At 35.8% G+C, this 245,523-nt stretch overlaps 6 protein-coding genes and 2 long non-coding RNA genes across 14 annotated transcripts; 3 read left to right on the top strand and 5 right to left on the bottom strand.

Moving 5' to 3' along the window:
- Positions 1–24,716: 24,716 nt before the first annotated feature.
- On the bottom strand, positions 24,717–32,667 carry LOC117339652. Its single transcript, XM_033901361.1, has 4 exons — positions 32,376–32,667; positions 31,421–31,550; positions 26,683–26,817; positions 24,717–26,056 (listed from the first exon to the last, which is right to left on the bottom strand). Exons 2-4 carry the CDS (start codon positions 31,535–31,537, stop codon positions 25,187–25,189), a joined length of 1,122 nt encoding a protein of 373 aa, XP_033757252.1. The 5' UTR covers positions 31,538–31,550; positions 32,376–32,667; the 3' UTR covers positions 24,717–25,186.
- Positions 32,668–54,005: 21,338 nt separating this feature from the next.
- LOC117339618 (trichohyalin-like) lies at positions 54,006–105,375 on the bottom strand. 4 transcript variants are annotated; one of them, XM_033901309.1, is made up of 27 exons: positions 105,241–105,375; positions 104,196–104,447; positions 100,101–100,118; positions 93,198–93,212; positions 90,614–90,679; positions 87,662–87,861; positions 86,919–87,003; positions 85,721–85,861; positions 84,927–85,091; positions 84,435–84,518; positions 83,701–83,917; positions 83,133–83,278; positions 81,696–81,794; positions 81,206–81,344; positions 78,799–78,866; positions 78,383–78,492; positions 77,788–77,877; positions 77,142–77,265; positions 76,095–76,241; positions 75,545–75,607; positions 73,515–73,690; positions 65,185–65,202; positions 60,979–61,050; positions 60,130–60,280; positions 59,129–59,219; positions 58,084–58,191; positions 54,006–57,608 (listed from the first exon to the last, which is right to left on the bottom strand). In XM_033901309.1, exons 2-27 carry the CDS (start codon positions 104,385–104,387, stop codon positions 57,430–57,432), a joined length of 2,964 nt encoding a protein of 987 aa, XP_033757200.1. In that variant the 5' UTR covers positions 104,388–104,447; positions 105,241–105,375; the 3' UTR covers positions 54,006–57,429. The 4 variants fall into 4 exon arrangements, with proteins under 4 accessions (XP_033757200.1, XP_033757201.1, XP_033757202.1 ...); XM_033901310.1 differs by having other exon boundaries at positions 105,245–105,375; XM_033901311.1 differs by lacking the exon at positions 65,185–65,202.
- Positions 105,376–105,465: 90 nt separating this feature from the next.
- Positions 105,466–147,909, top strand: LOC117339617 (calponin homology domain-containing protein DDB_G0272472-like). 2 transcript variants are annotated; one of them, XM_033901308.1, is made up of 30 exons: positions 105,466–105,523; positions 106,246–106,473; positions 106,837–107,016; positions 108,492–108,720; positions 112,099–112,217; positions 112,978–113,037; positions 113,371–113,508; positions 113,975–114,066; positions 117,500–117,577; positions 118,159–118,402; positions 118,701–118,781; positions 119,580–119,690; positions 123,689–123,913; positions 124,616–124,695; positions 124,838–124,997; positions 128,672–128,741; positions 129,423–129,614; positions 130,469–130,578; positions 131,824–131,921; positions 132,471–132,563; positions 132,975–133,083; positions 135,221–135,367; positions 136,583–136,810; positions 137,106–137,159; positions 140,491–140,660; positions 141,146–141,233; positions 141,712–141,884; positions 142,647–142,772; positions 143,683–143,696; positions 146,723–146,943. In XM_033901308.1, the coding sequence occupies exons 2-30, from the start codon at positions 106,312–106,314 to the stop codon at positions 146,752–146,754; spliced, it is 3,663 nt and encodes a 1,220-aa protein (XP_033757199.1). In that variant the 5' UTR covers positions 105,466–105,523; positions 106,246–106,311; the 3' UTR covers positions 146,755–146,943. The 2 variants fall into 2 exon arrangements, with proteins under 2 accessions (XP_033757199.1, XP_033757198.1); XM_033901307.1 differs by lacking the exon at positions 143,683–143,696 and having other exon boundaries at positions 146,723–147,909.
- LOC117339619 lies at positions 120,679–122,059 on the bottom strand. The gene is made up of 2 exons (XR_004535276.1): positions 121,670–122,059; positions 120,679–121,048 (listed from the first exon to the last, which is right to left on the bottom strand). It is a non-coding gene; the product is annotated as an uncharacterized LOC117339619 (long non-coding RNA).
- A 132-nt stretch (positions 147,910–148,041) lies between the features above and the next one.
- LOC117339620 lies at positions 148,042–150,351 on the bottom strand. Its single transcript, XR_004535277.1, has 2 exons — positions 148,989–150,351; positions 148,042–148,903 (listed from the first exon to the last, which is right to left on the bottom strand). It is a non-coding gene; the product is annotated as an uncharacterized LOC117339620 (long non-coding RNA).
- A 7,519-nt stretch (positions 150,352–157,870) lies between these two features.
- Positions 157,871–174,193, bottom strand: LOC117338782 (PACRG-like protein). Of its 2 annotated transcripts, XM_033900113.1 has the most exons (8): positions 174,122–174,193; positions 173,430–173,648; positions 169,164–169,231; positions 168,053–168,143; positions 167,333–167,467; positions 165,191–165,298; positions 162,353–162,433; positions 157,871–159,348 (listed from the first exon to the last, which is right to left on the bottom strand). In XM_033900113.1, exons 2-8 carry the CDS (start codon positions 173,634–173,636, stop codon positions 159,292–159,294), a joined length of 747 nt encoding a protein of 248 aa, XP_033756004.1. In that variant the 5' UTR covers positions 173,637–173,648; positions 174,122–174,193; the 3' UTR covers positions 157,871–159,291. The 2 variants fall into 2 exon arrangements, with proteins under 2 accessions (XP_033756004.1, XP_033756003.1); XM_033900112.1 differs by having other exon boundaries at positions 173,430–174,173.
- Positions 174,194–174,256: 63 nt separating this feature from the next.
- LOC117338781 (protein neuralized-like) lies at positions 174,257–238,998 on the top strand. Of its 2 annotated transcripts, XM_033900109.1 has the most exons (6): positions 174,283–174,437; positions 178,154–178,174; positions 222,318–222,827; positions 228,163–228,681; positions 236,741–236,860; positions 237,077–238,998. In XM_033900109.1, the coding sequence occupies exons 1-6, from the start codon at positions 174,404–174,406 to the stop codon at positions 237,559–237,561; spliced, it is 1,689 nt and encodes a 562-aa protein (XP_033756000.1). In that variant the 5' UTR covers positions 174,283–174,403; the 3' UTR covers positions 237,562–238,998. The 2 variants fall into 2 exon arrangements, with proteins under 2 accessions (XP_033756001.1, XP_033756000.1); XM_033900110.1 differs by lacking the exon at positions 178,154–178,174 and having other exon boundaries at positions 174,257–174,437.
- On the top strand, positions 238,136–240,691 carry LOC117338974 (adhesive plaque matrix protein-like). The gene is made up of 3 exons (XM_033900339.1): positions 238,136–238,151; positions 238,424–239,613; positions 239,892–240,691. The coding sequence occupies exons 1-3, from the start codon at positions 238,136–238,138 to the stop codon at positions 240,396–240,398; spliced, it is 1,713 nt and encodes a 570-aa protein (XP_033756230.1). The 3' UTR covers positions 240,399–240,691.
- The last annotated feature ends 4,832 nt before the right edge of the window (positions 240,692–245,523 follow it).

The raw sequence follows: 245,523 nt of genomic DNA, 5'->3' as shown, positions 1-245,523 counted from the left end.
ATAATTACTGATTCTTCATTTTCCAAGCCTCTTGACGGGAATTAAATTAAATTGGACTAAAAAAAGAAAGAAAAAGAAAACATAACATTGATCTTACCTGGGTTCTAACTAGTTTCTCTGATATTTCATGGTCCTTAATAAGTGGGTGAAGTTCAAGAAATAAATACACTAGTGCGTTAACAAGATTTAAAATTTTCTAAAAAAAATATCATGACACTTTGTAATTTTGTGAGATTTGATAAAAATCCCCCCAGGAATAATATCGTTACCGAGCTGATAAGGATTTTCTAACAGTAACCTTGACCTTAACGAACCTAACACTCGGAATAATCCAAGATAGTATGGGTCTTTATCAATGTAAAATTCTGCTTATCACCTTACTTAGACATGTATGACACACCATTTTTATCAGACGACATTGTGGGGAAAGAAAATTATTAACCACAAAGGAAAACTTTGAAAAAGTAAAGTTTATACATTACAAAGGCGAATTCTGTTATGAATTTGGTGTATACAAATACATGAACAATCGAAACAATTTGATTGAAATAAGACATGTATTTGATTAATGGTAATTACGGGGGTGATATTGTGACTCTGTCTTTTTGTGACGTCACAGTGCATGGATGTGATATGATTACATACCTACTTATGTTACGTAACGTAGAACGATGATATAGCTATTTAAAGATGTTTTAGGCACCAGGGCGGTTTACTCTAATACATCAACCCAGCTACTATATAACATCTGCGAATTGGTTAGGTAATGGTACTTGTTCACGACTCACTCGTCTAATTAAATTTCTGGTTTGTCTCAAACAAGATATTGTTATTATTATTCACCCGTTTGGAAATTGACTATGATGCTTATACTCTGGTTAAAAAATCAATCGACATATATTACTCACTTTATCTTAAATATAAACAAAGCTTTAAATTCTCTTTTGCAGAGCTAATAATAATGGTTCAAAAATACTAAACCCTGTCTCGATATAAAAAAAAACCCGAATAGAAACAACTAGTTCAAGTCGATGATCAATTAAATATGTCCAATATATATATTGATAAATATGTCCAATATCTATATTGATCAATATATCAAATATCTATATATATTGATAAATAGATACAATATCTCTAACGATAAATAGATCCAATATATATATTGATAAATAGATCCAATATATATATTGATAAATAGATCAAATATATATATTGATAAATAGATCCAATATATATATTGATAAATAGATCATATATATATATTGATAAATAGATCCAATATCTACATTGATAAATAGATCCAATATATATAATGATAAATAGATCCAATATATATATTGATAAATAAATCCAATATCTACATTGATAAATAGATCCAATATATATATTGATAAATAAATCCAATATATATATATTGATAAATAAATCCAATATCTGCACAGATCAATAGATCCAATATCTACATTCATAAATAAATCCAATACCTACATTAATTAATAGATCCAATATCTGCATTGATACATTGATTAATTTATCACAATTTACATCGATAATTAGATCCGATATCTACATTGATTAATATATCTTATATCTTCGTAGATAAATAGATCCAATGTCTACATTGTTTAATAGATCCAATATCTACTTTGTTTAATAGATCCAATATCTACATTGTTTAATAAATCCAATATCTACTTTGTTTAATAGATCCAATATCTACTTTGTTTAATAGATCCAATATCTACTTTGTTTAATTGATCCAATATCTTCATAACATTGATTAATAAATTCAATATATGGATTGATTAATAGATCCAATATTTATGTTGATCAATAGATCTAATATTTACATTGATGAATAGATCCAATATCTATATTTAACATAGATCCAATATCTATATTGATGAATAGATCCAATATTTACATTAATAAATAGATCCGATATCTACATTGATTAATATATCTTATATCTTCGTAGATAAATAGATCCAATGTCTACATTGTTTAATAGATCCAATATCTACTTTGTTTAATAGATCCAATATCTACATTGTTTAATAAATCCAATATCTACTTTGTTTAATAGATCCAATATCTACTTTGTTTAATAGATCCAATATCTACTTTGTTTAATTGATCCAATATCTTCATTACATTGATTAATAAATTCAATATATGGATTGATTAATAGATCCAATATTTATGTTGATCAATAGATCTAATATTTACATTGATGAATAGATCCAATATCTATATTAATACATAGATCCAATATCTATATTGATGAATAGATCCAATATTTACATTAATAAATAGATCCAATATCTACATTGATAAATAGATTCAATATTTACATTAATTAATAGATCCAATATCTACATCAATAAATAGATCCAATATCTACATTAATAAATAGATCCAATATCTACATCAATAAATAGATCCAATATCTACATTAATAAATAGATCAAATATCTATATTAATACATAGATCCAATATCTACATTAATAAATAGATCCAATTTCTACATTGATAAATAGATTCAATATTTACATTAATAAATAGATCAAATATCTACATTAATAAATAGATCCAATATCTACATTAATAAATATATTCAATATATACATTGATAGATATATTCAATATTTACATTGATGAATAGATCCAATATCTACATTAATAAATAAATCAAATATCCACATTACATTGATGCTTGATCGATATATCAAATATATACATTGATACATTAATTAATAGACCAAATATTTTCATTGATAAATAGATCAAATATCTTCGTTGAAAAATAGATCCAAGATCGACATTGATTATTAGATCCAATATCTATTTTGATAAAAAGATTCAATATTTACATTGATAAATAGATCTAATAAATCCAATATCAACATTGATAAATAAATCCAATATAAACCTTGATCAATAGATTCAATATTTACATTATAGATCTCTTCAATCCAATATTTACATTATAGATCTCTTCAATCCAATATCAACATTGATAAATAGATCCAATATCTTCATTGATTAAAATACCCAATATCTTCGTTGCTAAATAGATCCAATATCGACATTTATCAATAGATCCAATATATATAATGATAAATAGGTCCAATATCTACATTGATAAATAGATCCAATATCTACATTGATAAATAGATCCAATATCAACATTGATAAATAAATCCAATATATATATTGATAAATAGGTCCATTATCTACATTGATAATTCGATCCAATATCTACATTACATTGATTGATAAATGCGATATGTACATTGATTAAAAGATCCAATATCTATTTTGATAAATCGATCAAATATCTACACAGATGAATAGATCCACTATCTACATTAATTAATAGATCTAATATCTACATTGATAAATAGATCCAATACATACATTGTTATATTGATACCTGTTGTCTTTTGCTTACTTGTTCTAAAACTTGACACTGTAAAAGTCCAGATTGATTGTTCAAGCTAAAACCTGTACCCAGACACAACGATTTATAAAAATAATCAGTGAGATGTCCTGCGCACACATAAACCTCTCAGTTAGTCATTGGTTATGTAATGTGTTATCAACGTGTACAGGGACAGGTGTATGCATGCTGTGTTATTATAAAACAAACAAGTTTTGTGTCACATGCTACTTAATAACCAAAATAGAATATTTACCGAGAAAAGTGCAGAATCTTGACCTTTCCATTTACTTTTAATTGTGTCATTTGTGAATTGCAAAATACTACTCAGCGGGTTTGAATTTTAGGAGGTAAAATTGGATATTGTCACATTTGGTAATAGTGTGGGAAATTGAGTAGGGCGACATGTTTTATTCAGCAAACTGATAACGCAGAATTACTCTCAATGTATTGATAAATCAGTTTTCATTATGAAAACCCATATTTGTTGACATAACCCCTGTCAAGGACTGACTTACGCATCAGGATTACAGTCATAACAGGACTAAAACAAAAGAGTATTTAATGTTGTGTCTGGTAATAAAATTGAGTCTGATACCTGAATGAAGTATCCCATATGCATGTATTCAAAGTATCAAATACACACATACTTCAGTAACTTACCTTGGTTAAGAGTCTAATAAACTTATCGATTCTGTTTTCACTTAGCTAAGAGATTATGATTATCAGCCAAACAAAACTGGCCAAAATCAATAATAATGATCTCAACTCTATGACAATTATTACAATACACGGCATGTTTCATGCTTTATTGCGAATGCTGTAACTATTTATTTTCGTTCGCGCTTACATGCTCATACAGACGTAAAAATAAGACAACAGGCAAACGATAAACAGACACCATGGCAGATATTGACCTATTCAAACCCTGTCACATATAGATATAAAGACCAACATACAACTCACTGAGAGTTCAATTAGAGATAAAAATTAGAGATAAAAATTAGAGATAAAATACAGATACACATTTGCTGGTGTCAATAAGTTCACTTATTTATTTTTTAATCATAGTACGATCGTACTGTATTCTTATCTAATGTATTGGTTCTGTCAGTAGCAATGAAACACTTACAATTTTTCAGTTTTGGTCTCGTCAATCATATCGAGAGTCATGTTTTTGTCCTGTTAAAGTTAAAGATTATAAAACAATATCAACCTATCACATCTGCAGCTACACAATCTGGTCCATACCTCGAGCTCTGTTTGCGCAAAAATTATAAAATATAAAATACCAAACAATATAAATGGCTGTAAAATCTTGTCATACCACTTGATGAAAGGGGCAGCCGTTTATTATTAACAATAATGTTTCATATATTTTAGAATTAAAACATAATGTTTTTGGCAAAGGTGAGCGAGAACTACGCCTACGCCTTTAAAACTACAATAGTGAAAACTAACCCCTCTATTTATGGATCATCAAGCACTTCAGGAAAAAAACCTTTAAAAGGAAACCTGCGCCCGACAGTGTGGTAAAATGACCAGAAGGGAAGCACCGGGACTCCGCTTACAAATATTATACAAATAATTAAACTTATATCAGACAACAAAATATAAATAAGTCAGAATGAATAAAATTAACAATATTAATATACTAAAGAAGACCACAAAAGAATAGTTTTAAAATTTATACAAATACATCAAATTTATATCAGACAACAAAATATAAATAACTAAGTCAGAATGAATACAATCAACACTACTAATATACTAAAGAAGAGCACAAAATAATAGTTTGAAAATTAAGATCCACCCATTAAAAGGGGGAATGCAGGGGTGGTTGGAGGATGTCCTTTTAAAAATAATTCTAAAACTGAATTCTTCTAAATCAAAACAAATGTTATTTCACCTATTTAGAATATTTCCGAGATGGCGTCATAAACTTACAGTGATTAATTCTATAGTGGGGATAACCTTGATGATGCAGGGGCTGGGCTGAGCCCTTGACCAATCAAAAGCTATGGATTTAGCATTGGGGTCACTTACGCCCCACAGTGGCAATAATGACCCTTGACCAATGCAATGAGGAGACAATAATTAGTATATTATAATTACATTCATATTAACCAATTTATGTGTGAAGCTTTATTGTACAAAAATATGTCTATAAATAGACATTTGTTTTAGGTGTTTGTCATATCATCTCTTACCACATTCAAGCATAGCTATTGACAAGATTGCCCAGGCTCCACACTAAATTTCTCTTAATCTATCATAACTTATGAATAAATGCATTCAGCATTTTTATCTTGTTCTGCATATTTTAAAATTCAAATTTAAATACCGACTTAACATTAACTACTTTACGTTTCTGTTCACATAAATGATATACTTTATATACCGTATAACAAATCAAACTCAGTAAAATATTTATATCGTTAATTTTTGTTTTGATCAATCTTATACCCGTATTTGATTTACTGATGCAATAGCAAAATTCTTGAAATATTCCAAATGCTAAGTCCCATATCTCTTTAAAACAATGACATTTTATGAAATAAGGTTTATTATCTTCGGTAACATTACTCATTACACAATTATTTTGTTTAAGTCTCCTTCTTTGTAGAAACAACTTCCATTTAAAAACATTTTAGATCAGTTATCAATCCATTTATTGTGTATGAAATTAATGTTTTAACGTATCGGAGTCTGGCTGAATTTTTTTGTCACATACGTTCGCTGAAGCTCTTTTCTAATGTGCTGTTTGCTTTGTTATAATGACAGGGTATTTGTTTTATTTGACCTGCCGTGCGTTATTTACACTTTTGAGATGGTAAATGTACCATCAATTTGTGGAAATTAATTGGTTTTGAGTTGTAAAAAAAATTAAATAACAAGAAAGGGATATATGTTTAATGTCTCATTAGGCATGGGACACTAACAAGAGTAGATGTGTGTGGATTACTTTATGTGTTCGATTATAATCTTGCCCTTAACGGGTATGATTTTCAACAAAGAAACGTTGAGTACCTTTATAAATCAGAAGTAAATTGCATTTTCAGAAATGTATTTGGCACAGGCTGTAAGCCCGCACATATCTGTGCTGTATAGAATGTATTATCGTGATGTCATTGCCGAATAAGACTGCGTCCCACAGTTACCTAGGCAATTTAAAGAGGCTTACCCGCAGACGGACCGATAAACGGCACATCTCCGATCACTAAATAAACTTCAGTACACGTTTCTATGTGACAAAATTAGAGGCTTTCCGACTTTATTTCTTGAAAACAATTACAGAATATGTATTTAAAAGACGTTTTAAAACTCAACCTGAGAGGGAAATGTATGGAATATAACGGCAAATCTTCTTTGTAAATCGCCGCTGCCTTTGAAGTTATCACTGTGCGGCACTGTGCACGTGCTTTTGTCTTTCATGTGTCAATCAAATTAGACTCCACTTTATAGCGGGGACTTATTGCGGGTTGCGATTAGATAAATAATATTTAAAAAATGAGGTTTTAATATCACTTTTCAGCGTTTTATAAGGAAAATAAAATGAAAAACTCAACAATTCCAACAATCTGTCATGTGTAAACAAATCTTTTTCTATCAGCCAATTTTTCTGATCTCTCTGTGGGCAAGCCTCTTTAATATACGATAGTAAACTGTATGGCATTATTTATTTGTATGTTTGCAGCATTTCTGTCCATGATTCTCGTAAATATATCCATGGTCTTGTAAGTGTGCATCTTCAGTTTACATACAAGAGAGTGTGTTATCAGAAAATATAATATATCACGGATTCATATTCATTTTTTTAGAACAGAATATTGCTTCAAGATACCAATATATGTTTTAAACCCAAATGAACAGTATTGGGAGGGTGCCTTTTTACTCAAACGTAAAAACATTGACTTACATAAACGGTTAAGATAATACTGTACTTTCTTACACTGTGAAGCTAACTGTTTCTGCGTTACATACGTTACATTGAATTTACCATTGTATTTAAGTTTCTGTCCTAAATAAGATAATACGTTTACACAATCAAACGTGGCACCATCATACTGCCATGTTTCAGTTTTCCTCTATTACAGTTTTTTTCCGATTTTTAGTCAAAGCGACCATCTTCAAATGTATAGCAACAGTTTTAGTAAAAACAGCGATAACTTTTGTAACTCTTAAAGTTGAACTCCACCATTGAGACTATTTCATCTCGAAGTCGTTTACACAAATACTAAATAGGATAGAGGAGACAATTTCCCCTTGTAAAACTGCGATTTTGTTGTCGAAGAAATTCTGATAGTTCCTTATCTATAGTTACACATGATTTAATGTTATCATAAAATATTTGATTAGCAATTAAACGATTGCGACCATTTTATTTATCTGTCCTGTAGATCGCATTTATACTGACAATAGATACAATCTTACAAGCATTTTATTGTAATACTTATATTATCTTATGTTAAAATCTGCCTTCCTTAAATAAAAACTCCTTTATTTCCAACCATACCTGACAAAACAAATAATTCATCACCATGGGAGATTTCAATATCAACGTTTTAAAGGAAAGTATACTTTTAATTGTTTTAACTCACTAATGCATGACTTTTAACTTATCGAATGTCATTAATCTCCCTACAAGTGACAGTTGAACAAAATGAGATTAGATGTGGACTACACACCCGGCATTAATCATACACACTGACGTGTCTGGAATACGAGGGTTGAGCGATATGTTGTGAGCCTCATATTGAAGGATTTGAATTTTGCCGGACATATTGTTTTATATTTCAACATAATTCCCCTCAGTATCTATATACTTTTGCCAGCAGTGTTTAAGGGCCTCAATGCAACTTTTATAGAACTCATTTTCTTGGCTGTTCAGAACGTCATCCACTTCATGTATGACGTCATCATCGGACTGAAAATGGGTGCATAAAATAGCTGCTTTTAGTTTTTGAAATAGATGAAAGTCTGATGGAGCGAGATCATCAGATGAATAAGGCGGATGATCAATCAATTTAAAGCCACAATCATGAATGGCAGCCATGTCGATGAAAGACTTGTGAACAGGAGAGCATTGTCCCGATGAAATAACATATCTTCAGTGAGCTTTCTGTGGCGCTTAAGTTTAATATTTTCCCGTAAATGCCTCAGAAGTGAAGCAAAGCATGTACCATTGATTGTTTGTCCCTTTTGGAGAGGTCATAACCTTCCCAGCTGATGGAACAGTATTTACCTTCTTCGGCGGGGGAGAGCCAGTTTGCTTCCATTGTTTCGATTGCTTATTGGCCTCTGGGGTAAAATGACGGACCCATGTTTCATCCATAGTGACAAATCTCTGAAGAAAGGTGACAGGATCTTCCTCGAACGGTTAAGATTAGAGCCTGGTGTGCTTCTGATCAACTGTCAGATATCTTGGTACCCATCGGGCCAGTGTGTTGTGTGTTGAACTATTGTGTAACACTATTGGTGTTTGTTGTCGCCACCTGGGATGGGTCATTGGAGAATGATTTTATCTTACAGTTTATATAACCACGGAAATATTGTCGTGATATAACTTGCAACATTATGAAAAGCACAAGTCACAACGGACGATATCTTATCTTTGTAGGTCTATTTGAATTATTTTAAGTTACATATCGCTCTTTGTGAAAACTGTAGAAACACAAGAATGTAAAAAGACAAGAAATCAGTATATCGTTATCTGTATGCATTCATCAGTTTTTCGAACGCATTTTTAAACAAAGAAACTGAATTAATCATATATATACTGAAACGAAAAAGAAACGCAACTTCAAATTGTAGGTTTAATAAAATAATACTTGTGAGCATTATGTTTAAATTTCATATGTAATAGTTAATATTGAATATTGATGTAACATCCTTTAAATGTTTAGAGATTTTTAAGAACAGGTCACTTTGCTAGAAGGTCATGATTGGTAGTACCCTACGTGAATCCAAGTTGAAATGGCAGCAGTTTTGAAACCGTGCCCTAATATCGTGTGTGTCCTCCTCGAACAGTTATCACATCTCTAATTCTTTGTTGCATTGAGTTCATCAGGGCATTGACTTTCCGTATTGGAATGTTATTCCATTCTTGGACGAGTGCATTTGCTAACTGAGGGAGGGTATTTGGGGGGTTACGGCGATTTCGAATTCTTCTGTCTAATTCATCCCACAAATGCTCGATTGGGGACAGGTCGGGGCTATATGGAGGCCAATCTATAGGAACAATGTTCTGTGTCGCAAGAAAGTCTCTACAGACTCTTGCAACGTGTGGTCTCGCGTTATCTTGCTGAAAGGTTAGATGATGCTGCCTAACAAACGGCACAACATGGGGCCTAAGGATCTCATCCCGATAGCGTACGGCCGTTAAATTCCCATTGACTATCACCAAAGGCGTCTTCAAACCATGGGAGATTCCCGCCCAAACCATAACTGATCCACCCCCAAATCGGTCGTGTTCCAAAACACAGGCGTCAGCAAAACGTTCGCCTCGACGCCGACACTTTATCACTAGCCCTCCACCTCTGGGTTGCGAGTTCGAAACCTACGTGGGGCAGTTGCCAGGTACTGACTGTAGGCCGGTGGTTTTTCTCCGGGTACTCCGGCTTTCCTCCACCTCTAAACCTGGCACGTCCTTAAATAACCCTGGCTGTTAATAGGACGTTAAACAAAAACAAACCAAACCAAAAATCTACATTGAATGTTCGCAACCGCCTCTCTGCGCTCATATGCTTGCAGATGTAAATTCTCAGTAGCAGTAGTTTTGATTACGTCACTTTCCTTGACCTCAACCTCTTGAACTCTTACAGACACCAACAAGTGCTGATTGAATGTCATCTACTTGTTTCACTTGACTTTCAAATGCCTTACACCGTATGCCAATAGTATGCATAAAGTCAATGGTTCAGACAGATATCACCGCAAAGGACCGTCACGAAATTTCAACCACGGGCACTGTCCAATACCTGTTTATACGTAGTCATGGTTCATTACACACACTATAGGTACTCTATCGGTAACTATAACAATTAAAACATACAAAATGCCAATAAAATCCACATTCAAATTACGGTATTATACGATGTACCTATCAAGAAGTCATTTCTCGATATGTACATATACATTATGGCTCGGCGACAGATATAACACGTTAATAAACGACGAATGCCGCTGAACAACTGATAAAAGCACCATAAGTGATCGCCATCATGTTCATTCGGTGCACGTGTTATTGCTGTGGGATCGACATCGCAACGGCTTCGCTCTGCTGACCTCGCAGAGTAGTTTTAAATCCCAATCGCTCGACAATCATTCGTCGCTCCCGCACAATTTGAGTACAAAATCCTCTTCCCAGTAATGTACTCCGAATAAAACCTGAAGTAAAATAAAACTTCGTGAAAGGTTATTGGAATAAATAGAAATATGTAGTTTTTTTCATAACTTTTAACCTGGAAATTGAAGGGTGTTAAATTGGTCATGGAATCCAAAGGGCTCTGACATTAATAGCACCTTTTCAAAATGCCATATGGCGACTTTACAATGGAAGCCTTAATTACAATATTGCCTTTTTGACATTTTCTGACCCAGAAGTTTGAGGTTGGCTAGACAGATAAATGAAATATCTTATTTTAGTACTTTTGTTTTAGTTTTGATTTCCTGTTTGTATTCTATTATCTAAGTCTATGAATTACATCAATCTACATGTACATTATTGTATTATCTAGACTAGAACTATTCCTTCTACTTTATTAACAAGTTAACCTCTCCGCGGTAGTAGCCATTTCCATTAACTTTGTCGGTTATGAGTGAGCTGTGAATGTAAGCTATATTTCGGAGTCATCTCAAAACTTTTATGTGGTGTTAGTGTTGTACGGTTAACCATGACCTTGAACTATGAAATAAGCTATGGATTCGTTGCATTGCAAATTATCTTACTATTCAAATGAGACGGTCTTAAAGACGACAGAGTGCATACAAAATGTGAATTTTATCATTTTTCCAGTATATAGCAGGGGCCGCGGTGGCCGAGTGGTTAAGGTGTCCCGACACTTTAACACTAGCCCTCCACCTCTGGGTTGCGAGTTCGAAACCTACGTGGGGCAGTTGTCAGGTACTGACCGTAGGCCGGTGGTTTTTCTCCAGGTTACCCGGCTTTCCTCCACCTCCAAAACCTGACACGTCCTTAAATGACCCTGGCTGTTAATAGGACGTTAAACAAAAACAAACAAAACAAACCATTATATAGCAGTATGTGCTGTGGAAATAACAAGGTTGGCAACTCTGTCACTGCGAAACGGCACCTCACCTCATTTCAATCGACTAAAAATCACAGCTTGTGGATTGACCCCGTAGTTGGTTAATATTCATTAGTATTCATTTTATTGTGCAACTTACAACTTACAGCCAGCTGTGTCGACTCAGATGTCTGTATCTTACACCGGCTGTCAACTGAAGGATTATTTAATCGACTTATATTTTTAGGTATTTCTAAGATTTTTGTGTGTTTTTGTGCAGTTATTTTGTACCCTTTAGTGTGTTGGTTAAGTTTTGTATATTTTTTTCAGGGGTGACGAAGCTGATACTTTAGTGTTGTATTTATACACACAATAATAACACTTGATTATGTGTCTTTGTTTCCCCCAATAAGTTTGATTGGAGCCTGCATCAGAATCGTACAATATTGGATTTTCTGACGTACAAAGTTATCTAATTTTGTATGCAGTAAATGTTTGATTTTTGTAGTTTAAACCATCTGTAGTCCCTAGTCTAGTACTCTGATAATCATTGTACATGTATATTCTGTTTTAGTCTAGATAAGTAATTTCCATTACTGACATTTAATGTACTGCATGAAGTCTGTCACTAACAGCATGCAAACTTTACAATTGATTCGACGGATGCATAACAATTTATTACGGAAATACAATGGGTAATGTACGGTGCAGTACACACATACACATCTTTTTTCAAATATTGCTTTCTCATACATGTACATACGCAAGATGTCTGTTTTGCAAAATTTGATTTGGATAGGGCATATTGTGCAAATGTACCGGCGAAGTTACGGTCTAGTCAGATATGAGTATCCTGTGAGGTTTTGTCACGTTTCGTTAAATTGATAGGCGAATAATTAACTAATGGTAGAATTATTAGGTAAACGGTTAAAAGGTAAGAATGTTGCCATAAAAAAAACATTTTCTTAACGGTAATGTGCGGAAGTATTACTGCCATCAATTATACATGTATGTATAAGTATGTTAACTACAGAAAGTGTATCTTGCGTTTGAGATATATCTAACAGAACAAGTGTATACTATTATCAATATGATATTAATAATAAGTGATAATATAATTATGAATGATAATTAGAAATTACATTAAAGATGCGCATTTTTCTTGACGTACATATGTTGATAGTGTATGTCAGTATACCACTATATAGTATAACTACTGAAGGAATTTCAATTTTCAATATATTTTCTGAACCATAGTTATTAGTAGAAATCTTATCTTTTGAGTTCTATAATATGATATTTGACATACTGAAGATAAAAAAAAACTGCATATATATTGATTAAGTGGTTGTAGATGTAGTCAAATAGTTTAAGGTGTCACTCAATAAATTCATGAAATCATCACAAATGCATTAAAATACATTATAAACTGCAACGCAACCACGCACCAACACACATCCTGCCTCACATACACACACACGCATACATCAAACGTAATAAATTCCTTTGATAAAATAAACAAAAGTTTAACATTACTTTTTTCTTCTTTTGTAAATCGCTTAACGGGTTTATGCAAGTAATATTTGTGCATCATCATTATTCATCATGCGTAAGAATTCACGAGTTCGCTTTTTTAAGTCTGGGTAAAAACACAATATATTAAAAAATGTTGTTCATTTTCAATTTGTTGATTATCACATAGAGATTCTTTCATTTACATATACTTTAACGTTGACATACCTCCTTTTCCAAGTGGAAAGGATCCACATTGGAAATTTGACAATATTCTCCGCTGATCCCTAATTTTTACATTTTTAACATATGAGCTTGCCTTCCTTGAAATGACGATATGCTCGAAGTTTGTTATCATATTCCTCATTATCTTTGTCATTAAACAATACATCAAACTAAGACGTTTTAACTCTTTCCTCTACTTTTTAAATAGTTTTTAATAACTTTTATTTATCAGAAAACTGGTTCTCTTCAGACATATAACTTAGTTCAAGGGAGCTTAAAAGACATGTTACTCTTTTGTGCCATGATTAACCTTGATTTTGACACTTTAAGAAAACCAATCTTTTTCACCATTCGGTCGTTATCTAACATAGTAAATTTGTAGAAAGTTAAGAAAACCTCAATATTTTATTTTGTTCAAAAAGTCCCTCCCAAGTCGCGTCTTGTCCCTACATTCAATGTATTTTTGTAAGCACCAAAGAATATCCACAATCTCTATTCTGTATTACTTCCTTGTTTTCATTAATACCCCATATACCCGCACCTTAAAGTAGTACTGGGTGAACAATGGAATCTTATCATTTAGTAAGAGCATACGGCCAAACCTCCAGATGCTATATATTTTACATACAAGACTGACAAAGCCCAACAGGTCGATTTTCTAATTTCACGAATTATGAATTCCATTAGGTATAACATGTCCAAATACCAAGGTATCTGTACCTGTTGTCATAAATGACGGTGTCATTTCCACATGTAATGGTAATATTTGACTCAGAACTTTTGCAGCTCGGAAAAAGTTGGGTTTTTCAAAGTTGAGCGACAGTCATTGCCTCTCACACCAACTATTAACTATATTCATCAATTTTTTATGATTCTTCCTCAGGATCCGGTAAGGTAATATGTAAAGAGTGTCGGAGATAACTTACAACATTGTTTTACTCCCTGATTAACAAAATAAAATCCCCTTTTATTCCTATACGCTTTAGTTTTTAAATGACATATCTCTATTGACAGTGTCGAATGCCTTCTTGGCATCAATAAAGCATGTGAAAGTTGGTTCATGTAAAAGGTTTTCTTTTTCTACCCACTACGTTTATTCGAGATATCTGCATATATTTTACATGGCACTGCAATTAGTGCTATCCCCCCTGTATTCTATTGGGTCTCTGGGGTCTTTACCAGGTTTAAGTAAAGGTTTGATTACACGTTTACCCCATACGTCAGGCACCCCGCCCATTGTCAAACAATTACTAATGATGCAAAACAAAAATAATTTCGAATGAACTCTGAAGTTACTTAATCATTATCTACTGTTTCGTTTAACTTTGCGCAAAAAACCTCTAACCTCTTCATAAGATATAGGTATGTTTAGGATATCACTGTTATTGTTAGTCTATTATGATTAATGATCAGTTGCATTGACATTACATTTAATTCATTATAAAAATATTCATCAAATAATTTGCTTGTGCTGTCATTGTACAGGTTTTCATTTGATACCTCCCAAGCGTTATAAACTCCATTTAGGTTTAAATATTACCCGATTCACAAAAAAACTTCACATGGAATTTGGTTCTTCCTTTAATTTCCTTTACCAAAATTACCAATACTTCACAGCAAATCCTTGGTGAATTGAATATATTTTTGTGTTTTCTTGGCTGGTAACTTATCTTTTCAAAGACTTTTGTCAAAGTTCTATCTAGCATACAAATAGTTTTTCAATAAGAGTAATTTCCCTTTGCCTTAAACTATTTTCTTTTCAACATACATGTTTTCACATGTTGTTTCATTTCATGAAGTTTCAACTTTACCTCCGCATGAAAAATATTTGAAAAGTTCGATTAGGCACTTTTAATATTCTTCTTTAAAACTACATGTATATCATACTCTATCTTATAATTTTTTTTTAAGTTCATTAATAAAATGTTCATCACACATAAAACTATCTGGCATAAACCTTGTATCATACCTTTTTGAAGCTTTTCTGCCAACATTCCTTTTTTGTTTTTGTTTTTGTTATTTCATCATAGTATGACTCGACTCTGTGTCGGCACTTTGTATATTTAAACATAGAAGGAATGATCTGGTATTTTTTCAATGTCAGTCATATTCATAATATTTACGATATCAGACACTAAAACAGTCTCAAAATCTGTAACGGCACTCATCTGTTGGTGAGGTACAGTGATATAGTCAACAACAGACTTTCTCTTCTTGGAAATACATGTAAATGTCTGTGAGCCAACTCGGTCATTTACCATACTAAGATTAAAGTTTACTTAATAATCTATAAAAAAAATATTACCATACGCATTCAACAAAATAAGGTTTGCCTGTATTTTGAAACATGCACGTGCTCGATTAAATGTAAGAAAAATTGGTCTGCATCACATGACCTAGAAGACCATTTTGGGGTAAGTATCATAAGTAGAGTAATTGATTATTTACCATTTGACAAGTTTATCCATAAAATATCTTCACAAAGTCATCCAGAACAATAACTTTATATTGACTATAAATTTCAAATTTAATGAAAATACAAACACCATCAGATCCTCGTTTGGTTTTCTGATTGACAACTTTTCTGTTATTACATAAGAAAATATAGCCATCTAACTGTAATGTACCAGGGACTTCGTAGATACGTAACTGAATGTATTTAGCTGAATGGGAAAAGTTTCTACAACACATAAGATATCCATATTAAAATACTCAATAACCTGTTCGCGGAAAATATAATTTACATTGTTCTTCTTTGCTGAAAATCCTTCCACATACCAAATGTGAGTTCCTAGTGTTTACTCAGTCTATGTCCATCATAGGAATTCCTCCTCCGATGATCGTAACCATTATTTGACTTGTTTAAGTGATGCTGAACAACTCACTTATTGTCAATATCTGCCTCAATTCTATACATGTAAGGTAATAAGGTGTCTTCCCGCCCATGATGACCTGTAAATGGACTACTTTTGTTTCACCATGTATGATACCGTATTTCTACCATCGTATTATGTAATAATTAGTAGTCCGTGATACGCGGATACTCAATTTAGCCCCGTACTGTGTTGATGTCAAGGAAGGGGTCATGAACATTATTGTCGTAACAAAAGGCAGAATCCAAAGGAAGTATTTATACGAAATGTTAACAGAATAGTATCATTTCTTTCGTTAATTTGCTATTTGTTCAATTTTTATGCTGTAGTCGTATTTATTTTTCCATCCGTATCAAGCGTTGAGAAACCTTTTTGATAGATGGTTTGCCGTTTTAACGTATGTGTATGCTACTCCTTTACTGCCGTTGGTTGCAGAACAGAGTCTTATCGTCGTGCATTCGGTCCTGTAATGTTGGTGAAAAGTTAACTCCTTCTGTAAATACATGTACGTCGGTGTCTAAGTGTTGTAAATCACGCATTGAAAAGACATTCCTATGGTGGAATTGTCATTTACCCGTCGCACATAATCATACTTTGACATGTCAACCACAAGACGGGTAATCATGCTTATCATATTTATTTTTGATTTTTTTAAAAACTGTTTTCTTTCATTTTGTGACTATATCCATTTAAAAGAAAGTAGTTTTAAGTAGATTTTGTTTATTTTACTGTATAAATTTAAAAGAAGGTTTTTATTTTAAGAATGTATTTATCCGTGGTTTCAATCACGTTCAAGTCTCGTTTTGATTTTTTGGAAGGGGTTTTTGTAATTTTTAACAAAATATCCCCAATCTTATAAGTAAACACAGATCTGAAAAATCTTGACGTCTGTTGCATATAGAAATTCATATAGAATTTTTAAAGAATTTAATGAATTACCAAATTATTGTTATGACGCAGATCAATTAGCTCTCTGGAATTGATAAACGAACCCAAGGAATGATCAATATTACAATAAGAAAGCAAAATGAGAATAATAAACCTAAAAAGGAAAGAAAAATAAAACCCTGTAAATAAATCTAATAACATGAAGTTATAGCAACTTTGAATATAACGGAAAAGTCATAAGTCTACACATATAATTTATAGAAACTTTAAATATAAAACGAGAGTACAAAGTCTACACATATGAATTATAACAACTTTGTATCTAAAGGGAGAGTCTCCACATCTACAGTAGGTTATAGCAACTTTAAATACAAAGAAAGAGTATACAGTCTCCACATATGAGATAAAACAACTTTGAATATAAATAAACTGTGAATACAAAGTCTACAAGATTTTTTTCATTTCAGCGTTCTTCCGTGGACGTACTTTTATAACAGGGGAACTTGTTTATCCCATAACTTCTTTACTTACAAATGTAAGCTTGTCACGTTCAAATTCTCCCAACCTAACAACTAAATTCTGTGAACCAAATCACTACGCGACAAAATATAGTTCGTTATGAACGACAGATTATGATCCATTTTAGATGCACGACTCATATCTTCTGTAATATATTTGTAAATGACATAATTTTACAAAACGAAATATTAGTTAGACCATCCTTGTTCTGTGTGATTTATTAATAGGTAACCTGTTTAAATGACTCCGCTCAAATATATTCGAAGACGACATCGCGAAGTCGAACGTCACCGCTGAATACAAGGTATTAGACATTATCGGTCCTTTCTTGGAGTTCGTAGGTATGCTATTACTGGTTATTATGATGTTAAATATTCATTTCTGAGATTTATTCATTCAAGACACCGTGCTGGAGTGCTGAGCAATACGATTTCACGTTTGTCAGTGTGTTTAGATGAAATCGCATCAATTTACTATCACGAGACAAATGTTCCAAAATGATTTTTACATTTTTGTGTTTTGGATATATATTCGCAATAAAGGTAAGTGGAATGATAAGAAAGTGTTTATTCGTTGATTTTTTTTCTCTCTTGGTACAATATCCATACCGAATGACACCGAACTATAGATAGCATTAGGCGTACTGCATCAGGAAAAGGGAAGCTCTAGGCTTAGGCCTACGTTAGATGCCGCGACCGTTTCATTCAATGACTACGATTAGGGACAGCGATTTAACCATTTTGTATTACATTTGCTGTTCATTGTTTTGATAATTCATTCATGGCCATCGGGGTTGACTGTATATATCGAGAATCAAGGAGGGGGGGGGGGGGGGGGGGGGGGGGGTCAGGTTTTTAATCAGAGACGTGTGTTATACAATACACGTCTCTGCTGTAATCGATGCAATATTTTACCATCATCAATTTATATTTCGTACGACTCAAACCCCAAATTAAACGAAATTTACATGACGACACCCCTCTCACCCAGTTATGCTAATGTTGACCACTGGCAAATCCACAAAACGTGTCCATGTTGATCTTTCGAAGACAGTCGACGAAAACAGAATAAGTGAGAGTAGTAAAAATAGTCCGTGGTCAAAGGCCAGAGGTTAGCCAATCAGATTCGTAGGGGGTCACAAATGACCAATCGGAGGCTAAGAAAGTGGTTACACTCCGCAGTGTGTAGACAAAAACAATAACACACTGCTACGAATTTTATCACGTGCCATATCAGTTGTGATACAAGCGTAGTTATGGGATAAACGTAATAACCATTGCTATTTAAATAAATTATTGCTCTCTGGATTGATAAATTGACCACATGCGGCTTTTTAATGTTCTAGATAGGTCATCTTGTATTGTTTTTACGATGAAATATTTTCGAATGATTGTAGCCGGACAGAGTAGCAGATCAATTATCAAAAGTTAATATTTATTCCATCAGCAACAACAATAGATACAATAGTCTATCTACATGCAACAGTATCATAGCGTTACGAATAGAACCGCAATCGACACTGGATGTAATTCGAGACAGCTACTAGAGCAAGGTGGTGTGCTCCGTCGATGGTAATGTCCAGACTGCCCAGGACAGTCCTGCTAGCTATATGCCTGAATTATTGCAACGTACGCATAAAGTAGGTAAGGAACTGGTCTGTTATTGTTAGACTGTAGATACATCCTGCATGTGCGTAAACATTATCTATGCCAATGCACTTGTGAGATTTCAAACTGACAAAACAATAACTTCAGACAATACGTCACATTTATTAGAGTATTACATGACATTTTTTTTTTTTTTTTTGTGTCGGTAATGTTTGGCATTTTTCATCACATGGCTTCATTTTTGCGTGTCTAAAGGTGGGGTTTCCAGCAATGTTAATTTCCCAATGGGTCGAACTTTAGATGTTTTTTACACTTAGAGATCATTCACCGATACATGGCTTGTTTCCCCTAGCTATACCTTTAACCCAAATTAATCAATGATGCATTTGCCTAATTAACTAATTACGTAACGGAATTACTAAGTTAAGACAGCAGATTGTCACAAAACAGATAAAAAGGATGATTCATTTTAACAAAATAGGAAAGCTTGAATCATAAACTAAATTCCAAAATACTAAATCGGTAAGTATACTGCCGATCATATTATATTTTAAGAATTTTGTGAATACAAACGTTATTTTTTTTGGTGAACAAATGTCATTTTGAATGTCTTCCATATCCCGTCCATTCAAAAATATTTAGCGTATAGAGTGCTTTATTATTTACCCTAATCCTGCCCGAAGATAAAAGATTTTTGGCTTTGATGTGTTTCATCCGAATGACTTGTTGAATGATAGAGGGCATAACAGACTGCCCTGTTAGACTCCAAACCTTAAGGTATACACGAAGCAAGCATACAAGTAATGCCGACACGTGTATGCAACGTTGTTAAATGACCTTCGCCGTAATATCTTAACCGATATTGACAAAACAAGTCTTGCAATAATATATCCCTCTCATTGTTTTCATTCCTTTTTACGTTTTCTTCAAATAGCTTCTAAGTGTTACAAGAATTATCAGAAACGAAAACCGCAACCTGAAGATCAAAACATTAGTGTTGATGATGATACCTGGCATTTTTATCCATGGAGGATCTATTTTATGGCCAGTCTTCCAACGCCGAATGCACACTAACTTCCAGATCAAAGAAAATCAATAATGATCTTTCCAAAATAACACATATGGTATCAAAGCAGGAGTCTTCCATTACGTTTCCGCTCTCTTCATTATGATGCAGGTTATAAAGCATGAAAAGGTTGGACAAGTTTTTAGAAATTCTTTCTCGTTGTTCGTCCTTTATTAACATTTGTATTTACACTCCAAACCACAAGGATACACTACTGTTGTTATCGGTAAAAGTGAAGACGAACATGTCAAGGAAACAGTGTTCATTTCTTTTTAACATGTCAGTTTGCAGTATATCGAAACACTTCATCCAATAGTTTGTTTGTTTGTTTGTTTTTGTTTAACGTCCTATTAACAGCCAGGGTCGTGCCAGGTTTTGGAGGTGGAGGAAAGCCGGAGTACTCGGAGAAAAAACACCGGCCTAAAGTCAGTACCTGGCAACTGCCCCACGTAGGTTTCGAACTCGCAACCCAGAGGTGGAGGGCTAGTGATAAAGTGTCGGGACACCTTAACCACTCGGCCACCGCATCCCATATTAAAAGTATAACACATGACTATTGTTTCATTGTTCCTTGGACGTGAACATCTTACAAGAGAAAACGTTCTGCAGCACATTACAGTGATCTCCGAAGCATTGTTTGGCAAGCGGGCGACTATCATACTTAACGGCACATATATCGTTATTCTAAGAGTTATGATCACAAGTTCCAGAGAATCTCCTAAGTGACCGGAAGAAGCGTAACTACTTGAAGTTCATGAGTATAGCCTTGTCTGATGGTTACGTTCTGGAAACAGAAGAGCCTTTTCAAGGAAGCAAAAAAGATGCGAAGATTACCAAAGCCTTCATGGATAGTCTCTCCTGGCTAGAGAAAAATGAAAATCGAATGTCATTCTTGATCTAGGGATCAGGGATGTTCTTCCAGATTTGAAATGACTTGGTTTGACAACAAAGATGGCATTTTATCTAAAACTTGGGCAGACTTAACATGACGACCTTCAAGCTAACATTGGTGATCCATAACTAAATTGAGATAGATATTGGAGTCATATCACTGACAGTTCAAACTATGTCTGTTCTTCAAAGCACAACTTACATTCAACTATTTCATTGATGTTATCGAGGCACTCGAGGTGGAATAGTGACAGTCTGAATATCTGAATGGAATTTGATGACCCATGTGTGTCCACAACACCTTAGATCAGTGTGTGAAAGATGAGCCAAATCTCACCAGAAAGGCCAAGTAACAACTTGTCAAACTAGACGCAACTGTGGATAATTGTGACTTTCAAATGTTAGACATGGAATACCTTCTGACAATCCCCTGTGGCACATACCAAATATCACTGGCAGCTGGCTACATCAGTGAGCACCTCGGTGAAGATGGACGGTGGCTATGAGATTAGGATCTATCGGCACTCGCGGGACATTGTACGACGTCAGATCCACTCTAGGCATGATACAGTGTAAAGTACAGTGTTTTGATCCAGCATGACAGCCCCGACACCATTAATTCCAAAAAGGTTTTTATTGGCAGTGCCCTACTTAACAGAGGACCATGGGCCCACGTAACCAGTATCATATACTATTTAGGATACTAAATGCATTTGGAAACCAGTAAGCCTCAGCATCCAAAGGTCAAAAGGTTTAATACAAAGTAATGTAGATTTCACTTCTTACCCTCATCTTCCAGGTATTAGGTATGGTAGACTGTGACGACAAGAACTACGATGTAGACCAACACTGATATGGTCAATCAGATTTTAGGACGAGGAAGCCATATTGGATGCCAAATTAGGTGGTTTGATGTATATACCAACATAAATCTATCATGTAGCGTTCTTGTCGGAAAATTGAATCATCAGTTGTAAGAACATTTAACATTTGTGGTTATCATGAAACATGGCGGCCATTTTAAAAGTGGAAATTTTACTGTAGCTGGCTATAAGTGTAGATGTTAGTCCCTGTGTACTTATCAAACCAAGCGTAAACATTTTATTTCAGTTCACATTACAATATTTCAATGCAAAACAGATTTTCCTCTGTGTTCGTTTTTTTAAATAACATAGCAATATTGTCAATCAATTTTGACAACTTTGCAACAAACCTTTATAACTGTTTTTTGTAAATTTATTTTATACTGTTTGGAGAAGTTTTCAGCACATACTTTCAAATGGATTGCAATAGGAAGTTTTTTTACCTTCACATTTTGGTCTCCTGTTCCTAATATGTAACTTCTTGCTTTGCAAATACAATATCTAACATGTTATTATCAATATGTTTATAGTGAGTTTTCTAAACAAAAAATGAATTATTGATATTTTTGCAATTTCCCCAATAACCATACTTTCCTTTATTTGTTTTTGGCACAAAAAAGGCGCTATATTCTTGCGTGTGTACATGTTTGGACTTAAATGCCTATTTGAAATGTAGGAATACGGAGGCTACCAATAGCACCTACAAGCTATCGTATTTACCTCTTAGGCAATTTTGAAACCCCCACCTTTGAACTTTCTTCCACGCAGTGTCAAATGTTTGTAATAAAGGCTGTCCTCCCTTTTAAATGCATACCTCAGATATGGCCAGTGCACGTGTTGAATGTCTAATTAGCGAATCTTAATTGTTTTTTTCTTTTCTTTTCTCTTTTCGTTTTTTTTTTTTCGCCTGTTTAATATGGAATTGATCGATACCCTTCTAACCTGAGGTACAGTATGAATAGTGACTATTTTTACACATAGTAGGAAGTACACAAATCGGCCTACCCGGGGAGACGCAATATTGCTGAGTATGTGGAGATCTATAATCAAGGTGAGTAACCTAGTCAGTGGCTTGTCTTCATTCCCATATGCTGCGATGAATTGTGTCCAAGGCCCCTGGTGTTCCTGTACTGCGTTCCTTATGAAATATGTTTCGATAACAAACAAATGCCACGTACTACATAACGGGTTCATTCCGGGGCAACGCAACTGCTGAGTACGTGACAATCGGAGAGGGGGACACAGAGGAGGAGACCCCAGATCTCCTGGAGTCTTATTCTGATCCAATCATTGGAAGGATCAGTAGTAATCCCCCCTGGCACAGTCTCCCTGCCTATCCTGGCGATCCTATCTAGACTTCTAGTAGGTATTATTTGTTCACACGTTTGTGTGTGGTGTTATACTTTGTTGTTAACAGCTATTGTTTTGAGGAATTTGAGTAGTGTGTTGTGGACAATGTTGTGTTCATCCAGCAAAGCTTAACAGTGATTGATGGAGATTAATGGAATTTGGTTACTTTTTAAGTCGTTATAAAGTTCTGCCCTATCTGTTAAATGTTTTGATCAGAAGGAAATTGTCTAGCGTTTCTATGTTACCACAGAACTCACAATTTAGTGATCAATGCTTCAACAATATATATGTATATATGTGATTCCATGTAAGTATAATAGCTGAAGGGGAAATCATATAGAATTCAAGGTAACAGCTACATTATGTAGGTCTCGTACTATTTCCAGTTTCTATGGATTGTAAGGCCAAAAGACTGTCTGACAAAATCATAAACTGCCCTGTCTGGTTTGGTTTGATCTACTAAAGACGCAATTTGCTACTTTCAAACATCCCTTCTATGGCCTCTTGTGTGACGTACACGTAACGTCACAGATAGCTGATTCGCGCCACTTTAAGTCTCGGGGAAAATTCAGTCCTGAGCTGATCTCGTCACTTTTGCGACATAAACGAGCAGTTATAAAACGAGGAAGAATGCAGCAATCAAGAGGATGTTAGTTATTATTGCTAGACGCCGATTTATATGTAGCCAGTGAAGAAATAGACTGAGTGACAAACGCAGAAGCAGCATAACTACATTACAAGTCTTTTGTTTAAATCGTGCGTCAAGACCGGTACTGAAATATACGGAATGTCGTCAATGTTATGTCAGTTGAAGTAAGGTACCGCCGAAGGGCATAATGCATAGTTGTCATGTATTTTTTTTACAATTTGTAAGTTTCAAAAGTCGCATGCATACGTCATAGTCTACATTTAAGGAGACTTTGTTTTGATGACGTACGTAGGCCCAGTTCAGTCCACAGTTCAACATATGTCAAAATATCAAATCAATTTTATCATGACAAACCCATTCTGGCGCATGGTTTTATTTTTCTTCTTTATTTCGTACTCATAATACATAGCAAAAGTAAACATGCATTCACGAAAAAAGTAGGCCCGCTAGGTGGTGCGTTGCCAGTATCAAGTGGGCGAAGCTTTTTTTTTTTATATGAAAAGAAAAAGGTTTACGAATAAGAAAGCAACATTCTGCATACAAACATCGAAAAAATATTACAACACAGTAACACAGCCATCGTTGCATCTTTACTACACTAAACATTATCATAACATATACAAATACATCATGGGTATCTTTGTAACAGTCCAGAATATTTGACACGAGGTCTTACAGTGTTGACATCTGAGTGACTTAGAAGCTTGAAAGGGTAGGCCTTAACTCATAGGTGTTTAATAGCTAGCACGTGATCGTACATTAGTCATTTTAGCCGTGCAATAATTCGAAATAGAGCTTATGCGTAAAGTTAGGGGAAATCAAACGCATTATGTAATAAATATAAATGTATACGATATATGATGCAACCTAGCTAGCATAATACATATGGTCCAATATATTCAAATATATGTATAAGCATTAAGCACGATAAACTACAAAATCAATAACCTACATAGGGTTACACGCGACGGATGGAAGGCGATCGCAGTAGGTTTCTTGAGATTCGTCTCAAGTACTTTGTTGTCTTTCAAAAATGTCAGAAAATAATTTATGTCGAGGTAAAATTCAAACACTTGTATCCTAGGTAAAACCATGGATTGTCATTCTTCAAGTTAGTCTCGTTCTGTTTTCGAGAATAAAGCTGAAGTTGTACTGTCACGTTTAAATCTTTCTGACCTTGCAGACTATACATTGACAGAAGGACTTGTTGGTCCGTACTCATCAGTTGCTTGTCCAGCAGGAACGTTACAGCTCGTTGATATTCCGTCTCAAACGCCGTGATGACGTCAGCTGTTCCAATGAACATACCCCCTCCCACCCAAACGTGATTACCATAAACTATTGCTTTATAACTAATATTTAATGAAACCGACGGATAGACAAGGTTTACAGACAGCTTGTTCTTATCGAAATCATCTAATAAGTTCAGAGAGAAGTATCTTTTTGAGTTAACGATATCCCGGAAATACCCAATGTCCAGCCATGCATAACATTTTGATCTGAAGTATTTTTTCCTGATAGTATCGGCGACTGCTGCATATTTTGTATGCTGAGCACATGAATACGCCGGGAGGACTGTGTTAGGATAATGTTTAGGGTATCCTTTCTGCGAAAATACCTTCTGTATTTTATCACGTATTTGAAATGTCCAGAATTGCGTCCTATTCATCAAAACAATTTTTGTTCTGTTTTCCATTCCTTTACGTAGGCGACGGAAAAAATCTCGGAACACCACAGAGTCTGTATAAACAACTAAAGAATTATTCAAATATTTAAATGTTTTAACCCAATCGGTGTACGTTTTCGTTGAAAACGTTTGTGAAGGTCCTTTCCGGAAAGATCCTAAATCAAAATATGCTGTCACTATTGTCAGGTCTTCCATAGGATCGCTCATTCCGTGGTAAGAACTTAGTTTGTCCTAAAATACGACAGAAAAGTTAGTTAATAAGAGCTAATGTGTATATATGTGCATAACAATCTAGCTGTCATCATATTTTATTAAAGATACAATAGACCCCTTCTTCCTTGGCGACACTTTTTCTTTATATTTTACAGATAACTTCCGCATTTCATTTTCTTATTAGTGAACTTCCAATGAATCTGTACTATATGTCACACTTGATTCACTACTGTGAGATACAGCTCTTTCTGTAAACGTATATAGTTTAACCTTTTGTCAGCGTTTTTTCACACTGAAAGTATTCCGCTAAAGTATATGTATATCTGTAATAACCGTAAATGTGCCACGTTTCAATTCATCATTCCGCTCATTTCTTTTAATTTGGATTTGCGCTAAAATTTTAGTGCGTCAAATTAAGTACTTTACAGTAATTAAGAAGAATTTCTGGGTAAGTTTGTACCGCGGATTTTAAAGAGTTTTTAACATTCATTGCTTAATTAAAACTTTCGTTTAAAAGACTGTCAAGATGATAATTGTACCGACTTATCCATGTAGTCTAAGATGACGTCATACATGCAATACTTTGATACTTGACAGGATCCTGAATGATAGGAGCCGCCATATGTGGTGTAGGAAATGCTTACCCTTCCGGAGATTCCCATCATATTTTTGACGGACGATTGCTGAGAAGTCCCTTTCTGAGCTGATTCTAAATCCAAGCGTGTAGTCATCGTTGTCATGGTTACATTACAGTCGCAATTTGTATGTTTTGCTGTGTTCTGAAATCGATTAAAAACCGTTGAAATTGTCCCATTTCAAATTTCAAAATTTCAAATTGGCCTGTTTCAATTATGTTTTGATATTGTAAAGAAAGTAAGATAAAAAATCTCATTAAATTACTATTACCATTATTAGTAATCAATATCTACCCGTGTGACCAACATTTCTCTCAATTTATTATTAAAAAAATCTTAGAAATGTGAATCATGACACACCTAAGGTATATAAAAACTCATTGCAAAATATCTTCATCGTCACCTGTTCGTTACAAATCATATGATTTAAAGAAATTTATATCGACATCTGTTAATGATGATATCAAATTCCGTGTGCATTGCATCAGCTGATAAAGTTTCAAGCTTGGTCCGCCACCCAATTTTTTTTTTTTTTTTTTTGTCATAAAAGCAATGCAGCTGATCATTTGTCTCATTTTGCCTATTATCGCTTATTAAATACTCATGTGACAGCAACATGTTTTCCCATAAGTCCACTCCGCGATTCATCGTTGTTGGTCTTTATTCTTCCCATGAGACAACACGAATTTACATATTTAACTAAATATTATAATATCGACTTAAGAAAGCAGTTCTCGAATGATTTGATTTCGAATGGAAATGCTTAACAGTCAAGCTTTCGGTTTGTTTCGTTATAGCGTGTACTTCGCAACCCGCGAGTGTTAAAAGTTCCGTTTTGGCAGAATTTTAAACGTCACACGGGTTGATCGCCCGTCGCTGTGTTTCGAAGGTAGAAAGGATCACGTTACAATGCCGATGACAGTTATTGTATTACATCTTCACTGGCGGCACGTGATACTTGTGTTTACAAGGCAGGATCACGTGTACAGATGTAAGTATGCTGTGTCATTTTAAACTAGTGTGGTAGAGAGCTAAATAATAACAATAAATGGATCAGTGCAAAACATGTTTGCTTAAATACAAATATCTAATAACAAACATAAGATATATGCTCTGTTAAAACAACGAACAGCTCAGTTGATGCATTGAATTCAATCTTTTTAAAACCTTAATTTTATCTCAGAACTTAAAGGATCTATATTGACTATTTTAGTTAACTGCGTTTGTTTGGTCTTCGCGACAATTAAAGATAATCTATTTTTCCTACACGAACGTCGGACGACGTACACGGCACTCGGTACTCGGCAGATTACGTACCAACCAACATTTATTGATGACGGGTGCCGGAATAAGCCGATGTTAGCCGAATGGTACATGTGATGACGCCTTCATCCGATTAACCATAGCCATCTCAGGCATAGTTTCAAGATAAAAGCTCAAAAATATAAAGACATTGCTTTAAAAAATTAATTGTAAAGAAAGAGCTAGATTAAAGTAAAAAAAAAAAAAAAAAATCATAGTAATTCCAAATGGTATAATGAATGTAATTTCACCATTTCCCAAAACCAACCTATAGCCTTATACCTGTAATTAGTACACATTCTTCTCGTCCAGGAGCCTGAGGTACAATTTGCCTCAGGGCAGTTGGACACAGCAACCTATGAACCATTCACCTGTAAAACTGACCTGTTGGAACTACATCGTTTTCTATTCCCATTCAGTCAATATCTATCATGATATGTGTCACTCCTATATTTTATGTAACATATACAGCTAGATCATGAATGTACAATGGTTGTTCAAGCCAATTATAAAATCATAAAGTTAAATGTTCAAACTTAAAAAAAAAAATGACGTAAGGCCAGCTGCAGTTGGTGTATGGAATGTTTGATAAGTATTTACTTAACTCAAACATGAAAATTATACTAATCCATGTTGATTTACATATCGACCTCTAATACTCTATGCATGCTTCCATTATAATATCAAAGACATAAAGTAATACTACCAGTTTGAAATAATTTTTTTCTCAAATATTTTTTTATAATAATGACTTATAACTGTTTTAATAATACTGTAATAGAAATGGACAATCATATCATTTCAAAAGTGTCAGATATCGACCGTCACAAGTCTGTACCTATATTTTATATGACCCTGGTATAGGGCAGCCTGAGTTTCCTCTAGCCCCGACACCATACCAGACATGGTATCAGGGCTAGAGGAAACTCGGGCTAGGTAAAGGTAAGGTGTGATGACCAGTTTCCATCTAACAATTAAGGGGGTCTTTATCTAGTTAGATGACCGTACACCTGTCCAGATCTTCACACCTTATGAGGTAAACTTGGAGGAAGGGGTCCGTATTGGGGTCAGTGTAAGTCTGTCTTGTCTCCACACCCCTGTAATCACGCTTGATATACAGGTAAATATTAGCCTGGAAGTTGGGGGGGGGGGGGGGGGGGGGGGGGGGGGGGGGGGGGGATTGTATCTTATATTAGGGGGGGGGGGGGGGATTGTATCTTATATTACTGTTAAAAGAACTCCATGCATTTATGACCAGGATTTAATGAAGCAGGTATAACAAAACAAAGTCAATCTAATGTTAAACTGTAATTCAATATTACACATTGGATCCGGAATATGCTATCAAGGTGATAAAAAAACAACTTTCTTTTGTATTGTATGTTAAGATAAGATAGGAAGAAAAGTATTTGAAATATTAAAACCAGTAGTACTTCGAGTACACAAGTATTACAAGTATTTCCAGTACACAATCAAACTCTACATTTTGAGAGACCACAAACAACTTGCCAAATATATTTTTGTTTATAATTACCAATTTTCTGTTAATTGATGTGGCTTGTTAAAACTCTTAAAATCAAAGGAATACATTTTTCAACGAAGTGCCAGATCTATTCATTTTATATGGGGTTAACTAATAGAAAAAATAAATTATATTAGATGCTGTTAGTTAACCAACTAAAAATGAACCAACAAAATAATAAGATGATATATACAAAGATAAAACAGTAACAAATATCTTATTGTTACATGTTAAGGAGTCTAAATGTATAAGAGTATATATCTATCTATAAACATTATGTATATAAGTACTTGGTTACAGGTACATGTGATACATGTGGACCTACATTTTAAATGTAGGTAGGATTGGGGCCTGATAGGACTCCAGGTAAACTTGGAGTGCACTCGGAGTGCACTCCAAGTTTACCTGGAGTCCAAACGGAGTGCACTCCGAGTCCAAACGGAGTGCACTCGGAGTGCACTTTGTGTAACCTTTAGTCTACACTCAACTGTAATTTAACAGTTCATGTTAATGTGCGAGTTCTGTATGATTTGATTTATAAATAAACCCGCTTGGTGGTAAACAAGGACAAAATCGTAGCCTCCAGTAGTCGACAGGGTAAAACAAAACATTTGTCATTTAACGTCTTTAATAGTGCGACATGACGACGGTATCACGGACGGAAGCTTCAGTAGTGTCACATGACGACGGTATCACGGAGGTAAGCTTCAGTAGTGTCACATGACGACGGTATAACGGACGGAAGCTTCAGTAGTGTCACATGACGACGGTATCACGGACGGAAGCTTTAGCAGTGTCACATGACGACGGTATCACGGAGGTAAGCTTCAGTAGTGTCACATGACGATGATATCACGGACGGAAACTTCAGTAGTGTCACATGACGACGGTATCACGGACGGAAGCTTTAGTAGTGTCACATGACGACGGTATCACGTACGGAAGCTTCAGTAGTGTCACATGACGACGGTATCACGGACGGAAGCTTTAGTAGTGTCACATGACGACGATATCACGGACGGAAACTTTAGTAGTGTCACATGACGACGGTATCACGGACGGAAACTTTAGTAGTGTCACATGACGACGGTATCACGGACGGAAGCTTTAGTAGTGTCACATGACGACGGTATCACGGAGGTAAGCTCCAGTAGTGTCACATGACGACGGTATCACGGACGGAAGCTTCAGTAGTGTCACATGACGACGGTATCACGGACGGAAGCTTCAGTAGTGTCACATGACGACGGTATCACGAACGAAAGCTTTAGTAGTGTCACATGACGACGGTATCACGGACGGAAGCTTCAGTAGTGTCACATGACGACGGTATCACGGACGGAAACTTTAGTAGTGTCACATGACGACGGTATCACGGACGGAAGCTTCAGTAGTGTCACATGACGACGGTATCACGGACGGAAGCTTTAGTAGTGTCCCATGACGACGGTATCACGGACGGAAGCTTTAGTAGTGTCATATGACGACGGTATCACGGACGGAAGCTTCAGTAGTGTCACATGACGACGGTATCACAGACGGAAGCTTCAGTAGTGTCACATGACGACGGTATCACGGACGGAAGCTTCAGTAGTGTCACATGACGACGGTATCACGGACGGAAGCTTTAGTAGTATCACATGACGACGGTATCACGGACGGAAGCTTTAGTAGTGTCACATGACGACGGTATCATGGACGGATTGAGACAACAAAAAATGGACCCGAACTTATGTTAACATGTAGAAGGCACTTTAACACAATAACTTAATCATACTAACATTTTTTGGTTATTAATATTTTCAATAACACGAAAATAACTGTAATATAACTAAAACGTACTAAGCTATTTAGCTGTAATTGGTTTCTCCTTATATAATGTGTAATTATCTAAATACAGGTAACGTCAGCTACCAAGCTTACCTCCAATAACGGTTGACGCATTTGTGTGATAGTCGATATCACTAACAAAACTATGATGGCAGCTACCAATAGACGGAAACGCATATAAAAACAGTACTTCTTTGTTGGAACAACCATCTCGTCACATTATCTACAAAATAATAGGATGAACTCAATACATGTATCACTGATAAGTTTAAAAGGTAATAATTGCTAAATAAGTAAACAAATAATCCATTTTTGAATTCATCAAACGTTGAAGTGAAGATTTAGCTGTATTTATCATAATACTTGGATATATCGATAGAACACTTTTAAGTACAGCTTTTGTTTCTTTGTTGTTATTTTTTGTATTTGACATCAATTTGTCCTGACTCATTATAAGTTATATTCCATAGAGAAGAGAGTAGAGGGAAAGGCATCCAAGTAAAACATAACAAAAGTATTTGTATTATTGTTTGCTTTGTTTATTGTTCTGTGAACAACAAAGGTCATTTTGAGGCGGAGTATCCTTGTAATAATAGTTGGTGGCTACCTCAATGAACATTTTACGGGATGTCCTCTTACCGAGGTAACGCGGCCCCTAATATGTTTAATTGTTCGTAATATATATTCTACTTAAATCGTAACAGCCAATATCAAAACTAGACGCTCACCAAAAGAGTAAAACACCGGTTGCTTGTATCATGCCAAAACTCCATTTGAGCTGAGCATGTTTATCAGAAGAATATCAATATAAATTTTAATAAACACATAAATGACATAAAATATTCGTAAAACAAAAAAGAAGTTTTTTAACATTTCTTAGACGAGTAAGTAACTTCTCTATTAAGCGGTTCTACAAAATATTTAACACATAGAAATTAAGAGTTTCCCTTCAGTGGTATTACTAATTCCGTAAAAATTATAAACGTTATTCATGACAAGATGTTATAATTATTTTCTGACATGTTTTGTTGATATAAAAGTGACTTACCATACTCAGTCAGCGAAGTCGTTAATATGTTTAAACACAATATATTTGATGTCCTCTGGGTTCAGTATTCCCTCTCAGGTTTGTGGCGAGTTTAGGTTCATATTCACACACCGTTTTACGTTTATATTTGTCAATATATATGATGTTTTATTTCAGTTTCAATTGGGATTAGTCGTATTTATTAGCATCACATTTGGCAGAGTTTACATGGATGTTACTCAGGGCTGGTGTGTAAATAACACGATGGTATAATTAATATATTAGTGTACAAAACACAGAGCTCACGTAGTACCAATTTAGTTTTAATCACACAGCCAAGTGTTATATGAAATAAAGTTTCTTTTCCATAGCATCTCACTTGTTTGTCCACGACCAAGTCCAGTTAATCATGTCACGATGATCTAGCCACTTTGAAGTGGACGATCAGTGCCGGATAATTACCAGAGAGATAGTCTGGCCACTTTACCCTGTATTTACATACGAATAACAGTTATAGTAGCAAGCTTATCGCGACCCAAACAAGCATGGATTAAGTCACATGTTCGGTAAGTATGCTAATTTGTATATCGACATATTATTATAATTTAACATGATATAAGGGATGAGAAGACCGTGTCGTAAACTTTCACTTTGTACTTTCAATATTTTACACAAATGCGACGGAGAATTTTTTTTATAACATGCGAAAATACTCGTGAGACTAACGCATTACATTAAACGGTTAGTATTATGAGGTATCTTTCTAGGTTAATATCTATAAAATCATAACTTGATACTGGTTATGTTGATATGCTAAAACATATTGTTTATCGAAACGTGAGAATGACATGAAGATATAAGTCTACGTTTATGTTCGACCTTGGATATGACTCGCTATATACCATCTTTGTGAGATAGAATACATTTATATTCGACCTTGGATATGACTCGCTATATACATGTAATATTTATGTTCGACCTTGGATGTGACTCGCTATATAATATCTTTGTGAGATAAAATCATACATTTATGTTCGACCTTGGATATGACTCGCTTTATGATATCTTTGTGAGATAAAATCATACATTTATGTTCGGCCTTCGATGTGATACGCTTTATGCCATCTTTGTGAGATAAAAATCATACATTTATGTTCGACCTTGGATATGACTCGCTTTATGATATCTTTGTGAGATAAAAATCATACATTTATGTTCGACCTTGGATATGACTCGCCTTATACCATCTTTGTGAGATAAAATTATACATTTATGTTTACAATGCGCTGTTTGTCAGAATAAAACAAATGATAAAGTTGAGCCCTGTAAATGTTCAAGTTTGAGTTGACGACATGTTCATTTAGCCTATCCATTCGTAATTAAAACACATGCATGCGTTGCAAATGTGGACCAGAGCGCGCAGGTGAAATCTGAAGTCTGAAGAAATGGAACTGAAATATGAGGTTAGCATGATTGGCTTGGCCTAGTGAGACTTAAAAATACTAAATTGTCTATTTTTTTTCTTCTTACATCAACTTGTTTTGTATAAGGGTCTGAAAGTCCGACACTGACTGCGGTTAGTCGACATTTTTGGGGGGAAGCAGATAGCACCGAACAACACATACACGTGCATATAATCTGCGATTACTTAGGTTATGTACGACAGAACTGCAGACATTAAAGCTTGATGAACGCCCCACTACTGTTAGTTTGTCACATAGTTGTTCCTGACTAAATTAATTTGAAAATAATAAATTATTCATCAAAATCTAATCTTTAAATATTAATTAGGGACATTTTACATTTTCATAATATCACTGCTCCTTATTTGCATATGTCACCAAACAAATGTTTATTTGGTCACAATTCCGCCGCTGGCGACTCATATCATTGTAGTTGTTGGATATGGTGTCTTTTTCACTCTGAAGCGACTGTCTGTTGTAAATTACTAACGAGAGTGAAATAAATACCGTATCCAGCGACCACTCCTAGTGTACCCCTATAGATCGCATAACTTCCATACCACCCGCATACGGCCATGTCATCAATATCATTTAATAGACATTTTTGTCGTAATTCAGTGATTTCCATTCTTAGAATCACATCACGAGACACGGTACAAAACCCATATAGCATGCTGCAATGATATTATAAACCCGAGGTTTCTAAAAATAGATTTAGGTTTAGAACGTCTCTGAATCTTTTTCTTGAACTCTTTTAGAGTTTAGATGTGTTTCCGTAACATCGAGGTGATCCGAATGGATTTGATTATGACAACCAAAATGGCTGCCATGGATGAGTCTGAGGTCAGATTTGCTTAGCTCTAATCGGAGGACAAGCAACTGTTGTATAACGGAAAGGATTCTAACAGCACTTAACGAACAACTTTGCCTGCCCTGAACATTCTGAGGGAGTATTTGACACGAAGAAGACTTTCAGCTTGACTTTAAGGAGTTTAAAAATGCGTAACAAGAAGGGTGAGATGTACAATATAGGGCCTAAAGAAACAACATACAGAGGCATCTCAAAAGACATCATGGTGACGCATTGATATCCCAAATGCAACTCTCTTTAGAAAGTCTTGTTTTAAAAGTGTAAGACCGAGGAGGTGCGGTTGTAGTACTTTTTATATTTATTTTCTTTGTTCAATTTTGTTGACATTTTTTTTTCTTTTTTCTCTTTACATTTTTTGTTGTTTCTATCAAATTATCTTTTTTTAAAGTGTTCTTATTGTTTAAAAGTAATTAAGCAATTGCAGCATGTTGATATCGATCGACCCACGAGTGAAAGCTCTTAACACCCTTAACAATATTCGTCCTCGGTCGATATTGCTCTTGGTTTGTGCGATTAAATCATGGATCGACCTCATCAACATGCTATAATTGTTTAATATAACAAATATTTTATGACGTTACAATAAATATATGACGTCTCACTCATGTCTTTGTAAAGGAACACATACCGCCCGAATTGAAATTCACTTGTCTTATGTCAAATTAATTTAGGGTTTTCGCTTATATTCTCATAAATTTGAGCTGTTTGATAAACATAATCTTACACTCGTGATAATGCAATATGTTGAATCGTCCAAAAATTCTACACGACATTGTCACGAGTGTAAGATCTTCTTTTCATGATATCATAAAATTAATACGTATATATATAACATATTAATGCTGAAAAAGTATGGATAAATTACCACAAACAAAACATTTTCAAACCCACATTTCCACAATAAAACGAGTTCAACACTCACTATTTGCAAGTAAACCTAGTAAAACACACGTGATATCATTAATTCGAAATGAAAAGTAAGACAAATCTGTTTTACTGCTTTTACCATTGCCATCAGTTTGATTAAATGTAATACTTTTAAAATTGTCGGATAAGTTCATCTTTTCAGATGCCAAAAACGGATGTACCATCATTTTGGGGGCGTTCACGAATTCACAAGTTGTCAGTAAAAACAACAATGACCCTCCGAGTCCAGCATTGTATGTCGGACACATACAACCAACCTCTCTGCAGTAACGATATCCGATTAATACCAAATATGTTAATATCGGTTTTAAAGGATTGTACCAAATCGGACCCAAATTTGCCTCTCAATCTCTCCTTTGTATGGGTTCGTTAAGGTTCCATTAAATAATGCATCCTCATGATGAATCAGGGTATTCTAATATTATTATAATATAAAGGATGGCCTCTTCGCTTTTTATTTCATTCTTCTTGGAGACTTAAGTCTTCCAGCATACTTTACAAGGAGTGTAAAAAATAGTACCTTTTAGTAATACGTAAGTGCACACTGAATGCCGAGTAATAAAACCGATATCATACAGCTGTTTGTCCTAATAGGCCTGAATAGTGATGCTAAGAACGAAAGGTGTGGAAATCTAGAGGGAGATTTCTATGGAGAAATTACACCGATATTAAACCTATAAAGATCATCTACGGTGGGAGCCAAGATCAGAACCGCATTTCAGACATAGTTTAGTTTAAACATATTTTATTGACATATAATAATGACAAAGGGATTAGTCAGCAAGTTTTTCCAACTTATAAACGACTTCTCCCATAATAATAACAAAATAATAAACAATGACATAGTCACATGATGGCATATACAAATATTCCGAAATTCGATAAAGAAACGAAAATATAATGAGGAGAGAGAGAGAGAGAGAGAGAGAGAGGGGGGGGGGGAGGCGGGAAGGAGGAGGAGATAGGTACATATAAAGTTAAATGGCTGCATCGGGAAAGATCACGACATATAAATGTTTGGAATGAATTCAAATATACTTAATCGATTAGAAGAAAAAACATTTATATATTATATGGATAAATGGAGCATTTTGGATTAAGTTTTTTTATTATAGGAAAATAGTATGAAAAGAAGGGGGGGGGGGGGGGGGGGGGGGGGGGTTAGGAAGTGATGATTAGTCGAATCTTCCCGACCTACTCAAGAAGTTTTGCACAACTTTGGCGATTTTTATATTGTCAGTTGAGGAGATATTCGTGTCACCATTGCAAAGTATATTTACATTAACAGGACCGTACCAGGTTAAATCAGCAATAAGAGTTCCTCTTAAGTTGTTATACAGGGGACAGTTAAAGAAAAAATGATAGGAATCTTCACAGGGATGTCCACATTGACAAGCAGGTGAATCAACGAGATTGGCTCTAAAAAGATCATAGCTTAGTGCACTTGCTCGATTTCTTATTCTGTTGTGTAGAATATTTAGTTTTCGAGGACCATAACTGATAAAATGCTTGTCATATATATTGTTTACTGTCATAGATTTTTTTAGATTAGATTTGAAGGAACTTAAGGTAGGCGAGTTTCTGATAGTGTTATGTAAATCATTCCAAAGTTTTGAAGTAGAAGGAAAGAAGGAGTTATTTGATAGTTGTAGACGAAAGTGTTGTTCCCTAAATAAATCTGCATTTCGTAAATTATAAGGAGCTATGTTGCCAATATACATTGGTAGTAGGTCGATAAGAAAAGTAGGTGCCAGATTATTTACTATAGAATAGAATAAGGAAAGTTTCCGAGCATCTCTTCTCTTCGAAAGGGGTAACCAACCGGTTTCCAGATATAAGAACTCTTTTTTTGTGAATATGGGCAGCCCTGTGACTATTCTTGCGGCCTCTAGATTTATCTTTTCTAATAACAATGAGTTTGTTGTACCGCAGTTGTCCCATACTTCACATGCATATTCAAGTAATGGTCGTATATATGTAAGGTACATTTTTTCTAATGTATTCCTGTTTAAGATAAGTTTTAATTTACGGAGGGTGGCTATATATTTAGTTACTTTATTGACTATAGATTCTACATGTACGTTCCACTTACAATCATCAGAAAGAATGACTCCTAGGTGTTTATGGTGGTTTGTTATTTTAATCGGGGTATTGTCGAATGTAAAGGACGGAACAAAAGGAAGTTGTCTAGTTGATATTACGAGGGCCTCGGTTTTATTAGGATTAAAGGACATAAGCCATTCATTGGACCAAATTTCAAGTTTTAATAAGTCCCGTTTAGCCTCTGTCTCAATAAGGTTGAGGTCATATGACGCGTAGGATAGAGAAGTATCGTCAGCGAAAAGCCTAGATAGAGATGAAAGATTACAGGAAATATCATTTATGTATAGTAGAAAGAAAAGTGGACCAAGAACTGACCCTTGGGGGACACCAGCATTTATAGGCTTAAGAGAGGAAAGTGAATCATTGATAAATACAGCTTGTTTTCTTTTTGAAAGATAACTGGCCACCCAACGAAGAAGAGGTCCAGAGATACCATAATTGTCGAGTTTATGTAAGAGGCCTTTGTGCCACACGCGGTCAAATGCCTTAGAAAAATCACAAAAAATTAAGATAGAATGTTCATAGTTTTCTAAGGAAGAAATGACTGAATGATATATTTCAATAAGTTGATGTGTTGTGGAGTGATTTGGTAGGAATCCAGACTGATACTTATAAATAAGGTCGTTTTCGATTAAAAAATTGTAGATATGCTTATATACTACACGCTCAAAAAGTTTACCTATACAACTTAGCAGCGAGATAGGTCTGTAATTGGAGACAATGCTTGCATCATTGGCCTTAAATATAGGCATGACATGAGCAATTTTCCAGCTCTCAGGAAATATACAAGATGACAAAGAATAATTGAATATAAAGAAAGTGCTATAGAAATTTCACTTGAAAGTAATTGTAGCATTCTGTGGCTAATACCGTCAGGACCTGACGCTTTTTTAACATCTAGAATTTTTATAATGTCTTCAACTTCACTGGAAACTATATGTATTTCTGATAAAATAGAATCTGTCCTCTTTTCAAAAAAGGGTAATTCTTTATCTATGACATTTTCTGACTGGGTACACACAGAGCTAAAATAATTATTCAACAGTTCACATTTCCTATTGTTGTCATATATAATTTCATTTGTAGTACTATCAAGTAGGGGAGATATATCTGTGTTTTTTTTTACCTCTGATAAGGTTTCCCAGAAGTTTCCAATACACTTTTGGGTTGTTATTACTATTGTCTATAACTGTGTTAATGTTTTCATAAAATATTTCTTTAGCCCTCTTTATCATATTATTTACTTTATTCCTCATATGTTTGTATTTATTCTTATTGGACTCTGAATTATTATTAAACATTATTTTTTTAAGTCTGTCTCTTTTCCTTATATTACGTCTAACCATTCCATTCATCCACGGTTTATCACTGTCGCGTACTAGTATTTCTTTGGATGGTATACATTTATCAATAGCATCATGGAATTTTTCAGTAAAGAAATTACACATTTCATTAACATTTGAAAGATTGGTAAAAGTGTCAATCCAAGGAATACTGTTTATCATTCCTTTTAACTTATTAATATCAGTTTTATCATACAGCCACACTTTTCTTTTAAAATAATGTTTGATTTTAACAGGAATATTTATAATTGCGAAAACGGCATCATGGTCACTTATAGTTCGCTCAATGTCAATAACATCGGAAAAAATTACATTTACAGTATCACTTACAATGAATCGGTTTGTCTAGTGGGTTCGGTAATGACGTTGGTTAAATTATAATTGGACAAAATATCACATAGATCACCTCTGATGGGTTTAAGAAAATCAATATTTAAATCACCTGTAATTAATAGATTTCAGACATATCTGTGAGAATGTATGAATATCATACCAAATTGAGTAAATTTGAAGAATAACTAATCGGGAAAACCAAATATGTTGGTAGCATGGGTAATGTTAGGAAAATTCTACGATATTGTTTTTATCATTTTACCGTTAGTATATATATTTCTACGGTCCTGGGTTGTTACCTTTCATTGATACTTATAAGCTTATTTTCCTACAGTAGTAGGCATGTATGGAGAGGAAATCAATTGTTCTTTATGTCCTTTAACTCAATGATAAAAATGAATAAAAATAAAATAATAGATAAACTACAGAATGTGACATGACTTCACAATTCACCACTTGTATATGCTTAACTTATTAACGCTAACCTTTGTAAATAACAAAAAGAACCAGTAAATGAAAAAACCGTAATTCAAACTCAAAAGCAACGGTAAAATATAAACAAAAACATAAGATTATATTTAGACTCCTGAAAAAGTATACGGATGATAAGACCAGGTCTTCCTGTTAAGTCACAACGTTAGGGTGATGACAACAGATCCACAGTTCTTTAATTTTGACATTGCCCTTGGTACCCGGAACCATGAACCGTCTGAGGTAATTTCTTATATCTGACCTTCATCAGTTCACATTCTTCAATAGATAGTAAAAATGACCTTGGTCATGGTTATGTTTTCCTTGATCGTTGGTCTAACCTTGTGAGTGAGTGGAAAGCAAAATTGCTGACAGGCAGCCACATTGGTTTGTAGCAGAAATGACTCACATTCACAAAAATAACAAAATCATATAACAAATACAAAGTAATTACATATATAAAGATAACCTCACCCTTTCACGTTAGTCATACCAGTATATTCCATGTACATGTACACATCGGCTTCATACATATAATAATATCTACATTTGATCCGCATTTTCCCAGTGACACAATGCTAAGCGGCAGTTGTCATCATTCGCATATAACACCCAGTGATTTCGCAGTTCATAGGGACAACTTTTGCTACAGTTTATCAATTCAAAATGTATTTTGTATATGCTTAAGAAAATCAAAGTGTTATCATGTCCTCCACACACTATCATTTTCAGTAGCAATTTTAGTCATATGACATTAAAAAAGGCGGTAATATGTTTGTTGATTCAGTTTTCAAAATTAATGAAATTGGTTAGGCAATGTAGATATAATGATTGAACAGTAGTTTTTATGTTGTTATAGTCGATATGGCAGCAAGATGTGTGGTGGAAAATGTCATGGGAACCCGTTCCCATGCTGCATTTGCCCACAATATATCCTGCTGTCATACCGACTATAACAACATTAAAACCACTGTTCATTGCTTAAGTGCCACCAAACCTGAAGATTATATTACTTTCCCTTATACCAGAGGTTTTTTGTCGTACATTCTTTCAAATGGGTTAACAAAAAATAAAGAAACTATGTATATAACATATCGGAATATTTATTTATGCACTTGAATACATATCTATTGTACTGAAGTATGACGTCATTATGTCGTGTTTGCTGATTGTGGAAGGAAGATACCATATATTGCGTGGAATGCCAGCACATCTATCAATCTTCACAGGTAAATTAAGTCTCTGTTCAGTCAGGTGAGATGCAGCACAAAAGGAATTCGTTATTAGCAATTTCTTTTATTAGAGTTTCTTACGGATTGGAAGAAAAACGAATTAATAATTCACTTCCCTGTGTAAATTACATTACCTCATCACACTACATAACTAACAACGCAAAGCGATAAAAGTATGTGTAGGCCTATAAAGTCGGATTGGTCGGAGAGAATTCCACACCTAACGATTACGGTATGGAAAAGGTTAATATGCAACCCAACAGCTAAATGAACAAGTGTTGTTTTGCGTATCAAAATCTTAATGTGCCATAATATTTATTAAGGCTGTGTCGTCATTAGAACTATCTTTTCTCATATGTGTGCATCTTTTGCGGGGAAATCGGAAACATGCATTCAAAATTCATGTGATCAATACTTTGATTCGTTTCGGAATGATATGATGTCGTTTTGAAAGACTGGTATCGGTCAACTGATCAGCAATGTGGGAAATACATGTACAGTTGTAAATATATCCAGTTTTAAATCGAAATAAATCCGATGACCTGGGTGATGGAATATCGAAAAATAGTAGACATGTTAAAAAGAAATAAAATATTACACGTGAAGTAAAATATAAATATTTATTTGATAATGAATATTTTGTGGTCGTAGCGACTTAAACACAAAATATACACATGAGCAGAAGAGAATTATCGTTTTTTTTATTTCTAGATATTTATTTTTATCAAATAATTCCCTTTTCAATATACTCTTGAAAGCACACTCGTTTACTTCACTTGAATGAAAATAAAAACAAATTAGTTGGTATTTATTAGATACTTTTGATCGGTCGCGTAATAAAAGGAAAACAATGAACTGAAACAACCCATCTTCAAAAAAAGCATCTGCAAAATATTGCAAAAGGGGTGTCCAATACCTACAGCTACAAATACATTAATTCATTTCAATTTTATTCTTATCAATTCATTAACTCCTTATAAGCATTTTTGATTAATTAATTTTTTTAATTTCTTTATGTTATATTTCAGACTCAGCTTCAGATTTAACACTATTGTATGATTGTATGATTGTGAATTGTATATGTATGAATTGAATGAATAAAATAAAGTTTATATTAGATTTAACACTGGCGGTTTTCATAGTAACGTTGTTCGTGCAAAACGAGATTGCATTAATAAAATTCCTCAAAAATATTGTTTATAGAAGACAAAAGGGACAGTTTTTTTTAAAACAAGAGGCGATGGAGACAAATAATTGAAGTCGATTTCAAATGAAATAGATACAATATCTACATTGATTCATTGATTCCTTGTTACTCGTTGTATTTTACATACCTGTACCAATGCGTGAAACTGTAAGTCCAGTTTGAGTGCGCCAAGTAAAACCAGCACACCCGACACAACGATTTATAGACAGAATCAGTGAGAGCGCACATGTATAAACCTCTCCGTCGTTCTTTTGTGATGCAATATGTAATGAACGTGTACTGGTACAGGTATTCATGCTGTGTTATAAAACAGGGAAGTTGCCGTTGATAGATCAGCGATAAGAACAAATTTATTGTACTCACCACAGGGTACTAAATAAACAAAATAGAATGGTTACTGAGAAAAGTGCAGAATCTATACCTTTCTATTTATTCATGTGTCACCTATGAATTACAAGAGACTATCAATAGGGCTTGAATTATGAGGGAAAAGAGTGAAAATTGTCACGTTCGATAAATTTAGGGAAATTTAATCACTCGTTTGTTACGTCATTATGCGAAAAAAAGGTATAACAAAAATTGTCAAAACCGGCTTTCGTATTCAGCCATCAATCGAGTTCTTTCCTTAATTAAGCCTTCACCTTTCTCGTGATGTAAATAAAAAAGGAAAATAATGTTTACGTTTGGGTTGTTAACTGTCGAATTATAAGAATGGTGAGGGATTTTAGCCCACCATCATCAGATTGTGGGTTTTTCAAATCACCCTGTCGTCCGTCAGTCGTCCGTTGTCGAAATTTCTTGAAAGGTGATGCAGGCGTATTCCTTAAACTTCATGTGTAGGTTCATCTTGGTTTCTAGTTGTACCGATGAATTTTTTTATCGGAAAAATAAAATGGCTGACATTCGGCCATCGTGGATTTTAAGAATTAGAACTTTTTATCGCTATTTTTTGAAAAGTAGTGAAGGAATATTTGTCAAACTTCACATTTAGATTCCACATGTTCATGTTATTAGATTAGTAAGAGGAACAAAGAAAGAAGAGAAAACTAGAGAGAAGGTCAATCTGACATAGAATCCAATAAATATCACTCAATGGTGGGCGCCAAGATCCCTCTGGGATCTCTTGTTTTTATCTTGCAGTGCTTTATTTATGGTAAATTTACCATCAATTTGTGAAAATCAATTGGTTTTAAGTTGATAGAAATGTTCGAAATTCAATAACCTGTAAGGAATATATGTTATAATAATATTAGACATGGGACACTAACGAGAGTAGATGTGTGTGGATTCTTTTGTGTGTACGATTATAACCTGTCCTTAATAGATATGATTTTGAAATTGAATTTTGAAAAATATATTGAGCACGAACAATTGGCTATTTTAATTTATTTCTACTTGAATATATTAGTAAAATGTATGTCATTGTTATTTACTTCGAAAATGGCATTTTTTCTTTCCGGAGCTCCACTTCCTTGCAGTATTTCTGTCCTGGATTCTCGTAAATATATCCATTGTCATTTAAGTGTGCATCTTCAATTGAGATGAGTGAAAGAGGGTTATCAGAAGATGAAATATTTTATGAATTTATATTCATTTTTCTGGAACAGAATTGTTTTTTTTTTTTTTGAATAACCACAACATATTTTAAACCTGAGTGTTATCCAAATAAAATAAAACTTTGTGAAAATTTATTGGAGTAAAAGTACGTAGTTTTTTCCCTTAAAGAGGCTTGCCCGCAGAGAGATCAGAAAAATTGGCTAATAGAAAAAGCTTTTTACACATGACAGATTGTTGGAATTGTTGAGTTTTTCATTTTATTTTCCTTATAAAACGCTGAAAAGTGATATTAAAACCTCATTTTTTAAATATGATTTATTTAATCGCAACCCGCAATAAGTCCCCGCTATAAAGTGGAGTCTAATTTGATTGACACATCAAAGAAACAAGCACGTGCACAGTGCCGCACAGTGATAACTTCAAAGGCAGCGGCGATTTACAATGAAGATTTGCCGTTATATTCCATACATTTCCCTCTCAGGTTGAGTTTTAAAACGTCTTTTAAATACATATTCTGTAATTGTTTTCAAGAAATAAAGTCGGAAAGCCTCTAATTTTGTCACATGTGTACTGAAGTTTATTTAGTGATCGGAGATGTGCCGTTTACCGGTCCGTCTGCGGGTAAGCCTCTTTAATCTTTAATCACAGTTACCTGGGAATGTAAGTGTGTTATATGGGTATTATAATCCAAAGGGCACTGACGTTAATACAACATTTCAAAACTGCTATATGGTGATTTTACAATAGAAGCCTTACTTACATCATTGATTGTTTGCCATTTCCTGACTCAGAAGTTTGAGGATGGCTAGATAGGTCAGGGAAATATCTTATTTTAATCGCAAAATAGGAACTACATGTAAGGTTTAAACGCCGATTGTGTTTGCTTTTTTTATCAATTAAAACTATGAATTACATAAATGAATTATTTAGATTGAATATATTTCTCCTACAAGTCAGCCTCTCGATGGTAGACATTTCGTATATGAGAGTGAGCTGTTAATGAAATCTATATTTTGGGGTAATTTTAAAAACAGTTTTTGTGTTGTACGGGTAACCATGACCATGGACTATAAAATTAGCTATGGATTGCTTGGGAAAGGATCTTACTGTAAAATAAGACGGTCTTGAAGATGAGTCAATTCGTCCAACCTGGTCACAGGAATGGTTGATGTGATGATAAGTTGTGATCACATGTCCGTTATGTGAATTGTGTGTCTTAAAAAGGTCTGTTAGACCTTAATTAATATATTGCCAGCAGACATATCCTTGAAAACAAGCCAGTCGCGAAAGAACAAAGATATGATCCCAGCATATATAGTTCACATTCAGAGCTCACTCTCAAATCCGTCAGTTGATGGAAATGTCTAGTAATAGAAAGATATGAAATAAAAAAAAATATAAAACAGCTCTGGAATTACAGACGTATATTCCTGTCGTTGCTGTTCTGTCTGACATTATCGTCATACTGATACGATCACTCACTCCTGTCCTGTTACACCACTCGATTTCACAACAATGTTGTCAGAATCAGGATTTAATTTGCTTGAACTCTGGGAAATCGAGTATGATGTGATGGATTTTTGATATATTTTCCCATCAACTTTCGCAATTTCCTCGTTTTAAATTGACTTTGTACAGCTATTTTTTCGGTTGAAATATAATTTTTCTCATCATTGTATTTACTTTGTATAATTGTTTTAGTTATGAGATTGTACAAATTCCTTTGTGCCCACACATAGGACCTTACCCGAGTAGTTTACCAGAGCTATTTGGTACGTGAGCTGGATACTACCTCACGAGTACTGGCCTGTGCCTTGAACCCTGTAGTTAGTTTATATTGGGTGGTCACTTTATTCTGTATATCAATTGTAATTTCATTGTATAGATAACATTGTGATCTTGTGTACATATTCTTTACATTTATTAAAAAAAACTAGTTTCATGCAGCTGTGTTGTCGACTCGCGTGTCTGAATAGCTTAAGTACATTTATGTACCTTGGTTGTCTATTGTAGTTACATGTAGTTTAATTTTTGTAAATTTTCATTTCATCGAATTATCTAATCCACTTTTTTTCATTTTAAGGTAGTCTTATGATTTTTGTGTGTATTTTTTTGCAATTATTTTGTATAGTTTGATGTGCTAGCTTACCTTTTGTATATATTTTCAGGGGAAAGGATACAAATAATATTAACAATTGACTTTTTACAAAGTTTGTGATTTTGTTACCCACAATAACTTTGACTTGAGTGTTTTAGTCTTCAGTTATCGGTTAGACCTCGGAGCCACTGCCAGCAAGATAAATAAAGATAGATATGTGTACTAGATTTAATAAAAAAGAAAATAATGTGCCAAATTGACTGATGTTGTGTACAGCACCTGTATAAAACCACTCGATACGGCCATTTCACATTAAACTGAAGGAATGGTTTTCCTGTGTAGGTCGGATTGTGACAAACATTTAATTTCGAGTTGGATATAGACAGATTGACTCCAGTGGGTATTTTACCAGCTCACGCGGCCAAATTGTATGTAAATGTACTTTTCAAATTTGACCAGCTTTATTCTTTTTATTGGTTTTAAAGTCCTAATCAGTAACCTAAACAATACCTACTAACATTGGTATCAGTTGTTGTAGGGCACGGCCATGCTCTCCAACCTCCAACAATTTAAGGGTAACACAGCTGTGTCTTGTCCTCGCAGCATCTTAACAGCTTGGCTATTTTGTATCCTGGACTGTATATATATATATATCCTACTGAGGCAGCAGCTCATCCTGGACTAGGAACATCCTACTGAGGCAGCAGCTCATTTCTTCTAATTTGCGTTTTTTCTGAGTGTGCTCTGAAATTATTGTACGCAAACAGCGTTGGGTAGGGATTATTATATTTCTCCATCAATTGAAGAATTAGATAGTGTGTTGTGAATGTGAACATTATTTGGGGGTTATGTCAAAACTGTCTTTGTGTTTCACAGGTAACTATGACCAGTGGCTATGACGAGATGGTAATCGGTCATGTGTATCGTATGTATGGGTATGGATACATATGGGTAATAGTACGTGTAATTCTTATATAATCGCAATCCAAACATTTCAATCGATAGAAATAAAGATAATGCTACAACACCTATGTTTATCTTTAATATTTATCATAAAATATCAATCTACATGTGTAATTAGATAATCGTCCTTACAAGTATGAGAATGCATTACAGCAAATTGAGCAAGTAAGCGAGACAATTAGTCGTTCCCGAATCCATATCGCATTAAAAAATGACTACCTAATCGGCTGTGTAAGACATACATGGTCATACGAGGGATGATTGATATGTTGTGAGCCTCGTATTGAAGAAGGTACTCAAGGATGTTCTTTTTTAAGTCATACTATTTTGACTAGATAGGGCCGTGTACCCAAGGACTGGTCTCATTTGGATGGTTTATATAGACGAGGTAACATTCTAAAGTAAACAAGACAAGCGGCTTTTGCAAAATGGACAAAATCGGTTAGGGTTACGGTTAGGATGAAAGAGTCTGTCATTGCCATGGCTGCCATTCACGATTGTGGCTTTAAATGATTGAGCATCCGTCTTATTCACCTGATCTCGCTCCATTAGACTTTTATCTATTTCAAAAACTGAAACAGCTATTTCAGGCATCTTAACCCTAACCATAACATGCAGTAGTAGATGACTTTGTGAACAGCCAAGAAAAGGAGTTCTATAAAGATGGCATTGGGGCCCTTAAACACCGTTGGCAAAAGTGTATAGATACTGAAGGGGATGATGTTGAAAAACAATACAATATGTCCGGCAAAATTCAAATCCTTCAAAAAGAGGCTCACAACTTATCAATCAGCCATCGTACTACAATTTAATCTAATTGAACGAGGAATTAAAATTGCAGATTTCAACCCAATGGAAATCATGCAATCATAACTTCTAACAAAACCTCAACAAGTATTTATTGCGTCTTTCTAATGAATGTTACTGAACAATTTACATAATTTTGTATGTGGGTTACACTAAAGACGAAATGTATTACTTAACAGACTCCTGATGTCGCACAATTACTGTGTTTACATTATTAGTTTAAGCTGTAGACACTAATTCAGTACATTTCGGGATGATGTCCCCTCCATCCATTAACAGATCATCAGCAATCAGTTGATTATGTTGGAGGGTATTTTTTCTTCTTCCTTAATCTTCTTCCTAATCAAATACTTGTATTCTTGATAAAGTCCAGCAAAATATTCACCAGTAGGCGTATTTTTTTTTCTTTCATTCAATACTGCTTTCAGTAGCATCTCGTCTTCATATGTTCCCTTGTCAATCAATATAACTATTTTCTTTTTTTTTCAGCAGCAAATGTGTAGCATTTCCATCTATACTCACAGAAGACTCACAGAAGAAAATCAAGTTTGTTTGCTGGTATGTTTTTTATTTTTATTTTTTTTTTTTTTTTTATTCATTTATTTTTTTTTTTTTTTTTTTTTTTTAACTTGGTCTGCTCGTTTACATTCAAAGTTATTCCGTCTTTATTACAAACAGAAATATCGTGAAGACGTTCAATATTGGACGACTGATTTCCAAAACCTCTGTAGGATTGACAGATCTTCAGTAAATTTAACGTATTTACCGAGATCCGGTAGGAAATAAATGCATCCCTTGACAGCAATATCAATTACTCTTTAAATTATTATTATGTAATTATTCAGGGGTAGAAACCTACATCACTTGGATGGACTTAGTAACACAAAAATGGCGTCTCCACGGCCGTTTCGGAGTAAGTTTTTTTTTTTTTTTTTTTTTTTTACATATTGCTGTTGTTTCCGTTCATTTTGTATATCGACGCATAGCGTATTGAAGATCTACACCAAAAAGGATTACTCGATCACAACAGAAAGTGGACGTAATTCCTTTATTTACTTAAATCTAATGAAATGCCTCCTTAAGTTGATCCGTTAAATGGTAGTATCATATATGTTGCTTTTGAAATGGCTGAGCTTCTTGGTGATTATTTTTCTTCCTAGACCAGAGTAATGCTAGAGCTCCACCCCTTGAATCTCCAATTCTTCCTTGGCCTCCATTCAACTAAACCATTCAGAAATACAATATGTTTTGGAAGGTGATGCTCCTGGTACAGATTGTATTAGTCGCCATATGTAACGATATGTATAAGTAAACTTCTTCAAATACTATTTAACATGTAGACACAAGCCATAGTAATGTCCTTGTATACAAAATATGATCGACATCTGCCTTCAAATTACAGATATCTCTTTACTCTCAGCTATAGGGAAAGTTTCTGAACGAGTAATCCCAAAACGTAATAGAACTGCTTTGACTAGAATTCGCCTATCGGCAAATACCCTTCATATTGAAACAGGACGTTATCGAAATATTGTTATAAATGAACGTCTGTGTAGAGTCTGTAACTCTAGCGACATAGAAGACGAGTATCACTTTCTGTTATTTGGCCAATTCTTTCAAACCCGAAGATCAAGATGTATTAAAAAGTACTACTGGAAAAAACCATCTGTTTTCAAGTTGACCCAATTAATATGTACAACTAATTTCAAAGATTTATCAATGCTGAGTAAATATATATATATGATGCTACACAAATACGAAAAAAATATGATTTAATATATATCGCCTAATTTTGAATTGTCCATTCTCTACACAATTTATTTTCTTTGTTCTACACTACTATCATGCAGTGCCCGCCAACTGTACAGTGTATGAATTGTTATACATGTTTGTACTGATGAGCTTATAAAGTTCAAGGTCAATAACGAATTGAATTGAATTGAATTGAACTGTCAAACATATTCACAACCATTTTTTCATCTAACTTTTCTATTCAAGTAAATCTGGGTTTAAATGTAACCATTCTACTGTGTATCAACTAATCGAAGTCTATCATGATATCTGCTTACATATGGAAGGAACAGAAACATACATCTTATTCTATTATCTTCTGTGTTATATAAAAGGTTTTTGACAGAAATTTCCTGAAGTGGCCCGACATCGGTAACTTTTTTTTATTGGAGAATCGTTTTTGAAAATCAGGGGTACTTCAAGGCTCGGTGTTGGGTCCGATTTTATTCTCAATCTATACCGATGATATTTCTAAAAAATACATTAGTGTATCTAGACTTATTACCGATACTTCTTTTGTACTTGGTTTAAACTATTGCAACGGAAATTACTAAGACATGCATGGTCCAATCAAACAGATGTTCTACACAATGTTTTTTTATCTCAAATATCTTACAAAATCAAGATCTTGGGTTTTTGTTTTATCATTTTGAAAATCATAAGCATCTAGGGGTAATTTTTAGTGACAATGCTAAATTGGGTGACCATGTTGAAAATATTTACACAAGTGCTTCAAAAAGGACAAAAGCCTTCAGACAATCAAACTTTCTAGTGAACAGGAGAGTTCTAAGGAAGATATATGTAAGTCTCATTCTATAATATAGTCTACCCGTGAACTTTGAAGGGGATTATCTAATTCTTATATCAATTAATTAGGGAAAAAAAAACTCAAAAAATGAAATGTTGAAAATGAGCATTTTTTATTTTTGAAATTGTTAAGACTTCCATTCGTTTTTGTGACCGGTCTCATCTTGTTTTGCGACTCTTTAGTACTACAGACGGACCGGTAAACGGCACATCTCCGATCACTAAATAAACTTCAGTACACGTTTCTATGTGACAAAATTAGAGGCTTTCCGACTTTATTTCTTGAAAACAATTACAGAATATGTATTTAAAAGACGTTTTAAAACTCATTATCACTGTGCGGCACTGTGCACGTGCTTGTTTCTTATAAAACGCTGAAAAGTGACATTAAAACCTCATTTTTAATATTATTTATTTAATCGCAACCCGCAATAAGTCCCCGCTATCAAGTGGAGTCTAATTTGATTGACACATCAAAGAAACAAGCACGTGCACAGTGCCGCACAGTGATAACTTCAAAGGCAGCGGTGATTTACAAAGAAGATTTGCCGTTATATTCCATACATTTCCCTCTCAGGTTGAGTTTTAAAACGTCTTTTAAATACATATTCTGTAATTGTTTTCAAGAAATAAAGTCGGAAAGCCTCTAATTTTGTCACATATAAACGTGTACTGAAGTTTATTTAGTGATCGGAGATGTGCCGTTTACCGGTCCGTCTGCGGGTAAGCCTCTTTAACCTTTTGTATCATTCAAAGTACTCTTCCTCAGTCTATTATCATCTCTTTCATCTTTCAAAGTTCTTTTTCTGTCTTTCGCTATATCCCTTATTTCCATATACAATTGATTTGATTATAATGTCCCTATCACTAGCATTGTAATAGTAGAGTTGTCGAGAGGCCTTTTATAAGTTGTTATAACTTGTGCCCAGTTCATTTGTTTATGTTTAAGTCAATCCCATAAAAACTGCTATGACATGTTTGAGAAAGTGTTTAATTAATACAATACATTGTAAAAACCGTTTGGGTTACCATTCTATTTAACTGTCCCCCAGACTACATACATTTATAGGTAATAGATACAAACTTACAAGCATTTAATTGTTATATTTACATTTACATATACTCAATTATGACTTTAGCAGGTCAATGTTCAAATTCATTATTTCAACTTGAAAAAATTCTGCAAAACATATACTGAAAGGAAAAAAAAGTATTAGAAATTGCCCGATTTACGAGACGGTGGTTCCTATTAGCATGGCTCCCCATTTCAACCACAACATCGGGGAAAGACTTTTTGACTGGCAGTATATTTGCTAGAAGTGCTTACTGGGGAGACCTATAAACTATATAGGGAGACCCTAATAATTACCAATAACGACTTAGACCCTAGACCCAATAATAACCACAGGGACTTGAGAATCAGTTACAGTATACATGTTTTTAGACCCCCCTAGTGTGTATAGCAAATTTTCAGACATTTTGGTGAACACCGGGGGCGTCATTTTTACCAGGGGAGGTCCAAACATGTATACTGTAACTTATTCTCAAATCCCTATGATAATATAACAAGTGAGTAGAACGGCTGATTCCCTGAACGCCTACATTTTGAAATAACACCCTACTGGCTATGTTTGTACAGTAATTATAGTCTGTTCTGGTGAAGTCACTTTTGTTACCTGTGTTTTACCTGTGTATGTTACCTGTAATTTTCATTGAATTTCTCATAAAAATCAAATGTCAATATTCAATGAATATACTGCACAAAAATATAATATATTGGAATTAACTATGCACATGATAATTGTCAATACTTATTTAAACAATTTAATAATGATCAAATTATTAAATATCAATAATATCAAATTAGTATTTATAAATGATTCGTTGAAATTGATATTAATTGATAATTCATTGAAATTAATATCTATTAATAATTCAATGAAATTGATATCATAAAATACCTTTTGATAATTCTATCAATTTCATCAAACTAAAAATTATATCAAATACTTTGCTTTTTTCCTTAATACAAGTTATAATCCAAATGTTCTTTTTTCTCATTTGAACGCCTCTCTGATACCTGATATCTGATAACTGAAGATAATGATGTTGTTAAGTAAAAACCACTCACTTTACTGAGATCAGTAAAAATGATAAGCTGTGTTAATGTAACCCACGCTACGGATGGTGTGACACTTGGATATTAAAACCGAAGCTACATGTACATGTATGTATATATATAAACTTCAAAATTATCATCAGGACTTATCATTCCACTGTTTGCACTCATACCGTTATTACCATCTTTGGCTAATACTCAGTTAGACTTTATTAGGAATAGGTTATGAGACAGATGTACACCATCAGCATCGGGACAGACTCTTCACCGTCTTCCCGGGGACCAACATCAAGGGATGCTTTTCCATTTCACCCAATGCAACGACGACACAATAGGAGACTGGTTCGCCGCGCAGCTGTATTGCCACTTGTACCACTACACCAAGTAGAAGACGTAAGAGGACATCCAGGAAGCTGACCAACACATTGACGTTACGCCATTCACAGACTACGTTGTTGACCAGTGGATAGAGGTGGAGACAGTTGGGAACCACTACGACAACGACGGACCTGAAGGACGACCAACCACTTAGAAGCCTGGCACGGGAAACTCAAAAAGATTGAACACCATACACATCCTAACATCTTCACAATTATACGGACATTCAAGGACATACAGCCAGGCTACTAATGAGATAACTAGACTTCAACGTTGCGCTGGACCCCGACGCAGGAAATACAGAAACATTGACACTCGCCTTGTCCTTCAGAAACAGAGACTGGAGAACCATATAATATCCTACATCGACGCAGCCTCCGAATTTCTTCACTTAGGTTGTACTGATGTAACATTTCGGACAAGGTTGTACTGATGTAACATGGACAAGGTTGTACTGATGTAACATGGACAGTGCTTTATCCTATTTGTATTTTACTACACTGTGATAATAAAGATCTGTAGATTTGTTCCAACTGTGTACATGTATACATGTATTTGCATGCCTGTTACAGTTTTCTGTGTATATTCATTGATTTCAATTTTGTCCGTTGTATAACATTATATGATATAAACATAAATTAAGATTCTAAAAGTCCTATCAAAATATGTGATATTATATTAACACGTAATATTCTATGATTATAATAGTGATATTTCAAACTGTGTATCTTTAAATTAGCATACATATACATTTCTAGTGCTCTATATAATTAAGATTATAATGATGTTATTCCTATCAAAATGTGTAAATTTACATTAACGTGTTTAATTGTAGTTCTCAATTTATAATAAAGATTCTGATAATGTTGTTTTCAAATTATGAAAAGATATATTAACTTGCAGAATTTTAATGTTCTTACTTTTTGTATAACTTATCAATATCAATGTGATTAATACTATATTATAGAATTTTTCAAATTGATATGCTTGTGTTTTGGTTTTCTTTAGTTGTCAAATGATTTCTACAGGTAAAATATCTTGGTAAATACAGAACAGACTATAATTACCCTCCCTTTGATGTCTCTGCCTATTGTTCTAAATATGTAGGCGTTCAGGGAACACACCAGTAGAACAGACTCTAGGGAAATATTCGCCACAATGAAATAAATAAAAACAACATGTTTTGACAGGTATTTAACATTAATTTATTCACTTGTAGAAAAAATCAGTTACTATGTATATTTAACAATACAACAGATTATTGATGAATGAAGATATGTCTACATGTTGTAACAGCATCTCGTTCTCAACACTACATCTCTTACAACACAAAAGGTCTTGTCAGCATGTGGTACTTGCAACATAGAAAACACGTTCATGGCTCATCTTTTTCAACAGAATTTCTCTAACATCTTAATGCATTACACTATAGTTGTTTTATTTCACGTCAATCACGTTTTTGGTCAATCCTACCTGGCTGGTATTAAATTTCGTGCAATATTAAATTTGTGTGCATATATATACGGCTTATATACGGCTACTGATGTTTCCTTGAACTATATTTATTGACCTAATTATTTAGCGAAATTAAATCCCCTGGTGAATACATGTACCAACTACACAGTATGCATTTTTTGTAACGCACAAGTATCACATTTTATTTGACATAATACAAAAATGTACTTCATACAAAACTAAGACAGAATGGTTAATTCAACTGGCGATTGTTTAAAAATAAAAAAAAAAAACATTTAATATATTGGTGTTAGGGAAAACAGATCAAACTGCTGTTGTTTTTTCAAAGTATTACAATAAATATAAATACAAGATAATGCAATGAATATTGCATTTACTTAACAACCAAATAGAATATAAGTTTTAAAAAACCACAGGTAGAGATCTTAAAGTTGCGTAATGTTGACTATTAACAAAATGTTCCGTTACATGCAGTGCACATACGTACACTATATAGTTGAACATTATATGAGTTTTTTGTTTTGTTTTCATAGCTAGCTATTTTGAACATTGATAAAGCAATCACCTTAAAGCTTCCTGCAGAATTTTCAGTTCTATAAACTTGACTGCCATTTCTTATGAGAATACACGGTATGACTAATGAGAATACACGGTACGACTATAGGGTAACAGTTTTTATATTATTTGATAGGTTAAAAGTTGTGTCAATGCAACAGGTATACCTTGTACAGCATAGAGGATATCACATTTACTTACACTGTACACATACTTAATCCTATATTTTAAATCAATTGAGAGTTTGTGTACAGAACCAAATCATTTTTTGTTAATTGTTAAACGATTGTTTTGACACAATAAAAATAACCACAAGGTTACTCTAATTTATATGTTCATTACTTAGACATTAAGTTGTGAAGTTGACCTTTGGACTCTCAATTAATGGACCAAATTTCACTGATCTCCTATTTTCTTTCCTATATATAAAGAAGAAATGTAATTGGAAGGTCTCATCATCTCATGACCAAAAACGCACTCAAAAAATGCTCTATTTCATAAGAAAATATACAAAAACGTGTTTTATGCAAACTGGTATTAAAATTTACAACACAAATTAAGGTCATGATCATGTGTCTCATAAAAATCAATCATGCGAGGATTACAAGGTAAGAATTTGTGTGGTATCACAGATTATCACAGATCTATCACAGTAGAGGCACTATAGTACCACATTCATACAGATGTACATGTAGCACAAGTAAGCATCAATGATAAAAATGATTATGATCAAAATATCATCAGTTTGTATATAATTCTAAAAAGTATTGCTGGGAAAAATAGATCAAATCATTATCTTAAACAAGGACAATAGTAAACTGATCACTTCCATACAACGCCTATCTAGATAGGACAACACTTCCATACAACGCCTATCCAGGTAGGACAACACTTACACACAACGCCTATCTAGATAGGACAACGCTTCCATACAATGCCTATCTAGATATAAACAACAGTTCCATACAATGCCTATCTAGATAGGACAACGCTTCCATACAATGCCTATCTAGATATAAACAACAGTTCCATACAACGCCTATCTAGATAGGACAACACTTCCATACAACGCCTATCTAGATAGGACAACACTTCCATACAACGCCTTTCTAGATATAGGACAACACTTCCATACAACGCCTATCTAGATAGGACAAGACTTCCATACAACGCCTATCTACATGTAGGTAGGACAACACTTCCATACAACGCCTTTCTAGATATAGGACAACACTTCTATACAACGCCTATCTAGATAGGACAACACTTCCATACAACACCTATCTAGATATAAACAATACTTCCATACAATGCCTATCTAGATATAAACAACACTTCCATACAACGCCTATCTAGATATAAACAACACTTCCATACAACGCCTATCTAGATAGGACAATGCTTCCATACAATGCCTATCTAGATATAAAGAACACTTCCATACAACGCCTATCTAGATATAAAGAACACTTACATACAACACCTATCTAGATAGGACAACACTTACATACAACGCCTATCTACAATGTAGATAGGACAACACTTCCATACAACGCCTATCTAGATAGGACAACACTTCCATACAACGCCTATCTAGATATAAACAACACTTCCATACAATGCCTATCTAGATATAAACAACACTTCCATACAATGCCTATCTAGATATAAACAACACTTCCATACAATGCCTATCTAGATAGGACAACACTTCCACACAACGCCTATCCAGGTAAAACATACACCATAACAATGAAATGAGGTTTCCTTATGAAGGCATCAGTAATTTGTCCAATTCTTAACTATATTCATCACATCAAATAGAAAACAGTTTGATAATTGTTTCTTTTTTGTAAGGTTGTGTTAAAATATTACATGTAAAAGATTTTTTCAAATCATTTGAGCACTGGTTTTCATCTAGTAGGACTAAATAACATTTTATGATTGGATTTATTAAGAAAATAAGAAAAATATAGAAACATTACATGTAAATAGTTATAAAAACTCTATGCCTTTATTAGATATCAGAAATGCAAAGAAAACTTGTCCTTCATTCTTTACAGATTATCAAAATCTAACCACAATAAAGACGATGTATTTCCCTGTGTAAATATTCTAAATTTTGTTGAAGTAAAAAATGAATTACATGTATATACCCGGTACATTTACTGTAATGGTGGTACTAGAGAATTTGGCAAAAAATAAAATCTTCCTTCAGGAAATGGAAGGGGTTTCTTTTGTTACCTTCACCAATATAGAGAATGTGGTCATTCTAAAGGGGTGGTCTATCTCAAGTTTTCTACACTAAAAATCTAACTTACTGGTACATCCCATAAGACTTGCCAAGGTGTTCACATAATAATATAAAACTTTTGGTGAATATATTCTTTTGTTTGTATTCTGTTTGTTTTTTCTTCTAAATTATAAATTATTGTAATTCCAAGAAGTCAACACCACTAAATCCTTCATTGGAGAATATAATAATCACCACTCTAGACGTTAAGTCACAGGTCCATCTTGAGCAAAGTTTTCAAATTTTGATTTTTTTAATATATGTATTATGATTTTTATCATCTAGAAATCATCATCGTTGTAAAGTTTGTAACTATCAGTCGGACCCCATGACTCTGTAGCTGGCGCTACAGATGACCGTTTGCTTTTCTTCTTCAGTCCACTTTTTGGTCGAAGTCCGCCATCAGAGGATCCTGATCGAGGGCGACCGGAGCTTGGGCGGGATAACCGACTACTTGGTCCTGTAGACAATAAAACAAGAAGAGGGTCACATCTAACATTATAAAATAGAAGCCTCATCTGGTACTGTTAACATACTGTGGCTAAGGATAAGTAGGTCAAAGGTCATTGTCAAGGTCATCAGGTATGGAAATATAGAACCAATGTTCCGAAAAGTCCCGTCATAAGGAGCATACATGTCTTATATAAGATCCCCTATCTCATACAGTTAACATATTGTGGCCAAGGTTAACAACTCATGGTTAGCAGGTCTGCAAATATAGTACCCATGGAAAAGTCTTGTCATGCACAAGGAACACATATGTCAAATACCTACGCTATATCCTTATTAGTTATTGACCCAGTACCGTTTTATTAAAACTTTAATCCAGCTGTCTACAGACGCCGACAATGCCAGGGGTACCAAACACAGTCCCTTTATAAGGTGTTGAATTAGCTGAATGAACTGAGTTACTATAACACAAAAGCAAGTCTTACTGGTGTCATGTTCATCGATATATTGGTCCATTGCTAGGTCAGTCTTTGCTCTGTCCATTCCATCCTTCAGTTCCTTAGCAAGTCTACGTGCTTGTTTTTTATTGCCTCCTGAAAAATATTGATAAATATTGTTTTTATTTATGCAAAACATATTTGTTAACATGTATCTGTGACCTTTTGATAACATCTAATAATACTGTCTCATATATTATTTTTCACAATTGTCAGATATCATGGCTTTTCTTACAAACATTCAGACAGTAACAAGCATCCAATTCTGTTATATATAACAGGAAGTTAAACAATGGCATTGAGGAAAATATGTAAGTTAGTTAAACAATGGCACTGAGTAAAATATGGAAGTAGGTTAAACAATGGCACTGAGTAAAATATGGAAGTAGGTTAAACAATGACACTGAGTAAAATATGGAAGTAGGTTAAACAATGGCACTGAGTAAAATATGGAAGTAGGTTAAACAATGGCACTGAGTAAAATATGGAAGTAGGTTTAACAATGGTACTAAGGAAAATATGGAAGTAGGTTTAACAATGGCATTGAGGAAAATATGGAAGTAGGTTAAACAATGGCACTGAGTAAAATATGGAAGTAGGTTAAACAATGGCACTGAGTAAAATATGGAAGTAGGTTTAACAATGGTACTAAGGAAAATATGGAAGTAGGTTTAACAATGGCATTGAGGAAAATATGGAAGTAGGTTAAACAATGGCACTGAGTAAAATATGGAAGTAGGTTAAACAATGGCACTGAGTAAAATATGGAAGTAGGTTAAACAATGGCACTGAGTAAAATATGGAAGTAGGTTAAACAATGGCACTGAGTAAAATATGGAAGTAGGTTAAACAATGACACTGAGTAAAATATGGAAGTAGGTTAAATAATGGCACTGAGTAAAATATGGAAGTAGGTTAAACAAAGACACTGAGTAAAATATGGAAGTCGGTTAAACAATGGCACTGAGTAAAATATGGAAGTAAGTTAAACAATGGCATTGAGTAAAATATGGAAGCCAGTACTAAAACATACCTTTGTTAGCAGAATCCACAGTGTCCTGTATATCATCTCTAGACATTCCACTAGTAGCCGCTAATTGTGTAATAAACTGCTGCTTTTGATTCTGAAATAAAAAAAACAATAAAATTTAATTATATTACCCTGTGACTTTGCTCCTTGTGCTCCCTGCAGGTAGGGAGTAAGAACTGTACCTGCTATTTTACCCATTGCATGATTGTAACAAGTGACTTATTTTGGGAAATAATGCACCTTTTCTTTCTAAACAACTAACAAGACACTGTCTCACATTTGGCTTTTAGATGAGTATTGATTCGACCCCATGAGGAAGACTTTTAGATGAGTATTCGACCCCATTAGGAAGGCTTTTAGATGAGTATTTATTTGACTCCATGAGGAAGGCTTTTAGATGAGTATTCGACCCCAGGAGGAAGGTTTTTGGCTCTGTCCCCTGGACGAGACATACATATGTACTTGAGTTTAAAATGGTAGTTGCTACTCCTGCTTAATGCTCAGCATTTTAGGAGTTGGATGACTGGTTCGCCTATTGTTACTATATTGTGACCGGGTGAGGTGTCCTGCTGGGGGTCCTTGGCAGTAAACTTCAGTGAGGTAGCACTATGAAGTCATTATCAGTTGTATCATGAGGCAGTTGCAAATGCACGCTATAGTTGTAGTTACTTTTTTTTATTTGAAACTCTCTTGAATTGATGCGCTTTAGATCAAATAACCCCCACACCTTGAGCTCTGTTTCAGACATTAGTTATTATAATGTTTTGAGTGCCCTTCTTCTGGAGAAATCATATCCCTTAATATACACTTCTAGATGTCAAAGCCTTAATTCCATGCTGCTCTCTAAAAACCCTTGTCATAATTTCTTCTTCCCAACCCATCACACATTTTGAGCTGGTTTGTTTAATGTCATCTCTGTCTTGAACTTAACCTTCAGTTGATGACTAACCCCTTGTTGTATATACTCTCCCATTATGCTTACACATGTTGATGGAGTCCCTTACCTTGAGCTCGGACTCAAGCTCCAGCTGTAACTGTCGGTTGAGTTCCTCCTTGCTTCGTTCTAATTCGATCTTCATATCTTCCTCGAGTTGGAGTATTTCTCGTTTATGTTTCTGCTGCATGTACAGGGTACCAAGTACATCGCTAGCTTTACTGGAATTCAAATGATGTATTGTCAAAACTTTAAGATCTATAGTAGGTACATGTCACTCCACATTACTAGTGTAAATGGAACCCAAATTGATTTATCTGAATATTGTGATCTGTGGTATAGTTATTTAAGTATTATAAGATATTATCGCTACTTCAGAATGATATTGGCTGTTCGATAATCAGTATAATGGACACGCAGAGAGATATCACATCAACCTGCCAGCGAGATGACCTTCCAGCTAATCTTTGCCCCACAATAAAGTTAGGACCACTTACGCTCAAATAAAAAATCCACATTTGACCTTGATGAAGTAGAAGTTTCTTCACATGCATACAATACATTTCTTCATCATATTCAAAGTCCTACATTGACCAATCACATAAATTTTGTACTTCATCTTGACCAGTAAAGCCACCTGTCGCGTCATATCAGGGGCCAAAAGAATAGTATACGGCTATGCCGAAAAATTGATTTCAGGAACTTTAATAATCTTTATAATTCTTACCTAGCCCCTCTACACTAGCAATCTATTTCTACCTAGCCCTTCTACACTAACAATCTATTTCTAGCTAGCACTTCTACACTAACAATCTATTTCTACCTAGCCCTTCTACACTAACAATCTATTTCTACCTAGCCCTTCTACACTAACAATCTATTTCTACCTAGCCCTTCTACACTAACAATCTATTTTTACCTAGCCCCTCTTCTTCGTATAGATCCACCCATTTTCTGTTGCTTTTCCACTACAATCTTTTCTTGCAATTCTCTGAAACATACAAGAAAATAAATTGGATTAGAATTTACATAAAATTGATGACTATATGACAGGATCTAATAAACATTGCTGCTGTAATGAATTATTATTTTATAGTGATATCTTGACATATGATTGGTATGAAATGATCACTTGATGTTAATAACAAGAATTCAACAGAAGTGCATATGTCGCCTGCCCAGCAATTTCGATGATAACGAACATACCAACCATCTAATTTGATTTCCACAAGCAAGACCAGCATCACTAAAGAATGCTTTGAATTCAGCAATGCAGACAAGGCACTATCAGTAAATAAGCATCGAATGAAGATTGAATGTTATGGACCTACGAGAATTGAAGTTTTTGCAAGGAAACAAATTTTCTATTTATAGTAACAGTGACGTTAACCTTTGAACCCGTAAAACACCATCCCATGCTAACACTTGTGGAAAGGAAAACTGCATGAAAACTGAGTTTGATGGGCTCAAAGGAACTTGCTTTATCACAAGGAAACAGATTTTCTGTATTTAATTACAGATTTTCTATTCATAGTAACAATGACCTTGACCTTCGACCTTCTGACATGAAAAATAATCCTAAGAAAGCATTTTTTGTAAGGAAGATCTGAATGAAGTTTGAGTTTGATGACATAGTGATACCTAAGTGTCACATGTTTTTTGCAGGTAATACACAAAGTATTACAGAAATCATTAATTAGAGAATCAGCCACAAAGTTTGTATAGGATTTTCAATGTACAACCATATATTTCTTCAATTATATAATTCATGATTGAACAAGGTCAATATATTGTTTTAGAGTAAAAATACAGTTATATTTATGTTAGACTCATTGACAATACATATCGTATGTGTAATATTAGAATCCTAGGTATAACACTGACTAATATCAATACATACATATCAATATATACATATCAATATATACATATCACAATAAAGTATCAAACTCATTCCCACAACAGATTAACCACCACAATACAATCTCCTATACAGTTAGTAGTCACCATCAGTTACTTCCCATTGGGTTCAATATTGAGTAATTAATAATTAAGTACAAGAAAATCAAACTTTGATGTATCTGCCAAAGTAATTAATACCTTTTTAATTTTTAATTCATCAGAAATATTTTGTTTTTATGATATATATTATAAATAAATAAAGATTACCATTATAATAGATCTAGGGACAGTTATTTACAGACAAAGCCATACACTGCCTCACTCCCCTAACCTTATATCAATAAACAATATATTAGTAAATACATATAGTACTGGTATTCAGTGTTTGAGTGATGCTACATTATGTATCTCATTTTTCTCATTCAGGACAAAACAAAAGTTAATATTGTCACCCTGTCCACTGTTTCCTTTATTTGCTTTTAAATCACAATAAATTATATCAGTAAGTGTACTATCAGACAGAACACAATTATATGTACAACTGTCTGATGCCAAAGTGACCTACATTCCTGTGTTCAATGCATACATCTAAGTAAATATAACAAATATTGTTATTCAAAAACTACCTTTAAAACCATAACTACCCCCTTCATTGTTAAATTAAAAATAATCCTTTCAAGTTCCATAGCCAAAAAAAGCAAAAAGAGTGGATGATCTCGATCCAGACAATTGAGATTAAACTAGCGAAATAAACAAAGGGCAATAACTCTTACAACTATCATGATGGCACAACTATATTATCATTGATTATTCAGTTTATCCAATTTCAGACACGAGTCTGAGGGAGGGATCTGGACAACACTGCAATACTGAAACAAATAAAGGGCAGTAACTCTCTCAACTTAACACATTTTCAGACATGAGTCTATAACAGAGAGCGGTCTTGACAACACTGACATAAATAAAGGGAACTAAACTGTTGAAAAAAAATTAAATCATCACTAAGGAAAAGACAACTGCCTTGATTTTAAAGCCCATAGACCCATAGATTGATTGGAAACTATTGATCCCAGGACAAATAAATGTTTACAAAGGATGGACGATGGAAGAGATGGACAAGACCGTACCATACAACTGTCCACAAGAATATAAAAAATAGTGCATGCATTGATTACAGTTCACACCAGTGGATCCACAGACAGTCATCACAAAGTCCCTCCTATTTTTCATTAAAACATTTTATAAGTAACGAGACAGGTGTTGTTTGCTGATCAATAATGTCACCATTAATAGAACATATAAACAGTTGTATACCTGGTCAGATATATGGTATTAATGTAATTTACATGTTATCTAATTGTATAAAACATATAAACAGTTGTATACCTGGTCAGATATATGGGTATTAATGTAATTAACATGTTTAATTGTATAAAACATATAAACAGTTGTATACCTGGTCAGATATATGGGTATTAATGTAATTAACATGTTTAATTGTATAAAACATATAAACAGTTGTATACCTGGTCAGATATATGGGTATTAATGTAATTAACATGTTTAATTGTATAAAACATATAAACAGTTGTATACCTGGTCAGATATATGGGTATTAATGTAATTAACATGTTTAATTGTATAAAACATATAAACAGTTGTATACCTGGTCAGATATATGGGTATTAATGTAATTAACATGTTTAATTGTATAAAACATATAAACAGTTGTATACCTGGTTAGATATATGGGTATTAATGTAATTAACATGTTTAATTTTATAACAACGATCTGCAGGTCACTCTCTACACAAACAACAGCAATGCCTGGACAAGAAGTAATATTTATCATATAGCATAACATGCTGTAAATATTAAATTCTACATTTCAGAAGAATATTGCAACATCTAGGTTTGAAACATTATACGCCATAGCCACCTTCCACTAAGTCCTGTAATACATTTAACATCAAATATTTAAAATTCACTAAAATTTATTTTAAAGCTCAATATTGGAATTTTATTTCATATATAACATTTGAAGTATTTTTGGAAGGCAGTGTGTAACATCAAATAAATCAAAAAGCGAAATGTATTAATTAACCCAAAGCACATGCATTTTTATATGTTAAAGCATATCACAGGAAAAGCCTACAATTTGTATATTAGTGCTGACAAATCAATTTAACAAAATCAGATTATACTGCTGTGTCCCAAAGTTCCTTTTCTATATAATGAGCATATGATATTATTGAGATCCAAAATGGAGTTGTAAATGTCCTGATGTTACTGTGAAAATTGAGTAGAGGTACTGGTATTAAGAATGAAATCAGGGTGAGGTAAATGACTACGACCTAATTGTGATTCAAATCTATTTATAGTTATGACCTATTAATGGTTATGACCTACTTATGGTTAAGATCTATTTATAGTTATGACCTATTTATGGTTATGATCTACTTATAGATATTACCTAATTATTGTTATGACCTACTTATGCGTATGCTCTATTTATGGTTGTGACCTACTTATGGTTGTGACCTATTTATGATAATGACCTACTTATGGTTATGAACTGTGTATGGTACTTTTTAAATTCAGAAGATTCAGATAGTTGAATCTTGTTTCATGTTTATTAAATAAGGATTGGAATACATATAGGTCACTGTGACTTATACATTCATGGTATTTGTTACACCTCCACCCTTAAATGTAAACTTTAAATGGAGTGAAAGAAAGTAAGGAAATTTACATACATGTATTTTTGTTACACCCTTATAAAAATGTGATTAAACTACCATATTAATTCTCAAATAAGCCACTTCCCCTATTGTAAGTTTAAGTACAAAATGTATTAATGTTTGGAGAGGGCTTATTTGTGAACCAATTTTAGCTGGCTATTTCAAAATTCATGATTCCGCAAAATTGAAGATGGGGGCTCATTTGTGGACAGGGAGTTATTAACAGATAAATACAGTATGGATTGGAATGAGAATATATGACCTAGTTTTAGTATGTAATGCACATTCCCTGCAAGACATAACACAGTTGAGTTATATCCTGCATGAAAATACAACAAAACCTACGTATATACTCCTAAGATAATCAATTAAGAATTAATATTGAAGAGTGAAGCTGTTGATTAAAACCACCAAAGCTTGGAGATCATAAGAAAGCATTACAAATTAATAAAAATGTTACCAATGGTTATTCGATATCATACCTTTGTCTTTCCAACTCACTGTATTGTAAAATACAAAATGACATGATATATAACTCACTGTCTGTTACTTTACAGCTGTCTATCTTAAGAATGAACAAAATAATAGCACTAATATTTTATTATTTTCTGTAGCCTTTGCTATGTCATGCAGTCAACGATGAGTTATTTCCCCTGAATACACTTTAACAAGTAACACTCTACCTCTACCCTCCTGTATCTATTGTTATTTACCATAACAATTGGCTTTGGTCCATTGTAAAATATTACAACTCTTCCTTCATGACATAATGGCTTTTGCATGACAAAATGTATGCCCCCTTTGTACCACACAAGGTACATTTATTCCCCCCTTTGTACGACACAAGGTAAATGTATTCCCCTCTTTGTACGACACAAGGTACATGTATCCCACCCCCCCACCCTTTGTACGACACAAGGTACATGTATTCCCCTCTTTGTACGACACAAGGTAAATGTATCCCACCCCCCCACCCTTTGTATGACACAAGGTACATGTATCCCCCCTTTGTATGACACAAGGTACATGTATTCCCCTCTTTGTACGACACAAGGTACATGTATCCCACCCCCCCCACCCTTTGTACGACACAAGGTACATGTATTCCCCTTTGTACGACACAAGGTACATGTATTCCCCTTTGTACGACACAAGGTACATGTATTCCCCCCTTTGTATGACACAAGGTACATGTATCCCCCCTTTGTATGACACAAGGTACATGTATCCCCCCTTTGTATGACACAAGGTACATGTATTCCCCCATTTGTATGACACAAGGTACATGTATCCCCCCTTTGTATGACACAAGGTAAATGTATTCCCCCTTTGTATGACACAATGTACATGTATTCCCCCCTTTGTACGACACAAGGTACATGTATTCCCCCCTTTGTATGACACAAGGTACATGTATTCCCCCATTTGTATGACACAAGGTACATGTATTCCCCTTTGTATGACACAAGGTACATGTATTCCCCCCTTTGTATGACACAAGGTACATCTATTCCCCCTTTGTATGACACAAGGTACATGTATTCCCCCCTTTGTATGACACAAGGTACATGTATCCCCCCTTTGTACGACACAAGGTACATGTATCCCCCCTTTGTACGACACAAGGTACATGTATTCCCCTTTGTATGACACAAGGTACATGTATTCCCCCTTTGTATGACACAAGGTACATGTATTCCCCCTTTGTACGACACAAGGTACATGTATTCCCCCTTTTGTACGACACAAGGTACATGTATTCCCCATTTGTACGACACAAGATACATGTATCCCCCTTTGTACGACAAAAGGTTCATGTATTCCCCATTTGTATGACACAAGGTAAATGTATTCCCCCTTTGTACGACACAAGGTAAATGTATTCCCCATTTGTATGACACAAGGTACATGTATTCCCCCCTTTGTACGACACAAGGTACATGTATTCCCCCCCTTTGTATGACACAAGGTAAATGTATTCCCCCCTTTGTACCACACAAGGTACATGTATTCTCCCCTTGGTACGACACAAGGTACATGTATTCCCCCTTTGTACGACACAAGGTACATGTATTCCCCCCTTTGTACGACACAAGGTACATGTATTCCCCCCTTTGTACGACACAAGGTACATGTATTCCCCCCTTTTGTACGACACAAGGTACATGTATTCCCCCCTTGGTACGACACAAGGTACATGTATTCCCCCTTTGTATGACACAATGTACATGTATTCCCCCCTTTGTACGACACAAGGTACATGTATTCCCCCATTTGTATGACACAAGGTACATGTATTCCCCTTTGTATGACACAAGGTACATGTATTCCCCCCTTTGTATGACACAAGGTACATCTATTCCCCCTTTGTATGACACAAGGTACATGTATTCCCCCCTTTGTATGACACAAGGTACATGTATCCCCCCTTTGTACGACACAAGGTACATGTATCCCCCCTTTGTACGACACAAGGTACATGTATTCCCCTTTGTATGACACAAGGTACATGTATTCCCCCTTTGTATGACACAAGGTACATGTATTCCCCCTTTGTACGACACAAGGTACATGTATTCCCCCTTTTGTACGACACAAGGTACATGTATTCCCCCCTTGGTACGACATAAGGTACATGTATTTCCCCCTGTGTACGAAACAAGGTACATGTATTCCCCATTTGTACGACACAAGATACATGTATCCCCCTTTGTACGACAAAAGGTTCATGTATTCCCCATTTGTATGACACAAGGTAAATGTATTCCCCATTTGTATGACACAAGGTAAATGTATTCCCCATTTGTATGACACAAGGTACATGTATTCCCCATTTGTACGACACAAGGTACATGTATTCCCCCCCTTTGTATGACACAAGGTAAATGTATTCCCCCCTTTGTACCACACAAGGTACATGTATTCCCCCCTTGGTACGACACAAGGTACATGTATTCCCCCTTTGTACGACACAAGGTACATGTATTCCCCCCTTTGTACGACACAAGGTACATGTATTCCCCCCTTTGTACGACACAAGGTACATGTATTCCCCCTTTTGTACGACACAAGGTACATGTATTCCCCCCCCCCCCCTTTGTACGACACAAGGTACATGTATTCCCCCTTTGTATGACACAAGGTACATGTATTCCCCCCTTTGTATGACACAAGGTACATGTATTCCCCATTTGTACGACACAAGGTACATGTATTCCTCCCTTTGTATGACACAAGGTACATGTATTCCCCCCCTTTGTATGACACAAGGTACATGTATTCCCCCCCTTTGTACGACACAAGGTACATGTATTCCCCCCCCCCCCTTTGTACGACACAAGGTACATGTATCCCCCTTTGTATGACACAAGGTACATGTATTCCCCCTTTGTATGACACAAGGTACATGTATTCCCCCTTTGTATGACACAAGGTACATGTATTCCCCCCCTTTGTATGACACAAGGTACATGTATTCCCCCCCTTTGTATGACACAAGGTACATGTATTCCTCCCTTTGTATGACACAAGGTACATGTATTCCCCCCCTTTGTATGACACAATGTACATGTATTCCCCCCTTTGTACGACACAAGGTACATGTATTCCCCCTTTGTACGACACAAGGTACATGTATTCCCCCTTTGTATGACACAAGGTACATGTATTCCCCCCCTTTGTATGACACAAGGTACATGTATTCCCCCCCTTTGTACTACACAAGGTACATGTATTCCCCCCTTTGTATGACACAAGGTACATGTATTCCCCCTTTGTACGACACAAGGTACATGTATTCCCCCCTTTGTATGACACAAGGTACATGTATTCCCCCATTTGTATGACACAACGTACATGTATCCCCCTTTTGTATGACACAAGGTAAATGTATTCCCCCTTTGTATGACACAATGTACATGTATTCCCCCCTTTGTACGACACAAGGTACATGTATTCCCCCATTTGTATGACACAAGGTACATGTATTCCCCTTTGTATGACACAAGGTACATGTATTCCCCCCTTTGTATGACACAAGGTACATCTATTCCCCCTTTGTATGACACAAGGTACATGTATTCCCCCCTTTGTACGACACAAGGTACATGTATCCCCCCTTTGTACGACACAAGGTACATGTATTCCCCTTTGTATGACACAAGGTACATGTATTCCCCCTTTGTATGACACAAGGTACATGTATTCCCCCTTTGTACGACACAAGGTACATGTATTCCCCCTTTTGTACGACACAAGGTACATGTATTCCCCCCTTGGTACGACATAAGGTACATGTATTTCCCCCTGTGTACGAAACAAGGTACATGTATTCCCCATTTGTACGACACAAGATACATGTATCCCCCTTTGTACGACAAAAGGTTCATGTATTCCCCATTTGTATGACACAAGGTAAATGTATTCCCCATTTGTATGACACAAGGTAAATGTATTCCCCATTTTTATGACACAAGGTACATGTATTCCCCATTTGTACGACACAAGGTACATGTATTCCCCCCCTTTGTATGACACAAGGTAAATGTATTCCCCCCTTTGTACCACACAAGGTACATGTATTCCCCCCTTGGTACGACACAAGGTACATGTATTCCCCCTTTGTACGACACAAGGTACATGTATTCCCCCCTTTGTACGACACAAGGTACATGTATTCCCCCCTTTGTACGACACAAGGTACATGTATTCCCCCCCTTTGTATGACACAAGGTACATGTATTCCCCCCTTTGTACGACACAAGGTACATGTATTCCCCCTTTTGTACGACACAAGGTACATGTATTCCCCCCTTGGTACGACACAAGGTACATGTATTCCCCCTTTGTACGACACAAGGTACATGTATTCCCCCTTTGTATGACACAAGGTACATGTATTCCCCCCCCCCCCTTTGTACTACACAAGGTACATGTATTCCCCCCCCCCCCCCTTTGTATGACACAAGGTAAATGTATTCCCCCCTTTTTACCACACAAGGTACATGTATTCCCCCTTTTGTACGACACAAGGTACATGTATTCCCCCTTTGTACGACACAAGGTAAATGTATTCCACCCTTTGTACCACACAAGGTACATGTATTCCCCCCTTGGTACGACACAAGGTACATGTATTCCCCCTTTGTACGACACAAGGTACATGTATTCCCCCCTTTGTACGACACAAGGTACATGTATTCCCCCCTTTGTACGACACAAGGTACATGTATTCCCCCCTTTGTACGACACAAGGTACATGTATTCCCCCTTTTGTACGACACAAGGTACATGTATTCCCCCCTTGGTACGACACAAGGTACATGTATTCCCCCTTTGTACGACACAAGGTACATGTATTCCCCCTTTGTATGACACAAGGTAAATGTATTCCCCCCTTGGTACGACACAAGGTACATGTATTCCCCCCTTGGTACGACACAAGGTACATGTATTCCCCCCCCCCCCCCCCCTTTGTACTACACAAGGTACATGTATTCCCCCCCTTTGTATGACACAAGGTAAATGTATTCCCCCCTTTTTACCACACAAGGTACATGTATTCCCCCTTTTGTACGACACAATGTACATGTATTCCCCCTTTGTACGACACAAGGTAAATGTATTCCCCCCTTTGTACCACACAAGGTACATGTATTCCCCCCTTGGTACGACACAAGGTACATGTATTCCCCCTTTTGTACGACACAAGGTACATGTATTCCCCCCCCTTTGTACGACACAAGGTACATGTATTCCCCCTTTGTATGACACAAGGTACATGTATTCCCCCCTTTGTATGACACAAGGTACATGTATTCCCCATTTGTACGACACAAGGTACATGTATTCCTCCCTTTGTATGACACAAGGTACATGTATTCCCCCCCCTTCGTATGACACAAGGTACATGTATTCCCCCCTTTGTACGACACAAGGTACATGTATTCCCCCCCACCTTTGTACGACACAAGGTACATGTATCCCCCTTTGTATGACACAAGGTACATGTATTCCCCATTTGTATGACACAAGGTACATGTATTCCCCCTTTGTATGACACAAGGTACATGTATTCCCCCCCTTTGTATGACACAAGGTACATGTATTCCCCCCCTTTGTATGACACAAGGTACATGTATTCCTCCCTTTGTATGACACAAGGTACATGTATTCCCCCCCTTTGTATGACACAATGTACATGTATTCCCCCCTTTGTACGACACAAGGTACATGTATTCCCCCTTTGTACGACACAAGGTACATGTATTCCCCCTTTGTATGACACAAGGTACATGTATTCCCCCCCTTTGTATGACACAAGGTACATGTATTCCCCCCCTTTGTACTACACAAGGTACATGTATTCCCCCCTTTGTATGACACAAGGTACATGTATTCCCCCTTTGTACGACACAAGGTACATGTATTCCCCCCCTTTGTATGACACAAGGTACATGTATTCCTCCCTTTGTATGACACAAGGTACATGTATTCCCCCTTTGTACGACACAAGGTACATGTATTCCGCCATATGTATGACACAAGGTACATGTATTCCTCCCTTTGTACGACACAAGGTACATGTATCCCCCATTTGTACTACACAAGGTACATGTATCCCCCCCTTTGTATGACACAAGGTACATGTATTCCCCCCTTGTATGACACAAGGTACATGTATTCCTCCCTTTGTACGACACAAGGTACATGTATTCCCCCCCTTTGTACGACACAAGGTACATGTATTCCCCTTTGTACGACACAAGGTACATGTATTACCCCCTTTGTATGACACAAGGTACATGTATTCCCCCCTTTGTATGACACAAGGTACATGTACAATGTATTCCCCCCCTTTGTATGACACAAGGTACATGTATTACCCCCTTTGTACGACACAAGGTACATGTATTCCCCCCTTTGTATGACACAAGGTACATGTATTCCCCCTTTGTATGACACAAGGTACATGTATTCCCCCCTTTGTATGACACAAGGTACATGTATTCCCCCTTTGTACGACACAAGGTACATGTATTCCCCATTTGTACGACACAAGGTACATGTATTCCCCCCTTTGTATGACACAAGGTACATGTATTACCCCCTTTGTATGACACAAGGTACATGTATTCCCCCCTTTGTATGACACAAGGTACATGTATCCTCCCTTTGTACGACACAAGGTACATGTATTCCCTCCTTTGTACGACACAAGGTACATGTATTCCCCCCCTTTGTACGACACAAGGTAAATGTATTCCCCCCTTTGTACGACACAAGGTACATGTATTCCTCCCTTTGTATGACACAAGGTACATGTATCCCCCATTTGTACTACACAAGGTAAATGTATTCCCCATTTGTATGGCACAAGGTACATGTACATATACAGTGGAACTTCGTTAACTCGAAGTCGACGGGACCACGAAAAAACTTCGAGTTATCCGAGTGTTCGAATTAAGCGAGTTATCGTTTTTGGTGAAAAGTTTGGTCAATATTTGTCAACATTATATAATCATTATAACTTCGCTCTGTCGCTCATCAGTTTAGTGTGAAGACTGGTCAATACATGTAAATATATATGTAATGTTTCGTTATGTCACTTGTTATTTGGTGTAGTTTTGCCGATATACAGTCACGATAAAGTTTCTTTCACTTAGTCATTTCAATAACGATCTGATGTGCAAGTCATGTTTGCAAAAGGTAAACGATAAAACGGAATTCGACAAAATAACAAGTTATTAATTTCAAAACAAATAACCGTTTAAGTTTAACACAGATTGCATACAAAACGTGACAGAACCATTACCTTAATTGGACATATATAAAATACTGTTTGATCGGCCTACTTACTTTTTATTGATAACCACGCCATTTCCATGTGTATTAGCACCGGAAGTTGGGCTGCGCATGTGCGTATAAAATGTTACTGTAACTGAGTTGGCGTTTTATCCGATTTAATAGACAGCACTGACCGTTACAGTTGTACTCTGAACACCTCGGCAGTAATTACGCTATTGTTTCAGCAGTTTAAAGATTTAATAGGCGCCGGTGACTGTGTCATTTCTACACCTGTAAAAACATCAGCCGGGTAGATCTACCGGTGTGTCAGAGATTAGTTCCGCTTGAGCGAACGGGTAGATGAGTTGTTGACTATCGTGTGTACTGATATATATCGGCGACCGCCTTGGGAAATTACCTGATGTAAGTAAAGCAGTACTTTTTATCACCAAGACTTGTTGTTATAAGATTCAACCGACAATTTCTTTTATGAATTTATGAAACACTTATAATAGCATGTAGGTTAGTAGTGCCGATATGTTCAGTATTACAAACGGAATTTAGCTCTTAAAAATGTCGGCGTTTGCCACCGATCGACGAAAATAATACTTCGAGTTATTCGAACATTTCAAGTAGGATTTTTATTGTTGGGACCAAATTTTTACTTCGTATTATCCGAGTTTTTCGAGTTATCCGAATTCGAATTATCCGAGTTTTTTTTACTAAGATAAAGAGAGAATTCGGCCGGGACTGGCGAGGTACTTCGAGTTAAGCGGGGTATTCGAGTTATCCGAGTTCGAGTTAACGAAGTTCCACTGTATATCCCCTTCGTATGATAAAAAGTATGGCCATGTATATGGCACAAGGTATGTACTTTTGTGTCCAACTGATAAATCATCTCCCATGTAATACATATTATACCCTTTTTTACCACTAATTTCTCCTGCTATATCACGATGCCTGAGTATCGAACAGAATAATGTGTTCTAATCACAATTGCCTGTGTATGATTTTGTGCAATACCTACCTCTCCTTCTGCAGCTTCATTGCCTGTATTTTCTCTCGGATGTTGTATTCCTGGTCCTCCCGACTGGCCTGGAGCTGCTGGTTCAGGTTGTCCACCTGGTTGTTGTGTTGTTGTATGATCTGGTCAGCCCCTGACAGCTGAACACCACCCTTAGCAAGCTTAGTCTCCAGTTGTTCCTAAAAAAAGGTGACTGAAATATACTAAAAAAACCTCCAGACTCTTGTTGAATCGGAACTGTTACAACTTCACTCAATGATTCTATTTTATAAACCTCAGAAGCCAAGCATTACATAAAGGTTCCCCAACGAGTGGAGATTGTTTATCATTTTTATCCAACTCGAGTTAGTTAATTTTCTAGTTTTGAAAAGACACGAGCTTTAGCGAGTGTCTTTTCAAAATTAGAAAATTAACTAACGAGAGTTGGATAAAAATGATAAACAATCGTCACGAGAAGGGGAACTTGTTTATCCCATAACTTCTTTACTTACAAATGTAAGCATGTCAAGTTCAAATTCTCCCAACGTAGCAACTAAATTCCGTGAACCAAATCACTACGGGACAAAATATAGTTCGTTATGAACGAAAGCTTATCATCTATTTTAGATGCACGACTCATATCTTCTGTACTATATTTGTAAATGATATTATTTTACAAAACGAAATATAAGTTTGAAAGTCCTTGTATCTGTGTAATTTATTAATAGGTAACTTGTTTAAATAACTCCGCTCGAAATATTCGAAGACGACACCGTCATCGATATCGCGAAGTCGAAGGTCACCGCTGAATATTAGACTAATCTTGTCAGATTCAATTATCGGTCTTTTCCTGGATTTCGTAGGTATGCTATTACTGGTTATTGTGATGTTAAATGTTCATTCTGAGATTTATTCATTCAAGACATCGTGCATTTCAACAAATATTTCGGAAACCGAGCTTGGGTGTTGAGCAAGCCTAACAGTTATGTAGTTTACGTTTGTCAGTGTGTTTACATGAAATCTCATCAGTTTACTGACATGAGACAAATGTTTGAAGATGATTTTTAAATTTTTGTGTTTGGGATAAATATATTCGTAATAAAGGTAAGTGGAATGATAAGAAAACTTGTGTTTTTTCGTTGATTTTTTTTCTGTTCCGTACCGAATGACACCGAACTAAAAGGGAAGCTGCCAAACAGTTACGTTAGATGGTGCGACCGTTTCATTCAAATGACTACGATTTAGAGACAGCGATATAACCATTTTGTATTACATTTCTTCATTGTTTTGATAATTGCATTCATTAAAATTTGCTATCAGGATCCGCTGCATATCTAGAATCAAGGGGGGGCAGTTTTAATTCGCTACTTGTAGGCCTATAACCGATGCAATATCTCGCCTCCGTCGTCTATTTTACCATCATCAAATTATATTTCGCACGACTCAAACCCCAGATTAATCAACATTTCCATGAGGACACCCGGGGACCCCTCTCATCCAGTTTAATATGCTGATGTTGAGCACCAAAAAATCCACAAAACGTGTCCATGCTGATCTTTTGAAGACAGGCGGCAAAAAAAAAAGAGAAGATAAGTGAGAGTAGTAAAAATAGTCCATGGTCAAAGGCCAGAGGTTAGCCAATCAGATTCGTTGGAGGTCACAAATGACCAATCGGAGGCTTAGAAAGTGGTTACACACTGCGGTGTGTAAACAAAAACAATAACACACTGCTACGAATTTTATCACGTGCCATATCAGTTGTGAAACAAGCGTGGTTATGGGATAAAACAGGTTTCCTAACACTGAACAGCCTATACTTAGGTGATCTGTAAAATGTTGTATCATTGACCTGAGTACTGGAGAACTATGTACCTTGGGTCCTAGAAAATGACATGTTAGTCACAAGTTGTAAATTACTTAAGTATAAAATGTGTAAAACATGAAAAGATGTACTTCTGAGAAATCTATTTAAGGGAGCCCAGTAATTCCTCTTGTTGACCTAGTTATACCAAGAATTATGTATAAATGTACATCACAAACGAGTCTTACTTTACCTGTAGTGACAGGAGCATTGTGTCTTGGTTCTGTAGAACCAACTGTCGCCTGGCCGATCCCACCTGAGTGTGAAAGGGGAAGTCTTATAAAATCATGGTTTAATTGACCCAGGTTTTGTTTACCATAGGTCTGGTTACAACTCTTACAAGGTTCTTTGCCATGATTTGACCAATGAGAATCCTTTGCCATGATTTGAATTATGAGAATTTGATGCCATGATTTGACCAATGAGAAATCTTTACCATGATTTGATCAATAAGAAATCTTTACCACGATTTGACCAAAGAGAAATCTTTACCAAGATTTGACCAATGAGAATCTTTACCATGATTTGACCAAAGAGAATCCTTTGCCTTGATTTGAATTATGAGAATTTGATGCCATGATTTGACCAATGAGAAATCTTTACCATGATTTGACCAATGAGAAATCTTTACCACAATTTGACCAATGAGAAATCTTTACCACGATTTGACCAATGAGAAATCTTTACCATGATTTGACCAGCGAGAATCCTTTGCCTTGATTTGACTTATGAGAACTCCTTACCTCCATTCGACCAATCAGAATGCTGAGTTCCTTCTCCCCCTGAGCTAGAGCCTCCTCTGTCTCAGTGGCTAGTCTCTGGCGAAGCTCCAGGAGAGCAGCTGCCCTTTCCTTTTCAATATTCTGTTGCTCTAAGGCTATTTCGTCCTCCTGTTGATAAGATGTCATGTAGTAACAAGCATAATGGATCTTGTTAAAGCAATACAATACAATACAATACAATACAATACAATACAATACAATATCAGGCCCCGTGAAAAATATAGTAACAGTGACATAGACCCAAAACCCTGAAATTCAAATATATCCCAATATAGTATGGTCCTTTATCATTGTGTGAAGGTTGAGCAAAATCCCTCAAGAATTGAAGTCGCTAGAGCGCTGACAAACTTTGGTGTTACTTGTGTGACAGACGTAGAGGAAACCTACAGTCCCTCTGGTTTTAATAGTAGGAGACTAATAATGCTTTCTACCTTGATTTTAAAATAACAGATTTGTCCTGATATATTATGTTACACTGTAGGTGTTTATCAGTAAGATCAGTATGTATTCTGAAGAGGATGTCCATTACTGACCACTCCATTGACCACTCAACAGATGTCAGGTCAATAGTTACAAAATGCTCAACACAACCAGTAACGGTGTTTTCTTGTTCCTGAATGTTTGCAAAGTGATTTCCTTTTTATATAACAATTACACCATTTATACCGTAAGACCTGGTGTTGGTCCTGAGGGACTGCCAGCTTCCCTGTAGTGTCGACCACTTCCTGCAGTTTTTCTGAGTGGTCACAACAGACAGGTGAATGTACAGTCAAACCTGTCTTAGTGACCACCTGAATTAAGTGACTCCCTCTCATATATTGTGACCAATATTTTTCCTTCCTGCTGCTATTTACAATACTACTACCTGAACCTGGAATAAGCAACCACCTGCCATACATGTATGTGACGCTGAATTATAACTGTTGCTGTCTCTCTTGGAAGCTTCACAACAGACAGGTGTGGATGTATTTGTAATCGTATATATACTGGTATATTAATGAAACTCACCAGCTGCTTCTCCAGTTTCTCCATCTCTTCCTTGCTGGCCTTCGACTTATTGGCCATGGCTTCCTCCTTCTGTTTCCTCAGGGCAGCCATCTTGGCTCGTCGCTCATTTAGACGAAACTCAATACTACAATACCAATACATAATACAAAACATTGTGTTTGGTGGAAAGTTTGTTAATCAACATAGAGAATCATTTCTGGTCAATCATTTCTGGTTGATACAAATGAACATGATAATATTGTATTTATCTGGAACTCATTTCTGATAATCAGTCCACCCATATCTATTGCTGTTCAACCAAAAAATAACAAATACAAAAAGAATTGTACTATTCCATTGTTCTGTAGTAAACAGATCCCAAATACCCCAGTTGCAGTAAGTTAACATCAAATTGTCAATTTATGTATTTCTATTGTCTTAAGTAGAGGTAAATATGTAATGGACATTTTACTGGATATGAACATTTGAGGAGGACAAAAACTTGAGAATCTATTTCATATTAGGAAAATTTCACAGCAAGTTTCTTTCAATAGTATTTTGATGGTAGAATTATATTGGATACTACCTGTAAGAGGTATCAGAACACACCCCTTCACCACATAAGATGGTGTACATATATCCATGGTTACCAGACATGTTTACTTACTTTCTCTGTTGACGTAATTTACTCTTATCCAGCTGATTATTCAGTACCTCCATGTTGTGCTGATGCTCCCTAATAATCTTCTTCTTGGCCCTAATGTAAAAAAAGGTCAAGGTCAAGGTCATTGGTATGAGGAAAGTTCACTACACTCTAAAACGAAATATCAGATGTCTAGGTCTTAAGTTTATAACTTGAGAAGATTCTCAAAAGATTTTGTTTTACATATTTGACGTCTGTGACCTTAGAAATAGGTCAAGTTCATTTATATGAAGTACTATTTATAGTACTCTGCTCTAGGTACCTGCTGGCAAAATATCAGGTCTCTGGGTCTTTGGAAACCTGAGAAGAAGATTCTTGAAGTTTTTAACATATTTGATTCCTGTGACCTTGAGAATAGGTCAAGGTAATTCATATGATGAAACTTTAATGCATTTAGCTCCAGGTATCTCCTGGCCAAATATAAGTATCCAGTTGCTTATAGTTTTTCTAGAAGAACATAAAAGTTGATGGATGGATGCAAGATGCAGGATGACCAGTACTCCTGCACATACCATAAGCTCACTTACACTTTGTGTTATGTGAGCTAAAAAAAACTTACTCATCGGTCAGTTCCACACTAGTGGACAGTACACGATTGACCGTCTGATTCTGCTGTTCATTCATTGTTTCCTTCTCCACAAATGATTGCTGCTCCTGTTCATCTAGTTGCTAAAAAACCAAAATACCCAACTTGAGCACTACATACATGAAGGAAATAATCGTTATATCAATGTTGATATTTACATTTGACCAAAGAAAACTCTTACTTAAGTGATGTTTATGTAACTGTACTAAGTACATATCAAGTAGACATTAGCACCATGCAGTCATACTTATGGGTAGTCTTTCCATTTTACAGAGTAAAATATCTACTAAACATCAAATGTTGAGATGAAAAATTCAACATTAGAGCTTTATAGGTAATCCACTCTTTGGAGGTCCAAATACCATTTCACTTAATCCAACTGTACATACCTGCATTCTCTGTTCCCACCTCTCTCTGAGTTTGGCAGCCATATGGTTTCTTTCGTCCATCCGTTTGTCTAAAGTTACAAGTTTTTATTGTTTTAATTATGTTTGTTATGCATACATTCTGTACATTGAAACTAATATTATTATTTGTAAGTAAACAGATTTCAACTTTATCTTTGGTGAGTGTAACAAAGTGCCTATTACTCTACAATTGGACTATGTTTTATGTAACAACATGAAGGTTATTAAATATATATGCCTTCCTCCTTTGAGGTATGTAACAGTATCCTGATATGTCACCATCAGCTCTGGGAAGTTATTGATAGAGACTTCATTTTGATTTCTATGCCATCCTTTATCAAGACTGATACTTATAATAAAGGTCTATTTGGATGGCCCTCCCCTGGTCTGTAAGCGTTCCACTCCACCTTCCTTTCCCGAAGGTTTTTGAGTGTTCTGAATCTCCACCCTCAACTTCCTCACCCCATGATCTGAAGTGTGTCTTCCTGTGTTCCACTCCCTCCCTCCAAGCACCAGGTCTGTAAGTTTTCTGAACCTCCCTCTCCCCCTCCAAGGTCTGTACGTGTTCCACCCCCTCCCTCCCAACCCCAAGATCTGTACGTGTTCCTTCCCCTCCCTCCCAACCCCAAGGTCTGTACGTGTTCCACCCCCTCCCTCCCAACCCAAAGATCTGTACATGTTCCACCTCCTCCCTCCCAACCCCAAGGTATGTACTTGTTCCACCTCCTCCCTCCTAACCCCAAGGTCTGTACATGTTCCACCCCTCCCTCCCAACCCCAAGGTCTGTACATGTTCCACCCCTCCCTCCCAACCCCAAGATCTGTACATGTTCCACCCCTCCCTCCCAACCCCAAGGTACGTACATGTTCCACCCCCTCCCTCCCAACCCCAAGGTCTGTACATGTTCCACTCCCTCCCTCCCAACCCCAAGATCTGTACATGTTCCACCCCCTCCCTCCCAACCCCAAGGTCTGTACATGTTCCACTCCCTCCCTCCCAACCCCAAGATCTGTACATGTTCCACCTCCTCCCTCCCAACCCCAAGGTCTGTGCATGTTCCACCCCCCTCCCTCCCAACCCCAAAGGTCTGTACGTGTTCCAACCCCTCCCTCCCAACCCCAAGATCTGTACATGTTCCACCTCCTCCCTCCCAACCCCAAAGTCTGTACGTGTTCCACCCCTCCCTCCCAACTCCAAAGTCTGTACGTGTTCCACCCCTCCCTCCCAACTCCAAGGTATGTACATGTTCCACCTCCTCCCTCCCAACCCCAAAGTCTGTACATGTTCCACCTCCTCCCTCCCAACCCCAAGGTCTGTACATGTTCCACCCCCTCCCTCCCAACCCAAAGGTCTGTACGTGTTCCACCCCCTCCCTCCCAACCCCAATGTCTGTACATGTTCCACCCCCTCCCTCCCAACCCCAAGATCTGTACATGTTCCACCCCCGTCCCTCCCAACCCCAATGTCTGTACATGTTCCACCCCCGTCCCTCCCAACCCCAAGGTATGTACATGTTCCACCTCCTCCCTCCCAACCCAAAGGTCTGTACGTGTTCCAGCCCCTCCCTCCCAACCCAAAGGTCTGTATGTGTTCCAGCCCCTCCCTCCCAGCCCCAAGATCTGTACGTGTTCCACCCCCTCCCTCCCAACCCCAAGGTCTGTACATGTTCCACTCCCTCCCTTCCAACCCCAAGGTCTGTACATGTTCCATCCCGTCCCTCCCAACCCCAAGGTCTGTACATGTTCCACTCCCTCCCTCCCAACCCCAAGGTCTGTACATGTTCCATCCCCTCCCTCCCAACCCCAAGGTCTGTACATGTTCCACCCCCTCCCTTCCAACCCCAAAGTCAGTACATGTTCCATCCCGTCCCTCCCAACCCCAAGGTATGTACATGTTCCACCTCCTCCCTCCCAACCCCAAGGTCTGTACATGTTCCACCCCCTCCCTCCCAACCCCAAAGTCTGTACATGTTCCACCTCCTCCCTCCCAACCCCAAAGTCTGTACATGTTCCACCTCCTCCCTCCCAACCCCAAGGTCTGTACATGTTCCATCCCGTCCCTCCCAACCCCAAGGTATGTACATGTTCCACCTCCTCCCTCCCAGCCCCAAGGTCTGTACATGTTCCACCTCCTCCCTCCCAACCCCAAGGTCTGTACATGTTCCACCCCCTCCCTCCCAACCCCAAAGTCTGTACGTGTTCCAGCCCCTCCCTCCCAACCCCAAGGTATGTACATGTTCCACCCCTCCCTCCCAACCCCAAGGTCTGTACATGTTCCACCCCTCCTTTCCTTCTCATTGGTCTGTAAAAGTGTTCTAGCCAAACCCTACCATCCCTGAGATCTTTAAGTGTCCCAGCCCCACCCCCTTTGAGTTTTTTACTGTACCCACCATTCAGCTGGTCCATACGAGCTTTGTGAAGGTCAATGATCTGTTCAGCCTTGCGAGAGTCTTGTCCGTAGGACTCAAGCTGTTGCTGTATCTTCTGTGTGCGAATGTTCACCTGTGTGGCCTCGCCCATTGTAAGTTTCTGTTACATAACAAATCATGACTTATACATGGGCATCACTTGACTTCTATTTCATATAGAAATCAAATAAAAGGTATCAAATTGATATACGAATATATTTGATAATTTTACTGAACTTATACAGATATACATGTAGGATACTAATTTCAGAAAAAAATGAGAATATTTTTGTAGATTATTGCTAAGCATTACATTCCATTGGCTAATTGGTAACAAGAAATTAAACGATAAAACATTGTTAACATCTAAAATTTTCCAATTTGTATGATGCTGAAAATAGCATTTCTACATCATTTAATTTAGAAATTGATAATATACAAATCTACAAACACTTAACAAAGAAAAAAGTACCTGTTTGAGATTATCAACGGCCTGTAATTCCTGTTGGTCTATCTCTGTCTCGGTGACATCCGTTTCTGTCCGTTGTTTCTGTAGAAGGTCATGGTAGCCCTGCTCACAAGGAGAAAATCAGTTAGTAAAGTTACAGTGTACCCACCAGGACACAAACCACTGATGCCAAGCTAGTTAGTTTGTCTATCTATTGGACCATCGGTAAAGGGAAATTCCCTCTGGTATGAAGCTCGAGGATGACCCATTCCTGTGTACTCTATATCCCTGTTTAGTTGTTTACAGATCTCTGATAGAGTTTATCAAATGAGTTCAATAATTTTACATGCCACTCATGTTTAAATCCTTTTGGCGTTTAAAATTAATTAACGAGCTCAGTAACTTCCATATTGCATACCCATGAATGAATAAATTGTTTTTCATGTTAATTGCTTTTAAAAACTTTCATATTTCTATATATTTATTGGTGTGTATTCTCTAATTAGCCTGACCAAAGAAAGTGACATTTACACTTCGGTAAACTTTAGTCTAGCACTAGCAACACAGTGTTGACAATAAGGTCGGGACCCCTATCCAGCACACAGGCATTATATTATTCTAATTTTTGAAACAATATGTGAAATGAAGCTGAAAATGTTGAAAATATTTAGCGTAATGTTATAAATAGATGACGTTTTTGTTTACTTCCTGTAGTTGACAACTTTCCCGCCAAATTGGAATCACCTGTTTTGCTACTCCATCAGTAGTTGGGGTGAATGTTGTTTATTGATTTTTTTTTAAAGCAGAGTTAAAAAAAACCTGTCTGTTTATTTCAACATGACGCACTGGCATACATTATTTTAAATACCTTTAAAAAGAAATGCAGTGGACACACCAGTAAACACCAAAAGAACTGAATTATTTCTTAAATGAATTAGGTGAACTTTGACGTGGGCGTATCATTGTATGACATATACGATATTTCGATGACATAAATTATTCCTGATCTCTCAATAGTGTATATTACACATCTTATGATATCTAGGACATAGATGTACTCAGTGTTTGTTTTAATGGCATTTTGATCATCTTTAATGATAATTATTTGGAGTTATGTATACCACTTTATCACAGCAACATAAGCTGTCTCAAAGTGGTTCACAAATTATTATCTTTGCTTATTGGGTCTTTAACAACCAGCCAATGTCGTTCTCAATTCCCTGGGCAGCATACAGCCAGAGCCCCCCCCCTCTGTTTCAGTGCTTACAACTTACACATGGCATTTCTTGAACTGCCCTACCACATATACTCATTTACAGCTGAGTTGACTGGAACACAACAGAGTAAAGTATCTTGTTCAAGGATACAGCACCCGTGCCGTGACTAAATCAAGTCACCCTTCGGTCACGTACATGTAGCCATGTCCTACCGCGAGACGACCATGCCTCCGTGAATCCTTACCTGAGAGAAGTCAGTTTCAGTTCCTCGTTCTAGTTTCTCCTTTTGAATGGCCCTCTCCCGCTCATGTTTAGTTTGAAGCTGACTCATACGTTTCAACCGTTTAGTCCTCAGTTTATCTGCTAAATCCGCCAGTTGTCTGTCAGATTCTGTTGGAATTAAACCAATATATATACTGTAGTTAGGTGTAGTCTATTTTTCTAAGCTGGTTTACTGCCTACATGACTCCGCCTATTGCTAAGTTCTGTCTCACCAACCATTATTAGTGTTTTTTGGTATGTTACTCATTTTTTATATCATTGAAAAGTTGTTTTGATAAAAATTTTGAAGCAAGAAGACAGAACATATTTATCTTGATAATTTTATTATTGTGCTTTCTTCTTTTTTTCAATTCCATGACAATAACAACTCTTCACAGAAATGAAAAGGATGAATAAATAAACAACGAAAAGGCACAACAATCATTATTTTCCTCACATGGAAGTCATCAATTTTCACAAAGATATCAACTTTTTTGCTGTTCTGACTGTTCCTTTACCAATTTTTTTGTTCTGACTGTTCCTGTACCCACCTTTTTCGTGCTGATTATGTAGTTTTGTAAGGTCCAGCATGTACTGGTTGATGAGCTGAGTGGCCTCTTTAGAACTCATATCTTTATTGTTGACCATGTCCTTGACCGCCTCCTCCATCACCTCTACGTTATCTTTAAGTTCTTCCTTGGTCTGCTGATCTTGTAACTTACGAAACTCCAAAATTTGTCTCCTCTTGGCAAGACGTTCCTCCAACATCTGTGAGGATCAATTGTAATAAGTCAAGTTCATTTATATTGGAATTCTCTGGGCCATGACAAACATCTCATTTCTGAAGACAATTATTTCATATTGATAAGATATACATGTATATAATGACGCCAATTTAGAGCCTAATGATAACTTCTTTTTCTTGATTTCACTTTTCTTCTTTTTTTTTCTTTTCTTTTTTTTCAAAGTTGACTGTACTCAGAAATTCTTTCTTACAAAAAATGTAGTTTGGAAGATAATATGAAAACAAATATCTCTTACTGTTTACTGTTGAAATAGTCAATTGGACAAAGTTAAAATTTTGTTCTTAACAATTAGATTAGCATCAAAGTATAAGTACATGTATAAATACAACCATTTTTCGTTAGTGTATTCAATCAAAACCACAGTTTTGGGTTATTTGAAACCATTTTACTTTTGACATACACAGTGTTCTTTTGTCATATTCCATACAATGATTGACCAACATAACTATGTGGACATTGTAGCTATAGCTCATACCCACCCTATTCTGTCTTAAGAACTCGTTTCCTAGCTTCTTCTCCAGGTTCGCCATATCCTTCAGCAAGGCAGCCATAAGAGCCTCAATCTGTAATACATCATTTAATGTTAGCATTTACATAAACAAAAATCAATTTAAGTCAGACAAAAATCATCTCCCACTCAAATATGTGGGGCCTTTCCTTAAAATTCACCCCAATACTACATATTCTCTTCAGATCCTCGACTGACTCCTAATTCAAAAGGAAGTGAAATTGGAGGAAATTTTGGGTGGTACGTGTTGAAATCTTGACTTAATCCTGGATAGATTTTTAATATATGCTACAAACCTCTCATGGCTGTTAATTTCACCTAACTATTTTAAAATAGTTGAGTTGAATTATCATTATATAAAACAAAACCAATTAGCAAATGCTTCCAATATTTCCTAGTCCATGTTAAACAAACGTTTGACAGACTAGTCCCCCTTGGCCACAGTAAAAAGAGTATTCAATACCTCATCATCCTTTAGGTCAGTGCGTTTAGACAGTTCCTGTCTGATAAAGTCACGTTCATCCTCATGTAACTTGACAAGCTTCTGTTCGAGTTGCGAGTCAAGTTTGTCCACTTCGGTTTGTACAGCAGCCGGATTCTTGTCTTTACTCATCTGTCGTCGCGTCTCCTGTACACCATAAATATACAATTACTTATCACAAAATATCTTAAATAAATGTTAACGGTTTACATTCTTGTTGAATTTTTTGATATAATATTTGACTGAAATACACCTATTGTATATTCAACTTCACACAGTGTTTACTTTCTCAGGTGAAAGCTGACATATGGTACTATAACAAAAGTTTTGTCTGTGACAGGTATCTGTTTTGAGTTTTACCCATGCAGAGTTTAATGATGCCAAAATACTTTACACCTACATTTACCTGACTTGAGTTAAATTTTTTTCGATTTCAAAAACATCTTAAATGATGCATAAAGGTATGATTTTGTTTGACTTTTTTTCGTTCACACAGTTTGTCCTGCAATATAAGGCCATGCCAGCCATATACACAACGTGTTATTAAACGTCAGGACATATTACTGGGGATATGAAATAACATTTGTTCATAAATCTACTGAACAGTAATCACATGGGTAGGTAGGGGTGGGTATATTACATGTACAGGACATCCAGTAAATATGTTAGTGGTACGTTTTACTGTCCATACTACAGCTAGGTGTAAATTGTGTGAACATATTCAACAGATAGAAGTTTCCATACATTGGTGATAAACAATTAAATAATGATCTTACATCTTCCACTTCCTGTTTTTCGTCCTGGTACATCTTAGCCTTACTGACCAGGTCCTCCATTACGTTGTTTACGATCTCTGACAGACTAACATCTCCAACCTTCATCCTTCGTAATTGCATCTTCAACTGCTTGAGGAACATCTGAAAAGACAGAGACAAGAATATGTCTAGACTTGTTAAATCTCCGACCGATCAGTAAAATTAATTAGAGTATACCAATATTAGATGTTGTTTTAATGAAATGTCAATAATTATGACAACTCGGGGACTGTTACAACGGTGAAGGATTTCTAATATGTCACTTGTGTCTGTGCTATACAAGACTTTAAGTCAATAAAGAAATTTATTTAAATTCTGTGTAAATTTCATTTATTCTGAAAATGTAATTTACAGAATAAATGTAAGTTAATGTTATTCAATCCATATATTTACCGTAGGGCTACAGTGACAATTTGTCTTCCTAATTAGTTTGACGTTTTTTTCGCTTTTTTCACCAGGTCACAATTTTCACTTTTTCTAACTACAGTAAAACAGACAATTTCTAAATGGATGATTAATTGGAAGATCATATCCCAATACTTTGGCTCTGTGTCTTCACCACCAAAACTGAGTCACCCGATACAGGAATGTGAACAGAACTAACAAAGTTGGAATGTGAACAGAACTAACAAAGTGACGAACACTTTCTTTAAATTTTCTTATTTTGAGAGGTTAAGGGCCCAGACAGGACAATGAATGTCTAACAATGGCCCTGGTAGACTATGGGATGTGAAACTCATGCATGTGACACACTGTCAGGGGTTACAAAATATGCAAAACACACATTACGCAAATCAAAAATAAAGCATGGAAAAAGACCCTTGAATCAGTGTATGGGACAATGTAGGTAAACATATGCCTCTTGAATTATTTTAAAAGACTTTCCCCAAATAAAAATGATCACTTTATAATCATTTCAAGGTTTTTCTAACAACATGAGTTATATTGGCTGGGGGAACAATTAATGCCTGTCAAACAATACATCATTGATGATCTATTGAAAAATGAAGGTGGATCGAGAGCTCCATGAACAATTTTTGATCAGTTTATGAAAAGCATGAATATTACATAAAAAAAGTCATCTTGTACATGTATAAGCAAAATGGTATGGTAAATATAACCGCTTCTTTAACACACTGTTTAAATAGCCTTGACTTACATCGTCTTTCTCCCGACGGAGATCCCGTGTCACTCTGTCCACCTTGTCAACATCCTGTTTACTCATTTCTGCCTCTGCTCCTTCTCTGTGGGATTAAAAAAATCAGGTATTTCATATGAAGTGAAAATCCAAGTGAAGCAGATTTTGTTTTAAAAACAATACAAGTTTAGGGATAGTACATTTGTATATGGGAATACAGTATCACTGCAATCATTCTAATGCATACAAGATATTTACTTGTCAGTAATGAAAATGTTTCTTTAAAAACCCAGAGCTTTTTAGAATCTCCAAGATATCTTAACCAGAACAAATCGGTGAGATATCGAGTATACGTTACTGTTAATCACTTATATTTCATGTGGGATTTATTTTTGCGTTAATTTGCAAGGAGAGTCAAACGCGAATTCAAATCCTTTGTGATTATTTGTACAAAAAAACACCTGGAGGTGCCCAAGCTATCAGCTATGGCTACTATTATTGTAAGCGGAATCATGTTTTTATGAATATGTTTGAAGAGGTAAGTACACAATATAAAAGTATTTGTGAAATCAACGTAATTTACATAAACCTTTTCTCTTGTCATCTTGTTATGTTGTTATCATACCCCAATGGATTTCACCTATGTATTTTACCAGTTTAACGCCAATTTTACGTTTATAATTCATCATCGCCGAAAGTAACTTCATTAGTGATTGATGAACATTTGATATCCTTTGATTCTTCCCTCTGTGATGAAAACTTACATTGTGTTCTGTACGAGGATGTCTCCGATACCATGAGTAAGAGCGGGGTCCAATGGAGGCTTCTCTACATCAGCATCAGCGCCTATCTCATCGTCTTCATCCTCCTCATCATCTTCTCCTCTCTTTGCCCTTCTTCCTTTCTTCTTCCCAAATTTTAATTTTTTTGTTGATTGTTTGTCTCTTACATTGTAAGCATATATCTAAATTAAAAAAAACACATATTTATCTAGTAAGAATAAAAGAATATTTCAAAATGTTGAACTTTCAATAAATATATGGGGGCTCTCATTCGGTTACTTTTTATATGTAACCTCTTCGATTTGGACCTGTAAATTCAGGGAATTTCTTGCCCCCAATTCATTATATCATATTTTGTGTATTTATTTCTTATGTAGATGATATGCTTGGGATCGCCCAAGCTCGGGGGTCGCCCCATCTGAAACAGTCTTAGCAGAACTACCTGCTTTAGCTACCAACTGCTTACTCTGTGGCTTGAGGTCGCTCAAGCTAGGTATCTCTCCTTTCTATCAGTCATAGCTAGCTAAACTATGATCGCTCAAGCTTGGGGGTTGCATGCCCCAATAGTATCATTAGTATTTTAATTGTTTAGGTGTATATTTTTTAGCAGTGAGTCAAATTCTATTATGTAATATTGTTAGTTGTGTTGATGTAATTTAGCTGTAAGAATGAGCAGCCCCTAAGAATGCCAAAACATTTAATAATTAATATGAGCCTGAACAAGTTATTGGTTCCATTCAATACATTTTTGACTTTCATACTGTTTTGTTGTGTTGTGTATCAATGCAAATATGACACAAAATACTGCAGTCACAAAAAGACCTACTTGTACACTCAGGAATATAAGTTTTTCTCGTAAACAAATTTGTATTAATGAATATATTGTAAATGTTTTGGTATATAGATGAACAAAAGTTCAGCTTATTTTTTTCTAAATTTTACTTTTCCTACAGAAGACTAACCAGCACCACTACAAGCACTCCATCCCCTGTATACATCAGCACTCCATCCCCTGTATACATCAGCACTCCATCCCCTGTATACATCAGTACTCCATCTCCTGTATACATCAGCCCTCCACCTCCTGTATACATCAGCCCTCCATCCCCTGTATACATCAGTACTCCATCCCCTGTATACATCAGTACTCCATCCCCTGTATACATCAGCCCTCCATCCCCTGTATACATCAGCCCTCCATCCACTGTATACATCAACCCTCCATCCCCTGTATACATCAGTACTCCATCCCCTGTATACATCAGTACTCCATCCCCTGTATACATCAGCACTCCATCCCCTGTATACATCAGCCCTCCATCCCCTGTATACATCAGTACTCCATCCCCTGTATACATCAGTACTCCATCCCCTGTATACATCAGTACTCCATCCCCTGTATACATCAATACATCAGCCCTCAACCCCCTGTATACATCAGTACTCCATCCCCTATATACATCAGTACTCCATCCCCTGTATACATCAGCCCTCCATCCCCTGTATACATCAGTACTCCATCCCCTGTATACATCAGTACTCCATCCCCTGTATACATCAGTGCTCCATCCCCTGTATACATCAGCCCTCCATCCCCTGTATACATCGGTACTCCATCCCCTGTATACATCAGTACTCCATCCCCTGTATACATCAGTACTCCATCCCCTGTATACATCAGCACTCCATCCCCTGTATACATCAGTACTCCATCCCCTGTATACATCAGTACTCCATCCCCTGTATACATCAGTACTCCATCCCCTGTATACATCAGTACTCCATCCCCTGTATACATCAGTACTCCATCCCCTGTATACATCAGCCCTCCATCCCCTGTATACATCAGCACTCCATCCTCTGTATACATCTGTACTCCATCCCCTGTATACATCAGCCCTCCATCCCCTGTATACATCAGTACTCCATCCCCTGTATACATCAGTACTCCATCCCCTGTATACATCAGTACTCCATTCCCTGTATACATCAGTACTCCATCCCCTGTATACATCAGTACTCCATCCCCTGTATACATCAGTACTCCATCCCCTGTATACATCAGCCCTCCATCCCCTGTATACATCAGTACTCCATCCTCTGTATACATCAGTACTCCATCCCCTGTATACATCAGCCCTCCATCCCCTGTATACATCAGTACTCCATCCCCTGTATACATCAGCCCTCCATCCCTCTGTATACATCAGTAAACCAACCCCTGTATACATCAGTTCTCCATCCCCTGTATACATCAGTACTCCATCCCCTGTATACATCAGTACTCCATCCCCTGTATACATCAGCACTCCATCCCCTGTTTACATCAGTACTCCATCCCCTGTATACATCAGTACTCCATCCCCTGTATACATCAGCCCTCCACCTCCTGTATACATCAGCCCTCCATCCCCTGTATACATCAGTACTCCATCCCCTGTATACATCAGTACTCCATCCCCTGTATACATCAGTACTCCATCCCCTGTATACATCAGCCCTCCATCCCCTGTATACATCAGTACTCCATCCCCTGTATACATCAGTACTCCATCCCCTGTATACATCAGCACCCCATCCCCTGTATACATCAGCCCTCCATCCCCTGTATACATCAATACATCAGCCCTCAACCCCCTGTATACATCAGTACTCCATCCCCTGTATACATCAGTACTCCATCCCCTGTATACATCAGCCCTCAACCCCCAATACTAAACAGCATCCCATCCCCTGTACCCACTGGCACACCACCCCCTGTACTCACCAGCCCCTCCCCTCCTCCCAAGCCCACACCTCTCCCCTGTACTCACCAGCACCTCCCCCCACCCACACCTCTCCCCTGTACTACCATCCCCCCCCCCCCCCCCTCTCCCCCCACCCCCCCACCCCCCCACCACCCACACCCATCCCCCACCCCTCCCCTGTACTCACCACATCTGTGCCTTCCTTATTGATATGTACGGCCTTCTCATCCAGTAACTCCTCTTCATCTTGTGACTATAACAGAAAAGGAAATATAAATTGATGCATGTTTATTAAAAAAAAAAGCACTATAATATTCCATAAATTTTCCTGAGAAATATAATCAAAGATGCTCATGTATTACCCAAAGGGAATGCTTTTTGTAGATTTGAATTCTAGTATTTGACAGCTGTCACATTTACAGCATACAGCATGATTAATTCAACATTTGCTAGATGAATAATTATAATTAAAATAAAAAAATGTCTTCAAATCATATCAATTTTTGGTAAGCAAAGACATTTTGTATTAAAGATTGTTATTCAAAATTAAATAAGAGTTCCTATGAATTAATATATAACAGTATCCCCAAGTTCTAAGAACCAGCTATTATAAGTTATGACAGAATGAAAAATGTCTGCATAAAATTTGCAGCAATGACCATGGAAGAGGTATAGAACTGACAATAAGACTGCTTTTTCAAAGAGAGAGAGCGTAGAACCTAGGTTGCTTGTTTCAGAAAATTCTTTTCTATGGCAGACTAAAGGCAGAGTTATCTCCCTTCATACATTTTGTATGTCTGGAAGAAACAATATATGAGATCAATTCCAACACCACACTTCAAATTTGTCAGTAAATCTATTATTTGATTCTAGTTTATATGCAGATTTATACACAACAATTAGTAAAAAAATAATTTTTGAAACAGCAAATAAATTCCTACACTTAAGAAGTTTTTAACAAAAGGATGTGAAAATGAATCATTCTAAGAAATAGATAGGACAGAAGCTACATTATGTAATTACATTAAGTGCAGATCTGGTATATTTACAATGTGTATATTGGGTGAAGCTATAGAGATATGAGTGACAGGATGTTAAATGGAGTGACAAGTGAATGATAGGCATTAATACAAGCAGGCTTTATAATACCTACACAATGGTATAACAGATACATACTTAGCTTGATAAAACAAAAGCTTTAAAATAATTGGTAATACAAGGTACAATTTTTTTGTGATTATTAACCATGTAGCATAGTTCTATGGCCCTATTTCCAACGGGCCGTAAAACAATACATAGCGTAGTTCAGTGAATATTATTCCAACTTTGAAATTACATACCGATCATACCATCAGCATACTCTGGCAGATCCAAAGCATTTTTGAAAATCATTATAATGCTGTACTTGTCTTTAACCCAGCAAGTGCCAAAAGTTTGCAAAAAAAGTAATGCAAGGGTTGAATTCAACATTTCCAAACACTGAATTTTGTTCTAGCAAGAACATGCAATTTTATTGTAAATTTCTCAGTATAATCACCGCAGAAATGAAAAATAAAGACATGCAGTCCATGACTAAGAGTTAAGCTACATCTAATAAAACAGTAAACAGATGCAATTTTATCGTAAATTTCTCAGTATAATCACCGCAGAAATGAAAAATAAAGACATGCAGTCCATGACTAAGAGTTAAGCTACATCTAATAAAACAGTAAACAGATGCAATTTTATCGTAAATTTCTCAGTATAATCACCGCAGAAATGAAAAATAAAGACATGCAGTCCATGACTAAGAGTTAAGCTACATCTAATAAAACAGTAAACAGATGCCTCTAATGTTTTATACTCTAAAGATTCTACACATACACTCTTAAATATAATAGATTTGTATAAAGGACTCTGTATATAATAATTCATCGAAAATCTAAGCTGGTAACCATGGCAATGTATAAAATAAAAATTATTTCTGTGATGTATTCACTATTGATCAGGGAATTTGGGAGTCAAACCCTGTCCAGACCAAACAGTCCTTTATAATTAAGTCTATATAAGAGAAAATTCCAGGAAGACAAAGTTCAACAGAAGTAAAATAAAATGATGAAAAAGAAACATAAATTAGAGTACGAAAAGTCAATCTATGTATCTTATATAATGGCATGAGTGTCAGATAAAATGAATATATTTGTGCAGCTTATTTTCTAATTAAAAACCAACTGTCAACATAAGAATAACAACATATATAGTTTCCTTATCCAATTGATACCTTTAAGAATATGTTTTTCAATTAATCACAGCTATGTCAAGTAAACTTTTAAAATATGGTTTCAAATGACTAAAACATATCATAAATAATTCCCTAAAATCTAAGATATGCATAATATCTAATGTAGCTCAAATGAATTCTAATGATAATATTTTTTTGTTTATAAGTTTTTTATATACATGTATATATTTACATGAAATTATCATTAGAATTACTTCATGCATATAGAAATGATTGTACATGTATTGTATGTGAAGAAAGTTTGTCTTTAAAATTGAGAAACCTATTTTACACATTAAGGCCAAAAGCTTGGCACACAATTGAAGCATGTAAATGCCTGAAATGTTTAGATTTAAATACTTCATCAACGGCCATCAAGTAAAAATATATGGAAAACACGAAATACACTGTAAAAGGTGTTTAAAGAATGGGAAATGCTTAAATAGAACACATATATAATTGAGTTTCAATAAAGGTGGATGGTGGCTGAAAATTAAAATTTAGACATTACCTTCTTTCTCCATAACTGCAGGTAAAATCAAAGGAACACAAGGTATAGAGTTGTTATATATAGGTATATCAAAAAGATCTCATTGTAAAAAAAATACTGCTTTTTTTTTCACTGACCTTTCCTCCTAACCCCCAATAAACAATCCTTTGTTATAGCTCATATTTAGTATACAAGTACACAAAGTATTTGTTGAACAAATGATGTATTGTTACACATGTACAGTTGAAATTCAGCTAGGTTTACATAATATTTGCCATGGAGATTGAAGTAAACATCTCTTATTCCACAGAAAGTGGAATTATCCTCACTGTTTTATATTAAAAACGGTTTTGTTCTATATCTTGTCAATCTACCAGGTAAAATAATGTACAAAGACCTTTGTCTACCAAACAAACCAATCAACCGATATCAGCATGTTATGCTGTAACTTTCAAGAACTATATTTTTCCTATTGGATGGAAGTGTAATTGATATTTCAGAAATTTCAATGATTTAACAAGTTGCCTCTGATATGTAGCCTGTTCTTGAACTTTAAAAAAAATTTTTTTTATCCTAAATGCGTTTGTGCATGTACTCTCTAAACAGAGAAAGCCTGTGGGGAGTTGCGAGATTGTGAGTCACACAGGTACCAATCGGAGACTGATAGGACATACAGCTTATTGTACTAAAGGATACACTGAAGTCCTGTCAAATCAATTGATTAAAAGTGTTTTCTCATTGATTATTATTCCTTCAGGTGTGTTTGCTCTATATTCCGAGACCTGCAGAGCTGTACAAACTACCAGGTAGGCCTACTAGACTGTACAACTGTCAAGGCCTACTTATAACTTAGTTTAGTGTTGGATACAATAATATGTTTGTTTGTCCACCATTAACACTTCAAGGATAAACTAACAGTTGAGAAGAGCTGCAGTTTATTGTTATCTGGACCAGTTAGAGTCAACATTTATTGTTATCTCGACCAGAGTCAACAGTTATTGTAAACAGGCACCACACAGGAATGGTGCAGTATTCTTATACAGGTGTCTTGTACAAACCAAATATTACAACATTCTTTATAATAATGGAGTGACACATCATTGTAGGATTGAAGGAGAATGATATATCAACTCAAAGGCTTTAATAATTTTGGCACCACCACATACTGCGTACCGTAGTTATCTTCAAATAAGCCCTGGCTCACAAATATGCCTCTTCTTCATTTTGCAGAATAACATTCTTTAAGTAGTAAGCAGTGATTCACAAATAAGCCCTTTCTAAACTTTAATACTAAACTTTTACACTAGGGGAAGTGGTTTATTTAAGGATAAAAACAGTACTGAACTTTTATACCAGGGAAGGAGGCTTAATTATTTGAGTTGAGTTGGCTTGAACCTTCATATCTCTGCAAAGCCATGCTTTTGGCAGGGTAATATTTTTATGAAAAATGTCCCCTAAATTAGGTTTTGAATAAATCTGATTATTTTCATATCTTTTGGAATAGATATCTCACGTACAATTTCAGGCATTGATAAATCCATTGCTCTGAACAAAAGTTGAATTCAAATGTTTTGTCTTTTTATTTGATATCAAGGGAGAGTTTTCAAAATAGTATGTATTATAAGGGATAATGTTAAAAGATGTATCCAAAATCTGTTCAAGTACACACAGATACATATACATGTATATCTATTTCCTTCTTAACTCTTGTCCTGACAATTAATGTAAATGATAATTGCGATAAAATTTTACAAAAATATTTTCTAACTACAAGACAATATACATGTGGTAGAGAGTATCAAAAATGTAATAATGTCTGTCATATAGAAAGGAGACTATCAAGTCCAAATACTTGAAGAAGTATATAGTGCAATCACTGAATGGCTATAACAGCTTTATTACATTTTATAGCTGGCTATCACCTCTTTTTTAAATAACAAGTTAACTTTATTTTAAAGTAAAAACAAAAACTTCTTCTCTGGTGAACCATATAGCATTTACTACAACATCAATTTGGACTAATCTTAAACCCTGAAACTTAAGTTAATGTAACTCTCTAAATGTAGGCTAAGTAGTCGTAAACAGTGACATACATTTACACATGCATTTATAAAGCTTTATTTATGTGTCTGACTTCCAAATGTGATTTAATAATTGTGATATTGTTAACAAATAGGCTGAACCTTTGAACAGTAGACAAGACTTGGTCTATAATATACCGACAAACCTACCAGTGATCACCACTATTTACAAATTAAACCACCTGCGCTATAATAAAAAACAGCTTTTAATTAAACTCCTCAAAGCCATTGGCGATATACACGGCTGTTCACTGAACCTGTGATAAGGGACCACCTGTAGAAAGAAGCCATCTCCCAATTAGAGACCACTATGTGACCTTACTAAAAGCAGTCGAAGCCAGTCTCTATATAAATACAGGTTTGACTGAAAAATTGTATATGATCTCTAAATTTAACAATGTACTGACAGCCAGTTTAAAAATTTAGGCTCTGAAATATTTTGACATACAATGTATATGACACATTTCTAAGTATGGCAATTAAACATAGGCAACACCACACTTTCTACAGCAAAAATATTTGTGTATAGCAAAACAAACAATTAGCTGGCACTAGTCGTCAAACATTGAATCAGTAGCGACTTCAAAAGACAATGTACAAAATAAAAACTAAACTACGGTTGCCAAATTATATTTCAAGATAATCCCAAGTCAATAATAGAAGACTTTAATTTATAATCTCTTGTGGCCTTGACTGGGAGTGTTGACCGCCAGTGTCCAGCCAATGATATAAAGACTATGTGGTGGTGACCAGTCTAAATTGACCACCAGTGTCCAGCCAATGATATAAAGAATATGTGGTGGTGACCAGTCTAAATTGACCACCAGTGTCCAGCCAATGATATAAAGAATATGTGGTGATGACTAGTCTAAACTGAAAATATTTTGAATATACAATTAATGTATACACTTAGTAGATTGAATGTTTTACAATTTGTGCTCATTCTACTCATGAATGTTCTAAAGATGTTTGCTTAGTGGATTTACTTGTGACTGAAAAGAAGGACATCAAATGCTTTATATTATGTATCTAGACCAATTTAATTAAATGGTTAAACTCATGCACAACCTTATCCAAGTCAATTCTATTATAATAAACAAGTACTCGTTTTGTAAGGGTGATATTTGTTATCACCAGTGAATGATATTTAAGACAGGACCATTATCCAAAGTTACTGGTCATGGTTTATTTTCGCTATACAGCTTTAAAGTTTGTATCATATGTTTTTGTCAGTACCCAGTAAGCCTATATGTATGATGATATACATTAACTATTTTTTTGCTCTCCAATGAGTGTACTTTGAGTCATTTAAAGGGCTCATTGGCTCCTGGGGTTTTAAATACATAACATGATTAATATGGTACACTGTATATACCCTTATGTATATATACCAGGATAAATACAGTATTTACCCTTAAATGTACATGTATATGACAGCATAAATATATATTCATGTACCCTTAAGTATGGTGATTGCCGACTAGTTTTTGTGGCTTTAACCAACTCCAGACGGAACAATTCAGTTTTTAAAAAGAAATTCAACAATGAAGTTTATTTTTATTTTCAATCACGGTAAGATTTGAACCCATGATTTCTGAGTTAATTGTAGAGCTTTAAGCTTTTTAATTAATGATTTTCAGCTGCATCAAATGTAAAAAATATCTCAAGCCTGCAATAATGAAAATTGGTCCAGTTGATCCTCACCACATTCATGATTGTTTCAATATGTACATCTTAATATATATCTTGAAGTATATATAAAAAAAACACATCTCATCACAATCTCAGATTTTTTTTATTTAAGGCAATGTATTTAAGATATTGATATTTCTAATCTCAACAAAAGGATCAGCATATTTTTACTTTACCAATAAGTGGGACTTAATATTCTCTGTCATTAAAATGTACGTCAGTAGCACTTTATCAAGATAAGATCAATACACATTAATTAGAGCTATATATAGATATGTTTCATCATGATTCCCATAGCCTTTTTCTCAATATTTATAAAATGTTATAAAATCTAATGAAATAAGTAGATGAAAAACATGTGAAAAGTACAGTTTAAGCGTGTGATCAGTGATTTACAAGTATTCATTATGTGTATTTCAATTATTCATAAAGATATACATTGCATGCACAAACTAAAGATTTGAGGTAATGTGTAGCTGTATACAGAGACTCGGGTAGACAGAAATTGTGTCAGGTACATGATATCTACACTGTGTAATAATCAATAAGTGTTCACAGTGTTGTCATGACAACCGTAAGTTAAAATCAATAAACAATGATACACTTAATGATGCATCTCCTTGGAGAAATGAATCATTAACCTATATATTTACAAAGTCATGCCTTCTATAAACCTGCTGTGAAATCGTGTCAGACAATCTATTTTTATCGTATTCTAACACATCAACTGTACATTGCAACAAATACATCATTTATTATTTATATCTCAACATTACCTATCATGAAAGTTCTTCTTGATTTTCTCCATTTTACAACAATTTCCTATATTTTAAGTATGAAGAAAAAGCAGAACAGTTTGAATAGTAAAATTTATAAATGAAAACAGTGCGAGTTGAAGTATAAGACAAGACAGGAAAAGCATGTGAATATATTTCTCTTGTAGCAATTAAAATACTGGAGAAAAACAGATTACATGTATTGTAGACATAAACATGTCTAAATGTTGAAAAAAACAATGAGACTGTTTTGTCGGTATTTATTGCTTCCCAATATGTCTCTTTATATCAAATTAACTTAAACTTTCTAATTCATCATTAAGTGTTGCTTAATGTTAACCTCTGATGTCAACCCCATCTGTAAAATCTGATACTACCAGGTATCTACAATGTACATAGCCTCACTATCAACTCCATCCTCAATGTTGACCACAAACCCCATGTGTTGACCTTGACCTCACATTTGATTCTGAACCTTATATATAGGGTCAACCGTGACCTTTAATCTAACTCACTGTGTTGCCCTAAAAATCCAGGTCATTTGACCTATAACCCCACATTTGACTATCAACAACAGAATTGTAAGCAAAATTGTATGTGACCCTGACAGGTTCAAGTTAGGTTCTATAGCCTGAAACTGTTTACTGCTAACCCACCAGTTCCTGTCTATATTGACTGCTAACCAACCAGTTCCTGTCTATATTACATGTAACTGCTAACCCACCAGTTCCTGTCTAATTTACTGCTAACCCACCAGTTCCTGTCTAACTGCTAACCCACCAGTTCCTGTCTAATTTACTGCTAACCAACCAGTTCCTGTCTATATTACATGTAACTGCTAACCCACCAGTTCCTGTCTAACTGCTAACCCACCAGTTCCTGTCTAACTGCTAACCCACCAGTTCCTGTCTAACTGCTAACCCACCGGTTCCTGTCCATATTGACTGCTAACCCACCAGTTCCTGTCTAACTGCTAACCCACCAGTTCCTGTCTATATTAACTGCTAACCCACCAGTTCCTGTCTATATTGACTGCGAACCCACCAGTTCCTGTCTATATTGACTGCTAACCCACCAGTTCCTGTCTATATTGACTGCTAACCCACCAGTTCTTGTCTATATTTACTGCTAACCCACAGTTCCTGTCTATATTTACTGCTAACACACCAGTTCCTGTCTATATTGACTGCTAACCCACCAGTTCCTGTCTATATTTATGGCTATCCCACCAGTTCCTGTCTAACTGCAAACCCTCCAGTTCCTGTCTAACTGCTAACCCACCAGTTCCTGTCTATATTGACTGCTAACCCACCAGTTCCTGTCTATATTTATTGCTATCCCACCAGTTCCTGTCTATATTGACTGCTAACCCACCAGTTCCTGTCTAACTGCTAACCCACCAGTTCCTGTCTATATTTATTGCTATCCCACCAGTTCCTGTCTATATTTATTGCTATCCCACCAGTTCCTGTCTAACTGCTAACCCACCAGTTCCTGTCTATATTAACTGCTAACCTACCAGTTCCGGTCTAACTGCTAACCTACTTGTTCCTGTCTATATTGACTGCTAACCCACCAGTTCCTGTCTATATTGACTGCTAACCCACCAGTTCCTGTCTAACTGCTAACCTACCAGTTCCTGTCTATATTGACTGCTAACCCACCAGTTCCTGTCTAACTGCTAACCCACCAGTTCCTGTCTATATTGACTGCTAACCCACCAGTTCCTGTCTATTATGACTACTTACCCACCAGTTCCTGTCTAACTGCTAAGCCACCAGTTCCTGTCTATATTGACTGCTAACCCACCAGTTCCTGTCTAACTGCTAAGCCACCAGTTCCTGTCTATATTGACTGCTAACCCACCAGTTCCTGTCTATATTTATTGCTATCCCACCAGTTCCTGTCTATTGACTGCTAACCCACCAGTTCCTGTCTATATTTATTGCTAACTCACCAGTTCCTGTTTAACTGCTGACCCACCAGTTCCTGTCTAACTGCTAAGCCACCAGTTCCTGTCTATTATGACTACTAACCCACCAGTTCCTGTCTAACTGCTAACCCACCAGTTCCTGTCTATATTGACTGCTAACCCACCAGTTCCTGTCTAACTGCTAACCCACCAGTTCCTGTCTATATTTATTGCTATCCCACCAGTTCCTGTCTATATTTATTGCTATCCCACCAGTTCCTGTCTATATTTATTGCTATCCCACCAGGATCCTGTCTATATTTATTGCTAACCCACCAGGATCCTTGACACCTGACTTTACGGACTGTTGACATGTCTCTGGGGCAACATCAGCCCACATAAACACAAAACTGTTTACAGATTAATGTAGAATACAGGTACTTTGATGTGAGTGAGTACTTACACATGACAAGAAAAGAATCTGAAAAATCAATAAATGAAAAAAATATTAATAGATCACTCCATGAAAAATAGATCACAGCTATAGATCATGACAAGATTGAGAAGAATTACAGGTGATTGAACAAATATGTATTTAAATGAAACGTGTAGAAATTCCAGTGTACTTGTTAGTATACATGTAAATGTATAAATATCCCACCTTATACACGAAAATGTGTTTAGAAATGAAGTGTACTATAGGAACCAGTTCTGCAATATCATACCTTAACCAATTTGAAACTACATGTAATAACTATTTTACACATGAGCAGTACCTCGGAGTCATATTCAAGGGTTCTAGTAAAAGGTAATCTCAGTATGGATTGGGCTAACAGAAACAAAGACCATATTTGGTCGTATACATCAATATACAATGTAAATGGCCGTTATAATCCACGAAGTATATATGGAATCAATATACCTGACATTTATATACATCATCTTCATGCTGAGATTCTGAATATGATCTTGTAGAGAAATTTAAAGCCGTGACTTAATGCGTTAGCGGATGAAATTAATTCTGTGTTACACAAAACCCTTAATTAACACTTAAAGGTTTTAACACCTATCTACCTGAACTTCATCAGGTGTGAATATGGTACCTTGACCAGAGCGTATCAAACCATCAGTACACCCTTCAAACATTTATCAAGGTATTTTACAAATCAGCTCCCTCAGGTGTAAACAAGATATTGTACATCATGCTTTCCAAACTACTGGTACTAAATGATTTAATAAAATACCATGCAGTACTACCTTGGGATAAAATGTTTTGCTCAATTTGCATTTATTTGTGAAAAATTCTGACAATCCTTGAAGTCCTACACAAGCTGATATACATACACTTCATTGCCATGCATTGCAAATATGGGCTGGATTTATATATATATTATATATATATAACTTATATAAAGCATGCAAATATCTATTACATGCATGTGCAAATAAGCATATCACACTCCTGAATCCTGTTGTAGTATTGTCTATAGTTTTACCTACTAATATATAGCCTGTAAATCTACGGGTCAGAAAACTAAATAGAAACTAATCATTACACACCATCTACAAGAGTCCACAATTTCCTTAAGTTCTACATGTAACTACACTGCAGACATTTAGAATGAAAATAAAACATTATAAAAAAGCCAATCACACCCTTCCCAACCCCAGTCTCCCAGTTATAATCACACCCTTCCCACCCTCAGTCTCCCAGTTCCAATCACACCCTTCCCACCCACAGTCTCCCAGTTCCAATCACACCCTTCCCACCCCCAGTCTCCCAGTTATAATCAGCCTTCCCACCCCCAGTCTCCCAATTATAATCACACCCTTCCCAACTCCAGTCTCCCAATTATAATCACACCCTTCCCACCCCCAGTCTCCCAATTATAATCACACCCTTCCCACCCCCAGTCTCCCAGTTCCAATCACACCCTTCCCACCCCCAGTCTCCCAATTCCAATCACACCCTTCCCACCCCCAGTCTCCCAATTCCAATCACACCCTTCCCACCCCCAGTCTCCCAGTTCCAATCACAACCTTCCCACCCCCAGTCTCCCAGTTTCAATCACACCCTTCCCACCCCCAGTCTCCCAGTTCCAATCACACCCTTCCCACCCCCAGTCTCCCAGTTCCAATCACACCCTTCCCACCCCCAGTCTCACAGTTCCAATCACACCCTTCCCACCCCCAGTCTCCCAGTTATAATCACACCCTTCCCACCCCCAGTCTCCCGGTGTCAATCACACCCTTCCCATCCCCAGTCTCCCAGTTATAATCACACCCTTCCCACCTCCAGTCTCCCAGTTATAATCACACCCTTCCCACCCCCAGTCTCCGGGTGTCAATCACACCCTTCCCATCCCCAGTCTCCCAGTTATAATCACACCCTTCCCACCCCCAGTCTCCCAGTTATAATCACACCCTTCCCACCCCCAGTCTCCCGGTGTCAAACAGATCTTTACTAAAACAAAAACATTCTGAAACAAAGCAACACTGGTGACAATGTAGACAATGATTATTGTTAGTCACTGCAACCTGGGTTGCCACCCTCTAGAGAGGTCATGGCCTGATTGATAAAGATCAGACATGATTGACAATAGTAGGCACTGCATGGATGACATGCAATCTGGTACATTAGTAACGGCTTGACGTGAGATAGAGGGAGATTATTTTGGAAAACGTGATATTTTGTCGAACGTCGCGTGAAAGAGGTCTTCATGGGAGAAAGCTTTCAATATCCTGAGTCTCCTACCGAGGACGTGAGAGGTTGCAACCCTGTGCAACTTGTCCAAGATTTCACAAAAGTAACATTTTTAGCACTGGTTTGGTTTATTTTGTATAACATCCTATTCAAAAAGGCAGGGTCATTTAAGGATGTGCCAGGTTTTGGCCTACAGTCAGTACCAGGCAACTGCCCCACGTGGGTTTCCAACTTGCGACCCAGAGGTGGAGGGCTAGTGATAAAGTGTTGGAACACCTTAACGACGTGGCCACCACAGCCCCAATATTAAATATTTTAACATAAAAACAAAATAAAAGTGTTTGACAGTAAATGATATTTATATTGTAATATACATGTATGTATATGAAGCTCAGGGTTATTTTACTGTTTAATCTGCACCATTATTGTATAATTGATCTTATCTGTAAAATGATAGTGTACCTTTTTGCATTTGTTAGCATGCAAGTTCAATGAGTGTTAAGTTTAGATGCCTGAAATATTTGAGCTAGTTCAATCACCGGTTTATCTGCAATACATATTGGTGTTAGAGATGAATAAAAACTGTCAAAATAAAAAGTTCAAAACATATTTAGATTGGACAGAAAACAGATGTTAACTGAATTGGAAATGAGAACTTGATAATCAATGGGAAAAACAGAGATACTGTATTACAATGATTTGTGATCGGAGTCTTTTGGCATCTCATTGTACTTGTCCAGGAATTGAGGTAGTTAGTAATTCCCTTCAGAAATTTTTCACTGGTATTTTAGTGGAATATCATTGGTTTTCCAGTAGAAATTAGTGATGAAATACTGAAATTGTCTGTAGGGTTTCCTATAACCCTGACAACAAGAAAATATGTCTAAAACAGCAGTCTTATGTTCTACCTGTTCTCATGGTCATTGGTGTTCATTGGTTGGGACAACTTTATATAACAACATTCTTATATACAATGTAGGTAGTTAGTGATTCTAAATAACATGCATACCCAACAGCTACTTCCTGTTTTACTTAGTCATATAAAGTTCAAATCAGAGGTCACAATTTGAACCAAACTACAAAGTTATTCAATACATAAGTTTGACATTAGTTTTATGCTATTTTATTTTGGAAAATAAATTTGTTTTAGATAAATATTTATGAAATTAATTTTTCAAGAACAATTTCAAGGTTACATTCCAGCAGCATGTTAGATGGAGATTGTTTTTTACAGAAGTTCCTAAGCAATGTAATGATAGAATCTTACATGGGCCTGTTCCTTGGACAGGGATACATGTGCACATACATATGTACCTAGTGAAAGAGTTTGACTGTTCAACTCAGGGCTTTTGGTCCATATTTTATTATAATTCTCACAGCCTCATCAATAAACAAAATTCCAGTCAAAAAATAAATATATGTGTAATTCATCCAAAAAAAAAAAAAAAACAGCCTCGGGTTGCCAGGTTGGCCCTGGTATTCCCCATTCACATCAATTCTATGACATCACTAAAATAATGCATGATGTCATGTCAACAAATCATTATTATGACATCATAGTGCATAGATGTCATCTGTCTTTACCTACCTAAAAGAACAATCTAATAACAGAGTAAGCCTCATATTTTGCAACTTAATGAAATATCCCCCATGTTTGAGATATCCCTGTCTCACCCCAAATTGGGGGGGGGGGGGGGGGTTTAAATTCTATTTGTCTTTTCTCTAGCAACCACAGGATTAACCTGTGAACAAAATATCTGCCATCTGTGATATTATATCCTCGAATCCTGAATTTGACATGTTCCAGAGTATCTTGTGTACCTAGTGAAAAAAGTGGTTGTAATTTGCCATTACCTTTTTCTTGGCCAAACCCCGCAGACAACATGGCACCAGTAGAGCTGTTATAACAATTCCGACAAGAAGTCCCAGGAAGAACGCTCCGAATATCCATGGTTCATCAACAGTCAACTCACTGGATTCATATTCCAATTTAACAGGAACACAAATGTCCGATACAGTAAGTGGGTAGGTAGAAATATACGACATAATTGTTTTCGTTTAAAATTATGTCACCCTCAGCATGTATATTTATTTCGTTTCTGTCTCCTGAAAATGACAAATATTTAGTTTACAATATCATCAACATAATTACTTCAAAGTATTATTTTAAGTAGCCCGAGTTTTCTCTGGCCCTGTCACCATGTGTAGCCGACATGGTGACAGGGCCAGAGAAAACTCCGGCTATATTTTAAGCTATAGCCTATAGGGGATATGCAAGGCCTCTGCAAAAAATATGAAGCAAAAATTTGACTAGAAAAACTAGCTTTGCATTCGGAAAGTTAACATTCGTAAACTAGCTACTGTATATCTATGATTTTATGAACAGGTACATGTACATTTGTATAATGTGAACACCAGATATTGAGTTACCCCCCTTGTGTTTAGGTACAAAACATTTCCATTGCTATCTGTGAGACTTAGGAGAGAAATTGAATTGCCGTAATAACATAATTATGCATATAATTATATACCGGATGACTTAGATTTTCTAAACAATGTGTTATGTCTGAATCATAACCATTTATATGACGTTGGATTGCGCAGGGGTTGGAGTTGTTCCCCTTGATTATGTCCGGTATGGAGCATGATTATTAAAATTACTCAGTATCTGTTACACATTGCGTTAACTGTGTAATTCTTAGTTTGATGAGTATACATATTACTTATTCTGGATATTCTGAAGCTCCAATGGTCAGAAATTAACCAACTGAACAGAATAGAATCCCAAATCGCATCATTTCAATATTTTGCTGCGTGCGTGTACACGTACTTGTACGACCATATTCATGTTTAACTTCGTGTATCGATACAGTACAATTCGTCTTAATTGACTACTTACGTACGGGATGTGCGGTAGCAAACGAGTCGCAGTGTTTCGGTCAACCAACTACACTATAATCCTTCATACGACACGTTTTTCCTTTCCACCATTTTTGTTGTTGTCGTAAATGCCTAAAATTGTTGTAGTGTTGTGAAGGAACAGTTTCTACATCCCCAATTACGAACCGGATCTTTCCATTCACATATATACTAATGTCCAAAGGTGTTCCGAAAGATAGGTGATCTCGAAACTTACTTGCCGTGGCTTCAAGCACCTGCCCGTCTTTCGATTGTGAATGAAGGTAAATGTTTTAATTACAAGCCGAAAATACTGTTACATGAATTTATCTTATTCGACGGAGAAAAATGGCATGTTTAAGATCAACCACTGCCTGAATACTTTCGTTTAAGCGTTGATGTTGTGATTATTGTCTCTTGTAGCTAAGGACGCTTTTTGGAAATACAAAAATGTATGTGCTCATGAAATAGGCTTACATATTTTAGTAGGTGATATGGTAAATCTATTTCCTACAATTCACATGTATGCGTGGAGACCCTGTGATAATTACGAGGAGCTAACAAGTCATACTGTATAGGGATGTACAGCTGCATGTACATAATTATGTGTACATCATACACATATAGCTACTACACGTTTTACATTGATAAAATGTATATACAGTATTTTAGTATTAATGATCTATACATGTATATTTGGCCTTTTGATAATGACACATAATGGGTCGTTTGACATACTGTTGTTACATTGATAATTAACTTTATGAAATATGTTGATTGGTTAGATAAATAGAATAGCATGTAATAAAAGATAATATATCACTGAACTATAATTTTTTGTGAAATTGACACCCTAAAAAAAGTGGGAAAAAATCAACACACCTGTGGAAAAAATATCAATATCGTCATTTACTCTCAGTTTTAAGATAGACCAAACCTTCATTCAGAATACTACTTTGTATATAAAGAGGGTGACAGCTTTATAATTATATTTTGATAATTTTAGAACATGAAGCATTGATACTGACTGCTGAAGTGACTTTCGACTACGAGAGTGAAACCTACAACCAAGATGGAGGCAGCCTTTGTAGGTATTCTGACTCTCCTTACCGCCCAGCTGTGTGTCCAGTCTGTAGCCGGAACGACACTAGACTACTACCTGTCAGGGGTTGTACAGCTATATACAGATTTTAACACATCATCTTATAACAACAACAATTATGCTGCATATAATGTAAGTACATATGTATATTTCAATTCTTATATATATGGCCCCACTATAGCTAATATAGGTGCCTTTCAGATGAAGTTCAGTAACAGTCAGGTCTCGTTAAAAGTTGATGATGAGAGTAAGATTTGATCACTTTATGAATTATAAATATACAGTCAAGCTTTATTTCAATCTCTTATAACTGGAATACCATGCTTAATTTGAAGTAAGAAATCAGTTCCAACAGTTATATGCAAAAATACTCAGTTAACTGAAATACTTGGGATATCTTTAAGGTTTTTCATGGCCAAACTAACTTTAGGATAATGAGGTTTGACTCTATGATAGCCATTTTGTCTACGATCATAAGAAATTGTTTTGTTTCAGGTGAGCTACTATGCTCCCATCTCAGCAGTATATAGTCCTAATATAGATATGGCAAACTACGTGGCTTATCCAGAAAATATAGCAAAAGCAGCCATGACAGTCGATGTGTTGGACATCTATGACTCGGCCAATTCTCCGTACACTGGGGAAGCAAAACTTCACGTGGAATGTGTGGTTGAGGTAATGTTTAAGTAAGAGTAGTGATTACTGCTGTACTACACAAAATCTAAGAACAATGCATGTTTATAAACTCTTTATAGTCATCGACTGGCATGTAATACAGAACAATGATATATTGTTTTTATATCTGTGTAGTGAATGACATGCAATGGAAATTAACAGAGAATAGTTAGCTCACGGTCAGCTTTCCAGCAGACAAAAAAATAAAGGAAATTTATAATAAATGTTGAACAATGTGATGAAATTCCGGATGGTTTGGTTTTAATTGGACTGCAAGAAATGATGATGCATGTGCGTGGTACTTTTAAGTACATTTGTACATGTATGGATTTTTGGTCAGAATTGAGAGTTTTAACATCAGATTTTTTTCAATAAGAATTATGACTGTCCATCAAGTGATAGATAAAACGCTGCATATTCATATCTAGTCCAAATTGTTATAAAATGTTTCATCAATTTTTTTATCCGACGTCGATTATGCCAAAGATAATGGTGATTTCCATTGTGACGTATTACAGAGAAAACATGCAACATATTTAAATCATATTGGACATTGTTCATACGTTTTTAATGTCGTATACCAGGCTTTCATGATCCTAATCAACATTTCCTGAATTTCAATTTTTTTTATTATAATTATTATTACAATGTAAAATCTATCAGTTTGAAACCTGCATGGGGTCATTATAAAGCATTTATAAATGATCAACTTCTATCAGAAAAACTATAATAACTTGCACATTAGGACAACAAACAGAACACTTTATAAAAAAAATTGTGTATGTATTTTGATGTGTGTACATTGTACACTTACGGTAGCATATCAAGCATCGTGAGAGGGAGACTATATTTGTAATCTAGTAAAAATTACATTTCTTTCTGGGTTTTTTCACTGTATGAGCCATGGGTATATACTTAGTACATATATTAAGGGACAATGGATAAAATATGTAAGATATCTAGACTGTATGAAATATATGTAAAAGAACAGCAAACATCCCACCAGTATTTACAACAAATTTCGATGGAGAGTTATTATTTACTTGTTAACAGTGACAGCGCACACAGTGCCCATTGTCCATAGATCCACCTCTCATCTCCATAGCCATTGTATTTTTTTCACTCTACAACTTTACCAAAATCATGAGTTGTCAATCTTCTGTGAAATCTTTGTCATATATGCCTTGGAAGCAGTTATATTGACTATGAATGCCAATACTTTCGCTCTACAGTCAAACTTGATCAAATTAAGTGACCCCCTCTCATAAGCGACCCTATATTTTAATTCCCTCCTAGTGTAATATTTACTAGTTACCTGAACCTGGATTAAGAGACCACCTGTTATAGGTGATCATGTTATTGTCTCCCTTGGAAGGTCACATTATCACATATGACAGGTTTGACAGTATTTTTTATAAACAGGTTATTAACATGACAATCTGATCTGTATCAGTATATTCTTTTCCCTCCCACAGCAATACGACACCTCTGTTAACCCAGACCAGGTAAAGATATCCATGTGGGTATACAACACTGAATACAGCACAGCTTACAACGTGTCAGTCGGGGTGGATCTCACGGCAGGATTGGAGGTGGATTATGACATTAACACCTTCAGCATCAATGGTTCTAGTAACTTGATGAGTGCACAGATCAATCAAGTGAACAAGAAACAATTTACATGGCAACCTCCGGATATTCAAGGTAAGTAATCAAACATGATCAGACTTAACCTACATGTACTTTGTATGCTGGAAAGTTAGTGTCTTATAAGTGTGAGAAATCGGTAATTGCATGAGTGTTCCATGTGCAGGGATATTCCAATCCAAATGAAAGAATATTAGATACACAGTGTACGTACATGTAATTGAAATTTTCCATTGAAACTGGTAGGTAACAAAGAGTTTCAGGAGAAGATATGAACCTTGTCTTCAGAGAATGTAGGAGATGAGTATCATTATCTGTTTTCCTGTAAAAACGCAATCATTGAAAATTTGCAAAGAAATTACATATTCTAAATTATTACCGCTCAAATCCAAATAAAACTAAACTAAAAGGTCTGTTAAAGGTCATAATTATAAACGAAGTTCTAAATGGTTTGTCTTTTTTTTTCTAAAATAATCTCTTCTTTGATTACGTGTATGTAATATAATCCTATGAATATTATGTTTTTGTACCTGGATTGTTTATTCATATATATGTACGTGTGGTACAATGTTAATGTTCCTGATGTAACACATTTCCATGTGTTATAGTATCCAAATAAAACTGTGTGTATGGAGACCACGTGGTTAAAATCGCGTCAGTTACAAATCATGATTGGAGTTAATCAATGTGATATAGATAAATCCTCTATACACAAGACAAATACCGGTCGTGTACAGTGTAGTTACCGTTATAGAAATGTTTTCACCTGCTGTTAACATCTGCCAATCAAAGATTTTGATTACAATAGCGAGTATACCTGTATCGCAGTGACCCCATCGGACCCCTGCGGCTTTTTTTTACCTGCGGGCAGAATGTTGTTACATAAGGATTTAGCCTACGCTCCATGTTTACTAGTCTACCTGTATTTCACCTCTTACATTTAGGTCTTTTAGAATAAGGCACCTGCCGTTTTCCTTTTGAGGCCGTAATAGCGGAAGAAAAACCCGTTAAATCCGTATGCGATGATAAAGTTGTATTAATCATTCTTAAATCATATATATATTTCAAATTTAAATTAGGTACGTAATTTGTATTGTTAAAAGTTATACATTTATAATATTAATACGTATTGGTTTAATGGTTGCAACATATCAAGATATACACATGCATTGAAATAAGAGCAATTACTTTCACTATATCTTTATATATAACCCCCCCCCCCCTCTTGGAGCTGTATTTTTTTCATGTATATACTTGTGTCGGTAAAGGTGGTTTTTGCCCAACCTCTTATATACATATAAGTTACAATAAAAATATGTTTAAATAAAAAATCAGGGTAACTATTTATGTCAGGTTTCGTAAGAAAATAGAACACTCAGTATCCATATTTTTAATTTCAACACATCTTATTGACGAGATGTTAAGTCAAAAGGATTGGACATCAGGCATAGCCTATATAGATCAATATCGTGATACACTAATTTATTGATCTACGCTAATTTATTGATCTTCATATTACTTTAATAAGGACGAACTTGGATATTTTACCCAAACATGCATATACAATTTACATATATATACTCACAATACTAATCATAATAACAACATTATCCGTAATAAATCATGTACATGTATTTGTTTCAACAAGCACATACAAATGTACATGTACATGTATAATGTATGCATATATGCATGGGTCCGGTTGTTCAAAACGAATGTGTTTTCATTTTATGAAAAATGTCAAGACTGGTTACCTATCAAACGGGTGATATACAGATTAATAAGTCTACAATACTGTACATTTTACCGTCTCAGCTTACGTAAATGATAAGGATGACCACAGTTCATTTCAAATATTTCATTCAGAGAATTACATAAATATTATATATATATATATATATGAATGGATTGGACAACAAACTAAGCCTACATGTATCAGTGTATACTGCCCATCGCCAGCCGTCGAAAAACTGTCTCGGTACCCTGTACATTGAGCTTGCATTGTGCATACTACGACGGTTACCGAGCATTGAATACATTTGTAGGTAACTCAGACGGGCATGGCTACATAACGGCTGGCGATCGTACAATTCGACCACATTTCAAATCCTGCCTATATCAAAGAAAATCTTTCACTGACAGAACTAATTGCCTTCTTTATTTTAATATATCATACATAACTACGATACTTTAAGTGGTATACCACGCACAAATGTATATATAAGATAAATGATTGTTCGAGCACAGTGCTAGTGAGAGCTTAACTAGAGTACATGTGAAATATCACATGACTTATTGCGAATCTACATCACCTTATACCAAAATAGATATAAACATATATATTGCACTCATATTTTGCTCAGTTGTCATCGTTGTATGCTTCGCAACTTGTAGATATGTACATATGTATGCAAAATAGATAAATGTTGATGGTTTGATCTCTTAATCTTCTGTATGCTGCATAAACTGATGGTTTTGTTTTCTATTATTCATGACATCCAAACTTAAATATTTCATCAACTACGTCTTCCCCCACTTTATTGACACCAGCGAATATCAAATCTGAGAACTACTTTTTATTTGAAAATGGTCACCTTTAGGTCGAAACAGGCCAAATTGCGTCATGTTCCTCTTTCATACGATCCAGCTAACATGTACATGTACTGTATGTACAACAAAAAGACAAAACAACTTAGAAATATATCAGAATACTCAATCTAATTAAAATCAGATGTACATTTGCATTTTGCACTACGCTACTCTCCGTATGAACATTTTTAGATACAAGATGTTGTTTAAAAAATAACTTTGTGTTTAACCTTTTTCTATGATTATACTTTAAGATCCATCAGATGTATTTTTGTTAAACTAAACTTCATTACTTACGCTATCAAATTACTCTTGATTTGATACTTACACAAGCAGAAAACAACTCAAGCAAGTGAATACGAAACACATTTTGTAAACGTTACATTACATTCTGCGAACGTTTCTGATGAAATAAATATGAGTTCCTTCTTATTCATGAGCGGGTTTGCTGGCCCGCCGGAGCGGGATCGCTGGCTGAGCGGGTTTGCAGACCTTCCGGAGCTGAATCGCTGGCTGAGCGGGGTTGCTACCTTGTCAGAGCGGAATCGCTGCATGAGCGGGATCGCAGCGACATCGCTTGCGCGGGATTACGTCGGGATTGCAGCGGGGTTTTAATCCCCATCGCTCGACAGGCGCAAACGTGCTGTGAGCGTTTGAGTACCAACTTGTTAATTGATCACCCTCCTCGTACTGTAGGTTGATCCCATCCCCAACAACCACATGATCAGCCTGTGAAGTATATATGAAAATTTCCATTCCATTTGAGAAAGAGTAATATTTTCTTTTTCCCAGACTTATATAACAGCTAACATGCATTAATAGATCATTAATCTAATTATCTTACAGCTTTGGAAGGAATTTCTATGCAGTTTTTAGCGTTGCCTTCAGGCAGTGTGGGAAGAGACCTTTCTGAGGGGGCCAATCTGTTCACCTTAGGTATCTCTTACTACCTGAACGCCACAGAGGTAATTTACTGATGAAACCAAATTCATTGTTAATCTTGGATAATATGAAGGAGTTTCTTCATACATTAAAAAATGTGTTAATCAAAGTCAATTATAACTGTGTACAATACTACACTAGGCAGTTATATTTGACTTCTGATTTCTTATTTTGTAAGTTGGTACTTCATGGCTATTATGACTACTGTACTAGATCATGTACTATCAACCAATAGGTAGGAAGTATAAGTACCCTGCAATGTTTCACAGGATTTTTGGTAATCTTTTTATTATATTTCCACCAGAATAAAGCGAAATGAAATGGCCTTGTAAAATGTAACCAATATATATATATAATATGCAATATATATTAATGTGTTGTATGCCTTTTCTGTCCTAATTCCCATTATTGTTATCATGTTCTAGTCCTTTTTTCATGTAAACCTATTAATCAATCTTAGTTTATCATATATTATAATACAGTATTGTCTTTGTTTTTAATTAATTAATCATACCAGTATGATTTATAAATTTATTGTATAATTTGTCTTTAAATGTGTTATACATTAAGCCAACAAAGTGTATGTTTTTATTATGACTGATTAAAAAGAGCTGTTCTTTATTTGTATACATTTCAAAATTGTTACAAGCTTTGTGACACTTTGGGTGGTGACACTGTTGGCAGTGTATCATCTTTAAGTAACGGGTAAATAAAGTCGGATATTAAAGTTGATAGTACATTTTTGTATGCAACAATGCTTCATCTTAACGCATAATGTTTCAGATGGTTGGTCCGATAAACCTGCAAGTTTGCGTGAGCCGTCAGGATGTCGTCACCAATAGTGTGAGTTAATTAATTGTGTAAACTGTTCAAATCATAACTTAATTGTTTTATTTTGTTTATGAACACATGGGATAGCCTGATCTTTGATTATTCATAGTTAGAAGTGAGCCATTGACTATAATTACACAGTCTTGCAGTCTTCCTATTCAAGAAATAGACTTCTAATTTTTGGCTCCAACTTTAGACTGAGTTATAAGTCAAACTTATTTATTGTCCATAATAAGTTCATCTGACAGAGCAACCTAAGATAGTGTTGTTTTATGATTGATTTATGAATTTTTATAGCAGCATCCCCAAAGGGAGATAACTTGAGAATATTTGTATTGTTTGCAGATCCTTTATCAACATGGCCTCACTGCTCTCACCTTCTTTATGGCGCTCATTCTTGGTGTCATCATCGTCATCGTCGTGGTTGTACTCTATCGCTTCCTATCTAATCGCAAAGGAGCGAGAACTGTTCATGCTGGAGAGGTATAACCACGAATTATCTCCCCTGACTTTGATCGACATACATCTAGTATCTCTGATCTGTTTCTATATTGTTTTATATTGTTAGAACTTATTATAAAAGTTATAAGATATCAATGAACACCAAACCTGACATTTGTAGAGTGAAACTATACACCCACTAAACCATTACTCCAGGAATATTACCTGAATGTAGCTAAAATTGAAAAAGGATAAAAAAAAATTGAGAAATTACTGGATAAGAATGACTTCTGCTACACCACCAGCCTTATTACATTCTTATGACAGCCAGGGTTACCTATGAATATGAACTAGCTGATGATTGATGATTTTAGTAAAACTGTAGTTTATCCATAGGTGTGACTCATGTGAGTTATCAAGCTCACTGAAATGTACATTTAGATTCACTAGTTAACAAGTACAATTGTAATTGTGTCAGCTGTGTTAACATTAAATTTCTTATTTGTAGCATGATGTCATAATTCACGAAAAGGGAAATCGCCTTGTGATGGATTATGGGAAGGCTATATCAAAGAAAGGACACACTATAACAGACTACAGGTATATTATATACATAAACTATAACATACTACAGGTATATTATATACACAACCTATAACAGACTACAGGTATATTATATACACAAACTATAACATACTACAGGTATATTATATACACAAACTATAACGGACTACAGGTATATTATATACACAAACTATAACGGACTACAGGTATATGATATACACAAACTATAACAGATTACATGTACATTATATACACAAACTATAACAGACTACAGGTATATTATATACACAAACTATAACGGACTACAGGTATAGTATATACACAAACTATAACGGACTACAGGTATATTATATACACAAACTATAACGGACTACAGGTATATTATATACACAAAATATAACGGACTACAGGTATATTATATACACAAACTATAACGGACTACAGGTATATTATATACACAAACTATAACGGACTACAGGTATATTATATACACAAACTATAACAGACTACAGGTATATTATATACACAAACTATAACGGACTACAGGTATATTATATACACAAACTATAACAGACTACAGGTATATTATATACACACTATAATAGACTACAGGTATATTATATACACAAAATATAACAGACTTCAGGTATATTATATACACAAACTATAACAGACTACAGGTATATTATATACACAAACTATATCAGACTACAGGTATATTATATACACAATATATAACAGACTTCAGGTATATTATATACACAAACTATAACAGATTACAGGTATATTATATACATATTGTACACAAACTATAACAGACTACAGGAATATTATATACACAAACTATAACAGACTGCAGGACTATATTATAACCACAAACTATAACAGACTACAGGTATATTATATACACAAACTATAACAGACTACAGGTATATTATATACACAAACTATAACGGACTACAGGTATATTATATACACAAACTATAACGGACTACAGGTATATTAGATACACAAACTATAACGGACTACAGGTATATTATATACACAAACTATAACGGACTACAGGTATATTAGATACACAAACTATAACGGACTACAGGTATATTAGATACACAAACTATAACGGACTACAGGTATATTAGATACACAAACTATAACGGACTACAGGTATATTATATACACACTATAATAGACTACAGGTATATTATATACACAAACTATAACAGACTACAGGTATATTATATACACAAACTATAACGGACTACAGGTATATTATATACACAAACTATAACAGATTACAGGTATATTATATACACAAACTATAACAGACTACAGGTATATTATATACACAAACTATAACGGACTACAGGTATATTATATACACAAACTATAACGGACTACAGGTATATTATATACACAAACTATAACAGATTACAGGTATATTATATACACAAACTATAACAGACTACAGGTATATTAGATACACAAACTATAACAGACTACAGGTATATTATATACACAACCTATAACAGACTACAGGTATATTATATACACAAACTATAACAGATTACATGTACATTATATACACAAACTATAACGGACTACAGGTATATTATATACACAAACTATAACGGACTACAGGTATATTATATACACAAACTATAACAGATTACAGGTATATTATATACACACTATAATAGACTACAGGTATATTATATACACAAACTATAACGGACTACAGGTATATTATATACACAAACTATAACGGACTACAGGTATATTATATACACAAACTATAACGGACTACAGGTATATTATATACACACTATAATAGACTACAGGTATATTAGATACACAAACTATAACAGACTACAGGTATATTATATACACAAACTATAACGGACTACAGGTATATTATATACACAAACTATAACAGATTACAGGTATATTATATACACAAACTATAACAGACTACAGGTATATTATATACACAAACTATAACAGACTACAGGTATATTATATACACACTATAATAGACTACAGGTATATTAGATACACAAACTATAACAGACTACAGGTATATTATATACACAAACTATAACGGACTACAGGTATATTATATACACAAACTATAACGGACTACAGGTATATTATATACACACTATAATAGACTACAGGTATATTATATACACAAACTATAACAGACTACAGGTATATTATATACACAAACTATATCAGACTACAGGTATATTATATACACAATATATAACAGACTTCAGGTATATTATATACACAAACTATAACAGATTACAGGTATATTATATACATATTGTACACAAACTATAACAGACTACAGGAATATTATATACACAAACTATAACAGACTGCAGGACTATATTATAACCACAAACTATAACAGACTACAGGTATATTATATACACAAACTATAACGGACTACAGGTATATTATATACACAAACTATAACGGACTACAGGTATATTATATACACAAACTATAACGGACTACAGGTATAGTATATACACAAACTATAACGGACTACAGGTATATTATATACACAAACTATAACAGACTACAGGTATATTATATACACAAACTATAACGGACTACAGGTATATTATATACACAAACTATAACGGACTACAGGTATAGTATATACACAAACTATAACGGACTACAGGTATATTATATACACAAACTATAACAGACTACAGGTATATTATATACACAAACTATAACGGACTACAGGTATATTATATACACAAACTATAACGGACTACAGGTATAGTATATACACAAACTATAACGGACTACAGGTATAGTATATACACAAACTATAACAGATTACAGGTATATTATATACACACTATAACAGACTACAGGTATATTATATACACAAACTATGACAGACTACAGGTATATTATATACACAAACTATAACAGACTACAGGTATATTATATACACAAACTATAACGGACTACAGGTATATTATATACACAAACTATAACAGATTACAGGTATATTATATACACAAACTATAACAGACTACAGGTATATTATATACACAAACTATAACGGACTACAGGTATATTATATACACAAACTATAACGGACTACAGGTATATTATATACACAAACTATAACAGACTACAGGTATATTATATACACACTATAATAGACTACAGGTATATTATATACACAAACTATGACAGACTACAGGTATGTTATCTATACAGTAATTAATTACAGTGTATGTTTTTCATATCTGTTTTTAATTATTCAAGCTTGTTCTTGATTCACACAATCTTATCTTGTCTTGGAATAATGATCATTGATAACCAGCCAGTGTAATAGTACAGCAATTGCTTGATTTGATTCCGTGTATTATAAGATATAGGTACATTAAAGGTTATCTTTTAAGTTTTAGCTTCACGTTCCTAATTTTTTCAGTTTGGTGAATGAGGATGAGAGTATTGTTGGTATTTTGGCCATGAAGGATCGCCTTGGACGTCACAGAGAAATCGACAAGTAAATATGAGATTCTGCTACACAGATAAAAATGTCCCTGCTTAAGTTTGTAGTTCTACCTAATAAGGAAATCTATATCTAATAATAGGTTGTCCTATGGCTTGTACTGCATGTTATAGTTAACACATGCTTTCAGAGGTCATCTGTTGCACCGATCCACCGATCCACCGATCCACCGCCCCCACCCCTCCCCCAACCCCTTAGGATCCCCTCCACTGCCCCATTTCATCATATTACTACATGGAAATTGTTTGGATGTAATGCCAATTAGCAAAGGTACCCAAACAATTTAAAAATTCAGAATAAAAAAAGAAAAAATAATAAATAGGTAATTTTATTTGTCACCTGGTACATATCTCCTGATAGTAAATGTGATTACAAGTACACGTATATGGTCTATAGGATCTAATTTTCACAGATTTTCTAATACAATTATTGGTATTGATGACAAAATTATTTAACATTGCATTTAAACACAAACCACCTGATAAGAGGGATACAGGAATGTAACTTGTGTGTATATGGTGACGTGTATTTTCCCAATGAATCCTTTACCACATGATGGTGTTGTGTTTGTGTAGTTTGGATATCGCTGCTACCATAGCAATAGATGAGGGTTTGGAGGACCAGAGAAACGAATCATCAGAGACCGTCACAACCATGTACGTCCAGGTCATGAAACAAAATGGGGATATCTCACAGTCAACAGAGGACGCTGTAATTCAGAAACATCGGATGAGGAAGGGTGTCCTCCGTAAAAGTCTTGATGATGAGTACCAAGGAGAAAAGCGAAAACTCCTCAAGAAACTCTCCGCTAAAAATAAGGTAATTGCCTACCTTGGTCACAATAAACTGTTTTAGTTTGTCAGTTTTGATGCTAAGATGTTTTACTGATTTGTGGTTAAGGACATAAATATCATTTTACTGAATTCATTCAAAATAAATTCAATGTTTCATTATATTGGTTGTGTAAAGCATATTGTGTACAGTAATTTATTGACGTAAAAACTGACAGGTCATCTAATGATTATGAAATAGAAATGTGAGCTTAGGCAAAAAGGATTTGTGGAATGTATCTCTGAGCAAGGTGTTAAATTGTAATGGAGTAAAAATTGAATTCCAGGCCAAAATGTCAAGACTTCACCAGAAACAGAAAGTGGACAAAAGGAAATTGATCAGTGACATGACTGATGTAGGAGATGAGGTCAGTATGAGGGGAGGAGAGGTCAGTATGAGGGGAGAAAAGGTCAGTATGAGGGGGAGATGAGGTCAGTATGAGGGGAGGAAAGGTCAGTATGAGGGGAGGAAAGGTCAGTATGAGGGGAGGAGAGGTCAGTATGAGGGGAGGAAAGGTCGGTATGAGGGGAGGAGAGGTCAGTATGAGGGGAGGAAAGGTCAGTATGAGGGGAGGAGATGTCAGTATGAGGGGAGGAGAGGTCAGTATGAGTGGAGGAGAGGTCAGTATGAGGGGAGGAGAGGTCAGTATGAGGGGAGGAAAGGTCAGTATGAGGGGGGGGGAAGGTCAGTATGAGGGAAGGTCAGTATGAGGGAAGGTCAGTATGAGGGGAAAAAGGTCGGCATTCAGTGGTTTCTTTAGAAACAGGGATTGTATTTTAGGGCGTTACTTTTGGCATCACAGAGCGAGAACAATTATCTAGTGTCGCAATTGCATCGCCTGGAGCCTAGTCTTTTAATGTATTTTCTTCATTTTTTCTGAGGGATTTGCTTACATGTTGTCTGTGATGTGAAGTTAGTTTGTATGTTGAAAAGTATATCTGATGTACATTTTACAAATGATAAATAAATCAATTAAGATTCAAAAATCATGATTTAAGCTGTGAGTATTAGTTATTCTACCTTTGTATTTGTGTGATATAAAAATAGTTTTGAAAATTTCTTTTGAAATAAATAAAATGTTAGGAAAACAAATCCCTGTTGTTAGTTGAGTTATATAACAATAAAAAGACCAGAAATAATGATATTATCCTACTCTGGTCCCCAGGAGAGGAAGCAGCTGCTGGACCTAATGGATAAAGAACAGCAAACAGAGCAGGAGGAACAGACATATCGCCTAAAACTGGAACAGGATGAGGAGATGGAAAACCTCCGGAAGGTAACTATCTGATCCCAGTTTCATCAGCCTCCCTTTACTAAAGGAAGTTCCCTTTAGGAGTGTTGATGTACCTAGTTCCTGATCCAATGATTCACTCTCCTTTATGTATGAATCTGTAAGTGTATGGAATTCTCTATCTTAATTAATTACATTTTCATGATTTTGTATCTGGCAAAGTCCCTCTCAGAGTCATTATTTTTTTTACAAAAAACATTCTTTAATGAAAATATATTGTTACTTTGTTGTTTTAAATTATTAAAAGAATTTTGATTCATAATGGAAGAGTTGTAATTTGAAATATTTCAAGAAACATTTTGCATTGGAATAAATTGTATTGTATCTTTTTTTTAAAAGAATTTCTATTCTTCCAAATGAGGTATTTCAGAGATATTACAGTTAAGGGTTCAATTTAACCAAGCTCTCCTGGGTGGATTATACAATTAGCAATGTAAAGGAAGAATATTATAGATATGATCCTGAACTATACCATGTACCTACATATCCCTACCATATTTATAGATATATATGATCCTGAACTATACCATGTACATACATATTCATACAATATATGTAATTGTAATTGTTTTGGATTTTAATGTCACATACAATGTAATTATGATGTCAGCATGGGTGACTCACATATTTACATGTAGTGGTGACTTGCATATTTAGGGGTGACTCACATATTTAGGGGTGACTCACATATTTAGGGGTGACTCACATATTTAGGGGTGACTCACATATTTAGGAGTGACTCACATATTTAGGGGTGACTCACATATTTAGGATTGACTCACATATTTAGGGGTGACACATATTTAGGATTGACTCACATATTTAGGGGTGACTCACATATTTAGGATTGACTCGCATATTTAGGAGTGACTCACATATTTAGGGGTGACACACATATTTAGGGGCGACTCACATATTTAGCTCTGAGGTAAAAATGAATTCAATGCAGCAAAAATAAAGCAAAAACATCAAATTAATGTAAAAGTCTGTATTTCTATCATTCAGAGCAATACTGCATGCTGTTACAATAAAACACCTTATAGATACAAACTTTATATACAAACATCTATATTTTATTCCATATTCCTTTAAACTAAATCAATGCACACTTACATAACAATACATCAAAGGTTATTTAATTTCTAGTTCATGAATGTTTTTCTTGTCATTATTAATCTCTGTTGTCACTGCAATAATGGCTTATAGTTTTTGTTGACATTCGGTAGAATATTCATCATATGTTGATAATACCAGTTCTTTTTTTCAGTACAGTTACAATATCTTTTAACTCTTCCTGTCATTTCCGTCCACTTCAGAGCTCACTGTATCTTTTTGCATTTGTGCTGCAAAAAAATAAAACAAAACAATATTACATAAAATATTGATCAATTGATGTTATTCTTTGTAAGCCAAAACAACTATATTAGATATTTGAAGACATCTTTAAATGTCAACAACTAAATCTGGCTTAATTATATTTTTTTTAATGTGACCACTCTAGATATTTCATAGTGGAGAATCAAATGTTCGACCTTCCCAGTTTAGGCATATATATCACAAGTTGACTATCCATAGAGTAAAATTTTGTATGATGCCTAGATCTAGAAGTGCTGTCTTATAAACAGAAGCATGGTTAGTTTTGTATACAGGTTTTATTGTCAGTTTGTCTTAAAACTATTTTTGTGCAATAATTGCAACATAAAAGTGTATCTAAAACACAAGAAATGAATGTAAAAATACACATTTCTCATATATAATGTTCAACTTTCCTAGGCTTTTCTGTTGTAAAAGATAAAATATACAAGAAGTTTTTGTTTTTGTTAAATGTTCTAGTGTTATAGCTCTGTATTTTTTTCACCCCAAATTTCCAAAGATTATAGAATAATGTTTTTTTTTAGATCAGTAAATCATTCTTATATCAATTGAAACATTATTCGTATGTTATTATAAATCTCACCTCTCACCATTTATTGTTGACCCTTGGAAATCTTCATCTGGATCACTTCACTGAGTCCATCTTCTGTTTGTATAAGTCACTTATTTACAGAACTTTCAACATGCAGATGTAGATAGGTTGCACATATCCTTACCATGTTCAGAATGACAGAAGTTGATTCTATTTCCAGAAGTGTTTGATAGGACAATTTATACTAATTCACAGAGATGTAAAATGTCCACATGCAGCCACAGGAAACTCAATTCAAAGTGGAGACCTTGTTTTACATTGGTCAATCTTAAGTTGGGGCACAGGAAAGGTTTTTCATTCATACAGACTTAATAAAAATGAAGATTTGTGGGTTCAACAGATGCTTTTTAAAATACTATAAAATTGCATTGAAGTTACTTTCACAATATTGTTTCATTTTATGTATTTATTACTGAAATAAATCATCAAATAAGTCACAATACTGTCAGTTAGAAATGAATCTTATACCCCAGGGTTGGCCCCATGGTGTCTGGAGTCTGACTGGCATGGACTTCCTGTACTCATCAGCTTGAATTGGTATCATATTACCTTGGTCAAGCTGGGCCAGTCTACTTATAACATATCCTCTCATTTTGTTTGTTTACACATATTGGTGTTGGAAAGGTTTTTGATAATAAGGCTTCAACATATATTTTGCTGAAATTTGTACTGATGGAAGTTCAATGCACATAATTTGTAGGTTACCCTTAGAATGAATATCACTCCTAGAAACAACTGATTATACCAGAGACATATATGTGTATATATGTCTCTGATTATACTACCGAAAATATCATAATATGTCCACTGATAACTTTAATAAAGGGGATTTTATAAATACATGTGTAAAATATCTAAATGAAGCAATACTTTAAGCATTATTATAAATTGGTTGGATATCTAAATTTGAAAAGATATGAATGTCATGATTACTATTGAAGTTTTATGAATATGAATTGCAATTTAAACAATATAATAATTGATTACTGAAATCATTCAATTTTTGATTCAAAAAGAGGTGTTTTTACTCTGAAGAAACTCATATTCACCTTTAGATAATCAGATATGAAATTATTAAAAGTTACAGATTTTGAAATAGAAAATCCATGCTGCTGTGACTTAGTAGATTTTCATGTCTCACAAGTAACATCAGAGTAGAAAATTTCTAAGTCCACAACATGCAGAATATTGTAAAGGACTGAAGGCTTGCAAGCTTGCAAAAAGAGAACTCTCCTGCAAGCTTGCAGAATGACTCGCAAGCTTGCAGAAGGGCTTGCGGGCTTGCAGATGAACTCGCAAGCTTGCAGATGAACTTGCATGCTTGCAGAAGGACTCGCAAGCTTGCAACCATGTTCTTGCGAGCTTGCAGAAGGACTTGCAAGCTTGCAGAAGGACTCGCAAGCTTACACCCATGATCTTGCGAGCTTGCGGATAGCTTAAGTTGTAGGACCTGCCTGCTTGCAAGCTTCTTACTAGCTTGCATATAGCTTGCGATGAGTAAAGTAAGCTTGTCGCAAGCTTGCCGCAAGCTTACTGCAAGCAAGTATTTTTGTTTGGGACTCACATATTTAGGGGGTTGAACCACATATTTAGGAGTGACTCACATATTTAGGGGTGACACACATATTTAGGGGTGACTCACATATTTAGGATTGACTCACATATTTAGGGGTGACTCACATATTTAGGGGTGACTCACATATTAAGGGGTGACACACATATTTAGGGGCGACTCACATATTTAGGAGTTACTCACATATTTAGGGGCGACTCACAATTTATTTAGGGGGGTGGCGCACATATTTAGGATTGACTCACATATTTAGGAGTGACTCACATATTTAGGAGTGACTCGCATATTTAGGGGTGACACACATATTTAGGATTGACTCACATATTTACGATTGACTCACATATTTAGGGTTGACTCACATATTTAGGGGTGACACACATATGTAGATACAGCAATGTTTTCCTTATAAGGTCTATATATTACAGTGTAGCTTTCACTTTGTAGGAGTTTGTGGCTCGTGAGAGGATTAATCAAAAAGAGCTCCACTCAAACATGCTCAAAGACCTTGAAGTGGACGGCAAACTAAATGATGAAAAAGTCCAGTGGCTACTATCTGAGCACAAGGAGTCACAGAAACGCCTTGAGCATGTTTACGATGATGAGATCTCCAAACAAAGGATGCATCTTGAAGAGAAGCTTGAACGGCGAAGGGGCCTGTCTAAACTTAGTGTGAGTAGACGGTTTAGGTTGGAATCCTAATGTATCGTGTAACACTAGTTCTGATTTAGTTCATACTTTAGTAATTTCTGTGCCATCATACTTGATTAGTTTCTGTGCCAATGCCATATGATCTGATGGTACTGAAGTGTGTCATGGTTTACCTTGAGATACACCTCTTAATGCAGCCCTGGAACAAAACGGAAAATTCAACAATGGTGTCAACATTATTAAAAAAATTACATTATTAGAATCCATTTCCATTGTAAAAATTCCTAACAAAAGACAAGAGGCAGAATGGAAACCAGAGTGATATAACAGTGTTTTCCCTGTCTGGTAATACCGGTGTCATATCACATTTGTATGTCCATTTGAGTTTCGTTAAGAACTACATATTTTATTGAGGGACATCTATTCCTCTATTGTAATCTATCTATATAGTCTGAATTTATATATTACATAGGAATGTTCTGAAACCTCAAAAATAGATACAACTGTTATATATTTTATATATTTTACTATGGTTTGTTTTGCACTTGTGGCATTCTCCATAAAAGCTTGTACCACAAAATGATTAAATTAATTTCAAACCTTTAAATTAAATGTACCCAACATTACATGTTATATACATTTGTAAGTACAATACTACACTAATACAGCTAGTTAACCCACAATCACACATTGTAATAATATTGTGGGTTTTTTTTATTCCAGGAACAAACAGAAGATGATATGAGTGACACTCTGAATTACCTAGCATCTAATATGAACGACTTTATCACAAAGGCCAAAAGGTGAATATTATATACATGTACTTTGCCACATTTAGGTATATTTTTTTATCTACCTGTGAAAGTACAACGAGATACGTTTTTCACTTCAGACAGTTAAAGTTTTGTCCTTGACTAATATTTGATCTGATCTTAACCATTTTAGGGATGGAATTGTAAATGGGGATGAGGCCAAAGAGATGTTTGAGAAGGCCAAGAAGGAGATGATTGCCCTGAAGGAAAAGATGGAAAAGGACCGCCGCAAGCAAGCGGAGGATCTTCACAAAAAACTCAGCAACATGAAAAAACAGCGCATGACAAATCTGGTGCGGACTCTATACTCCTCCTGATGTTAACTATTGTTTATACTCCTCCTGATGTTTACTGTTGTTTATACTCCTCCTGAGGTTTACTGTTGTTTATACGCCTCCTGAGGTTTATTGTAGTTTATACTCCTGATGTTTTCTGTGGTTTATACTCCTCCTGAGGTTTACTGTTGTTTATACTCCTACTGAGGTTTACTATTGTTTATACTCCTCCTGATGTTATTGTTGTTTATACTCCTCCTGATGTTTACTGTGGTTTATACTCCTCCTGATGTTTACTGTTGTTTATACTCCTCCTGAGGTTTACTGTTGTTTATACGCCTCCTGAGGTTTATTGTAGTTTATACTCCTCATGATGTTTTCTGTGGTTTATACTCCTCCTGATGTTTAGTGTGGTTTATACTCCTCCTGATGTTTACTGTTGTTTATACTCCTCATGATGTTTTCTGTGGTTTATACTCCTCCTGGTGTTTACTGTTGTTTATACTCTTCCTGATGTTCACTGTGTTTTATACTCCTCCTTATGTTTACTGTTGTTTATTCTCCTCCTGATGTTTTCTGTGGTTTATACTCCTCCTGATGTTTACTGTTGTTTATTCTCCTCCTGATGTTTAGTGTGGTTTATACTCCTCCTGATGTTTTCTGTGGTTTATACCCCTCCTGATGTTTAGTGTGGTTTATACTCCTCCTGATGTTTTCTGTGGTTTATACTCCTCCTGGTGTTTACTGTTGTTTATACTCCTCCTGAGGTTTACTGTTGTTTATACGCCTCCTGAGGTTTATTGTAGTTTATACTCCTCATGATGTTTACTGTGGTTTATACTCCTCCTGATGTTTTCTGTGATTTATACTCCTCCTGGTGTTTACTGTTGTTTATACTCCTCCTGAGGTTTACTGTTGTTTATATGCCTCTGAGGTTTATTGTAGTTTATACTCCTCCTGATGTTTAGTGTGGTTTATACTCCTCCTGATGTTTAGTGTGGTTTATACTCCTCCTGATGTTTACTGTTGTTTATACTCCTCATGATGTTTTCTGTGGTTTATACTCCTCCTGGTGTTTACTGTTGTTTATACTCTTCCTGATGTTCACTGTGTTTTATACTCCTCCTTATGTTTACTGTTGTTTATTCTCCTCCTGATGTTTTCTGTAGTTTATACTCCTCCTGATGTTTTCTGTGGTTTATACCCCTCCTGAGGTTTACTGTTGTTTATTCTACTACTGAGGTTTACTGTGGTTTATACCCCTCCTGATGTTTTCTGTGGTTTATACTCCTCCTGATGTTTTCTGTGGTCTATACCCCTCCTGATGTTTACTGTTGTTTATACTCATCCTGAGGTTTACTGTTGTTTATGCTCCTCCTGAGGTTTACTGTGGTTTATACTCTCCCTAGTGTTTACTGTTGTTTTTGCTCCTCCTGAGGTTTACTGTTGTTTATACTCCTACTGAGGTTTACTATTGTTATACTCCTCCTGATGTTTTCTGTGGTCTATACCCCTCCTGATGTTTACTGTGGTTTATACTCCTCCTGATGTTTACTGTGGTTTATACTCCTCCTGATGTTAACTGTTGTTTATACTCCTCCTGAGGTTTATTGTGGTTTATACCACTCCTGATGTTTTCTGTGGTCTATACCCCTCCTGAGGTTTACTGTTGTTTATACTCCTCCTGATGTTTACTGTTGTTTATACTCCTCCTGAGGTTTACTGTTGTTTATACTCCTCCCGATGTTTACTGTTGTTTGTTCTCCTCCTGATGTTTACTGTTTTTTATACTCTTCCTTATGTTTACTGTGGTTTATACTCCTCCTGAGGTTTACTGTTGTTTATTCTCCTCCTGATGTTTACTGTGGTTTATACTCTCCCTGGTGTTTACTGTTGTTTATACCCCTCCTGATGTTGTTGTTTATACTCCTCCTGATGTTTTTGTTGTTTATACTCCTCCTGATGTTTACTGCTGTTTATACTCCTCCTGATGTTATTGTTGTTTATACTCCTCCTGATGTTTACTGTGGTTTGTACTCATTCTGAGGTTTACTGTTGTTTATACTCCTCCTGATGTTTACTGTTGTTTATACGCCTCCTGAGGTTTATTGTAGTTTATACTCCTCCTGATGTTTTCTGTGGTTTATACTCCTCATAGAGTTTACTGTTGTTTATACTCCTCCTGATGTTTACTGTTGTTTATACTCCTCCTGAGGTTTACTGTTGTTTATACGCCTCCTGAGGTTTATTGTAGTTTATACTCCTCCTGATGTTTTCTGTGGTTTATACTCCTCATAGAGTTTACTGTTGTTTATACTCCTCCTGAGGTTTATTGTAGTTTATACTCCTCCTGATGTTTTCTGTGGTTTATACTCCTCCTGGTGTTAACTGTTGTTTATACTCCTCCTGAGGTTTACTGTTGTTTATACTCCTCCTGAGGTTTACTGTTGTTTATACTCCTCCTGAGGTTTAATGTGGTTTATACTCCTCCCAATGTTTACTGTTGTTTGTTCTCCTCCTGATGTTTACTGTTTTTTATACTCTTCCTTATGTTTACTGTTGTTTATACTCCTCCTGGTGTTTATTGTTGTTTATACTCTTCCTGATGTTCACTGTGGTTTATACTCCTCCTGATGTTTACTGTTGTTTGTTCTCCTCTTGATGTTTACTGTTTTTCATACTCTTCCTTATGTTTACTGTGGTTTATACTCCTCCTGAGGTTTACTGTTGTTTATTCTCCTCCTGATGTTTACTGTTGTTTATACTCTCCCTGATGTTTACTGTTGTTTATACACTTCCTGATGTTCACTGTGGTTTATACCCCTCCTGATGTTTACTGTTGTTTGTTCTCCTCCTGATGTTTACTGTTTTTTATACTCTTCCTTATGTTTACTGTGGTTTATAGTCCTCCTGATGTTTACTGTTGTTTATTCTCCTCCTGATGTTTACTGTGGTTTAAACTCTCCCTGGTGTTTACTGTTGTTTATACTCCTCCTGATGTTATTGTTGTTTATACTCCTCCTGATGTTTACTGTGGTTTGTACTCCTCCTGATGTTTACTGTTGTTTATACTCCTCCTGAGGTTTACTGTGGTTTATACTTTCCCTGGTGTTTACTGTGGTTTATACTCCTCCTGATGTTTACTGTGGTTTGTACTCCTCCTGATGTTTACTGTTGTTTATACTCCTCCTGATGTTATTGTTGTTTATACTCCTCCTGTTATTGTTGTTTATACTCCTCCTGATGTTTACTGTGGTTTATACTCCTCCTGATGTTTACTGTTGTTTATTCTCCTCCTGATGTTATTGTTGTTTATACTCCTCCTGATGTTTACTGTGGTTTATTCTCCTCCTGATGTTTACTGTGGTTCATAGTCTCCCTGATGTTTATTATAAAATGTTCTTTTTATGTCGATATAAGAATATAATGTTTAAGGTTAAAAAAATATTGTCACTGCTATGACTACCATATTGATTTGTCAATAAGTCCATAAATGGTGGTAAGCCAGTCCATATCTACTACAGCCTATATCTACTGTATTACAGTTAGTCCTTGAGGAATATACTAGAAATGTTCATTTCATTTTCTTGTAGTTGTTCCGTCCCCTACTTGATTAATCCATTGGCCTCTTGGATTTCCTGATGGATACAGTACACAGCAAAAAGTACAATGTTTTTATTAATGTATTTCAGCAAAAACAGCAGGAATCTGAGCTACAAGGCTACTTGAAGTCCCATTCTGTCCAGACAGACGGACCAGTGGGTAGGAACATTTATTATTTTAGATTTACATACATATACATAGTAGGATGAAAGTTTTGACATGAAGTGGTCCTAAAGTGTTAAAATCAGAAAAACAAGGCTAAAGCTGTACAGATCAATAGGTGACCGGTTCATTGGTGATCATAGGATCAACAATTGCAATATTTTGTGGATTGAGTTGATCGGTAATCTGATCTATTTTGGGATTGTTTATTAATTAGAGATACTACACATACCACCGATAGTGTCACAAAAATGCATAAAATGGCACATGGTATAGAAAAGTATGCGAAATTAACACTAACAAATGAAAAAAATGCAAATTATCCTAAAATTTTCGCTGATAGTTACATACCAAATTTAGAGACAGCCCACTTACATACCAAATTTAGAGACAGCCCACTTACATACCAAATTTAGAGACAATAATTTTAAAATGCAAAGAGTACATTTGTTTAGTATTGTATAAAATTATATGACAACCATTCTTGTTTTAAATCCTAATTACATGTACTTTGTTCGTGTACATGATATTAAACACTCTTAAACCTTTTAAACAACAAGAGATTTTACCTGTTATCTTTAGTCTGATGAAAATTTAATCATCATCACTGCCAGAATACACACACATGTAAATATATTTTGATATAATGTGTACTGACACAGTGTTTGTTTATCACAGATCCATTATCATTTGTGGAAGGGAAGCTTCAGCTTCAGTCCAAACACCGAGATGAGGCATTCAAACTTAGTGATCAGTTGGACGAGGAAAATGCCCAAGACCTTGTCGCTCTACGAGAAGAGATTTCCACTCAGACAGAAGAGGATCTCAGTAATCTTCAAACACAGCTCATCAACAACCTAAAAACCAAGGGTAGGTTGTCAAATTTAGAATGCATTGACCTCCACATCTGGGTAAGGTCAAGGTTACATATTCTTATATAATTATATATATATTTACATTTATCCTAATTAAAATAGAATACATATATCTTGTAACTTATTAATAACCATTGATATAAGGCGAAGTATAAATCATTCAGTCATAGACACATTGACCAAACCAAGGTGGGCTACTTGGTAGGTTAATTAATATCACAGCACTAGTTGGACACATTTCATCAAAATCCTCAAAACAAAATGTAGATCAAGGACATAATGACCTTACGGCACCTCATAATCAACCTCTAATCATGAGCTCAGTGGAAATCACATCATGCAATATCTGATCTCAGACAAGGTCAAGGTCACTACACCTTCTATATTGAAACCAGGTCAAGGTCACTGTAACATTTAAACTGAAGCTGGATCAAGGTCACTATAACTTCTTAACTCTGGTTGGTCAAGGTCATTACAACTTCTAAACTGAAGCCAGGTCAATGTCACTACAACTTCTATACTGAAGCCGGGTCAAGGTCACTACAACTTCTTAACTGAAGCTGGGTCAAGGTCACTACAACTTCTTAACTCAGTTCACTGCGACTTCTTATCTCAGGTTGGGTCAAGTTCACTACAAATTCTAACCTCTGGTTGGGTCAAGGTCACTTCAACTTCTAACCTCTGGTTGGGTCAAGGTCACTTCAACTTCTAACCTCTGGTTGTGTCAAGGTCCCTACCACTTATAACTTCAGCATGGTTCTGAGACATTGGTTACTTCATTCCATGACTAATTGACTAAAAGAAAAGTTCATCAATAATGTTTTATTAGGATGATCATCATTGTTTCAGGGTTTTCTGAGGACACCGCCCGGCTGTTGATAAAAAAGCACCGTGATGCAATGGCCAAGCTGCAGGACTCCCAAGAGGCTAACCGTCATAATCAAATGATCAACATACAGGTCAGTATCAACTTAATAAAGTTGGTGGTCACTTAGAGAACTGGTCCAAGTGTCAACAACATACAGGTCAGTATCAGCTTAATAAAGTTGATGGTCACTTAGAGAACTGGTCCAAGTGTCAACAATATACAGGTCAGTATCAGCTTAATAAAGTTGATGGTCACTTAGAGAACTGGTCCAAGTGTCAACAATATACAGGTCAGTATCAACTTAATAAAGTCGGTGGTCACTTAGAGAACTGGTCCAAGTGTCAACAAGATACAGGTCAGTATCAGCTTAATAAAGTTGATGGTCACTTAGAGAACTGGTCCAAGTGTCAACAATATACAGGTCAGTATCAACTTAATAAAGTCGGTGGTCACTTAGAGAACTGGTCCAAGTGTCAACAATATACAGGTCAGTATCAGCTTAATAAAGTTGATGGTCACTTAGAGAACTGGTCCAAGTGTCAACAATATACAGGTCAGTATCAACTTAATAAAGTCGGTGGTCATTTAGAGAACTGGTCCAAGTGTCAACAATATACAGGTCAGTATCAGCTTAATAAAGTTGATGGTCACTTAGAGAACTGGTCCAAGTGTCAACAAGATACAGGTCAGTATCAGCTTAATAAAGTTGATGGTCACTTAGAGAACTGGTCCAAGTGTCAACAATATACAGGTCTGTCATCTTGTAAGTTAGGATACTGGTCATCTCTGAATGTACAGATAGAAGTTAAGATAGAGGTCATCTCTGAATGTACAGATAGAAGTTAGGATACTGGTCATCTCTGAATGTACAGGTTGAAGGATTGTGTTTTTTGCTTACATTTTCATAGCAGCAAGGGACATTTGAGGATACTTAAGTACTTTGTCAGATATATTGATTAACCCCTGTAAAATTTAGTCCCTCTTCTCAAAATGGGAAATCCCAAGAATTTTAAGTTTGTGCATTATGAGAAAAAGCTGGACAAACTTTTTAAGGACAGGAATTTCTGGTAATAAGATGGACCTGTAAATATCAATCAATCCTACAAAATCCGTATGGTTCTATAGTACTAGAATCTTCTTGGATTTTCGAAGACTTTTACTAGCAACACATGTACAAGTTTTGGAAAATGTTCATTCCATACTCTCATATAATGGTCACTTTGAGAATCAGATACACACAGAAATGGTCTGATTTGAATTTTCATTTTTAAAGTTGTTTTTAAGCTAATCTATAAAATAGGGTGTCCTATCATGTAGTGTTGATTTGACTTGACAGGAGAGGCTCAGGAGGAATCAAGCTGATCTAGAGATGAGGAAAGTACAGGAGAAACAAGAACAAGCACTACTTCGGGAACGTGAGGAAAAATTAGTCAAGTGAGGAAAATTGTCACGATTAAATAATATGTCTATTCTAAGATATCTTATTCTCTGTTTAAAGCAACAATAAAATTTTACTGATATCACTTTCATTTAATATCATGTCAAAATACATTGGTTAATGATAAGTATATTAATTAACTTCTTTCATTATTTAGTCCAAATACACAACACTTTTGATACATTGTATGATTTCATATGATACTGGAAATCTAGTAGGAAAGGGCTTATGTAGGCTTAGTGTGTTGTCTTATCCCTCTAGTTAAACATTACTGTAATATTCTGTGTTTTACAACTTGTTATCCTTGTTATGTTAACTCAGTAGTTTGAAACATAATGAAATGTTAAGTTTTTCTTAATACCACTAATGATATTAAATGGAATAGAGAAAATACATTGTACATTGAAACTTAATTATATTTTGGAAAATATCAACGAATATTGATCATGTGCATATTTCCTTTAAACTGATAAATTAAATTTCTATTGTCCCCAAAAACAATGAATACACTTTCACTTATTTAAATATGTGCTGTATAATTCCAGCAACCTGATCACAGGTCAGATGGTAATGTCTGACGATGAAAGGGACAGGATCCTACAGGAACACGAGAAACAGATGGTCAAACTGGAGAACAAGTGAGTCAAGAGAAACAGAATCTCAAACTAGATTTTTTTAATATAGGAACTAAACCTATAACAAGTGGGGACTGTGATATCTCAGTTGGTTAGAGCGTCACCATATGTAGCCTAAATTGAAGATCTGAGGTGCATGGATTGACACTCCCTACCCGTATCAATTGGTTTTTTTTTCAGGAAGCTGAGAAAGGGACCAGTTTATGAGTTGTTCATGTGTTCTTGGGCAAGACACTTTACTCTAATTGCTCTCAATGCATGTAACAGGTCTCCTATATCCTATGTTGTTCAGTAAGGTAGCCACCAGCTACTACAAGGAGACCTGACTCAAAATGACCCTGCATGGCTGCTCACATGATAAACATTAAGCAAACAAGATAAACATAGGAACTTATAGCATTTTGTGTTTTGTAGCCTCACTTTGAACAAGCTTCGACAGAAGAGGATGTTGGAGGAAAAGCTGATGGAGAAACGAGACAGACAGATGCACAAACTACAGGAAAAACAACTGCAGCAAACACAGGTATTGTAATATATTCATGGTACATCTAAACACTGGCCAGCATTATCATCTCTGTTCTAACATGTGAAATGCTAATGAAGCATTCATTTGGAAACCACCAAAAAGTTGGCTTCATCCTTCATGAATCAATCCACAATATTTATAATTCAGTATCAATAGAGATATCTAATTGGATCATGATATCATACTGACTTTAGTCTTTGATGTATCAATGTTAATGTACAAAAATTAACGCTTGGGAAATATCACAAATATACATTTATGAGTATAGGCAGACTTGTGTATGAGACCACTGATGGGGGCGGAGAAAAAGATAGCTTTATATAGACAGGTGGTAGGAGGTTCATGTTTAATGTATTACATTTCAGTGGGAGCCAAAACAGGCCTTTATATACAGGTTTTGTTAAAAAGAGGTTTATATGGCCAGAACATAAAAAGGTATTGTTTCAATAAAAAATTATTGTAAAAAAGACACAAGATCTTAGCACCTTTCAATATAAATTGACAGATACAGTAGAGCCAAAAAATTATTTAAACTGCAGCATACAGCTGTTTTGTCACTCTAGGACTCGTCAGTGATGTTAGGGACATCATACAGCTGTTTTGTCACTCTAGGACTTGTCAGTGATGTTAGGGACATCATACAGCTGTTTTGTCAATCTAGGACTTGTCAGTGATGTTAGGGACATCATACAGCTGTTTTGTCAATCTAGGACTCGTCAGTGATGTTAGGGACATCATACAGCTGTTTTGTCACTCTAGGACTTGTCAGTGATGCTAGGGACATCATACAGCTGTTTCGTCTCTCTATGACTCGTCAGTGATGTTAGGGACATCATACAGCTGTTTTGTCACTCTAGGACTCATCAGTGATGTTAGGGACATCATACAGCTGTTTTGTCACTCTAGGACTCATCAGTGATGTTAGGGACATCATACAGCTGTTTTGTCACTCTAGGACTCGTCAGTGATGCTAGAGACATCATACAGCTGTTTCGTCCCTCTAGGACTCGTCAGTGATGCTAGAGACATCATACATTCTGTTTGTCACTCTATGACTCGTCAGTGATGTTAGGGACACCATACAGCTGTTTTGTCACTCTAGGACTCGTCAGTGATGTTAGGGACATCATACAACTGTTTTGTCACTCTAGGACTCGTCAGTGATGTTAGGGACCATACAACTGTTTTGTCACTCTAGGACTCGTCAGTGATATTAGGGAAATCATACAGCTGTTTCGTTCTTCTAAGGCTCGTCAGTGATGTTAGAGACATCATACAGCTGTTGTCCTTCTAGGACTCTTCAGTGATGCTAGGGACGTCATACAGCTGTTTTGTCAATCTAGGACTCGTCAGTGATGTTAGGGACATCATACTGCTGTTTTGTCAATCTAGGACTCGTCAGTGATGTTAGGGACATCATACAGCTGTTTTGTCACTCTAGGACTCGTCAGTGATGTTAGGGACATCATACAGCTGTTTTGTCACTCTAGGACTCGTCAGTGATGTTAGGGACATCATACAGCTGTTTTGTCAATCTAGGAGACATCAGTGATGTTAGGGACATCATACAGCTGTTTTGTCAATCTAGGACTCGTCAGTGATGTTAGGGACACCATACAGCTGTTTTGTCATTCTAGGACTCGTCAGTGATGTTAGAGACGACCATACCGCTGTTTTGTCACTCTAGGACTCATCAGTGTAGTATTGATATCTGGTGGGAAACTAAAAAAAGTCAAAGGAAAAATCATAACCTGGATGGGGGTGCAATGTAGCCTACAATTCAATAAATTTCATAATTAACAATACTTGATTTAAAAGAACATATTTCAGTAGTATGCCAAATTTATCCTCCAATCAGCTCCCTCCCCTAGTGTAAAAGTTAAGTACCAAATATATATCCTCAAAAAGGCCCTCTCATCTAGTGTAAAAAATTAGTATCATATTCATTCTCAGGTAAACATCTTCCCCTAGTGTAAAAATTAAGTATCATATTTATTCTTAAGTAAACCCCTTCCTCTAGTGTAAAATTTAGTCTATTAGTTGGGTGAGGGATTATTTGTGAACTTCTTTAAGCTTCAATCTTAAAATTGATTTATTTGCAGACTCAAATGCTTTATTGATCTTTATATTACAGGCACAGAAGAGAAAACATGAAAACAACGCTGAGGAATCTGACGACGAAAGCAGAAAGGAGAAGACCAATCTACTCAAACTACAGTTTGAACAGAGGATGGCTATATTACACGGACAAAAACTCAATCTGGAAGATGAGATGGAAAATGTAAGTGTCCGGAAATGGAAAAGGAACTAATTTTCTTCCAAATAATCTTAATCAGCACAATTATATATCAGTGTAATAAAAGATTGTTTCATATTTGAAAGTTTTGTACATTTAAATAAATGACACATAATGAGGCCATCTTTAATATGCACCAATTCTAATGGTTTTCCATTTTATTTCATTTCAAATTCGCATCAAATTATACAATGCTATCCTTCCTTATAAAACGCATTTAAAATTTTCCTCGAAAGATTCTGTGATGAAATCTCATATGAAACCAAAAATAATTTGAGATCCTTATGTCTGCCTGAGAGAGATAGTAATATGTTGTGTTGTTTATATCATTTACAGTGATCACAGTCATACAAAGGCTTGCTTCTAATCTAGATCATGCATAGTAATTTTTCCACTTCTTCGTAAATAAAAGCCACCTTAAAGCAGCAAGCTCTGTTCAATCAAAAACTAATCTAACAAAACAACACAACAAGGTAATGGCGGAAAACTGCCTCACCTTTATGAAGGTGGCCAAAGAATTTTATTTTTAAATATTAAGTTTTTTCTTAAAATTTTCAATAAAATTAAATACTTTCCAAAGACTAGTTTTTTGAGTGAAGGTGCGGCCTTAAAAAAGCGCCGCCACTGAACAAAATTGGACATGTCAAAAACAAAATTAGAAAGCATGCAAACTTCCGGGCATACATGATAATCATAAAACAAATTACTTAAGAACACAACTGACATAAAAGAGATACATGACAATCATTAATATTGTTGTTTACTAAACACATAGGAAAAGGTGTACATGACAATCATAAGTGCACAACTTCATGTTCAAACAAACACCAATCACTGGGATGGGTAGGGTGGGAAAAAACAAATGTTTTGATCGAATTAAAATGGCGTCTGAATTTATTTTTTTTTTCTGTCAGCCTGAAATGGCTTGTGCACAGACTCATCGCTCAAACCAAATCACGTGACATGATCAGCCAATCAAATATTAATAATATCATCGAACGCGGGAAATACGAATCGTGTAAAAAATTGTCTATTACATAGACTCTTTATTTTATTAACTTATTTCACCATTTCATTGACTTTCAAGAAAAATGGGGGCTGTGATATCTTATTTGATTAAAAACACTTTGAAGATATTTTGACCCAATGGCTTATCATATCTTCTCCTTTGGCGAATAAAAATGTTAAATTTTGCTTTAGGTTCGTGTGGAGATGTTGAAGCAGCGTGCTTTGGCCTTGAAGGACCAAGAGGAGAGACTTGGTGGTATGGTGGCTGCTATGCAGGTATCAAAGGCACATGAACTTTCCAAGATTCAGGAACAGCAAAAGGCCATCAATGACCTTAAGATGAACCTGATGGATGACCTTAATGAGAGAGGTGTGCTTGGCAACCAGGAATGTCACGATATCATCGAACGATACAGAGAGGTACAATTAGAGAAACAATATTACAGATGATAAGCCTTTGCTTAAGGTAGAGATAGATGATTTTCATCATGTTTGGATGGTTATATAAAGCTATTTTCCTAGTGATCTTATCAAGGATATTGGCATGATGTCATATAATTCCCCAACTATACATCTAGGGCGGAGACCATTACCAAGTATCATAAGTGCCTGGTATATGTAATTTCTGAGAAAAACGTTCATGGTTGTAAAAGAGTTCAACACTGTCTCTGTATTAGTTTTTGAATTATAATTACTGAAACATTTTTTATTCTAGGAACAAGACAAACTACAACAAACTTTGGCAGATAGACAGAAACAACATGAAAAGGTATGTTGATAATGTCTCCGCACGGTTTAACATACACACAGTAAATTCTGGTATCATTCTTCTTATAATCCTGGTGCTAAACAGCTGGGGCCAAAATAGCAGATCATCAGAGAAATAAAACCTCCGGTGAGAATCCACAGTGACACGCTTCAAACCTCACTCAGGGTATCTTGTATTTCTCTGGAAGCTGAGATAATGGGATGTCATGTGTTGCTGTTGTTGTGTCCTTGGGCATGTCAGATAAGTTTAATTGCTCTGATCATGAATATGTATGTTTTTTGTGAGGTAGCCAGTAATTTAAAGGAGACTGTAAATCAGCATAAATTTGAACCGTAAAAAAAATACATTGATCGGTAGGAAGTAAAAAACATGTACACATCAAGGTTTTACAGTCAATGAAAGTCCTTCCTCTGATAATAAAATGATACGCTCAAATGGAACCCTTACCTGACAGCCAGATCCAGAATAAACAATAGGGTATGGTTACTTAAATTCCATCAGAAGTGAAACATTAAAAAAAATGAGAAAGGCAAATAAGACATGGGGTGTTACTATGTTACAGGGGTGTTACAGGGGTGTTGCTATGTTACAGGGGTGTTACTATGCTACAAACCTTGAATGTGGTGTTACTATGTTACAGACCGTGAGTGGGGTGTTACTATGTTACAGGGGTGTTACTATGTTACAGACCTTGAATAGGGTGTTACTATGTTACAGACCTTGAATGGGGTGTTACTATGTTACAGGCCATGAATGGGGTGTTACTATGTTACAGGCCTTGAATGGGGTGTTACTATGTTACAGACCTTGAAAGGGGTGTTACTATGTTACAGGCCATGAATGGGGTGTTACTATGTTACAGGGGTGTTACTATGTTACAGGCCTTAAATGGGGTGTTACTATGTTACAGACCTTGAAAGGGGTGTTACTATGTTACAGGCCATGAATGGGGTGTTACTATGTTACAGGGGTGTTACTATGTTACAGACCGTGAATGGGGTGTTACTATGTTACAGACCTTGAATGGGGTGTTACTATGTTACAGGGGTGTTACTATGTTACAGACCTTGAATAGGGTGTTACTATGTTACAGACCTTGAATGGGGTGTTACTATGTTACAGGCCATGAATGGGGTGTTACTATGTTACAGGGGTGTTACTATGTTACAGGCCTTGAATGGGGTGTTACTATGTTACAGACCTTGAAAGGGGTGTTACTATGTTACAGGCCATGAATGGGGTGTTACTATGTTACAGGCCATGAATGGGGTGTTACTATGTTACAGGGGTGTTACTATGTTACAGGCATTGAATGGGGTGTTACTATGTTACAGGGGTGTTACTATGTTACAGGCCTTGAATGGGGTGTTACTATGTTACAGACCTTGAATGGGGTATTACTATGTTACAGGCCATGAATGGGGTGTTACTATGTTACAGACCATGAATGGGGTGTTACTATGTTACAGACCTTGAATGGGGTGTTACTATGTTACAAGGGTGTTACTATGTTACAGACCGTGAATGGGGTGTTACTATGTTACAAGGATGTTACTATGTTACAGACCTTGAATGGGGTGTTGCTATGTTACAAGGGTGTTACTATGTTACAGACCGTGAATGGGGTGTTACTATGTTACAGACCGTGAATGGGGTGTTACTATGTTACAGGCCGTGAATGGGGTGTTACTTTGTTACAGGGCTGTTACTATGTTACAGACCGTGAATGGGGTGTTACTTTGTTACAGGGGTGTTATTATGTTACAGGCCTTAAATGGGGTGTTACTATGTTACAGGGGTGTTACTATGTTACAGGCCATATAAATGGGATGTTACTATGTTTCAGGGGTGTTACTATCTTACAAGCCATAAAAATGGGGTGTTGCTATGTTACAGGGGTGTTACTATGTTACAGGCATTGAATGGGGTGTTACTATGTTACAGGGGTGTTACTATGTTACAGGCCTTGAATGGGGTGTTACTATGTTACAGACCTTGAATGGGGTGTTACTATGTTACAGGCCATGAATGGGGTGTTACTATGTTACAGACCATGAATGGGGTGTTACTATGTTACAAGGGTGTTACTATGTTACAGACCGTGAATGGGGTGTTACTATGTTACAAGGATGTTACTATGTTACAGACCGTGAATGGGGTGTTACTATGTTACAAGGATGTTACTATGTTACAGACCTTGAATGGGGTGCTACTATGTTACAAGGGTGTTACTATGTTACAGACCGTGAATGGGGTGTTACTATGTTACAGACCGTGAATGGGGTGTTACTATGTTACAGGGGTGTTACTATGTTACAGGCCGTGAATGGGGTGTTACTTTGTTACAGGGTGTTACTATGTTACAGACCTTAAATGGGGTGTTACTATGTTACAGGGGTGTTACTATGTTACAGGCCATATAAATGGGATGTTACTATGTTACAGGGGTGTTACTATCTTACAAGCCATAAAAATGGGGTGTTACTATGTTACAGGCCATAAATGGGGTGTTACTATGTTACAGGGGTGTTACTATGTTACAGGCCATATAAATAGGGTGTTACTATGTTACAGGCCATAAATGGGGTGTTACTATGTTACAGACCTTGAATGGGGTGTTACTATGTTACAGACCTTGAATGGGGTGTTACTATGTTACAGGGGTGTTACTATGTTACAGACCTTGAATGAGGTGTTACTATGTTACAGACCTTGAATGGGGTGTTACTGTTACAGGGGTGTTACTATGTTCCAGACCTTGAATGGGGTGTTACTATGCTACAGGGGTGTTACTATGTTACAGGACTGGTTCGCCTGTTGTCAGTATAATGTGACCGGGTGGGGTGTGCTGCTGGGTGTCTTCGGCAGTATGCTTCAGTGAGGTAGCACTATAAATCGGCAAAAGTTCCGGCCTATCACAAGGAGACTTAACACGAACATACCGCAGCCTCCCAAAACACACATACGCACTCGCCACACGCATGCATGTCGCACGCACGGGAGACCGTCCTTAAATGACCTTAGCTGTTAATAGGACGTTAAACAAAATAAACCAAACCAAACCAATTACTATGTTACAGGGGTGTTACTATGGTACAGACCTTGAATGGGGTGTTACTATGTTACAGACCGTGAGTGGGGTGTTACTATGCTACAGACCTTGTATGGGGTGTTACTATGTTACAGACCGTGAGTGGGGTGTTACTATGTTACAGACCGTGAGTGGGGTGTTACTATGTTACAGACCTTGAATGGGGTGTTACTATGTTACAGACCTTGAATGGGGTGTTACTATGATACAGACCATGAATAGGGTGTTTTTGTGTTACAGGTCTTGAAAAAACGTCTCAAGCAACGCTTAGTCCAGAGAGAGAAAGCTTTGGAGGAGACACAGATGAGGGAACTCCAGGAGATTGTAGACCAATCTAAAAATAAATTATCCTCAAGGATCAAGAAAGCTCTGCTAGTGAACAAACAGATGATTGAGATGGAGCAGATGAGGTAAAATTCACATTTCAAATTGATATTTTAAATGTAGAGGTCTGATCATGATTTAAGCGTAGGAATAAACATAGAGATTTTGTGTTTCACTTGACATCAAGATTTTATATAAACAGTAGGAATTAATCACAACAAGCATCACCAATAAGTTTTATACTTATAACTGGCTGACTTGATTTATTTAAGTTTCACCTCTTGGTTCAAGGCTTCATCAGGATGCCTTGCCCTAATCAAGGGTAAGACTACTCAAAAACTATTTCATTTTTAATGGATAACTCTCTATATTCACTATATAACTCTAACAGATAAACATGTGATACTTATTCATCACCCATTCAGAAGAACCATATGTCACCATGCAGGCACAATAATCTGTGTAGAAAAGTAGAAAAGACATAGAATTACAATAATTATACACTAGTTTTAATACAAACAATTAATTTGTCGATTCTCTCTAAAGTAAACTCAAATTGTTTGATTGAAAGGAACCGGTTGGATAGAGAAATATCACAAACTCTACATGAAACACAAAGATTGTTCGAGATTGAACGGATGCAGAAGATTCAAGAACAGGTAAACACTGGGAATGGTCAACATCATGATCTCACTGGGAAAGTTTTCCTTGTTTATATATTTGTCTGGTGGTCCTGTTTTGAACACCTGTGATTTTGTTTTGAACATAGCCATTTTATCTGGTTTTTGACTTATGCCTCTGGAATGTCTGGTCCGATCTCCCGGCACTTTTCGTAGGGTGGCCATGTAAATTGATGTTTCGTTAATCTTTTGTCCCCAGTTTACTGAGTTCGAATGGTTTCTCACATACATCAGTATTCTTTTGTTGTTTTTGAACAAAAATTTAATTATTTATGATAATTAACAAAGAGAATATTAATTAACACTGAGAAAGTATTACAACTACTGCTGGTGATAATCTCTGAAATTGGTAAATCATGATCTTTGGATAAATTTTGTTCTAAGCTTGAAGAGGTAATGGTGATATGTGTAAGTTGGTTAGAAATTAAGTTTGTGAATGGTTTGTTCTGTTTTTAAGGAATTACTGGTTATATCCCGTTTGATAAGTATTGGAGGATTTGAGAAGGAGGACTTAACCAATGTTCTAAGGACCTTATTCCCATCAAAGACAGAAGAGGACATCAATAAAATTCTGAGCAAAATCTATGACCCACAGAAGATGCAGCCAGCACCAATGTCTAGGGATAGAAAGTAAGTTGTTTATACATGTACAGTTTGTGTAAATAATGCCCATGTATGTGGACAATGTATCTATATTCTAAAACACATTTACTTTTGCCAGAAATGTTATATAATGCTTTTTTTTTTGGTTTTTGTCTCACCAGCTATGAAAGGTCATGGCAACAAAATAGTGTTACTTTTCTAGGGGGTGATGGCAGCATCATCAACATTTCACTTTAAAGTTTAATTTGCTTGTAGATCTGTTGCTCAAAATGTAGAGTCCAACTTCAAACTTCAATCAAACTTGATACATATTAAGATCACATAGTGGACAGTCCCAACACACAGTTATGCAAAATTATTCAGAATTATTGGCCCATCATGTTTAGCTCATGATCAGTTTCCCAAAAAGTATCAGTGTTTGATTCCAACTCATATTTAGGTGAATTTGAGAATTGATGATTTTGTGAATTTTTTTATTTCTTTTGCAATGTATCAATATCTACATATGTAGATAATGCAATGTAGGGTGTTTCCATACTATCACTTTATGTAACTTTATCACTAGGTTTTTTTTTTTATTGTTTTTGGGGGAAAAAAATCAAAAACTTTGGTGAATTATAGAGTAAAGTATATATAGCTTAAAACCTACCATACTGACAAAGTGGGACAAACGAGACATTTAGGTAATTAGGTGTATTTGACTTGTGTTACATCTATATCCTATTTCATAATTGTTCAATTGATTTTAATGTCAAAGTTCATTTACTCTGATGATCTACTTTCCTCTAGATTCAATAGCAGTGTTAAATCCAATGTCAGTCTGACGGCGAGAGTAAAGGAGTTTTCCCGTCGGGAGTCTCTAGCTGAAATTCAATCCCTGTCACAGTCTCCATCACCACGACAACGTTCCAAGAAGTAAGTTTACCATATACATACACGAACAGATACCTTAATATATATATATATATATGTGCTGATTTAAAGGTTAAAGTTTGAGTATGCTCAGAGATGTGTTTTTTCCACACACAACTGAATTGAGTGTCACCAGCATGTTGTAAACTTCAGTTTAACCATTCTATGGGATATTATCAAATGGATAGGATTTTTCACCTGATTCAGGGGAAGTTACTCTTACTTGAATGATATTTACCATGTAATCTTAAAGTGGCAAAAGAGATAATAAACCAATAAAATGCCTTTCATACCATTATTTGCTATTGAGACACCCAACACCCAACCCAAGATTGGATGAGAATTTTGATATGCTTTCCAGTTATACATTATCAGGGCTATGATAAATATTCTCTCACAGCTACTGACGTACATTATAACTGGCTGTGATGTAAAATATTCCCCCCACAACATGATTGTTAGGACATATTAAGGTATATACATTTTTGTATATCAAAACAAATTGAAACAACATGTCGACTTTAAGCATTCATTTTAATTAGAACATTCATTCGTGAATCTTTGTGACACTGAAGTACATTAATTACCTATATATATACATTCTAAATGGTACGCTATGACGTCATAACAAGGTATGTGACATCATAATTGTACCAGAGATAGATACTTTTAATCTCAATACTGTGTATACATGCGTATGTGTGGTATGTGTGTGTATAATGTATCATATGACCATGAAGAGTCTGCATTATAATCTCTTTTGATTTAGGTCAGAGGTCAAAAGGCTATAACCTCTTCTTATGTAAACCATAAGACTTAAAATTGTTACAGATGATTTTTTTTTCTGGAAAAATTAAGGGATAGACTGGTCTGTTGTCCATGCAATTATTTATATAACTCTCCCACCCCACAGCAACACCCCCACGGGTAAGTTTTCTAGGGTTCAGTTGGGTCAAAGGTTATAGTTCAGGTTCCAATAGACATAATGTGTTGATGATTTCTATATATATGGTTTTAGTGACCTGGGGGTAAGATACATATAAAGTCAACATCTCAACCATCAAAGTGTGATATTCTAAAAAGTAGGACGGGCAAAAACCAATTTAAGGACAATGACAATGTATAGTTAGTGGATTCCTAGGTAAATTATCTTTAAACAAAAGCATCACTTGAGCAAATCAAAAATAATCTAACATTTTATGAATAAAAGATATTTGATTTGTACATTGAACTGTTTGCTTAAAATCTTAAAAACTATACACCGCCATTGATTATTTCTGCATACGGCCTTAACAATGCCATTCCCTTTCCAGATTAAAATTATTACAGGTATTTTAGATTATGACCTTGACCCAACTATATGTCTATAAAGCACAGTCAGGTCTTCCGTGTGTCTCACATGGTATCAGAACTAGATTGTCACCTGATCTCTGCCTGTATGTTACTTATCCAGTGTGTTGTATACAATCTACCACTCCTATCTCAGAACTTCTTTATCACATAATCTCTGATTTTGTCCCCATATCTTGTTTGTCACATGATCTCTGACTGCATATTGTGTTTTACAGTCTTCTACTCTATCACTAGATCCTGTTTGCCACAATTGGTCTCCAACTTTGTCTGTTTTGTGACATGATCTCCAACTTTGTCTGTTTTGTGACATCATCAGGTCTCTAACTTTGTCTCCAAATCTGTTTTGTGACATGGTCTCCACCTTTGTCTCCAAATCTGATGATCTCAAACTTTGTCTGTTTTGTGACATGGTCTCTAACTTTGTCTCCAAATCTGTTCTATGACATGGTCTCCAACCTTGCCTCTGAATCAAGTTTGTCACAAACAAATTTGTACAGTACAGTCTCAGATTTTCCTACAGACCAGGTTTGTGACATAGTCTACAGTTTTATCTGCAGAACAAGTTTGTCAAATGGTCTCTATTTTCCTTGAGAGCCAGTATGTCACAGATCTAGCTTGCCATCTGATATCTTTGTTACAAAACCTCAGTTGAAGATATGAGGTGCACTGTTCAATGCCCCCTACCAATGTCGAGTTGAATTTCTTTGGAAGCTGAGAAACAGACCTGCTTTGGATGGCATGTGACTGGCCTCCTGTATGTTGGTCATGGAGGTATTCACCAACTACTACAAGGAGACTCCGCCTCAATATGACCCTGGCAGTTAATGGGGCGATAAACCCAGCAAACAAACAAACAATCATTGTTACCAAAGCAAACTTGTTATTATATTATTTCCAACGTTATCTTCAGAAAAAGTTTGTCACATACCTGTTGCATCCATGTCACCAGACATTTTAGTACATGGCTGATTACAAAGTCTTTAAATATAGGTCAAAGTTCAAACAAAAATCTCCAAGGTTACACTGGTGCTGAAGAAACCAGATTTTATCTGTATAGATCATCAGAGTTGTAATTAACAGTGATATTTATTTCCTTAATATTGTTGGTGACCAGTAAACTTGAATTAGATGTGAACTAGCTATAGTTCTGGTGCCACATGTGACACATTAGGGATATATGATTCTGGGAAGGGTTCCTGTTCCTGTTTATATATCAAGGAGTTCCTTGGAAGGGTTCCTGTTCCTGTTTATATATCAATGAGTTCCTTGGAAGGGTTCCTGTTCCTGTTTATATATCAAGGAGTTCCTGGGAAGGGTTCCTGTTCCTGTTTATATATCAAGGAGTTCCTGGGAAGGGTTCCTGTTCCTGTTTATATATCAAGGAGTTCCTGGGAAGGGTTCCTGTTTAAGTATATCAAGGAGTTCCTGGGAAGGGTTCCTGTTCCTGTTTATATATCAATGAGTTCCTGGGAAGGGTTCCTGTTCCTGATTATATATCAAGGAGTTCCTGGGAAGGGTTCCTGTTCCTGTTTATATATCAATGAGTTCCTTGTTTTTGGGAAGGGTTCTTGCATGTCTTCACCTTGTTTGATATCTCTTGTTTTTGTAGACACGGTGTTATATCTATCACCTTGTATTAAATTGTTTGGGATATCTATTTTACATATGTCCTTCCGATCTGTATTTCATCATCGTTAAATATATATAATATCTTGTACATTCTATATTTTACAACAAAGGCATTTCAAGGCTTTCAATGATAATGTGAAGGTCACAAATTGAGGTCAAAATTCAGATCCAAATTACACAAACTTGTATAAAAAAGGCCTTCAGAGCTACCTGGTAGTTTAAATATATTTTTATTGCCTTGAAAATGACAAAAAGTATCAGGCCTCCAGAGTTGTTATACATTTTTTTTGTATATTGCTTTTAGGTCACATTAGAATGTATATCCATAAAAAAGTAAATGCTTGACTTAATATTTTATATAAGTAATTAGATTTTTATGTCTATTATCACAAAAATACCATGTTATTAGTGTCATCCATTAAATACTTTGTGTTGTTATTACACATTTGATAAGTTCTACACATGTAGTTGTGATTGGCTGTATTACGGTAAATTTCCACTACTTCAGGAGTGACGTACATCATAATTCCATCAAATACGTAACATTTTGTGGTATGTTATAAAAGAAAGGACATAGAGTCAACATCATCAATATTTTAGTTTTCAAGTCACCTTGAGAAAATTGTTACTGTTACAAATATTGCAACAGGTATTGGTCATGTTATTTATGTTTCCATTTCATACTTGATTCATGCAAATTTGTGTGAATTTCTGCATTTTATTTCTTAGGGTTCAGTTAAATGAGAAAAAAAAACCTATTTACAAATTGTGTTGTTTCATCAACCTGAATATGAAATGGAAACTAATATATTAACCACTGAAGAAGTGCATGTACATTAATATTTAAACAATTAAAAACATTATGATAAAGTTGACTATTGGAGCCTCAACTTGATGGATGTCTATTTATCATTACCCCCGGTAAGTATGATACTCTGATTGCTTTCATTAATTGGTGTTTCTGTTTTCAGAGGAAAGTCCAAACTCAAGTCCAAGCACATAGAAAGATTGGATGAGGATGAAGATCAGCCCTTAAATTACCCTAGCTATTCCCGTCCGGACCCTATAGGGGAAGTGAGAGACACACGACAGACATACGACGAGGATTTTATGGAGGCGAGACAGGTCAACTCTGACTTTCTGCAGGCTCAGCCTATCAGGCCTTCACAGTTACCTCCCCTTGAAACACCACAGGAAGGTGGGGGCAGGAAAAAGAAGAAGAAGAAGTTACTGAAAAAGATAGGGAAACCTAAGGAGACTTATTATGATGAAGATGATGGTGACATCTTGTGATAAGCTTTTAAAAATCCACTTCATTAACAGATTTCCAGTAGTAATATATTCTAACTTTTCATGACATTAGTGGAAGAAAATGACGAGATATTTGGTGAGCTCATTCCCCCTCTTAATCATTATCAAAATCATCAAACCAGGATTTGAAAATTGTTTTATACATCGTACCTCAGCCATATTAAGCCTTATACACTAAAAGGAATGGTAAAACAGCTTTTATACCACAACATCTGCAGAATTCCAGGGGTTGTGTTCATGTACAGCTTCTCAAAAGTATGACCCAACAGGTTTTGAAAATGATACTGCAATGGAATGGATATAGTTCATATAAGTCATTATCTGTAGTGCTATTATACTTCTAAGGTGAAACAACTTAATAACATTCAAGTGCCTGTTTTATTTTTTTTGTTTAATACTTGTACATACCTCTCTGACATCTGTGCTCTGGTTCTGGGTTAAAAACTGCATTTTCATTGGCTAATATACAGTATGAACTTTGACCTGTGTGAAAATGCTTACCTTCAGTGCTTTACAGAATCACCTTAATTGTCTTGTACATTAATTCAATGCCAGGAATTAAAAAAGTAAGAGACTTTTTGAAAATTATGAATTTGATTATAATAATGAGAGCTCAGATTAAAAGGTTCTTCGTAATCACTCGGTCAATTTGTCATGTAGTAATTAATTTTAAAATACTGAAGCAAATATAAGAGTTAATAATTTCAAAATAAAAAAAAAAGCTACATATATACATGTACATTGTACATAATTTAGTTTTTGGAAAACTTTAAAAAAAAAATGATGGACTGTTGTAATAGCTGAAATATCTTAATTACAGTTTTTTTGTATACCATAATGCAGTGTACATGTGATAAATTTTACAAAACCAGCGCATTTACTCTGTAACATTGATGTCTATTGTTTCCCTATCTTGTTGTATTAACTGTTCTAGTGGATGATGTTAATTAATAATCTTGTTGATGAATATTTTGGTTTATTTTTTTTTAATTTTTAGTTTATTGTAGGTTTTTTTTTATATGAAATTGATTGTAATATACGGTACATGTAACCATGGATATTGTAATTTCTAAGGGTAATTTTTGTAAGCTGTGATATTTTGTTAATATGACTTTCTATATAATCCCATATCTTTACTCATGTACATATCTTTTACAGATTAAATTATACATTGTATATACATACCATTACGATATCATGTCATTTTCCTTCCAGTTTCTGGCAAAATCAAAATACTACCGTAATGACATGCTGTACATATCAGTTCCCTGAATAGTAAAACCTGTCCTGAACAATTTTGTACACAATGCACAACAGTTTGGAATAATTCAGGTATATAAATCTCATGGTCCTGTCCTAGTCGTCTGGTTTATACAGTTGTTCAGGTGGGGTTCTGATTAGACAGGTAATGAGGTCGATACTTAATACAAACATACATGTATATCAGTGATTTGTCCGGGATAACCAGTAATATTTTCCTATTATTCATGTTATTCTATAATGATACCCTTTTGATGTTACCTGTATGACAATACCTTTAGCATGATACCTGTATAGTGATACCTGTCTGAAAATACCTGTATGGTGATATACTGATATAAAAGATACTGATATGACGATACTTGTATGTAATACCTGTATGTGTACCTGTATGACAATACCTGTACGACAATACCTGTATGATGATACCTGTATGGTGGTACCTGTATTGTGATACTTTTATGACAATACCTTTTTGATGATACCTGATGATACCTGTATGGTGATACTTGTATGATGATACATGTATACTTGTATGATATTACCTGTATGATGATACATGTATACTTGTATGATATTACCTGTATGATGATACTGTATGGTAATACCTGTATACCTGTATGATGATACATGTATACTTGTATGATATTACCTGTATGATGATACCTGTATAATAATACAGTAGAATTGCAATAAGAATTACCTGTATGATTACCATTGTCTAGTATATTGTATGAAAATGTTATGTTCCTTGGTTAATTACAGTACTTTTATTCATGCTTGTCTTGCATATTTTATGAGGTGACTGGTGAATTACAATGTACCTCCTTTAAAACTCCTGTACAGGTGATTTTTTGGGTATAGTTTTAAGTCAAATGCTTATAAAATTCTTGTAGATGTACTGTAAGTTTTTTGTTATCGTTTTGTTTTATTACATGAATTCAACCCTCTGATCAAGGTTCATCAAGTTTACATCTTAAACTCCAAAACCTAATACATTTTTTTGTATTTCTATACATGTAGCATTTAGTAGTATTAGTGATATCCTGCTAAAATTTCAGCTCATTTCTTTTTCTTATCAATGATAAAACAAATTAGAAATTGAGCACATCCTCAGTTACTTTGTTTTAGTACTTGGATGCTATAGGGTCGTTGGTTTCCTGGGTATTTAGAAGTCAAACACCCCTTCTAGTTTAAAGGAATTAGATGCAAACTTAATTGTCCTTGTTTTGTTGTCTTATATAAATGACCTTAGCTGTTAATAGGACGTTAAACAAAATAAACCAAACTTAACAATATATCAAAACTTCCATGTTCAAGGTGATTTAATTGTTTTGTTGATGTTCAGATATATGATTCCATAAAAAGTAAACTTATGTGGGGCACAGGGCATGGATTTAGATAATTAAGTTTACATTTGCAACATTCTACATTGTCTTGGTGTATGAGGATGAAATGTGTAAAGCATTTAGAAAATGTTCATTACTTTTGGTTTGGGCATTTTGACATTAAAGAAATAACCTAAAATTATTTTCAAATCATCAATAATTAATTTTCAAAACTATGAATTAATAACTGATACATTAATATGTACATGTAATCACGTAATTGTGTCCAACAATAAAGATTTATTGTGAACCTAACATTTCCAAACTTTTTCAGTCTATAAAATGAATCTCAATGGTATATCTGATTTTGGAAATTGTTTGATCAATTGATAAGGAGAGTTCATCAAATTATTGTTTTATTGATTTGAATTTTACAAAATTAGCTGAATTTCAATTTAATAAAAATTAGCTGGATTTTAATTTTATAAAAATTAGCTGGATTTCAATTTTATAAAAATTAGCTGGATTTTGTTTTTTAAATTAGCTGGATACACTTAGCTGTACATGTAGGAATGCCTTTACTGTAGTCTCATTCATTCCGTCCATTTTTTGTCTCTATGCCAGCTGCTATCAGTCTGGAGTCTTATATTTTTCTACAGCAAATAAACTATGATTATCTATTTACGATGTTTCTGACTTGTATATTTATAAGGACTGACTGGATTGCGTTGAGTCTCTTTGTAATGCCTTGTGGGTTGCTAACACACAGGAGGCCTGGTGCATACAGAATAATTAAGGTGAAGTGCCTTGACCATGCAACCAAATCAATGAATTGGACAACGTAGTTGGATCTCAGCTTCCATGAGAAACAAAAACGGCCAGACGAAACAACCTAAAAATGCACAGGAATCTGTGTTAGATCTCGGCTTCCATGAGAAACACAAACATCCCGGTAGGGATCACACCTCAGATTAACAGACAAGATAACTATTTCCAGTGCAGTCTGAATAAACTGTGAATTGGTTATCAGTTTTCCACTGAATTCGATCACTGGAAAATATAAACACATTATAATTATTTGAACTTGTGAAATGGAATGAAGGTCAAGGTCATTTCTTGAATAGCTGGTTACTCCACTTGAAGATTTAGCTTGGTTGGTGAGTTACTGGGCTTCATGTCTCCTTTCACGACTGTAGCTAGTGTTTAGGCAACATGAAGGGATGATCTAGGCCTTTATCCCACCTCAAATCAGTCCTGGCCACCTGGTGCCAGAATGTTGACAACATTCCTGGAACAGACAGGCATGCTTCAATCCTGTTCAAGCGTCCCTTGGGCTGCAAGCAGCCTTTTATGGCCATGGCCTGGTAGCACTTGGCTACAAGAGGTCTTGGTATGATAAAAATGATAATCAAGTGTTTGGAATTTTTTTCCCACATCTGGATAATTATATGAATCTTTGGACATTGAAACTCAATTTGTTTGGATTACTTTTAGAATTAGTTTTAACTCCTCATAACAATCTACAGTTTGTGTAATAATATTATGCATTAGTTTAGCTTTGAGCTGATGTATGTCATTCTTAAAGTAATAAGTATCTGAAACTTGAGTAAATGTTTTGTGACGGCTGCTGCAGATGAGATTTACAATCATGGATCACACTTGTTCTATACTGGGAAAGCACTTTGAACAAGTCAATGAGGATAATACAATGCTCCTTGTTCTACTTAATAAACAAAATTTACCTTACCATCAAAAACAGACTGGATTAATAGTGAAACTATGTATAGTCTAAAAGAAGACAAAGAAACTGTTTTTGGTTCAATTTTTTATGGAATGTACAAAAATAAATAAAACATCAACAAACTGTACATATAACAATTAATTCATATTAAAAATAGCACAAACTATATGTGTACTTATTAATATGTACTAGGGCAACACAAGTAACTCTAGTTATGACACACAGCGAACATTTTAGACAGACGGACTCAGTACAGTACCTTATCTATTGTGTAATAAGTCCAGGGGCCAACACTTACATTTTAACCCAAAGGATGGACTTGTTGAATACTGAAGCATTTAACCCAAAGGATGGACTTGTTGAATACTGAAGCATTTAACCCAAAGGATGGACTTGTTGAATACTGAAGCATTCAACCAAAAGGATGGACTTGTTGAATACTGAAGCATTTAACCCAAAGGATGGACTTGTTGAATACTGAAGCATTTAACCCAAAGGATGGACTTATTGAATACTGAGGCATTTAACCCAAAGGATGGACTTATTGAATACTGAAGAATTTAACCCAAAGGATGGACTTGTTGAATACTGAAGAATTTAACCCAAAGGATGGACTTGTTGAATACTGAAGAATTTAACCCAAAGGAAGGAGTTGTTGAATACTGAAGCATTTAACCCAAAGGAAGGACTTATTGAATACTGAAGAATTTAACCCAAAGGATGGACTTGTTGAATACTGAAGCATTTAACCCAAGGGGTGGAACTTATTGAATACTGAAGCATTTAACCCAAAGGAAGGACTTATTGAATACTGAAGTTGCACTTGTTAGTGTAACTGAACTTCAGTAGACATGAGTTGGCATGGACTTGTTACAGCACATATATATGGCAGGAACATCTTTTAACAGTGCAGAAAGCCAATCTTACAGGTACAATGTACATGTTTTAATACAAGGTGAAATTTAAGTAGTACTTTAACAACATATGGATTTAACTAATGGTAAATTAAAATTACCATTTTCACTTTCTAAACTATTTTTAAAACATATCTACTTTGATCTTCATTAAACCATTTTTGTCACAACCTTTTTATCTGAAATTCTTTGTAGGCAATTACGTATGGTAAACAACCTACACGTACATATGAAATTGTGTATATACATACACATTGGTAGTATTTCTTTACTTAAAACCAGTAATATCAGAGTCTAAAACAGATATCTAAAAATTTCAATTACATATTTACTGGGAGGAACTTTTTTTATCTCCCAAACATTACAAAGTACAATTCTTATAGAATTAAAGTACAAACTTCAAACTTTAAACACATTTCTAGACTACATATAAGTGAATTGCCACAAACCTATTGATAAAACCTATTTACATACAAGGTATTGCTTAAATAAGACTTATTTCTGCCCTACAAGACATACACGAGTGTGATAACTTGAGCATATTCGTTCATGCAGACAAACTGGTACCTCGATTTTTTAAACATTGCATACTTGGAATAAATCTATAAGGATCTTCAGATATCATACAGGACTTTGAAGTCTTAAGGCTTATCACAAAGTCTAGATCCGTCCTTATTTTCTAAATGAACAACTCTGGTAAAAAGGTCAAACCTTGTAGGCCTGTGTGTTATCAGTTCTAATCTAAATAGCACCAAACTTCTGAAATTTATCTACGACTTCAATCATTAAACTAGCTATGTGACTCAAATAGAAAAGTCTAACTGTAATTTCAAGTTATCCTGCTAGCTGTGATTCAAACTATAATGCTAGTTCTGATTCAATCGATCCTGCTAGCTCTGATTCAATCTATCCTGCTAGCTCTGATTCAATCTATCCTGCTAGCTCTGTGATTCAATCTATCCTGCTAGTTCTGATTCAATCTATCCTGCTAGCTCTGATTCAATCTATCCTGCTAGCTCTGTGATACCAATCTACCCTGCTAGCTCTGTGATTCAATCTATCCTGCTAGCTCTGTGATACCAATCTATCCTGCTAGCTCTGATTCAATCTATCCTGCTAGCTCTGTGATACCAATCTACCCTGCTAGCTCTGTGATACCAATCTATCCTGCTAGCTCTGTGATACCAATCTATCCTGCTAGCTCTGTGATACCAATCTATCCTGCTAGCTCTGATTTAATCTATCCTGCTAGCTCTGTGATACCAATCTATCCTGCTAGTTCTGTGATTCAATCTATCCTGCTAGCTCTGTGATACCAATCTATCCTGCTAGCTCTGTGTTACCAATCTATCCTGCTAGCTCTGTGATTCAATCTATCCTGCTAGCTCTGTGATACCAATCTATCCTGCTAGCTCTGTGATACCAATCTATCCTGCTAGCTCTGTGATTCAATCTATCCTGCTAGTTCTGTGATTCAATCTATCCTGCTAGCTCTGTGATTCAATCTATCCTGCTAGCTCTGTGATACCTATCTATCCTGCTAGCTCTGTGATACCAATCTATCCTGCTAGCTCTGTGATTCAATCTATCCTGCTATATCTGTGATTCAATCTATCCTGCTAGTTCTGTGATTCAATCTATCCTGCTAGCTCTGTGATTCAATCTATCCTGCTAGCTCTGTGATTCAATCTATCCTGCTAGCTCTGTGATTCGATCTATCCTGCTAGCTCTGTGATTCAATCTATCCTGCTAGTTCTGTGATTCAATCTATCCTGCTAGCTCTGTGTTACCAATCTATCCTGCTAGCTCTGTGATACCAATCTATCCTGCTAGCTCTGTGATTCAATATATCCTGCTAGCTCTGTGTTACCAATCTATCCTGCTAGCTCTGTGATACCAATCTATCCTGCTAGCTCTGTGATTCAATCTATCCTGCTAGCTCTGTGATTCAATCTATCCTGCTAGCTCTGTGTTACCAATCTATCCTGCTAGCTCTGTGATACCAATCTATCCTGCTAGCTCTGATTCAATCTATCCTGCTAGTTCTGTGATTCAATCTATCCTGCTAGCTCTGTGATACCAATCTATCCTGCTAGCTCTGTGATACCAATCTATCCTGCTAGTTCTGTGATACCAATCTATCCTGCTAGCTCTGTGATACCAATCTATCCTGCTAGCTCTGATTCAATCTATCCTGCTAGCTCTGTGATACCAATCTATCCTGCTAGCTCTGTGTTACCAATCTATCCTGCTAGCTCTGTGATTCAATCTATCCTGCTAGCTCTGATTCAATCTCCTGCTAGCTCTGTGATTCAATCTATCCTGCTAGCTCTGTGATACCAATCTATCCTGCTAGTTCTGTGATTCAATCTATCCTGCTAGCTCTGTGATACCAATCTATCCTGCTAGCTCTGTGATTCAATCTATCCTGCTAGCTCTGTGATTCAATCTATCCTGCTAGCTCTGTGATACCAATCTAGCCTGCTAGCTCTGTGATTCAATCTATCCTGCTAGTTCTGTGATACCAATCTATCCTGCTAGCTCTGTGATACCAATCTATCCTGCTAGCTCTGTGATTCAATCTATCCTGCTAGCTCTGTGATTCAATCTATCCTGCTAGTTCTGTGATTCAATCTATCCTGCTAGCTCTGTGATTCAATCTATCCTGCTAGCTCTGTGATTCAATCTATCCTGCTAGCTCTGATTTAATCTATCCTGCTAGCTCTGTGATACCAATCTATCCTGCTAGCTCTGTGATTCAATCTATCCTGCTAGCTCTGTGATTCAATCTATCCTGCTAGCTCTGTGATACCAATCTATCCTGCTAGCTCTGTGATTCAATCCATCCTGCTAGCTCTGTGATACCAATCTATCCTGCTAGCTCTGTGATACCAATCTATCCTGCTAGCTCTGTGATTCAATCTATCCTGCTAGCTCTGATTCAATCTATCCTGCTAGCTCTGTGATACCAATCTATCCTGCTAGCTCTGTGATTCAATCTATAATGTTAGTTCTGTGTGATTTCAATCTATAATGCTAGCTCTGTGATTTCAATCTATTTCTATCTATTATGGCAAATGTTTGGATTTTTTATCTGCAATGAACATTCTGATGTCAGTTTTTAACACAACCTCTTCTTACATAAAACTTTCTCTATATCAGTTTGCAGACTAATTCTATATTACATTGGTTATGTTAAAAATAAAACATGATATTGATTGTGCAACTGTTCTGTTTATCATCAATGAACATTTCTCCTGACATAACAGGTACCTCTATTGGTATATCATACACATATATTCAGCAATGTAACACCAAATTTACAATACCTAGATCTACACACAGAGACCAGTGACAACATACATGGGAGACCAGGTGTTTCAGCAGGGTAAGAGTGATCTCCTTAACAGATAACACCTACCATGTAAATTCAACTCAAATCCATTATATGAAACGTGCTCAAAAATGAAAACTAGGATGGTGACAACCACTTCATATCACACAAGGAAATATTTTTCAGATCTTGATGTTGACCATAAATGTTCCCCATGGTCTTTTGACCTTAACTAACCTGGACGGAAACTTACATAGAAATACTCATGTTAATTAAAGAGGTATACAGGTCATTAAATAAAGTTGTAAAACCAAATACATACAACCAAGTGTGCAATTAAATCCTACATATCTTACCAGTATATATATATTATGTAGAAGTGGATAATTAAATGTTTCCACTACTACTAGTGGTAGAATGGGCCAGTTTAAATTTGATTTGATTTACAACAACGAAAGTATTAGTTTTAAACATCCACTTCATGTCACAGATGAAACACATACAATATACATGTACATGTAGATTCAATGGCAAGTAATTTAAAATATACATTTTCTGGTCCAGTTGTTCAAGCCAAATTAGTTTACTGAAAACACTAATTCGTTTAGTAATAAAAAAAATTATATTAATTTTCCAAAATATCATTAAATATAAAAATGACACGGATTACCATTCATTTAGAATCAAGTAAATCATTTCCATTTAAAAACAAAATACGAGAACACTGCAGCAAATGAAAATGTTGAAAATACGGAAGTATATTTATTATGACTGTTTTGTGCTAACATCCCAAAAACAACCAGGGTTATACAAGGAATGGTGTCACGGAGACACTAACAGCCAGGGTTATACAAGGAATGGTGCCAAGGAGACACTAATAACACACAGGGTTATACAAGGAAATGGTGTCAAAGAGACACTAACAGCCAGGGTTATACAAGGAATGGTGTCAAGGAGACACTAACAGCCAGGGTAATACAGGGAATAGGTGTCAAGGAGACACTAACAGCCAGGGTTATACAAGGAATGGTGTCAAGGAGACACTAACAGCCAGGGTTATACAAGGAATGGTGTCAAGGAGACACTAACAGCCAGGGTTATACAAGGAATGGTGTCAAGGAGACACTAACAGCCAGGGTTATACAGGGAAAGGTGTCAAGGAGACACTAACAGCCAGGGTTATACAAGGAATGGTGTCAAGGAGACACTAACAGCCAGGGTTATACAAGGAATGGTGTCAAGGAGACACTAACAGCCAGGGTTATACAAGGAATGGTGTCAAGGAGACACTAACAGCCAGGGTTATACAAGGAATGGTGTCAAGGAGACACTAAAGGCCAGGGTTATACAAAGAATGGTGTCAAGGAGACACTAACAGCCAGGGTTATACAAGGAATGGTGTCAAGGAGACACTAATAACAGCCAGGGTTATACAAAGAATGGTGTCAAGGAGACACTAATAATAGCCAGGGTTATACAGGGAATGGTGTCAAGGAGACACTAACAGCCAGGGTTATACAAGGAATGGTGTCAAGGAGACACTAACAGACAGGGTTATACAAGGAATGGTGTCAAGGAGACACTAACAGCCAGGGTTATACAGGGAATGGTGTCAAGGAGACACTAATAATAGCCAGGGTTATACAGGGAATGGTGTCAAGGAGACATTAACAGCCAGGGTTATACAAGGAATGGTGTCAAGGAGACACTAACAGCCAGGGTTATACAAGGAATGGTGTCATGGAGACACTAATAACAGCCAGGGTTATACAAGGAATGGTGTCAAGGAGACACTAACAGCCAGGGTTATACAGGGAAAGGTGTCAAGGAGACACTAACAGCCAGGGTCATACAAGGAATTGTGTCATGGAGACACTAACAGCCAGGGTTATACAAGGAATAGTGTCAAAGAGACACTAACAGCCAGGGTCATACAAGGACTTGTGTCAAGGAGACACTAACAGCCAGGGTTATACAGGGAATATTGTCAAGGAGACACTAACAGCCAGGGTCATACAAGGACTTGTGTCAAGGAGACACTAACAGCCAGGGTTATACAGGGAATAGTGTCAAGGAGACACTAACAGCCAGGGTCATACAAGGACTTGTGTCAAGGAGACACTAACAGCCAGGGTTATACAGGGAATGGTGTCAAGGAGACACTAACAGCCAGGGTTATACAAGGAATGGTGTCAAGGAGACACTAACAGCCAGGGTTATACAAGGAATTGTGTCATGGAGACACTAACAGCCAGGGTTATACAAGGAATGGTGTCAAGGAGACACTAACAGCCAGGGTTATACAGGGAAAGGTGTCAAGGAGACACTAATAACACACAGGGTTATACAAGGAATTGTGTCAAGGAGACACTAACAGCCAGGGTTATACAGGGAATAGTGTCAAGGAGACACTAACAGCCAGGGTCATACAAGGACTTGTGTCAAGGAGACACTAATTACAGCCAGGGTTATACAAGGAATGGTACAAAAATAAAGACAGAAAAAACACATAGGAAAAATAAGGGTGAAGAAACGGAGGCAGCAAATTCGTTATTATTTAGATATGAAATTTCAATATTATAATAATGGAGATTACTTTAATATCATTCATATCTAACTTTATTTTGAACACTAGATATCGAAATCATCATTCAAACATTAAAAACACAAAACATATTTTAATATGTATTAAAAGAATTAATTAAACTCAGCAACAATCAGCAACAATATTTCATTGATTTAACCAACCAGACCAAGACAATAATTCAACAAGAATTAAACATAATCACGCCTCACCTGTCCCATTTTGTCAGTATAGTGTTAGTGTTATAGAAGTCAGTTTTAAACGAACTCAAAAATTCACTAAAATTGCAATATTTTTTCCAAAATCAACAAAAAAAAAACTCCACTGGATAGTATGGAAGCAACCCTCTATATATTATAGGCATGTGTAAATATTGAGGTATTGCAAAACAAATTATTTCTCAAAATTTACCTAAATATGTCATTGTTACCCCAAAAATCACTCTTTTTGAAAAGTGAGAAGGAGATACATCTGATTTATTATTAAATTTAATATGATTTTGCTATCAATTAATTTGTAAATCAATTAGGGAAGCAATAAAGTTTTTATATCAATTTCTCAAAATCTAAAGTTTGTAAACCAAAAATACAGCAAAAAGTTAAAATTGATGTAATCCGTCAGATGTTATGAGATGTACATACTACAATGTAATTATATCCAAGGCTTGGATAAAATCACATTGATACTTTTTGAGCAACTGAACAAAATAACAAATGTGTACCCGGGGCTGGTAGGTGAAGCTGCATTAAGAAATATCCGAGTTATCATACTTTTATGTAAACCTGATAGTCCTGACTAGCTCAGTTCTAATACATAGATATCTGATATCTTAATATAAAATCAGATCATAAATCCTAAACTGACTGTAATCAATTATTGCATAAATTCTTAATACATGTGTTATTTAAAAAAAAACTGGCAACAGTTACAATATCTCAATTTGAAATATCTCAATGTTGAAACTCTTCATACAACTTTCTTGGTAAAATTCTACATGCTATACATCCTCAGCACTCTTCAGTGGCCGATCTGGAGCCATTATCAACTTAGGTGTTCTGTTCTGTATCCTCAGCCAAATATGGAAGAATAGGTTGGAACTTTGGATTTTATTGATGGCAGTGCTTCCTGGAAAAAAAAGGAATGCTATATAGAAACTGTACTGATAGGAATAGGTGAATGTGAAATAAACAACAGAACACTTACATAAAGTTAAAAAAATGAAGTGTGATCTTAATGACTCTTCACCATTGACCGCTGACCACCACAACAACTCTTTAACCTTGACCTCTGACCACCACGACTCTTTAACCATGACCTCTGACCACCACAACGACTCTTCAACCTTGACCTCTGACCACCACGACTCTTTAACCATGACCTCTGACCACCACAACGACTCTTTAACCTTGACCCCTGACCAGCACGACTCTTTAACCATGACCTCTGACCACCACAACGACTCTTTAACCTTGACCTCTGACCACCACGACTCTTTAACCTTGACCTCTGACCACCACAACGACTCTTTAACCTTGACCTCTGACCACCACAACGACTCTTTAACCTTGACCTCTGACCAACACAACGACTCTTTAACCATGACCTCTGACCACCACAACGACTCTTTAACCTTGACCTCTGACCACCACAACGACTCTTTAACCTTGACCTCTGACCACCACAACAACTCTTTAACCTTGACCTCTGACCACCACAACGACTCCTTAACCTTGACCTCTGACCACCACAACGACTCTTTAACCATGACCTCTGACCACCACAACGACTCTTTAACCTTGACCAGCACAATGACTCTTTAACCTTGACCTATGACCACCACAATTATTTTTACCTTGACTTTAACCTTGGCCTCTTACCACCAAATTGACCTTTACTTTGAAATCAAACTTGTGTGCTGGTACAGATCAACAGCTTTATCGATGTTACCATCCCATGGTGTAAATATCTATTGAGGAATTTAGAAAGTATCTTGTACATGTGCACACAAGGAATGTGTTGGGCACACACAAAATGATTAAATTACACAACTCCTTTACTAGTTAAATGGAAGCGATTTTAAATATAAAGTGACACAAAAATTGGGTCTGGATAATATTTGGTTCTTGTCAATCTTTTTTTTTCATTTTGCCTTTTTATAGTCAGATTTGACAGTACCTATAATGTCGAAGATGCAAAACCAAAAAATCTATCAAATTCAAACCTTCATCTCCAGGGTATAATTTTCTGAGTTCAGCTCTTTAAAGAAGAGACTGTCAACTTATCAGAACAATAAACAAGAGGCCCAGGGGCCTTAACGGTCATCTGACTCTAAATTAAAAACCTTCTATTATTGTAGTATGTATTCTCTGTAGCAAGTATATAGTGGCACTGTTGGCCATGGTGGCCATCTTGGATTTCTGACCGATCCAATAAATAACAACACTTATCCAGAACCATCTCAGGATCATTTCTGGTAAGTTACAGCTGAATCCCACTGATGGAATTTGAGTAGAAGTTTGAAATAGGTGTTGTTCAGGAAAAACCATGATTGCGCAATCATGTTACAAAATGGCCGCCGTGGCTACCATGTCGAAGCTTTTACGAAGCCAAAAAATAACCACACTTTGTTGCCTCTCCTTCCTTAACATCCTCACCAATTTCCAGCTCAATCGCACCAGTGGAACTGGGGAAGAAGTTTAAAACGTGTTTTTCAAGATGGTTGCCATGGCGGCCATCTTGGATTTCTGACCGACTTGAAAAATAACAACACTTGGTCAGGACCATCACAAAATCATTTCTGGTAAGTAAGAGCTCAATCCCACTGGTGGAATTTGAGAAGAAGTTTGATATAGGTGTTGTTTAGAAGAACCCTGATTGCGCAATCATTTTACAAAATGGCTGCCGTGGCTGCAATGTCAAAGTTTTTATGAGGCCGAAAAAATAACAACACTTTATTGGCTCTCCTTCCTTAACATCCTCACCAATTTTCAGCTCAATCGCACCAGTGGAACTGGAGAAGAAGTTTAAAATGTGTTTTTCAAGATGGTTGCCATGGCGGCCATCTTGGATTTCTGACCGACTTGAAAAATAACAACACTTGGTCAAGACCATCTCAGGATCATTTCTGCTTAGTAAGAGCTGAATCCCACTGGTGGAATTTGAGAAGAAGTTTGATATAGGTGTTGTTCAGAAGAACAATGATTGCGCAATCATGTTACAAATGGCTGCCGTGGCTACCATGTCAAAGTTTTTACGAGGCTGAAAAATAACAACACTTTGATGCCTCTCCTTCCTTAACATCCTCACCAATTTCCAGCTCAATCGCACCAGTGGAACTGGAGAAGAAGTTTAAAACGTGTTTTTCAAGATGGTTGCCATGGCGGCCATCTTGGATTTCTGACCGACTTGAAAAATAACAACACTTGGTCAGGACCATCTCAGGATCATTTCTGGTTAGTTAAAGCTGAATCCCACTGATGGAATTTGAGAAGAAGTTTGAAATAGGTGTTGTTCAGAAGAACAATGATTGCGCAATCATGTTACAAAATGGCTGCCGTGGCTGCCATGTCAAAGTTTTTACGAAGCCGAAAAATAACAACACTTTATTGGCTCTCCTTCCTTAACATCCTCACCAATTTCCAGCTCAATCACACCAGTGGAACTGGAGAAGAAGTTTAAAATGTGTTTTTCAAGATGGTTGCCATGGCGGCCATCTTGGATTTCTGACCGACCTGAAAAATAACAACACTTCCTCAGGACCATCCCAGGATCATTTCAGGCAAGTTTCAGCTCAATCTCACCAGTGGAACTTGAGAAGAAGTTTCAAATGTGTTTTCAAAATGGCGGCAATTGCGGCCATCTTGGATTTCGGACCGACCCGAAAATTAACAACACTTGGTCAGGACCATCCCAGCATCATTTCAGGCAAGTTTCAGCTCAATCCTACTGGTGGAACTTGAGAAGAAGTTTAAAATGTGAAAAGTTTACGCACGGCGGACGGCGCACGGCAGACGGCGCACGGCGCACGGCGCACGACGACGGACGAAGCATGATGACTATAGGTCATCCTGACCCTTCGGGTCAGATGACCTAAAAAGCTGACTTAAACTGAAATCTACAATTAATATACCTTTCCTCCATTTTGTTCCAATGTCTGTAAAACTTCAGTAATCTTGTCTCTGTGTTTCTTTTCCATCATTCTTTTAGCAACCTACAACAGATTGTGTCAGTCTTGTCAGGATAACAGAGCATATTGTCACAAAAGTATATCAATCATTTCCAAAGCCTAATTACAGGCTGAATTCATCTTCTGTGTCAATACCAGTGTTCATACCACAATTACTAGCTAATCAGCATTAATTACCAAGTGGCAGTAAACTTCACCAATCATTAAACAGTAAATTCAGTAACTAGTAACTATTACTGACACCCATGCTCAATACTGTTTGGCTGTGAATGACCATGGCTGTTGATGGGCTTTTAAACAGAATCTATCAATCAACCATACATTACTGATTATCATAGAGTTACTGTAGTCAATATTAATGATGATCATACAGTAATCACTAACTGAAGTCAATTTAACTGATGATCATACAGTAGTTACTAACTGTAGTCGATATAACTGATGATCATACAATAATTACTAACTGTAGTCAATGTAACTGATGATCATACAGTAATCACTAACTGTAGTCAATATAACTGATGATCATACAATAATCACTAACTGTAAGCAATATATAACCAATGATCATACAATAATTACTAACTGTAGTCAATATAACTGATGATCATACAGTAATTAATAACTGTAGTCAATATTAATGAAGATCATACAGTAATCACTAACTGTTGACAATATTACTGATGATGATACAATAATCACTAACTGTAAGCAATATATAACTGATGATCATACAGTAGTTACTAACTGTAGTTAATATAACTGATGATCATACAGTAATCACTAAATGTAGTCAATATAACTGATGATCATACAATAATCACTAACTGTAGTCAATATAACTGATGATCATACAGTAATCACTAACTGTAGTCAATATAACTGATGATCATACAATAATCACTAACTGTAGTCAATATAACCGATGATCATACAATAATCACTAACTGTAGTCAATATATAACCAATGATCATACAGTAGTTACTAACTGTAGTTAATATAACTGATGATCATACAATAATTACTAACTGTAGTCAATATAACTGATGATCATACAATAATCACTAACTGTAGTCAATATAACCGATGATCATACAATAATCACTAACTGTAGTCAATATAACTGATGATCATACAGTAATTACTAACTGTTGTCAATATAACTGATGATCATACAGTAATCACTAACTGTAGTCAATATAACTGATGATCATACAATAATCACTAACTGTAGTCAATATAACTGATGATCATACAGTAATCACTAACTGTAGTCAATATAACCGATGTTCATACAATAATTACTACCTGTAGTCAATATAACTGATGATCATACAATAATTACTAACTGTAGTCAATATAACTGATGATCATACAATAATTACTAACTGTAGTCAATATAACTGCAAATCATACAGTAATCACTAACTGTAGTCAATATATAACCAATGATCATACAATAATTACTAACTGTAGTCAATATAACTGATGATCATACAGTAATTAATAACTGTAGTCAATATTAATGAAGATCATACAGTAATCACTAACTGTTGACAATATTACTGATGATGATACAATAATCACTAACTGTAAGCAATATATAACTGATGATCATACAGTAGTTACTAACTGTAGTTAATATAACTGATGATCATACAGTAATCACTAAATGTAGTCAATATAACTGATGATCATACAATAATCACTAACTGTAGTCAATATAACTGATGATCATACAGTAATCACTAACTGTAGTCAATATAACTGATGATCATACAATAATCACTAACTGTAGTCAATATAACCGATGAGCATACAATAATCACTAACTGTAGTCAATATATAACCAATGATCATACAGTCGTTACTAACTGTAGTTAATATAACTGATGATCATACAATAATTACTAACTGTAGTCAATATAACTGATGATCATACAATAATCACTAACTGTAGTCAATATAACCGATGATCATACAATAATCACTAACTGTAGTCAATATAACTGATGATCATACAGTAATTACTAACTGTTGTCAATATAACTGATGATCATACAGTAATCACTAACTGTAGTCAATATAACTGATGATCATACAATAATCACTAACTGTAGTCAATATAACTGATGATCATACAGTAATCACTAACTGTAGTCAATATAACCGATGTTCATACAATAATTACTACCTGTAGTCAATATAACTGATGATCATACAATAATTACTAACTGTAGTCAATATAACTGATGATCATACAATAATTACTAACTGTAGTCAATATAACTGCAAATCATACAGTAATCACTAACTGTAGTCAATATATAACCAATGATCATACAATAATTACTAACTGTAGTCAATATAACTGATGATCATACAATAATTACTAACTGTAGTCAATATATAACCAATGATCATACAATAATTACTAACTGTAGTCAATATATAACCAATGATCATACAATAATCACTAACTGTAGTCAATATATAACCAATGATCATACAATAATCACTAACTGTAGTCAATATATAACCAATGATCATACAATAATCACTAACTGTAGTCAATATATAACCAATGATCATACAATAATCACTAACTGTAGTCAATATATAACCAATGATCATACAATAATCACTAACTGTAGTCAACATTACTGAAGATCAAACAGTATTAATAACTGTAGTCATAATTAACAGTGTTATACAGTAACTACTAATAAGCAATAACTGAAGTCAATAATTTGTTAGATTTTAATACCCAGTAAACTTACAGGCACCATCAGAAGTTTGAGATGTTGATTCAGTGATGGACCAACCACATCACTTAGCTGTAGGAGTGCATCCAGGCCAGAATCAAATACCGAATTATCAGGATGGCTCTGTAAAGTACAAAGTAGAGCACTGTCTTGAAGGTTCTGGTATTAACATGTAGATATAAAACTATCAGGGTGGTTCTAGTATCGACATGTAGGTATAAAACTATCAGGGATGGTTCTGGTATAGACATGTAGGTATAAAACTATCAGGGTGGTTCTGGTATAGACATATAGGTATAAAACTATCAGGGTGGTTCTGGTATAGACATATAGGTATAAAACTATCAGGGTGGTTCTGGTATCAACATGTAGGTATAAAAATATCAGGGTGGTTCTGGTATAGACATATAGGTATAAAACTATCAGGGTGATTCTGGTATAGACATGTAGGTATAAAACTATCAGGGTGGTTCTGGTATCAACATGTAGATATAAAACTATCAGGGATGGTTCTGGTATAGACATGTAGATATAAAACTATCAGGGTGGTTCTGGTATCAACATGTAGGTATAAAACTATCAGGGTGGTTCTGGTATAGACATATAGGTATAAAACTATCAGGGTGGTTCTAGTATCAACATGTAGGTATAAACTATCAGGGTGGTTCTAGTATCAACATGTAGGTATAAAACTATCAGGGTGGTTCTGGTATCAACATGTAGGTATAAAACTATCAGGGATGGTTCTGGTATCAACATGTAGGTATAAAACTATCAGGGTGGTTCTGGTATCGACATGTAGGTATAAAACTATCAGGGTGGTTCTGGTATAGACATGTAGGTATAAAACTATCAGGGTGGTTCTGGTATCAACATGTAGGTATAAAACTATCAGGGATGGTTCTGGTATCAACATGTAGGTATAAAACTATCAGGGTGGTTCTGGTATAGACATGTAGGTATTAAACTATCAGGGTGGTTCTAGTATAGACATGTAGGTATAAACTATCAGGGTGGTTCTAGTATCAACGTGTAGGTATAAAACTATCAGGGTGGTTCTGGTATAGACATATAGGTATAAAACTATCAGGGATGGTTCTGGTATCAACATGTAGGTATAAAACTATCAGGGATGGTTCTGGTATCAACATGTAGGTATAAAACTATCAGGGTGGTTCTGGTATCAACATGTAGGTATAAAACTATCAGGGTGGTTCTGGTATCGACATGTAGGTATAAAACTATCAGGGTGGTTCTGGTATCAACATGTAGGTATAAAACTATCAGGGTGGTTCTGGTATCAACATGTAGGTATTAAACTATCAGGCATGGTTCTGGTATCGACATGAAGTATAAAACTATCAGGGTGGTTCTGGTATCAACATGTAGGTATTAAACTATCAGGCATGGTTCTGGTATCGACATGTAGGTATAAAACTATCAGGGTGGTTCTAGTAAAGACATGTAGGTATAAAACTATCAGGGTGGTTCTAGTAAAGACATGTAGGTATAAAAATATCAGGGTGGTTCTAGTAAAGACATGTAGGTATTAAACTATCAGGGTGGTTCTAGTAAAGACATGTAGGTATAAAACTATCAGGGTGGTTCTAGTAAAGACATGTAGGTATAAAAATATCAGGGTGGTTCTAGTAAAGACATGTAGGTATAAAACTATCAGGGTGGTTCTGGTATAGACATGTAGGTATAAAACTATCAGGGATGGTTCTGGTATAGACATGTAGGTATAAAACTATCAGGATGGTTCTGGTATCAACATGTAGGTATAAAACTATCAGGATGGTTCTGGTATCAACATGTAGGTATAAAACTATCAGGGATGGTTCTGGTATAGACATGTAGGTATAAAACTATCAGGGTGGTTCTGGTATCAACAAGTAGATATAAAAATATCAGGGTGGTTCTGGTATCAACATGTAGGTATAAAACTATCAGGGTGGTTCTGGTATCAACATGTAGGTATAAAACTATCAGGGATGGTTCTGGTATAGACATGTAGGTATAAAACTATCAGGGATGGTTCTGGTATCAACATGTAGGTATAAAACTATCAGGGTGGTTCTGGTATCGACATATAGGTATATGATGACCACCTCTAAAATGACCATATATGGCAGCTTTCTTACCACAATAACTTACCAAAGATGTACGAACAGCTATGCAAACTTTTGGCAAGATTGGCAACACTTTTTCTGTAGAACCATCAACTTCCAGTAGCTCTTTAAATCCAGTCCTAGCGACAAACATATATGGATGGACGGTCTCCTTTAAACCCTGTAATAAGTATATAATTTAAAACTCTTTAGCTTTTAAAAGAGTACGCATAAAAGGAACACCACGCTGTACTCCTCAAAATATGCATAAATATACATTCACATTGACTTTGTATGACTGTTGGGTTTCTAGTATACATGGTGGTAGAGGTTTCCTGGTATACAGAATTCAAGTAATACACTTTCCAACACCAATATATATATGAATTTGATAACTGTCAAATGTCTAGTTTGAAGTAATCGAACTAAATGCAAAGTCTATCAAAAGCCAGGAAAGCAAAACTTTAGGAAATAGTGGCCTGTAAAAAATTGATATTCATACATTCTAATATGTATAGCACACCTGTTTGCATCATCAAGCTTTTTTTTCAACTCCCACTGACTGACTTTGATATATATATCAAGGGACTGCACAAAAGACACACAAGCATTTTTTTCAAAACAAATTGAGTTACAATTACAGTACAATGGAGTCAAAATTAATTACACTGCCTCATACAGCTGTGTTCCGTCTTTCTAGGATTATAGTCAGTGATGCGAAGGGCCTGAAGTAATCAATGGAGGTGACCAAAAATGTGTATCTTACCTCTGCTAAGGTTACAAGAATAGGGTCAAAGGGCACCTGTTCTGGAGGGGTTTCCCAGGCCAGCTTGTGTTTGACTGAACCATGGAATAACCTGGAAATATCAACAAAAAAATACTTTGTTTGTTTGCTTGTTTGTTTGTTTGTTTTTGTTTAACGTCCTATTAACAGCCAGGGTCATTTAAGGACGTGCCAGGTTTTGGAGGTGGAGGAAAGCCGGAGTACCCAGAGAAAAACCACCGGCCTACGGTCAGTACCTGGCAACTGCCCCACGTAGGTTTCGGACTCGCAACCCAGAGGTGGAGGGCTAGTGTTAAAGTGTCGGGACACCTTAACCACTCGGCCACCGCTGCCCCACAAAACTTAAAGTAATAAAGTGACCAGTCACCTTGAAAAAAGTACAAGAACAATGAGAGGATATAATTTGCATCGTACATTGATTAAATTTAAGTATGTATGTTTATGTTGACCAGCTGCATATATCTAAATCTAGGATATTTGGGAGGTACGTATTTCTTCATTTGGGAATGCGACATATGCTAATATAGGTGTTCTCTGATAAATCATGAAATGTTAATTGATTTGTGGAATTCACTGTATCTTTCTTGAAAATGCCTATTCCATCAATTCCACTTCTCCAATATACAGTTTGACAATCTAGTAACAGTATAACCCATTCTCTACTCGAACAGCTGTCAAGATTATCTCTATATATACTTACTGATAAGAATGAAAAAAGGGAAGTAACTCTCATAGATCAGAATGCTGTAACTCTGAACAGTAATAAGAATGATATATCTAGAAGTTAAACCTGCATACTATATTGTTTATACGTGTTCTAGTGAAATTAAGAAATCCTGTATAAACAATGCAGGTCCACATCCATATTATTAAAGGTATCCTGAAAGTTATAATTAAGTTTTGACATCTACTTCATCTGATCATGACCACCCATGGGGAGATGATAGACTGGTTTTCTGTAATATTACAGTCTTTATACATGTGACTTACAACTTTGAGTCTGTGACCTGTGATGCACCCACGTACAGGGAAAAGAATGAGACTGGTTTTACTCTAATATTAGTCTTTACCTGTTTGCATGTTTCAATCTTACCGACAAGGTACTCCTCCATTGGTGTATACAGCAGCAAATGCAGATTGGTTCTTGGCTGGACTTTTGAACTGCAGAAAAAGAAAGAATCAGTCTGTAATTCAGAGCTCATGCATATGTTTGGAAAGAAATTCAACTCTGAGTTTCCAAAAATTTTGCGGCCATATTTGTAATGCGAATCAAATAATTATGAGTCTCACTGGAAACCATTTTCAGCATGAGGATAATTTGTGTCATGCAATTCCAACAAGATCTTGCATTTGTCAGGTCACATGAACACAGTCCATATTACAAATATGGCTGCAAAATGTTTAGAAATTCAGTATTGGATTATAAAACTAGTAGACTGACCTGTTTGGTTTGTTTGTTTGTTTTGTTTAACGTCCTATTAACAGCCAGGGACATTTAAGGACGTGCCAGGTTTTGGAGGTGGAGGAAAGCTGGAGTACCCGGAGAAAAACCACCGGCCTACAGTCAGTACCTGGCAACTGCCCCACGTAGGTTTTGAACTCGCCACCTAGAGGTGGAGGACTAGTGATAAAGTGTCGGGACACCTTAACCACTGAGCCACCGCGGCTCCAAGCTTAAGACTGACATGTTTATGTGTGGTGACATGTATGTCTGTTTTGTCAGGTAGGTCGAAAAATCATCAATTTTTTAAAATACAGTGGAACTTCGTTAACTCGAACTCGGATAACTCGAATACCCCGCTTAACTCGAAGTACCTCGCTGGTCCCGGCCGAATTCTCTCTTTATCTTAGTAAAAAAAACTCGGAAAATTCGAATTCGGATAACTCGAAAAACTCGGATAATACGAAGTAAAAATTTGGTCCCAACAATAAAAATCCTACTTGAAATGTTCGAATAACTCGAAGTATAATTTTCGTCGATCGGTGGCAAACGCCGACATTTTTTAAGAGCTAAATTCCGTTTGTAATACTGAACATATCGGCACTACTAACCTACATGCTATTATAAGTGTTTCGTAAATTCATAAAAGAAATTGTCGGTTGAATCTTATAACAACAAGTCTTGGTGATAAAAAGTACTGCTTTACTTACATCAGGTAATTTCCCAAGGCGGTCACCGATATCAGTACACACGATAGTCAACAACTCATCTACCCGTTCGCTCAAGCGGAACTAATCTCTGACACACCGGTAGATCTACCCAGCTGATGTTTTTACAGGTGTAGAAATGACACAGTCACCGGCGCCTATTAAATCTTTAAACTGCTGAAACAATAGCGTAATTACTGCCGAGGTGTTCAGAGTACAACTGTAACGGTCAGTGCTGTCTATTACATCGGATAAAACGCCAACTCAGTTACAGTAACATTTTATACGCACATGCACAGCCCAACTTCCGGTGCTAATACACATGGAAATGGCGTGGTTATCAATAAAATGTAAGTAGGCCGATCAAACAGTATTTTATATATGTCAAATAAAAGGTAATGGTTCTGTTACGTTTTGTATGCAATCTGTGTTAAACTTAAACGGTTATTTGTTTTGACATTAATAACTTGTTATTTTGTCAAATTCAGTTTTATCGTTTACCTTTTGCAAACATGACTTGCACATCAGATCGTTATTGAAGTGACTAAGTGAAAGAAACTTTATTGTGACTGTATATCGGCAAAACTACACCAAATTACAAGTGACATAACGAAACATTACATATATATTTACATGTATTGACCAGTCTTCACACTAAACTGATGAGCGACAGAGCGAAGTTATAATGATTATATAATGTTGACAAATATTGACCAAACTTTTCAACAAAAACGATAACTCGCTTAATTCGAAAACTCGGATAACTCGAAGTTTTTTCGTGGTCCCGTCGACTTCGAGTTAACGAAGTTCCACTGTATGTATGTTTCTTTTCAACAGCTTGGTAATTATAATGAACAACTGAAAACATAGAACAAAGTGGCGACCCAAGAGTGGCCTGGCTTTTCCCGTCTTTTCACTATGACAGGAGTTGTATAGCCCATATCAAATCTTTAAAAGGTTGAAAAACACAACAGGAATCTTCAGATTACGCTCTGCTATACCTCACTCTGCTATATACCTAGTCCGAGTCTGGTATTCTTCACTCTGCTATATACATCACTGCGTTATATACCTCACTGCATTATACCTCACTCTGCTATACCTACCATTAGTTTGAGTCTGGTATTCTTCACTCTGCTATACATCACTGTGTTATATATACCTCACTGCGCTATATACCTCACTCTGCTATACATCACTGCATTATACCTCACTGTGCTATATACCTCACTCTGCTATACATCACTGCATTATACCTCACTGTGCTATATACCTCACTCTGCTATACATCACTGCATTATACCTCACTGTGCTATATTTACCATTGTATGGCACTGCCACTATATAACCCTACCAATTCAGTTGCGAGTTCACCAGCTTATGAACTGCCTTGAATTTGAAAATTTCAAAAAAAAATCGCACAACAAATAAAAAAATTGCACATGGTAAATATAAGCATTGAACGGCTTTCAGTTGGCATTCATAGTCAATATGTCCCCTACCATATATATATATAGCTGTAGCGTGTTCCGTATCACAGGGTTACCAATGTAAACTAACTCAAACTGTCGATAACTTTATTCATTTTACGTATGTAATTATACTACACATGTACATGTACATGTAAGATGTACACGTGTGTCCAGTACTTCCGGTGCTACCGGACCATACCAACTTCTGCGGTCATAATAGATTCACATCGAGACTCGAACCTGGGTTCTCCAAACTCTAGCGCGCTTCATGGAATTTGCCTCTGTCCAGTTGGCATTCATATTGACTATGAATGCCAACTGAAAGCCGTTCAATGCTTAATATACCTAACTCTGCTATACATCACTGCGTTATACATCACTGTACTATATACCTCACTCTGCTATACATCACTGCATTATACCTCACTGCTCTATATACCTCAATCCTCACTCTGCTATACCTCTCTTTGAGCCTGTTATACCTCACTCTGCTATATATCTTACTTTGAGTCTGGTATACATCTCTCTGAGTCTGGTATGACACACTCTGTAATACCTCTCTCTGATATACCTTACTCTGGTATACATGTAGTATTCATGTACCTAAATTCTGCTATATCTCATTTTGAGTCTAGTATACATCACTCTGCTATATCTCACTCTGAGTCTGCTATACCTCACTCTGCTATACCTCACTCTTTAGAGTCTGAAATACCTCATTCTGCTATACATTGTATATATCTCACCACATTCTGCTATACTCCACTCTGTTATACCTCATTCTGCTATACCCCACTCTGCTTAACCCCACTCTAGATCTGCTAAACCCCACTCTGCTATACCCCACTCTGCTATACCCCACTCTGCTAAACCCCACTCTGCTATACCCCACTCTGCTATACCCCACTCTGCTAAACCCCACTCTGCTATACCCCACTCTGCTAAACCCCACTCTGCTATACCCCACTCTGCTATACCCCACTCTGCTAAACCCCACTCTGCTAAACCCCACTCTGCTATACCCCACTCTGCTATACCCCACTCTGCTAAACCCCACTCTGCTATACCCCACTCTGCTATACCCCACTCTGCTAAACCCCACTCTGCTATACCCCACTCTGCTAAACCCCACTCTGCTATACCCCACTCTGCTTAACCCCACTCTGCTATACCCCACTCTGCTTAACCCCACTCTAGATCTGCTAAACCCCACTCTGCTATACCTCATCCTACAATTCCTCACTTTTCTCTGCAACTCTGCTATACCCCATTCTGGTATACCCCACTATATATAGTTATGATGTCCTCACTCTGCTATACCACATTCTGGTATACAATGTACTTATAACTCTGGTATTCCACATGTGCACTCCGAGTCTGGCATATCTCACTTTGCTATATAACTCACTTTTGTATACCTCACACTGCAGGTCAACATGCCTTAAGTAACAAATTAACACTAATGTATATAATTATATGTCGATGTTTGAACATGTACACTGGTACAAAAAATTGCATCAATCATGAATTTTACAAATATTTGACAAGAAATTACACTAGTACTACATATACATAGTCTGAACAAACAATCCAAAGTTTCTTCACAATTTATATTTTTTACCAATTTTGCTAAATGGCAATTTCTTGTAGGCTCTAGCTAGCATAATTATAAGATGGTAGCACACTCTAGCTAGCATAATTATAAGATGGTAGCTAGGATGTATAGTATGAATACTTACTGGATCAACTGTTTTGGGGTTTAATTTAGCTGATGGTCTCGGGTGAGCTGCTGTTAATTTTCCTATTGAACTATCAGATGAACTTGTGAGGGAGCCTTTTTTGCCAGCTTTCCCAGCACTTGTTGGTGTTGCTTTTCTGGTCCCTGTGGCATTCCCCCTTCCGAATCCCGATCTCGAGGAAGCACTGCTTGGGGCTGAACTGGCCATCAGTTGAATGGACTTATCCAAATTGATTAATTTCAGTGCTTACAGAAAGCTAGAGTGTTTTTTTCAGCTTTTAAGTTATATGCATGGTCACAGATTCTATCATTTCTCTTTTGATTAACAAATGATTTCTACAGCAATCTGTAGACCTGTTATTCAAATAAATTAATGTTTTTGATACAGTGCTATTTAAAGCTCTACACTTATATATTACCTAATAGAAGTACAAGCGTTATTAACACAAATCGGTTATTTTCTCTGTCATGAGTATTACATTCCATCCATGACATATGAAATATATAAATTTCTGAACAGCATCTTCAAAGCCTGTTTACTGTTAGAGGCTGAGAGGAATTCGAACCTGTCAAAAGCTTGAGCTCTCTGGCTTTACACAATATCTAAAACGTTATACTCAATTATATTCAATCAATTTGATCAAAAAATCTAGTGTAAAGGTCGATCAGATTCACAAAGCGATTCTTACTCACATCGCTACTTCAACGTGCTGATTGTCAGAAACATAATATACTAGATATAGCCTAGCACCAAAATCAAGGAAACCGGAAATGAGGAATTTATGTTTCTAGCGGTCTAAGCGACGACTCAATATTTTTCAATGATTTTAGCGGTAAACCTCTCGAGACCAAAACCGGAACTTCCGCCTTTAGTTAAAATACCTTTGCACTCGAAAACAATTACAAATTCTTCAGATTTTGTAAATACTAAAAGAAATGTACAAGCTGAATGTGTCGTGAGAAACGCATACCGGTATGGGAAACCACGGGTCCAGCCAAGGTGGAAAAGGTAAGTCGGTAAACTACGGCATACCTGGCGATGTCTCCGGGTTCGCGATCGTGTTTGACACATTGAAAACATTTGTCATTTTGACGCAATAACCGAGATGGATCACTTTCACTTCCATCTCACATCGGTGTCATATTCCACAAACTAATTGCCAGATCTGATGCGAATTAACCATCTAGATACCATGTGGTTTTTTTTTGCAAATTGAATCTTCCATCTATAAGTAATGACAGTTGATATAAATAAACATGATTTATATATGTAAAGCTGATATCAAGGTATCCTAACATATGAGCAATAGCTAGAATTCTATATAGGTAATGTGGGTTGAACAAGGTACCATGTTGCTTAACGTATCTCATATAGCAGACAGTATGAATTAAATTGTCGTGCATGTCTGCCCTAAATTGAGCCATTATCAAATATACAATACATGCATGCTGTACATGCTGTTGTAATGCATTAACTTTAAAGTTAGGTGGTGAAATGTCACACAGGCTTCTTGTAAATTAGCAGGATGGGAAGCTTGACAATATTGCACATGTGATTTTGATTTCAAAACACATATTTTATTAAGTTTTAAAAATAATTTTGAGTTGAGTCAGCTGATCATGAAATATCAATTGTTTATAAAGACTTTATAATGTATAATTATGGAAATAGCTACATCCATATCATTCATATCACAGCACTGAACATCGACTTAAGTTTTATAATATAGTTATATATGCAATGAAAATAGTTCCAATGATTATGGCTTTTTTCATAGCAATATATTTGAAAAATTATTAAAAAAAAACTGAAGTTCTTCTGAAAGGTTGATAATTATAACATTATAGCAACACATTTGATATAGGTCTGTAAAATTATATTATCTATATATTTATAGATATATTTGATAACTTTATTTTCCAGCTAGGGTTCAAGGAATAACAGGGGCCAGGAATGGGCCATATATATATAAAATTTAAAAAAAAAAAAAAAAAAAAAAAACACACACACACAAACAACTTCACAAGAACAACACAGAATCCTACTAATTAGTTTTGAAGAGACTTTAATCACAAGCATATAATAAATCTGGATCTACATTACTACAGACTTTTTTGAAGGAAAGTGTAACAAAATATTGTAGCAATTAAAAAAAATATGTTATTAAACATGTTCTTCAGGTATATGATTGTGAATAGATTTTGGTATTGTCACAACCAGTAATGGATTTAAGCATGACATTTCAGTCAGGCTACACTTGATCACCTTTGTCAGACAAATGACCAGTGCAGATTCATAAACAAAGCGTAGCAGAATCAACATTTATTTACATAGTATAGCCAAATTGACCTCTCCACAGAGTAGCCAAATCAATTTATACACTGTTTACCACCTCTGTGTAATAAGATTACAGTGAATAGATCCAGATGAAAAAGAAACTAACTTTGATTACATTCTCATACACTTAATACCTCAATTTACATATGCAGCACTTGTCTGATAAATACCCTGGTATGACAGATTGTATATACAGTCACCAGAATGTTATAACTACTGGTTTTGATATATCAATGTCTTAGATATGTCACAAATGTGTTGCCCTGTGACTAGCTACCTTTAGGGAATGTTTTATAAATAACAAATTAGAACACTTTTAATGTCCTTGTGATATATTGTGCTCTGGTATACTAAAATCTCAGTTCCCTATTTTCCCTATAATTTACATATAGTACTTAATGTATTGTGATCACATATATAAAGCAAAAGTACCTTTTTTACATACTATAATGCCATGTTACTGAGGCAATATTCTTATTGTAAAGTGGAACTAGACAAGCTTCTACAGCTAGTTTTAATAGAAGTGATACAATATATATATATATATATATATATACATAGTCTGACTCTAATAATGCTGTTTTACAAATTAGACTATTTCAAAGAGCTGTCTTTTGAGTATTCCATCACAAAAGATTTGGTGTTTTACCATGCAGTGTGACAGTAGTTTGTACTATAGCTACCACAGGTACATAGTTAAACAAATATATGATGGCTATATATAGAATACACTGTTGTCCCATTTTCTCATTTATATATCCATTTAATCATGTTTTGTCTCTGTCAATTTTAACCTGTCAACAAGAATGATATTAAAGGGACATCAACATAAGTGTTAGATCAGTACAATTAGTGATGTATAAGGCATTGCACTGCAATAGACTGTATACTATATAGTAAGTAAATTTATACTTGAATGTTTTTACAGCATTGGATTTATCTGTGCTGGATCAGAATGCCTTTCAGTGTGTGACTGATATATATGTGGTCTGTACATTCTGATGTCGCCATTATAACAACCTGACATGCGTTCTGTTATACTTTCTCTGTAGTTGTCATTATATATCACAACAACCATTGATTTTGTAACTATAAACTCAACAGACAGCTAGCTGCCACTGTTGCTTTAGCAAAATGCCAAATACATAATACGTGTAACATCAATAATCAATACTAAAACAATGGGTTAATTATTGATACTTAATTGATTTTATTGTTAATCTTCCCTATTGTTTAAATCTTTGAAATAAACCATGTGTGAGTGGATAAAATAAAATATTTTAATTTTTTATTGCACTACTAGCTGCCATGAGTTTTTCTAGAGCATCAAGACCCAGACATTGTTATTCTCTCTCTCTTGAGTACCTAGCTTGTCCCAGCTGTATAGCATTGTGATTTACCAACTTGTTTACTCTACATAAATCATATAATATCTAGATCTGCAGTTATTCTAGTTTGTTCCCATATTGCTAACATGAGTTTAAGAATCCACATAACACTTAATTATAACTGTTGATTTGAATCCTTAATGACTTTTTAAGTAGTCTTCTGAAGGAAAACAATTATATTTTTATTTGAGACATTTTATAAGCTCACAGTACATCTTAGCTAAGCTTGCATCATTGTAGAATTAGTGCCATGGGGTTTAATGTTTCAGATTAAGCATTGGATTTAAGAATACATTATTTTTTGCAGTAACATGAAAATATTTGATGGACCTTTAAATTCTAAATAAGTTTGAATGTTGGACTTTTAAATTCTAGATTATTTTGAATGATGGACATTAAAATTTGAATTTTAAGTAATTTTAAATGGGTGTCTGTCAGAAGTATATATATATGTTCCTTTAATATTGCATATTCACATTCCTTTATAATGTCTGGAATTTTTAATACTATGGAGATGCAGTGACAGCTAGGACACACTTGGCTTAGTCTACATCATTTAAGGGTCACTATATAGTTTGAGTCCTGCAGCAATTTCCTATGCCTTTGGAAAAGATCATTTACTTTGTTAGTTGTGTTTCAGTTGACTCAGCTTTAATGAGTATGTGATAGGGCAGTGCTGGATCTGTTGGTGCTGAATGGCAGCTCCAGCTGTATGCTCCCCAGGTAGAATGATAAAGGCTGGTAGTTAATTAAAAAAAAAGACCTGCAACAATAACCATGGATGATAATGTGTTACCTGCTTTGAAATGGCTATATATATATATATATATATATATATGCTGCATATAGGAACTTCAAATCATCCATTTTAATTTTTACTACCTGGTATATCAAGAGCACAATTAAACTTTGATTTTCTGAAATCATTTAAAATTCTACACTGAAATAGCAAGATAGCTGAAAAATGTTTCACCAACTATGCTTCAAATTTAATTCCAGTTAAACACAGAAAATCTGAGGGTAAGTTGACTTGTAAACACTTTCTCTGTATTTTTATACACCTACGAAATCACATATCTAACTACTAAAACCATTTATACAAATTTGAATCTTACTAATATTTTTGGAAGGATCTTATATATTTCTTTTCACCTTCTTTAATTTCAAAACTATATATTATACTAGTGTTATATACACTCAGCATATCATGAAGTCTATAATCTTTCTTGCTGTATATATATATACTTTGATTCACTTTCTGCAGAGTAAGTGCTACGTACATATAAGCTTCAATGTTTTATGAAACTCTTTATGATTGTCAGAATTATTCTGGATATCTATTGTAACACTAAGACACAGTTGTTGATCACCATACTGTACATTTTCACAGTCACAGTTGCATTCCTTGTCCCTTTTTGTGTTATTTTGTCAATTTTAATTCAGATTAAACAATTAAGGTATATGGATGTGAAGGATCAAGTTTGTTTTAAAAGAATGTATATGTATTCAATAGTAACAGACTAGGTCATATGAGGAGCTGTCACACCAACAGAAAAACAACAGTACAGAAAGAATGAACTGGCAGTAAAACATTCGAAAGGCTAAAATAAACATCCAAAATGTTGCAGTCATGGTAGCAGATCAATTTTGATCTGTTTTATAATACCCATTAATTGTATATATAGGAGACCTGAAAGTACACCGATTCTGTTAGGAACCCACTTTTATTTGCTGACTATCAGGAACCCACTTTTAGTTGCCGACTATCAGGAACCCACTTTTAGTTGCCGACTATCAGGAACCCACTTTTAGTTGCCTCTTGTTAGGAACCCATTTTCTGTTGCCTCCTGTTAGGAACCCATTTTCTGTTGCCTCTTGTTAGGAACCCATTTTCTGTTGCCTCCTGTTAGGAACCCATTTTCTGTTGCCTCCTTCTACCTGTTAGGAACCTACTTTTAGTTGCTTCCTGTTATATTAGGAACCCATATGTAGCATTTAGCCTGCAAGGTACCTCTAGAATCAAGTAAATGATTAGCTGCTTCCTACCGACTAGACTGGCCACCAGCCTTAAGTTTTTTGTTTAAGAATCACTCCACTAAATTCTAATACTAAATTATCTCCCCCTAGTTTGAAACTTAGGACAGAGTCAGACATATCCTTGAGACCAAAATCATAAACCTCAATTTAATTTATAATTTTGATTATTTATAGAGATAGGTGGCCTGAGTCTACCTACCAACTTACTTAGGGAGAATTAAACCTGATACAGCCACATGAATGCCATCATGATCTGTCTACAGACATCACTCACTTTGATTGTGGGCTGCATGGGTATTGCAGTCACAATATTCTGAGGCAATTAAAGATATACTGGGTAATTATAATACATGTATCACAAGTTTTCTTGTTAGAAGATAGAAAATCCAACCACTTTTTGACGTGTTTGAAGTTACCGTAGTTTCCTGATAAATTGATGCTATTTCCTCTATACAATTACAGGTTATTTGTTGTAGCCATTTTAGGGAGTGAACATTTTGAAACAATTCTCAGTGAAATTTGTTACAGAAAAGTACTTGCATTTGACAATTTGATGACTGGAAACATATATATGGGGCAAAAAGTGGATAAGATCACTGATATAAATAGAACTTAACAGTGTAGGATCAAATTCTGCTGGTAAGGTGATTTTGTAAAAAAAAAAAAAAAAAAAATTGTTATGTAATAAATATTTGTCATATATAGTTTGGAACTCTTAATCCTTCTTTGAGATACATTTACTCACAGTGCCATAACCTCTCTGATGTAAAAATAAGCAGAGGGGTCTTTCCCATACCCAAGGGACTTATTTTCTTTATAAACACCATCATGTTGTAAAAACAATCCCTAGGGATTTTTCCTCACCCCAAGGGAGTCTGGACTTCGTTTCTAGGTTTTATCTTTGAAGCAGTTGAGATCCCTCACCACATAACCATATATATAGCTATTAAGGAATTGAACATGAATGTATTTTGGCGTTTTGTCAAATCAAACCAGGTGAGCGATACAGGCCATCTGGGCCTCTTGTTATTGCCTCTTTTTTTTGTAACAATCTTAGTAGAGCTATAATCCTTACAACTACAGTGGACCCTCGATAATCCGAACACCTTCGTTCCCAGTCCAAACCGTCCGGATTACGAGTTTTCCGGACTGCCGAATTTCGTCTACCAGGTAAAAAAAATTGTCGTGTAAGAGTTATCTCCCTTGATTACATGCAATCCGGGACGTTTCATAAACACGTCTAATTGTCAGACTTTTTAACAATAAATATACTTATGTTTCTGATATGATTTTTGATTTCTTTTGTAGAAAGTAAAAAATAAACTTTGTTTTTAAAAGAACATGTCAAGTGAAAGTTGTTTTATTTATAGCGGGCATAGGCCTATGTGTCCTACAAACACCACACATGTGTCACGTCCCGGAGGTTCACAAACAAGTAGAAATTACAAACGTTAAATAACTTAAATAAAAGACCCGGATTTTACAACTTACCATCAGTCCATGTTTTTTTATGATTTTTACGTACCAGAAACCCCAAGCTATATATCTAAAAGTACGCTACACCAGCGAGAACTACCGAAGAAGTCCGATAATTATTGAACCCGTATTAACTTAACAATGTGACGCTTAATTAAGTATCATACGACTATTGACTAATTTGTGTGTAATCAACCCAGTTCTTGTGATCACTGCTTAATACGTAAATGTGTGTGTAATTAATAACGTGCATCTTTCAATGAGTCGTCTTTTCACGTAACGGTGTTACAAAGCCGATATCCGTGTTTACCCAATACAAGTGTTCATGATGTTAATTACCGATCATAAATTTATTACATGTATTTGAGATTGATTAATTATGGTATCACGTACTGTATGTTTGTGCGTAAATTCTTGCTAATTACGAAATAGCAATATGTGATCCTATAAAAGTTGCCCTCTGTAAAATAACTATAATAGATATTGTACGTCAAGTTAATAAAAGCAAGACCAGGCTATACTATAAAATCCTTTAATACTGTAAAGTTTAAAAAGGTCTTAGAGAAAAAGTAATGTACCGTTATAAAAACAAAAGTTACACTTTGTAACACAGGTAAACACCCGGGGCTATGACCTGGCAGCGGTCGCCATGACTACGCACAGTGTCAAGCAATAGTCTGTACAGCTGTCGACACGGGTGACTTGCCCCGACATTTTTTCTCCTCGTGGTGAAAAAATCGTCCGGATTATTGCGGGAAATTTACTAATGAAAGTACGTTCCGTTCCCAAAATGGGCTTCCAGAATCGGAATCGGAATTTCCTGACTGGTGAGTACAAATAACGTTACGGAAATCCGTTCCCGTGCATTTCCGTCCGGACTGCGAGTTTTCCGGACTATCGGCGTCCGGATTATCGCGGGTCCACTGTATATATAACAATTTAGAATTAATAGTAACAACACAAAGTATCGCAATGCGCAGATAGTTGAAATAAATAGTAAAATAGCATGGAATGATAAAAGATCATACAAACAAAAATTCCATACAGCATATAAATCAGTTTAACAGATGTCACATCTAAAAATTGACAGAATACATGCTAATTTAGCAAAATCTAAAACAACAATACTATTGACATAACATTAAATGATGAGCCAATTATTGTAACATTAAAAGAGTATATTTGGTTCCCAGCTGGAGGTTACAGTTGACTGTACAAATATTTGTTGTCTCTGATTAATGCTTCACTGGTACAATGAACTGCCATTGTGATTAATAATTAACAGTTGTATACTGGTTAAATCTCTGTTAACCAGTCAGCGGTGTTGTCAATATTTAAAATGTTTGCATGTTCTGCCTGAAACATTTAAGTTTTATCAGTAAAATTAATGGACAGGAATGTTAAATGATGGGGCATCATTATAAAATCTGTTAAAATTAAATGATTTTCTTATTTCAAATAAAAAAACTTTTCCTGTTAAGTATTTTGCATGAAGTTTTAAGAGCTTTTAGGTCTGAGTATACAGCTTAGCTTCTAATCATATAACTACAAGTTGATGAGGCTCCAAAGAGCCTCAGGGCTCGACACGGTTTGGATGGGAAAGCCAGTAAAGTTGTAATTTTTCAGAGTTGTACATAGCTTTCTAATATTGTGTAATTACCAGTATCCTGTTCATGCTGAAGACTTTCACAATCATTACACACTGTCGATATTATAACTATTTTCAGATGGTATACATATATACAGCCACACAAAACATATATCTCCATCAGCCTTTAGTTTGCAGATGTGTAGCATATGCTTAAGACTTCATAATTTATAATTAGAATATATAAAAATATCCTGGTTGGTAAATCACATATTAAAACCCTGAAAGCCAGGAGTGCTTTCATTGTTTCCAAAATGGTGGATTATATGTCTGTTTTTTTTCTTATTTTGGATTTGCGAGACTTCCCCTTTTTCAACACATGTTGTACAAACATATATATATAACTATGAAATTAGGAATATGTTATATATGTTGGACATGTGTACATAAAGAACTGATCATCATCATGATAAGGTAACCCCCTTTAGATATACTAGTATATATACAGGTGATATTTATACAGGTAATTCATTATATAAGTATAGAGTATCATACGTACATCTATAATGAAGTATGGTTATATTATTTTAATGATCAGTTGCAATTGTACGTTATTGCGTGATATAAACCTGTTTACGATGGTGTTACCATATTTGTCCCCAAACAAGCTTCCTTCAATTTCCTACTATAAAAGTTTGTAGACAACTTTTAGCTTATCATTCTAAACTTGATGTTTCTTTGAGGACAGTGATTTATTTGCAGATAGATATGGTATAGATTAAGAAGAAAGCTTATTTGAAGATTATATGGGACTTATTTGCAGATGGATACAGTTAATAATGAAGAAGGGGGTTATTTTAGGATAGGGACTTATCTACAGATAGATATGGTATAAAGAAGGAGATGATTTTAGGATAGGGACTTATTTTCATATAAATACATACAGTATGAAGAAGGGGGCTTATTTGAAGACAGGCCTGGGAAGAGGGGGGGGGGGGGGGCTTATTTTCAGATGGATACAGTAGGAAGAAGAGGGATTATTTAGGACAGGGACTTATTTGTAGATATAAGTTTGGTATAAAGAAGGAGACGATCTAAGGACAGGAACTATTTGCAGATAAATACAGTATGAAGAAAGGGGCTTATTTGAGGACGGACTTATTTTCAGAAGGATACAGTATGAAGAAGGGGGTTATTTTAGGATAGGGACTCGTTTGCAGATAAATACGATATAAAGAAGTAGGTGATTTTAGGGTAGGGACTTATTTTCAGATAAATACAGTATGAAGAAGGGGGGTTATTTGAGGACAGGGACTAAAATTTGCAAATGAATACAATATGAAGGGTTTTTTTAGGACAGGGACTTATTTGCAGATAAATATGGTATGAAGAAGGGTGCTTATTTTAGGACAGGGACTTATTTGCAAATGAATACAATATGAACAATTTAGGCCTGAGCTTTTTTACATGTTTCTATATATAGTGCTGTGTCACTTTTTCTGTCATGGTTTTGAAATAAAAAGTTTATGTACAAACATATCTCATGAGCCCCTCACCACAACATATTTTTTTGTATATTGGAGAATATAGGAAGTAATCATACATTATCAGTATAATTTAATAGTCAGGTTCACTTTAGGCTTTTAGGATTGGAGACACACAATGAGAGGCCCTTTTTGACTTGTCAATCTTTTATGTTATTAAACTTTAAAGGTGATTTTAGTCAACAAGTAGAATCTGTTTTTGTTTTCAAACATTTGGGTTCATTTTATAAATATGAAACACCATCTGATCTGATTTGTACTAAAGTAAAAATTTAAGTTAAATTATTTAGTTTTTAGCAAATGTTCATACTGAAGATAATGAAATTGAATAACAATAATTAAGTTCCCATTTCACAGTATGAAATGGATACAACCTATCAGTCTGAATATTATCTATAAATAGAATGTATTTTATGAGGCTATTATGATCATGGTAGCTATAAAGTTGAATTCATAATGAATCAATTCATATCAAAGGCTTCATTTCTCTTAAAAATCAATACTTTTCTTCGCTATTCCATAAAAGTTTCTGTGACTGTTATTGGCTATCTTTGAGTTTTGGACGTTTATTAAATGTTTGTTTCAAGTCTGGAAGTAATCAATGCCTGTAGATTTGAATATTGTCTGTTACATCACAGTGTGGGACTGTAACATGGATAGTTCTAACAGATCACAGTGTGGGACTGTAACGTGGGTAGTTCTAACAGATCACAGTGGGGGACTGTAACATGGGTAGTTCTAACAGATCACAGTGTGGGACTGTAACGTTCGTAGTTCTAACAGATCACAGTGTGGGACTGTTACATGGGTAGTTCTAACAGATCACAGTGTGGGACTGTAACATGGGTAGTTCTAACAGATCACAGTGGGGGACTGTAACGTGGGTAGTTCTAACAGATCACAGTGTGGGACTGTAACGTGGTAGTTCTAACAGATCACAGTGTGGGACTGTAACATGGGTAGTTTCTAACAGATCACAGTGGGGGACTGTAACGTGGGTAGTTCCTAACAGATCACAGTGGGGGACTGATACGTGGGTAGTTCTAACAGATCACAGTGTGGACTGTAACGTGGGTAGTTCTAACAGATCACAGTGGGGGACTGTACCGTGGGTAGTTTCTAACAGATCACAGTGTGGGACTGTAACATGGGTAGTTCTAACAGATCACAGTGTGGGACTGTAACGTGGGTAGTTCTAACAGATCACAGTGTGGGACTGTAAACGTGGGTAGTTCTAACAGATCACAGTGTGGGACTGTAATGTGGTAGTTCTAACAGATCACAGTGGGGGACTGTAACATGGGTAGTTCTAACAGATCACAGTGGGGGGACTGTAATGTGGGTAGTTTCTAACCAGATCACAGTGTGGGACTGTAATGTGGGTAGTTCTAACAGTGTGGGACTGTAACATGGGTAGTTATAACAGATCACAGTGTGGGACTGTAACATGGGTAGTTCTAACAGATCACAGTGTGGGACTGTAACATGGGTAGTTCTAACAGTGTGGGACTGTAACATGGGTAGTTATAACAGATCACAGTGTGGGACTGTAACGTGGGTAGTTCTAACAGATCACAGTGGGGGACTGTAACATGGGTAGTTCTAACAGTGTGGGACTGTAACATGGGTAGTTCTAACAGTGTGGGACTGTAACATGGGTAGTTCTAACAGATCACAGTGGGGGACTGTAACATGGGTAGTTCTAACAGATCACAGTGTGGGACTGTACCGTGGGTAGTTCTAACAGATCACAGTGTGGGACTGTAACGTGGGTAGTTCTAACAGATCACAGTGGAGGACTGTAACATGGGTAGTTCTAACAGATCACAGTGTGGGACTGTACCGTGGGTAGTTCTAACAGATCACAGTGGAGGACTGTAACATGGGTAGTTCTAACAGATCACAGTGGGGGACTGTAACATGGGTAGTTCTAACAGATCACAGTGTGGGACTGTAACATGGGTAGTTCTAACAGATCACAGTGTGGGACTGTAACGTGGGTAGTTCTAACAGATCACAGTGTGGGACTGTAACGTGGGTAGTTCTAACAGATCACAGTGTGGGACTGTAACGTGGGTAGTTCTAACAGATCACAGTGGGGGACTGTAACGTGGGTAGTTCTAACAGATCACAGTGGGGGACTGTAACGTGGGTAGTTCTAACAGATCACAGTGTGGGACTGTAACGTGGGTAGTTCTAACAGATCACAGTGGGGGACTGTAACGTGGGTAGTTCTAACAGATCACAGTGTGGGACTGTAACGTGGGTAGTTCTAACAGATCACAGTGTGGGACTGTAACATGGGTAGTTCTAACAGATCACAGTGTGGGACTGTAACGTGGGTAGTTCTAACAGATCACAGTGGGGGACTGTAACATGGGTAGTTCTAACAGATCACAGTGTGGGACTGTAACGTGGGTAGTTCTAACAGATCACAGTGGGGGACTGTTATGTGGGTAGTTCTAACAGATCACAGTGTGGGACTGTAACGTGGGTAGTTCTACAGATCACAGTGTGGGACTGTAACGTGGGTAGTTCTAACAGATCACAGTGTGGGACTGTAACGTGGGTAGTTCTAACAGATCACAGTGGGGGACTGTTATGTGGGTAGTTCTAACAGATCACAGTGTGGGACTGTAACGTGGGTAGTTCTAACAGATCACAGTGGGAGACTGTAACGTGGGTAGTTCTAACAGATCACAGTGGGGGACTGTAACATGGGTAGTTCTAACAGATCACAGTGTGGGACTGTAACGTGGGTAGTTCTAACAGATCACAGTGGGGGACTGTACCGTGGGTAGTTCTAACAGATCACAGTGGGGGACTGTAACATGGGTAGTTCTAACAGATCACAGTGGGGGACTGTTATGTGGGTAGTTCTAACAGATCACAGTGTGGGACTGTAACGTGGGTAGTTCTAACAGATCACAGTGTGGGACTGTAACATGGGTAGTTCTAACAGATCACAGTGGGGGACTGTAACGTGGGTAGTTCTAACAGATCACAGTGGGGGACTGTAACGTGGGTAGTTCTAACAGATCACAGTGTGGGACTGTAACGTGGGTAGTTCTAACAGATCACAGTGTGGGACTGTAACGTGGGTAGTTCTAACAGATCACAGTGGGGGACTGTAACGTGGGTAGTTCTAACAGATCACATTGTGGGACTGTAACGTGGGTAGTTCTAACAGATCACAGTGTGGGACTGTAACGTGGGTAGTTCTAACAGATCACAGTGTGGGACTGTAACGTGGGTAGTTCTAACAGATCACAGTGGGGGACTGTACCGTGGGTAGTTCTAACAGATCACAGTGGGGGACTGTAACATGGGTAGTTCTAACAGATCACAGTGTGGGACTGTACCATGGGTAGTTCTAACAGATCACAGTGGGGGACTGTAATGTGGGTAGTTCTAACTGATCACAGTGTGGGACTGTAACGTTGGTAGTTCTAACAGATCACAGTGTGGGACTGTAACGTTGGTAGTTCTAACAGATCACAGTGTGGGACTGTAACACGGGTAGTTCTAACAGATCACAGTGGGGGACTGTAACATGGGTAGTTCTAACAGATCACAGTGGGGGACTGTAACGTGGGTAGTTCTAACAGATCACAGTGGGGGACTGTAACATGGGTAGTTCTAACAGATCACAGTGTGGGACTGTAACGTGGGTAGTTCTAACAGATCACAGTGGGGGACTGTAATGTGGGTAGTTCTAACAGATCACAGTGGGGGACTGTAACATGGGTAGTTCTAACAGATTACAGTGGGGGACTGTAACGTGGGTAGTTCTAACAGATCACAGTGGAGGACTGTTACATGGGTAGTTCTAACAGATCACAGTGGGGGACTGTAACGTGGGTAGTTCTTACAGATCACAGTGGGGGACTGTAACGTGGGTAGTTCTAACAGATCACAGTGTGGGACTGTAACGTGGGTAGTTCTAACAGATCACAGTGTGGGACTGTAACATGGGTAGTTCTAACAGATCACAGTGTGGGACTGTAATGTGGGTAGTTCTAACAGATCACAGTGTGGGACTGTAACATGGGTAGTTCTAACAGATCACAGTATGGGACTGTAACGGTGGTAGTTCTAACAGATCACAGTGGGGGACTGTAACGTGGGTAGTTCTAACAGATCACAGTGGGGGACTGTAACGTGGGTAGTTCTAACAGATCACAGTGTGGGACTGTAACGTGGGTAGTTCTAACAGATCACAGTGGGGGACTGTAACGTGGGTAGTTCTAACAGATCACAGTGGGGGACTGTTACATGGGTAGTTCTAACAGATCACAGTGGGGGACTGTAACGTGGGTAGTTCTAACAGATCACAGTGGAGGACTGTTACATGGGTAGTTCTAACAGATCACAGTGGGGGACTGTAACGTGGGTAGTTCTAACAGATCACAGTGTGGGACTGTAACGTGGGTAGTTCTAACAGATCACAGTGGGGGACTGTAACATGGGTAGTTCTAACAGATCACAGTGGAGGACTGTTACATGGGTAGTTCTAACAGATCACAGTGGGGGACTGTAATGTGGGTAGTTCTAACAGATCACAGTGGGGACTGTAACGTGGGTAGTTCTAACAGATCACAGTGGGGGACTGTAACGTGGGTAGTTCTAACAGATCACAGTGGGGGACTGTAACGTGGATAGTTCTAACAGATCACAGTGTGGGACTGTAACATGGGTAGTTCTAACAGATCACAGTGTGGGACTGTAACGTGGGTAGTTCTAACAGATCACAGTGTGGGACTGTAACATGGGTAGTTCTAACAGATCACAGTGGGGGACTGTAATGTGGGTAGTTCTAACAGATCACAGTGTGGGACTGTAACGTGGGTAGTTCTAACAGATCACAGTGTGGGACTGTAACATGGGTAGTTCTAACAGATCACAGTGGGGGACTGTAACGTGGGTAGTTCTAACAGATCACAGTGTGGGACTGTAACATGGGTAGTTCTAACAGATCACAGTGGGGGACTGTAACGTTGGTAGTTCTAACAGATCACAGTGTGGGACTGTAACGTGGGTAGTTCTAACAGATCACAGTGTGGGACTGTTACATGGGTAGTTCTAACAGATCACAGTGGAGGACTGTTACATGGGTAGTTCTAACAGATCACAGTGGGGGACTGTAACATGGGTAGTTCTAACAGATCACAGTGTGGGACTGTACCGTGGGTAGTTCTAACAGATCACAGTGGGGGACTGTAACGTGGGTAGTTCTTACTGATCACAGAGTGGAACTGTAACATATGTGGGACAAATGTGTTTCTAACTGAATACAGAAAAGGAATTTAACATTTGTATTTCTAACTGATCGACGATTGAAGCGTACAGTATTTAGTTCTAAATGATCATAGAGTAGGACTTGAGCATACATGTATATAAGTTCAACAGATCGACACTGGAATATAGGCTTGTGATGTACTTGAATATAAGTAGTTCTAACTGCGTGATCACGATCACTGTGCGAAATGTATATGTGTAGAGTACATTTATTTATGTAGATTGGCATGTTTTAATGGTAAATAATGTACTTGTAGTCATTATAAGTCGGTCGCCTTCTTGATTCCTAATAGGAGGAATTTCCCTTTAGCTCAGTCAGTTAGAGCAGTCACTATGCAGTTTAAGCTGAGGGTTATGGGTTTGATCCTCAGTCGAGGCACACTACTCGCTTTCCTGTTATATTTATATTGTTTAAATTACAATTTTCATGGCTATCTTTAGACTGGCTTCCAGTGCATGATTTTATTTATTTGTTTATTTATTTATTTTTTTGTAAAAAAAAAAGTTGTCCAGCCTAATTATTTTCTTGAGACACATAGGATCCATATCCTAAGCCTATATATTTATAAACATCACTAAATATAGGGGATGCAACAGTTACCCTTGGACACTCTTACTCGAGTCAATACAAAAACATTAATTATACCACCACATGCAACATTGTAGCTATGCAGCCCCTATATCACCCTATGCAATCCTATTAAGGGCCAGTGATTGAGCGAGACTCTAAACACTTCACCTGTGACAAATAATATACAACTTGGTAACAAAAACCTGTCAGGCATTATATAGTAGGCAATATGCATGGTTTCCGACGTCCTTCACAATATGGTTATTACACTACACAGTGTCTTATAATATTTTCCAGTCATTACTTATCAACAGTAAATATAGTCCAGGAAGTAATGACCTTTGCAGACCACAAACTAGCCATTGGTCAAGTGTAGTGTATTACTGAGATCACTTCCAAATGATGTCAATCATGTATTACATGTCTGTATACCTGTTTATATGTTGTTAGGTTGCATTGGTAAACACCTGTCAATGGTTATTGATGGACTGACAAGCTCCCTGGCCACTAATAACTTATACATTCTCACACCTCCTAGTAGACATATATGTCCAAACTTTTACTTGCTTTTAATCAAATATTTCACCTTATAGCAAGATATCTCAATTAAGATGTGATGGAAAATTCCTATGTTGCCGAACTTGGCAAGCATTTAGCTTTTATATAAATTTTGTCTCACCTATAACGAAAAGTCAGGAAAAATCATCCTAAATCCTGATGTTAAATTTTCCGGTGCCTGCGATAGCATCAATGATATTTTACTTTTAAGTTTTGTGTTTATACATGATATCAAATTTGCCAAAGGTCAAGTTGAACTTTAACCTTTTGGTCTTGTAAGACTTCCACCTAATAATATATGCAAAATATTAAACTTTTCATTAGATTTAATTTTTCCACAAAAAATGTCTGAATTCAAACTTTATCATATATGATACATGTTTTGATAAATAAATTATTTTGGGACAGGGTAGGTCCAAGTGGATGTCTGACCTGAAGGGTAGGGTTCTTCAGGTTGAAATATTCAGTCTGAACATCAAGACTGGACCAGGTTCTATTGTATTACAAGACTCCAGGAGATGATAAACAAAGTTCTGTAAAAGAATGTCTAGTCAGCTGCCACAGTATACGCATTGTGCTTCTTTGTTGCATGTTCCCTGAGCTGTAAAAATAGTTTTAATTTCTTCACTAATGCAGGTTCTATAAAAGGTTCACTATGTAATTAAGTTTTTAGTATCTGGTTGTGCTTACTGAAGTCATCACACAGAATCAAAGTCCTATAAACAGCCTGCAAATGTCACCGTGATCTGGATCAGTTGGCGCTCCCAATTTTGTTACATGTTAATTGAAATGGAAAGCATTTTCCCTGCCATGGATACTTGTACATGGGTAAAATGCTTGGCATTGAAAGGCAAAACAAAACTTAGATTTAAGATCTAATGTTTCTAGCTGTGTATTTATTTAAAGCATTAGGACATTAATGGTCCTCCACGTATAAGCTGATCTAACCTTTCAATCATTATCGTTAAAGTACTGATTATGTTTGTATGGTCAGCGCTATATTAGTTCTGTGTTGTATCCTTCCACCTATCCAATTCCTTCCACACTTTATCTTGTCCAATTAAGCTCAATCTATAACTTAAAAATTGTCACTAGATCTTCATACTTGGGGCATATGGGTTCTAACCTATAGCTAGGTGAGGCAGAGTGTCAGATACCGAAACTAGGTCACTCTAACCTACATTTTGACCTTTGACCTATATAAGCTATCTACATTTTTAAAAAAGATTGCCCAGGCTTCATTTCCTACACTATCACTGCATGACCATTATACTTGTGGCTTGTGGCTTGGGTTTACACCTAGATGAGGTGGTTCTGTACCAAATGTAGGTCACTTTAACCTACATTTTGACCTTTGACCTACATCAAAGAAAAAGTTTGGTGGGCGTGTGTGGTCTGCTGACCTACTTAAGCTTGTCACTGGAATGTGTCTCACTGTAATACTCGGGGTATGAGGGCATTCAAATTTTACACGGTGCAACATTGGTTACTGAATTCCTGAAAATATCTACCAAAATTTGTGATATTGCTCAGACTTCATTCACATTTATATGGTGGGTCTGTCAAACATTCGGTGTCTAAAATTTGTTGTTACACAGATTTATCATCTGTTCATTCTTGCCTTATTATACATTTCACATTTGTTTGAGGACTGTAATTCACTGAACTACCTTGTTTAATGTCATTTAAATTAAACTGACACACATTATGATGACAATTTGACAGAACAATACTTTCAAACCTTTAAATACTAAATACGTCAGTGTTTGTGAAATAATGTCATTAGTAGGCTCTAGATCACAACGCTTTGTGTACTAATGTCATTTCTAGTAATCACAGCTAGGTTCTGGAAGAATGATAATCCAGCATGAGTTTTATTGAACAACTCAATTTTTAGAGCCAATATTAAAGATTACTTTAGGTGAAAATGTCACATGTGGTCAAAGAAATGACCTTGACGTATATTTTTCAAGGTGAAAGGGATCGTGGTGTGTGTATTGTTAAATTTAACAATGGAGTCCCTAGTTAATATTGGTGTAGACCAGTGATGCTTTAGTGGAGAGACAAACAATACAAATTCTGTTTAGGTTCCAGAGTGGATGGCTGGGTTAAATGTCAACAAGGAGTATTTATGTTTTAAACTTTTTTATGAAGTTATATTTGGCATTTCACTGCTAATAAATCTACATTAAACATGTTTGACTTGGTGAGGTTGTATAGCTATTAAGTTGTTACGCTTATCTCTTCAGCTAACTTTGCTTTTAATATTAGGCCAACAAGTACATCATTATGTATATCATCTCAGTGAGAAATTGTTTTATTTTATTTATTTTATTAATTTTTTTCTCAAAACTCACATAATTGTTACCAAATACAGTCTATTGTCAAGATTGAAAAACTACAATCTCATGCCATGAATTGATTCCTTTAGCATTGAAACTGGGTCAGAATTTTAAAGTCAGATCTTCATGATAATTATTCATCAAACATGACATGTACCGAATTATTGAGGCAAGAATCTAAAATCATGATCAGCCTCTTGAATTCAGAATTTTCTGATGCTTTAACTTTTAGATTCTTTATCTACAGTCGAGAGTGAAACTTCATTGTACATGTATTTCACGTTTACAGGATTATGTTAGCATTAGACAGCCAGGATAAATCACCCAGGCCACAGCCACATAACCCTAATCACAGTTGTTAAGGCCATATGAAATTGCATCCCTAAACATTTCTATTGGGGAGTTTTTCTACACACCCACTGTGTAGGAGAGTGTACAATTTTTGTGTTTATCACATGACTGCATGGTTCATTTTACAATACCATATGTAATATATAAATATCTTAATTAAGACACCTATAATAACACTATTTTGACATCATCAGTAATTTATGACATATCACAGTTGATATATATGATATGTGATTGTCTTTGTAGAGAAATAAGTACCATCCAAGACAAAGTTCACCTGGCTTAATTTTGAGAGCTTTCATTTACATTCTCATAAATATCAGTTATATTATGTAATAAACAGAATCTTCTGCTCATGGCCATAGAATTTATTTAACAAATTCAATATTATATATGGCACACATGTGTCAAACTCATTTAGATAATTCCATATTGACAGACACTGTCATAATCTTGATACTGCAACAGACATAATCTTTATTCCTGATGAAGACATAATCTTTATACTTGATGAAGACATAATCTTTATTCTTGACGCAGTCATAATTTTTATACTTGATGAAGACATAATCTTTATTCTTGATGAAGACATAACCTTTATACCTGACGAAGACATAATCATATTACTTGATAAAGACATAATCTTATTACTTGATAAAGACATAATCTTTATACTTGACACAGACATAATCTTTATACTTGATGAAGGCATAATCTTTATACTTGATGAAGACATAATCTTTATACTTGATGAAGACATAATCTTTATACTTGATGAAGACATAATCTTTATACTTGATGCAGACATAATCTTTATACTTGATGAAGACATAATCTTTATACTTGATGAAGACATAATCTTTATACTTGATGAAGACATAATCTTTATTCTTGATGAAGACATAATCTTTATACTTGATGAAGACATAATCTTTATACCTGATGAAGACATAACCTTTATACTTGATGAAGACATAATCTTTATACTTGATGAAGACATAATCTTTATACTTGATGCAGACATAATCTTTATACTTGATGAAGACATAATCTTTATACTTGATGAAGACATAATCTTTATACTTGATGAAGACAATCTTTATACTTGATGAAGACATAATCTTTATACCTGATGCAGACATAATCTTTATACTTGATGAAGACATAATCTTTATACTTGATTCAAACATAATCTTTATACTTGATGAAGACATAATCTTTATACTTGATGAGGACATAATCTTTATACTTGATGAAAACATAATCTTTATACTTGATTCAAACATAATCTTTATACTTGATGAAGACATAATCTTTATACTTGATGAAGACATAATCTTTATACTTGATGAAGACATAAAATCTTTATACTTGATGAAGACATAATCTTTATACTTGATGAAGTCATAATCTTTATACTTGATGAAGACATAATCTTTATACTTGATGAAGACATAATCTTTATACCTGATGCAGACATAATCTTTATACTTGATGAAGACATAATCTTTATACTTGATGAAGACATAATCTTTATACTTGATGAAGTCATAATCTTTATACTTGATGAAGTCATAATCTTTATACTTGATGAAGACATAATCTTTATACCTGATGCAGACATAATCTTTATACTTGATGAAGACATAATCTTTATACTTGATTCAAACATAATCTTTATACTTGATGAAGACATAATCTTTATGCTTGATGAGGACATAACCTTTATACTTGATGAAGACATAATCTTTATACTTGATTCAAACATAATCTTTATACTTGATGAAGACATAATCTTTATACTTGATGAAGACATAATCTTTATACTTGATGAAGTCATAATCTTTATACTTGATGAAGACAATCTTTATACTTGATGAAGACATAATCTTTATACTTGATGAGGACATAATCTTTATACTTGATGAAGACATAATCTTTATACTTGATTCAAACATAATCTTTATACTTGATGAAGACATAATCTTTATACTTGATGAAGACATAATCTTTATACTTGATGAAGACATAATCTTTATACTTGATGAAGTCATAATCTTTATACTTGATGAAGACATAATCTTTATACTTGATGAAGACATAATCTTTATACTTGATGAAGACATAATCTTTATACTTGATGAAGACATAATCTTTATACTTGATGCAGATATTATCTTTATACTTGATGAAGACATGATCTTTATACTTGATGAAGACATGATCTTTATACTTGATGCAGTCATATATATATATTTACATTCTGTGTTGCATTTGCCTATATATCGTTAGTAAACCAAATTGTATTCATGAGACTGTATACTACAATTTACAGTGATTCGGTCAGAGTAGGAATACAGCCCCAGGTGTTGCTGGTCAAAACAATGGCCGCCAAGTTACATTTGGCAAGGAGAGATTTCGAATGCTAGCATTTATCTACGTAAACCACCACAAAAAAAGCAACGCAAGTTATGAGAGTAAAATTTAATAATAAAAAAAATGAAGTCGACCGACTCGACACAAAATTATTATAAGCTATATTCCTGATCTATAGGAAGTAATAAAATTGTCACTGTCGTCACACAGGGGCTCGTTGTCGAATTGTCAGAAATGCTAGACACGACAACATTTAAAGTCCAGCATTTTTTTTTTAATGTTGCGAAAAATCGGCAGTATCGACATGGTTTCTGGTTGTGTATGCATACTGAATTATAGTTATGTGGTTATTCACTGATGTCAAAGGCCTACCTTACTCCAAAATCAAGCCCCTGTGAAGTTGAACATCGTCTGCTAACTAAGCAGTGCTAAGTTAGCGACACTGATGTGACCGGTTAGACTGGATTCTGTTTCTAATGAAATATCCTTGGAATCGTTTTCACCTACTGTCAAGACGACGTTCATTTATAATTTAAGAGATGATATTCCTCTGAAAATAACGTAAATCCAGTCGATAGAAACATAAGTGTTTCCGAGGAATCGAGTCTGTCCTGTGCAGTACCCATTCAATGCCGCATCACTTCTAAATGTTAACCGTATATCGTGCGCCGAAAAACGGCTTTATTTTTAAACAATCAGAAATTATGCAATTGTGAACAATTTGAAGATATCTACAAACGTTTATAAAATATAATATAAAGCCAAATTGTGCAAAAAACATTTCATGTGATTGCTATTGATAACGACATGAGGGACTATATTATTCCTTCTGGAAATTTCGACTGTTCCGGTATTTGAACTTGATGACGTCAGTGATAGGAGAAGCGGCAAATTTAAACGTGTCTTAAGCTACAGTAAATAAAATAAACTTATGAATGTAAATAAAAGCATTGAACTGTTACCAAATGGTAGTATACAGTCGATATGAATACAATTTGGGTGACAGATAAATATTTCATGTCGCCCTAACGGGCGACATTCTATTTATCTGTCACCCAAATTGTATTCATATCGACTGTATACTACCATTTGGTAACAGTTCAATGCTTAAATAATCATTATATTTAATGCAGACATATAATCTCATTTAAAGTTCAGTGTTACCAAATACATATGAGTATAAAATAAAATACATTATTAAAAACACCTTAAAGTAAGATATGGTTAAATCAAGTGTAAATTTCACATGTGGAAATCACCAATAAAGTTATAAAGTGCATGTGGAATTCAGGATGAGAGATTGAGTATTATATATATGGCAGAAAAATTTTGATAATTAACATTCTTTATTGAGGATAAAACATGTTTTAGTTTTATAGTCATCATCCAGTAGCATCATCATGTGATGTTAACTTAAATTATGGTCAACCCCTATAATGGAATCTTGTGTCAATTATCTGGGCATTAGTTGTGATAGATTTGACATCAGATGTTCCATTAACATTTTTGCAGATTCAATAGATTTTGATTGAAGCATTAAAATTTATAGTGATGTAATCTTTACTGCAGGATTTCAGCCTTTAGCCTGACATTAAATTCTATTGTAAAGTACATGTATGTTTTATATGAAGTGTTTAATTTTGTTTTGTATGGGTATTTTATGGTGGAAGTTACATATTTATGATGTAGTTTTCATTTCTAATGACGTACGTTTGTTTTTTTTGTTAACCTTGTTGAGCAAAAATTTGAACTTCAAGACAAGTTTTATAAGATCTTGTATGAAATGAAAACTAATTTTAAATAATTTTTTATCACATATCTCAGAAAAGTCACATTTGACAGGTTTTAGATTAAAGTCAACATGTGGAGGGCAAAATCAAACTGGGACATATGCAGCCATTCCATTGCATCGTGTACCTCACAATTTATGTTGTAACACCATGGCATTCTCACTACTATGACATGCACAATTCAGTTTCTGAGTGGCACAGCCAATAAAAACCACTCTAGGGTATATTACACTAATGACATTATAATAAGCAGAAATATTACACAGATGAATTCACTGGATAGCAGACTGATTATGTGATAAATTATAGATGTACATATTATATACAGTGTATATTATACATCAAATTATATCATAGATGATTAGAGATAAATCAATTTGGTAATTCTCTACCGAAACTAAAGGTTTGATTGTAAAAAAGCTTGCATCTTATTGCATCTTATCTTGTCTATTTCATCATCTGAGTTGATTCCATATGTTGAAGATTTGTGAAAGGCTTGGAATATGTTTGAAAGTTTACAATGTATCTCAGAGCTAAATTTTAAGAGGGTGCTTGTCACATTCATGTAGTTGCCTCCAAAATTGTCTTTGTGAGCTGATCTCAGACGTTGAAAATTTCCAAAGCTTGCCTCTAAAGTTGACGCTTGTTATAGGTCCCATGTGTGTGAAGAAAGCTTGTAGTACTGTATTTATGATTGGTTAAGTGTGAGGGCCTAGAGTGTGATAAATATACACACCTGCATCATCTGTGGAGCCTTAATCTACAAATTGCATCTCATTCTGATATAAACAATTACTGCCTATCTCCATGTGTTAGCTTCGGTTTTCTATAGTACACACCCAGTTTTATAATAAATCTAAAAAGATGCACCAAACTAACTCAATAGAGTGTCTGTTGCTGCTAATTTAGTGAGAGTTTCCTCCCTTTGTCTCAGAAAATTAGCTTGAACTTTACTTCAAAAGTGAATAAGAAATTCTACCTGAAGTTTCTGGCTATATGGGACAGTTAAATATTTTCAGACATTCCTGATCTTTTTCAGGCTGTAGACTATAGCAAAACTATATAAATGTTTGAATACTTCTATTTGTCACAAAAAAATATCACATTACTGTGCTTGATTATGCTCATAATTCTTACATGGTCTGAGTGTCCTCTGACCTGAAACCTCAGACTGATTTCAGATAGATAGATGGTCATGGTCAAGACCGATCTGTCAAAAATATCTGTTTTTCAGATCAAACGGCCAGAGTCATTTGGGCTAATGGTGTTACATGCACAACATGCAGTGTATGCTACATCAAATCTGTGTGCGAGGTATAAACTATACCAAGTAAATCAGCCATCTTAATTCATTTTGTTTCTCAGAACAGATTATGATAGAACTGAAATTAAATTTGTTGGGTATATAATTGAGGTTGTTAATTAACTCATATATTACTTATAAAGTGTCAGTGTTGAGATTAATTAGTCCAGTCAAATTTAGTATCTTAATTGATTAGTCCAGTCAAATTTGGTATCTTAATTAAGATGTGTATAATGATATATGTTTCCTTGATGTAGGTATTAAGAATTACACTGTGTATTGTATATATCATACAGTGTGCAAATGAAAATAAGGGAGATAACTCTAAGGCTAGTTGAATTCGTTCACAAAATTATCTATAGATCTAAATACTTTGTCGCATTATATATCTAAGGATATATCAATATTTAAATTATTGATGCACTAGCAATTTCATATACTTGTAGTGTTATTGATTAATAAATCTATCAGTATGTGTCATACCTATTCACTGGCGGCAAAAGTTATTTTAGTGCACTAGGTGATCTTGTAACACACTGAATTTAAATTTTAAATGTGTTGATGAGTACAAAAAAATCTTTGTCACAGGAAACAGACTAGAGATATAATCAATTAGCCAATCCTAGATTAGCACAATGGGTAACATAAGACTGAATTGGCCCGAAATAAAATTACCACTGAAATATACATGTTGATATATCGAGTTATAGATATATAATTACTATATATTAAGCTACGGATCATTATGATAGAAGATAAATCTGTTAAATCAGTATTTTCAAAATTACACTTGGATATCAATATATCTGACACTGGAATTAAATTTCTTATGGAAAGTTTTCAGCTTGTGTTTTTGGTATGAGAAGAAAACTGTTTGTCCTTTAATTACTTTACATGTATGTACTAATGTAACTTATAACTTCCTATCCTATATTTTTCTATTATAAATTGAGAGAATGACTTGATGATGTGTGTTAAATAGATCAGACTGGTGCTTGGTGCCTTAATCTTGGTCTGGCAGTCAGTTCCCAGGCGAGCACAGCTTATCTCTGTTAGAACTGATGAAGAACTTATCACTGTAGCTTAGAGACTGTTGGCTGGTCCATGTACAGATATGTGTGTGTACTGAGGGCAGGTGATGAAACTGGTGGATTGGTATTTTTTAAGGCACTCACATATTCAGCTAGGAATATATTTATGCCATGTCTTATCAAACAGAATGTTATTGTGCCTGAGAATACAATGGTTTGGTTTTACAATTTTGTTCCTGTAATTAATTTTTGAAATGCTTTAAATCCTTCACTGCCATCAAATTTTGTCATCAACAGTTTCAGTAACTTAAAGTGTTATTCATCAATCATCCAAACAGCTTAATTAACTATTAATTAATCTCTGAAGCAATCATCAAGTAAGTTAGCGGATCTGTCAAGATGTCAAATGCTTTCAAAATCTTTTAAATGATTTCTCAATAATTATGAAGCCTGATTCATGAGGCTATTAATATTATATAAGACAGTTGCATGCTAGCATGAAGGGCTATATATTAAGTTAAATGTTGCTGAAATGACATTGACACATTTTCAGGATGACAGAAGTCAAACATTTTTAAATCATTATAATTAACCCCATGTTCTTCTGAATAACCAGAATTTCTATTGTCGTGATATAGGTCTTGACAACAGTATAATGAACTCATGAATACCATCTGGCAGGGGCAATTTTAATGTCTATAAACTCACTACTGACCACCTCATGGGGCCGCGGTGGCAGAGTGGTTAAGGTGTCCGGACACTTTATCTCTAGTCCCTCCACCTCTGGGTTGCGAGTTCGAAACCTACGTGGGGCAGTTGCCAGGTACTGACCGTAGGCCGGTGGTTTTCTCCGGGTACTCGGACTTTCCTCCACCTCCAAAACCTGGCACGTCCTTAAATGACCCTGGCTGTTAATAGGACGTTAAACAAAAACAAACAAACAAACAAACAAACTGACCACTGCAGGTACAAACAGAAAGAAATTTCCCAACTTGTTCTGAATATCCCTTTTATCATGATCATGATAAAAAAAAAATTCTTCAGTGTATAGCTCATATATAATTGACACAACTAAACTGGACCCAGAACTGACTTTCAGCAAGTTCTACAATGGGATGGTATACCATCCAGATGTTTCAACAAATTTTTAATTAACAATTTGTTAAAATGTCTTCATATTACCTAGCATTGTTTGGAGATCTTAAAGCTTGGATTGAGCATATTTGACCTAGCTAGAAAAAAGCTCCTTGCACAATAGTATTGTCATGTAGGTATACAATTTTCTGCCCACTCATCAACACCTACATCGGATGCAGCTTGACATTTAATTAACAAAAGAAAAGTTTGAAAATTATTTTATTCCATTGAAAATGAAAGTGAAAACAAATTGTTTGTAGAAACCTATATATACTCGCTCTGAAATGAATGAGATGATGTGTGTACACGTTTGTGTAGCCACATGACAACACTCACTTCCTTGTTGACTATAACAAAGACATGAGAGTTAAAACATCGCCTTGTGGTGGCAGTAAGGATCAGATGAACCAACCTTCAGGTCCTGTCTACTGTAATCCTACAGGTACTGTCAACTTGTCTGTATCTACCAATTATCAGTATACCACTTGTCTGTCTGTACCAATTGTCAGTATACCACTTGTCTATATATCTACCAATTGTCAGTATACCACTTGTCTATATCTACCAATTGTCAGTATACCACTTGTCTATATATCTACCAATTGTCAGTATACCACTTGTCTGTATCTACCAATTGTCAGTATACCACTTTTCTGTATCTACCAATTGTCAGTATACCACTTGTCTTTATCTACCAATTGTCAGCATTTCTCTTGTCTATATCTACCAATTGTCAGTGTACCACTTGTCTCTATCTACCAATTGTCAGTGTACCACTTGTCTCTATCTACCAATTGTCAGTATACCACTTGTCTGTATCTACCAATTGTCAGTATACCACTTGTCTATATCTTCCAATTGATTGTCAGTATACCACTTGTCTGTATCTACCAATTGTCAGTATACCACTTGTATGTATCTACCAATTGTCAGTATACCACTTTTCTGTATCTACCAATTGTCAGTATACCACTTGTCTATATATCTACCAATTGTAAGTGTACCACTTTTCTGTATCTACCAATTGTCAGTATACCACTTGTCTATATATCTACCAATTGTCAGTATACCACTTTTCTGTATCTACCAATTGTCAGTATACCACTTGTCTATATCTACCAATTGTCAGTGTACCACTTTTCTGTATCTACCAATTGTCAGTATACCACTTGTCTATATATCTACCAATTGTCAGTATACCACTTTTCTGTATCTTCCAATTGTCAGTATATATAATACCACTTGTCTGTATTTACCAATTGTGTTCATCATGTAATTATCTTTGTTTATAATTAATTGTCTATATCTCCCAATTATCCTCATTATCTAATTGTCTTTGTCTACCAATTGTCTATATCTACCAATTATCCTCATCATCTAATTGTCTTTGTCTACTAATTGTCTATATCTACCAATTATCCTCATCATCTATAGCTAATTGTCTTTGTCCACCAATTGTCTATATCTACCGATTGTCTTCATCATCTAATTGTCTATATCTACTAATTGTCTGTGGCTATTTTTTGTCTATACCACTTATCTATGATTTATAAATCTTTACTTTGTGTACTTCAAACAATTGGATACAATTTGAAGAATGCAGAAATGTATAATTTCATAAAAAGATGATCATTGCATGTATCTACATTCATGTACATTGTATTTGACTTTTGCAGTTCATGTACGAAAACCCTTCAGACAATGAGACATTAATTGACTTCTTGTTTGTGAAACATCAATTACTGCTAATTAATATCTCAAGTGAAAGAGGAACACTCTGGGATTAACATCAACATGTACTTGACTTATTGTGATGCCTCTCCCTCAGGCCAATGTCTAACTACTTGTAAATACTGTATTTCTGCTTCCTAAGACATCTTTCCCTGCCATAGAGCAATATATATCGCTCCTGATTATACCCATGATAATACTAAAGACCCTATGGTAACTATGGAAATGTGAGCATATAGTTGTATACTTCTGACACAGAACTTTTTGTCACAGACAGATTGTTACCATGCACTCTCAGTAACGACTGTTATACTGTGCCATGGCTCCTAATTCATAAAAACAGTTTACAGTCTTTTTACATCAACGGAAGATAATGTTTTGCAGTTTGGTTGCAAGATGTACAAGTATTGATGTATATAAATGGGATTTGGCCTAGGTTTCTATGGGGGTTCGGGAACAGTTATGTCCTGAGTGGCATATCACTTAAATGTGATATATAATGTCACATATACTCACAGGGACATACAAGTCACACAGTTTTATGTAACATAATGTCTGTGGCTACTGACTGTATAGATCTGCATGTAACTCAAACTGAATGATTTATAAAACTCATGATACTTAATTAAGAATGAAAATTTTGTGTCAGGAATTACCATATATATATATATCTATTTATCTTTCTGTCAAGAATGGGTTTCTGTATCACTTTCAATGTTTTCATTTGGATTCAAATTTAAAGGGTTCCATAATTCCTACTAATAGTTTATGCAATTTGAATTTTTGGTGTTTTTTTTTTTGTTCTTTTTTTTCAAGTTAAAAAAAAAATTCTATTCAGAATTGAAAGAGTTATCTCCCTTATCGAAAATGTTCACTTGGTGTATATAAGGATGGAGTTAATCTGTATCCTCTCCACTTTCAGTTTTCAATCGATCTCTTGGAAACTTGCAATTGGTAAACTTCAGCATATTATATTAGTTGATTAAATATTTTGAAACAAGTTATATTGCTTCTTTATTCATGATAGTAGTTTTGTCTAGAGATTAATTTTCTCTCTGAATTTTGACTAATTGTCTTTGAAATGTGGAAAGGAAACTTGTGTAAGTCTAGTTTTGTGCGTTATTGCAATAGTCATGATTGATGTTTCATAATCAGTTACGAAGGTATTGTATTATGTTTCATATTGCATGTATATGGCTCAATTTTCTTTTAGAGACTAATATGGTATACTGCATGTTAATGTATAGCCCTGTTCACAGTGATGTTCACAGTATACTCTTGTATATAAACATTGAGTTTTATGTTTGTAATTAGACTTTAAGGAACTTGTGTAAGTCTAATGGTGTACATATGTGTTATAACCTGACTGACTGGGTGTGTGTGTATATCCCTGACTGTGTGTGCACCCCTCACTGACTATGGGAGCATGGGGAGATAGTGAGGATGTTATTTCTGGTGTGTGGTGGCACCTCAGTGGGGAGGCAGTCTGTTTTCCCTACGATCTTCCTCTCCATAGCCAGACTTGTAGTAGCTACATAGATTCTGGCAGAAAAACAACCTGGCACAGAGGTGGCTTAGTTGGTTTTCAACATGATAGAGTTTAAGACATAGAGATATGGGCATTTTAGCTATGGAGAGTATTGTGCTTGACTCTGCTAGCAGAGTACGTAAAAGAGGTTCACTTCAGTTACAAGGAAACCATGATTTGACGTTATCTTTATGCACTTCCAACAATTCTCCAAGTTCTGCTGGGTCGAGTTCTATGCCGGGGACTCCTGTTGGAATTCATCGTGGATACAGACGAAGTAACAGTGGTCAACAGATCAGTGTGATATGTACCCAGAATGACCAGGCACTAATGTGTAACCGCTCGAGAACCCGAGCTTCCACCCCTGGGCCAACATCAATGACCCATAGCCGGAGTCAGCATCAGCTCCAGAGCTCTTCAGGGGGTCAGGACATGGTGTACATGACACAGGGTGGGCCAGTGCTTTCCCAGGGAGGGGCATCACAGCGCCATAGTTTTGGCGGGAGTGGTCAGTGGATGTACATGCCGCGTGGATTATACTACAATGGAAATCATCCCAGTGGTCGTCATAGTGTCCACAGTCATAGAGCATCATGTAGGTATACAACCTGTTATAGGTATACAGTGTCACAGTCATAGAGTGTCATGTAGGTATACAACTGTTATAGGTATACAGTGTCACAGTCATAGAGTGTCGTGTAGGTATACAACCTGTTATAGGTATACAGTGTCCATAGTCATAGAGTGTCATGTAGGTATACAACCTGTTATAGGTACACAGTGTCACAGTCATAGAGTGTCATGTAGGTATACAACCTGTTATAGGTATACAGTGTCCACAGTCATAGAGTGTCATGTAGGTACACAACCTGTTATAGATATACAGTGTCCACAGTCATAGAGTGTCGTGTAGGTATACAACCTGTTATAGGTATACAGTGTCCACAGTCATAGAGTGTCATGTAGGTACACAACCTGTTATAGGTATACAGTGTCACAGTCATAGAGCGACATGTAGGTACACAACGTGTTATAGGTATACAGTGTCCACAGTCATAGAGTGTCATGTAGGTATACAACCTGTTATAGATAAACAGTGTCCATAGTCATAGAGCGTCATGTAGGTATACACCCTGTTATAGGTATACAGTGTCCACAGTCATAGAGTGTCATGTAGGTACACAACCTGTTATAGGTATACAGTGTCCACAGTCATAGAGTGTCATGTAGGTATACAGCCTGTTATAGGTATACAGTGTCCATAGTCATAGAGTGTCATGTAGGTACACAACCTGTTATAGGTATACAGTGTCCACAGTCATAGAGTGTCATGTAGGTACACAACCTGTTATAGGTATACAGTGTCCACAGTCATAGATTGTCATGTAGGTACACAACCTGTTATAGGTATACAGTGTCCACAGTCATAGAGTGTCATGTAGGTACACAACCTGTTATAGGTATACAGTGTCCACAGTCATAGATTGTCATGTAGGTATACAACCTGTTATAGGTATACAGTGTCCACAGTCATAGAGTGTCATGTAGGTACACAACCTGTTATAGGTATACAGTGTCCACAGTCATAGATTGTCATGTAGGTATACAACCTGGTATAGGTATACAGTGTCCACAGTCATAGTGTGTCATGTAGGTATACAACCTGTTACAGATATACAGTGTCCATAGTCATAGAGTGTCATGTAGGTATACAACCTGTTATAGGTATACACTGTCCGCAGTCATAGAGTGTCATGTAGGTACACAACCTGTTATAGATATACAATGTCCACAGTCATAGAGCATCATGTAGGTATACAACCTGTTATAGGTATACAATGTCCACAGTCATAGAGCATCATGTAGGTATACAACCTGTTATAGGTATACAGTGTCCACAGTCATAGAGTTATGTAGGTATACAACCTGTTATAGATAAACAGTGTCCATAGTCATAGAGTGTCATGTAGGTACACAACCTGTTATAGGTATACAGTGTCCACAGTCATAGAGCGTCATGTAGGTACACAACCTGTTATAGGTATACAGTGTCCACAGTCATAGAGTGTCATGTAGGTACACAACCTGTTATAGGTATACAGTGTCCACAGTCATAGAGTGTCATGTAGGTATACAATCTGTTATAGGTATACAGTGTCCACAGTCATAGAGCATCATGTAGGTACACAACCTGTTATAGGTATACAGTGTCCACAGTCATAGAGTGTCATGTAGGTATACAACCTGTTATAGATATACAGTGTCCACAGTCATAGAGTGTCATGTAGGTATACAACCTGTTATAGATATACAGTGTCCACAGTCATAGAGTGTCATGTAGGTATACAACCTATTATAGGTATACAATGTCCACAGTCATAGAGTGTCATGTAGGTACACAACCTGTTATAGGTATACAGTGTCCACAGTCATAGAGTGTCATGTAGGTATACAACCTGTTATAGGTATACAGTGTCCATAGTCATAGAGTGTCATGTAGGTATACAACCTGTTATAGGTATACAGTGTCCACAGTCATAGAGTGTCATGTAGGTATACAACCTGTTATAGGTATACAGTGTCCACAGTCATAGAGTGTCGTGTAGGTATACAACCTGTTATAGGTATACAGTGTTCACAGTCATAGAGTGTCATGTAGATATACAACCTGTTATAGATATACAGTGTCCACAGTCATAGAGTGTCATGTAGGTATACAACCTGTTATAGGTATACACTGTCCATAGTCATAGAGTGTCATGTAGGTATACAACTGTTATAGGTATACAGTGTCCACAGTCATAGAGTGTCATGTAGGTACACAACCTGTTATAGATATACAGTGTCCATAGTCATAGAGTGTCATGTAGGTATACAACCTGTTATAGGTACACAACCTGTTATAGATAAACAGTGTCCACAGTCATAGAGTGTCATGTAGGTATACAACCTGTTATAGGTATACAGTGTCCACAGTCATAGAGTGTCGTGTAGGTATACAACCTGTTATAGGTATACAGTGTCACAGTCATAGAGTGTCGTGTAGGTATACAACCTGTTATAGGTATACAGTGTCACAGTCATAGAGTGTCGTGTAGGTATACAACCTGTTATAGGTATACAGTGTCACAGTCATAGAGTGTCATGTAGGTATACAACCTGTTATAGGTATACAGTGTCCACAGTCATAGAGTGTCATGTAGGTATACAACCTGTTATAGGTATACAGTGTCACAGTCATAGAGTGTCATGTAGGTATACAACCTGTTATAGGTATACAGTGTCACAGTCATAGAGTGTCGTGTAGGTATACAACCTGTTATAGGTATACAGTGTCCACAGTCATAGAGTGTCATGTAGGTATACAACCTGTTATAGATATACAGTGTCCATAGTCATAGAGTGTCATGTGGGTACACAACCTGTTATAGGTATACAGTGTCCACAGTCATAGAGTGTCATGTAGGTATACAACCTGTTATAGGTATACAGTGTCACAGTCATAGAGTGTCGTGTAGGTATACAACCTGTTATAGATATACAGTGTCACAGTCATAGAGTGTCATGTAGGTACACAACCTGTTATAAGTATACAGTGTCCACAGTCATAGAGTGTCATGTAGGTACCCAACCTGTTATAAGTATACAGTGTCCACAGTCATAGAGTGTCATGTAGGTACACAACCTGTTATAGATATACAGCGTCCACAGTCATAGTGTCATGTAGGTATTTAAACAACCTGTTATAGGTATACAGTATCCACAGTCATATAGTGTCATGTAGGTATACAACCTGTTATAGGTATACATGCAGTGTCCACAGTCATAGAGTGTCATGTAGGTCGACAGTGTCTGACACATCAATGTAGATTACAGAGTCTTCCATTCAATAGTCATTTAAAATCTACCATCAGGTCAAACATATCTTCAAAAAAAGTATATGTATGTCTAAAGGATATGTATGTATAAGGTTTTTAGGTATGTTAATATACAATATATCTGTCTGAACTTTCACTGCAAGCTTTAAAATATTCTTAATCTCCTGATTTAAATGTCATTTAAATGCATGGTGGTTCATAGTGTTATGAACCACCTTATATTTGTTAATAGTACAGTACATGTTATGAAATCCATATATGAGATATTATAAATTTTGTGTAGGCATTAGATATGGTGTCTGATTCACCGTGATGGAAAAATATATCCTGTATCAGGAAGGAAATACAGTAATACTACATATACTGTGAATGTAAAGTTTTGGTGGTATACAGTGTGAAAACCTGCAGCACAAATGACAGTGTCTGTGGTGACACTCTAATTGTACAAATCAGTGTGTTTTCCTGACCAAACAGGTGTGTATGTTGTTCACGTGGCTAGAGGTACCCTGCTGATGACCAGTGTGTGTGATCAGTAATGTTAGGTAATATTTTGTGGCAATCTTTCCTCCTGCAATCAGTCTGCTTGGACTGTATCCAGAAACATATTGATATATACACTGAATGTACAGATGTTGAAGTATATAGCAGACCTCATGTTGGTAAACATCCGCTTGATGGGTGTAAATGCTGGTTACCTGTATTTACTGATGTGTGACTAAATAAATATTTCAGGGTTAAGGCTGTATGCTACCTCTCAATTAACTACTTCTTTTATTAAGATTATCTCCCCTGCTTATTTAACTGGTTTTATTGGATGCACTTTGAGGGTAAAATTAGCAGTCATTGGTTTATTTATATGCAAGAAAACAGATTTAAGTCAATTAAGACATAATAAAAAATAAAATTATGTGTATATCGAAAATAATCAACAGATATAAAATGTCTGAGTGATAGCTAGGATACTTCCATGTTTGTTGGGAATATATATAGATATTGTCCATTGCTTGAATTGTTATAGCAAAGTAACTCAATCATCAGAAGTTGGTAAATACTAACATTGAAATCAAATTCTTGAATCTAACCATGCACCCAGCTGTAAATATTTTTCAACATTGATAAGATAATTTCATTCTCCAACCCTAGCTGCATAGAAGTAAACCAGTTTTTGGTTTGTTTTTGTCAAACAACAATGATAGGTATTGTTTAAAACTCCTTTTTCTTTGCGCTTGTGTGAACATGCAGGTGCCACCAAACACAGAATATACATGCATGTACATCAGTCATACATGTCCATAATGAGAACGACGTTGGATATACCCCCAATCAGTGGCTCTCTGATAACTTGGTATGTGTATCTTAATTAGCTCACTATCAGACATTCCTCATTACATCAGTACATTGGGGTATAGTTAAAAAAAAACTTTGAATTGATGTTTGGATTGGTTCTTGGCATTGTTCCCTCAGTGGGCGTAAGTAACATTTTTTAATGTTGTCAGTGGAATCTTCTCTGATAGAGGCAGCCATGTTGGTTTATCAGATTCCTTCGTCCTTGGCTGACCCATAGACACTAGTCCAAGATATGCAGTCTTTGAAAGGTTGGAGAAATATTCAGAAATTGCTAAAAATGCTTCTAATTGATAAAATGTGTGCTGTCATCAATTCTACATTTAGGACCAGATGTCAATTCTTTGTCCTCCAACATACATCTATGTATAGGACTCTGGTGAAAGGTCATGTTTAGGTTGGAAGCGAAATTCAATTTTCCCTGATAATAGCTTCATACTTACTAATGATAGATCATTGAAATTTGATGGATATATGAAGGATGGCAGGTGGTATGTTTCACATCACATACAGATTCTTGAAGCCTTAAAGCCGAGATCAACAAAGTCAGTAAAACTCTTGAATATATATGTCATAGTACAAGAAAGCAAACCTTAAGTGCAATATGTGTGTAACATTTGTAGGTCAATCTTTTAACTTGCAGTTGAAGTAAAATTAAAATTTGTGATCTTGCTCCATATGTTATTATCTCAAAAGATTTTCTCTGACTGTTAATTTGTATGTGTATAATTTTGTTTCCTCTAACAGCATATTGCAGTATCCATTACGTCTTGCCCTTTGCATTGGTTGTAGAGTAAAGCTAATAAAGAAAATCGCCACATGAAAAACACTCAGTATGCATACTGTATTTATCCGCAAATAAGATTCTGACCAGAAATAAGCCACTTTCTTAATTTTTGCCTAATCATCAATTTTGCAAAGTATGTGGTTTAAAAGCTAGCCACCCCCAAACTTTATTACTACACTAGGGGAAGGGGGTTATTTGAGGATGGGGTATATATATATATGTACCAGTTATGTTATAGATCTTCTTCAAGGTTCCTATTGTAGTCACTTGGAGATTTTGTTGGGTGCTAGTCACTTGGAGATTTTGTTGGGTGCTAGTCACTTGGAGATTTTGTTGGGTGCTAGTCACTTGGAGATTTTGTTGGGTGCTAGTCACTTGGAGATTTTGTTGGGTGCTAGTCACTTGGAGATTTTGTTGGGTGCGTTGTTAGAGAGGAAGACGGAGTAAGAAGAATAGTTATATCTTCAGGTTTATTTTCGTGTATAGGACAGATCAGTTCAGTCCTAGGAATCCGACAAAATAGTACAAAAATATCCAACCTTATATAGTCCTAAGTATACCGTAATGAGTGATGGGTACATGGGAACATGCACAAACAACAACTGTCAAATAGCCTGAGACAATATTACTAACACGTACGGTTAACATCAGATTAACGTCAGACCTAGGAATATTTTGGATATAATATCTGAATTATTTTAAAAATAAATTTTAGAATAATTTATGATATTTCACTATACACATGTATATATATAATAGGAATATAGTGGGATACAGAGCCCTCTTTCTTTTATTGTATGGTATGATCAACACAGCAGAATATTTGTCCAGCCTAAAATATCAAAGTAAAGCATGTTAGTGAAGGAGATGTACATTACTTCCATTACAGTTTCTGACATAACACTTTTACTAGAAATAATCTTGATAGCAAAGATTTGCAGACAAGACAAGGTGCATTGCAAGCATGTCTGCACTGAATCTGTACCTGGGTCTGTACCAATCTGATCCTGGCCACTTTACACTAACTGCTGCAGGTCGGGGTGATGCTGAAGCCCCAGAATGCTTATATATTTAGGTGACATTTTTATTGATAAGACAAAGAAAATTTTGGCAATCTTGGCCAAACATACATGTCTGTCAGTTTATATGCCATCATCATACTCTCATCCAAGGTAAGGCCTGCCAGAGCTATAAAGGATATAAACGATGAAGAACAGTGATTAAACCTTTCTTATTCTCTTTGATAATTTGTTTTGGTGAACAGTTATTGTCACATTCTCAGTTATTAGGCTCACTCACATTTATTGTTAAGTTATAAATGCAGGTATTTTTATGTTATGTCAGCTGGGTGTCAGTTTCAGAGCAGGCATGATTCACTTAATCAGCATATATGAAGCTTTTGTCTGAAAGTACTTAATTATGTAACTGTTTCATTCAGGTTGCCAAAATACCAGGAATATGAATGAAGTGCTAAGCCAAAACTCTTATCCATCCTGAAACAAGTCCATTCTAGCTGCTTAGGTGACACCTACAGTAGGTTGTACATGCTCAACATTTTGAAAGAGGGACAACCTGGAGTGTGCGTCCGTTGTCATTTTTAATTTGACAACAGTTATGCTTCAAACCCAGCCTCCCAAATCACACACACACATACTTTAGATGGCGATAGCCGTGGCCGCGGTGGCCTAGTGATTAAGGTGTCTCTACACTTTATCACTAGCCCTCCACCTCTGGGTTGCGGGTTCGAAACCCAAGTGAGCAGTTGCCTGGTACTGAACGTATATGTAGGTCAGTGGTTTTTCTCCGGGTACTCTGGCTTTCCTCCACCTCCAAAACCAGGCACGTACTTAAATGACCCTGGCTGTTACATGTAATAGGACACTAAAAAAAAATCCCAATAAAATTAATAAATAAAACCAATGACCATTCTGTTGATTGGATGTTAAACAATGCAAATCAAACCATCCATAACAATATCGGATATAACTGCAGTTGAAGGGGCCTCATTTAAGGATGAATATGGTACCTAACCTTATACACTAGGGGAGGGGTTTATACGAGAATAATGTGGTATTTAACTTACACATTAGGGGAGGGGCCTTACAAGAGGATATATATGGGATTAAACTTATACACTAAATAAGGGGGCTTATTTGAGGATAAAGATGGTACTTAATTTTACACAGTAGTTGAACAGGCTTCATTTGAGGATAAATATGGTACTAAGCTTAAAGAGTTGGGAAGGGGGCTTTTTGAGAATAAATAAGGTAATAAAAAATTGACAGTGTAATGTACTGATATGTTGCCTTTTACTGTACTTTTGTCAAAGGAGTATAGATTGAAGAAGGGACAGCTCTTTGATGCCTACACATATGGCTGTATCTGTGTCCTGTGGCTGAGTGTATACATATGGTCTTATCACACAGAGATTTGAGTTCTAATGGACTGTGAAATCCAGACTCTGCCAGTACTGCTTTAGTGCACTGTTTCAGCTTTGTTGATAAGTACATTGATCTACTTATAGACATGATGGTGATTTTCACATCGACTTTTCTACTAGAGTGCAATTTGAATTGTATGTACAGTTAAATATCACTGACCCTTTTACTGTACAAGGATTCATATAATTCTTCCTCATTCCATATCCATGACAGAAAACGTGATTTGTTTTAGGTTGTCTGTCCCATGATCCTGAAATGATCTGAAGTCTAAAATTGTCTTCGTTTTGACATAGCCTTTTTTCATCATAAAAAATGATGTCATATAATTGCATAATTGGCTATAAACATAAACTTAAGTGTAAAACTTTCTGATCAGGATGGCTAAAATTATAGGATACTTCTCTCATGTGCTTGAACATATTATTTTGGATAAATTTGGTCTGAAACATAACTAAGGAAACAAAAGGTGATGCCAACCCGAGGGACAAAGTTATATTAGACCCTTAGGGGAAATTGGAAAGTTTTGCTTCAAATCTCTACTCTTCCTGAACTGTTTTCCACCAGTTTTTCTCCTCATGGGAAAGTTAATCAGCAAAAAAGATTTGCTCTGAAATGCTATTTCACCAATCGGAGAGGCTACTGATGACTTAGATGATCTAGTCATCTTCTCTTAGGTTACATAATTCGGCCTGTCAATAGTGATGCTTACATGAGAACCATGTGCACACCGTTTCCCATCGCTGAAAGAGGACAAATCATTCCTACTGTTCTCTGTGAAATGCAGAACATCTAAATCTCAATTTGATATAAAGTCATTATTGAGGGATACCTTAGTACAGAACCTGTTGTTACGTACATGATTGATAAAAATGAAACTGCTTAAAAGTAATGATAATGAAATAACACTTTGGAAACGACACCAGTGTAATATTACACTTTGGAAACTACACCTGTGTAATATTACACTTTGGAAACTACACCAGTGTAATATTACACTTTGGAAACTACACCTGTGTAATATTACACTTTGGAAACTACACCAGTGTAATATTACACTTTGGAAACTACACCTGTGTAACATAACACTTTGGAAACTACACCTGTGTAACATATAATGCTTTGGAAACTACACCAGTGTAATATTACACTTTGGAAACTACACCTGTGTAATATTACACTTTGGAAACTACACCAGTGTAATATTACACTTTGGAAACTACACCTGTGTAACATAACACTTTGGAAACTACACCTGTGTAACATATAATGCTTTGGAAACTATACCTTTGTAATATTACACTTTGGAAACTACACCTGTGTAATATTACACTTTGGAAACTACACCAGTGTAACATAATGCTTTGGAAACTACACCTGTGTAATATTACACTTTGGAAACTACACCTGTGTAGCGTCATAACACTTTGGAAACTACACCTGTGTAACATAATGCTTTGGAAACGACACCTGTGTAATATATATTACACTTTGGAAACTACAACTGTGTAATATATATATATATATCTATAAAAACTGTTCATCAGTCAATGGAAACTAATGTGTTTAGAATGGAACTTGATCTTAGTGTTCAATGTTTATTTACATTTCTACAGGAAACTTGTCTAAATCAGAGCAAACATCCTCCTGAAAATCTTCACTTTAAAACAAACTCTTTTGCACCCTGTTAATAAGTGCATGTTTATTTTCAATTTGGCAGATAGTACATTTTGAAGTCTTTTAATGTGTTGACTGTACTAAAACGATCTGAATAAGGCTTAAATGGTTCTTAGCAAGGAAATGATGAATGTTTTGACAAGAGATTTCATAAACTGAACTCCCAATAGTCTTAAAGTCTGGTTTTCTTTACCTTTAGTGTTAATGAAAATGGACCTTTTGCTTACCATAACTGTTCAATATTTAGCATAGTTAGCCTCCAATGTACCAGGTATGTACATTTATACTGAAGACATTATTGTCTCCAAAACTCTACTTTATCATACTGTACATGTATATTTTAATATAAATTCCATTACCATTTATTATTTTGAAAAACACTTCAATGTGGAAATTTTTCAAAACAAATATTTATGATATTCAAAAGGGAACTGAATGTATTCACATTTTGATATTTTATTAACAGTAAGCTGTATGTAGAACTGATCTATAAAAAGGTAGTGCAGATCAGGTGAGAAATCCAATACATGATGTGCCAAATTAATACATGTAGTGTTTCAATACTAAACTTTGTCGATAAATGACAACCCATGATTTTCTACAGTAATGTATTCCTAAAATAAGTTTGACAGTTCTTGTTTAGACTTGAATTGGTACAATTCCTTGTTGTTGTAAACTTTGAATTAAAAATACATTGAGCCTTTGCAAATCCCCTGCAAGGAATCCTGAATAATTTATGAAATTCTTAGATTATTAATGAATTATTCCCAAGTAAAACCTTTGAAGTATTATTGAATGTTTTAAGAAATGTACATGTATTCGTAATCTTAAAATTTCTTTATCAAATATTCCGTGGATTATTACTGAATCCACATATTTTCATTAATTAACATTGTTGATTTTCGGAAAACATGAAATAATAAATGATTGTGAATACATTAAGAAATAGCGGGCCTAATTTACTATAAATGACTTAATGAACTGGTCCAAAATTCCTGGAATATCCTATAAAGCTGACTAAATATCAGAGAACTGAGTGGCCTTGTCATGTGTTTCATTATATAGGGCAGAGCCTGAATAAACAAAAGGCTATGTTTTGGAAGAAAGCCTGTCTTCTCCAGTCTTTGAGAACCTGACCCAATATAAACACACCATAGCTGTAAAGTATGCACCAAATGGAAATCTTCATATTTCTGTGAACATTACATACACTGTGTGTATAGAACCAGTCAAAACATACAGCCTGCTGAAACAGGAACAGCTATTTTTGGAACAATTTCATATTGCTTATTAGAGAGTGCTGATCATCAACATAAAGTGGCCAAGCTTCGATATACCTGTTGGTGTATGGCATCAACACCCTGATTAATGATAGTGGTATATAAATGTTGGCAAGGGAACACATAATGTCTAGTCTCCCCCACACCTGGTTCATTGTCTTATAAGGATAATAGTTAAGGAACTGTATGCAAGCAGTTGTAAAGGTTTGTTGTTGGTTTATAAAGGTCTGTTCTTTGTTTATAAAGGTTTGTTGTTGGTTTATGAAGGACTGTTCCTGGTTTGTAAAGGTCTGTTCTTGGTTTGTAAAGGTCCGTTGTTGGTTTATAAAGTCTGTTCTTGGTTTGTAAAGGTCTGTTGTTGGTTTATTAAGGACTGTTCTTGGTTTGTAAAGGTCTGTTCTTGGTTTGTAAAGGTCTGTTGTTGGTTTATTAAGGACCGTTCTTGGTTTGTATACAAAGATGCGTTGTTAGTTTATAAAGGTCCGTTCTTGGTTTGTAAAGGTCCGTTCTTGGTTTGTAAAGGACTGTTCTTGGTTTGTAAAGGTCTTCTTGGTTTGTAAAGGACTGTTCTTGGTTTATAAAGGACTGTTGTTGGTTTGTAAAGGACTGTTGTTGGTTTGTAAAGGTCTGTTCTTGGTTTGTAAAGGTCTTCTTGGTTTGTAAAGGTCTGTTCTTGGTTTATAAAGGTCTGTTCCTGGTTTGTAAAGGTCTGTTCTTGGTTTGTAAAGGTGTGTTCTTGGTTTAATATAAATTAATCTTTTACATTTCTTTGAAGATATTTGTTGGGCTAGATTTGGCGCATAATATTGTAATAGGGTACAATGGTCATGATCTTGACCACATCATTCTGTTTTTACTAATAATATCTCGGTGATGATTTATCCATAACACAGAATTCGAAACAGTTAAATGAGGAAGGAAGACTATATATATCTAGCTCACTTAGCCCAAAGTATTCAATTTACCTGTAGTCTGTTTGGGGATATCTCATTTGCATTTCAGCTATGTAGCAAGGATCTTTTAGAGTATTACTTCTAATTTATCTATATATACTCTCCCTAATATTTCCTTCATATTGTACCTAATTTGACCTATATATGGTACCTAATTTGACAATACATTGTACCTAATATGACCTATACATTGTCCATATTTTGACCTACATACATATATTGTAACAAATTTGACCTATATATATACATGGATAGCACCTAATCTGACCTTTATATTGTACCTACATTGTAATTTAACTACATTTGTATATTTGATCTATGACAGATTGCCCTTTTACCAAATTTGACCTTTAATTATCCACAATTTATCATCCAACTTACTGTATACATTTTCCCTAATTTGACATTATTTCGCACCTACCAGGTAATTTAACCTGTCTGTATACATATGTTTATGAAAGATATAGTTTCTGTGATAACTGGGTCACATTGTACTGTATCTGCCGTGCTTTAAGAATGTTAATTAGATTTCAACAAATTAAAATCTATTGGTTTCAGAGGCCTAGCTTCAAGGTTAGTACAGATATTATCTATCATTTCCAATACAAATGTTCATTTACTGTTTGTGGAATTATGTCAGGAGATTGGCTGGTGATCTACAGCCGTAAACAGAAGTGATTCTAGTGCTGACTGATGGAGGGGAGAAAATCTGTTTCCTAAATCATTGCGCTGAATGTTTTTACTTATACACTGGTTGTCAGTGTTGTTACTGGCACAAAACAGTATGCAATGCTTTTTAATCTTCTTCTGTTGGGTTGGTACATGGCCAAGTTTTTGGCAGTAAGAACATTTCATAATTTGCAAAGATGCTAGGATACAGTATATATACATTTCAGCCTTCTTTGTTTAAACATTTTTGGAATTGCCAAAGAAAAGAGGTGCTTTTCGTGTTCATCAACTCTTTAAGAATGATAATGCTTTTTTATCTTGTAAAGAATTAATTTGTATTAGTTGACATACCTGTATTATGCTGAATCATGTTATGCTGTAACATACATTTATATGGTTTCATGGTTGGATGGAGCTTTCCTCTAACATTGTTGCCATGGTGATGTAGTACCTGCTGGTCAGTCAAGGTCACTATTCCTGGATCCCAAGATAACACACTGACAAAGGTTACTATTCCTCCCCAGATTACACACTGACAAAGGTCACTATTCCTCCCCAGACACTGACAAAGGTCACTAACCCACCCCAGATTACACACTGACAAAGGTCACTATTCCTCCCCAGATAACACCCTGACAAAGGTCACTTTTCCTCACCAGATAACACCCTGACAAAGGTCACTTTTCCTCCCTAAATTACACACTGACAAAGGTCACTATTCCTACCCAGATAACACCCTGACAAAGGTCACTATTCCTTTCCAAATAACACACTGACCAAGGTCACTATTCCTCCCCAGATAACACACTGACCAAGGTCACTATTCCTCCCCAGATAACACCCTGACAAAGGTCACTTTTCCTCCCTAAATTACACACTGACAAAGGTCATTATTCCTCCCCAGATAACACCCTGACAAAGGTCACTATTCCTCCCCAGATAACACACTGACCAAGGTCACTATTCCTCCTCAGATAACACACTGCCAGAGGTCAAAAAGTTGATAAGTCTGAGGTTAGTGTTTGGTGCTTTGTTATAGCGGATATTTCTTAGCTATATAGGTTATTGGCTGATTTTTCTGAAGTTACAATGAGGAATCTATATGTTAGTGGCTGATATTTATTAAATGATTGGTTGATATATCTGAGGTTAGTGGCTGAAATTTTTTGAAGTTACACTGATCATGAGGGATCTATACCTTAGTAGCTGATATTTCTGAGGTGAGTGGCTGATAGTTCTGAGGTTAGTGGCTGATGTTTCTGAGGTGAGTAGCTGATATTTCTGAGGTTAGTTGATGATTTTTCTGAGGTGAGTGGCTGATGTTTCTGAGGTGAGTAGATGATATTTCTGAGGTTAGTGGATGATATTTCTGAGGTGAGTGGCTGATGTTTCTGAGGTTATAGTGGCTGATGTTTCTGAGGTTAGTGGCTCATGTTTCTGAGGTGAGTGAATGATATATCTGAGGTGAGTGGCTGATATTTCTGAGGTGTGTGGCTGATGTTTCTGAGGTTATTGGATGATATTTCTGAGGTTAGTGGCTGATGTTTCTGAGGTGAGTGGCTGATATTTCTGAGGTTAGTGGATGCTATTTCTGAGGTGAGTGGCTGATATTTCTGAGGTTAGTGGATGCTATTTCTGAGGTGAGTGGCTGATATTTCTGAGGTTAGTGGATGATGTTTCTGAGGTGAGTGGCTGATGTTTCTGATGTTAGTGGCCGATATTTCTGAGGTGAGTGGCTGATATTTCTGAAATTAGTGGCTGATATTTCTGAGGTTAGTGGCTGATATTTCTGAGGTTAGTGGATGATACCCCGATATTTCTGAGGTGAGTGGCTGATATTTCTGAAATTAGTGGCTGATATTTCTGAGGTTAGTGGCTGATATTTCTGAGGTTAGTGGATGATGTTTCTGAGGTTAGTGGCTGATGTTTCTGATGTTAGTGGCCGATATTTCTGAGGTTAGTGGATGCTATTTCTGATGTTAGTGGCCGATATTTCTGAAGTTAATGACTTTCATTTTAGGTTTGTGGTAATGTGTGGTATTTCTAAGGTTACACTGATATTTCTGAGGTTAGTTTGGTGCTTGGTTATGGCTGATATTTCTGAATTTCTGTTGTAGTGGCTACATCAAATCCTTGGCAATGGTCTAGAGCCTCAGCCAGCAGGTTACAATGTCTTTGTATATACTAGCTATAGAGTTCTGTAGAGCTGACATTATGATAATTTGATAGGTAATAACAAACTGAACTTGCTGATAGCCAGGGGTTGTTGTTCTGCCCTATCTACACTTAACAAATTCCAAATGGCCCCTACAGAGTATACTCAGTCTGTACTTGGTGTGTTGTACCAATTACATGTAGTCATTATGTTTTAGATGTATACATTATTATCAGTCTGTCAACAGTTGATAAACAAAATGATATCTGAACGCTTATAATCTCTTGTGTAAAAGGTTATTGCACTCAGTAGCAGAGTATTGATTGTCAGTCTTCCATGTTTTTTTCTTTATTTTCAAAAACGAATCATTTCAGTTTTAGATCTCTGTCAGATGTCTGCATTGCAAGCTCTGCTTTTGAATATTTTTTCACCTGATATAAACTTTCCAATTGTATTTGATTGTTACTGTATTCATGCATGGCCTGTATGTTTTAGAAGCTAGTTACCATACTGCTGTGTCTGTATATATTTATGTATACTTTATAAGGGAAAACATTCACCCAGAATATCAGTTTTGCCCTTGCATCCAATAATACAATTTTTGTTGATTAAGTTTGCCTTAGTAGCAAACTGTGATATGATTTATTCTACAGTATTAGATTTTAGCCCATTTAGTGTTATTTTCGCTCTCTTGACAAAAACTAAAATTGGAAATAGTTTCACTGCAAAATGATGATTCAAAAGTCCAAGCTGACAGAGTGTACCAAGAGAGAATTAAAAAAAATGATAGTATGTTTGCTTACAATAGAGATATATGAGGCAAAGATTTGGACAATTTCAACCTTCTCTTACAGCATGCAATAATAAAAGTTTGTGTATTCCTATTGGCTGGAGCCCGAGGTAGACAGAGAATATATCTGGTAGTCATATTGCATTGGTACTGGCCCATAATATACAATTGTCAGTTAGTAGGTTGTAATTAGCCATGATGAATTGTGTATCGTACATACCTACACACAGTTCCCACAGGACGGGCCAAAGTATCACTATAATGGCCTGTGGTGTCTTCTTATGTATGAGGGAGAGGAATTAGGGAGGGGATACATGTGTCCTATAGACCTCAGGCCTTGATTACCTGTCATCTCTGATTTACATCATTATTAGTGCTGGTTTGGGTTATGTTTCCATGAGTAAGGAAGGTGAGATTGTGTTGGGTATGGGGGGAGAGGGGGGTTGATGTTTGTGGTGAGTAAGCCGAGATTAGATTATGGTCACCTCATGGGGGATGGGTTAGTGGTAAGTAAGGGAGAAAAGTGGTCAGAGGAAAGAGGTTGAGAAGGGGGTGATGGTTTGTGGTGAGTAAAGTGGGGAGGGGAAACTGTGGGCTGGTGATGATAATGTAAGTGGGGTTGATGAATGTGGTGGTCATGCAGGGTCATGGGGGTTTGTGGTGAGGAAGGAGACATACACAGGTGAGGATTATAAAGAGAGGTGGTTGTTATGGGGTTTCAGGGGTAGGTAGAAGTGTACAGCAGGTTCAGGATAGCCCATGCATGTCTAGTAACAAGCTTACAGTATGTCATGTGAATTGTAGTTCAACAAAAATGCCAGTAACTTTAAAGTTCAATGTTCTGCAATATGCCCAACCTAACTTTGAATCAAAATGTATACAATTTATATGTGCATAAGTTACCTTAGAGGGGCCTTCTGAAAGGAATGGTAAAGTCACAGAGGGGCCTTCTGAAAGGAATGGTAAAGTCACAGAGGGGCCTTCTGAAAGGAATGGTAAAGTCACAGAGGGGCCTTCTGAAAGGAATGGTAAAGTCACAGAGGGGCCTTCTGAAAGGAATGGTAAAGTCACAGAGGGGTCTTCTGAAAGGAATGGTAAAGTCACAGAGGGGCCTTCCAAAGGTAACGGTAAAGAAGGTAAAGTCACAGAGGGGCCTTACAGAAGGGTAGTGTAAAGTCACAGAGGGGCCTTACAGAAGGCTACTGTAAAGTCACAGAGGGGCCTTACAGAAGGCTACTGTAAAGTCACAGAGGGGCCTTACAGAAGGCTACTGTAAAGTCACAGAGGGGCCTTACAGAAGGCTACTGTAAAGTCACAGAGGGGCCTTACAGAAGGCTACTGTAAAGTCACAGAGTGGACTTACAGAAGGGTACTGTAAAGTCACAGAGGGGCCTTACAGAAGGGTACTGTAAAGTCACAGTGGGGCCTTGCAGAAGGGTACTGTAAAGTCAAAGAGGGGCCTTACAGAAGGCTACTGTAAAGTCACAGAGGGGCCTTACAGAAGGCTACTGTAAAGTCACAGAGTGGACTTACAGAAGGGTACTGTAAAGTCACAGAGGGGCCTTACAGAAGGGTACTGTAAAGTCACAGAGGGGCCTTACAGAAGGGTACTGTAAAGTCAAAGAGGGGCCTTCTGAAGGTAGTTGTAAGGTCACAGAGGGGCCTTCTGAAGGTAGTTTTAAGGTCACAGAGGGGCCATTTGTAGGAGATTTTAAACCATCAGATGTAGAGGGACCTTCTCAATCCTGCACAGAGAAGAGGCCAGGTGTTGGAAAGGAGCGTTCCCACACTACAGAAGCCTATCAACATCTTTATCTCCTACAGAGATAGAGAAGCCATGTCTGTGGAGCATGGAAGCCCCAAGTCAACAGAGATAACATACAACACATATAAATCTATCACATCCGGGACTCAGCACACATGTTTACTGCATCCAGTACATATATATGTATATAATGACAGATATATTGTTACATTTCACCTTGGTTTACGTGGTCATCGTGGTCATCGTGGTCATCGTAACTTTTTTATAGACCTTAACATTAAATCTATTGATCTAAATAGATTTTCTCTATATATTTGTAGACAAAGATCTGATGCATAAACAATACTGAAAATTTATGTGAAAAAGCTCAAGTTTCATTCCTGTCCAATTCTGCTTTAAAAAGGAGAAACACAGGATAAGGACATTCAAACAACTACATTATGATCCTTTCTCATGGTGTTATGCATATGAACTTAAATTTGATGTTACAATCCATTCTGTTGTACCTGCTTGTACCTGTAGACATGATAATATTGTCAACATACCATTATAAAGAATGTACACACACAGATCAAATGACACCTATTTTTCATGATAAAAAGTGCAAAACCAGAACAAAATTATTTGCTGTTGTTACTGATGAACTTTCATGGTCTAAATATAGGTACATGTACATGCATATATAACCTACTTTGTTTTCCTGTGTAAATGTTGATATAATGTCAAATATGAATCTAAAATGTGTGACATTGTTGTGTACTTTCAGGGCTGATAGGAGAGCTAGCAGGTCTGTACCAACCAGCCTCACCCCTCAAGTTCCATCTGATCTGTGGCGACAATGTGGAACTCAATTCAGACGCCAGCATTGCCAAGCGAGGCGACAGCTTCTGCAAAGCTATATGCTTCAGTAATCGACCAATTGCCATCAACGAAAAAGTGTACATCAAATTTGCAGAGACATCAAGTAGTTGGAGTGGTGTACTTCGGTTTGGATTTACAAACATTGACCCTGGAAGTTTGCGAGGGTCAGATCTTCCACGTTATGCTTGTCCAGACATGACGAACAAACAGGGAAACTGGGCGAAGGCATTGGCGGAAAGATACGCTACACCAAATAATACCTTACACTTCTATGTGACTCGTAATGGTGATGTGTTTTATGGTGTGAATGGAGAAGACGTAGGATTATTCTTCACAGGAGTAAACACACAGCTCCCTCTCTGGGCATTGTTTGATATATACGGCAATACACTGGCGGTGGAATTCGCAAATCCAGGTATTCAGATGGGTGTTCAGGCCAAACTCAACTCAAAACACTCTTCAACTCCCTACATAAATAGCAACTGCTCCCTATTTGCATATTTTGCTACATTGTCGCCAGGGTTTTGTATTGGTCTGACAAAACAAATTTTCTTTTTGAAGCTAAACTACATGTATGGTAACAATTTACCTATCTGACCTTTGACCGAAAATGTCAAGGTCATGTGACATATGGTCTACATCCAAATGCTTTTATGGGTCTAATAACTTAGGTTATAAATATGGGAATGTTGAGATCACCACCTGTTAACTACCTGTATATGTATATGGGATTACTGGTACATCTGATTTTCTGGGCTCAGATTTAGAGATGTGAACTCTTTCATGTTACTATAATTGCCCCTAGAAGCCTGGCAAACCTAATAGATGCTTACAGTATACAGTAGTTACCATAATATACTAAATTGCAAAAATTTGATTTGTATTTTGGAATGCTAGATTGCATTTGAATTGTGTCAGAGACTTGGATATCTCATGTTGTATTTGTGTAAACGATGGTTTAAACCTTAATTAACTATGATTCCAAAGTTGCAGAAAAAAAAATCTCAAAAATTGAATGACACTTTTGTTACAAAAATTGCACCCATACGGCAAAAATTTACACCCATACGGTACCAACAAATTAAAAGTAACAAGTTATATAGTCTATAACTAGAGTAGCATCTCAGTCACACAATGGAAACAGTCAAGATCCCAACTATGTAGCCTTGTATATATATATATCTGAGAAGAAGAATGAATACAATCATGCTACTAGAATAAAAACCCAGAGCTATAATTATAATTAGTCTGATGGGGTCATCCACATACAATGTATATAGATGGTCTAGCTGTCAATAGGTTTTGTTATATAAATTTTACATGAGACAATGGCGTACAAATGCATTTTCAATACTTCTCTATACAACACAGAATTAAGACACATCACAAGTACCTTCTAACCCATAGCAAGGCGTCATATAAAGCATGGCGTCATGAATAACGTTTTCACAGCAACCAAATTTCAGGCTCAAGCTCATTAGCATTTGTTTGTTTAACAGCCATTTCACAGCTTATGATCCCAGATTTAACATATAGGGATCTTGACCAACTTCGTCATATTCCTGTTGCTTTTAGTAGCTCTGGACTGAGAAAACAATGTCCATGAATTGTTGATTAAGAGTAGCAGCCATTAGCCATCTCTAAACCAAATCCAAAACAATATATAGCCATACACCTTATCAAATCCAAAACAATATATAGCCATACACCTTATATCATTTCATCCATTAGCTATATAATGCAGCAAAAGATAAAGGTTGTAAGAACTTTGGTCATAAGTGAAGAATACAAAAATACAGTATACATTTATTATTGTTAAGATGTGTTATAAACAGATGCAGTCAATAACATATTTATCCTCAAATAGGCCTTCTCGCCTTGTGTAAAAGTTAATTTCCATATTTATCCTCAAATAGGCCTTCTCGCCTTGTGTAAAAGTTAATTTCCATATTTATCCTCAAATAGGCCTTCTCGCCTAGTGTAAAAGTTAATTTCCATATTTATCCTCAAATAGGCCTTCTCGCCTTGTGTAAAAGTTAAGTTCCATATTTATCCTCAAATAGGCCGTCTCGCCTAGTGTACAAATAGGCCTTCTCGCCTTGTGTAAAAGTTAATTTCCATATTTATCCTCAAATAGGCCTTCTCGCCTTGTGTAAAAGTTAATTTCCATATTTATCCTCAAATAGGCCTTCTCGCCTTGTGTAAAAGTTAAGTTCCATATTTATCCTCAAATAGGCCTTCTCGCCTAGTGTAAAAGTTATATATATAATTAAGTTCCATATTAATCCTCAAATAAGCCTTCTCGCCTAGTGTAAAAGTTATATATATAATTAAGTTCCATATTTATCCTCAAATAGGCATTCTCGCCTAGTGTACATATGTACAAATAGGCCTTCTCGCCTAGTGTACAAATAGGCCTTCTCGCAATGATTCTACAAAAATGTAAAATGGGGCTTTATATTTTTGCAGATAAACACAGTTATAACCATGATAGTGATTTGTAGTATAAAACAATCAGCCTTTGTATTTACCCTCCTGACCGAAATCTTAATTGTTGTCACATGGCAGTGGTATGAATTACATCATATCAACAGAAAAAAAGGGCTAATTGTTTTATATCACTTACCGATGCTGATGTTTTAGAGAATCATGTGGAAACCATTATCATTACAAGCAGTCATACCTAGAAATTATCTCAAGAGGATTTTCTTTTTGATTTTCCAACACAAAACCCTTTGTACAGATTAAAGCTTCACTTGTACAAGTCAAGCCCTGCTCTTGTTCTCCCTATTGAGTTTTACCTGTGTTAGAATTAGCTACAGCTGCTTGATGCCCTGGAGAACACTCAGGGTATGTTATTGAAAACATTAGGAAAGCTGGAACAATGGTAGTTCTGACCTAATTTCACCAATTACCTTATTGTAAATGTTCCAGAATAACCACAAACTATGTTGTTCTTGATGTTTTTGCAGAATTCTAGGAATTTTCTCGTGAATTTTGGACTCGAAGAGCAGTTTGGTCATGTAGTATATGTTATTCTCGTTTACTGTGATCCTGATGGGAATTGGCTTCTAGCCAGTAGTTGTGGAAAAGCGGTACAAAGGTTTATTTTCAGACAAAACAATAGAATGTTTGGACATGTATGTAGCTGTTTCTGGTCCCTAGGGATTCCTGGTCTAACGTGAGGCTGTCAGTAAATGAAATGGAGGTATTATAGGAGCAAAAGCCATTGAGAATTGGCAGTCATTACATCCTAATACTTCATCCAAGAAACTGCTGATCAAAAACAGATATGTATAGTACACTGTGAACTCCTGGCATTCTCTTTGGTACTGACATATAGCTGATTTTTGTAAATAAAAGTTCAAATTTTATGAATGTTTGGAAGTTTGTCAAACACTTAAGCTTGTGACCCTCAGTCAAATGTATATGCAATTGCTGTATCGAGCAAAACCTTCAGGAAATTACTTTTACAAATCAATATTTTTCAGAGAAATTCCCATCCCTGTACTTTCATGACATTATGTATATCAGTTCCAATTCAGAAATCATTTTATTTCATTTTAGCTTGATCTTACCAGGCATTTTACAGCTTCCTCTCTCATTGGTCAGCTTCATCAGCTATTATAGTCACCCATGTAAAAGTTCCTGCATATCTTAATTGAGATCCTTTAGACTTAAAAAACACAATTCTCAACCTTCCTTGCAGAAATTGTGTAAAATGAGGGTCAAAGTCACCAATGCTTACATTATGAATAATAAAATTTTAAAAGCTCTGTGCCATATACTGTATAGAGTTTTCTTAGGCTGATGTACATGTGTCCTGTGTAATTCGTATAATATATGATTAAACTTCATAAAATACTTCCTTATCATATATATATACAATGTATGATTATGATATAAGGAACACTTTTGCTTGACATACTCTAATAATTAGAGGTCCATCTCACTGTTTTTCTAAATAAAAAACTAGTTTCCATACAAAATTTGTTCACTGGGTCAATCAAACTCCAAACCTGCAGAGAAAATTCTTGCTTTAGTTCTAATTTCATTTCTTTACTCAGATTTTATTAAAAGGTTGATTATAAATTCTTAATGGATACAGAAGCATTTCAGAAAGTTTGTTTTTCATTCTGATTAAAATTTGATTTTTATAATTAGTATCAGATTTTAATTAGATTGTTTAATTAAAGAATTACTAGATTAAAAAAAAAAACATTATTGATGTTCAAATATTGATTTTCATAATCATCAGATTTTAATTACATTGTTGGAATATATATAAATACAATATTAGAAATATTATAGATATTCAATCTAATAATGATAGATTTTCATTATTTTTAGATTTTAATTATTTAATTACTTGATTAGAAGAAAAAAAATTGATATTCATATTTGCATTTGTCTGTCGTCCGTTGTCCGTCGTCTGCCAGTCGGGCCGTCCGTCCGTCAACAATTGACTTCTTCTTCATATATAACCACCCATCAGACAAATTTTGTCAAAAGCATCCCTATGGGGTGGGGACTCAGAATTGTACAAATGATGGGGCTGACCCCCCGGGGGTCATAGGGGCGGAGGCCAAAAGGGGTCAATTTTGCTAAATTGATATAAACGACTTCTTCTCTGAAACTAAGCAATGGATATCGCTCATAATCGCCTGGTAGCATCCCCTTGGGGAAGGGATTCAAAATTGTACAAATGATGGGGATGACCCCCCTGGGGGCTGAGGGGTGGGGCCAAAGGGGTCAATTTGGCTAAAAGATATAAACAACTTCTTCTCTGAAACCAAGCAATGGATATCGCTCATATTTGCCTGGTAGCATCCTCTTGGGGAGCTGAGGGGCGGGGCAAAACAGGGTCAATTTGGCTGAATTGATATAAACAATATCTCCTCTGAAACTAAGCAATGGATATCGCTCTTATTTGACTGTGAGCATCCCTTTGAGGTTGGGATTCAAAATTGAATAAATGGTGGGGCTGACCCCCGGGGGTCTGAGGGGCGGGGTCAAAAGGGGTCAATTTGGCTAAATTGATATAAACAACTTCTTCTCTGAAACTAAGCAATGGCTATATCTCTCATATTTGACTGGTAGCATCCCCTTGGGATAGGAATTTAAAATTATATAAAGGAAGGAGCTTACCCCCCGGGGGGTACTGAGGGCAGGGTCAAAAGAGGTCAATAGGTTTCTCTGAAACTAAGCAATGGATATCACTCAACATTTGTGTGGTAGCAATCCCTTTGGGGTTGTGCTCAAAGTCAATTTAATTTCATGGATTAATTGTACTCTTTTACATAAAACCACATTTGTATGGTAGCATGGTTATGGGGTGGGTATTCAAAATTGTACAAATGTTGGGGTTAACCCCCCGGGGGACCGAGGGGTGGGGCCAAAAGGGGTCAATTTGGCTAAATTGAAATTTTTAGAATTACAATAAAACCAATGTACATGTACCCATAAAAAATGCTTATGATATATTGACATAGCAATACCTGCAGCGACAAATATACTTAAGCATCGATCATTCTTGTTTCATATCTCATGAAACCAGGTGAGTGATACAGGCCCTCTGGGCCTTTTGTATCAAGAATAAGATTTTTTGCTAAAAAGTGTGCACTATACTTGAGAATTTACAGTAAAAGAAATATTGAAGTACCACTTGTGTAGTTTCAAGTTATCTGTTTATCTCAGTTACGAATGTAGTGATAAACAATATTAAACCTTGTGTGTTATTCTTATTGTAGAGCCAGTACGTCTAAACAACATGGTGATGTCTCCAACAAGCTCGTCAAGTTCTTCAGTCAGTGTAAACAGAGACCTTGCTTCATCTTTGTCATCGTTATCAATAAACAGTGCTCCTAATACAGAGACACCTGCAGGCTTTCCAGCAGTACGTTACTATGCAAATTTGACTTTTACACCACTAAAGTGGCATATGCTCACTGGTAAAAATGTCCAGTTATCAGCTGATCGTATTGTGGCCACCCGCTCTCAGGACGAATACTGTAATGGCTATGTATTCTCATCGCGGCCATTGAAGTGTGGGGAGAAAATAGTGATACAGGTTCTGGGTGTGGACAGGTCCTATGTTGGCGGACTCGGTGTCGGTTTGACGGCATGTAATCCATCAAGAGTACAGCTTGACGACCTACCCGACGATTCCGACCTGTTACTGGACCGACCCGAGTACTGGGTCGTAAATAAAGATGTGTGCAGAAGTCCAGATGTGGGAGATGAACTGTGTTTTCACTTATCAAATGAAGGTTTGTATAATATTGTATTTTGGTGATTTTTAGACATTTCATCTCTGGAATGAACTATTAATACTTTGTTTGTTTGCTGGGTTTATCACCCCATGAACAGCCAGAATAATTTTGAGGTGGATCTCCTGGTAGTAGTTGGTGACAACCTCTATGAGGAACATACAGGAGGCCCGTCACATGCCATCCATCCAGGGCAATAAGGGTAAAGTGTCTGCAACTGAGGTTATATGACTGGTGCCCCCACCATCAATACTGTAGAATACTATACATCCGAACCTCTCAATGGACACACTATTTGTTAGGATATGCAAGTTTATAACAATAGGTAAACTCAAGAACTTAAAATCAAAAGTTTGAATAAGAAGTGCTTTTGGATATGTGACATTCAGGAATATGTATATGAACTCATCTACTCAGGGTAGTCCATCTGCAGGATTGGTATATATATATGCCCCAGTCATTTTACGGTCAAGGTATAATATACAGCGCATTACCCTTGGTTGTCATTCATTACAATTTTGTTTTCACTAATTGACTCTTTTAACAGATACAAATGTAAAACTTTTAATGTGCTATGTAGTTGTAAAATGATAAGGATATACACAGGTCAAGCTCAGATTTGGTCATTGAGAATTTATTTTTTCCATTGAAATTTAAAGACTTTTGATAAAATTTTCACTAAAACTGAGTAGGACCAAACTTGGAGAGCCTTGACTTATTCCAGTGTACGTACATGTGGATATCAAAAAATAAACTATTATTTACATGTAGCTCCATTCTCATCAGAAAAAGGACAGCATACATGTTAAAACACATTTGTTGATGTTTCCAATTACTTAAAAACTTTATGGATACGTTTTATGCATACATCATGTACATTGTATGTCCCGGGCTCTGTGTATCAGGTATATATAGAATACAACCATGGATGGTTTAGGCTGCGACCAGAAATGAAGTATCATGGTGTTGAGAGATATCTAGGATATAAAATTTATCTGGATACAGAATACTAAATATTCCCAGCTTTAAGTACTACGTGGCAGAACGATGATGATTGGACGATTTATACTGCCTCAATGCGTGTTTATTCTGGTCAAAGTAATCAGCAAAATGTCTATTTTAAAGATAAAATCCAACAAATTGCCAAATGAGTTTCTTAAAATAGACTCGGGCAATAATTTCAGATAAAGCAAAGTTTACAGAAACAATAATAAAAAAAATTCTGATCAGACAATTACTAGTTAGATTCTTATATACACACATCAGAAAATATATAACATTTGAAATTTAAATCCTGGAAAAAACTGATAGAATACACTGGATACTGGATATCAGTTGTTCAGGAAAGAAGTTATGTGAAAAGGTTTGAAAGGCTCAAAGGATGAGTTTATAAATAGTTTCAAAAATGTAAATAATTTGCCTCCCCCACTACTGTTTGTGGGGGTCCTTGACACTGCTAGCCGTGGGCGCCCGTAAATCTAACAGTAATCTCGGCCTGTTCCTGCTGAGCTTGCTATTTTCAGAATCTCAAATATTCAACATCGAAAATAAATATCTGATGATATTGCAGTATAAAATTGGTGTTTGGAATCTGAAATTAAATTGTTTCCGTCTTTGTTATCCCAACTAGAATAGGTATATACATATATATATAGACAATGTACACAAATGTAATTATATTTAGTACACTGTATTTATAAGTTCAGTGTACAACCATTGAAAAGTGGAGTGATGTCCCATTCACAAATTACACCCCTACATTGTAGATGGCGTTTTAACTATAACAATGGAGAATACCAATATATAACAAAACCATAACTCCAACTAATTATTAATAAAACAAAGCCAAAATATGAACACAAATTTAAATTTGCATGGAGACCCTTGAAAAGTACAAGGAGAATTAGACCAGGTGTTCTGGAAGGATAAGCATCTAATTATCCCATGTAAATCAATGCTTGATAATACAGAAATAACATTATTGTCTACATTAATGTTCGTTAATGTATATATATATAATAGCTCTAAATGTCTACATTAATGTTCGTTAATGTATAATAGCTCTAAATGTCTACATTAATGTTCGTTAATGTATAATAGCTCTAATTGTCTACATTGATGTCCGTTAATATATAATAGTCTAATTGTCTACATTGATGTCCGTTAATATATAATAGCTCTAATTGTCTACATTGATGTCCGTTAATGTATATACCGTATTTATTCTAATAAACGCCCCGGGGGCGTGAAATTTTTCCAAGGGGGGGCGTTTAATGGAGATCAAAATTTCAGAGTCGGTAAGTTGTGAGATATGTTGTATGTACCCATTTCACACCATGAAACATGTGTATATGTATCCAAAACATTGTAAAACTAAGTGACAAACATTTTGTGTATGAAATTGCAAGAAACATAAACTTTGTTATTTATACTTACGGTAGTTGTACATTACGTAAGCTTACAACATATGTCTACATTGATGTCCGTTAATGTATATATATATAATAGCTCTAATTGTCTACATTAATGTTTGTTAATGTATAATAGCTCTAATTGTCTACATTGATGTCCGTTAATGTATAACGTATGTATGTTAAATCATAGAATCTCTTAATTACCTGAGCACTGTAAATGGCAATACACGGGTTACTGAAAGTGACATTCACTTTAAATGAATTGGAATCAGGCCAGCTGGTGATTTAGTTAAGTAACCAATATGTCTTGGTCAACCAATACCTTAGACTTATTCTGAAAATTATAACTGTACCTCTTAGTAAAGTCAATAACACTGGAAATTCTGTACCTTCATTTGGTTAGTGGTGGGGTATTCATGTCGCTCTGACGCATCTAGTTTTACATGAAAAAGAACATTTCCTTCCTATAATTAGCTTGATCAAGAAAAGATACTTATAATTCATAATAAAGCAATTGTGGTGCTTTTTGTTTCATCTGAAGCAGGAAAAGATATATGTACACTATACTGTATAATTTGATTCAAATTCAATGAGATTTGATAGATCTGACCAATTCAACACATGCTGATTCATAATCACCTATACCCACAAACAAACCTTTACACACAAAAGGAAATGAAGTCTAGCATTAATCAGTTCTTGAAGTATTGTTTGATAAATGTAAGATATATGTACATGTAGATGTGTTTAAAACACCTTCAAAGGCTTTACTGACAACCAAAATCTTAGGTTTGACTTCTACAAGTTTTAATTTTCCTGGATCTGATACACTGATCACAGTTTCAGTCTAGATCTGGGTTTTCCATCAGCTTGTAATGCAAGACACCTGCTGTCTGTTTGATACAAGCTTATATCTGACTTGATCAGATATAGGCTGGGAGAGAATCCTCCTATCAGACCTGCCAACACAACTTTCGGGTCATTTGAAAATGGAGAATAAAGGTCCACCCACGAAGGGCTCCTATCCCTGTCCCTTTGATTTGTCTTTCCTGTTTCCATCCTCTAAGTTTGTGTGTAGATTGTAAGTCTGACCGACATTTAGTAGGCTATTAGCCCTGTACATGTGTTATGCAGTATAGTTAGATCTGGTTTGAAGCAATTTTGTCTATCGCTAGTAGAATCACCACAGATCCAGTTGATATCGTGGTAACGTGTTTATGTAATGGCGTGTTCAAGGCAGTACTTACTGTTGATTAGCGATGTTATTTCATGCCATGCTATAGACAGGCTGTAGAACTAGATTTGGGATTTTGATTCGTTTTTCGATCATCCAAGACCATCACCTATAACACTTGCTATGTAAATGAAGACATACGTATCGTGCACGCTGGATTAAACATACCTACATCGATGATTTTTTAGCCCTATAATTATTCTGCCTATTGCGTTCAAATGTTTATGGATTCAGAAGAATTAATGAAGATGTGGGAATTTCCTTCCCAAAAGTGTAATTTTAAAATCAAGCTGCTGGTGACAAAAAATACATTTTATGATGTGAAACAGGTAGAAGAGATCTTGCCCTCATATAACTAATTTGACAATGAGATTTCCATTTGAATTAAACTTACTGAATTGAAAATTAGATGTTAAAAAAAGCATTTAATAAATGATAGCATATGTTTGAAATTTTATCTTGGTGAAAGAGAACATGATTCCAGTCTCTAGTCCTAGATAAACCTGGTATCTAACTGTATCTTATATCGACTGTATCTTTCCTTATATATTTTTAATGTAAAACGTATTCGAAACTCTTCTGGATTTGAGTGTGGTTCTAAGGTCAAGGATAAAGTTAAAAGCCTTTCAGAAAATAAGTCTACACCAGCACTCTGATATTCTGAGGTGTGATGGAGAGATGGTTGGTTTAGGTATACCATGATGTTATCTGATTGACCATTGGCAGTAAAATGTATGTATAAACGCCGAAACTGATTCTGAAACTGATTCCAGCTGTTTGACGTGCTGATCATTTCTCCATATACTCACCCAGTCATTTCCTGGCCAATTGTTCCACACATACAAGAACCCAGGGGACCTAATTATTCTGTCTGTTGTTTATACATTTGGAAATTGTGCTTAATGATACCATGTAAACTAACAAATGTTGACAGTTTTTGGTTTCTATAAATGTTGGAAATGTTCTTGCAGTGGGCCATTTAGAATTGATAAAGTAGATTAGAACATTTGAGAAACATTTTATAGATACATTGACTGTAAAGGTCTCCTGAAAATGGGGAAATGTTGTACATCCTAGCTGGGATCTCTAGATCTGTAAGCAAACATTAAATCCTTCAGATTTACTTCTAATGACAGCTCATGTGAGATGTGAGATTGAAGGGTGGTTGCTTGGTGATGGTTTTGGAATTTGAAGATGAACGATAAATTGACAGACTATTTAAATACACTACAAGATACATACATGTACATTACACTTCATTGACGTTGGTTTGTGTTAATTATAATTTTAGTTTCAGTTTAATTGAATAAGAGTACAAAAAAATGTATATTCCTTATCTTATGTTCATTATTGTATATAGATGTGAAGCAAGCATTATTATTAAGCTAATTAGTCTTCCATGGAAAATGTCCGGATTTAAAACAAGAATGACAAAGACACCTTTATAGTGCAAGTAAAAGGTAGAGTTAGGGATTTTAGATGTTTGTTTTGAGAACCAGTTGGCTCTAGGTCAAGATACACAGGTCTCACCTCTTTTGCACAGTAGTTCTGATAAAAGTCTGATAGGTGTGAGAGGGTGATGTCATCACTGGGAAGTACAGGTACATTGTCTAGTGAGTCAAGGCTGACTCAGCAGGATCTCATGTTTACATGTATTGGTTGATACAGATCTCTATAGGGTTAATGATAGCAGCAAGAAGCCAACAGGCGTGTAATTAGGGATCTGTTTCTACAAACTGAGTAATTGGAGGTTCTGTTAGTAATACAATGAGTAAGGTATTACTTGGTACTCCTCTTCTTATTCTATAGGATGTTTGAATGATGGGGAAATGTATATAATATAGCGCTGCCTGTATCCTATTCTTATGGTTTTTTGAATGGCGGGAGATATACTGCCTGTATCCTGTTCTTTAAGATGTTTGAATTACAGGAGTTGTATACACTGCCTGTATCCTGTTCTTTAGGATGTTTGAATTACAGGAGATGTATACACTGCCTGTATCCTCTTCATTAGGATGTTTGAATTGCAGGAGTTGTAAACACTGCCTGTATCCTGTTCTTTAGGATGTTTGAATTACAGGAGTTGTATATACACTGCCTGTATCCTGTTCATTAGGATGTTTGAATTGCAGGGGTTGTAAACACTGCCTGTATCCTGTTCATTAGGATGTTTGAATTGCAGGAGTTGTAAACACTGCCTGTATCCTGTTCCTTATTTATTCATTAGGATGTTTGATAAAATTTTGCTACCAAGTTTGTTCAAATTGATGACCTTATTTCTTCTCATTTTATTAGGAGGCCAGGATCATGATATTTTGCAAGTACCGTATTTGACCTAATAAGGGCGCCCCTATGTGTTCAATTTTCTTCAGCAAATTAAGTAACTGGAACACAAGTTTTCGCCACATTTTGTCTATTCCTACAGATGACATGTCAGTGCAAAGAGCACCCGAAACTAAACACACATACCAATAATGTAAAAATAATAACTTACCATCTTTATTTGAAGATAAAGTAAATGACTTCATTCTTGTTGATAAATAACTTTTGTTTAGAACAGAAAGCTAGTTAAAGACGTTGTAAATCAATTATTAGGTCAAAGAAAACGATGTCTGATATGATCTGGGAAATCACCTGTGTCTATAAATAGAACACAAAAGAGTTCCATTTGAACATAAATGGTCGAATACACGTTCTCTGATCTAAAGAACAGCTGGCATGGTTTACAAGTTTACAGGAATATTCAAGTGATGTTTAAGCTTAATACATGTATATGATAATGATTAGATATCTTCACCTGGAATATTTTTATGACTGAATATTTTACCGTTTCCACAGCCTTCCGTATTCTGCTATAAGGTATAATCTGTTTCATAAAACTTAAGAATAACTAATCTTAATAAGGGTGCCCCCACTGTCAATTACCCACACCCTGCGCCCTTATTAGGTCAAATACGGTATATATGGCGGGGAACGTATATATATACTGCCTATATCCTGTTCTTTAGGATGTTTTAATAGTGGGAGATACATCTGTATATTAGTCTGTTCTTTAGGATTGTGATCAAAGGCCACAAATGCACATATAATTGACCTTGACTTTCTCTTAAGGTGACAGGAGTCGTGTAAAAATAGTAAAGGACTTCTTTTATCTCATTAATTAACCAATATAGGCCCATATCATGATATTTGGCCAGTAGCATGCTGGGATAGATTGACAGTTAGATCATTCTCTGAGAACATATATACCGTTAACAGTTTACTGTTTCACGTGGCTGTTTCATTCATGGGTAATAATTCAGTTGTTCTGTTTCATGAAGAAGCTGGAAATGATAGATACACTTAAGTACTGCATACAGCTTTGAATTTGTTTAGACTGACCAGAATATGGGTTAGTCTGGATCAGTTGTTTGTACCTGATTGATGAGTGTGTGTTTTGTATTACCGTATACATTCTCAAACCCGGCCCTCTCCTTGCGGAAAAGTGAAGTAATAAAGTTTGGGTACTGCTTGCCTTGTTTGTAAACTACTTTGAGCTTGCTGTTTTAAAATTTATCAATAAGCATAAATGCAGAAGGCGGTTAATATTTGTGAGCAGGGGTTTACTACTGGATAAATTGATGTTGGCCTGGAAGTAAATTTGTAGATAAAGTTGCTGCAACATCCATAATTTTTATTATGTTGTTCAATAAGTGATATACATTGTATATATAGAGGTTACACAACGAGTGGTTGTTGGATATGGAATTTATTTCACACTCGTAAGTTATTTTTTAAAAGTTACAAAAGACACGAGCTTTAGCGAGTGTTTTTTGCAACTTTTAAAAAATAACTTACGAGTGTGAAATAAATTCCATATCCAACAATTTCGAGTCATGTGACCTGTTTCTACCACAATAATATCGGCTTGAACCAAAGGGAAACGTGGCCAAGTATAATTTCGCGTATGCAAATAAAGTGTACTGGTGACGTCCGGGACCCGGTGATGTGACGTCATTAGATTATTGATGACGTCAATAACAATTGCAGCTTGAGTCAAAGTTCACCGTGTCAGCCAATCAAAATGCGTACAGAGTTTATACCACGTGTGGTATAAACAGATTGTTAATCAACAGCTGTAATGATTAACTGGTGGTCTGAGAGTTGAATAACACAGGGTATTGTGGTAGAAATAACCATTGAATATTCTGTGAAAATTGGGGAAGTAGTTCTAACATGCATGCACTGTTACAAAAATAGCATGTCTATAGTAAATAATGAGATTATAATAAAATCGGCCATTCTTATAATTGGTTTCCTACTTTTGATATATCATATTCTCTTCGAGGAATGATATATTGTACCAATTTTAAGTACCAAATCATGAACCCTGTAGTAGAATTCATGTTAAGTTGTACATTGTATGTTATAGGAGAGCTGAAGTACTCTCGTAACAACCAGCGAGTTAGCACCCTACTTCATGTAGACAGAACCTTGCCACTTTGGATCTTCTTTGATGTCTACGGAAACGTCCAGAAAATACGCCCTTTGGGTAAGTTGTCATCTGCATATTGACAAAGACTGTCAAGTAACTTTTAAAAAAATGTAAATAATATTTTGATAATGAGAGTATAAAAAAAAAAAAATTGTAACCTACAATTATAGACTAAGGCCTAGATGGATTTATATTCATTTAAATTTGTTAACAGTAGCGTATTATGAGAATTCTGTATGTAGGATTAATTGAGATTTTACATGTGTTTTGTAGGAACTACTGTCCACTTACCGCCTGTGCCACCCCGTCCCCGATCCACCTCTTACCTAGGGGCTCAGAACTCCCTTACCGTCATGTTACCTCCCAGGGATCAACAACCACAAGCACAGAACCTGGCGAACATGACCCACTCAAATGTCGACCAATCAGGAGTGCCAGCCAATCAGAGTACACAGCCTCACATGCTGCGAAGCTACAGCGTACCCGCAGCAACACTGGCTCAGATGTCACCAGGACCGATGGACAACGTCCAGAAACAACCTGTGTCAATGCCTAATACACCTAACGATAATGGCGACAGTGAGGTGCGCGATGAATGTACTGTGTGTTACGAGCGACAGGTGAATGCAGCGCTCTACACGTGTGGACATCTATGCATGTGCTTTGAATGTGCAATACAGGTGAAGCAGCGTAAAGGTGGCCTGTGTCCTATATGTCGACAGGAGATTAAGGACGTCATACGTATCTATAAAACATGATTTTGTCATCAGACTAACCCCCCCCCCCCCCCCCAACCCTTCTACCTAGTCTTCAGTGTTCTCCAACTGAGTCCCAGTGTTCTCACAATCATCATGCTTCAGCTTCTGTAGGAAACAAAAAGTCTCCTGATGAAGGTTTCTTTAACTTGAATAAGTGTTTTGGTGTATTGAACAGGTGTTTGTATATCTATTGAACAGGTGATTTGACCTATAATTACATTTTACCTGAATCATACTTTCGGCCATACATTAGGCCTTCGGAAACAAATTATTCTTAAAGTAAGTAAATGTGTTCTCCTCTAAACTAGATCATTTTAGTGTTCCATGTTATTTACCATTATTGAGATATTTGTGAACGCTAAGTTTTATCACAGGTTGGTGATCAAAGTGCTTCAATTTACAAATTGAAAATATGTGTGGATATCTGATAAGATCATCTTGATGTTTAACAAAATAACTGGTTTTATATTAAACCACACATCGGTTTTTATAAACGTTTTTATTATGATAATGGAATACTTTCTACTATGAATATTTTCACTTCCATTTATTTAGACAGTTCATATACCTAGATATGGTTGCTAACACCTGTACTGTAAATATATATCCTGATACGGGATACCTGTGGATAATGCGAGAGATTTTATCATTTGTGTAACTGATCAACATTGATTACCTCCCTTGGCTATAATCTGTGTAGGTTGCAGGCATTTCATTGTTATTTTTTCATTTATTTAATCATTTTTTTTATTATTTAATCTGTCTTGTTATAATTTAACAAAATTTGAAACTTAAGTAATTTGTCATCTGTGATAATTTAACACATTAATCATATGTCATACACTCACAGAGTAATCTCCAGATATATCATGTACATTATTATTCACTTTCCCACCTTTATTCCCATATACAATATATTCTTATGCAACCTCAAAACCACTCACTGTCCTACTCCTCTCATACACCCTCAAACCCACTCACTCTCCTACTCCCACACATTCTCATACACCCTCAAAACCACTCACTGTCCTACTCCCACACATTCTCATACACCCTCAAACACACTCACTGTCCTACTCCCACACATTCTCATACACCCTCAAACCCACTCACTGTCCTACTCCCACACATTCTCATACACCCTCAAACCCACTCACTGTCCTACACCCACACATTCTCATACACCCTCAAACCCACTCACTGTCCTACTCCCACACATTCTCATACACCCTCAAACCCACTCACTGTCCTTCTCCCACACATTCTCATACACCCTCAAACCCACTCACTGTCCTACTCCCACACATTCTCATACACCCTCAAACCCACTCACTCTCCTACTCCCACACATTCTCATACACCCTCAAACCCACTCACTGTCCTACTCCCACACATTCTCATACACCCTCAAACCCACTCACTGTCCTACTCCTACACATTCTCATACACCCTCAAACCCACTCACTCTCCTACTCCCACACATTCTCATACACCCTCAAACCCACTCACTCTCCTACTCCCACACATTCTCATACACCCTCAAACCCACTCACTGTCCTACTCCCACACATTCTCATACACCCTCAAACCCACTCACTGTCCTACTCCTACACATTCTCATACACCCTCAAAACCACTCACTCTCCTACTCCCACACATTCTCATACACCCTCAAACCCACTCACTGTCCTACTCCCACACATTCTCATACACCCTCAAACCCACTCACTGTCCTACTCCCACACATTCTCATACACCCTCAAACCCACTCACTGTCCTACTCCCACACATTCTCATACACCCTCAAACCCACTCACTGTCCTACTCCCACACATCTCATACACCCTCAAACCCACTCACTGTCCTACTCCCACACATTCTCATACACCCTCAAACCCACTCACTGTCCTACTCCCACACATTCTCATACACCCTCAAACCCACTCACTGTCCTACTCCCACACATTCTCATACACCCTCAAACCCACTCACTGTCCTACTCCCACACATTCTCATACACCCTCAAACCCACTCACTGTCCTTCTCCCACACATTCTCATACACCCTCAAACCCACTCACTCTCCTACTCCCACACATTCTCATACACCCTCAAACCCACTCACTCTCCTACTCCCACACATTCTCATACACCCTCAAACCCACTCACTGTCCTACTCCCACACATTCTCATACACCCTCAAACCCACTCACTGTCCTACTCCTACACATTCTCATACACCCTCAAACCCACTCGCTCTCCTACTCCTACCACTCGCTCTCCTACTCCTCTCATACACCCTCAAACCCACTCACTCTCCTACTCCCACACATTCTCATACACCCTCAAACCCACTCACTGTCCTACTCCCACACATTCTCATACACCCTCAAACCCACTCACTCTCCTACTCCTACACATTCTCATACACCTTCAAACCCACTCACTGTCCTTCTCCCACACATTCTCATACACCCTCAAACCCACTCACTGTCCTACTCTCACACATTCTCATACACCCTCAAACTCACTCACTACTCCCACACATTCTCATACACCCTCAAACCCACTCACTGTCCTACTCCCACACATTCTCATACACCCTCAAACCCACTCACTGTCCTACTCCCACACATCCTCATACACCCTCAAACCCACTCACTGTCCTACTCCCACACATTCTCATACACCCTCAAACCCACTCACTGTCCTTCTCCCACACATTCTCATACACCCTCAAACCCACTCACTGTCCTACTCCCACACATCCTCATACACCCTCAAACCCACTCACTGTCCTACTCTTCACATTTTCGCTCCCTCAAACCCACTCATTAATTTTTCTCATGTTTATTTACAATATCTCGAACATTTACACTCACACATACTATTTCTCACATTCACAAAAGTAATTATTTACAATTTCTTACACAATCACCTTTACACCATCAAAATCTTCCTCGCTAACAATCACACATTTACACAACCTGGTAACAATATGTAACCTTGTCAATATATATTAAGAAAATAGTGTCTGCTGGCCTATATTACATTCGAAAAATCATTTACATAAATTTGTAGTTATTTGAAAAAAAAAAAAAAAACGCATTTCTTCATAGTAAAACCATGGCTACGTAATGGTGTTAGTTACTCATACAAAGTCAGACTTGTACTTCAATCAAAGGGGAGTAACTCCATCATCTTCCGTCGATGACAATTGACCGATACATGTACCACTCAAGTGTAATACATTTCATACCACTGACACATTAGATTTCTATGTAAAATGTATAACTTCCAAGATGATACCCTGTAAATCACATCAGAAATATAATGATGAATATTGAGAGCACAATCCTTTCCATTCTTCATCTATTTGTATTAAAAGTTCATTTGAGATCTTCCTGTAAAAAATTTAGTCTGATTTAAAAATATATTCATGCCAACATAGAAAACAATCTCATTTAATTATATTAATTTTCTGTTTAAAATTGTGGATGCATTGTAAATTCATGTGAATTAACTGTTGTATTTTATTTTCAAATTTCTATCAATTTTATTTAATTTTTGACAATTAGTTAGTTGGTTTTGATATCAATTGTTTATGTACTAAGATATGGTTACTGTGAGTGCATCTTAAACAAGCTATCATTTGTTTGAAGTGTAAAAAGTTATAAACATCAATCAGTATTTTAAAACTGAACTATGGAAGTACATTAAAACAGGGACTTAAAACAGAGGGATAAGTAAGCCAACAGTTTTGGGATCGATGTAGCGTGCATCTTTTGTATTTGTGCAGGTCTCCATTTTCATGCATGATTTAATTAACATTTTTCAAAATTGTTTGTAATTAAACATGATCAAGGAATATAAAATGTATTAAGCTTTTAACTGATTTAAAAATGAAAAATTTAACTGATTTAAAAATGAAAAATTATGGATGGGTGTTATTTGACGAAAGCGGTTTACAATATCATTGGAAATTTTCCAAAAATCTGGTCATTTACTTAAGGAACAGTTACACTAAAAATAAGGAGCCATTATGTAAATTGGCGATTGTTTATGCAAAATTAAGCAATTTGCTCCCGAACTATTGTTCAAAAAACTTAATCAATGGAATTTATTCAGCTTTTTCTGATTCTTAAATTGAAATGATTGAAGTATTTTTTGAGAAAAGTGGTTCACATTGTGGTGGTATATTTTGATAATTCAGCAACACCATACCATCTGTTTTTCATATTTTTTATAAACATATGATAGTGTAATGCGTAGTTTAAATAACTTGTGTACATGCCAGTATTACTGGTCCTGCCATGGGGCTTTGTATGAAGTCAATAGAGGAAACAGGGGAATGAACGTGCTACATTGATGCAAGTAGATAGAGGCAGTAACTTATCACTCATTGTACATCCAGGATTAAAAGTAATAATAGTGCTTTTTACTGAGAGAGTAATTTACAAATTGAACACAACCAAAATCACTCTGATGATATGATAATACAATCCATTAATCATGTTTTCCAACCTGAAATTTCATTTTGTTGCAGTACATGAACTACAAAAATTATACCGAAGATGTCTTTTTTCAAATCCTGTTGAATGGCATTGTTAAAGTATTGTAAATATTTACGTAATGAAATTTTACCTCGGCATCAACTTTAACAGATACATCAATGATGACTTTTCACTCCTGCATCACACGCAATAGATATAATGTATAGATACTAGTGCAATATGTTTACAGTGCAAGAAGCATGAAAACCATTTGTGTACCTCTTCAAGGGAATTTACAGAACACAAATCTTCAGATGTTTGTACTCTATAGTTGATTTAAAGTTAAAATGGTTTACCTTCTCAGGATGTTTAAATTGATTGATACAGTTTAACAGTTTTGTGTTCATTTTTTACAAGGAGTACGTGTGTCCTTTAAGGCAGATATGTACAATGTGTATCGGGTCTTTTATTTTACAACTAATTCATCACTGCATTAATGAAGACTCCATTAGGAAAGAGAAGAAATGATATCAACTGATACTACTAATTATTGACCTGGTGGCAAAGATATACCAACAGAACAACATTTACTCCTAAACTGACAACACTAGTAACAGTTTCATAAAATACCATTCTTTCTAACATAATATATACACTAAAATTAGATAAACCAACATATTTTTAGAAAGAGGGCATTACGAGTCTCTGATATCTATATAAGTATAATGTATATACATTACCATTTCTAATCTCATCAGACAAGGTATTGACAGATAAATTTGTTGTCAATACAAAGTAATATTTCCACTTTCACTTTCCCTATAAATCTCACAGAGGTAATGATTGAGCTATATCTGTGGATATAAACACTTCACGTTGATATTACCATATCCTTCATATTCAGTGCTGCCAATTTATTCACAGTTTTCTGTATCAACCGTGTGTTTTGGTAACGATACAAATCTGTTGTTAATTTTTTCTGTTCAACGTGTTGATTTTCCTTACCAAAACTTTTCCAATTGGATCTCATCCTGTTTTCCATTGTTGTACATACAAGTATATCCTTTTTGTAAATTTCTCATCTATTCCATGTTAAAAATTGTTCACAACCTGGGCAGTCCTGGTGAAATTCAGACAATAGATTTTAATAATATGCTGGATTTAATCTTAATATTGTTTTTCTTTGGTATCATTATGTGAACCTTTTTATGAAATGACATTTATGATTTATGTGAAAATCACCATCATATATACAGCATAAAGATTTACCATCACAGTATATCATTTTCTGATCATATTCTTCATTTTAACCCTATAATTGTACCAGACTAATGATGTGACCTCGTATCAGTATTGATTAAAGGTCACTTTAAAAAGATTAAAGATTTTATACTATCTCAGCTGAATCAAAGGTCACTGCCAGGATTTGACTCTATCTCAGCCTGAATCAACCTTGTATCGGTCTAGGTCAAAGGTCACGGCCAGTATTTGACTTTGTATCAGTCAAGGTTAAAGGTCATGGCCAGCATTTGACCTTGTATCAGTCTAAATCTAATATTAATGTTATGGCCAGTATTTGACCTCATATCAGTCAAGGTTAAAGGTCATGGCCAGCATTTGACCTTGTATCAGTCTAAATCTAATATTATGGCCAGTATTTGACCTCATATCAGTCTAGGTTAAGGTCATGGCCAGTATTTGACTTGGTATCAGTCTAGATCAATGGTCATGGCCAACATTTTACTAATTGTCTGGCTATATATAGGGAAAAGGCTGTGGCCAGAATTTAATCCATCACTTTTATCAACTTCATTGACATTCTTACACATACTTTACCATAATCATCCATTTGTCATAAACTGTTTCACACATTTCCTAGCACTTGAACATACATATGTAGCACTTTTTCAATGGAACATTTGTATAAGATTGTACTATGATTAAAAAGGATTTTAAATGCATTTTTTAAACAAGAGTATTTGAGTGATCATTCATTTGCCAATTAATAAATAAGAATATGTTTTTTCTTTTATATTCAATTTATATAAGATGTGACATATTTGATATTTCACTTTGCCAATATGTATATAGTGGAATATAATTTGATAGATTTTACTGAACCTGGATGTATATGTTTGTTATCTTATGGTGTTTGTATGATACAAAGAAAGGCTGTAAGGTTTTATTTTCTTGGAGCTGTGTATCAGTTCCTGACTGTATTTTTATGCTATTTTTCTTTACCATTTGGAATGTGACACATACTTGACATGGTAAACATCAGTACATTTGCATGGGGTTTGGCTAGTTCTAGTATGTAGTCTTAGGCACCATTTAATAAATATACATTTGATAGATGAAGTGTTTCATAATTAGATCTGATATTAATGTCTCAAGTATATTTGTTGATGAGCTAAAAGGAGGAACCTTAACAAACCATAAGTGTCTAATTATAGCATTTATTTTATGGATATGTTTATTTTAATTAACCATTATAGTATGTTTTATTCTCTAGATTTAACAGAAATTATTTCATGAGGATAGATTCATACAGAAAGTTTAAATTTCAAAACAGTTGGTTTTGAACGTAAGAATTCTTTATACTTTTAATATTAAAAAAGTAAAATGATTTATATTAAAAATTGATATGTTTTAACCATACAACATCACTTAAAATTTAACTACCAATTTCATTAAACAAAGTTCCCCATTAAACTGAATTTGGCTGTAGCAAGATTCATACTAAGAATATTTAATACTGTAGCTAGATTTCCTTTAGGTTTTTGCCATCTCTTTTCATCAAGTCACCGAAGATTGTGTTATTTGATATATTATATCTTGTCCAAAGCATACATGTACATTGTATTGAATACAAAACATTGTGTATATGTACATTGTATTGAAAACAAAACATTTTGATAAATGTGTTAGTCTTTATTAACAGTAAATACCACACTCACATGTGACAGAGATCTATTATAATGATTTATTCACAAGAAATGAAATTCAAATAGTTTACAGATTTCCTTATTTGTGGCTGCATTTGCTTGGCATTTATGTAAACCTACAAAACACAAGTAGAATTTATCAGGCTGTAAATGTTATTGCTCACTTGGTGTAAATGAATTCATAATTGTAGGTAAGAGTGGTTAAGGTGTCAACACTTTACCACTAGCCCTGGCCTCCACCTCTTGGTTGCGAGTTTGAAACCTACGTTGGGTAGTTGCCAGGTACTGACCGTAGGTCGCAATCGGTGGTTTTTCTCTGGGTACTCCGGCTTTCCTCCACCTCCAAAACCTGGCACGTCCTTAAATGACCCTGGCTGTTAATAGGACGTTTGTAAACAAAATAAACCAAACCAAGAGTATTAAGTCTGACTGTTCCATCTAATAGTTCCTGCTGTCAGTAACTCAGTTTTTATTTTAAATAGAGTTTTAATCAACATGAAATAGCAAAAGTGTGAGAAATGTTAA

Source organism: Pecten maximus, chromosome 12 (assembly GCF_902652985.1).
Source record: "Pecten maximus chromosome 12, xPecMax1.1, whole genome shotgun sequence".
Classification (NCBI taxonomy): Eukaryota; Metazoa; Mollusca; class Bivalvia; order Pectinida; family Pectinidae; genus Pecten; species Pecten maximus.
This window is presented reverse-complemented; position numbering and strand designations above follow the sequence as displayed.

Coding starts and splice junctions, on each gene's coding strand:
- LOC117339652 (XM_033901361.1), bottom strand. CDS start 31,537: ATGGTTGTTCCAACAAAGAAGTACTGTTTTTATATGCGTTTCCGTCTA. Junction 26,818..31,420: donor TGCGTCAACCGTTATTGGAG/GTAAGCTTGGTA, acceptor AATCGATTTCAG/AACACAGCAAAACATACAAA. Junction 26,057..26,682: donor TGATGGGAATCTCCGGAAGG/GTAAGCATTTCC, acceptor GTCGTATTTTAG/GACAAACTAAGTTCTTACCA.
- LOC117339618 (XM_033901309.1), bottom strand. CDS start 104,387: ATGTCGTATATTTCTACCTACCCACTTACTGTATCGGACATTTGTGTT. Junction 85,862..86,918: donor TCCGTCGGGAGAAAGACGAT/GTAAGTCAAGGC, acceptor CTGTCTTTTCAG/ATGTTCCTCAAGCAGTTGAA. Junction 83,279..83,700: donor ACATAATCAGCACGAAAAAG/GTGGGTACAGGA, acceptor TAATTCCAACAG/AATCTGACAGACAACTGGCG.
- LOC117339617 (XM_033901307.1), top strand. CDS start 106,312: ATGGAGGCAGCCTTTGTAGGTATTCTGACTCTCCTTACCGCCCAGCTG. Junction 106,474..106,836: donor ACAATTATGCTGCATATAAT/GTAAGTACATAT, acceptor GTTTTGTTTCAG/GTGAGCTACTATGCTCCCAT. Junction 141,234..141,711: donor TGCAGAAGATTCAAGAACAG/GTAAACACTGGG, acceptor TCTGTTTTTAAG/GAATTACTGGTTATATCCCG.
- LOC117338782 (XM_033900113.1), bottom strand. CDS start 173,636: ATGGCCAGTTCAGCCCCAAGCAGTGCTTCCTCGAGATCGGGATTCGGA. Junction 165,299..167,332: donor TAGCTGTTCGTACATCTTTG/GTAAGTTATTGT, acceptor TGTACTTTACAG/AGCCATCCTGATAATTCGGT. Junction 162,434..165,190: donor TCAAACTTCTGATGGTGCCT/GTAAGTTTACTG, acceptor AATCTGTTGTAG/GTTGCTAAAAGAATGATGGA.
- LOC117338781 (XM_033900109.1), top strand. CDS start 174,404: ATGGGAAACCACGGGTCCAGCCAAGGTGGAAAAG. Junction 174,438..178,153: donor GTCCAGCCAAGGTGGAAAAG/GTAAGTCGGTAA, acceptor ATTTAATTCCAG/TTAAACACAGAAAATCTGAG. Junction 222,828..228,162: donor GGTGGAATTCGCAAATCCAG/GTATTCAGATGG, acceptor TTCTTATTGTAG/AGCCAGTACGTCTAAACAAC.
- LOC117338974 (XM_033900339.1), top strand. Junction 239,614..239,891: donor TCACTGTCCTTCTCCCACAC/ATTCTCATACAC, acceptor CTACTCCCACAC/ATTCTCATACACCCTCAAAC.